Source organism: Typopeltis vanoorti, chromosome 4, assembly GCF_054136105.1.
Source record: "Typopeltis vanoorti isolate ZY-2024b chromosome 4, IOZ_Tvanoo_1.0, whole genome shotgun sequence".
In the NCBI taxonomy this organism is placed as follows: domain Eukaryota; kingdom Metazoa; phylum Arthropoda; class Arachnida; order Uropygi; family Thelyphonidae; genus Typopeltis; species Typopeltis vanoorti.
The window spans coordinates 136475291-136723011 of record NC_143552.1 but is presented as its reverse complement, the minus strand read 5'-3'; the positions used below and the strand labels follow the sequence as shown (position 1 = coordinate 136723011).

The following is a 247721-nucleotide window of genomic DNA, read 5'->3' as shown; positions in this document are numbered from 1 at the left end:
AAATTAACTATGGAGGTTGAAGAAAATTGATCTCTTCCCTTCCTGGACGTAAGACTTACTAAGACATCTATTAAAATATCAATCTTTAGAAAATCTACACACACACAAATAGATACATGCATGCGTTCTCACATCAATATCCTGCACAGAAAGTGGGTATCATCTCAACCCTAGCACATCGTGCTAGATCTATACTGTCAGATGATGAAGATCTAAAAAATGAACTACAACATCTACAAAGAACCTTCACAAGTAATGGCTACTCGTCGAAAACTATTAATAAGCATCTATACCGCCGCCATCAAAACAACTCAGCAACACAAGACAGTCCAAAAGGTTATATCTCCTTACCATATATCAGCTCGCTCTCCACGAAACTAAGAAGAATTTTAAGAAAGTTCAACATAAAAGCCTGTTTCTCTACTCTTCCTAAACTAAGATCGATTTTAAACAAATACAAACAAGCTCACAACCATCTGGTGTTGATTCTTAGTAGAGGTTCGGTGTAGTGGTTGAGATAGTTGTGGGTGTCCTCCAGCGATCAGTCTTCTGACTCCTTGGAGGTGTCAGGAATAATAAATAATAATCTACAATTCCCAGGAGTGTACAGAATCACGTGTGACTGCGGGAAGTTACTATGGCCAAACTGAAAAATCCATCCTCCTACGGCTAGAAGAACACCAGAGAGACATTGCCTATAAATGAACTAGAGCAAGTGCCCTGTCAAGCCATGTACTGTTTTCAGTAAACACAAATGATGAAGTCCGTCAACATGAGATAAACTGGACAACAACCTCAAACCTTCATATATGCCGTGACGAGGTGGAGCGACGCATAGTCGAGTCTAAGGAAATTGTTATGGACCCTCATCACATAAATAATAACCTTAGCTATAATCTACCAGACTCTTTCAGCTCTGCTATGAGTGTGAGAAAAAGAGTGAGGGATTTGAGAACGGACGTGTTACTTTAGACTGAGCCTGATTTCATTGCATACAAGGTTTCTCAGTAATCTCACATTGCACTGGTGCTAACACAGTGTGATTCCTACTGTCTCCCCCTCTGCACGAAAAGTGCCAGAGGTCAAATGGCCGGCAGGCCCCACCCGCAATGAGGACCAATGGTGGTATTAAGGTTTTATAGGGAGGTAGGTTTCTAACTGTGGCCAAGTGAGATATTGATACTCCTTTTCCCAAACTAGTAGGTTCTAAGAAGATTTTGTTAGTAGACTAACTCAGTCTACAGGACATTTGCTGGCAGGCTTTAAGCCCTGCGGGATCATATATTGCTAGTAGTCCGTCTAGGTCTACAGGATACTTTGCTGGCAGGCCCCCGGCCCTAGGGGATTATTATACTGCTTTTAACCCATCTCTGTTGGCAGGAAATCGCCACTTTGAGATGGACAACATCAAAGATCACATCCAGTTCCTTAATAAGGAGCAGTCTCTAGAAGTTCTCAAACTTATTATAAGCAAATTAGAAACCGACTGGCCAGGATTCATAAAAGAGTACATTCACTCTAATGATGGAGAGGAAGAGGAGAATGAGATCTCACAAGAGGATCTCATTGCTGCTCTGTCATCAAAATCCCCCAGTCAAAACATCTCTCAAGGGGAGCACTCTTACAAAAGAAGAAGAATCATAGAAGACCAGATGGATGAAGACACATGTACATTAGAAGTCCCAAAGAACACCAAAAAGGTTCCATCAGTAATACTAAGGTACAAGGACAAATGGACCACTGTCACCACAGCCCTTAGGGAACACAAAATTGCATATTCCTGGGCAAAAAATCAAGATGAAGGAGTCAAAATCCAACCAGCCTCAGTCACTGACTACAGACAGCTGACAAGACTAATGGATAACAAAAGTCTCCCATGTCATACTTTTGCTTTACCCAGCGAGAAAAATCTCATGGTTGTGCTTTGCGGAGTGACCGAGGGTGTCGCCTGTGAAGAAGTCACCACTAATCTTATGAGTCGGAACCTAACACCAGTGAAAGTGAGCAGGATGCTCAGGGCAGATAAAAGACCAATGCCACTAATACTCGTAGAAATTGATAAGACACAGAAAGAGATTTATGAATTAACAACGATATGTGGCCTCAGAATTTCTACTGAACCACTAAGGAAGAAGTCGATGGCTGGGCAGTGCCATAGATGCCAAAGGTTTGGCCATGGCCAAAAACTCTGCAAGGCAAATTACAGATGTTTAAAATATGGCGAGGGCCACCAGACAGCCATGTGCACAAAACCAAGATCCACTCCAGCTAAATGCGCAAATTGTGGAGGACCTCACCCTGCAAACTACAAGGGATGCATTACCCACCCAAATAACCGAGGGTTACAAAAAACTACCCCTCCAACACAATTCAGCGATGCTCAAGTCAGCCGTGCTAATCACACCCCAGCCCAAAACTACCAGTAGCCCAACAACTCAAGAAAGGAAACAAATGCCTAAAACTTATACAGAGGCAGCACGAACAAAGACTACTCCATCTCATGACCATATAGACTCAAATCTAACTTCAGTACTAACTGCCTCACTAGCTACCATGTTACAAGAATTCAGTATGACGAATCCTTCACCGTCCTCCACGAAAAGATTCCTACAAGGTACCCACTCAATTCTGACAGCCCTCAACAATGAATAGAAGAAAATTCCATCCCAACTCTCTCATGATCACGGCATGGAATGCCAACGGACTCAGCAATAAAACCCTAGAACTACAAGAGTTCTCTCACAGGCATAATCCTGACACATCTCAGGCCAGCTAATAATCCCAAATTACGGAACTATACTATGTATAAAACAGATAGACTAACCGGAAGTGGAGGAGGAACAGCTATATACATTAAAAACTATCTAAGCCACAATGTTCTGACCAATCCCCAAACCAAGAACCTAGAGATAACAGGCATTGAAGTTAATACCAACAACGCTGGCAATATCAAAATCTACGCTGTATATAATCCACCCAGCATTCCATTGCTGGTATCCGATTTGGACCCCATTCTCGGCTTCTCCGACTCCATCATCATGGCTGGTGACTTTAATGCCAAACATACAGCCTGGCATAGCTCCACAATCAAAGACAAAGGTCGAATTCTAAACCATTACGCAACGCAAAATTCTATTGTTGTAACCGGACCCACAGAGCCCACCCATCATAGCTCAACTGGAAGTTCAGATGTACTTGACATAGTTGTCCTCAAAAATATCAGAAACCAATACCAGCTGGAAGCAATAAATGAACTTTCATCAGATCACAACCGTATTCTGCTTAAACTTGGTACACAAGAACAATTCTCCCCTCCCCACTCTTTCATATCTTGGGACAAACTCACCAGAATCTTACCTGATCACATTGGCCAAGTCCCTACTATTCACACTAAAGAGTAGATAGAAATGGCTGCAAACAACTTTACCAATCAAATCAAAAATGCAATAAAGGCAGTTACCCAAACCACAGTTTTTCACCGTAGTGGACGGATCCCCGAGGAAATTATGGATTTAATTAGACTGAAAAACAAAGCCAGAAAGCGGTATCATAACACAAGAGCCCCTCAAGATAAAGCAAATTTGAACAAATTAAACAGATAAGTACGTGAAGCCCTCCAGACACATCGAAACCGGGAGTGGGAATCTAAGCTAACAAAATTAAACCCTGAGGACAACTCCATATGGAAGTTTCTGAGAACCTTCCACACCAAAAGGCAACTTTTACCCCCCAATTCAAACCTCGAAAGGAATAGCTCACAATGATGGGGAAAAAGCAGAGGCTCTAGCCGACAGCTTGGAAAGTCAATGCAACCCCTCATATGAAAATTTGAACATCAATCTTATCTACAAGATTCACCGCCGAGTTAGGCAGGCCATAACAGAACAAAAAGATGATCTAGAATCTCTCACACCCACCTCTCCAACAGAAGTTATAAACATTATAACCCACCTGAACAACAATAAAGCTCCAGGCCCAGATGGAATTACAAACAGAATAATTAAACTTCTCCCTAGAAAAGCCATTGTACATCTAGTCAACATAATTAATGCCATCCTCGGATTCCAGTATTCCCCTTTAACATGGAAAATAGCAGATGTCACACGAATCAAAAAGATGGGAAAAAACGCTCAACTCCCTGAAAACTACAGACCTATCAGTCTTCTGTCTAACCTTGGAAAGATTGCAGAAAAAGTAGTCCTTACTAGACTTCAATCACAAACGGATCAACTACATATAATCCCAAATGAGCAATTTGGATTCAGAAAAAACATTCTACCGTTCAGCAGATCCACAGGCTGATCGAATACATTTCCAAAGGCTTCAACCGGAATCTTCATACAACTGCAGTCTTTTTAGATGCTGCAAAGGCTTTTGATAAGGTGTGGCATCAAGGTCTTCTCTGCAAACTCATCGCATTCAATATACCTATTAACCTAGTTAAAATAATTCACTCTTACCTCAGAGACAGATACATGCAAGTCAAAATAAATGAAACTGTATCAACCAGACGCAAGGTTCTGGCGAGAGTACCGCAGGGCTCACTCTTGGCCCCCTTGCTGTTTTCTATCTATATTGCTGATATCCCTCAAAACCCAAGCTCAACAATCACTGCATTATATGCTGATGATACTGCATTATTAGCAAGATCTCTCAGCCCAAAACTGGCTATTAAGAGACTCCAAAGCAGCATTCACACGCTGGAAAGATGGTTTATGGACTGGAGAATTCAAACCAATCCATAGAAGAGCTCAGCCATACTGTTCACTAGAAAAAAGCCTCAAATCAAGGAAGATATACGTTTACTAGGTGTTAAAGTCCCATGGCAGAACACAGTCAAATATCTTGGAGTAATTCTGGATAAAAAAAGTGCAATTCACCAACCATATAGAACACATAAGTTCAAAGACATCTAAAGCAATAGTGCAGCTCTACCCCATATCAACAGGAAAAAGTAAATTAGATACTCAGAACAAACTACTCATATACAAGATGGTAATACGCCCAGTCATAACTTATGCATCTCCTGCATGGAGTCACACTTCGAAGACAAATATTCAGAAGCTGCAGAGAATACAAAACAAATGTCTGAGAATGAGTTTAGATGCTCCATGGTTTATCAGAAACTCCCAAATTCACAGAGACGTCAGCATTCCCTACATCACAACTCTTCTTCATGACCTAGCTGAAAAGTTCTTCAATAAGACAATTAATTATCCGAACCCACTGATCAAGCAAGCTTCAGACTATAATGAAGCAGATTTCTGCAAATACAAGAGACCCAAGTCAATTCTATGCTCAGCTGAACAGAGTTAACCTCACTGCCCTTTCAGGGCGAGCTTAAAGCTCAATAATTCTCCACCCAAAGAACTTTCCTTTTCAGATGGAGGGGAATATGAAAAGCATTTATGCTTCACCCATCAAGTCAGTACCGTTATGCGTTATGCAGCTCTGCTATCCGATATTGGCACACGCGTGAAATGAGACGCACGCCGCTACTTGACAATAGAACTCCAACAAGGACTGTAGCTACAGTTCAAAGCTAACTGAATTTTATAATAGTCGTTTTATAGTGACGATGTTTCTTATAGTGTTTACTTGCTTTCTATGTTCCCACGCCTGAAGAAGTCGGACAATCCGATGAAACATGTTGCGTTTTGAATAAATTTAATTGTTATTCTAGACTTGGTTATAGTCAGTATATATAAATATGAACAAGACGCTATGGACTGAGGTAAATGGCTGTCAGTTCAACGTGGCTAAGTGTAAGGTGATGCACTTCGGGAGGATGACATCGCATTCTGTTTACTATATTAACGGAACTGAACTGCAGGAAGTTGATGAGACAATAGACTTGGGAGTTATTGTGGACAGAGAACTTAAGTTTAAAGGGCATATTGCTAAGATTGCCAAAACATCACATCAAATTACATGGTTGTTGAGGAACACACTAACAAGCAGGGATAGGGAAGTTATTATTCCACTCTATAAGGCATTAATAAGGCCGCATTTGGACTATTGTGCACAGATCTGGTCGCCAGGATTTCTTGGTGAGGCGGAAGTGGTAGAGAGGATTCAGAGGCGGGTTACAAAGATTGTTGCAGGTCTGTGGGATGTTCCCTATGAGGATAGATTGATGATCTGTGGGCTCCAAAAACTAGCTGATAGACGTAGGAGAGGAGATATGATAGAGGTATTTAAATTGTTAAAGGGATTTTACAGGATTGATACTGATGATATTCTTAAGACCAATACAGGATGTGAGAGAACGAGGGGCCATCCCTGGAGATTGTGTAAGAGTGTGGTTAACAAGGGTGTTAGGACTAGATTTTTTACTTGGAGGGTTGTGAATGGGTGGAATGCTTTGCCAGAACTGGTTGTGAATGCTTTAACTGTGAATGAATTTAAGAAGAGGTATGACAGGTATTGTGTAAATAATGGTTAGTGTGTCAATGTCGGGTCTCCCGCGATGAGTCTTTTGACTCCATGGAGACACCGTTAAAATAATAATAATAATAATAATATCCCAGTACCGAGTTAATACTACAAATTGCTATATATATATATATATATATATATATATATATCAAAAAAAAAAAAATCAGCTAACGCCTTTTTATTCCCGTATACGGGAGTAGGCGAGGCCATTTTAGCCCTATCTAACGTTTTGGAGACTGAGTGGACAGTTCAATCTCCACTGGTACCCAATCAGAGACAGATGGCCCAAAGCTATCACTAATTAAGCGGTACGCAGTGAAGAGAGACGGCTCAAATGTGCCGCCATCTCGTGGTCCCTAACCCTAACACAATATACTTAATGTCTGAAATAATGTGGGTTCTACGGTCAATTTTCTTGAGTTTACAGGACGAAAAACCCGAGTTTCCGGGAGGAAAAAACCTGCTTGCCCGTGCCAGAAATCGACTAACTCGGGAACCGGTCGAAAAAAGGCTTAGAAAAATTTCCTCTAGTCGCCGACTAGACTCGAAACGAAGTCTTCCTTCGTGCGGCCAAGCGCAGTGGTGTGCAAACGCCACATCCACTGAGCTACACAGGCTCCATATATATATATTAGTACTTATAAAATTACTTGGTAACCCTAATATATATATATATATATATTAGGGTTACCAAGTAATTTTATAAGCTTGGTTATTTAACTCCTAATCCCAAGTATGAAAACAATTAAGTTTGCGCCTGAAACATAGTTCAAGTCTGAAGATGGTTGCAAAGGTGAAGATAGTCATAGTGGAGATTACGACTCGTTGCAAAGATGGAGCAAGCTACCAACACTCCTATCCCAGTATCTCCCATAATGCAAAACACATCTCATTGTTTGCATACTTGGGATTAGGAGTTAAATAACCAAGCTTATAAAATTACTTGGTAACCCTAATATACAGTATCCCCAAGTTAAAAAAAAAAAAAAATATATATATATATATATATATATATATAAGGTTTTAATGGTATAGCTAGTTTCGGCTTTTGACAGCCTTCTTCAGGTGTCTTCTAAAAAAAGGAAACAGCAATAAAAACACTGAAGCTTAAAAAAACTGAGAAACAGGAAAAAATTGCAGTACATAATTAACATGAAAAAACGTTGTAGTTACATTTAAGTTGTTCTTTCAATCGTGGCATTGTTTGATGAGTGCGCGCTTGCAGTCTCTCGTGAACGCCAGCACTGAACAACAGCAGAATGGCTATCTGGGAGGGTGTAGCTCAAATTGTTATTTAAATGTTCTGGACTCCACAATTTTTCTTTCAAACTCATCATGGCAACGAAAGATGTTTTTGAATCTATTCCAGCAGACTGAATCACCCTGGTATTCATTATCAGGATTGTTCGAGAAAAGAACATGAGTGGACAAGGCACTGGAGCGTGTTCTTTTGCAAGAGATGTCTCTCTTATGCTCCTCTATACATAATTCAATAGATTTATCTGCTTGACGAAAATAAGGGATATTACAGTCATACCATATCTTGTACACGTCAGGATATTTCAGATTATGATGATGAGGCTTCGGATGGCTTACTAGCGAGCGGATTTTTGGAAGTGTAGTAAATAAAGTCCTGATGTTGTATTTCTTAAGAACTGTATCTAATTTTTGAGAAACTGAAATAATGTATGGGATATAGATATTACCCTTAATATTGATTATTTCTTCAGTGCGGTGGCTAGGAGGATCTAGAAGGAATTTTTTAATGGTTCTATCAGAATACCCATTTTGTCTAAAGACATATGAGAGGTAATTAATTTCTTTTTGTAGTTCATCCTGGTCATTTAGAAGAGAGCGTGCTCTATGTCCTAAGGTAGAAATAGTTCCAAGTTTTTGTGGAGGAAAATGATGGGACTGACTATGAAGATATCTGTTAGTGTGTGTAGGTTTTCTATACATTGAAATTCTAAATTTTCCAGAGCAGCGGGACAGTTTTATATCCAGGAAAGGCAGGGAATTGTCATATTCAAGTTCAGCTGTGAATTTTATATTAGGATGTTGATTATTGAGATGATCAAGAAAATCCATGAGAGAATTGTGGCCGTGGCTCCAAATAATAAAAATGTCATCCACATAACGTTTCCAAAGTTTAAGTTTAAATGAGAAGGATGATATACCTTTTGTTTCAAAATCCTCTAAATAAATGTTTGCAAGAATAGGGGATAAAGGATTGCTCATCCTTTATCCCCTAGACCTTGGTTTTGTTTGTAGATGGTGTCTTGATATCGAAAGTAACCATAATGCAATGGGTCAGTAGAGCAAACATTTTTTTTTTTATTTGGATAATTTGTCTTTTAGTTATATCAGTACTTCTTCCATAGGGACATTTGTAAATAAGGAAACTATGTCAAAACTATCTATGATGTCATTCTCGTTGAGAGTTATATCCTTAATGTGTGATGCAAAGTCCATGGTGTTGTTGATGAAAGACGAAGACTTGTTAGAAAAACATTTGAGGTATTTAGCAAGAGGTTTAGAATGTTTGTAAGTCGGAGAAGCAGTACCTTCCACAATTGGACGAAGAGGAATGTTTTCCTTGTGGATTTTTTGAACTCCATAAATACGTGTGATAAGCGGATGAAGAGAATTTTTTCCTGTGTTTCTCAGTTTTTTTAAGCTTCAGTGTTTTTAATGCTGTTTCTTATTTTTAAAAGACACCCGAAGAAGGCTGTCAAAAGCCGAAACTAGTAATAGTAAATTTAGTTTAATCCTTTATCCCAGTGAGAGCAAACAAAGTTTGCGCCTGAAAATATCTTCAGGACTGAATATAGTGTTGTACTATCTTACCTGGATAAGTAGCACAACACCAGGAAACTCGTGGCAAAGGTGGAGCAAGCTACCAACACTCCTATCCCAGTATCTCCCATAATGCAAAACACATCTCCTTGTGGATATGTATACTTATGCATTAAGGGATTGGCCACTACCCAGACTAGTTTCGACCTTTATTGAGGTCTCTTTCTTGAAGTTGCCTGGTGTTGTACTACTTACCCAGGTAAGATAGTACAACACTATATTCAGTCCTGAAGAGATTTTGAGGCGCAAACTTTGTTTGCTCTCACTGGGATGAAGGATTAAACTAAATTTATTATACTCTAACCTAGTGAAAAATAAACTTTCAACATCTTTCTCTAAATACACAGTAATTAAAAAAAAAAAAAGGTGGCAAACCTTTTGGCAACTCCTATAGGTAAAGATGACCTTGCTACTGCTTCTGCCTGGTATCTCCATCTCCAACTCTGGGCCTGGTTCCCACTGAAGAGACCTCGATAGTGATCGGAACTGGTGGGGGGTGGCTTTGAGAGGCTCTGCTTGGGGTTAGGTTTTTGTCTGTCTCTCTGAGTAGGACCACCACTGAGATTATGGCTCTGGCTGGTGGTGGGATGAGCCTGCCACTGGGTAGAGCCAATGCTGAGAAGTTCTTCTCGGTGACGGGGTGAGCCTGGCACTGAGTGGAACAACGCTGAGCTGGACGGTATTTCGGCCACTATGGAGTGGTCTAGGGATCGTCCTGATTTTTAGAGAGGTCTTTACTTAAATATACCTCAATAAAGGTCGAAACTAGTCTACTTAGTGGCCAATCCCTTAATGCATAACAGTATACATATCCACAAGGAGATGTGTTTTGCATTATGGGAGATACTGGGATAGGAGTGTTGGTATCTTGCTCCACCTTTGCAACAAGTTGCCTGATGTTGTACTACTTACCCAGGTAAGACAGTACAACACTATATTCAGTCCTGAAGATATTTTCAGGCGCAAACTTTGTTTACTCTCACTGGGATAAAGGATTAAACTAAATTTATGATAGTCTAACCTAGTGAAAATAAACTTTCAATGCCGAAACTAGTAGTGTGTTATACCATTAAAACCTTACAATTATTCTCGGTTTCAGTCATTACATTCTTTACACCCATCCACCCACCCACCCACCCACACCCACCCACCCACCCACCCACCCACCCACCCACCCACCCACACCCACACACACACACACACACACACACACACACACACACACACACACACACACACACACACACAGATATATAGATAGATATATATGTGTGTGTGTTTGTGTAGTTTCCAAGCACATACATATAAACAGTAAACTTTACACCTGGCTCGCGACGGGTACTGAAACAAAAGTACGAAACTGCCGCCATCTATTATCTTTCTGAGATAAGCTCTGCAGAAGTTTCGGGGAAGAAAGCTGAAATGCCACACAAAAATATATAAAAAAAGAATGCACTTAGTAACTTGTATACTGAATTTTTGTAGAGAAGTAAATTATCTGTATTAAATACAGAATCTATATTAAAGAATACTGAAAGAAAACACAAAAGACAAAATGCAGAAAATTTATGTATATAAATATAAATCATTCCATTATTATTTTTACTATTGAACTGTGTATTATATTACAGCATTGCACAGTGAATTGTATGCACACTCGTGCCAATCCGCATGTAAATACGATGGATAATTATTTATTTTAAGAAGTGTATATTTACATTTATTAAGAATTAAATATTCTACATTTTGTACTGAACAGAAAATATATCTAATTGTATGCATATGTAAGTAAAATGAAGTTAAATAAAATGGAATTTTATCCCAAAAATTATTATTATTATTATTATTATTATTATTATTATTATTATTATTATTATTATTATTATTATTATTATTATTATTATTATTATTATTATTGTACGGTCACCTCCACGGAATCCGAAGACTCATCGCGGGAGAACCAAACTATCCGCACAGTCTATCATACCTCTCCTTGAACCAACAGAAAAATCACTCACAACTGACTCTGGCAACCTATTTCCTCATTCACAATTCTCCAAACAAAAAATCTGCTCCTCACACTCCTACTAACCACACCTTTATTCAAATTCCAGGAATGAAACCTCTTTTTCTGGCTCCTCCGGCCAAGTGCTGAAACATTTCCTCTGCATCCATCTTACAAAACCCTTTAAGCAACTTAAATGTTTCTGTCATATCTCTTCTTTTTCTCCTATCATCCAACTTCTGCAATCCACACATCTTCAACCTATCCTCATAGGGATTATTCCACAGGCAACTCATCATCTTGGTCACTTGCCTCTGAATCTTCTCCACTTTCTCATCCCAAGAAATCGAGGGGAACCAGACGTGAGCACAGAAATCCAGATGTGGGCGAATCATGGCCTTATGAAGAGGAATAACAACTTCGATATCTCTACTTGTTAATGTGTTCTTCAATAGCCAAGTAATCTTATGGGCTACCTTATCAATATGTCCTCTAAGCTTTAACTCTGTCTACCACCCCCCCCCTAAATCTCTAGCTTCATCTATTTTCTGGGGTATAGCGCCGTCAACGTGATACACAACTTGTAATCTATCTATCCCAAAATGCATAACTTTACATTTCTTGACATTAAACTGACACCCATTAACTTTTGCCCATACTGACAGTATATTTAAATCTTCCTGCAAACCTCTCCACATCGCCTTAATTAACTATTACTCTACCTAATTTCTCATCATCAGCAAATAACTGAATATTTCCTTTCCTAACCTAAATATTTCCTGCATATTTATGTACAAATTAAACAACCCAGGGTCCCAGCACCGAACGTTACAGCACACCACTAGTCACCTGGTTTCACCTCGATTCTGCCTCTCCATATACCACTTTTTGATATCTGTCCGGCAGCCGCTATCTTATCCACTTAACGATTGTGATATCCATCCTCATTTGTTCTAATTTGCATAACAGAGTTTCAGATATTCTGAAATATCCCAATTGCATTGGAAATATCCTGATTAAAAGAAATTATTAGAAAATGCACAAGAGAATCGGAAAAAGCGGAAAATGTTTAACGAAACGTAGACAGCATACGAAAAATGATCAAAACAAGCAGCTGGAAATCTCTGAATTTGGTAAGATTAATAATAATAAGATGAGGGAGTAATAATCAGCATTTTTGATTAATTCATTCATTATTTTTGTGGTTTCATTATGTTCCCCACAGTCTGTTCATTATATCCCTAAAGTCTGGTAAATGGTCATCCTGAATTGTGTAAAATAATTTATATGTTATCTCATTTTAATGTAATTTTTCTCTCTCTCTCTCTCCAGATATATTTTAATTTAATTCTATAACACGCTATTGCACGCATAGAAGGATTCCATTGTAAGCATATCCCCCTAACTATATGTGATTCCTAGTATTGTTTGAATTAACTGTACTGACGATGTCCTATGATACTTAGGACGAAATATTTACTTATTAGTATATGTCTCAAAATGCATTATTTATTTCATATAGTAGGACTGTGCAGCTCAGCGGAACTGGTGTTTGTGTTCTCTACGCTAGTCTCCGTAGATAGACTGAAGTTCAAGTATAGTCGCCGACTAGAGGAACTTTTTCTAAGTCTTTCTTCAACCGGTTCTCGAATTGGTCGATCTCTGGCAAGGGCAAACGAATTTTTTTCTATCTGAAATTCGGTTTTTCTTCCCGCTCAAAAAATCTACCCTAGAACCCCCGCTATTTCAGACAATAACATCCTATTAAGATTAGGGACGGGTCTTCGAGAGGCAGTACTTGTGTGCCAGTCTCTTCATCGGTTGCCCTTGAAATTATGATAGTCTTTGGCCAGCTATCTTTGACTGGCTACTGGTGGTGAATGAACTGCCCCAGTATCCAGAAGTTTGACAGCGCTATAACGGCCTCGCCTACTCCCTATAAAGAAATAAAAGGTGTTAGCCGATTTTTTTTATAATACTATAGTTTTGTTCATTAAATCACAGGTAAAAGTCAGCATGCTCAAAACCAGTGGCGGCTCTTGGCTTGAAATCGTGGTGGGGGGGGGAGTGCTGAAACTTTCCAAATATGCATACACACTGTAAGTATAGTGTATACATGTTTGAATAAAATTTCAAAATTATGTTAATAATTTAAAAAAAATTAAACATGAAAAAATATTGTTTATTATCGATAAAATTATACAGTTTAGTATAATTCAAAATTACTTAAAAATAAACTTGTAATTAAAGGAATGGATTTACAATTTCTGGACATTACAATTAAATCCTTTAATTGTAATGTCCAAATACTGTATTTAAGGAGACGGAGTAAACACGATAAACACTACGAACACTCTACTACTGGCTCAAACTGCATATAAACAACAGTGGAACTGCGCGACGGACAGTGCCGCATTACGCTAATAGCTCGCATCTCACTATGACGCGCATATGCTTGCCCGCGTAGGAATATGACACTGGTAAACACAGTGCTGCTAGCGTCCTTCGCCCTCCTAAGTGATACAAGATGGATTTTTATTATTTTTTACACAAAATAAGAGAATTGTATAGGATTGTTGATGATAAAATTAAATATCACAAGCAAATATAAATTAATAAATATATTTATATATCGAGAAAAATTGGGGGTACTGCAGTTCCTTAGTGCCTATGCACGAGCCGTCCCTTCTCAAAACATTGGGGTGCTCTTTAACAAAATAAGCATGCTATGTTGTATGTTTGAGCATTACACTATTTATGATATTCCTTAATTAGAATGAAATGTATTTTTTCGAATTTTATATAGGCAATTTTTTCCTCCTTCGAACCAACAAACTGGCTAAAAGAATACATCCGCTCAAGAGACATAATACACTGAATCTCATAGTCTTAGTTGCTTTGGCCATAATTCAGAACAGTTCCCAGTATTACCGATTAAACTAATTCGTACTGATTGAGTCACTCTGTTCATGGAATTGATATCCTCAAACATTGCAGTAGCAGCATTCTTGTGTAGCGATATCATAATTTACAGCAACTGAACATAAAATCGTTTTTGGTATGATTTTATCATGCCAGGATTACAAACTAGTCAGGAGCACCTGACTATCGTTTGTAACATAACCTTTTTCTAGTTGTTTTGATTCTCTCTGGATAATTTTACAAATAAAATGGACCAATTTACAGAGTAAGTGAGATGACTCGCCAACTTTTAATAAAGATCTGATGATATTTAATAAAACCAAATTTTATTAAAAATTGTTTCAGTCACACTGGAGTTGTTATATGCTAGCCTAAACAGATGGATCGAAATTTACCTCATTAAAATGTACTGTTTCAAGATTTGTTTTGGTAGTAATTAGAGACGAGGCAACTGTTATAATAGTCGCTTCCAGTTTTTTATTATCTCAGTTAATTGTGTGTATGTTATCCATGCGATTTGTTTCTTTTGCAAGAGGAAGAGGAGAGAAAGAAATCCCTGCCACGACACCTACTAACTCATCTACTGTTAAAAAGTGGTTTATAAGGCTCCTTGCTTCCCAGACTGAGATAACTGATCTGTTAAAATCTAGCAAGTCATCTCTACACATAGATGTATTATATGTCTAGGCTTCGTTTCTTTCTCATTTCTAAGTATTTATCAATATCTGTATTTTTTAAAATAAAATAATAATCATCAGTAGATATTTATCGTTTTTTTTTCTTTAATGTTAATTTCGTATAATAACAGATTACAGATAAATGGGATCAGTGTATGCAGACGAAAACATCCGTTGTTTCTATCGTCTGCATTTCTTTTAACAACAAGAAAAATATTTTACTCAAGAAGATTACTGTCACTTTAACAAGCAGCAACCAGCATTGATATTACATTGCTTGGTTCTTACACTTTTTTTTCTTTTCAGCGATGGATATCTTTGAAATCACTCGTTGCTTGGACACTTTCCCGATTTAGGATCAAATTCATATCTATTTTACATCGCGTCGGTGTTTCAGGGAGACTGTATAACTTAACTTGGTATTGGATCAGAGTTTGTGAATACATTTAAACCACAGAATAATTCTGTGGTTTAAATGTAGTTTAAATGTGGTTTAAATGTTTACTTTCACAAACATTCTCTAATTTCATCATTTTCTTCTTACACATTCAGTTGAGTTTCTTATTCTTCATCTTCTTAGATTGTCATTATATATATTTTACTGCAGCAATTCTTTTGTAATTCTAAAATTTCTAACATACATTTTATAGTGTTAGAGGTATTATATAGGAATGTATAAATTCTGTTTCCTGGATTTGATATTTCATGCAGTAAATTAAACTTATACTTTATTTTATTTCATAATAAAACACTTTATTGATAATGCAGCATACAAATCAAGTAATTTGCATTTCAAAAAAGTCAAAGTATTTACATTACATAGCCATCAAGATATGATTAATGTCTGTGGTTAAATTACTGTGAGAGTTTAAATTAGCTTACCTTATCAAATAATTATATTTTTTTTATTACATTTGTGATTTTCACTAAAAGTATATAATATTTTTTTTTCCTGCTTAATTTTTTTTAAAGCAAGTAAAAAATAATCCTATAGTTTTTCTTTGAAACTACAGTCGAAAAACAACTAAGGCTATGAGGCCAATGTATTATGTATAGTGCCAATGCGCGCGCGCGCGCGCGTGTGTGTGTGTGTGTGTGTGTGTGTGTGTGTGTGTGTGTGTGTGTGTGTGTGTGTGTGTGTGTGTGTGTGTGTGTTCGTTCGTTCGTTCGTTCTTTCTTTCTCTCTCTCTCTCTTATATATATATATATATATATATATATATATATATATAATATATATATATATATATATATAAGAGAGAGAGAGAGAGTAAATAAAATAAATAGACTGGAAATTCAAGTCCAATTTTCGCAGGGTGGAGTAAACAAGAATTACGTCACTGGACGGAACGATCCAGTCTAACTCCAAGTGAATCAGGATTGCAAATAGTGTAATCATAGCTATTCGGGGGGGGGGATATGTAAACAAATTCTGTGTATTACTTTTTGCTTTACAATTAATCAATCTTGATACACCTTTATGAGTATATCATACGGATGAAATAACACCTCCGAACAAATTAGATTATTACATGGATATACATAATTTCAAATCACAGACAAATTGGCAGTTTATAAGTGTCCAAACACTGAATTTATAATAGGCGCAATAACATTTGGATTATTAAGATGAACATAATGATTTCCTTTGAGTTTTATAAACTCAAATGATTTGCAATGTGCTTTATATATCTGAAGAAGTTCATTTACTATTTCTCGAGGATTGTCGCCTAGAATTTCTAAAGTGGGTGTATCTGTTTTAATTATTATCATGTTGCATTTGACATTCCAAATATATGCTTTTACGGCATCATGAGTAAAGTTACATATTGCCACAGAGTTAAGACAGGGATCTCTTGAATATACCACTCCGTTCCCGCATTCAGATATTCGTGTACCTCTTTTCGTTAATATTTTAGCCGATTCTTCAGTCAATTGACCAAGCCGACTTTCAATAAGTCTCTTCATAGATTCTTTTTCTGAATATACTAGAGGCGCTTTACTAATTTTTTGTTCATGTTTAAAATAAAAATCCATGCCTCCTCTTGAGATAGTTGGTATTTTTTGCATATCCCAGGAAATTGGTTTAATCATATCTAGACTGATTACTGTGTCTATTATTTCAGGGTATGTGGATGCAGTTAAAATAACCACTATTCCACCTAAGCTGTGACCCAAAATAGAAAATTGTTTCCATCCAAGAAAATTTGCGACACGTTTCACTGCAAGTACCAGATCGAACATGTTATAAAAACATCCAGCTGGTTTGTGAGAAGTTAAACCATGGCCAGGAAGGTCAATAGCTATGACATGAAAATCCGATGATAATAGAGGCACCAATGTATCAAATGAATTAGCATTATCTTGAAATCCATGAATTGCTAACAAGGGGTGACCACCTTCAATGCCCCATTCCTTTGCTGCAATGTGACCGAATGGATAAGGAATTTGTAGCTCCTGAGCGGATCGCAAAGAGTCATACGAATTGTAACATATCACTTGAATTCTTCGAAGGAACAAGAAATTTCTCTCTAAGCTACATCTGCTAAAAGAACAATAAGACAAATTATTATTCAATTAATCCTCATAATCATCATTATCATAGTTGTTATTAATATAAGTCCTTATTTCACTTAACACTCAACACTGAACTCTTCGAACAGAAGCAATGTGTTAACCATATAACTGTAAATAGCCTGAATAGTAATAATAATCATCTGTGAAATGTATATTTCTTAAAAAAAACAAACATGAAAACATTCAGAATTGTACACTTAATTCAGACGAAATAATGCTAAGTATATCTTACATTATTTCTTCTCTATATCTTAGTTGTATATAAAACATACAATGCATGCAAGATGATGATAAAAATGATGGCTTTTAAATAGCAATAGAAATATAACAATTATTTGTTTGGACATATGTAATGTATGAATTACAAATATTAAAAACTATTTAAAAAACTTATTAATGCTATTAATAATAATTGCATGTATTAATTTTACTTACTGTAACAGAAACGAAGTACTCAGCAATGAAATCTTTTCATCATGGCGTTAAAAAAAGTGTGACAACACGCTCTACACCATTCTTTCGAAGATCAATAAGAGCAGTGTTTTTTTTTTTTTTTTCTGGCGTAACGCACCGGAACGGCGTTCTGGCACCTATTTTTTTTACAGTTTTTTTCAATTTTTCAAAAATAATTTTTGAAATGATGTTCGCGCGTACATAACACTGGGAATGCGTGTTACCAGGCGTCGCCTGGTAACACGCATGCGCACGCAATTAGCATATACGTTTGTGGCTGTATGGACGTGTGATTGACAGCATGCGAAAGATTTTCGGTAAAACAATTATTATTATTATTATTATTATTATTATTATTATTATTATTATTTTAACGGTGTCTCCATGGAGTCAAAAGACTCATCGCGGGAGACCCGACATTGACACACTAACCATTATTTACACAATACCTGTCATACCTCTCCTTAAATTCATTCACAGTTGAAGCATTCACAACCAGTTCTGGCAAAGCATTCCACCCATTCACAACCCTCCAAGTAAAAAATCTAGTCCTAACACCCTTGTTAACCACACTCTTACACAATCTCCAGGGATGGCCCCTCGTTCTCTCACATCCTGCATTGGTCTTAAGAATATCATCAGTATCAATCCTGTAAAATCCCTTTAACAATTTAAATACCTCTATCATATCTCCTCTCCTACGTCTATCAGCTAGTTTTTGGAGCCCACAGATCATCAATCTATCCTCATAGGGAACATCCCACAGACCTGCAACAATCTTTGTAACCCGCCTCTGAATCCTCTCTACCACTTCCGCATCACCAAGAAATCCTGGCGACCAGATCTGTGCACAATAGTCCAAATGCAGCCTTATTAATGCCTTATAGAGTGGAATAATAACTTCCCTATCCCTGCTTATTAGTGTGTTCCTCAACAACCATGTAATTTGATGTGATGTTTTGGCAATCTTAGCAATATGCCCTTTAAACTTAAGTTCTCTGTCCACAATAACTCCCAAGTCTCTTGTCTCATCAACTTCCTGCAGTTCAGTTCCGTTAATATAGTAAACAGCATGCGATGTCATCCTCCCGAAGTGAGGATGACCTTACACTTAGCCACATTGAACTGACAGCCATTTACCTCAGTCCATAGCGTCAGCCTATTTAAGTCATCCTGTAAAATATCCACATCATTTGAATTGATTATCGCTCTTCCCAATTTTGCATCATCAGCAAACAAGTGGATATTTCCATTCAAGGTATTTCCAATATTATTGATGTACAAATTAAACAATAGAGGACCAAGAACTGAGCCCTGAGGTACACCACTAGTCACTTGCCTTTTCCTGGACTCAGCTCCTCCGTAAACCACTCTTTGATATTTGTCCGCCAGCCATCCTTTAATCCAAATCACCATCTTCGGATCCAAACCCATTTGCTCTAATTTATGTAACAGAGTTCCATGTGGAATCCTGTCAAAAGCCTTTGCAAAATCAAGCAGTATCACTGAGTAAGGATTTCCTTTATCCAACTCCACTGTTACTTTATTATAGAACATAAGCAAATTACTTAGGCAAGACCTACCTTTCACAAAACCATGTTGCCCCTTATAAAGTATCATATTGCTGTCCACCCAGTCCTGAATTCTAATTTTAACTAATTTCTCCAAAATCTTAACCACCACTCCAGATATATTGATTGGTCTATAATTTGCAACATCAGTCTTAGAGCCTGCCTTGTGCAATGGAACTATTTCCCCCTCTTTCCACTCTATTGACACTTTACCAGAACTGAGGCTTAAATTAAACATCCTGGTTAGAGGAGTTGCTAATTCTCTTGCACATTCTCGTAACACATGGGCCAATATGCCATCTAACCCAATGGCAGTGTTAGCATTAAGGTTCTTTAATATATTAAGCACCTCAATTTCATCTATCTCTATACTCTCATCAGTCAATGGCACATCTGACACTGCACTATCACTACGAAGATGGTACACTTTTGCGAAATGATCACTAAGCAACTCAACTATTTGATTAGCTTCAGTAATTTCCTTACCATCAACACTTTTTAAAGTAATCTTTCCATGGATATTCTTCCTTTTACTAGCCACATAACGAAAGAACTCTTTAGGGTTTCTTTTGGATTCATCAGCTAGCTTCCCCTCATAATTAGCTTTGGCTTTCCTTACCATACAGGTTACTCTCTTTGCCTGTACCTTATATTGCTCATTGGAACGCTCATCACCTTTTTCTTTATATGTCTTCCACAACCTTTTCTTTATCTGCAACTCTTGTTTAATAGTATTAGTCATCCATTTTACTCCTACTTGATTTCTCTTTCTGACTCTGGGAATAAATTCTGATACAGCTTTCTTCAAATACTCCTTGAGAATCTCCCATGCACCATCAACATCTCTCCCCTTGAATTTCTCATGCCATAATACAGCTGAAAGCTGACTTCTCAGCTTGCCATAATCACTTATTTATCTAAAAAATATCTTTATTGAATTGACGTAAATTTAACGTCATTATTTTCATATCCTTTTAGCATTTTTTTTTTTACTTTTTAGTGTAAAAGTCTAACCCCAAGTTTGAAAATGAAAAAGATTTCCAATTACTTCTCAACCATCGGTCCCATTAATAAAAAGCCCAGAATAATAACAGACACGAGGTTAAAAAATATGGAAATAATGGTGCCAGTTGATGTTTTCGAATCATCTCAAGCTAATCTTGAGGAGCAAGACTAAACTGAAAATGACTGGCCGAATTGCTGGACATTAGATCAAAAAAAAAAAAAAAGATTTTTGCTCGAAAAATGAATGGATGTATATTTGCAAAAAGAAACTTGGCTGTACGCCTTGAAGAAAAGTTAGAACTCTTGGAATTGAAACAAAGATGGGAATGAAAATTTCCAAAGAATGGGCCAACAATGAGATTACATATTCTGGCAAAGATAGGAAGCTAAGATGAGTTCACTTCGGAAAAAAAAAAAATATATTCGATGACAGAGAATCTGCTGCACACAAAGCAGCGTTAAAAATTGTTTCTGAAGCCGAAAAAAATACCCTTGAAAAGGTTTTTTTAAAAATCCTTATCTCGTGAAAAAGAAATAACCGAAAATTTTTTCGAACTGCATATAAAGTAGCAAAGGAAAACCAATCATTCCATAATTTTGAAGGTGAAATTGATCTGCAAGAACTGAACGGAATTGAAAGGTCGTATTCTTCATTCAACAAATGCATGTATTAATACTGGGAATCATGTTAGTGAAGAAATGAGAAAAAATGTTACAAATGTGTGTTTTAAAGAAATCGTTCAATCCAAAAATATAATTTCACTGATAATTGATGAATCAACAACAATAAGCAATAAAACCACTCTCATCGTGTCTATTCGAGGCAGTGTCGAAGGTGTTGGAATTAATTCACCGATAAATTTATTTTTGGACTTGATCGAAATTGAAAACGTAACGGCAAAAAGTGTATTTGATTTCTTACTTCTATTATTATGGGATGACAGATTATTTTTTAAAAAAGCTTTAGTTTCTCTAGCATGCGATGGCTGCTGTAATGTTAAGGTGTAAAAGTGGAGTGAAATCATTGCTGTCAGAAAAATTTCCTTCTATTATAGTTGGGCATTGTGCTAATCACAGACTAGAATTATCAGTAAGTGATGCTGTAAAGGAAATTTCAGGAATCAATAGATTCAAATCATTTATTGATAAGCTTTATGTCGTATACTATGCTTCGCCAAAAAACAGTAGAGAGTTGCATTTATGTGCAGAATCACTAGAGGCTGAGCTGCTGAAAATTGGAAGAATATTAAGTACTCGATGGGTGTCATCTAGTTTCCGTTCAGTTTTGGCTGTGTGGGATAATTTTGAATCTCTAGTGCATCATTTTGAAGATGCGATGCATGATCCTAGGAGAGATATAAATGGTAATTTTACTCATGATGGCTTAAGAAGAAAAATAACATCTGCAGACTTTTTATTGGATCTAGGATTGATGTGTGACGCTCTCCAAGAATTGTCTGAATTAAGTTTGGACCTACAAGACAGGCACATGAACCTTTACAAGGCAAATCAAAAAATAAATGCACTTGTGCAAGTTTTTGAAGAAAGCAGACAAAATTGTGGTTCCTATTATAGATGTGCTGCAGCTGTGTACGATTTGCACTTTCGTGGAGTTTTACTTCACGAAAAAGCTACAAAAAATAATCCTCCTATTGACCCAAAAACATTTTATACCAAATTGAAACAGTCAATTGAAAAAAGGTTGCTTGATAGCGTAGATGTTGAGCTAGTGCTTGACCAAAAACATTGGCCTGAAGATATTGATGCTCAGCTAACATTCGGAGAGGCGGAAATTAGAAAATTTTCGATCAGACTGCAACTAAATGAAAGAGAAATGATTCGTGGATTCCGTGAATACATTCTCGATAAGAGACAAACCCAGAAAAACTGTTGCGTTTGGTACATGCTCTGAATACCATTCCCATTTCATCAAGTGAACATCATTTCATCACCGTAACAAGAGCTTCGTTGAAGACTAAAACAGTTTTGGCACTTTTATTCGTCACACTCGTTGGACCACCTTTAAGACTTTTCGATCCTTCAAAGTATGTTGATCTGTGGTTACTTAGAGGAGCACATTCGGCCTTAAATATTAAGAGCAAAGAAAGGAGGAGACGATTTGTTCGACGAGAATTGGACAAAACTTTGTAAAGCACTATGAACTTCTCTTAAATTATATAATGTTTTTACAAATTTACTTTTACTTTTATATTTGGTCATTGGTTGTATATTTTAATTTGTTTGTTTAATTTTACATTTGATCATGTCTAAAATAAAAAAAATACTGAAGATAAATTATATTTAATTTATTTATGCGACTCCGTGACAGCAACAGCTGCTTTATATTTCATTTAAATTAAGATTTGAATATCATTTTCTTTAATAAAGAGCTGAACAATATGTGAGTTCAGGCACCTTTTTTTCTAGAAAAAAAGCACTGAATAAGAGTATTATTGATATTGTTATTAAAGCTTATTAAAATATAAATAAATAAATAAATATTATTACTATTAATATATCAATAATAATTTGATCACATTAATTTAATAATATTAATATAATTAATTATTATACGGGCACCTCCATGGAGATCAACCTATCCACGCAATCTATCACACCTCTTCCTTGAACCCGTTAACAGAAAAAACACACGCAACTGACTGTGGCAACCCATTCCACTCATTCAAACAACTTAATTGTTTCTATCATATCCCCTCTTTTTCTCCTATCAACCAACTTTTGTAATCCACACACCTTCAATCTTTGCTCATACGGCACATTCCACAGGCCACTCACCATCTCGCCTCTGAATCCTCTCCACCGCTTCCACATTCCCAAGAAACCGAGGGGACCAGACTTGAGCACAGTAATCCAGATGTGGGCGTATCAAGGCCTTACTTATAAAGAAGAATTACAACTTCCTTATCTCTACTAGTGAATGTGTTCGTCTCTAGCAAGTAATCTTATGTGCTACCTTAGCAATATGTCCCCTAAACTTTAAGTCTCTGTCTACCACCAGTACCACCCCTAAATCTCTAGCTGCATCTATTTCCTCGAGTACAGTGCCATCAATGTGATACACAGCTTGTAATCTATTTATCCCAAAATGCATAATTTTACATTTCTCCACATTAAACTGACACTCATAAACTTTTGCCCATACTGACAGACCATTTAAATCAAGGCTGTCCAAAGCACTGACCGCGGGCCGCATGCGGCCTCCTGTGGGTTTTGATTTTCACGAGCGAAAAATAAAATGACAATTTGAATCGAATGAGTATTAGATATTTTAATTCTATCACTAATCGATAATCTCGATGTTGATAATTTTATTTGGTGTTTTTATATCACTGATTTTTTTTTTTATATCACTATATATCCACGTGTTTTTCAAATATTAGATGTGTCAAAGAAGCATTCTTACACTGTTTTGTTCCAACGCGCATGCTCCGGGCGCTCACGGGGAACGTGAGGCGCGATTAGTGCGCACTTAGTGTTGTTCGTTTGTTCAGCTTTCGAGGTTATGTCGCTGCTGTTCACCAAATTACTAGATACGCGCAGCCCTCGGATAAATTGTGATGCGGCCCTCGGATAAATTTTTTTTCTAATGCGGCCCTCGGATTACCTAAGGTTGGATAGCCCTGATTTAAATCTTCCTGCAAGCTTTCCACATCGCTTTGATTAACTATTCCTATTCTAATTTACACTCATGCGTAGACCTAAGGTGGGCATTGCAAGATTTGTTCTCCAAAACAAAGGATTCTTTGGTTTCCGTCGTCGCTTTTCTTACTTGAATTGCTAACACATTAAGCTCCAGACACACTAAAGGCATTTAGAATTTCCATCATTCGAGGGCAAGCAGGAAAGCTGCTGTTTAGGCTCTCTTCTAGGTAGTCCACGATTATTATTATTATTATTATTGTTCCGGGAATCTCCAAGGAGTCGACAGACTCAACGAAGGAGGCCTAAACATCATGTCTGGAACAACTATTCAACATTCACACAGTATCTATCATATCTTGCCTTGAACTCATTCACGGTCGTAGCACCCACAACAGACTCTGAAAGCTTGTTCAACTCATTAACCACTCTCCAAGTAAAAAACCTAGCTCTAACACCCTTGTCAACCACGCTCTTGCCCAGCTTCCATGCATGGCCCCTAGTCCTCCCACCACCAGTCATATTTTCAAAAATAACTTCTGGATCAATCTTATAAAAACCCTTCAGTAATTTGAATGTCTCAATCATATCACCCCTCCTTCGCCTATCGTCCAATTTCTGCAACCCACAAATCCTCAACCTATTCTGATAAGGTTCATTCCACAGACCTGCTATCATCTTGATCACTCGTCTCTGGACCCTCTCCACTTCCTCCCCATCACGAAGAAACCCTGGTGCCCATAACTGGGCACAGAAGTCCAGATGGGATCTTATCAAGGCTCGATACAGAGAAAAAACAACTTGCTTTTCTCTGCATGTTAAAGTATTTTTCATAAGCCAAGTGATTTGGTGAGCTGTTTTAGTTACTTTTGCAATGTGCCCCCTAAACGTCAACTCCCTATCCACCAGCACTCCCAAATCCCTGGCCTCATCAATCTCCTGGAGTACGGTTCCACCTATGCGATATACTGCTGCTATTCTTTTCACCCCAAAGTGCACCTTACACTTTGCCACATTAAACTGACATCCATTTTTCCTAGCCCAGTCCTCCAAACTATCCAAATCATCCTGTAAAATTTTGACATCCTGTACACTCACAATTGCTCCACCCAACTTTGCATCATCAGCTAACAAGTGAACACTTCCTCTCAAATCCTTTCCAATATCATTGATGAACAAATTGAAAAGCAGTGGTCCAAGAACAGAGCCCTGCGGCACTCCACTAGTCACAAGACGTCATTTTGACTCCACTCCTGAATAAACCACTCTCTGGTATCTCTCCTTCAACCACCCTCCTATCCATCTTACCAACCCTATATCTATCCCCATCTGCTCCAGTTTACTGATTAGGGTTCCATGTGGTATCCTGTCAAAGGCCTTGGCAAGGTCCAGTAGTATCACTGTAAACCCATTACCCCTATCCAGTTCAGCTGTCACTGTGTTATAAAACGTGAGCAAGTTACTGAGGCATGATCTACCTTTCACAAAACCATGTTGCCCCCCCATACAATATCCCATTTTCATCTATCCAATCCTGTATTCTTTTCTTGACTAATTTCTCTAAGACCTTGACAATGATTCCTGATATGCTAATCGGTCGGTAATTTACAACAGCGGTCTTGGAACCACCTTTATGCAGTGGAACTATTTTCCCCTCCTTCTACCCGCTCGGGACTAACCCAGACCCGAGACTCAAATTAAACAAAATGGTCAAGGGTACTGACAATTCTTTAGCTGCTTCTCGTACTACACGAGCTGGTATACCATCCAATCCCACAGATGTATTGACATTGAGGTTATGCAATAGACTACTCCCCTCCACTTCATTCACCACAATTCCCGTATAATCTACTGGTTTATTCGTTTCTGCAATGTCACCACCTGGATGATATATTCTTGCAAAGTGCTCACTCAGTAACTCAGCTATCTCAACTGATTCAGTTACCTCCCTACCATCGGCATTCTTTAAAATCATTCTGCCATGTACATTTTTCCTTTTACTTGCTACATATCTAAAAAACTGTTTAGGATTCTCTTTAGCCTGCATGGCCAATGTTCTTTCGTAATCCTTTTTTGCTTTTCTTACCACACTCGTCACCCTTCTGGCCTGCGCTTTATACCATTCATGTGCCTGCCGGTCACCTTTCTCCTTAAATTCCCTCCATAGTTGTTTCTTTTTTTGCAGCTCAAGCTTAATGGTGTTATTCATCCATTTCACCCCTACTTGATTTGTTATTCGGACTCTAGGTATACAGTCAGCCATTGCTTCATGCAAGCACTTCTTAACCACCTCCCATGCACTATCAACTTCTAGTCCTTGCAGTTGTACATGCCATGGCACTGAGCCAATCAAACTCCTAAGCTTGTCATACTTTCCAGCCCGATAATTCCACATGTACCCTGTCTTAATTGAAAATTCTACACCTTTAGCCACCTCCCAAGTCAAGGCCCTATGATCACTCTCACCGATTGGTGGCAATGTGGTCATATTTGTTACAGCCAAATCCTCAGATGTAATTACTAGGTCAAGCACTCTATGACCCCTAGTATTTTCCATTACATGCTGTCGCAGATAGTTATCCCTTAATAACCGCATAAAATCCAATTCCTTCCTCCCGTGTGTCCTCTCCTCACTCCAATCAATGCGACCATAGTTGAAATCTCCCATAATAATCACCCTCCTTCCACTCATTTCTTCTATTTGCTTGTGCATACTGTCACCACCATCTTTTCCATCACCTGGTCTATAGCAGCAACCAATTGTATATTTAGTTCTGCTAGCCACAATCTCACACCAAATGGCCTCAAATGTGTTCTTTTCTCTATCCTGCAATTCAACTTCTATTCTCCTTGGCTGTAGCTCATCAGCTATCATCAACAATACTCCTCCCCCCATTTTATTCTCTCTGTCATTCCTGAACACACTATACCCATCACATTCAATCCCACTAGCTATATCATCTACAGTCAGCCATGTTTCACTAATACCAATAACCTGGTATTAGTGAAATAAATAATTTAAATAAATAAATAAAAACCAATAAATAATTTATTACCAATAAATTATCAAGAAGTGTCCTGATGAAAACACACCAGGAAGCTTCCTTACCACGTAGAGAATAATCCCGCTGCCATTTATTCTGCCGACTCGTGCTTGGATATTGTCCGAGTATAACGATATGGATGCAAATAGCACAGGACACTACGTGGAGAGAAGGATTGATTGAAAGAAAGAAAGATTGACAGGTCTTTCACTCAACACTCTTCACCACAAATCTTTATCTCTTTTTCGTCAGTAACTATGAAAGATGCCACAAATAAACTCACCCTGTGAGTTTCTGACGCCATGTCAGAAAATGCCAAATCAAATTTCTTCTTTATGATCTTCTCTAGAAGCATAGGGCTTATCCTTGAATTATGGTTGCAGTTGTGAAGTCCAAGAATAGTTGGAAGGTCGTGGGCGCTTAAGTGCCTGTTAGGAACACTGATGATGATGATTTTCTTTAGTTCAAAATTTCCTTGTCACACTTTGTTTTATGCATATTCTGCCTTCATCACTGTCGACTCGAAATTCTGATAACAACTCGGATCCCTTTAATTAATTATAGCTGAAGTTCGATTTTTTCAGGTTAAATATCCAAACCACAAGTTCGTTTTCCTTAGGAAATTCAACATTCACGATTCAAACTGGCTTCCATTCTCTAATTCTACTGATGAAGCTGGAAGAAACTCCGAGGTAGTGGCGCAGCCGGGGAGGGAAAGGGGCCCGGCCACCAAAAGAAAAAGGGAAAAAACACTAGAAAAATTTTCCAAAAAATTTTCCTAATTAGAATTCATTTTTTTTATTTGTCTTCTTTTTCTATACTACTTATGAATTAGCGGTCACATAAGGTGGGAATACCCTATAGCTCTTGGGAATCACGGCCGCTGTGAACGCAAGGCGAAGAAGTAGTGCTCGGGAGGACCCAGCACTACTTCGTTTGCCCGAGCTGGCTCAGAAAAATCACAGGTATCATGTATTATTGGAGATCACTGCAAATGCACAGTCATGGGTCGTATGCAATGTGTAGTGTCTATTCTCAAATCGTCTACTCAACTCGTCCCCCACAAGATTAAATCTTGAATGCTCGGTCCTCCCCAAGATTAAATCCTGAGTGCGCCACTGCTCCGAGGTATTCGCTTCATTATTTATGTAACGCAAAATGTCCATCTACCGATAGAATACCGTACAACCTCACCATCCACCCACAACCTGGATCTCTTCTAAACCAGAGTATTTTCAGTTATGCTATACGAGTATGTCAATTTTTTCTGAGTAAATCATATGATAACCTCACCAAGTTTCTTTTACTGCAAAAAGTCATTCAGCCAATTTTATTCTTGGATTCTTTGGCATCGACATTAAAATACAATGGTGCATATGACTCTGGCATTGGTCTCTAGCGCTCCTTTTATTGTTTCTGTATCACGGTCAAACGATCTGGAAGACCTGGTAGGACCAAATAAGTGAAAACAATCTTGTTATAAATTGCCATATCACACACACACACACACACACACACACACACACACAAAAAAAGAAAGCTTTGCACTCAGCCTCGGCGGCTGCAAAAAAAAAATCTGACTTTGAAAAGGATAAATATAGAATTCTTCCCTTATGTCAAAGGACAGTAGATAATTTTGGTATCTCGCTAGAGCAGCTATTGGAATCTTCTCTTTTTTTTCCCCGTATACTTCAATTTCTCTCCCATTCTTATAGTGTCATCGTAACATCATCCGAAGCCGAAGATAAGGCTGATCTATCACCATTCTCCTACTTTCAATCATGTGCAGGCGACCAAGCCCAAAAGAAATAATCTCTTTTTATACCATAAATTGGTCTCGCCATACCATCTTTGGCCATTTGCTCGAAGATCTCCTACAAATTGCGCTCTGGAATTATTATATATCCAGTGTCATTTACAGTATTTCGTAATCGTCTGTTTGAAAAAGTTTGAAAAGTGTCGGAGACAGTTTTCAAATTATCGTCTCATTATCTTCACCTCATTGGTCTTGAATATAATAACAAAGGTCAATAACGCACAATTTCATCACCTGGTAGTCTACCGAGTAATTAGTAACCACCAATATGGATTCTACCACTCGCAGTCGACAGCATATCTCATAAACATTACCCACCTTTGGACAGAAGCAATGGAAAAATCTGGAGAACCTCTTATAGTTGCTTTACTATTTTCATTATATTCGATAAGGCCTGGTTATAGATCTACTATTGTGTCGTCCATCTTGCTAATTGATCCATTTATGTTGGTTGGTTAAACTTATCTTGACAATTGACATTTATGACTTTAGGAGTGAAGCAAGATGCTTTTCATATTCCCCGCTATCTGTTGTGGTTATAGTGAGGGCAAAATTTATGAGCAGATTGCTCGCCCTGAATGGGCATGGAGATTATGCATCACTAAAGGAGGCTAATGTAGCTTTTGGTCTTCTATATTTGAATATGTCCGTTGCCTTGTATGCTGCAGCTTGCTGAACCAAATCGTTGGGGTGTGTGGACGTCTTTAGGAAAAACTTGGATGCTAAGGATTGTAGAAAATATAAGGAATATTCGTATCTCTATGAAGTTGATTGTTTCTAACATACCACGGAGCGTTCAGAATCATTCTCAAGCACTTGTTCTGCACTCGTTGTATCTTAATAATGTTAGTATTAGAGGTGTGGCTCCAGGCTGGAGAGGCATAGGTGATTATAGGACGAATCGTCATCTGGTATAGCTGCAATTTGATTCTGTTACTGAGCTTGCTATTTCTGTTAATTATTGGGTAGATATGAGCTATGACTTTAGATGCCTTTGCGCACGTAGACTTTGTGTTGGTTGAAAGATAGCTTTTTGTCGAGAATTACACACAGGTAATTTGTTTCTGTCTGCCAGGGAATTTTAGTATTGAATAGTAACACATCTCCTGCAGGAGACATTGGCCTTTTTGAGAAAAGAACGGCTGAGCTTTTCTGGGGGTTAACTTCCAATCTCCATTTGGAGAACCAACCCTCCAGCTTTAGAAGGTTTTCATGAAGCTTTCTGGTAACGAAATGGGGTCGGAGAGACCTGTTAGTATTGCCGTATCGTCCGCCAAAATGGAAGACATCGGATTGTGCGGGATGTCCGACATGTATACAGAAAACATCAATGGAGCCAGTAGGGATCCCTGCGGCACTCCAGTAAAGATATGGCGCCGGGACGAAGTAGAACCGTTGATTTTTACTTGCATTGATCTATTCTGAAGATATGAATGGATTAGATGAACCATCTTATCTCTAAAATTTCCTGTTTTACTTCGTTAGATGTTGATTGATTCTGATCCGAATATAAGGAAATTTATATTATCCTGTGCTACCCTGTATTCAGATTAGTCTATATAATACAGAGGAACCAATCATCAATCAACTTTTGCAATCTCACTTTATACAGGCCGAAGTTAATATTATCATTTAAGACTTCCGCAAGGTTCGAATCAGTTTTATGAGCTGTGCAATGAAGAAAAATCAGGCAAACAACAAATGAATTCAATAAAATAAACATTTAATACAGGGTTATAGAACATGTACATTTAAGCATAATTTTTTAAACAAGATAATCTAATTGAAAAATATTCAAAATATCTCTGAGACACTAGTAGCCACTCGGTTTTGTTTAAAGATTAAAGTTAAATTTACAGATCTTATTCTTCAACGCTTAAATAATATTATCACAACTTGTCTCTATTCAATGAGATAATTCAATTCTTTTATACATCAACTTAGTTCAAATACTCATAACAAACATAATACATTAGGCATGAAATATTCAGCTGTCAATTCTATATTCTTCCGAATAATTGAAAATGGTTCACACAGTTCAATGTTCCAGGATTTTACAGTAATTATTCTTAAAGTAAAATTCTCTAATTCTCTCTTAGTCAACAAACACTTAATTTAATTATGAGGCAGTTATCATTTCAAGGGGGAAACACTTTAAAGCTCCATACTTCGGCTATTTTTAGCAGAACGCTACAGTTAATGTTAAGATATATCAGGCGGAGCTACCTCTTATTTCTTCACGCTGAAATATAAAAAAAAAAGGCTTCTCTTACCGGGTTACACCTTTTACACATTGGATTCACTATAGGCTCACTTAAAACTGTAGTTAACTATTATTTTGAAGTAACACTATTCAAAAGAAATCTTCACTATAATAATTGAAATATTAAACATAGAGCTTCACAAGTCTTGACGCACTCGTTTTAGGTAATCTACTTATTCCTTATTTTCTTCTATGCATTAAATTCAGCTTTGCACTATTCTTCCTCAAAACAATTGGAATTCGTCTTAATTTTAGAATTCCGTAGAAATATTCCGAATTGCTTATTAATTTTCTGGTTCCTTTCTTAATCTATTTACGGCATTTCCAATCCCCTTACTGCCACCCGTTACTTCACTCCCAGCTGTCCAATTGACAATTGACATTTATGTCTTTAGGGGTGAAGCAAGATGCTTTTCATATTCCCCGCTATCTGTTGTGGTTGCAGTGAAGGTAAAATTTATGAGAAGAATGCTGGCCCTGATTGGGCATGGAGATTATGCATCACTGAAGGAGGCCAATATAGCTTTTGGTCTTCTATATTTGAATATATCCGTTGGATTGTATGCTGTAGCTTGTTGAACCAAATCGTTGGGATGTGTGGACGTCTTTAGGAAAAACTTGGTGGCTAAGGATCGTAGAAAAGAGAAGATATAGGGAATATTTGTGTCTCTGTGGAGTTGAGTGTTTCTAACATACCACGGGGCGTTCAAAATCATTCTCAGGCACTTGTTCTGCACTCGCTGTATTTTGGTGATGTTAGCATTAGAGGTGTGGCTCCAGGCCGGAGAGGCATAGGTGATTATAGGACGAATCGTCAACTGGTATAGCTGCAATTTGATTCTGTTGCTGAGCTTGCTATTTCTATTAATTAGCGGATAGATCTGTGCTATGGCTTTAGATGCCTTTGTGCATGCAGACTTGGTGTGTTGATTGAAAGATAGCTTTTTGTCGAGAATTACACCCAGGTAATTTGTTTCTGTATGTCAGGGAATTTTAGTATTGAATAGTAACAAATCTCCTACAGGAGACATTAGCCTTTTTGTGAAAAGAACGGCTGAGCTTTTCTGGGGGTTGACTTCCAATCTCCATTTAGAGAACCAACCCTCCAGCTTTAGAATGTTTTCTTGAAGCTTTCTGGTAATGAAAAGGGGTCTGAGAGATCTGGTTAGTATTGCCGTATCGTCCGCATATAGGGCCAAAATGGAAGTCATCGGATTGTGTGGGATGTCTGACATGTATACAGAGAACAGCAATGGAGCCAGTAGAGATCCCTGCGGCACTCCAGCAAAGATGTGGCGCTGGGAGGATGTAGAACCGTTGATTTTTACTTGCATTGATCTATTTTGAAGATATGAGTGGATTAAATGAACCATTTTAGGTGAGATGCCGGCTGAGATAAGCTTGTGCAGGAGTCCAAAATGCCAGATTTTGTCAAATGCTTTGGATAAGTCTAGGAAAACAGCGCCTGTGCACTGGCGCCAGTTGTAGCTGGTTGTGATGTATTCAACAATTCTGTGGATTTGCTGGGTAGTACTATGGTGTTGCCTAAAACCAAACTGTTCTTTTGGAAGGATGTTTAGGTCATTTATTGAGGTCTGAAGTCGTAAGAGGATGACCTTCTCTGCAACCTTACCCAGATTTGAGATGAGACTGATTGGACGATAATTTTGGGGTAGGTGTGAGTCTTTGCCTGGCTTATGTATGGGAATTACGTCAGCCAGTTTCCAGGTGGAAGGAAAATAGTGAAATCTTAAAATTGCATTTATTATACTGGTCAGGTACACTACTGCCCTCCGGGGCAGAAGTTTAATCACACGATTAGTAATGCCGTCTGGTCCAGGAGCTTTTTTGTTCTTTAAATCTTTAATAATGTCATATATCTCAGCAGGTGATGTTGATGCAATATGGTCAGTGCTGGTGATAGGAAGTTTGAGTGAGTGTCTGACCTTGCTGTGAATCTTATGTATGTGGTCAAAGTCAAGGTTTCCATACGAAGGCCTGCATTGCTCTTCCAAGCTGTGTGCTATAACCTCTGCTTTGTCCACATCTGTGTGAGCAAGGCCCTGATCAGTTAATATTGGGGGAAGGGATCTGCCTTTGTTTTTGGTATTTTTCAGTAGTCCCCAGATGGAGTGATCACTAGGTGAAATGGAGGATAACTTTTCATCCCATACATAGTCTCTGTGAGCTTTCAGTGCATCTCTTACTGCCCCATTTAGTCTGTTTAGATTTGTTTTGTCTTATGGTGCACACGTGTTACGGAATCTCTTTCGAGCTCTGTTTTTATCTCTGATTAAGTTCATGATGTCTTCAGGCAAACGATCTGGCTTGCGGACAGATTTGTAGGAGGAAGCTACCTTTATGGCAGAATTAATTTGTTGTGTGAGATTTGTAACTGCAGTTTCTACTTCTTCTTTTCTGCGTATGTGAGGAACAGGTCCAATATAATCCTTGAGTGCTGCTGACAGTCTTTCCCATACAATGTAGGAGTGAGAAGGAGGACACAGGAATTCCTGATTTCCCAGCTGCAGCAGAATTGGATTGTGATCGGATGATAGTTCATCCATAGATATGATACTGTACTGAAGTTTAATATCCTGCAGGATAGCTATATCCAGGATGTCAGCAGTGCCGAACGTACTGAGATGAGTTGGTTCGGTGGGGCCTGCCACAACAGCATTGCTTGATCCTAAGTAATTGAAAAGGGTGCAACCATTCTTGTTTGTGGTTGAACAATTCCAGGCAGGATGCTTGGAATTCAGATCCCCGGCAATAATGGTGGGCCCTCTGATGCCTAAGATGGCATTTAGATCAGAGTGAAGTAGAGATTTTTGGGGAGGGTTGTAAGCTGAGTAGATTTTCAGTTTGCCAGTGGAGCTGGTGACTACTTCCACTCCTGTGATCTCAAGGTTAGTGGTTGAAGGAATGCTCACAGAGTGGTGCTTAATGTAGTTTTTAATGAAGATGGCAGTGCCACCGCCTCTGTAGAGTAGTCTGTCATTTCTGTATAGGTGATAGCCCCTTATTATAGGATTGTCTGAGGGTCTTAGATGAGTTTCGCTGATTAGAATAACATCTGGCTGATACCTAGATGTGAAGGCACGGAGTTCCAGGATTTTGTTTTTGAGGCCATTTGCGTTCCAAGCAACTATTTGAAGAGATGCTGGAATGAGTTTGTTACTATTCATTTATGAGAGCTGTGAGGATGACCTGTGTTTCACGAAGAAATCTTTTAGTGGAGGTTTCAGTAGGGTTTGATAGGCTAAAATTTTGTAGCATGTTTGCTAGTGAGGCCGCGATAATAGCTGTTAGGTTTTTAGGTGCTCTTGGTTGATTTTGTTCTGGAATTGGCCTAATTGTACGGGTCACATCGGCATAACTTCTTGTTTGCTTTTGGTTGGAGGTCTCCGACTGTGGTCGCTGAGTCTCCGGTTTTGATGTCTGGGCCGCTGGTGTTCTTGTACTCTAGGAGGAGGGCTGATTGATTGCCTCCATCCGTCTGTTCTTTGGGTGTTGAGTACATCCTTTGTAGTTCGCCGGATGAGGGCCACTGCAGTTGGCACATTTGGCCGAGGTGGTCCTTGGCTTAGTGCAGGTATTGGTTGGGTGGCTGTCTCCACATTTTAAACATCTATATTCTGCTCGGCATAGATTCTGGGCATGGCCAAACTTTTGGCACCTGTGGCACTGCCCAGAAGATGATCTTTTACGGAGTGGTTCCGGTGTGACGATGAGACCACAGACTGTTTTGAAGTTGTAGATATCCTTATATATTTTGTGAATCTCAACAAGGACTAATGGCATGGGAGTTTTGTCTGCTTTGTACATTCTGCTCACTTTGACTGGTGGCAGATCCTGAGAATTTAGGTCAGCAGCGATTTCTGCTGTGTCAATGTCTTCACAGACACCACGAAGGACTACTTTTAAATTTTTTTCTGAACTGAGCGCAAAGGTATGATACTGGATGCCTCTGTTGTCCAGTTCCTTGGTCAACCTTCTATAGTCTGTCACTGTTGCTGGCTGAATCTTTATGCCTTCATCCATGTTTTTGGCCTTAATGAAGCCAATATGCAGATTGGGCATTGTGGATCGTAAAGCTGCCCACTTTTGTTTTTCTCTAAGGATGACCGGAGGCACCTTTTCTTTGGGAGAAGTAGCGGCGTCCGAACCCTGAGAATCCTGTTCCATTACAGTATTGTCATTGTGCGGTTCTTCTGTTGTTCTTCGCTTTTTGCGAGCACGCACTTCTACAAAGTCTGAAGGTGTAGAAGGCATCGACTCTAAATGATCTTCAGCGACGACTTTGTGAGCACGCACTTCTGCAAAGTCTGAAGGAGTAGAAGGCATCGACTCTAAATGATCTTCAGCGACAGCGTCTGAGACACATTCGGGGGGAAACGTGTCATACAGTTTAACCTTTCCCGGCCAATTATCACTCAGTAGCTTTCCGAGTCTGAGGAATTCCCTGTAAACTTCTTCGAATTGGGTCTCATTTAGAAGTTTTGTCATTTCAAGAAATTAAAATGTGTTGAGACACAGATGGAGAAAGAGTAGAGATCCCTCAGGTGTCCCGAGCAGGCAAAGACAATCCTGTGGACTTTTGAGGGTCCACTAGCAGATCCCGTAGACTCTTAGGTGTCTACCAGCAATAAAATGTTACTCTATATATATATATCCCGTAGATCAAATCGATCTACCAGCAACGGTAGCAAATATTTCACCTTAAAAAACCTCAGAAAATGAAGAACACTTACCTCTGTATTTATCATTTATCATTCAAAACTATCGCCACTAATTAACAACACAATGACTCATCTGACTCTTTAATTCCATCATCAATAATACACTACACAAAACACTAACACACGGGCCGCCATTTTCCCTCCCAATTTCAATTCACCCAGCTGTCCTGAACGCTTTTCCCCCTTTTCTTTCTTTCGTTTTCCAATTAAAATCGTTCATTTTTACCGCCAAAATCCGGTTCTAGCCAGTTCAGCTTACATCTACCGGCTTCACTCCATATCTAACTGAAATTAACTCCATTTCTCCTTTACCAACCAATCAAAATCAATCAGAAGAATTACATAAAATCATATTAGCAGAATTCCACATATTTACAGAGAGGAAGTTAAGTTTACGTTTATACGGTAGAACGTGTTAATCAAATATGAGAAACTTTGGTTTTGTAGTGTAGCAGCTAGATTAACTAGCATAGACGTGATTAGAGTTAAATTACGGATTATACTGTATTTAAGAACAGCAGCAAAGGTAAGTGAACTATAATTGCAACGAGGGCGATTCGTTAGGCCTAACAGCCGTTAGAATCTCCATTGTTAGCATATCTATTTCAGATCCATATACTTGCAGGATTTACTTGCGTTTATACGCAAATCGTTAATGATGAATGTGTTAGATTTGGACGCCCTCACAGATTCTCTGGATGAAGAGCCAGCGCATATTCTTGTAAATAAACTTCAAAGGAAGTTTAAGCTCAAATGGCCATCAAATATGATAGATCCTGACATTATTATAGACTCTCTAGATAAAGGACTGGCTCTCAGCTTCATAAAGAAACTCCTTAAGAAGTTCGAGCTTGAATGGCCCGGCTTCCTAAATTTTTACCAGAGACTAATGAAGATCAAAATGAAGACGATCCTCAAATGGAGGAAAAATTAAATCTCGTAATCTCTGACTCTACTCATTCAGATCAAGAAGAGAGGCACGCGCGCAAAAAACGCAAAACTCTCGCCTCGGAGTCAGCAAACGAAAATGGCATGGATGAAGATGCCCCCAACACAGATTCCTCTGCCTCCACCAATGAAAAGGTGCCTCCAGTCATTCTTAGGGAAAAGCAAAGATGGACAGCCTTAAGAACCACTATGGCCAACCTGCAGATAAATTACTCCACCGCCAAGAACACAGAGGAGGGCATCAAAATTCAGCCCACTACAGTGACTGACCATAGAAATTTAACCAAGGAGTTGGATGTAAGAGATATACAATACCATACCTTCACACTTACCTCGGAGAAAAATTTAAAAGTGGTAGTCCGAGGAGTATCTGAAGACATTGAAACAGCTGAAATAGCTGCTGACCTCAACATGCAAGATCTGCCACCCATAAAGGTAAGCAGAATGTACAGATCAAACAAGACCCCTAACAAGCCTCTGGTATTGGTGGAAATACACAATATCTATAAAAATATTTATAACTTGAAGACAATCTGTGGGCTTAAGGTCTCACCGGAGCCACTTAGGAAGAGAGCCTCTTCTGGGCAGTGCCATAGATGCCAAAAATTTGGTCATGCCCAGAAGTTGTGCAAAGCTCAATATAGATGTTTAAAATGTGGTGACACCCACTCCACACATACCTGCTCCAAGCCGAAAACCACCCTGGCTAAGTGCGCTAACTATGGTAGCCCCCACCCTGCAAATTACAGAGGGTGCATTTGCCACCCAAAAAACAGGCAAACTGAGTTAATCAGTCAACCTACCTCATTATCAGAAACTCAAGTTCATCAGGCTCCTATTAGTTTGAACAATATGACGTGTTCATCCACCATCAACTAAGTCCCCCCCCCCAAGAAAATAAATCTTCAACACCAAACAAGAACATATATTGACGTGGCCCGCCCCAAAAAAGCAGTCCCTGACCAGAATATGCCAAATCCATATTCAGATATAACAGCCATCATCACCTCTTCTCTTGTAAATATGTTACAGCACTACAAAAAGTTTCTTACAGCAAACACAGTCCATTTTATCTGCACTCTCCAATGCATAGGAAAAAATTTACCCCAGATTCTCTAATGATTATTGCATGGAATGCCAACGACCTTAAAAATAAAATACTAGAAGTGCAGGAATTCAATGACAGATATAATCCGGATATATTATTAATTAATGAGACTCACCCTGAGACCTGCTGACAATCCTACATTCAAAGGATATCAACTCTACAGGACTGATAGGCTGGATTACAGAGGTGGTGGTACAGCCATCCTCATCAAAAATCACATCAACCATCATGCTGTAGCCATTCCTACAACAACTAATCTTGAAGTCACAGGTATCAATGTCATCACAAACTCTGTCGGAAACAAAAATCTATGCTGCTTATAACCTATCATCAAAAATATTGTGACCACAGATCTGAATGCTATCCTCGGCGTTAAACTACCGGAGATTTAAACGCAAAACATCACGCCTGGAGCAGTAGGTCTATAAATAGGAATGGCCTTATCCTCTTTAACTACACAAGTTCAAATTGCGCAACTGTGGCTGACCCCTCAGTGCCAACTCACCACAGTCCCACTGGCTCATCTGACGTCTTGGATATAGCTGTCCTTCAGAATGTCAACCTACAGTACACCCTAGAATCATTGAATGAATTATCATGAGAGCATCCTATTCTGCTCCAACTGGGTTATCAGAGGGGACTTCCCCCCCCCCCTTTGCCTCACACCTTCATTCCCTGGGAAAAACTATCCAAAATGCTTCCAAACTACATTGATCCCATCCCTCATATTAATTCCAAGGAAGAAATTGATTCTGCAGTCAATAAACTTACTGATCAAAAGAAACAAAATGAATCAGTCCAAAATCAACACAGCCATAGCATCTATCACCTCAAATTCAATTGCTTTCAAGCCTAAACGACTACCAGATGACATAATGAACTTAATCAGGGAAAAAAATAAAGCACGAAAAAGATACCACAACACCAGAGCACCCCAAGACAAAAAATATCTCAACAAAATGAACAGTGCAGTGAGAGATGCACTTAAAGTCCACAGAAACAAACTATGTGAAGACAAATTAGCCTCCATATCACCTGGTGATCAAACCATTTGGAAGTTCCTGAGAAACATCAAAAACAAAAACAAATCTCTTCCTCCTCTCAAATCTGACCTAAACATTGTTTACACAGATGCAAAAAAAGCCGAAACTATAGCTAAAAATTTAGAAAAACAGTGTATCCCTTCATACAATAATCTAAATTTCAATCATATTTACAAAGTCCACCGCCACGTCAGACGTGTTAAAACGGCCTGATACCTGTACCAGCCAACTCACACCTACCCCCCCCCCAGCTGAAATTTGTGACATTATAAAGAACTTAAAGAATAAAAAAGCTCCAGGGCCTGACGGTGTATCCAACAAAGTTATTAAACTGCTACCCCGAAAGGCCATCGTATATCTTACAACAATAATAAATGCTAGGTTCAGGTTTAAGTACTTTCCCTCTGCATGGAAGTTGCAGACGTAGTTCCTATATACAAGCCTGGCAAGGATCCTCAGCAGCCTCAAAGTTATCATCCCATGGTGCGTCTGATTTCTAATTTGGGCAAAATATCAGAAAAAGCTATCCTTTCCAGAATTAAAATTTCATAAAAAAAATAAACATCTTTCCTTCAGAACAGTTTGGTTTTCGCCAATTTCACAGTACCACCCAACAAATTCATAGACTAATCGAATTTATCATCACAAGTTACAATTGGCACCAATACACCGGAGCAGTTTTTCTTGACTTAGAAAAGGCGTTCGACAAATTATGGCACTTTGGACTACTATACAAGTTGATTTTGGCTGGCATTCCATCAGATCTAGTCCAAATTATAAAGTCATTTCTTAGTGACAGACGAATGCAAGTCAAACTAAATGATATATTATCTACCCAGCGATGCATCTTGGCAGGAGTTCCTCAAGGGTCCCTACTGGCACCGATACTTTCACGATTTAAATGCGGACATTCCGCACAATCCAATGTTATCCATCATTGCCCTATACGCAGACGACATAGCTATACTAACCAGATCTATTAAACCGCACCTTGTCACCAAGAAACTGCAAGAAAACCTGCATAGATTAGAGCACTGGTTCTCGGAATGGAGATTGCAAGTAAACCCTCAGAAGAGTATCGCCATGCTCTTCACTAAAAACTCAATATCTCCCAAAGATGACATCTTCCTATTTAATACCAAGATTCCCTGGAAAGCAGAAGCCAAATATCTGGGTGTACTGCTGGACAGAAAACTAACCTTCAGTTCACATATAAAAGCCTCATGCACAAAAGCATCAAGAGTCATTGCGCAGCTTTACCCTCTTATCAATAGGAATAGCAAGCTGGATACCAAAATAAAACTGCTCCTTTATCAGTTGATGATTCGACCCATTTTTACTTATGCGTCCCCAGCCTGGAGCCACACCTCAAGTACAAATATCCTCAAACTACAGAGAGTGCAAAACAAATGTCTCCGCATGATCTTAAACGCACCATGGTATATCAGAAATGTCCAACTCCACCGGGATACAAATATCCCCTACATCTACTCTTTCCTGCAGTCTTCAGCAGTAAAGTTCTTCTCAGCATCCTCTTCACATCCAAATGAATTAGTGCAACAAGCAGCAAATTATGATGAAACAGACTTCTCAAAATAAGGAGACCCAAGGCCATCCTACTTCCAAATGAAGATCTTTAAATCGCACCCATTCAGGCAGAGCACTTAGCTCATAAAATTTTCCTCACACAGCAACCTTATCAGATAGCAGGGATTATAAAAGCATTTTTGCTTCACCCTTATAGTCAGCAACATCTTGCGCCACATATTTACATTCCTTTTCAGAAATAACAAATAAGGTAATAATTCATAGTTCACATAAAATACATTTAAATATGATAAATACAAATTCTTAATATATATATATATATATTAAATATATACGCAATCAAATTCAATATAATAAATTGAATGACATTTTGATAGAGTCCTTTCATTACCAATACAAATTCCAAAATTATATAATTAAAGAATAATAAACAAACTCAAAGTTATTATATGAATAATAATTTATAAGCAACAGATTAACATTAAATAATATTTACAAGTCTTGTTTAAGTTATGGCAGATTATGTTAAATGTGAATGAAGTATTCTAATTTCCAAATATCTTCATTCACAATTTAACACTACTTACTCAGCTACTAACGAATATTCAAAATTCTGCCCTCTGCAACTGGGTCTCTTCTAGTCGCTAGAGATCGATGATTTTCTTTCTTTAGATTTCCCCTCTAATGCTCGATTGCACTAAATTGCACTTTCACTTATACTCTTTCACTCATCAATTTCAATAATTTCAATAATTTTTCTTTAAGTCTCCTAGATAACTGAACCTATGTGGCCTTTCAGTAAGTTGTATGAGTCTGTTATGCTAATTGTGCTGGTACCACTTCCACAGTTCTTGTTTGAACATTCAATGACTGGTTAGGTGTTTTAAGTCATGTGGAAGATTTTCTCTCATAGTTTCTCCGTATCTATTATTGAAGCACCTGACAGTGTAGAGAGTAATGATAAGCCTCCTTATGCGGTATGTGTCTCTTTATTCATGGTAATCAGTATTGAAGAAGTTGTTTAATTTGATTGCGTAGTTTTCAAGATGATATGCTTAAAATTTTATTAGATGCCATTGAAGAATTGGTCAGTGTTTCGTGTGTGTTGGCTTTCCAAAGCATCATGGAAATTATTCTTTTGTGTAACGATTCTAATTTGTACAGGTGATTGTGTTTCACAGACACTATGGTAGATAATTTTCTTCGTGTTGATTGGTATTATGTCCCTTACCTGGAACAATTTAGCTGATTAAGAGTTTATTTGAAGGCATTCAATGAGTTTTGTTCATTTAAAATGAGAGTGGATAAAAAGACCCAGATATTTAACGTGTGTTGCAGATCTATTATCTATTATTGAAGCGCCTGATAGTGTAGACAGTAATGGTAAGCCTCCTTGTTCGGTATGTGTCTCTTTATTTATGGTAATCAGTATTGAAGAAGTTGTTTAATATGATTGCATAGTTTTCCAAGATGGTATGCTTAAAATTTTATTAGAGCCCAGTAGTTTCAGGACAATGTCGTGTTAGAATTGATAATACAATGATATGTGTAACCGTGCAGTGTAATTGGTACCGGATATGCAACTTTTGGGTTTTTAATAACAATACCAAAACCCAAATGTTTATTTGGGTTTTGGTATTGTTTATTATGACTGAATTATTACTCGTATGAAAATATCCCGTTAATTTATTCAGGTCTTGTTGTGCTCTGGAGAGTGCCGTGTTAATGTAGTTTGTTGATTGTTAGTAGTGCAGTGTCGTTTTGCATGCTGTGCATGTATATATTAAAAAAGGTGGGTGGGTGATAGTATATATAATAATAATAATAATTGCTAAAGATACCAAGCTATTTTAAACCTGGTTTTACTCCATTTTCCCAAGTAAGCAAACAGACAAATGGAGTAAAACCAGGTTTAAAATAACTTGGTATCTTTAACATTTATTATACCCAAGGTAAAATACTTTCTACAATAATAATAATTATTATTTTTTATTAATCATTATTAAATATTATTTTTTATTAATCATTATTAAATATTATTTTTTATTAATCATTATTAATTATTTTTTTTTTAATTTTTATTATTATTAATTATTATTAATAAAGAAGTTACATCGACCATAGCTCTGAGCCAATGCTTCAAGCAGTTACACAAGAGGGCCTTCTAAAAGCCACAAGAAACAAATCCGATTACAAAAAGGAACAACAAAATAATCGATATATGCCACTGGAAAAATAAACCCTTGCACGGCCAATTTCTTAGAGATACTGAGAACAAAATTGACGTGAAAAAGATGTGGCAATGGCTACAATATGGATATATTAAAAAAGAAACAGAAGGATTTATTCTAGCAGCTCAAGAACAGTCATTAAAAACTAATGCAATGAAAGCAAACATTTTGACATCAATAATAACAGCAAATACAGATTATGCATCAGGAAGATGAGGCTGTAGAACATCTAATCGGTGCTAGCTCAAACTGACTATAAATACCATGATCAAGTGGCCAAAATAATTTATTGACATGTATGCAAAAAATATAGTTTTCTTACTTCTGATAACCGGTGGCAGCATAAAATAGAGACTGTATTGGAAAACGAAACAGCAAAAAATCCTCTGGGACTTTCGAATATAAACTGGCATTTGGAACACAATAGACCTGACATCACAATTATTGAACATGGACAGGTTTGGATTATTGACATCGCAGTACTCAGTGATAGCAACATTAACAACAAAGAACTGGAGAAAATTACTAAATATCGAGATCTGGCAATCGAAGTTGCCGACTGTGGCTTAAACACACCAAAGTCATCCGAATAGTTATCGGTACACTTGGTGCAACTTCAAAGAAGCTATCCAACTATTTACAGCAATTAAACATCAACGAAGTGACCCCATATGACCTACCAAAAACAGCATTACTTGGATCAGTCCATATTTTACGACGCTGTCTGACGGACTATTCTTGGGGTAGAATCTTAATTTGTTCTGTATCACCAGTTAAATTGTTGTTTAAATGATATCTTGTTTGACTATGTGTCAATAATAATAATAATAATAATAATAATAAACACCTTTCATTCTCACAAAGGGAAGAGTCAATACTATTTTTAGTTGAAGTTTTTAGTTATTTTGGGAATGTAGCCAACACCTCTCTCTCTCTCTCTCTCTCTCTCTCTCTGAGTGAATTCCTTTGGCATAGGTACTGAATAGCAGGGAGTGTTGCCTGCATAAAGAGTCCAAAGAGTATTTTTAATGTCTCTCTAGGTGGCACCCGTTCATTTCATTGAAAGTGGATTTAACATAGAAGGTAAAAGCCTCTTAATGCTTGGCCATAATTATTATTGTACAATCTGGAAATGTATTGGCTTGTGTGTGTTGACGAACAACGTAATTTGTTTCTCATAATGCTGTGTATTCTGTTTTGTAATTGTTATTATTAGTGCCGGAGCATTAATAATAACAGTAACTAGGACCTAGATTGGGACCACTGGAAACATTACTGGAAGAAAGTAGCGAACTGTGTATAATTTTTTAATATTAATTATATAAATACCATAATGATAGCAGTACATTTAACAATTGTTCACATCTTTCGAAGCCAATGTTTGGCTTTTATGAAGATGTTGTTAGGTGTCATTAGAGTATAGAATTAGACTACTAATAGTGTTATACTATTAGTAGTCTAATTCTATACTCTGATAGCCTTTGATTATTGCTATCATGTGTACAAAGTTCTGATATATGAACATTTAAGGTATTATAATTATTACATTTCTGATACATTTATTACACAGTGCTGAAACATTTATGTTATTCTTTTAATATACCTAATTATAGTAATAGTATGAGTATATTTGTCATTTTGTTCACATCTTTCGAAGCCGATGTATGACTTTATGTGAAGGGGATAGGAGTGTTGGTATCTTGCTCCACCTTTGCTACGAGTTGTCTGGTGTTGTACTACTTACCCAGGTAAGATAGTACAACACCATATTCAGTCCTGAAGATATTTTCAGGCGCAAACTTTGTTTGCTCTCACTGGGATAAAGGATTAAACTAAATTTACTATAGTCTGACCAAGTGAAAAACTTTCAACATCTTTCTCTAAATCCAGAATAATTAAAAAAAGGTGGCAAACCTTTTGGCAACTCCTATAGGTAAAGATGACCTTGCTATTGCTTCTGCCTGGTATCTCCAACTCTGGGCCTGGCTCCCACTGAAGAGACCTCAATAAAGGTCGAAACTAGTCTGGGTAGTGGCAAATCTCTTAATGCATAACATTATACATATCTGCAAGGAGATGTGTTTTGCATTATGGGAGATACTGGGATAGGAGTGTTGATAGCTTGCCCCACCTTTGCTACGAGTTGCCTGGTGTTGTACTAGTTACCCAGGTAAGATAGTACAACGCTATATTCAGTCCTGAAGATATTTTCATGGGCAAACTTTGTTTGCTCTCACTTGGATAAAGGATTAAACTAAATTTATTAAAGTATATAATTAGATTACTATTTTTTATTTTATTTTACTTTATATATATTTATTTATTATCATTTGGCTGGTTTAATGTTAGTCATTGTTATTGAGTATAGGGACACAAGGCGCTCTTTAGACTTAGAGCAATATATGAAGTTAGGCTCTTTATACTGTATGGAAACTTATTTAACAGGTTTGGTACATAGAACTGATGGGTTGCTTTTCCATACATACAGTATGCATTATTATAATTACTTGTAAGGTATGTTATATGGAACTGTTACTATTCGGTATTTTCTGGAAAAGTAGTGTCTTAGCATGATGTAAGGCAGTGGTCGCCAAAGTGGTCGATATCGACCGCCAGGGGTCAATATAACATTGTTAGGGGTCGATTCGGGCTCAGGGGTCGATAGAAAAATATAAGACATCATTGTACGGGTAATATTTAATTCGGTTAATTTGGATTACCTACATCCTGAATGACAACGCAATTAAGAGTGAATCGTGGCAACAGTGACATGAATAAGACCTGTAAGATGGAGCAAGGTCATGAAAATAGTTACGGAGGCCAATCAAGTAGGCCAAAATGACGTATTTACCAATAAACGGATGGGTGGTTCCCGCTCGGCCCCGGCGCGGTGGGAGCGAGATGGCAACACGCGCGCGGTTGCTTATTTACTTATACTTACACGTATTCGATCCCAGTCTCATTTTTGCGCATCGACATACAAGCAAGCGTTAATGTTCTAAAATTCATCAACACGCATATTATAATTCAATCGTTATTCATTCACGAACTAAACTTCTCTATGTTGAAGAGTTGAGCAGGGCTGGTAGTAATACCGGTGATATTAATACCAGTAGTTTATTAATATTAATATTAATATCACTAGTAATACCAGTGATATTACTAGTGATAGTAATAGCAGTAGTAAGAGTAATATAATATAATAATATATACTATATTATACATACAATAAACACTATAACTGTAAAATAATCTAAAAATTCACATAAGCGTCTTTTTCTCTTGCCCTATTATAATTACATAATAGTAAAATAGAGGGGATCGATAAAACGTCAAGAAACTCTTGAAGGGGTCGACAGTCAAAGAAGTTTGGCGATCCCCGGTGTAAGGTCTAAAATTTGTTACGGTCAGAAGTCGACTGTTGGTATATGTATATTGATGGATGAAAAAAAGGAGAACTACTGTTTTGACACTCAAGAGCTGTTGTTGCCAGCCTGTTTTGAATATGCGTTTAGCGTTTTTCATTAAATATTGCGGCAGAGTCATAGCATGCTATACCATATCTCCGTATACACTCACCTAGGGATTTATAGATAATTTTCCTAATATTGAAGGTAATATGTCTTGTAAGTAGTGCATTTTAAACAGTAATATCCTCAGTTTTTTGCTTATATAATTAATATGTGTTACATCCAATAATAATAATAATAATAATAATAATAATAATAATAATAATAATAATAATAATAATAATAATAATAATAATAATAATAATAATAATAATAATAATAATAATAATAATAATAATAATAATAATAATAATAATAATAATAAATAAATAAATACCTTGGTTCTATACATACCAGTATCCAGAAAACGTTCTTAACAATGATACTGATGGATAACTCATTTCAAAAGAGAAAATAATTTCTTAGAAATGTCGCGCACTTATCTTTGTGAAGAATGATAAAAATCCGACCCAGATACCATATTCAAAATATCACAGGTAAAAAATTGTTCAATAAAATCTCAGCCATTACTCAACATCCGTTAAGACCTAGTTCTGAAATGTTCTTGCAATATACAAAACATTTAATTGAATTCAGTTTTGTTACAAAATAAAAAAAAACTTCGGTCGTATACAAAAAAAAATAAAATAAAATCAGAGTATTTGTAATATGTGGTTGCGATACTAAAATAATTTACATCAAATATTAAAAAAGAGTATGTAGGGCAGGCATGCAGGTCTTATTATTCCCAGAAACGAAATGCAAAACGAAATATCCTATTTTGAAATAAGCATTGGGAATCTTCTCTCTCTCTCTCTCTCTCTCTTCCCCGTCACCTTTAGTAGGACACAACCTGTTGTGCTTGTATATATTTTCTTGTCGTCACACGCGGCATGGCTTAAACTACTAATTGTATCAGGCAAACATATACATCCCTAGCGTCGACTCTACATCTCTATGCTGTGGACTTCAAAAGAGGTAGCATCTTTCTATTAGCCGATTTGAAACTTTAGGTTGAAGAGTGTGGAACGAGGAGTGCCATTCCACAATAGTTTCTACAATGTGGCACTTATACAGAACAGATGTATATCTCTTTCAACAGAAAAAACGCAGTATGCCATATTTGCAGGTACTATCATGAATTACACAGTCCAACACAATTTTTGCTGACTTTTATACGAGACTTGTTTTTTACTAATTTGGGTGCGCTAATTTCAAATATCAAACTCTATCTCTATTTTTCTCTATCACGTCAGGTTTTTCCTCTATGGCATTTTCTTTATGCTAATTTGTAAGTTTTTGATATTTTTAAGGATGCAGTAGTATTTAGAGGATCAAAAAAAATCGATTTTTTAATATTATTTTCTGAAAATATGTACTTTTAAAAATCTGTTCCTAACTTTTTATCAAGAAATTCGAAAAATTCCCGAAGATATAGCCTATTATTTAAAGTGGTGCGCAGATCAGAATCGGAGCGCTCACGCTCTCGCTTGTTAGTAAACGAATAAATGCGTAAGAACCTGCAACGGTACGTACTGGCGCTTTGAATGCGAGAGAGGCCGATAATTAGATACATAACTACTTAACAATATTCATTAAAAATTAAAAGAATATTTATAAAAAAAATAACAATTTTACTTACACATGAGTTTCAGGGAATAAATTTTTGTTTGTAGCAATTTCTGCTGTGTGTTCTGTTTTGGCAATCCCTTTGAATACTCCAACAGTAGTCGGCCATCATGTGAGAATCCCATCTTCCTTGGTACCGATCTTCCATAGTTTTTAAGTCTTTGTGAAATCTTTCACCTTGTTCATCGCTTACAGCACCTAAATTCTCGGGAAATCTATCAAGATGACTGTATAGGAAATGAAGTTTTATGCTCATGTTGCAACCTAGGCGCTGGAGATTTTCAAGCATTGTTTCCACTAGATCTTTGTAATTGCACGCTTTTTTGTTTCCAAGAAAATATTCGCAACCATCGTAAACGAAGTCCAGGCCTCTTTCTCAATTTCGTTCATAGAGTTGAGGAAATTTGGGTCTCTCATTAAAGTTCTAATTTGTGGTCCATCAAATACACCGGCTTTAATTTTTTCATAACTAAGTCGTGGAAATTTTTCACATATGTATTGGAAACAGTCACCTTGTAAATCTAAAGCTTTAACATACTGCTTCATAAGACCTAGCTTGATGTGTAGAGGTGGAAAAATGATTTTTTCTCTGTCGATTAAAGGTTGATTTATAACATTCTGTTCTCCAACATTTAAGGATATTCTAAGAGACCAATGTTTCTGACTCCAGTTGGTTTCTAGCTCGCCTATCCTAGAAGCATAGAAAACATGGAAACTTTGTATATCCTCTTTGAAAGCCAAGTAAAAACTTCACCATTTTAAGATCCACACAGATGATCCAGTTACGGTCTGTATATTTTAATAACTTCAGAACCTTTTTAATGTCCTCATATTTTTCCTTTAAGTGGACTGAATAGCCAATAGGAATTGAGCCATATACATTCCCATTGTGTAGTAAAACACACTAGAGACTTCTGCTTGAACTGTCGATAAATAAACGCCACTCATTTGGATGATATTGTACAACACTCATTTCAGTTAGTAAACCTGACACATTGTTACAGTAAACAAACCCACACTCGTGTTTAAAATATTGTACAAGATTACTTTCCCTGCTACGATAAAAAGTTATTTTCGTATCTTGCTCCAGTAAGTTTTTTTCATTTAATCTTGAAGGTAACAATTCCGATTATTCCTTTGATAGACCCAAATCTCTTACTAAGTTATTCAATTCCGCTTGAGTAAAACGTTGCTGCCAAGAAAACTAGAAATTAAATTTTCATTGTCTAAATCAACATCCAGGTCTTGCTCCTCAAGAACATCTGGCATATCCCGATCATACTCGTTCTCAAATAAAGGAAGTCCTTTATAAATTGGCACGACTATTTCATTGGAATGAGCAACTGGCCGAATTGCTGAGTCGAGATTTGGATACATAATTTTTTTCTTATTCTTCTTATTAACCAGAAGTCTGAACTAAACAAAAATAGCAATCATCTACGTGATTTTTCTGTTCGCGCTAAATCATTGGAATGCCAAAAATTAGCTTTTGGCATTTTCCCTTGCTCCACTGTCCTAAATTTTCTACACATGACTTACACGCTTTATTTGGAGCCCATGAATTGTCTTGATCAGCAGGTTTTACGTCAAGGTATGCAAAGAACACTTTCTTAACGAAATCAGTGATATTTGTCCTTTGACTGGGAACAGTAAAGCTGCCACAAATGTAGCAGAAGGAATCTACACTATTGACACAATTTCGAGTAGTAGACATGATGTATTTTCTTCACTGCCGACTAACATGCAATTAACAAGACAAAAAAACCAGAGACTTTATCGAAACGTTTTAAACGCTCATCATACTTTCACGATCGATTAACGATTGACTGATTTCGATTGTTCTTTATCCGCTATGACGCATATAGCATTCATTTGTTTTAGACAGTTGTCATCGCCTACTTTTCATCACCTAAATGTATTAGGTCGGTTATCGGCCTCTCTCGCATTCAAAGCGCCAGTACGTGCCGTTGCAGGTTCTTACGCATTTATTCGTTTACTAACAAGCGAGAGTGGTGAGCGCTCCGATTCTGATCTGCGCACCGCTTTGAATAATAGGCTATATCTTCGGGAATTTTTCAAATTTCTTGATAAAAAGTTAGGAACAGATTTTTAAAAGTACATACTTTCAGAAAATAATATTAAAAAATCGATTTTTTTTGATCCTCTAAATACTACTGCATCCTTAAAAATATCAAAAACTTACAAATTAGCAAAAAGAAAATGCCATAGAGGAAAATCCTGACGAGATAGAGAAAAATGGGTTTGATATTTGAAATCAGCGCACCCAAATTAGTAAAAAAAAAGTGTCAGATCGTAATCAGCAGGAAAAAAATTTTTTTTTTTGTTGGCCAGTGTTATTTGTAGGAAGTGAGATCGCTAGGTTGCGCGCAGTGATACAAAATGCGCAGCGGCAATTAGAGCACCTGCAAAACTCTTTCCAGAGTGATTCGGCTAACGTAAATAAACAAGTGTTTGAAAGGAAAAATAAGCGTAAGAGTGGGAGAGTTTCTGAAATGAAGGAGATAGTGTTGTATGGTGACTCGTTATTAAGAGGAGTGATAGTTGGGAGTTTAACTAAATCGCACTTACCGGGTGTGAAATTTAAGGATGTAAGTGAGAGTATTAGAGCGCAAAAACAGAGGGTCAAAGAATTGATAGTTGTGGCAGGTACGAATGAATTGAAAGGAGATAATTTTTTTATGAGAGAGGACTTGAAAGTATTGTTAAAGATAGTGAAAGAAAAGAGTGACAGAGTTAGAATGGTGAGTCTGTTGCCGCGGTATGACAGAGAGGAGTTTAGAAGAAGGGCCATAATCGCAAATGACAATATGCGCAGGTTATGCAGACAGTGTGGTGTGGAATTCGTGGACGTGTGGAATGAGTTTGATGGGCGAAAGGATTTATACAAGATGGATGGCCTGCATTTGAATGGATTTGGTGTGTTGCTGAATGAAGTGAAAATGGATGTGCAGAACCAGGGAAACTAGAACTACCAAGGAGGGGGGGGGATATGCGGATATCAGTGAGACAGTTGAGTATAAGAATGTATATAATGTACCCGAGCCAGTACCATGAACAAAAAATGGGAATGGGATATTTAGAATAACGCATCAAGATAGGGGTGGGACAAAGGGATCACTGCACTTCATGTATACTAATGCCAGGAGTATTAGGAACAAGAAGGAAGAATTTTTGGCCTTGATTGGCTCTTCCTGGCCACAGGTTATTGGCATTAGTGAAACATTGCTGACAGAAGATGATAGTCAGTGGGGTAGAATGTGTAGGTTATAGTGTGTTTAGGAGGGACAGAGAGAATAAAATGGCAGAAGGGCTGTTATTGATGATAGCTGATGAACTGCAGCCAAGGAGAATTGAAGTTGTATCGCAGGACAGTGAAAAGAGCTCATTTGAGGCTATTTGGTGTGAGATTGAGACTGGCAGAATAAAATATACAGTTGGGTGCTGCTACAGACCAGGTGATGGAATAGATGGTCAAGATAGTATGCATAAACAAATTGATGAAACGAGTGGAAGGAGGGTAATTATTATTGGAGATTTCAACTATGGTAACATTGATTGTAAGGAGGAGAGGACACATGTGAGGAAGGAAATGGATTTCATTCAATTATTAAGGGATAACTATCTGAGACAGCATGTAATTGAAAATACTAGGGGGTGTGAGAGTGCTTGACCTGGTAATAGCATCTCAGAATTTGACTGTAATGAATATGACCATGTTGCCGCCTATTGGTAAGAGTGATCATAAGGTCTTGACCTGGGAGGTGGCTAAAGGTGTGCAATTTTTGGTTAAGACAGGATATATGTGGACTTACCGTGCTGACAAGTATGACAAGCTTAGGAGATTGCTCGGATCAGTGCCATGGCATGTACAACTGCAAGGATTGGATGTCGATAGAGCATGGGAAGTGGTCAAGGAGCATTTACAGGAGGTTATGGCTGATTGCATACTTAGGACTCGAATAGTAAAACAAGTAGCGGTTAAATGGATGAATAACACCATTAAGCTTGAGTTGCAAAAAAAGAAACAACTGTGAAGGGAATTTAAAGAAAGGGGTGACCTGCAGGCACACGAACGGTATAAAGTGCAGGCCAGAAGGGTAACGAGTGTGGCACAAAAAAGCAAAAGCAGATTATGAAAGGAAACTAGCAATGCAAGCTAAAGAGAATCTCAAACAGTTCTTTCAATATGCTGCAAGCAAGGAAAAAACTGTACACGGCAAAATGATTTTAAGGAATGACGATGGTAAGGAGGTCACTGAATCAGTCGATAGTGGAGTTACTGAGCGAGCACTTTGCAAAAGTATATCATCCAGGTGGAGACATTGAAAAAATGAAGGAGCCATTAGTTTATACGGGAATTGTATTGAATGAAGTGTAGTTGAATAGTCTATTACAGAACCTTAATGTGAATACATCTGTGGGATTGGATGGTATACCGGCACGGGTCTTGAGTGAAGCGGCTAAGGAATTATCAGTGCACTTGACCATGTTGTTTAATCTGAGTCTCGGGTCTGGTTTAGTCCCGGAGGTGTGTAAAGAGGGGAAAATAGTTTCACTGCATAAAGGAGGATCCAAGACTACTGTTGCAAATTACCGACTGATCAGCATATCAGGAGTCGTTGGCAAAGGCGTTTGACACGATACCACATGGAATTCTAATCCGTAAACTACAACATATATTGGAATGGATATTGGGTTGGTGAGATGGATAGGTGGGTGGTTGATGGAGAGACATCAAAGAGTGGTTTATTCCGGAGTAGAGTCCAAATGACGGCCTGTGTCTAGTGGCATCCCGCAGGGTTCTGTTCTTGGACTGCTGCTGTTTAATCTGTTCAATAACGATACAGGGAAGGATCTAAGAGGAACAGTTCATTTGTTCGCCGGTGATGCCAAGTTGGGTAGGGCGATAGTGAATGCAGATGATGTCAAAATCTTGCAGGATGACTTGGATAGATTGGAGTTCTGGGCTAAGGACAATGGATGTCAATTTAATGTGACAAAATGTAAGGTTATGCATTTTGGGGTGAAAAGATTAGCAGCAGTATACCACATGGGTGGAACTGTACTCCAGGAGATTGATGAGGCCAGGGACTTGGGAGTGTTGATGGATAGGGAGATGAAGCTTAGGGGGAACATTGCAAAAGTAGCTAAAACAGCTCATCAACTCATTTGGTTGTTGAAAAATACCTTGACGAGCAGAGACAAGCAAGTTATTGTACCTCTGTACCGAGCCTTGATAAGACCTCATATCGACTACTGTGCACAGATTTGGTCACCTAGGTTCCTTCTTGATGGGGAGGAGGTGGAGAGGATCCAGAGGCGAGTGACTAAGATGATAGCGGGTCTATGGAATGAACCATATGAGAATAGGTTGATGATTTGTGGGTTGCAGAAATTAGTTGATAGGCGGAAAAGGGGAGATATGATTGAGACATTCAGTTTGCTAAAGGGTTTCTATAGGATTAATTCAGAGGATATTTTTGAGAACAGGGCTGGTTGTGGGAGGACTAGGGGACATCCATGGAAACTGGGCAAAAGTGTGGTTAGCAGGGATGTTAGAGCTGGATTCTTTACTTTTAGAGTGTTAAATGAGTGGTGTAAGCTACCAGAGTCTGTTGTGGGTGCTATGACGGTGAGTGAGTTTAAGGCAAGGTATGATAGGTACTGTGAGAATGTCGTATAGTTGTGTGGACATGATGTTTAGGGCCTCCCTCGGTGAGTCTAAGGACTTCCTGGAGTCGCCCGTAATAATAATAATAATAATAATAATAATAATAATAATAATAATAATAATAATAATAATAATAAAATTTACCTAAATTAATACTGATATTAAAATTACTAACGTAAAAATATTATTATGCAAAATGTTACTATTACTATATAATGTAGTAATCTTATTATACTTATACAGTAAGTATAATAAGATTATACAGTAAGTATAATCTTATTATACTTACTGTATAATATATCAATATGTATATGCATAATGTAATACTCCTATGCAGTACTTTTTGTCTGCAAAAAAAGGTGACGGTACTCACTTAAGGTGTTATTACAGCAACTTACATACGTTTAACATATCGTAACATATACCCTCGTCGTCTCTAGATCGCTTCTTGCTTTTGGTATCAACTGCAGAATGACGACCTCGGAGTAGCTATGAGTGCACATATTTGCTAGGGTTAAATTGAGTGAGAGGGGGTCCTATAATACGGATGAACATCAGTGCAGAAGTTGTCCGTACAAGCAGAGATGACCTAGATGAAGTTGCTATAAGGTTCGTCTGAGAGAAACCCCTTTCACATTCACTGGAAGATATTGCAATTGTGTCCAAAGTGTGCTGTAGATGAATATTTTCTTGAAGATATTCACGGAAAATACGAACTGCTTCTCTTTCATTTAAGCGAAATTTGCGTGCTAACTTTTTTCAGCTTCACCAAATGTCAAATGTTTCTCAGGATTTTCTGGCTAATACTTGATATCTACAAACTTAGCACATTAAGGCAAATCAGCATCATCTCCTTCAAGCAGACGCTTTCTAACAGCTTCTTTCAGATTTTTATAGAAAGCAGATGAACGTATTGTATGACTGTGTCTTTCATTTTTGCAGAACTCAGTCCCTTTGAACTTCATCTTCTTCTTCTGACTTTGAAGAGAAATACAGTAGTATGGACCAGGATTTTCAATTCTTTCTTCAAAAAGTTGAACTCTATTGTTTATCTTCCTGTCTACTTTGTACAAGTCAATATTTCTCTCTTTCAAATCTAGACTTAGTTCACTAAGTTATTGAGAGCATCACACATAATGCCCAAATCAAGAACAAACTCACACACGTTATTTTTTTTAAAAGGCCGTCATAAAGAAAAGTGATCTCTTTTGCTTCTTCTGCTGTCTTCTTTTGCCTCCAGAAAGTGATGGATGAGGGCTTCAAAGTCTTGGCACACTGTAGAAATAGTGCGAATGCCAGATGCACCCATCGAGTGCTTAAAAGTCTGCCAATTTTAAGAAGTTGAAGTTCTAGAGTCGCTACACATTCCTGTTTCCTAGCATTCTTAGGTGGAGCATGATAAGTCACATAAAGTTTGTCCATGAAACTCTAAAAGCGATTCACTCCTTCCACATTGTTCATGTCACTAACAGACAATTCAATGCAATGGCTAGCACAATGATAGTAAATAACACTAGGAAACTTCTCTTGCATTAGCCTCCTTACACCATAACGCACACCAAACAACACAGCTCCACCATCGCAAGCTATGGACTGTAAATACGCCTTTAAGTAATCTTGAGATAATCCTAAACACTCAAGATGACTAATTAAAGAGTTTAGAATTCCTCCAGCGGTTACATCTGATAATTCAATCAAATCTAGGAAAAGACTCACAGGAGCCGAAAGTTCAGGAAGAACTACACGAACAATAACAATCAATGTTGTTGTGTTACTCACGGTTGTCGAATCATCAATAAGTAACGATATTTTGTTCTTGGAGTTCATTATTACCATCATCATCATCATCATACATATCAAGAATTTAGGCCTAGCATTGCCTGTTCCTGCCTTAGAAATCATCGTTGAATGTTTAAGAGGACTTCCTGTTTTTCTTTTTCCTAATGGCTTGTACTTTAAGGCTTGTTTTGGTAATCTTTCTGTTTTCATTCTTTGAACGTGTTCCATCCATTTATGTTTATATTTTTTATTTTTTTTCTATTACTGGTTTTTGATTTAATACGTCTTAAACGTCTTGGTATTAAACGTTTAATACGTCTTGGTTTGTTACGTATTTATTATGATAACTTTCTCTAATGTTTCGTTTTTTGCTTCAGATTTTACGTTTTGGCACGCTTTGTGCGCTTCACTGTTCCTGCCTTAGAAATCATCGTTGAATGTTTAAGAGGACTTCCTGTTTTTCTTTTTCCTAATGGCTTGTACTTTAAGGCTTGTTTTGGTAATCTTTCTGTTTTCATTCTTTGAACGTGTTCCATCCATTTATGTTTATATTTTTTATTTTTTTTCTATTACTGGTTTTTGATTTAATACGTCTTAAACGTCTTGGTATTAAACGTTTAATACGTCTTGGTTTGTTACGTCTTTATTATGATAACTTTCTCTAATGTTTCGTTTTTTGCTTCAGATTTTACGTTTTGGCACGCTTTGTGCGCTTCACTCTCCTTGTGATCATAAATCTTTTTTTCTTAATGACATTAACTGTTGTTTTCGAGATTCTCCAAAATGACTGATTTTGCCATTTTTCCACTCTGCTGAAATTTTCATTCCCATGTGTTTATCGATGGCAAGATATCCGACATCACGACACGCTTTACAGCCCCACATTTTCTTCTTGACATACAGCCACTAGTTTCTCTCGCAGAAGTAATTTTTCTGCAAAAGTTTCCAACGTTCGGGCCAACCATTATCAGAATCTGCTTCCTTTTGACCATGTGGAAATTCGGGCTTGGTTTCGTGATCCTCTTCACTAAGTGTATTTTCGGTGCTAGTTTTCTGTTTTACAGGATCATAAATAGATTCAACATTTCTGCTTCTTCAGCATTCCTTTTTTTTTTTTTTTTTTTTTTACTCATTGGCATGAAGTAACTACTTATTTTACTTATTTTGAACAATGATTACACTGATTTAACCTAGATTATTTCAGAACTCACGTGAACATCTGCCTGTTACAGACTGAATATAGAACTTATAAATTGATATTGTAAGCAATCGGAAGTGAACACAACTTCCTGTTTCCGGTTGCATACCAACCTAAGAAACAGGAAAGCAGGACACCAACTTAAGAGTAATCAAAACTAAAAATTCAATTCGTGAATACAGTACTATCTACCGAATATTTATAACATTGATAATATATTTTGCTGTCAATAAATCGCAAATTTTTAAACACTTTGCTACCAACAAAAAAAAAGCACTGCTCCTATGTAATATATGAAAATAGAATGTAATGTTGTTGTTGTCTTGTCCTTTGCCTTCTAGGCGGTGGGGGGCTATAGTGGGATCAGAAGCATTTGGGGGCGTTCAGGCGGTATAGGGGTCGGTGGCTCTTTATAGAAGAAATTAATAATATATATATATATATATATATCATCATCAAATCAAATTCCTGCCATGTACCCTCAAGGGGTGTACAGGAAAATTTCCTCTAGTCGCCGACTAGATTTGAAACCAAGAGTCTTCCTTCGTGCGGTCGAGCGCTGTGGTGTGTAAACACCACATCCACTGAGCTACACAGGCTAATTATATATATATATTTAAAAATTAATTATTTTCGTGATTTTGCGATTAGATAATCATTTAAAATTTAAATATTGCATTTTAATTCATCTTATGCCCATCTTACATGATCAATTTTTTTATCAATTTTCTATTTCAATTATGTAATCATTTGAAAATTTACCATGTCAGATAGAAATAGATGTCAATTTTCTATGTCAATGAGAAAATATATACACACATGTATATATGTGTGTATAATAGGTTATGTTTACAGTAGCAAATATATTCGTTATATTTCATTTCAAAATATATATAAAATATATAAAACCACTTTTCTAATTGATTTGTACAAAAAAATAAACCCAATTTTATATAATTTAATATTACGAGTAAAAACGCGGAAAACTTATAATGGGGGGACGTTACAAAATTTATGTTTTGCAAAGTGGGCGGTGGCCCGAAAAAAAAATTAGTCTTAGATGTTTCCGTGTGCTCCTTGTACTGCTTTGGTTATGTCGATGATTTTGTTTGTATAGAGCTGTTGTTCAGGATTAGGATCTATTTCTTGCAAGGCTGCTGTAATTGCTGAACAGGTAAAAATGTGAGTTAGTGTCAGTTCAGTATTGGGGCAGTTGTTGCAGTTTCTATATGTACTCGTATCATCTGTATTGATCTTCATTCCTCTATAATGTCCTGTTCGTAGTCTTGCTATCGTGGTAGAGGTCTTTCTGTCAGCACTGATTTCCGGAATTTGATGTTGTATCACTGACTTCAGTGGAATTAGTTTAACTTTTGCTAGTGCATTGGCATCAGCAAGAGTTATCATGTGATTTTCTTGATTGAGTCCTCTGGCCTCTTTTGCTAATTTATCAGCTGCTTCATTGTAATCAATGCCTACATGAGAAGAAATCCATTGTAAAATGCAACTTTTTCCTAAACACTTTAGTTGATTTAAGAGTTTATGGATGTCTTGTGTAAGCTTGGTATTGCCATTTTTGATTGCCTCCATAGCTGATCTTGAGTCACTGTAAATTATAATTCCTTCAGATTGTTGAGATGATGATACTTTTAAATAGGCTTCAAGTGCTTCATTTATTGCATAGAGTTCGCTGGTAAAATTGGAAGCGATTCTCCCAGATCCAGCTTTTATTGAAAGTTTTTCACCTTTCGGAAGTATAAGGAGAACACCAGTGCCTCCATTAATCATATTGGTGTCTGACGATCCATCGGTATAACAAATAATCTCTTTGCAGGATGAAAGAAAGTCGTTAGTGTTTAGGCCTTTTTCTTTGAGCATTTATTTTGGTTCTTTTTTTGTACAGAATTTCGTAAGGTTTAGATATTTATGGAGGTATTTGAAGGTAAAGGACTCTAAAATAGAGGTTCTTTGTTTATGTGGGCATTTAGCTGATCAAGACCCATTTCTTTCCTGATAGTGTCATCATATTGTAAAGTTGATGATCTGTGAAGTCTACATTTTTGATTGCAATGTTCATAGGTTTTTAGGGAGATATGATTGCTTTGGTAGCTTCTGATATTATTCATGAATTTTATGGTGGCAAATGTTCGTCTGTCCTCCAGCAGGTCAAGCCCACATTCCTATTGGGCTCTGATGATGTTAGTGGATGAGATGCACCAATAATAATCTTGGATGCTTTTGCTTGTATTTTGTCAAATTTGTTTCTTTACCGATGAGGCTGAAGGTGACCAGATAGGTGCTGCATATTCCATGATTGGCCTTATTAGTGTAGTGTAAGTAATTTTGAGGATTTTTGGCTTTGTGCTCCAATTTGTTCCACAAAGCCTTTTTAGTATATTTAATATTTTTAGAGCGCTGTTGGAAGTGTTAGAGATGTTTTGTGCAAAACGTCATTCCTGATCAAGCGTAATACCAAGGTATTTTGGATTTGTGACTTTTTCAATTAGCTTGTTATTGATCATGATTTTGGAATTGTAGGAATGTCTATTTTTCCTGTCTGTACTAAAGGTGCTTAGTTTTGTTTTGTCTGGGTTGATTTTGAGTTTAAGTTCATCTGCCAATTTTTCTAATCCTCTCATGGATTTGTTTAGAATCTCCGATTCTTTGATTTTAGCACTAGTGTGCCAGATGGCTATATCATCTGCATAGCAAGTTATTTTTGTGTCTTCTGTAAGGTAGGGATGAATGTTATTGACATATAGAAGGAATAGTAAGGGACTGAGTATTTGAGTTTAAGTTCATCTGACCATTTTTCTAATCCTCTCATGGATTTGTTTAGAATCTCCTCTGATTATTTGATTTTAGCACTAGTGTGCCAGATGGCTATATCATCTGCATAGCAAGTTACTTTTGTGTCTTCTGTAAGGTAGGGATGAATGTTATTGACATATAGAAGGAAAAGTAAGGGACTGAGTACTGAGCCCTGGGGAACAGCAGCCCAGGTTCTTCGCTCTTTTGATATTTCTGCATTGATTCTGACTTTGATCTTTCTTCCTCTAATGAAATCAGCAATCCAGATTAAAGCGTTTCCTCTAATTCCAATATCATGTACTGTTTGTATTATTTTTTGATCCAAACACGATCGAAACAGCAGTCATATCAAGGAATATTACAGTTGTCTTTTTTGTTGGTTTTTCCTGAAATGAGTCTATTATTGTTTGGCAGAAGTAGAATAATTGATCTGTTGTCGAATGACGGGTTCTATAGGCAGTTTGGTAGTAGTTGATTTTCTTATTTTTTGTCAGCCAGTGCATAAGTCTGGAGTGTATGATTCTTTCAGTAATTTTACAAACTATGCTAGTTAATGCGATAAGTCTATAACTTCGACATTCTGCAGCATTTCTCTCAGGTTTCAGGAAGGGTTCAATAACTGATGTTTTCTATTCTTTTGGAAGTTCGCCTGTTCGCCAAGAGGTATTGAGAATGTCCAAAAGTTGTTCTTTGGCATTTTTGCCAAGGTGTTTGACCATATGACCAAAGAAAAGATCATTACCAGGAGATTTATTAGGTGCAGTTTTCTCGATTGATGAATTTAGTTCACTTAGTGTAAATTCTTCAGAGTAGATATCATTAGTTTGGTATGTTCTTGCTTGATTTAGCATTTTACTTGTGAGTTTATTGAGGGTCTTGTCCTCTCTGTTATACTGAAATTTGGAGTTGTTTGAATAGGTTTTTGCCAGTGTGTTTGCAATTTTTTGATCTGTAATAGCTTGTTTCCCAGCATTTACGATGAAGTTTGTTTTCTGCTGGTTCTCTTTTTTGATATTGTTTTCTAGGATTATAATAATGTTCCAGTGTTGGCTGTCTTTTCTTGGATCCAGGTTACTCCAAAGCTCCGCCCATTTCTCTTGTTTGCACTTCCAAATTTCCTACTCTATTTTGTGTGTTATGGCCATTAATTTTTTTCTGTATTCATCAGTTTTATTAATTCTGAATTGTTCGTGGATATTGTCTCTTTCTGTAATCATTGAATCAATATTGTGATCTTTCCAGTATGGTATCCAGGTATTTTCCCGCTTGCCTCTTGGTATTCTTGCTTTGGCAGCTTTACTGATGTGTGAAGTAAGGATTTGTAATTTTCTTACTTCACACATCAGTAAAGCTGTCAAAGCAAGAATACCAAGAGGCAAGCGGAAACGTGCCCGGATACCATACTGGAAATAAAAATAGAATGTAATAAAACATTAATATGTTATTATTATTATTATTATTATTATTATTATTATTATTATTATTATTATTTGACACCTCCAAGGAGTCCAAAGACTCATCGAACGATTGTGTCCCTTCCAACTACTAACTGCGCTCAAACTTACTTAACTGAGCCATTAGTAGCAGAGGCTCTACCATTCGACCAACCTTGTTTAATTAATGAATTTAATTTGTACTGTATGATTGTACGAAATAGTAGGAAATATAATATTTTAATTATAAATGTAAATACAGTGTATAATCACACTTTCTCAAATTTTGGAAGGAAAAAAAGTGAAGTGCAACGTATATTATTCATTTATGTAACTGTGAATTATATATAGTAAATTATCACTGTGATTATCATTAATAATAGCAATACAGGCATGATTATACCAATTAGACGTTGTGCGAATTATAAGGATATTATTTAAACTTTGTACTTAACCACAAGTAATAAAATACAGTATTGTTGTCTAAAAAATGTATTAACTGTGCCTACTGTAACAGAAAAGTACTCAGCAACGAAACTTTATATCAAGGTATTTACTAATTATCATTATTATTATTCCTGACACCTCCAAGGAGTCCGAAGACTCATCGCGGGAGGACATCTACAACTGTCTCAACTACTACACCGAACCTCTCTACCGAATCATCTCCATCAACGCCATCTACCACCCACCTCCACAACTAGGTAATGCTCGATCTAATATCCACTGGATTTTTATAATTTTTATCAAGGTATTTAAAAAAGCGTAACTACTCTGGAAGACCAATAAGATTATCATTGATATTGTTATTCTTTTACATATATCATTTATACCTATTTTGTTTATATACTTTTGTATACATGTAATTTCTTTGAAGAAAAATAAATATTTAAAAAAATTATTATTATTATTATTAATTTGTATATGTTCAATAATTAATCCTTAACAAAAGGATTAATTATTGAAAATGATCAAACCGTTTGTAGCATGGTGTTATTTTTGTTTATCTACTTTTGTGTACAAGTAATTTCTTTGATAGAGAATACATATTTATTGTCTCTTCTTTTTTTTAAAGTCAATTTTATTTATGCTTGATGTAGAGGGAGTTAGTGTAGAAGCTCGTTATATGGTTTGATAAAGACCGTTAAGGTGGGTAACTTTAAAGCGGTTGGAGAAGAGAATATATCAGTATGCAATTTAATAAAATAATAAATTTGGTTAAACGCATACACATAGAGAATTGCAAAATATAAGATGTGAAAGTGAGTGAATACCACGAGTTTCTGTGTAAGGATGTCACTTGTTAAATATTTTTATTTCATTATAGCAACAAAGTCATACTGAATGTTAGGTCATCGTTGTAAAAAGCTATATTTTACAGTTTTATATCTGCAAATGGATTACTGAAATTGAGTAGCATTAAAAGCCCCATCCTCTGGGCAAGGGCAAGTACCTACACAAAGCATTTTAGCATGTACAAATATTCAGTATAATCTTACAATTAATATTATACTAATGGAACTTTGCTCCATGATGCGAGTGATCTAAGGCTGTTAGTGGAAAGTTGGAATTCAAGGGATTCCTTGTAAAAGTTATCTATTATAATGGTTGTACCGAAAGCTGCTGCAATAATGCAAAGGACACCGAAAAGTAAACATCATATTCTTGTTTACTTTTAAGGAAGCATCATTAGAGAGATAGTATAGAGGCTAGTAACAAAGACTCATAGAACTTTAGATATGCAGAGGAAGGATTGATGAAATGCACACTGCAAAACTTCTCAAATTGAAGAAGTGGGGTTATGATTGAGACATTGGTGAGAGGAGTCTGTGAGATAGATATAGAGGAAGTGTTTCACAAAATAATAGGTAGTGAGAGAATGAGAGATCATCCTTGAAAACTGTAAGAGTCATATGAATAAAAAGTGAAAAGAAGATTTTTTTTTTCTGTGTAGGATGTTGAATAAATGGAAAATCATTGCTAGAGGGAGGGTGAATGCTACATCACTGAATGTCTTCAAGGCTAAGTTTGTGATACAGCCTGGAAAGAATGCTAATGCTAAAAAAATTAAATACAATTCAAGTAATTATACTTGGATTGTATGTAATGAAAATATTTGCCATTCATATTTCAAAGTGGATTAATTTATTAACAATTTTAACTTTTAGTTAATGAAGAAATGCTGCTTAGATTATTTTTAGGATTTGGAAGTTTTAAAATGAAAGAAAAATTTAAACTTAAATGTTATAGTTTTTTTTTTTTTTAATGTTTTTAACGTACAAAATGCACAGAAGTCTGTACACTTTCTGTTATTACTTATATGTATTCTTTTCTCAGTTGCAAGCTAGCATTGCATTATGGACACTTCAACCATGGCACTGCCAAAGTAATACTATTATTTTATTTTTTTAAATAATTTCAAACATGTAAAGGAAACTAGAATTTATTAAATATTCCTATTTTTTTTTTTTTTTTTTTGCTCAATGTAATGTGAGCATAATTCAGGGGGGAAGCAGCGCAATTAACTACAGTATTTAAAATATAAACACTAGAACAAACCATACAGCATGTGCATATTTCCACGTATCCAGGTTGCAAATGTATGAGTAAGCAGTAGTTTAAAAAAATTATAAACAGTTAATTGCATTACTTCTCAAAACTTTGAGAAGGCATACAGTTTGTTTGATTAAGATTAGGGCAGTGGCATAGGGCTTCATACAATTCAAGAAATAGACAATCGTATTTAAACTAGTAAATGCAACATCTTTGCTTGTTCCACTGAACTTTGTGTAGTGTCAGTGGCTTGAGTAGCAAGGCTTGAACTTCACTGCAGAAACCTTATATAATCTGGATGTCCATGGATTCTGATTTCAGCAGAATGGCCAATGTGTCTAAAGTAGCAAAATTAACAGGAACAGATTATTTGATAAACACCAGGCAAAGACAGAGGTGATAATTTATCCTTAATAGATAGTGTACAGATTATTATTATTATTATTTCATGACACCTCCAAGGAGTTTGAAGACTCATCAAGGGAGGACACCCACTCCACAACTCTCCATCACTCCATCCACCACCAACAACATCGAACCTCTACTATTATCATCTATATAATTGCTATCTACTGCTCATCACCACCACTATTATTTTTTGTCTGTAAATTGCATGTGTTCTGAAGGGCCAATTTGTCTGTATGTGGGATGGAAAACCCGAGTTTCCAGGAGAAAAAAACCCTGATACCTCTGTATGAGATTGGCTAACTCGCCTTCAACTGAAAAAGCCCATATAAAGATTCCTCCCATCACAACAAGAATCGAACTTAGACCTTTTCCAATCTAAGGGTGCAGTGTACCGTCGTTCTTCCAATTGTGCTACGGAGGTGCTTATATTTGCAGAGAATCCTTGCCATTTGTTCAGAAGTCTCTCGAAGGCACAGTATGCAGATCCTTGTAACATCAGATTGCAGTCTAGCAGAAGGAAAATAATTATCAATTTTATTTCTGTATCGTGGTTTCATTATATTCATTAAGTGATAATGTGTTTTATTTTATTTAATTCTTGCAATAGAAGAGAGTCAGAAGAACAAGTTGTGCATGCTTGATGTATGAGGCTTTTGATAATACCTGTGTTTTGTGAAGGATGATGTATAAAAAAAAAAGGTGTACCACCTTATTATTAAAAGGTGACACACCTTTATCCTAATGGGAAATGTAACTTCTACGTTACTTCAACCTTGGTATCTCTTCTGGGTCTGACTCCTACTGATGAGACCTCAATAGAGGTTTAAACCTTTCTGGGTAGTAGCCCTTCCACAGTGCCATAACGAGGGCGTGGCGAAAGAGGCGCCTCCCACGGGTGCAACTAGGTTTGGGGTGCAAAACATAAAAGATAAAAATAAAGAAATAGATATAAAAGTCCGCTATTTTATATTGTATTTTTAAATTTCGGCAATACGTCGCTTTAGACACACAAATTCTGCAACACTGCAACTCATTTGATGGGGTTAATAGTAAGTATTTAACATATTGCGTTTAGTAAAATTTAACTTGTTACATTTAAATTTTTCAAACTTTTTTGTCATTTTTGGTTTTGGGGGGGGGGGGGCGCAAGTTAGAAGTATGAAGCACCTGTGGCACACTTGCCACAGGTGCTTCATACTCTCGTTACTGTACTGCCCTTCCATACTGCATAACAAAGTTTGAGCATGAAGATTCTTCTCATTAGCTTCTATATACAAATAGCCTAGATGTGAAGAATCTTCATGCTCAAACTTTGTTTGCTTACACTTGGATAATGGAATAAACAAAAATATAATTTCTGTGCAATTTTAATTTAATCCCCGGCAAGTAAGAGAAAAAAAGAAACATCAGATCATTTGTTATAAGAGAACACATAAACCAGGTCTCTGAGAAAATAACTGCAGAGCAATGTAGACTCCACCAGAAAATAATTATTATTATTATGTGACATCTCCAAGGAGTCCAAAGACTCATCGAGGGAAGGCACCTACTCTTCAACTCTCCATTTCCACAACTCAATTCACCAACTATAGTGAACTGCATCATCTACAGCAATGGCATCTACTGCCCTCCACCACCACTAGTATTTTCGCAGATCACAAACATCCATGCCCATGGTAGGATTTCCCCTTGCCCTTGAAGTGAATGATAAGATTGAAAAAGATCATAAAATGCTAAATGCAGTTTCTAAGATCTGAATGAGGTACTCTTTAAATAATTCAAGAGTATTTGTAGCCTTAAAGGGATATGTAATGCATTTATACTAATACCAAAAGTATAGAAACAGTGATAAGAGTTTTTGGCATCATAAGGCATTCTTTAGCACATGATATTTGAAATGACCTTTTAAGAAATGCACAGAAAATTGTGACAGTCCCAGCCCATGTTATACATTGACCAAAAAACTGTCGTTGATACCTTATTTGGGTGTCATTTGCAAAGTAAAAGATCTGGGCTATGTAACAACCCCTACCACAAGTAACACAAAAGCAAACTGCATTGACCTGTGCCTGTCTTTGCCTGAAGATATTACATTATTTAGGTAAGGCAAGCAGTAATGGTGGAAAAGGCAGGGACTAAAGAAACAATATTTTATGGCAGTTCCATGATTAGGAATGTGTGCTTGATGAATTCATGACTAAATTCTGCTTTCCTGGTTCAAGGATATTAGTGATGCTGTTAGATTTCAAAAAAGAGAAGGTAAAAGAGTTAATAATTTTGCAAAAATGAATGATTTAAAAAGGTGAAAAGTTTGGAATGTGAGAGAATATGGAAGTGTCACTGGAAGAAGCAGAAATGAGAGATTAAAGTTTGTTTGTTTGCCAAGGTACAATAGGAATTTATCGAAAGAAAGGCCATGATTGCAAATGAGTCAATGCATAGTGTAAAGAATAACATAGGTGAATGTGATGGATGAAATAACTTTATGTGCTGATTGATTGCACTTGAATGGGTTTGGAAGATGCAAAAGTTTGCTTCTTCCAATACTATTTCGAGAAAATTTAATTTATTGAGATAGTCGATGTACAAAATCATAGAAATTAAATCCATCGGGAAGGATTTAGGAATGATACCACAGGAATGGAAGGAATGTATGATAGTTCCATTGCATAAGGGTGGTGCAAACACTGATGTATCTAACTACCAACTTATTAGTATCTCTGGTGTGGTAGTGAAGATTTTAGAGAAGTTGGTAAGAACTTGCATAGAGAAATGGGTAGACAAGCATTCTATACTCTGCAGGGAACAACATGGGTTTACTAAAGGAAGGTCATGTTTTATAATTTGCTCATTTTATAACAATGTTACGGCCGAGTTGGATAAAGGGAATGGATACACTATGATAATGTTGGATTTTTTCTGAGACATTTGATAGGATGCCACATGATAGACTGTTGCGTAAACTGGAGCATATGGGATTGTAATATAATCTATTGACTTGGATCAGGGGATGGTTGACAGACAGATATCAAAAAGTGCTATACAGTGGGTGTGAATCTGCAGATTTAAGGTGGCCAGTAGTATACCTCAATATAATTTATACATTTATTGCATGTACTTTTTATACATGTATTTATTTATTTATTACATGTATTTTATACATGTATACATTTATACATTAATTTATACATTAACGACATCAGGCAGGATCTAACATCAGATGCAATTGTTTGCCAATGATGTGAAGATAGGCAGGCAGTCAGGGATGCTACTGATATTCAGCAATTACAAAATGATTTGAATAGACTGGAAATTTGGACAAACAAAAATGGATATCAGTTTAATGTTAGGAAGTGTAAAGTTATTGCACTTTGGCGTGATTAGAGTTCCATTGGCATTTTATTTTAGCAGGGTTATGCTACAAGAAACTGAAGAGGCAAGGGATCTTGGCATATTGGTGGATTAGGAATTTGAAGTTTAAAAGGTCACATAGCAAAAGTTGCAAATACAACTCAGAATTTAATTGTGATGTTGAAGCGAACCTCGATATGTAAGGATAAGGAAGTCATTTTGCCTCTTTATAAGGCTTTGATAAGACCATACCTAGATTATTGTGTAGATTTGGTCTCCCAGGTTCCAAGGGGATAAAGAAGCTGTGGAAAGGGTTCAAAGAAGAATTACAAAGATTATATCTGGATTATGAGATTTAGATTATGAGGACAGATTATGAGTATGGGGATTGCAGACTCTGGTTAACAGGAGAAAGAGGGGTGGGGGTGATATGATAGAGGTCTATAAACTTTTGAATGAGTGTTATAGGATATCACTGATGAAATTTTTAGTCTATATGGAAGGTTAGGAGAGAACATGGGGGCATCCATGGAAGTTCAGTTTGTTCACGGTCAAGAAAGGTGTAAGAGCTGGATTTTTCTCCCAGAGAGCAGTGAGTGAGTGGAATAATTTGTCCTTAGGGGGTAGTGAGTGCATCTAGTGTAATTGAATTTAACCACACTACCTGCCAGAACGTATATATACGTCCACATTTCCATGGATGCAAAGTGAATATTAAAATTATAATACCATTGATATTACATTGAAATTTATGATGGATACGAAGCTTTTGAGGGTACGTATTTGATCTTTAATGGCCGGTAAGGTGGTTAAGGGAAGGTATGATAGTTGGATTGGGTAATTTACAGCCTCCCTCGATGAGTCCTTGACTCCCTGGAGGTCTCAGATAATAATAATATAGGCAAATTGGTCATGAGGATACACAATTTATAGACAGAAAATGTGGTTTTTGGTGGTGGCAGGGGTGGTAGATGGCATTGTGTGTTGAAGGTAGTTGTGTAGTTGGAGGATTAAGTAGAAGAGATTGTGTGTGTGTTGTGTAGTAGTAGTGTACCCTTTCACTAATGAATCCTCACGTGGTGTCACGTGATAATATTATTATTATTATGGGAATAGAATGGAAAGAATAATGTATTTTCACGGAGGTAGAGAAAGAAAGAACTGGACTGTGGTAGGGAGTTTTGCTATGCTAGAAAGAGAACTGCAACCAGCAATAGTAGAAGTTCAACAGGAAGGTAAGAGGGCTGCAGTACATTTGAAGATATTTGGTGTGAGATAAAAGCTAACAGGACAAAAAATATAGTTACCATTGTAGGTCAGTGAGAGCAAAAAGAAATATTATTATTATTATTCTAAGATCTCCCATGGAGTCAGACTCATCTAGGAGGTCTCTTTTGTCATACATACAGCTCATCATACCATGCCTTAAACATATTCAGATTCTCTGCAGATACCATGCTCTCAGGCAATGCATTTCAGTCATTCACACCTCTCCATGAAAAAAGCCTGCTTCTCACACCCTCCTTATACAGCTTCCAGGGATGACCTCTTGTTCTTCTCCTCCACTCTTCGACTATTTTATGAAAATCCTCTTCAACATTAGTCCTATAACAATCCCATCCCTCTTCCTCTTATCCACTAGACTCTGCAAATTGCATTGGTCTCAACTTTCATCATATTTAACATTTCAGACATCAGAAACTATTTCAGTCACTCACCTCTGGACCTTCTCCAACATCTCTTCATCCTTTTTGACAACTGGATGACCAAATATGTGCACATATGTGGCCTAATTAGAGCCTTAACAATGGAACCAGAATCTCCATACTTCTACAAGTCAGCTTCCTCTGCATCATTGCCAGAATTGATTCTATTGTCCTCACTATTTTGGCAATGTGTCTTCTAAATTTTAGATCCTTATCCACGATCACCCCAAGATCTCCTATTTCCTCCACCTCGAACAATAATGTCCCCCACAAGAATAAATTCTACATCCCATCTTTGTTTTTGAATTTTTAAAACCTTCCATTTTGCAACATTTAACTGGTATCCCCACTCCCATGCCCATTCACTCAGTCTATTCAAGTCTTCTTGTAAGGCCACAACATCTGCACGACTCCTCGTAGTTCTTCCCAATTTTGCATCATCTGCAAACAATTGAATATCTCATTCAAATCTTCTCCAATATGATTAACATGCAAGTTAAACAGTAATGTCTCTAAAACTGATCACTGATGCACACCGCTAGTGACTTTCCTTTTCTGGGATATTGCTCCCCCATACACAACTTGCTGATATTTATAAGGGCAATCAGTCTCCAATCCAATCCCATCTGCATTAGTTTGACTATCGACTTATCATATGGTAATCTATCAAAAGCCTTTGAAAAACCTAAGTATATTACTGTGTATCACTCTCCCACATCCAATGCTGCTGTCACTTTATTGTAATATGTAAGTAGATTACTAAAACATGACCTCTCTTTAGTAAATCCATACTGCTAATCAAACTGCCTCTCCAACACTTTAACTGCAGCACCTGACACACAGATTAGCCTATAATTTGATGCTTGAGCTCTCTTACCTTCTTTATGAAGTGGTACAAGCTTACATTCCTTCAACTCCTTTGGAACTTGACCCAATATAAGACTCATTAAGCAATATGTGAAGACAGATATCAACTCTCTGGCACAACAACTTTATTAACATTAAGTTTGCTCAATTCTTCATATACCACTTGCTCACGCATAGTCAGTCTCTCGTCATCATCATCATCCATTGCTCTCAAACTCTACCATGACATCACATTCACAAGGATGAAAGGATGAAAGACCTTTATGAAATGCTTATTAAATATCTTACTGTATCTTTTGCATAGGTTGCCTTATATCATTTTCTCCAGTCAATGCCATCTTATCATAATCTCTTTTTTTGTTGTTGTTGGCTACATATTGAAAGAACTCCCTAGGATTTTTTTTTTTTGGCTTCATTAGTTAACTATTGCTCATACTGCACTTTTACTACCCTTAGTAATAGAGTCACTTTCCTTGCTTGTTCTTTGTATTCTTCATGGAATTGATTATTACCACTCCTTTTATGTTGCCTCCATAATGCCTTCTTTCTCTGTATTACATGCTTAATCTCTTCATTCACCCATTTCACATCTATTTTATTTAACCTTCTGACCTTTGAAATACATTTAGACATTGCTTCTTCTAGATAGTTCTTGAATATCACCCAAGCATTGATCTGCTTCCCACCCAACTCCTCATTCCATGCTACAGCTTCAAGCTGTCTCCTAAGCTTTTCATAATCACCAGCCTTGTAATTCTACATATACCCTTTCCTCACAAAAGTCCTCACATGGCACCCACCTTGGTAATCACTTCATGGGCACTCTCACCAACTGGAGAGATATTTGACACTTCGTTTATAATAGCATCCTCTGGTGAGACAATCAAATCCAAGACCTTCAATTCATGTGTGCCGTCTGTTAAATCCTGTCTGTTAAATCCTCCCTCAAAAACTCGAGAAACTAATTTTCTTTATTTCAGTTGCTATCTTGTCATCCCAATCTATATTGCTGTAATTAAAATCACCTGTAATTACCCTTTTCCTATTTATGAACTAATGTGCTTATACATTTCATGGTCACTACCCACCACTCATGGTAAAAGTTTAATGGAGTGAAACTGCACTAGGGAACAATTAAAAGTAGTGTATTTCATTTCAGTTACAGAGACATTGTCAGGGAGTACAAAATGAAACTTGTAACACACACAAAATCAGCACAAAATGAACTGAAACATGTGGACAAAAAACTAGAATCCTAATTAAGTGGGATCCCCTCTATGGACACTTGTCAACAGCCTAGGATCTAAACTGGGATCTTGAAATATTAGTGTTTTCCATATTTTGGGAAGTTTTATGCAACCATATTTATTTAAATTTGGCTGATTTTTATGAGCAGCAGCAAATTCTAAAAACAGTTTTTCTCTTTTAAATTTACTTTGTTAGTGGGAGCCAGGCCCAAGTGCTTCTGCCTGGTATCTCCACGTGGGCCTGGCTCCCACTGAAGAAACCTCAATAAAGGTCGAAACTAGTCTGAGTAGTGTCCCTTCCTTTAATGCATAACATTAGACATATCCGCAAGGAGATGTGTTTTGCATTATGGGAGATACTGAGATAGGAGTGTTAGTGCCTTGCTCCACCTTTGCAAGGAGTTTCCCTGGTGTTGCACCACCTTACCCCAGTCCTGAAGATACTTTCAGGTGCAAACTTTGTTTGCACACACTTGGATAAAGGATTAAACTAAATTTATTATATCCTTAGCAGTTGTCAAGAACCAATAAATGTTTTCTTGATTTCTGCTGTAATTCCATATCCCAGCTCATTAGCTAATTCTTAAAAAAAATCAGATATCATCCACACATTTTTGTTGGCATGGTACTGAACTTGTAAACTCTCCATTCTAATTCTGATCTACTTCTAATCTTGTTTTCTGGGGATAGAATGAGCAGGGTGATTGAAGCATTGGATAAGAGGAGTACATAAGCCAAAAAGTTAGTAGTGGTAGTTGGCAGAAATGATTTGACTGGTAACCAGGAGAATGTAAGGATGGATGTCAGAAGGCTGTTAAGGAGAGTGAAAGATAACATTGTGGTAGGTGAGATAGTCACCATGTAGTCCAGTTATGATAATGATGAGTTGAGAAGGCAAGTAAGGATTTTGAATGGCATGTGAGGAGAAAGGAGTTCATTTTGTGAATGTGTGGGGTGGATAGAACTGTATAAAAGAGATGGGCTATATTTAAATTGATGGATTTGGTGTGAGTGTATTGGCCTGAGAAAGCAAGAGATGTTGTGGAAGAGCAGAAGAGTAAGATAAGAGAGTTTGCGAATAGAGAGGTGAGTGGTATGAGTGAAGAGAATGAGAGAGAAGGAACACAATGACGGTTTCAGAAGTGGATGTGTGTGTGAAAGAAAGAATTAAGATAGTAAGGATGTGGGAGTGACATTTAGGTTTGGGGAGAAGTATAATATCAGTGATCTTCTTCTTTGGCACTACAGCCCAATGTAGGGCCTTGGTCTCCCATTTTTGAGTTTCATAACTCACTACGAGGTGGGGTCATTTTGTTCTTAACACCGGTTTGCCTGCTTAGCAGGAGGAAAAACCCTAGATAAACTGGAAGGAAAACCCTGCAGTCCACGCCCAGGACCGGCTAGCTTGGCTATGTCTGAGAAAGATCCATAGCTCCTTACGTCAGTGACAAGAATCGAACGCAGGACACTCCTTTCCCAGGCATATGGTTGCAAAGCATGTAACCACTCAGCTAACCGTGCAGACATAATATCAGTGATGATGGAAAGAAATGGACAGGGGGATGTATATGGAGGAGTCATATACATATGACTCCCCCATCTGAGAAGTGGGCTCAGTGGGACTTGTTATTGAAACAGAAGTGAGCTAGTTTGTATGTTTACAAATACGAGAAGTATTCAAAACAAGGGGAATAAAATTGTAGCATTGATAGAGTTCATTCACCCAAAAATTGGTGGAATAAGTGAGACACAGTTGAATGAGGATGACATTCTGACAGGAATAGACATAGGGGAATATATATATATAGTGAAAAAAAATATATATATATATATCTTCACTTATATAGGGATATATATATATATATATAGTTTTTTTGTGAAGACAGACAAGTCAGAAAGGGAGGCAGAGGAGTTGTGCCCATTTAGTGTGGATATGTAAAGAGAAAATAGTGACAGTGGTTTTGAATCAGTATGGTATGAAGTGGAGGTGGACAGGATAAAATGTATAGTAGGGTGTTGCTATAGGTCTGGTAATGTGAAAGGGGCAGTGAGAAGAAAATGTTGAGACAAATTGGTTTGGCTAATAAGAAAAAGGTGATCATTAAGGGCAATTTTAATTACAGTAATACAGACTGGAATGAAGAGACAGCATCTGGAACCAAAAAGAATGAATTTCTTGAGTTTTTGAGGAGGACAACTATTTTAAGCAGTACATAAACGAGACTACACAAGGATTGAGAGTCTTGGATTTTATTATCTCATCAGAAGATATTATTTTAAATGAAGTGGCAAAATTCCTCAATTGGTGAAAATGACTTTGATGTAATCACTTGGGTGATAGACAATCATATCAGAACTTTCATGAAAAAGGGTCATTTGTAGCATTATAAGGCGATGACAAACTCAGGAGGTGGCTTGCACCAATATCATGGAATGAGGAATTGGAAGGGAAGGAATCGATGCTGCTTGGTCCCTACTCAGGGACTATTTGGAAGAGGCAAAGTGCAGTATGATGAGCAGTTAGCAAATGAGGCTAAAAGAAATCTTAAAGAGTTTTATATATATATATATATATATATATATATATATATATATATGGCAGTTGACGGAAAAATGATTATGGGGAGAATGATGTTGGCCAGATAATGGGAGAATGATAAACATGGAGGAGAATATAGTAGAGATGTTAAATGAAAACTTCATTAAAGTATTCCATACTTGTGAATGCAGCATAATGTAAAACTTGATAGCAACTGGTAGTGAGTGAGCAGGAGGTATATGAGGAATTGAGCGAACTTGTTAACAAGGCCATGGGACTTGATAGTATATCACCGCATGTCTTGAAGGAATGTTCTAGGGAGTTAACAACAGGTTTAATTTATGATTTTAACATCATATTAGATTGACCCATTCTAAAAGAGTGAAAAGAGGACAAAATTGGTCTGTTCATAAAGCAGGAGGGGGGGGGGGGTTGTAAGGCTTCCAATTATAGGTGTCTGCTTGCCTAGAGTTGTGGTCAAGGTGCTAGTGAGGACCAGGATTCAGAACTGGGTTGACAGCAGCAGAATTCTGTTTGATGGATAGCATGGGTTTGCTAAAGGTTAGAAATCTGCTTATTTATTATAACAAAGTGATGAATACGTTGCATATAGAATAGTTTATTTAGATTTTTACAAAGGCCTTCGATTGATTGTCACACAAGCAGCTAGTAATTAAATTGGAACTATAGGGTTGGATGGTAGATTAGTGCATTTGATTGGAGATTGGCTGTCTGATAGGTGGTATCTGCAGGTTGTGTATGAGGGAGCAATATCCCAGAAAAGGAAAATCTCTAGTGGTATGCCACAGGCATACCACTGTGACTTTCCTGGTGACATACCACTGTTTTGGGTCATTGTTGTTTAATTTATACGTAAATGATATCAGAAGGGACTTAAATGGTGATACACATTTCTTTGCAAATGATGCAAAGTTAAGGAGAGTTAGGAAAATTACAGCAAATGTAGCTTTGCAAGAGGACCTGAATGGTAAAGTGTGTAGTGATGTCAGTTTAATGTAGCAAAATTTTAAAATTTGGAAAGCTTAGATTCAATGCAGAGTATAGGATTAACAGGGATATCTTAGGAGATGAAAGGTCTGGGAATGATATAGAGAGGGAGTTGAATGTTCAGGGACATTTTTCTAAAACTGTGAGAATAACATATTCTATTGCCCATAATAATAGTAATAATAGAAGTAAGAATGTTGTGATTCCATTATATAAAGCTTTCATCAGACTGCATAAGGATTATTGTGTACAGATTTGGTCACCTAGTTTTCAAAAGGATAATGAGTTGTTGGAGAAGGTTCAGAGATGATTGACTTAGTCGGTTTCTAGTCTCTGGAATGTGAAGTATGAGGATAGATTGAGAGAATGCAAATTGCTGAGCCTGGTGGATAGAAGGAGGAGAGGGAAGATGATCGAGACATATAAGTTTGTAAGGGATAATTACGAAATTAATGTGGATAAATGTGGAGAGCCAAAATGCTCACCACTTGACTAGCCAGGATGTAGATATTATAGTAGTAGGAACATGGAGACTGGCTACACCAGATGATGGGTTTTAGCCAGTTATATGAGAACTTCAAGGAAGGGTTTATGATTAAGGCTGATGATTAGGAAAATCTTTGGAGATAACTGAAGCTATAGCATAGAAAGAAAAGTTGGATGGAAAGGAGACAGATACTGCTTGGCACTGATCAAGAGATATTTAACAGCAGCACTGTTTTCTTGTATTCCAAAGATGTAAAGGCTAATTTAGGTAGAAGTAAAATGGTTGAATGAAAAAGATTAAGCATGAAATCTGAAAAAAAAACAGGCACTATGGAGGCAAGACAAGATTAATATTGGTAATAATTGGTTTCATGAAGAGTTCAAAGGGAGGCCAAGAAGGTGACTTGGTTGGTAATGACTGTAGTAAGAGCAAATATTAGCCAGTCAAGCCAAGAAAAATCCTCACGAGTTGTTTCAATACATGGCAAATAGAAGAAAGAATGACTTATAGATGGTAGTGGATGACAGTGGTATTAGTAACTGCTGCAGAGAATATTATTGAGGTATTCATTGAACAGATCCCCATGAATGTGACATTATGAGAAACTTGAGTGTAGAGGGTATGGCAGAGGAGGGACTGATAGTTAGTGGATAGAAGGTATATGATGGATTTAAGTAAACTAGATGCTAATAAGGTAGTAGGAGTTGACAACATATCACTGCATGTCTTGAAGGAATGAACATGAATCTTGCAACAGGGCCACTCCTAAAGGAGTGGAAAGAAGATAGAGTTGTTCCACTTCACAAAGCCGGAGACTGAATCTTCACATTATAGTCTGTTCTGTGTGTGTCTGGGGACATAAGATTCAGAATTGGACTGATAATAGCAGCATTCTCTATGATGGTTGGCTTGGGTTTGGTAAGGGGGAGGTCGCATTTTTAGCCATTTGCTTACTATAACGAGGTGATGATTTCACCAGATGAAGCAGATTATTATTATTACGTGACATCTCCAAGGAGTCCCAAGACTCATCAAGAGAGGACACCTACTGTATCTCTCCATCTCCACCACCACTCCATATATCAATTATAACAAACTGCTACTACTATCATCACCTACACCAACGCCATCTACTGCCCACTACCACTAATATTTTTTGTCTGTAAATTGTGTGTGTTCTCTAGGCCAATTTATCTGTATGCAGGATGAAAAACCCAAGTTTCTGGGAGGAAAAAAACTTTACTATCTTCATATGAGATCAGCTAATTCACTTTCAGTTGGAAAAAAAACTATATAAAGATTCCTCTCATCAAGAACAAGAATCAAACTTAGGCTTTTTCCAATTTTGCTACAGAGGCACCATGTGGCGCTATATAGAGATGCGTATATACTTGGATTTTTCAGAGCCCTTCCCACATGACAAGCTGGCAACTAAACTGAAAACAGATAAGACTGGATGGGATAAGTGAATTGGATATCTGATTGGCTGTCAGGTATCAGCAAGTTATGTATAGGAGACTGGTATCCCAGAAGAGGAGGGTCACTACTGAAGTGCTGCAGGGGGTCTGTTTCAGGAGCCATTATTGTTTAACTTATATGTTAATAATATTAGTAACTCCTTATACTTCTTCCTGACTTTGTAGATGATACAAAGTTGGGAAGAACTATGAGGAGCAGAGCAGGTGCTGTGTCATTACAGGAGGATCTCAGATAGACTCTGTGAGTGGGTATGTCAGTGGAGCTATCAGTTTAATGTTGCAAAGAATAAATTGCTAAAATTGTGAGAATATCACAACAGATTATGGTAATGATGAGGAGGACCTTGACATACAGAAGCAAAGAAGTTATTACCTTGTTTAAGCCTTGATCAGGCTGCATATGAACTAATGCACACAGGAGAGAGAGGTGGGAGGTATGATTGAAATGTTTAAGTTGGTAAGATGTTACCAGATTACTGTGAAAGAAATTTTTCATTAAATGGGAGAGGGGGGGTGGAATCCCCAGAAACTGTATAAGTAGGATGTGAGCAAGGGAGTAAGGAGTAGGTTCTTTGCATGGAGAGTGGTTGGTGAGTATGAATGCATTTCCTGAGAGTGGGATAACTACATAAACTGTGAATGGGTTAAAGGCACAGTTGGATTATATTTTTTGCATGAGAATATGGACCTCCTGAGTGAGTCTTTTGACTCCTTGCTTAATAACAGTAATAGAGTACTATTTTACAGAGGTTGTAGCCATTGGCTAAAATGCATAGCAGAGATAATGAAATTCAGTGGTAAGAGGTGTTATCACCGCATTTGATAAAGAGATGCAACTGCCTCTTTTATGTGAATTATGCTCACAGAAGATTTTAAACCTATAGTATATTATCAGTATAGATGCACTACGAGTTCAGTAATCCAAACATGGAACTTTTTTTCAAGCCTTCAGATCTCCAATAAGCAGAGTAGTATCTCACACTTGACAGTGAAATTCCTCTATCATCTAAGCCCATAATGGGATTCAAACCTATGTCCTATTTGTTGGAGAGCAAAAGCAATATCTGCTAGACCAACCACTCTATTAATATATCATTGTTATAAGATAATAGATGTTTTGTGGAAACCAAATTATAATATCTTATAACTAGTAGCAGCTTGTGCATAGGCACGGTGGAACTGCAGCACCCCCAATTTTTCTTGATATATAAACATATTAATTTATTTATATTTGCTTGTAATATTTAATTTTATCATCAACAATCCTATGCAGTTCTTTTATTTTGTATAAAAAATAATAAAAATCCATCTTGTAGCACTTAGGAGGGCAAAGGACACTAGCAGGACTGTATTTACCACAGTGTCATATTGCTACCCATACAAGCATATGCACTTCATAGTGAGATGTGAGCTATTAGTGTAATGCAGCACTATCCATTCGCTCAGTTCCACTGTTGTTTATATGCAGTTTGCACCAGTAGTAGAATGTTCGTAGTGCTTATCGTGTTTACTCCATCTCTTTAAATATTTGGACATTACAATTAAAGACATAACATTTGTTATAGTTTTATTTTAGAACATTATTGGGGTTATGATAATGGATTTTATTTTTAAGTAATTTTGAATTATACTAAACTATAATTTTATTGATAATAAACAATACTTTTTCATGAAACAAAACAAGAAGAATATATTTTATTTTTAAGTAATTTTGAATTATACCAAACTGTATAATTTTATCGAAAATAAACAATATTGTTTCATGTTTAATTTTTTTTTTTAATTTTACCATAATTTTGATATTTTATCCAAAAATGTATGTATATTTTGAAAGTTGGAGCACCCCCATGATTTCAAGCCACGAGCTGCCACTGCTTATAACAATGGTATTATTATTATTACCACCCCAAGAACTCATGGAGTCAAATGTCTCCATGAGTTCTTGGGGTGGTAATAACTCATGGAGTCATTGGCTAAAATGCATAGCAGAGATAATGAAATTCAGTGGTAAGAGGTGTTATCACCGCATTTGATAAAGAGATGCAACTGCCTCTTTTATGTGAATTATGCTCACAGAAGATTTTAAACCTATAGTATATTATCAGTATAGATGCACTACGAGTTCAGTAATCCAAACATGGAACTTTTTTTCAAGCCTTCAGATCTCCAATAAGCAGAGTAGTATCTCACACTTGACAGTGAAATTCCTCTATCATCTAAGCCCATAATGGGATTCAAACCTATGTCCTATTTGTTGGAGAGCAAAAGCAATATCTGCTAGACCAACCACTCTATTAATATATCATTGTTATAAGATAATAGATGTTTTGTGGAAACCAAATTATAATATCTTATAACTAGGAGCAAAGACTCATCTGGGAGGTCCTTTTATCACACACACACACACACACACACACACACACACAGCTCATCATACCATGTTTTAAACACATTCAAACTCTTTGCAGACACCACATTCTCAGGCAAGGCATTCCAATCATTCACAACTCTGCACAAAAAAACCTGCCTCTCACTCCCCTACTCACACCCTCTTTATACAGCTTCCAGGGATGACCTCTGGTTCTCCCCTCATCTCCTGCTATTCTCTGTAAAACTTCTCCAGCATTGATCCTATAACAACCCCTTACCAACTTGTAGGTCTCTATCATATCCCCCCCCCCTCTTCCTCCTGTCCACCAGACTCTGCAAAATTACATCTTCTCAATCTTTCCTCATACTCGACATTCCAGAGGTCACACACTACCTTAGTCAGTGTCCTTTGGACCCTTTCCAACATCTCTTCATCCTTCTGAAAACCTGGTGACCAAATCAAGGCACAGTAGTCCATGCGTGGCCTAATCAAAGCCTTATACAACAGAACAAGAATCTCCCTACTTCTACACATCCGTGTCCTCCGCATTATTTCCAGAAGCCTTTGTGTTGTCTTCACAATTTTGGCAACGTGTCCCCTAAATTTTAGATCCTTATCCACTATCACCCTAAGATCTCTTATATCCTCTACCTCCAACAATATATTCTCACCAAGCATAAATTCTGCATCCCATCTTTGTTTTCCAAATTTTAAAACCTTACATTTTGCAACATTGAATTCACATCCCCATTTCCGTGCCCAATCACTCAATCTATTCAAGTCTTCCTGTAAGGCCACAACATCTTCACTACTCTTCATGGTTCATCCCAAATTTGCATCATCTGCAAACACTGAATGTCTGCATCCAAATCTTCACCTATATCATTAATATACAAGTTAAACAGTAATGGACCTGAAACAGACCCCTGATGCACTCCACTAGTGACTTTCCTTTTCCTGGATATTGCTCCCCATACACAACTTGTTGATACCTATCAGATAGCCAGTCTCCAATCCAATGCACCAATCTAATATTCAACCCCATTGCTCTAGTTTGACTGTCAACCTATAATGAGGTACTCTATCAAAAGCCTTTGCAAAATCCAAGTATATTACTGTGTATCCTTTTCCTCTGTCCAAGGAAGCAGTCACTTTATTGTAATAAGTAAGTAGATTACTAAAACATGACCTCCCTTTAGCAAATCCATGCTGTCCATCAAAGATAATACCATTGTTATCAACCCAACTCTGGATCCTAGTTCTCACAAGCTTCTCCAACAACTTAACCACAACACCTGACACACAGATAGGCCTATAGTTTGATGCTCGAGTTCGATCACCTCTTTTATGAAGTGGCACAATCTTGCCCTCCTTCCACTCCTTAGGAACTTGACCAAGTGCAAGACTCATATTAAAAAAATATGTCAAGGCAGGTGTCAACTCCCTGGCACATTCTTTCAGAATATGTGGTGATATATTATCAAGTCCCTCAGCCTTATTAACATCTAGTTTACTCAACTCCCCATACATCTCTTGCTCACCTACAGTCAGTCTCTCTTCTCCATCATCAACTGCTCTCAATCCCTCCATGAAGTTATATTCACAAGATTGAAAGATCTTTATGAACTGTTCATTAAGTATCTCCACCACACATTCTGCATCAGCTGTCTTTATACCATTTTCTCCAATCAGTGTCATCCTTCCATAATTATTCTTTCTTTTGCAGGCTACATATCGAAAGAATTCCTTAGGATTCTTTTTGGCTTCATTAACCAACTGCTGTTCATACCTCTCTTTAGCTACCCTCACCAACCAAGTCACCCTCCTTGCTTGGTCTCTGTAGACCTCATGGAATTGGTTATTTCCACTTCTTTTATGCTGCCTTCGCAATGCCCTTTTTCTCTCTATCGCATGCTTAAGCTCTTTATTCGTCCATCTCACACCTGCCTTATTTAACCTTCTCACCCTTGGAATACATTTAGACATTGCATCTACTAAAGAGTTTTTGAAAATCCCCAAAGCTGCATTTATCTCTTTTCCAGCTAACTCCTCATTCCACGTTACACCTGCAAGCTATCTTCTGAGCTCTTCATAATCCCTCCCCCGTAGTTCCACATATACCCTTTTCTCACAGAGGTCCTCACACTGCTGGCAACCACTCAGGTAATCACCTCATGGTCACTCTCACCAATTGGTGGATGATTTGACACCTCATTTATAATTACATCCTCTGATGAGATTACCAAATCCAAGACCCTCAATCCTCATGTGCCCTCTGTTACATACTGTCTGAGGTAGTTATCCCTCAAAAACTCAAGAAACTCATTTTCTTTACTTCCAGTTGCTATCTCATCATTCCAGTCTATATTGCCATAATTAAAATCACCCATAATGATCACCCTTTTCTTATTTACTTGGCTAATTTGATTGTACATTTCATTATCACCACCATCCACATTACCTGGTCTATAACAACATCCCAACAAGTATTTGATTCCATTCACCTCTATCTCACACCATACTGCCTCAAAACCACTGGCACTATTTCCCTCTTGCATCTTTACTTTATATGGACATAACTCTTTCTCTATCATCAATAGGACTCCCCTCCCTTTTTACCCCTTCTGTCCTCACGAAACACAGAAACACATCATACCCTTCCATCTCTATTCCTGTCAGGATGTCATCCTCTTCCAACCATGTCTCACTTATTCCGACAATTTTTGGGTGAACAGATGCAATTAGTGCAACCATTTCATCTGCCTTGTTTCTTATACTTCTTGCATTTGTATACAAACACAACAGCTCATTTCTGGATCTACTAGTTCCACTGATACCACTCACTCGATGTGATCTCTCCATGCTCAACTGGGGCCATTTCCCTTTCTGCTTCTTCATTTTAAAACCCTTTTCAATTCCAACTGTTTCCTCTTGATCCCTGGTTATCCCATTCCTTTCCATGCTCACCTCCTCTTGCAGCATCCACCTTTTTCGTGCTGTGTACTCCTGTGCACCCTGAGCCTCCCCGTTTCCCTGCTCCTCTTGTACACCCATTCTCTCATTTTCTATACTCATACCACTCACTTCCCCATTCATAACTACCTCTTCAATCTCTCTTGTCTTACTCTCCTGCTCTTCCACATCACTTCCCACTCGATCTGATTCATTCTCTCTATTCACTTCTCTACCTTCCAGCAGCAGTCTTTCCAAGCGACTCGCACCATAACCACTCAAATGCAGGCCATCACTCCCATACAGCTTACTTCGTCCCTCAAACTCATTCCACACATTAACAAACTGTACTCCCGTCTCCTCATACGTTTCAGCCAGCATATTATTCACAATCCTTGCTCTCTGCCTGATTTCACCAGTCATACCTAGGCAACATGCTAACTACCCTCCCTGTCATACTATTCTCTTTTATCCTTCTAAGTAGCCTCCTGATATCCATTCTGACACACCTTTGTCCTCTCTCAAATCATTCGTACCTATTAATACTATTAACTCTTTTGCTTGCTCCTGCCTCATATCCAATGCCTCAATCACTCTACTAATTTTAGCGCCTAGAAAACATACCTTGTGCATTTTATCCTCCAGCACACCTTTAATAATAGAATCGCCATAAAACGCCACTCGCTCATCTTTCGTTAACTCTTTCATGCCATCATTATTTATTTTAATAGTTTTTACCCAATTTTCTTAATTTCATTCCGCATCCATTTCATTTCTTGCCTCATCCAATCCATTTCAACTTCTGAATCTCGCAACACATTCTCTCAATCATTCAACCTTTCTAACTCTCGACCCCCTATTCTCACTTTCACTCTCATTCATCCTTCTTTGTTTCCGTACTTTCGGCCCAACATACGTCCAACGTTCGCTATCATTCTTCCTATTTTCACACTCATTCATCTATCTTTGTTTCTGTACTTTCAGTCCACCATGTGTCGAATTTTCATTATCATTCATTCTTTTTTCACTATCATCCATTCTTTCGATTTTTTTTGCTTTCGATTCTGCATCACACCATTTCTAGTTTCATTCGTTCTCTCAATTTCGTTACCTTCTGCCACTCTCACCTCACTTTCGTCCCTTTTAACATCCGTTATGGTTTTCAAATCGCTCTTTTTCTTTTTTACTGATTTTTTAACATTTTTTTGCCTCTCTTTCTCACTATCCTTCTCTTTCAAACATGCACTCATTTTCCCTGCGACAATTTTGCTACTAACACTTTCTGTCATCAATTTCATATTTGCATTCATCAATTCCTCTTTCAGGTTACACTTCGCACACACCCTCCTTCCATCCTTTCCAAATATCCACAAATCATTTAAGTAATCGAAAGAATACATATAACAGAACTCACACTTAACGAAATGACTGAAATCTAAATTAAAGTCATGGAATGACAATGCTGCCGCCATTTTTTGCAGGTTACTAAGTCTAATAATAACGAATTTCGTAATTAAGTTTTGGCAAAAAAAAATCTCTCACATTAATAAAACCGGTAGCGCACAACGTTTACAGCCGCTCTTACTCAAACAATTACACGTATATATTTAATTATTCCTAGAAAACTTATCCCAATCAGGAGCTCTTCTTATATATGTCACTGCACTTCAATATCTTAAAATCATCTTATTTTAAAATCATCTGGAGCACTAGTGTCCACTTTGTTAATTGACATTAGTTTGATGGCTGTGGTGTCTAACCATGACAACATGATATAGAGTGCAAAAGGATAAAATGAAGAAAATGGGGGGGGGAGAGGTGATGAATGACTCAAGAATAGTAATGTATTGAGATTCCATTATTTGCAGTGTGGTAATGAGAGATTCCATTAGGTCTGCTTTCCAAGTGGGAGAAGAAGCAAGGTAATGAAGAATGAGATAATCAAGAATGAGCTAGTGTACAAAGACATAAGTAATTGGTTAACATGAGCTGTTAAAAAAAGATAAATAGTAGTAAGAAAGGATATTATTGTGTTTATTTCATTACCAAACTGGTATTTGAGTTTGTGCTATTGAATAAGGGGATATTCATGGAAACTTCATGTATAAGGATGTGAGCAAGGACATAAGTTGCAGATTCTTTGCATGGAGAATGGGTGGTGAATGTGGATACATTGAATGAGTTTAAAGCACTGTTTGGTGGGCTATGTGTGTAACAATGTGTACCTCCCGTGATGAGTCTTTTGACTCCATGGAGATCTGTTGTTAATAATAATAATAATAACGATTCTCTGTTATTGTATATATGATCTCTGAGTGTATTGGCCCATGTATCTTCTGACATGTATGCTGTCTTTCTGTAATCAGAGAATAATAATAATATTAATGTTATTATTATTATTCAGGACCTCCATACAGTCAAAAGATTCATCGTGGGCTGCCCAACCCTAGAAAACACAATCTATCCTACAACTCCTTGAACTCATTCACTGTTCATGCTCTCACCACTCTATCAGGCAGTGCATTCCATGGTTCAACCATCCTCCATGCAAAGAAACTACTCCTCACCCTTTTGCAACTTCCATGGATAGCTCCTTGTCCTCACTCCTTCTCCCCCCCCCTTCCACCAACACAAAAGAACTCTCCACTGTCAACCCTGTAACTACCTCTCAACAGTTTAAATGTCTCAATCTTATCACCTCTCCTTCTATCTACCAAACTTTGCAGTCCAGATTCCCTCATTCTATCCTCTTATATATGTAAATATATAAGAGGATAGAATATGTAACTAATATGTAAATTCTGATATCGTTTTTGTTATCCACCTCTGCACTCCAAGGTTAATTTATCCCTTTCAAATCCTGGGTACCAAATTTGAGCACAATAGTCCAGGTATGATCTTATCAGAACTTTATAGCAGAATGACAACTCTTTTATCTCTGCTGGTCAGCATCCTTCTCAGTATTGCAGCAATCCTCTGGGTTACCTTCACCACCTTTGCAATATGTTCCCTGAATGTCAGGTCTCTGTCAATTATCACCCAAAATGAAGGTGAACCATCTGAAAGATGTCTGACTGATGTGTTCAGAAAGGCAAATATTGATTCTTTTTTTCTATAGTGTAGTATATTTTTAATTTGCCTTGATCATGGGACTAAATACCAAACTGATTTTGAGTGTGGCTACATTTAGGACCTTACTCTCTAAGCATTCCATTCTGTATAAAAATTGACTAAAGGTGGAGAAGAAACTCATAGTACCTGGAACACTTTGAATTAAATATGAATTCAGTTACATTTTTTACTTTGATTTGAAATGCAGTAAAATATTAATAGATTAATAAATTATGTATTTTGTTTTGTTCTTATATGATGTGAGTTAATACCATTAAGTTATAGTGAGTATTTTTTATACTATAAATAAGAGCAATATCTAAGCCTTACTGAGTGACAGTTTATAGACTGCAGAAATGTTAGAGCTTTTAATGACATTTTTTAAAAAATTTTTTATCTTCATGGATGCATTTTGAAAGACCAACAGGTATATAGTCCCTGCAATGAGTCTTTTGACTCCATGGGGGCCTTGGGATAATAATATCACTTTTTATTTATACATAGAAGAAGAACATTAATTAAAAATGACTACTATAATAGTACTAACAGAAAATATATCTGTACATATAAGTCCAAAGACTCATTGCAAGAGGACACTCAACTTTACTCTGCTACACATATCTCTCCTACTACTTAATTCTCCATCTACAACACACAATCAGCATCATGTACTGCCCATCCAACAACAGTAGTATTTTTTGTCTGTAAATTGCATGTGTTCTCATAGCCAATTGAAATGAAAAACCTGGGTTTCTGGGAGAAAAAAAACTGTTTTTTCCTTATAGATCAGCTAACTCACCTTCAGTTGAAAAAGCTCATGTAAAGATTCCTCTCTTCATGACGAGAATGAAACTCAGGTCTTTTCCAATCGAAGGGCACAATGTTGCATCCTTCCAATTGCACTATGCAGGCACTTTTTATTAACTTTTTTTTTAAAATCTTGTTATTGTTGTATAATGATCTTCAGTTATCAGTATCTTTTTATTTTGAACATATGCAGTATTATAAAACTTAAATTCATTGTAGTTGATAGGCTGCATAAATATTCTGTCTCAGGCTTGAGATATGTTTTTTTTAAAGCTATTTTATCATGGCAAATGCAAAAATGGAGAATCATGGGAATAGCATGATTTCGGACATTACTACACCTGGAGTGGAATGTAACATTTCTTATCCAAAAGAAGTACAGGTTCTCCAGAAATGGTATTGTATTACTTAATTTTTAAGTTCATTTTTAATTATGTACGTTATGTAAAAAATTAAAATTCATTTTTTTTACATTTTATATTAATCATGTAAATTAATATAAAATTCCATATTAATGCATTACTTTGTTCCTATAAGTTTAAAATTTAAAGTAGTCACAGAAAGAAAATCATCACATATCAAGTGTTTATTTTTGGAATTAACTTCTCTGAATGCAGTTAAGAATAAACAGTACTAGTATTCATTGCATTCCTTCACTTTCCTGTGGTAGTCGTAGGCACAAATGACTTAGTTGGGCAGAAGAAGAATGTTGATAGAAACTTGAGGAAGTTGTTGCAGCAGATAAAGAAGAATAGTGTTGTTGGGAAAGTCTTGTGTTTTTTCCCAGATGATAACAGTGAATTGAGAAGGAGAGCAGAGATAATGAATAGTAAGATGGCTGAGTTGTATGAGGCAAAAGGGGTTCAATTTGTAAATCTGTGGAGTGAATTTGAAGGGAAGTTCAAATGGTATAAATCTGATGGATTACATTTGAATGGGTTTGGTCTTTGGTCATTTAGAAAGACTATTGTTTTCTGAAAAGGCAGAGTCAAGAAGTTAATATAACAAATGATCAGAGTCTACCTGTGAAACAGGACAGCACAAATCAACAGATTGTACAGTAGGAGGAAGATGGATATGAGGTTGAAGATGTGGTTGCAGCAGCAGCACAAAGTGATGGAATGCGTAAAGGTGAGGATGAAACAGATAAGAATGGAAATCACAGTCAGGATCAAGGAAATGGGAGTGGTCAAACTGAAGGGAGAGGTGTAGTATAACAGCTAAAATAGAGAATGTTGGTGCTGGTAGGATGGCCTCAAACACACAGCGATTGTTATGTTTATACACAAATGCAAGGAGTATTTGAAACAAGAGAGCTGAGTTTGTGGCATTAATTGAGACGTTATATCCCAAAGTAATTGGAATAAGTGAAACTTGATTGTCTGAGAAGGATGTGATATCAGGAATAGAATTAGAAGAATATATAATTTTACGGAAGGATAGAGATATGTAAAGAGGAGGGAGAGTGCTGTTAATTGCAGAGGAATTGTGTCTGCAAAGTGTGGAAGTTGATGGTGCGTGCACAGATTTTGAATCTGTATGGTGCAAAGTTGAAATAAACAGGTTAGTATATCTGATTGGATGCTGTTATAGGCCAGGGAATGCAGAGAATACTGATTGTGAAATGTTTAGGCAAATTAGTTGGGCATGTAAAAAGAAGATGATCCTGAAGGGAGACTTTAATTACAGGAATATAGTCTGGAAGGAAGAGATAGTGTATGGGAACAAGGGAGCGAGTTTGTGGAATTTCTGAAAGATAAGTATCTTAAGCAGCATGTGATAGAAGCAACTAGAGGCTTTAATGTTTTGGATTTGGGGATAATTTTACAAGATGTAGTTGTTAATGAGGTGTTGACACTGCCACTAGTTGGTGAGAGTGATCATGAAGTACTTGTTTGGGAAGTGATGAAACAAGAAAGGTCACTGCCAGAAATGGATACAGGTGGAAGTATAAAGCAGGTGATTATAGGAAATTCTGTAGTCAGTTAGTATCAGTACGTTGTGTAGATGAGCGGAGTGTAAAAGATGTTAAAAATGCATGGAAACTCATAAGGCAGTATCTGACAAAGGCAATGTATGACTGCATACCGAGGGTTAAGCGAGTAAATAGAGTGGGAGTGAAGTGGATGAACAGCGAAATCAAGCAAGCTGTGCTGGAAAAGAAATTGTTATGGAGGAGGTACAAAACAGTTGATGGTGATCAGATCCATGAAGAGTATAAGGTGCAGGCTAGGAAGGTGACAAATATGGTAAAGAAAGAAAAGGTACAGTATGAGAGGAGATTGGTTAACTCGAGGGAATTTTTCCACCACATGGCAAGCAAGAAGAAGAATAATTATGACAGACTAACATTGATGGATTGTCATGGCAGCAGACTAATAGCTGCAAAAGAGATAGCGGAATTATTGAACGAGCACTTTATCAGCATATATCATACTGGTATAAATTATCCAGTACAATATATGGAAGAGAGACAAGCATCAGGAGAATTGGAAGTGAAAGAAACAGAGGTGTATCAAATGTTGGTTTGGGTTAGATGTGAATAAGGCTGTAGGAATGGATGACATATCACCACGTATGCTTAAGGAATGTGCACCACACTTGGTTATGTCCTTGACCTGATTATTTAATGAAAGTCATCTAGTGGGTAGGATTCCTAAGGAGTGGAAAGAGGGCAAAATAGTACCACTCCACAAGCATGATTCTAAGACAGAAGTCTCCAACTATAGGCCAGTCTGTATAACTGCAGTTGTGGTTAAGGTGTTGGAGAGATTGATAAGGAATAGAATACAGAATTGGGTTGATAGACATGGCATTCTTTATGAAGGTCAGCATGAATTTGTAAAGGGTAGGTGTTTCAGTAATTTACTTGCATTTTATGATAAGGTGACAAGTGTGTTAGATAAGGGGAATCATATACAGTGATATTCTTAGACTTTGCGAAAGCGGTTGATAGATTACTACATGATATGCAGTAGGTATGCAGACCTTAGAAAGGCAGTTGAGTGTATGAATGAGTATAATATGCCCAAGCGAATAAGAAGGACAACAAATCAGAATGAGATAGTTAGTATAAGGCATCAAGGTCGGGATGGGGCTAACGGGGGGGTCTGCAATTCATGTATACTAATGCTAGGAGTATTAGGAACAAGGAGGAAGAATTTGTGGCATTGGTTAGCACTTCCAGACCACAGGTTATTGGCATTAGTGAAACATGGCTGACTGAAGATGATATAGCTAGTGGGATTGAATGTGAGGGGTATAGTGTGTTCAGGAATGACAGAGAGAATAAATAAAATAGGGGGGGAGGAGTATTATTGATGATAGCTGATGAGCTGCAGTCAAGGAGAATAGAAGTTCAATTGAAGGATAGAGAAAAGAGCACATTTGAGGCCATTTGGTGTGAGATTGAGGCTAGCAGAACAAAATATACAATTGGGTGCTGCTATAGACCAGGTGATGGAAAAGATGGTGGAGATAGTATGCATAAGCAAATAGAAGAAATGAGTGGAAGGAAGGTAATTATTATGGGAGATTTTAACTATGGTAGCATTGATTGGAGGGAGGAGAGGACACATGGGAGGAAGGAATTGGATTTTATGTGGTTATTAAGGGATAACTATCTGCGACAGCATGTAATGGAAAATACTAGGGGTCAGAGAGTGCTTGACCTAGTAATTGTATCTGAGGATTTGGCAGTAACAAATATGACCACATTGTCACCAATTGGTGAGAGTGATCATAGGGGCTTGACTTGGGAGGTGACTAAAGGTGTGGAATTTACAATTAAGACAGGTTACATGTGGAATTATTGGGCTGGTAAGTATGACAAGCTTAGGAGTTTGATTGGTTCAGTGCCATGGTATGTAAAACAGCAAGGGCTGGATGTTGATAGTGCATGGGAGGCAGTTAAGAAGTGTTTGCAGGAGGCAATGGCTGACTGTATACCTAGAGTCCAAATAATAAATCAAATAGGGATTAAATGGATGAATGACACCATTAAGCTTGAGCTGGAAAGAAAGAAACAACTGTGGAAAGAATTTAAGAAGAAAGGTGACCTGCAGGCACATGAATGGTATAAAGCCCAGCCAGAAGGGTAACAAGTGTGGTAAGAAAAGCAAAAGCAGATTATGAAAGAACATTAGCCATGCAGGCTAAAGAGAATCCCAAAAAGTTTTTTCAATATGTTGCAAGTAAAAGAAAAAATGTATACGGCAGATTGATCTTAAAGAATGCTGATGGTAGGGAGGTAACTGAATCAGTTGATATAGTAGAATTACTGAGTGAGCACTTTGCAAGAGTATATCATCCAGGTGGTGACATTGCAGAAATGGAAGAACCAACAGTTTATATGGCAATCATAGTCTATTACAAAACCTCAATGTCAATTCATCTGCAGGATTGGATGGTATACCAGCTCGTGTCGTATGAGAAGCGGCTAAAGAATTGTCAGTGCCTTTGACCATTTTGTTTAATTTGAGTCTCAGGTCTGGGTTAGTCCCAAGGGGGTGGAAGAGGGGAAAATAGTTCACTGCATAAAGGAGGTTCCAAGACTGCTGTTGAAAATTACTTGCTGATCAGCATATTAGGAGTTGTTGTCAAGGTCTTAGAGAAAATAGTCGAGAGGAAAATACAAGATTGGATAGATGAAAATGGGATACTGTATGGGGGACAGCATGGTTTTGTGAAGGGTAGATCATGCTTCAGTAACTTGTTCACATTCTATAACACAATGATGGCTGAACTTGATAAGGGTAACGGGTTTACAGTGATTCTACTGGACCTTGCTAAAGCCTTTGATAGGATACCACATGGAATTCTAATCAGTAAACTGTAGCATATGAGAATGGATATGGGGTTGGTGATATGTGATAGGAAGGTGGTTGATGGAGAGATATCAGAGAGTGGTTTATTCAGGAGTAGAGTCCAAAAGATGGCCTGTGACTAGCAGTGTGCTGCAGGGTTCTGTTCTTGGACTGCTACTGTTTAATTTGTTAATTAACGATATAGGAAAGGATCTGAGAGGAACTGTACATCTGTTTGCGGATGATGCAAAGTTAGGTAGAGCAATAGTGAATGCTTAGGATGTGAAAATTTTGCAGAATGATTTGGATAGTTTGGAGGACTGGGCTAAGGAGAATGGATGTCAGTTTAATGTGGAAAAATGTAAGGTTTTGCATTTTGGGGTGAAAAATTAGCAGCAGTATATCACATTGGTGGAACTGTACTCCAGGAGATTGACGAGGCCGGGGATTTGGAAGTGTTGGTGGATAGGGAGTTGAAGTTTATGGGACACATCGCAAAAGTGCCAAAATCAGCTCATCAAATCACTTGGTTGCTGAAAAACACTTTAACTAGCAGAAACAAACAAGGTATTGTTCCTCTGTATCGAGCCTTGATAACACCCCATCTAGACTACTGTGCCCAGATATGGCACCAGGGTTTCTTCTCGATGGGGAGGAGGTGGAGAGGATCCAGAGACAGTGACCAAGATAATAGCACGACTATGGAATGAACCTTATAAGAACAGGTTGAAGATTCGTGGGCTGCAGAAATTGGTTGATAGGCAGAAAAGGGGTGATATGATTGAGACATTCAAATTACTGAAGGGTTTCTATAAGATTAATTCAGAAGATATTTTTGAGAATAGGACTGGTAGTGGGAGGACTAGGGGCCATCCATGGAAGCTTGGTAGGAGTGTGGTTAGCAAGGGTGTTAGAGCTAGGTTTTTTACTTGGAGAGTGGTAAATGAGTGGAATAAGCAGCCAGAGTCTGTTGTGGTTGCAATGACTGTAAATGAGTTCAAGGTGAGGTATGATAGATGCTGTGTGAATGTTGAATAGTTATTTCTTGACATGATGTTGGGCCTTCTTCGATGAGTCTAAGGACTCCTTGGAGCTGCCTGTAATAATAATGATAAGTAGGTGTATAAGCTGCAGAGGATGGGTATAGGCAGTCTATTGGTTAGATGTACAGTGCTTTTTCTGGCGGTATGCAACAGTACGCAGTACTGGCACCTTTTTTCTTAAGTTTTTAAAAATTTGCGATTTATTGACAGCAAAATGTATTATAAATATTTCAGTAGATGGTACTGTGTTCACGAATGAATTTTCAGTTTTGATTACTCATAAGTTGGTATCCTGCTTTCCTGTTTCATAGGTTGGTATGCAATCGGAAACAGGAAGTTGTGTCCACTTCCGATTGCTTCCAATATCAGTTTATCAGTTCTATATTCACTCTGCAACAGGCAGGTGTTCACGTGAGTTTTGAAATAATCTAAGTTAAATCAGTACAATCATTGTTCAAAATGAGTAAAATAAGTAGTTACTTTATGCCAATGAGTAAACAAAATGAAGGCTGAAGAAGCAGAAATTGTTGAATCTACTTGTGATCCTGTAAAACAGAAAACTAGCACCGAAAATAGATTTGGTGAGGAGGATCACGAAACCAAGCCCAAATATCTACGTGGTCAAAAGGAAGCAGATTCTGATAATGATTGGCCCGAATGTTGGACACTTTTGCAGAAAAATTACTTCTACGAGAGAAACAAGTGGCTGTATGTCAAGAATAAAATGTGGGCTGTAAAGGGTGTCGTGATGTCGGAAGTCTTGCCGTTGATAAACACATGGGAACGAAAATTTCAGCGGAGTGGACAAATGGTAAAATCAGTCGTTTTGGAGAATCTCGCAAACAACAGTTAATATCATTAAGAAAAAAGAATTATGAACATAAGGAGAGTGCAGTGCACAAAGTGTGCCAAAAAATAAAATCTGAAGCAAAAATAGAAACGTTAGAGAAAGTTTTCCTAAATACTTTGTCTCGTAATAAAGACGTAACAGGAAAAGTGTTTTGAACCACTTACAAAGTTGCGAGGAGAAATCAATCAATCATTTAACAACTTTAAAGACGAAATAAATTTACAGGAACTTAATGGCCTAGACATGGGATATATTCTTCATTCTGCAAATGCGTGCATTAACATTGTGAGTCATATCACAAATAAAATGAGAAAAACATTAATAGATATTCAAGAAAAACTTTATTTTCTTGAATATCTTCAAGAAAATAAAGTACCAGACATACTACTTCCTCTAAAGCACACTCTGGGCACAACTGCAATATTTTCCAGTGAATATGAAAGGGGTTTCTCTCAGATGAATCTTATTGTAATAACTTCATCTAGGTCGTCTCTGCTTGTACGGACAACTTCTGCACTGATGTTCATCAGGATAGTAGGACCTCCTCTCGCTCAGTTCAACCCTGGCAATTATGTGGATTCATGGTTGCTCTGAGGTCGTCATTCTGCAGTTGATGCCAAAAGCAAGAAGCGATCTAGAGACGACGACGAGGGTATATCGGAGGATATGTTAAAAGTGTAGAAGTCATTATAATAACATCTTCATGGTGAGTACCGGCACCTTTTTTTTTCCCAGAAAAAAAGTACTGGTTAGATGGATCAGTGATTGGCTCTCTGAACGATATCAGCAGGTTGTGTATGATGGAGTAATGCTTCAAAAAAGAAGGATTACTAGTGGTGTGCCCCAGGATTCTGTTTTTGGGTCCCTGCTGTTTAACTTGTTTGTACATGATAATCATGTGGACTGACTGGAGTGCAGAAATATAAGGCTGTGTACTATATTGATGGTGCTGTACTGCAGGAAGTGGATGAGATCAGAGATTTGGGAGTGATTGTTGACAGTAGACTGAAGTTTAGAAGTCATGTTGCTAGGGTTGCAAAGGTTGCACATTGTAGTGCTGCTATGATAAGAAGTACTCTAACATGCAAAGATAATGAAGTGGTTGTGCCACTGTATAAGGCACTGGTCAGACCACACTTGGACTATTGTGCTCAGATCTGGTCACTTGGTTTTCCATGTGATATAGAGACATTGGAGAGGGTCCTGAGACGAGTGACTAAGACAATATCAGTCATTTGGAATGCTGGCTATGGAGAGAGGTTAAAGAGATGTGGATTGCAGAGTTTGGTGGGTTAGTGAGAGATTTTGCCAGATTAATCTAGAGGGGATTATAAAAAGAGGGAAGGTGAGAGGGGAAGAACCAGAGGTCATTCCTGTAAAAGTGTGGTGAAGAAGGGGGGGAGGGGGAGTGAGGAGTAGATTTTTTACATGGAGAATTGTCAGTGAATGGAATGCATTACCAGAATGCGTTGTTAATGCAAGGAGTCTCAAGGACTTTAAGATTCTATATGATAAATATGTTGTTAATTGAATAAACCTCCCATGATGAGTCTGTCGACTCCATGAAGGGTGTAATAATAATAATAATAATATTTCTCCCAGTTGCATATATATTAACGTCAGTATGAATGTTGAATGACACATCGAATCATTTTTAAAAAAAAAAGCATATATGTGTGTGCACATACACATGCTCTCTCTCTCTCTTGGTTTTTCTCAATGGTTTCTAATTTCCAGTTCTTTTGTTTTTTAATTTATCTTCTTGGTTTTTATGAAAATCATATTTTCTTAGAGATACTTCTTTGCAGCTTGCAAAATAAAGAGGAAGATTTACAAAAATTCTTATCAAAAATCAAGACTGGATTTGATGATGAAATTGATTTTATTGATGAGGAAAGAAAGTGGATGGAGGCCATAAGAAGAAATGCAGGTAAGATATAAGATATGTGCCTAAGGAATATTTTCCAGACTATTCTTTAATAAACAGTATGTGATCTTGAATATTTCATTTTTTTTCCGTCTCTCTCTTTTCCACACACACACAAACAAACAATTAATGTATGGGAGAGCATGTATAACCTGAAAACCTATTCCTTAATCATTTGCAACATAATGATGGTAGTATGGGTGGGTGAGAGTATTAGAGATGTGTAGTTCCATATTTCATGTTTCTCCCTTATTGTAAAATAAAGAGAAATAGTGGAAATTGAGAAAAATGAGAACCTTCTCTAGATATGCCTCACAGATATGCTATTTCATTGTCATCAGTTCCTATTAAGTTTATATCATTACTGTCAACATTTCCCTTCCAAATGAGTCTTTTATGGTCTCTAGTATTGTCAGATCTTTCAAATAAGTTTCATTGTCCAACTTCTCATATCGCTCTACTTGAAATTGGCTGTCATTCTAGAAGTTATCTTCATGTTTCCTGATCACTGTTACCTGAATATCACATCTCATAACAATATATTGTGACTGTTTGTATGTATGTACAATATATATATATATATATATATATATATACAATAGTCAGTGGAGTGGAGACACAAAGGTTCTCCATGGCCAAAGAAGTTCTGAACCCAAAAGTCAGCTGGGAAGGTTCTTGCCATTGTCTTTTGAGACAGGGTGGTGTGTAATCCTTACCAAGTATCTCAAAAAAGGTGAAACTGTTACAGCAGCAGTTTATTCAACAGCTCTGAAGGATTTGAAGGAGATATTGAAGGAAAAATGCCACAGGAAACTGAGCAGAGGTGTGTTGCTTTTGTAGGACAATGCAGCTACTCAAACTGCTCATGAAACCCAACAGATGATACACAACTTTGGCTTTCAATGTCTGCCTTACCCACCCTATTTGCCTGACCTGGCCCCCATCTGACTATTTCCTATTCCCAAATTTAAAGAAACAAAATTTACCACAGATAATGAAGTCGTATCTGCAGCTGAGGACTTATTTGTGCAACAAGAGAAAGACTTATTTCTCAGAGGATTGCAAATGATGCAGCAGTGATGTAACAAGTGTATAACACTTTGTGTAGCATAATGTTTAACATGTTGACTGCCACAGTAATTTTCAGGATTCGGGTCTCAGAAGCCAATTTGATTTAATCATTTCATATTATTCAAAACCCTAATTATAATGCAAGTAATCACCAAAAAACATACAGAATGTGTTTTTTTTTTTTTTTAAAAAAAAAAGGTCTCACGAGTTATCTCATAGTTGGCATATGTAACAGAAAGTTCTTTGCAGTAGCCAACTATGAGTTAATTCGTACTCAGACATGCTTCGACTTGTCGTTGTTTTGCTAAAGCAGAGTTAGTGATATGTGTGTAAATTCATCAGTAGTGAATCAAACTTGGTCGAGTATGTTACATTTACTTCTTTCTTGAGTATTTTGTTTTATAATTATTATTATAATATATACTTATAACCCCACAATATGGATAAGAAAAGACCACTGACTCAAGAAGAACTTGAGTACTACACTAATCTAAGTGAGTCAGAATTCGAGATTATAATAAGGGAATGTCCGGCATTGACCAATCAGATCAAATGCGTTGTACTACTCAGCTCAAAGAAAGACCATTAGATGGCCGAAAAAATTGCATTACATATACAAATGTATACATACACAAATGTATACATACACAAATGTATACATACATACACAATGCGTTCAAATTTTTTCATAAAGTAACTAATTCTAACATAAAACTTATAAAATTTAGAGAAACATTCATCGAAGCATTGATTGGAAAAGAGATTCTGCCAGTTTCAAAGAAAGTTAGATCAGAAGAAGTTCATTATTTAGAGAGTATCCCACCTACCAAAAAAAAACCTGCATCCGATATGCAGTTTTCGACAAATTCGACAAGCCATGTCGAATTTGTACCCAAGCTAAAAAACGATGAGAAACGTGTTATTATTGTCCAGCCTGCAAAGAGAGAGACCAGCACTTTGTGTGGAAGGTTGTTTTAAAAAATATCACAAAAAATAAAATTGTTCTATTACTTTGTATTTGATTTTCACTGTATGAATAAATTTTCTGTTCCTGTATGCCAGCCTTGATTTTTTGTTCTCTTCCCAGAAGCCAACTATCCTTAGTTATGCTTATATACTACGAATATACTTGCAGCTGCACAAAAAAGGCAAGTCCAGTGACTATGAGATAACTCATAGTCGGCCCTCTCAGCCAGATCGCCTACTACAAATTAACTCGTAGTTGACAGTCAGTGTATTAAGTTACATGGTTCTACCTCAGTTCCTTCATGGTGATTATCACAACTTTTCAGCACACCTTCGTAATACCCAAAGTTTTAGACAAAATGAGATTTTGTTTCTTGGATGAACTCTTAACTTCCAAAATTTCTTGTCATATTACATTTATCACTTCTTTGGCATCTGAGAAACTAAGTTTTCTTCAGTTATCTAGTCTTCTGTAAGTTGATTTGAAAGAACAGTAATAAAATTTTCATTACATAAGTAAAGTGGATATTAGATCCAGCATTATTTTAGTAATAAAATATTCATATTTTTACCATTATGCTCACAGATGACCTGCTGATAAATCTGTATTAGCAGAAAATAACACAATAGCAAAGAGAACAGTGATTAAATAGTGGAAGGTCACTAGGAATGTCAATGCACTGATAAGAGTATTTAGATTGTTGTACGTTCATGAGGAGACATGCTTAAAACCAATTGAAATGCTAGTTTAATAAAACTGTCATTGAATGCCCTAGACTGAGGTACAAGATATTTTAACTGGATGCTATGATATAAATACTCCTTTTACTCCTACTCCTAATTAGGAGTAAAAGCCTTGGAGATCTTTCCACTTAGCATTGTAGTGCAAAAATACAAGACATTTTGAATGACTGAGGGGGGGGGGGCATTCTACTAGAGGTGAAATTGAAATGAGATTGTGATATGAATTATGAAGAGGAGCAGTTACTGAGTAATGTGCTTGCTTGTTGAGATAAATCTAGTGTTGTGTACATATTTAATAAATTAAAAGTCTAAAATGGAGTTGAAATTGTGCAATTCTTCTTTGTAATGATTCTCTATATCACACTACACTATCAGCATTGGAACCATTTCCTCCAAAGGCATCCATCTGATACAGAAATAGGGATCCAATATCCTACATCACATGAACAAATCAGAATGAAATTTGGAATAATGAAATTGGACCATGACAGAGGCATAAAATTAATTAGGGATTAGGCATTGTTAATGTTAAGCAAAGTTACTCTCAAGTTCTAAGCAGTTTAAAGAGAATGGAAATATATATGAAATGTCAAGATAAAGATTCAGAACAAGACCATGATTTATATGGATTCATTCAGTTAGGAGTGTCCTAGAAGAAAAAAATTAGTTAACACCTAAAAATAATAAACCAATGCTGAAAAAAAAAAAGAAGTGGATGATAAACTTATATTAGCATCTAAGTTGGACTATCATAGCATCTTCTGCACTTTTGAGGATAATTATCCAAGAAATTATGTATTTTATGTGATCAGATGACAATTTAACTAAATCTGAATGAGAAATATAGTTACATTCATTTATAAATTTCTCTTTCAACTTCCAAAAGAAATCCGAAGAAAAGAACAACAACTAAGAATACAAAGGAGCAGTGATTCTGCCATATATACAATGTCATAGATAAAATAGCAAGATTGCTTTGCCAACAAAACTTAAAAGTCATCTACCCAATCAACAAAATATTTGAACACCTGACATCTCCTAAACCTCCACATCTGCCACTTAAAAAACCAGGTGTCTACAAGAGCAGTTGCCATTATGGTTTACGTTGCATTGGATAGACTGGCGGATCTGATGAGATACACTGATCAAAACACTTCAAGGACATTGAGAATGAAAGAAAGCATGTCAGGGCTGGCAGCACATACAACGGAAACAAAACACCAAGTAGAATGGCAACGAACTTTAATGGTCCACATTGATTACTGTTTTTACTAAAGAGCATTCAGAGAATCAGCTGAAATGGAGCATCTTCTACTACAGAAAGCATATCAAAAACCAAGGGATGGTTTTACATCAAGTCTGGTCTTCCTTAATCCATTGCAACACACTCATATCTACCACTTGTATACAGCAACCCACGAACCAGCTGCCAACATAATAGGGAATGCATGCTTTCCATTGTTTAAATGTTTTCAGATATTTTCACTAGAGATTTTAACTAATATTACTTTCTAGTTTTTAGTTTATTCATGTTATTTCGTTTAATTCTTTATCCAAGTGTGTGCAAACAAAGTTTGCGCCTGAAAATATCTTCAGGACTGAGGCAAGGTGGTGCTTCTCATGTATAATGCTATGCATTAAGGGATGGGCCACTACCCAGACCGGTTTCAAACTTTATTGAGGTCTCATCAGTGGGAAGCAGACCCAGAAGTGTGACACTAATGCAGAAGCAATGGAGAGGTCATATTTACCTATATGATAGTCCCTTAATGCATAGCATTATACATATCTGCAAGGAGATGTGCTTTGCATGGTGGGAGATACTGAGACAAGGAGTGATGAGAGCTTGGTCCACCTTTGCTACGAATTGCCAACAGAGGCACCACCTTGCCTCAGTCTTGAAGATATTTTCAGGCACAAACTTTGTTTGCTCACACTTGGATAAAGGATTAAACTAAATTTATTATAGTCTAACCAAGTGCAAAATAAACTTCCATCATGTTATTTCCTGATGAAGTGAAACGAAGTATTCACGAAACTAGTCGAAATAAAAACAGTTTCTGTTTGACATCTTTGTGTGTGGTTTTATACCCAAAAAAATAGTTCTAATATGTAGTGATATTTATTTCTTTGATGGAATATGTGTTCTTTATAGCATGAAAATAGGTAATATTTTGATAAGATTTGAAAATGTATGTATTGAACATACATTTAATGTTTCAAATAGTTAAAAATTTCCAAACTTTTTTCATTTACTTAAAAACATCCTTGAGAATGCTAATTGAAAATTTTGTTTTGATAATTATTTGCTCATAATTTTAGGTTGTACTCTCAAACAGATGTTGAAAGAAATCAAGCAGAAGCTGTACAGATGTCATAATTTACATGCATATGATTCTGATAAAGGTGTGTATGTATGTGCATGTTTTTATATATATATATATATATATATATATATGAAAGAATGATCATTAACTCGGTTAACATACATATTTTTATAAAGAATTGAATGACCAGAACCGAGATTTAAGTAAAAAGGTTTTATTTAATATAAAAACACGACTAGTTTCGGCTTGTAACAGCCTTCATCAGGTGACATTATAAAAGAAAGAAAAAAGAAAAAACACTAAACACTGAAGGTTAAAAGACTATGAACAACATAGAGAGTCTGTATACATAATTAGCATGAAAACTTTGTAGTTGTATTTAAAGCTGTTCTTTTGTTTGTTGCATTGTTGGGAGAGTGCGTGCTTGCAGCATCACGTGAACACCAGTACATGATTACAGCTGAATGACTATCTGGGAGGTTGTAGCTCAAGTTATTATTTAGATGAACAGGATTGAAGATGATTTCTCTAGATTCCACAATTTTTCTCTCTAGTTCATCATTGCAACGGAAGATGTTAGTAGATTTTTCCCACCAGACTTTGTGACTTTGGTTTTCATCATTAGGATTAGCCGAGAAAAGGATATGACTTGATAATGCACTGGCTCGCTGTCTCTTGTAAGTAATGTCTTTCATGTGTTCTTCCATACTCAAATCGACAGATTTGTCTGTCTGCCCAAAATATAGAATATCACAATCACACAATATTTTATATACACCAGGGTATTTGAGTTGATGATGATGACAAGGTTTTGGGTGGCTTATTAAGAAATGGATCTTTGGAAGTGGAGTGAACGAGGTTCTGATATTGTATTTTCTTAGAACTTTTACTAATTTATGTGAAACTGTACTTATATATTTCTCTCTAGAGCCCGTTCTCTTCTGAATAACCCAAATGAACTTCTTACAGAAATAAACCATCTGAAAACTTCTTTCGAAGTTAATGGATATTCCAAGAGAATCATTGAAAAATTCCTTCTTAATCCTCCTAGTCATCACTCAGAAGAAAGAAATTGATTCAAAGGCAATATATCTATTCCTTACATAAGTACAGTATTACTAAAGGTTTTAGTAATACAGATCCTTATCAACTTTACCTATAGAAGTTGCTGCAAGGTGTTTTTATTTTTAATAAGAATCTCTGGAGGAGATATAGATGTAATTAATTTTTTAACTTGGGGATATTGTATATTAGGATTACCGAGTAATTTTATAAGCTTGGTTATTTAACTCCTAATCCCAAGTATGCAAACAATTAAGTTTGCACCTGAAACATAGTTCAAGTCTAAAGATGGTACAACACTAGAGCAACTCATTGTAAAGGTGGGTAAAGTTGTGATCACTATTGTTAGTATTTTCCCATAATGTAAAGCACATCATCCACAATACATTATGGATAGTGACCCCACCCATAATGTATTGCAGTATACATCTTTTAGTGAGATGTGCTTTACATTATGGGAAAATACTAAGAATAGTGATCAGAGCTTTACCCTCCTTTACAATGAGTTGCCCTGGTATTGTACCATCTTTAGACTTGAACTATGTTTCAGGCGCAAACTTAATTATTTGCATACTTGGGATTAGGAGTTAAATAACCAAGCTTATAAAATTACTTGGCAACCGTAATATATCATCATCATCAAATTCCTGCCATGTACCCCCAAAGGGTGTACAGGATATGATAGTATTACTATCATATCTGTTACTGGTCAAGACTCCTACATTATCAGATCTTATATTTCTATCGTCTAAGGCATTTGTACCATATCAATCCACCTATATCTTGGTCTTCCTCTGGGTCGTTTTCCTGCCAACCTGGCAGAGAACACTTGTTTTGCTAATCTTTCCTCACCCATTCTGTTTAAGTGACCATACCACCTGAGATTAGTTCTGCTGACGCATTCCTGGATGCTGACAATGTCAAGTTCTTTCCTAATATCCTCGTTTTTAATATGATATTGCCATTGATGCCATCTGTTCATGCCTCTAATCTTTCTCAGGACTCTCATATCTGCGGCCTCTAGTCTGTGGTCAAGTGTTTTACTTCTGACCCATATCCATAAGTTAAAACTAGTTTGAATACTGTCTTGTTCAAGCTAATTTAGTGTTCTGACTAATTTCTCTCTTATTACATATAAATTTATTCAATTGACTTCCCACCATACCAGCTTTGCTGATTCTGTTGTCTATTTCCATATTTAATTTACCATCTTCAGTAAAAATCGTGCCTAAGTAGCTGAAATGTTTTACTTGTTCCACAGGTTCTCCATTCAAAACACAGTTGATATTTTCAATGATTCTGCCTATTTTCATTGTCTCTGTCTTTTTATTGCTGACCTTCATACCATATCTATTACAACAGTTATTCAATTTAGTCAAAGAATCTTGCAGACTTGTAGCAGATTTATTTAGAAGTATAAGATCATCCGCAAGAGCTGACATTAACATCTCCAATTTTGGTATAATGTTTAATACCACTTTCCTTCATAATATGATCCATATAGATAATGAATAACAGAGGGGATAATGTACATCCTTGTCTCACACCACATTTAATATTAAACCATCTTCCTGTACTTCCTTCAATTCTAACTGCTGGCTTACAACTCAAATAAAGACTAAGTATTGCTTGATATAATGCCCCATTGACACCATATAACTGTAGCGTATTGAATAGCTTCTCTCTTGGCACCTTGTCATATGCCTTTTCCAAATCGACAAAACTTAAATACAGATCTCTGTTATATTCCCATGCTTTCTCGACTATTTGTCGTAAAGTGAAGATCTGATCCTGACAGCCTCTAATTGGCCTGAATCCAGCTTGTTCTTCACCAAGCTTTTCTTCCACAGTTCTTCTCAACTTTCTCAAGTATACTTGCATAGATCTTGCCAGGAACACTCAGTAGGGAAATACCTCTGTAATTCTCACATTCAGTTTTATTTCCCTTTTTATATATGGGTACTATGAGAGCTCTATTCCAATCATCGGGAATTCGTCCCTCTGTCCAGGCTTTCTGAACTATGCAGTGCAGCCACTGTAAGATTCTTATACCACCATACTTCAGCATTTTTGGTCGAATATCATCTACTCCTGCTGCCTTTCCACATTTCAAGCCTTTGATTGCTTTTTCTACTTCAAGTATGGATATGTATTCCTGACTGCATGCCTGGTCAGTGTTTTTTACCACTGTGCTGTCATCACTGCTTGTTTCATTTAGCAGTTTTTCAAAGTAATTACTCCATATTTCAAGGATATCTTTTTCTCCCGTTTTCATGTCACCTTTATCATCTCTAACTCCTTTTACAGCACTCTTTCTCCCATTCCTAAGCTTCTTCAACAACCTCCAGAATATTTTGCTACCTTCTTGATATTTATTTTCTATATTCTTGCCAAAGTCCTCCCATGACTTTTGTTTAGCTAGTTTTACACAGTGTTTAGCATTCTTGCATTTGTCTCTGTATTCTCTAAGAGCACAAGCTGATATATTTGACACGAACTTTTGATATGCTTTCTTCTTTTCCATCACTGCCTCTTTAACTTCCTGTGTTCACCAGGGAGTTCTGATTTTTTTATCATTGCAGACAACCTCACCACATGCCTCTCTGGCAGAATCAATCAATGTTTTTTTCAGAGTTTTCCATTGAATTTCCAAGGTTTGATTCCTGTTCTCAAACTCTAATATATATATATATATATATATATATATATATATATATATAGAGAGAGAGAGAGAGAGAGAGAAATTAGTGATGTTTTTTCCAAGATACCCATTATAAAATATTTTTTGCGTATATATACCCGAAAAGTTAGTTGATTTACTGTTCAAATTTTAGCAGGATTATGCACCTGATCATTGATCATGTGTTGAATAACAAAAAGTTTATTACAATCTACTTTCTCTCTAGCATGCTCATAGGGACCACAGAATAATAATATCATGGATAGTTTGTTATAATGAATTTGTCTTAGCATAGAATTTACCAATGGAACACTCGCTGGCTGTGACTTTTCAGTAACTTCAAATTTGTTCAAATTTGTTATATAATCTGGATATTCAGCTGGAAAAGTAAAGTCTATAATCCAAATGAAGGTACAGCCATGGGGAGCCCTCTGTCCTCATCCTAAATTAATTATTTAATCCATTTATAAGATGCTTTGTTTGCAAGCATTTATCCTCAACTCTCTTTCTGAATTTTTTGTGTGATATATTCACCATTTGACCTCATTCTGAAAATGAACCAACCATTTTCTTACATTGATCTGAATATGTGGGTATTCAGTTCACCATGGAAAAGGAGAATTATGGGAGTTCATCCTTCTTGGACATTCTACTCTTGCAAAAAGAAGTAGTTAGATCTTACTTATCCCACTTCTCTTTGAACTTAATTTAAACACAGTATCACCTGGCTCAAGACCTGCTTGTTGCTTCAGTGTTGGTTTAAATTTGAGTGATTTGTACAGAGAGGGCAGAAGAACTCGCACCATCCAAACTTAAATGGAATGACTGCTTTTCTATAGAAAAAGAGTGTCTCATTTTGATCAGTAGCAAGCAGTTTTCTCCCCATTTCTAATTTTTTTCTATTATTTTTTTACTTTTTTATTTATTTTTTAAAACTTTTATTTAATTTTCATTATTTTATTCTTATTTTATCATTGTATGTCTCCAATCAAAAAACTCCATGAACTGGAGTTTTTAACTTGAGCCATTGAGTGTATGCTGCATTTTTGTTTGATTGCTTGGGTTTGTTGGAAAGCCAAGGCTGGATAAAAGTTAGGGATTTTGAGTGGAATGAAGAATAAAGGCACTCATCCCAGCAAAAATTATTTCGAATATGAAATCAGAGCAAATGCTTGCATCAGGAGAGTGGAAAGAATAATCGCACCATGGAAAAGTGATATAGAAATCCTGAAGGTCATCACAATTGGCACTATTGTAATGCCATAAGATATGAGGCTCAGATTGGCTGGGAGAAAGAATGATCTTTAAAAAAAAAAAAAAGAAATGTAGACAAGATTATAGTCATAGCTGCCAAGAGGAGAGCTAACATCAGTGTATTTGGAGAGATAACTGGGTTAAGAAAAGATTCAGTGTTGTGAGAATGATGAGGATTATTTGGAACTCTGTTGGATAAGTTAATAATTTCCATTAGATTATTTCTTTCAGCAAACGATTCACCTTCTCTTCCAAGTTGGTATGTAAAGTTGTGGACATTGAAATCTACAAGAAAGATTATCTCACTGTTTGGGTGATTAGACTGCATGTGATCACTTTCAGAAATAGATAATCAAAAGGTTAGTATATCATTAGATTTCGATTTAGAAATAAACTTACTAAATGAAAGCAACAAATACAGGAACCCCCCCCAACACACACACACACACACACACACACACACACACACACACACACACACACACACACACACACACACACACACATATATACACACACACAGTGTGGACCAAAAAGTTACTTTACGTCATATATTTTATTAACACAATTATTTTCAACTAAATAAAGTTTACATCAAGTAAATTAATGATCAAATGTTCAAAATAGCTTCCTTCTTCCTCTATTAGACAGACTTGCAAATTCTTCTTCTTGACTCATGATCATTTTTCAACTTGTCAAATTCTGCTGTAATTATTTCAATTCTTTAAGAAAATAAAAATAATTAAACATTTATAAGCAAAATTAAAAATCAAATGTTCAAAATAGGTTCCTTCTTCCTCTATTAGACAGAGTTGCAGATTCTTCTTGACTCATGAGCATTTTTCAACTTGTCAAATTCTACTGTAATTCTTTCAATTCTTTAAGACTATTTTTGCAATTCTTTAAGAAAAAAAATTAATTAAACATTTATAAGAAAAATTAAAAAAAAAAATAACAATGTTACGGTAAAGTAACTTTAGGACCACCTGTATATATCATCTTCAACAGCTTTCTTTAGTCCACTGCTGGATGAATGCCTCTCCATACTTCTATTTTGGCAAATCTTGTGCATCTCTCCATCATAAATGTCCATAACATCTTGTTATTTCATCTTATCACTGCTCTATCTGGTTTTTGATAATCAATTCTTGGTGTCCATTTTGTTGTTCTCTTTGTCCATCTGTTGTCAAACATTCAAATGAGAAGTCATGCCCAGTGCCATTTCTTACCTTTTATTACTAATGCAATGCCCATTACCCTTGTCTTCTTCCCTATTCAAGTATTATTCTTTTTATCTAATCATGTTATTCCCAAAATGAATCTTTCAATGTTTTGTTGTGTTGTTTTTAGTCAGGCTCCAGGTTTCATTACCATAGGTTGTTGTTGGGAGTACACACTGATTGTAGATCTTCCTTTTTAGACAGTAAATTGCTTTAGCACTAATAGAACTGCACGAGCCCAGTTGATATATACATTAGTGGTGCTGTGCTTCATTAAATTAAATGAAGTAAGTTTTGGAGATAGGCCTACAGATAAATATGAATAAATGAAAAATAATGTATAGTGAAAATAGCATGCAGTTGGGAGATTATAAGAACTGTGTAGCTGTAATAGCACTTTACAAGGTTAGAATGCAGCCACCTATTATTTTAAACATGCTAAAAAACACTCAGGATCAGTAGGATGTGTGTGTGTGTGTGTGTGTGTGTGTGTGTGTGTGTGTGTGTGTGTGTGTGTGTGTGTGTGTGTGTGTGTGTGTGTGTGAATGAACTATTAACCGTTATAATGACCCAGAAGATGTATCTGATTGCCAAAGAACAGGTCAACCATGCTGCATTAGGAAGCAACAGCTTGTGAGGGCTATGAAGGCATGTCTCTGCCGTAATCCTTTGATAATACAAAAAGTGATGTCACGAGAGATCACTTTTTTGCAGAGAACAATGTCACATATACTAAGTGACGACCTGGGGCTGAGAGTGTATCATCGTTCTACTGAACACCACAACTTATGCAGCAGAGGGTGATAAAATCAAAGGTGCTTTTCTGGTGGTACGCGAACAACAGATGAAGAGACACAGACGAGAAGATTTTCACCATTGAAGAGTCATGATGACTGGATATATGTCCCGGATTGTTGCACAGCACATGCCATATCGCCTAGGGTTCAGAGAGGTCATCACCTGGTGTCAATGATGGCTCCGTTGGAGGTGGGGGGGGGGGGGATCCAAGTTGCATTTCTCTGAGAAAGGGTCAAAAACTCCATCAAAGCATATCAAGATGCTGTGCTGGAAACTGTGGTACGGACCCTGAACAACAGCTTGTTTCATGTTAGGCAGCGGACCTTCCAACAGGACTCAGCCCCTGCACACAAGTCAAGACCACATAACAGTGGTTGGAGACAAATGTGCCCGACCATATATCACCATTTGATTGGCTGTCTGGAAGTCCCAATCTGAATCCCTTGCACTTCAAATTGAGGTCAGAGCTTGAGACAGTAGCCTGCAAGAAACTACTCCCCAGCATCACTAGCTGAAGGTGGATTTAGAGCTAGTAGTGGTAGCGTTTCCACTGGATGTTGTGCATGCTGTCATCAATATGTGGTACAGATTTTGGCATGTGAAGGCAAAAGGGGAACATTTCAAAAAAAAAAAACATTGAGTTCTGCTATATGCACGTATACATGTCTGTTGTTAGATCTAAAATAGGCGACCTCATTTTGCATGATGTCACCATTCCAGAATCTAACAATAAACATAAAATAAATATGCATACTTACCTTTTAGCACAGTATAACTATGTTTTTTTTGTAAACAACATCTTGTATATTAAACTTTGAATTATGTGAATTAAAATTAATGTATCTGTGTGTCAAGTACAAATGTAAGCCAGCAAAAAGGGGTAGTTATAAGAGAAATTATTAGTGATTTTTCAAAAGTGAAAGAATGCGAGTTATTCAGCAACATGGGGCAAAGATCGCCCCCACGCTACAAGAGCAGCGTAGGCACACGCGGGCATCACATCTGAGAAGATATTGTGATGCATACATTCTCGGAAATAGAAAGTCCCATATGTTGATCGGTGAAATCACCGAGTCGGAGACCAATAGGCGGGATGATAAGAGAAATTCAAACTCGGAAAGGTGGCGCTCTTGGGGAGCGTATAAAACCCGTAACACGGAAGTGAATCCCCCCCCCCCCGTTTTGTTTGTTCCTGCATTCTCTCCGAGTGCTACAAGTGTTCATCGCAGTTCAGCTCTTATTTTTAAGAGTTGACTTTCGAGAAGTTTCGGCATGGCACCGCAGCAGAGTTCAGCAAGATCGAACATAGGCCGGAACTACTCAAATAGCATGAAAGTATGTACTTTTAAAAATCTGTTCCTAACATTTTATCAAGAAATTCAAAAAATTCCTGAAGATATAGCCTATTATTCAAAGCGGTGTGCATATCAGAATCGGAGCGCTCACCGCTCTCGCTTGTTAGTAAACAAATAAATACGTAAGAGCCTGCAACAACACGTACTGGCACTTTGAATGTGAGAGAGGCCGATAATTAGATACATAACTACTTAACAATATTCATTAAAAATTACAAGAATATTTATAAAAAAATAACAATTTTACTTACACATGAGTTTCAGGGAATAAATTTTTGTTTGTAGCAATTTCTGCTGTGTGTTCTGTTTTGGCAATCCCTTTGAATACTCCAACAGTAGTCGGCCATCATGTGGGAATCCCATCTTCCTTGGTACCAATCTTCCATAGTTTTTAAGTCTTGATGAAATCTTTCACCTTGTTCATCGCTTACAGCACCTAAATGTTTGGAAAATCTATCAAGATGACTGTATAGGAAATGAAGCTTTATGCTCATGTTGCAACCTAGGCACTGGAAATTTTCAAGCATTGTTTCCACTAGATCTTTGTAATTGCACGCTTTTTTGTTTCCAAGAAAATTATTCGCAACCATCGTAAATGAAGTCCAGGACTCTTTCTCAATTTCGTTCATAGAGTTGAGGAAATTTGGGTCTCTCATTAAAGTTCTAATTTGCGGTCCATCAAATACACTGGCTTTAATTTTTTCTTAACTAAGTCGTGGAAATTTTTCACATATGTATTGGAAACAGTCACCTTGTAAATCTAAAGCTTTAACATACTGCTTCATAAGACCTAGTTGATGTGTAGAGGTGGAAAAATGATTTTTTCTCTGTCGATTAAAGGTTGATTTATAACATTCTGTTCTCCAACATTTAAGGATATTCTAAAAGGCCAATGTTTCTGACTCCAGTGTTGGTTTCTAGCTCGACTATCCCAGAAGCATAGAAAACACGGAAACTTTGAAAGCCAAGTAAAAAAGTTCACCATTTTAAGATCCACACAGATGATCCAGTTATGGTCTGTATATTTTAATAACTTCAGAACCTTTTTAATGTCCTCATATGTTTCCTTTAAGTAGACTGAATAGCCAATAGGAATTGAGCCATATACATTCCCATTGTGTAGTAAGACACACTTGAGACTTCTGCTTGAACCGTCGATAAATAAACGCCACTCATTTGGATGATATTGTACAACACTCATTTCAGTTAGTAAACCTGACATGTTGTTACAGTAAACAAACCCACACTCATGTTTAAAATATTGTACAAGATTACTTTCCCTGCTACGATAAAAAGTTATCTTCGTATCTTTCGCCAGTAAGTTTTTTTCATTTAATTTTGAAGCTAACAATTCCGATGATTCCTTTGATAGGCCCAAATCTCTTATTAAGTCATTCAATTCCGCTTAAGTAAAACGTTGCGGCCCAGAACTAGAAATTAAATTTTCATTGTCTAAATCAACAACCGGGTCTTGCTCCTCAAGAACATCTAGCATATCCCAATCATGCTCGTTCTCAAGTAAAGGAAGTCCTTTATAAATTGGCATGGCTATTTCATTGGAATGAGCAACTGGCCGAATTGCTGAGTCGAGATTTGGATACACAATTTTTTCTTATTCTTTTTATTATAACCAGAAGTCTGAACTAAACAAAAATAGCAATCATCTATGTGATTTTTCAGTTCACGCCAAATCATTGGAATGCCAAAAGCTAATTTTTGGCATTTTCCCATGCTCCACTGTCGTAAATTTTCTACACATGACTTACACACTTTATTTGGAGATCATGACTTGTCCTGATCTGCAATTTTTACGTCAAAGTATGCAAAGTACACTTTCTTAACGAAATCAGTGATATTTGTCCTTTGACTGGGAACTGTAAAGCTGTCACAAATGTAGCAGAAGGAATCTACACTATTGACACAATTTCGAGTAGTAGACATGATGTATTTTCTTCACTGCTGACTAACATGCAATTAACAAGACAAAAAAAACCAGAGACTTTATTGAAATGTTATAAGCGCTCATCATACTTTCACGATCGATTAACGAATGACTGATTTCGATCGTTCTTTCTCTGCTATGACGCATATAGTTCATTTGTTTTAGGCAGTTGTCATCGCCTACTTTTCATCACCTAAATGTATTAGGTCGGTTATCGGCCTCTCTCGCATTTAAAGCGCCAGTACGTGCCGTTGCAGGTGCTTACGCATTTAACAACCGGGTCTTGCTCCTCAAGAACATCTAGCATATCCCAATCATGCTCGTTCTCAAGTAAAGGAAGTCCTTTATAAATTGGCATGGCTATTTCATTGGAATGAGCAACTGGCCGAATTGCTGAGTCGAGATTTGGATACACAATTTTTTCTTATTCTTTTTATTATAACCAGAAGTCTGAACTAAACAAAAATAGCAATCATCTATGTGATTTTTCAGTTCACGCCAAATCATTGGAATGCCAAAAGCTAATTTTTGGCATTTTCCCATGCTCCACTGTCGTAAATTTTCTACGCATGACTTACACACTTTATTTGGAGCTCATGACTTGTCCTGATCTGCAATTTTTACGTCAAAGTATGCAAAGTACACTTTCTTAACGAAATCAGTGATATTTGTCCTTTGACTGGGAACTGTAAAGCTGCCACAAATGTAGCAGAAGGAATCTACACTATTGACACAATTTCGAGTAGTAGACATGATGTATTTTCTTCACTGCTGACTAACATGCAATTAACAAGACAAAAAAAACCAGAGACTTTATTGAAATGTTATAAGCGCTCATCATACTTTCACGATCGATTAACGAATGACTGATTTCGATCGTTCTTTGTGTGCTATGACGCATATAGTTCATTTGTTTTAGGCAGTTGTCATCGCCTACTTTTCATCACCTAAATGTATTAGGTCGGTTATCGGCCTCTCTCGCATTTAAAGCGCCAGTACGTGCCGTTGCAGGTGCTTACGCATTTATTCGTTTACTAACAAGCGAGAGCGGTGAGCGCTCCCATTCTGATCTGCGCACCGCTTTGAATAATAGGCTATATCTTTGGGAATTTTTCGAATTTCTTGCTAAAAAGTTAGGAACAGATTTTTAAAAGTACATACTTTCAGAAAATAATATTAAAAAATCGATTTTTTTTGATCCTCTAAATAGTATACTGCCTCCTTAAAACTATCAAAAACTTACAAATTAGCAAAACGAAAATGCCATAGAGGAAAAACCTGACATGATAGAGAAAAATGGGTGATATTTGAAATCAGTGCACCCAAATTAGTAAAACACGAGTGTCAGATCATAATCAGCAGAAAAAAAAATTTTTTTTGTTGGCCCATGTTATCAATGTGCTAAATGCCTAAATGACCAATTGAGTTGTAGATAAGAATGTAAAATATGTTAAAATATTTAATTTGCTAACATTTAGAAATCAAAGCTTAATTATTTTAAGAATGAGAGAGAGAGAAAAGTAGAAGTTTAAATTAGAATTAATAATTGTTTTATTTTGTATTGCATTGCCATCATTTTTTATAATGATGGCAATGCAATGAACTTGACATTGTCAGCATCCAGGAATGCGTTAGCAGAGCTAATCTCAGATGGTATGGTCACTTAAATAGAATGGGAGAGGAAAGATTAGCAAAACAAGTGTTCTCTGCCAGGTTGGCAGGAAAACGACCCAGAGGAAGACCAAGATATAGGTGGATTGATACGGTACAAAGTGCCTTAGACGATAGAAATATAAGATCTGATAATGTTGGAGTCTTGACAAGTAACAGACTGATTTGGAGGAAAATTGTAGATAGGAAGTTAGTAATGATGTAATTTTTTCATGTAGTACTGTCATATCCTGTACACCCCTTGAGGGTACATGGCAGGAATTTGATGATGATGATGATGATGTATTGCATTGCATAATGAGTTCATTAAATTTATTTGATACTTTACATGTCTGTATTTCCGATCATGATGACTGACCCTGACCCTTCATAAAATACGAACCTGTGATTGTATGTATGCACGGGGATATCCCAGTTAAGAGTAGTAGGGCATGACCGCAATAAACTAGAAAACCTAAGGCTTCTGAATTTTAGCTAAGATTATTAGTAGCACCTGATATTCTATGACTATTCTTAGGCTGAGTTTAACTCTACCACTAAGGCCCAGGCTGGCGCAGTAAATAAATTTGCCTGAGTGAATAGGATAGCTCATAGTATTCAGGGAACAGGTAATTCTGGTGGCCCTTAGAAAGTTAAATTATGTAAGGAATAGAATAAAAATGGATAAAGAATAGTATGGTAGAACAAAGGCTCAGACCCGACAATGAGTAAAGAATAAGAGAAGGATTATAAAGATTTGATAACATTAACACTAAGACGTGATAAAAGTTAAAATTAAAATAAGAATAAAAAAATAAAAGAATAAAAGCGAACATAACAATAAAAATAAAACAAAGAGAAGGCCACATTGTTATGTGGCCTTCTCTTTGTTTTATTTTTATGTAGCCGACATAACAAAATTTGTTATGTTTTATTTGTTATGTAGCCGACATAACAAAAGGCGCAAGTGGTAGTATTTTGATAGAAGAGGTTGAAGTAAGAAAGGATATAATTAAATATAGAGCATTGATATAATAATAGCAAATATATACGACATAACACTGTATGTGCTGAAAGCTGTAAATCATTTACTGATAAATTAAAGTTTAAAGATTAAAGATAGACTTTTCAAGTTGTAATAGTATATATGGCTAGACTAGGTATACTGTTTTCACTATACTTGGATTTGTTTCTTGCTTACCCTCTGGCTGTTTGGCTGTTAGTTTTAAACACTCACCATTAGACTGTCAGTGAAATTTTGCAGTATGGCAAATACGTTTATTCCTCCCCCCCTCCATTTTGAGTTTCTGGGGTGTGGAGGGCTGTGCTGCTTCCATTTAAAGCAGATTAATCAAGAAAATCTTGCTGAAAAAAGAAAGGACTATAATATTCCCTCTCATCACAACTCATATTTGAATCTACACTCTCTAGGTAAAGTGAAAAATGGTATTATTATTATGATCCTTTCCTTCATGCTTACACAGTGATCAGAATACATCATTTAAATTATGGAAACAACCACCATGTTAGAGTTAAACTTTAGTTTTACTCTAACATGGTAGTAAACTCTAATTTTACTCTAACATGGTAGATGATGGTTTGGATTATAAACCAAAATAAACATTCGACGTTTCGACCTTCACATTAAGGTCATCATCTGGACCAGTGTTTCTCAACCTGTGGTCTGCAATGATGGGACAGGTGGTCCGCAGGCAGACTTAAATTAATTAAATATATATTTTTTTAATTATCCAAACAAATGAAAATTGAATAAGTAAGTAAAAATTATTGAAATCAAATGGAGACTTAAAAAAAAAACAGCAAATAGCATCAGAATGTTCAAAGGTGGAAGCAATAAAATTATATTGTTGTTCACTTCACCCCTCTTATTACTTGTCATTCTGGCACCACAATAATATGTAGCAGCAGAATGACGAATAATGAGAGGGTGAAGTGAAAAACAATATACTGTAGTTTTATTGCTTCCGTCTTCCCTTGCTGTTTTGTGAGATTTGAAGTGAACATGTGTTATCCACATTTCAACCAATTGCTTGTTTTTTTATTGATTTTTATTACTGAAGGTTTTCCTCCTTCAACCCAGGCTCAGTATACCTTCAGAAGTACTAAATGATACTTGGACAAAGTGTATCACGAGTTAACCCCAGTATTTATATATTTATATATTTTTCGTTAACGTTTTTTAATAATGGAAAAGTCGCTTAGAACTTTGAAAAGAAGAGCAAATGAAACAGATGATGCTAACCCTAATTGTGATACACGTGTTGTAATGGCGAATAAATCTGATACTATTAAAGTAGAAGAAACAAACAGTTCAAAAAAAAAATACAGAAGGAAATATAAGAGTTCATATTTGGAATTCGGGTTTACTTGGTGTGGAGATGAAAGTGAACAGAAACCTCAATGTGTTTTGTGTTATGAAGTGTTGTCGAACGAGTGCATGAAACCTGCAAAACTCCGACATTTAGAAATTAAACATTGTGATGTGAAAAATAAGCAAATTTGGAAAAAAAAAGCCAATTTCAGTGATACATAACAACATTAAATCATGGGAAAGATGTAGTTTCGGCCATGCGTTCGATTAATAGCAAGGTACTGGAAACATCCTATCTCTTAAGTTTGCGCATAGCGAAAACAGGGAAACCTCATTCTATCAGGGAAAATTTATTACTTCCAGCTATAAAAGATGTGGTAAAAACTATGTTTGGCAACAAGTTACTAAAGGATGTTGATTTGACTCCTGTTTCAATGGCACTGTAGGTCACAGAATTAATGATATGGCAGGTGATGTAGAATCTCAGTTAATCAAAAGAGTTAAGAGCCCTTATTATGTGTTACAGATAGAAAAGGCTACTGATGTTACAGATGATGCATAGTTAATATGCTACATAAGAAATGCGCATGATAACAACATCATCATCATCATCATCAAATTCCTGCCATGTACCCTCAAGGGGTGTACAGGATATGATAGTACTACATGAAAAAAATTACATCATTTTTAATTTCCTATCTACAATTTTCCTCCAAATCAGTCTGTTACTTGTCAAGACTCCAACATTATCAGATCTTATATTTCTATCATCTAAAGCATTTTGTACCGTATCAATCCACCTATATCTTGGTCTTCCTCTGGGTCGTTTTGCTGCCAACCTGGCAGAGAACACTTGTTTTGCTAATCTTTCCTCGCCCATTCTGTTTAAGTGACCATACCACCTGAGATTAGCTCTGCTAACGCATTCCTGGATGCTGACAATGTCAAGTTCTTTCCTAATATCCTCGTTTTTAATATGATATTGCCATTGATGCCATCTGTTCATGCCTATAATCTTTCTCAGGACTTTCATATCCGTGTTCTCTAGTCTTTGGTCAAGTGTTTTACTTCTGACCCAGCTCTCAGATCCATAAGTTAAAACTGGTTTGAACACTGTCTTGTACACAGCTAATTTAGTGTTCCGACTGATTTCTCTCTTATTCCATATGAATTTATTCAATTGACTTCCCACCATACCAGCTTTGCTGATTCTGTTGTCTATTTCTATATTTAATTTACCATCTTCAGTAAAAATCGTGCCTAAGTAGCTGAAATGTTTTACTTGTTCCACAGGTTCTCCATTCACAACACAGTTGACATTTTCAATGATTCTGCCTATTTTCATTGTCTTTGTCTTTTTATTGCTGACCTTCATACCATATCTATTACAACAGCTATTCAATTTAGTCAGAGAATCTTGCAGACTTGTAGCAGATTTATTTAGAAGTATAACATCATCCACATATAGCAAAGAGCTGACATTAACATCTCCAATTTTGATATCAGGTTTAATACCACTTTCCTTCATAATGTGATCCATATAGATAATGAATAACAGAGGGGATAATGTACATCCTTGTCTCACACCAGATTTAACATTAAACCATCTTCCTGTACTTTCTTCAATTCTAACTGCTGACTTACAACTCAAATAAAGACTAAGTATTGCTTGATATAATGCCCCATTGACACCATATAACTGAAGCGTATTGAATAGCTTCTCTCTTGGTACCTTGTCATATGCCTTTTCCAGATTGACAAAACTTAAATACAGATCTTTGTTATATTCCCATGCTTTCTCGACTATTTGTCGTAAAGTGAAGATCTGATCCTGAAAGCCTCTATTTGGCCTGAATCCAGCTTGTTCTTCACCAAGCTTTTCTTCCACAATTCTTCTCAATCGTTTCTCAAGTATACTTGCATAGATCTTGCCAGGAACACTCAGTAGGGAAATACCTCTGTAATTCTCACATGCAGTTTTATTTCCCTTTTTATATATGGGTACTATGAGAGCTCTACTCCAATCATCGGGAATTCGTCCCTCTGTCCAGGCTTTCTGAACTATGCAGTGCAGCCACTGTAAGACTCTTATACCACCATACTTCAGCATTTCTGGTCGAATATCATCTACTCCTGCTGCCTTTCCACATTTCAAGCCTTTGATGGCTTTTTCTACTTCAAGTATGGATATGTATTCCTGACTGCATGCCTGGTCAGTGTTTTTTACCACTGTGCTGTCATCACTGCTTGTTCCATTTAGCAGTTTTTCAAAGTAATTACTCCATACTTCAAGGATATCTTTTTCTGCCGTTTTCATGTCACCTTTATCATCTCTAACTCCTTTTACAGCACTCTTTCCTCCATTCCTGAGCTTCTTCAACAACTGCCAGAATATTTTGCCACCTTCTTGATACTTCTTTTCTATGTTCTTGCCAAAGTCTTCCCATGACTTTTGTTTAGCTAGTTTTACACAGTGTTTAGCATTCTTGCATTTGTCTCTGTATTCTCTAAGAGCACAAGCTGACTTATTTGACAGGAACTTTTGGTATGCTTTCTTCTTTTCCTTCACTGCCTCTTTAACTTCCTGTGTCCACCAGGGAGTTCTTTTTTTTTTATCCTTATAGATAACCTCACCACATGCCTCTCTGGCAGAATCAATCAATGTTTTCTTCAGAGTTTGCCACTGAATCTCCAAGGTTTGATTCCTGTTCTCAAACTCTTTTTTTTTTCTGATAACAACATTCATGATGATATTCTGTTTTGTAGAACTTTGTCATCCTGAACAACTGGAGAAGGAATATTTCACACTCTCAATAATTACATAATACACAAAGCGATCCAGTGGGAAAAATGCATGGGCTTCTGTTCGGATGGAACTCATGCCCTTACATGCAGGCATAGTTGGGGGTCAAGGAACTGGCCCCGGATATCATTCGGGTATATTGTTTCATACATAGGGAAAGGTTGACCTCCAAAGGAATGCCACCAGAACTTAAACTGTGCTATACAACTCTGTAAAGATAATTAATTTTATTAAAGCTTGACTGCTAAATAACAGGTTATTTTCAGTACTTGCGATATAATGGGTAGTGCATAATACCACTTTTGCTTCATTCTGAAATTTGCTAGCTTAGGCAAAGTACTAACAAGATTATTTCAATTAAGGCACGAAGTTTTATTGTTTGTAAATGAACGTAATTCTAATTTTTTACTTCATTACTCCTTGTTGACAAAGCATGGTTATCAACAAGATCCTATCTTTCAGACATTTTTTTTGAAATTAAATGAACTAAATCTCTCCCTTCAGGGAAATTCTTTAACTGTTCTTGATGCCTATGACAAAATAAAGGCAATCGAAGGAAAAAAAAAAACTGGTCTTGTGCATTGGTTTATGTAAAAGACAGATAATTTGCACCTTTTCGAACATTGGAATCCTTTTTAGTGGAAAATGATCTTTTTGTTAATTCTGAGTTTCGGGAAAGGGTTTGTAACCACTTCAAAACTCTGAAAAAGAATTTTAAAACATATTTTCTGAATAACTTTTATAAGAAATTTCTGTGGGTTAGAGATATATTTCAGGTTTATAGTCATGAGAACGACCTTTCGTTATTGAAAAAAGAAGTTAATTGAACTTTCAAGTGTCAGTGGGCTTAAAATGCAATTCCATGATCTTGGTTTGGCTCGATTTTGGATCTCGCCTTCAGTGAGAAGTGAATTTCCCGAATTATCTGAAGAAGCACTGAAAATCTTCATGTGGTTTTCTACAACCTATCTTTGTGAGAAAGGATTTTCATTGTTCCTTCAAATAAAAATAAAATACAGAAATCGTCTTAGTGTGTTGCCGATCTTCAACTGAAGTTGACCAATATTGAGCCAGATATCCACCAATTCTGCAAGGTCCAAGAAGCTCAACCATCTCATTAAAAATAAGTAGTAACATAATTATATCCAGAAACATCATGAGGAATTTTGGTGCCTATGGCCAGGAAAGAAAATTGCACCGTTCTAAAAAAAAACTTTAAAATCTCAATTTTTGTGCCTATGTAAAATTAGCACCTATGGCTGGAGCCACATTGGCCATAGCCTCACTACGCCTCTGATTATATCATATTATTTATTTGGACTACAGTTTCTGATTATTCTCGTCACTGGTTTTGGAATTAATCCATTTCCGAAATCGGACAAAATCGGAGATGAAATGAAAGTTATGTAAAGTGATTTGTGACATCACAGTGAGGCTCAGCTTTGCTGGCGAGGAGGATAGCTGCATTTAGCGAAGTTCCATATCTTGTAAGGTCGCTTGCGGGAATATCCGGCTGAGCACACCGAATCCGTTGCATGCAGACAACAACACATCCATACGGTCATGGATTGTACAGAAACACACATCACAACGTAACGAAGACAAGCAGCACATAGGATGGATATAAATAAAACCATCACACGATTAATAAATCTGCCAGATTTATGATGACCACTGTTGTGCCTCTGGATAAAACAGGACGGATATAATTAAAACCACCATCATAACACGATTAGTACAAACCACATGCGTACATTATATATACGGCATATGGTCACTGGCGGGAAAATGCACCAGACCATGTGAGTGGCACTATGCGACTAACATCGTGGGTTGGACTGTTTATAGATATCGGCAATGGTCCCACATAACAGGATGTCTAAAATTTTTTTGCTGGTCATGGAAAACTCCTCAGGAAGATAAGGTGATTTCCCTGATTTTATCGGCTGGAAGTGTGTGTGTGTGTGGGGGGGGCATTAATGACTTTGGGATGTTCTGAGTGAACTTTTCAGGGGATGGTTTGGACAGGACAAGGGATATCATCCATGATGGAATCCATGGAATAAGATAAGAACAACATTTTTCCCTAGTCTCACAACGCACTTAGCGAATGGAACAATTTACATGTTGCAGGTCAAATTAGAGAGTTCGTGAAGATAAAAGTTGTTGCGGGACTAGCTTTATGAGTGCGGGTAGATAAATGAGGATAACATGTAAATTTTAAAAGTTGCTGTTGGTAGATGAATGGGGATGAAAGATAAACGGCATTGTGGGCAGATGAATGAAGGTATCAGCGGTACAGTGCTGACATTCCCCATTCATTTTTCCATAGTACCAACGGCGCTAAAAATGTTCTTGTGGGGTGAGCTTAATGAGTGTGGGCAGATGAATGGAGATAGCGTATAAAATATAAAAGTTGCTGTGGGCAGATGAATGAAGGTATCAGTGGGATGGCGCTGATATTCCCCATTCATTTTCCCATGGTACCAACGGTGCTAAAAATGTTCTTGTGTTGTGAGCAGATGAATGGAGATAACACATAAAATATAAAAGTTGCTGTGGGCAGATGAATGGGGTATCAGTGGGACGGCACTGATATACCCATTCATTTGCCCACAGCAAATCGGAGAATGATACCTTTATTTGTTTAATAAAAATTAAAACTTTGTTCAGTGATGATACACTTTTAATCTTTACTTCCAACTTAATTATGTTTCCATATGTATTTGTAAATGTTTATGTATATGTAAAATGTTGTATATGTAAATGTGTATGTAAATGTTGTTAACCACATACATTTAAAAAAAATTACATAAATTAGTGATCTGTAGAATTCTTTTAGACATTTTACTGGTACTTTGGCTTAGAAAGGTCGAGAAATGCTGATCTGGACTATACACATATATACAAAGAAACAAGCTGCTCTACAATCTACATGGCATGCTAAAGTTACTGACCAGTTGTTACAACTGTTGGCATGACCTCTGGTGGATAAAAAAGAAAAAAACCCTTACTACATCAAAGCTAGAGTTCTAGTATTATTATTATTATCTATTAGGTTGCAAAATTAAATTAAGCTGGAGAGCAACATGTTTACAAAAAGGAAGAAATGAATAAATAATAAATATAAAAAATGCTTATATCGTCATCATCATCATCATCATGCATATCAAGGATTTAGGCCTAGCATGGCCTGTTCTAGCCTTAGAAGTCATCGTTTAAGAGGACGCCCTGGTTTTCTTTTTCCTAATGGCTTGTACTTTATGGCTTGTTTTGGTAATCTTTCTGTTTTCATTCTTTGAACGTGTTCCATCTGTTTATGTTTATATTTTTTAATTTTTTTCTATTACTGGTTCTTGGTTTAATTCTTTCATAATTTCTTCGTTTCTTTTGTGATCAAATAGGTTATACTTTGCAGTTTTTCTCATAAACTTAATTTCTGCTGTTATTAATCTTTGTTTGTCTTTTTGTTTTATTTTCCAGATTTCATTTTCATATGTGATCATACATCCTAGGTAGTTAAATGAATTCACCTGTTCTAAGATCTTGTTATCTATTACTGTTTTAGTTGTTGCTGTATCTTGTCTGTTAAAGGCCATAGTTTTTGATTTTTCTGTTGATATTATCATACCATAATCTTTGGCTATCTCATTTAGATCTAAAATAGCTTTCTGTAAGTTATCTTCAGAATTTGTGATTATTATTTGGTCATTGGCAAAAAGGAGAATGTTTAAGTTCACTGTAGGAAAAAGTTTAATTCCTTGATGTAAATTTTTATTCCATTTTATTATTATTTCATTTAAGTAGCTATTAAAGAGAGTTGCTGAGAGGGGACATCCCTGTCGGACCCCTTGGTTTATCTCTCTCCTATATGATAGCTCGTGATTTAATCTTATTTGTATTTGATTATTTTCATATATACTTGTGATAGCTTTTAGGATATTATTTGGTATTTGTCTTTCTTTTAATATGTTAAATAATATGTTTCTTTTAACTTTGTCAAATGCTTTTTCAAAGTCAATAAATGCAATATGGGTTTCTAAATTGTATTCTCTTCTTTCTCTGTTATTAATTTTAGGCAAAAGGCCGGGTTTATACATGATCGTCCTTTTCTAAATCCATTCTGTACTTCTAAAATAAAGTTTTCGGAATATTTCATTAGTTTGCTATTTAAGATTCTGCTATATATTTTGTAACAGGAATTTAGTATACTGATACCTCTATAATTTTTAGGGTCATCTCTATTACCTTTTTTAAAGATATTAATCACAGTTGCTTTTTTCCATTCTATTGGGGAGATACCAATTGAATAAATTTTATTTAAAAATAATAAGTTTTCGGAATATTTCATTAGTTTGCTATTTAAGATTCTGCTATATATTTTGTAACAGGAATTTAGTATACTGATACCTCTATAGTTTTTAGGGTCATCTCTATTACCTTTTTTAAAGATATTAATCACAGTTGCTTTTTTCCATTCTATTGGGGAGATACCAATTGAATAAATTTTATTTAAAAATAATAAGAGTCTTTCTTTGAATCTTGTTCCTGCGTATTTATATAGTTCTGATTCTAGCTTATCTTCTTCAGGTGATTTTCCATTTCTTGTTTCTTTCAGGCTGATTTCTAATTCTTCTTTATTTATTTCCTTTTCATTTTTGTTAATTGTTTGCCAGTTGTCTTTTATATGCTAATATAAGTATACATATAAATTACAATCAACTGGTATGGATAGTGGCTAATAAAAGCTGAAAAATTGCTTAGATTGCTTAGAACTAGCCCACCTAGTTTCCAGGTGGGCTAGTTTTGAACACTGACTTTAGGACTTGAAGCAATTTTCAGCTTTTATTGGCCACTATCCATACCAGTTGATTGTAATTTATATGTATACTTATGTAAGTATTTTTTTTTTAATTTATTATTTATTAATTTTTTCCTTTTTTGCAAACATGTTGCTCTCCAGCTTAATTTAATTTTGCAACCTAATAGATAATAATAATAATAATAATAATAATAGAACTCTAGCTTTGATGTAGTAGGGTTTCTTTTTTTTTTTTCTGACAGAGGTCAGGCCAATAGTTGTAACGATTGGTCAGTAACTTTAGCATGCCATGTAGATTGTAATGCAGCTTGTTTCTTCATATATATATATATATGTGTGTGTGTGTGTGTGTGTGTGTGTGTGTGTGTGTGTGTAGTCCAGATGATGACCTTAATGTGAAGGTCAAACCAAACGTTGAGTGTTTATTTTGGTTTATATTAAACTAAAGTTTTACTTTAACGTGGTAGTTGTTTCCATAATTTATTATGTATTATTATGATATGTAAATAAACTTGTGAATAATACTGCAAAGTACACCTTGAAACCCACAAAACAAGTTTCTTTCCCTCCTCCTCTATCCCTACTATTGCTGTACTGTGGAACAATCTTTCCCCTAATGTATTTCCCAAGGAATGCAATGTACAGTTTTTTAAATCAAATGTCAACAAGTTTTTCCTTTCTCAACCCACTACCCATGTATGCTACTAAAGTACTTTAGTTGATCAGCCAACCTCTTGTACTGTATATGGGCCCAACATATAATATAAGATCTGATAATGTTGGAGTCTTGACAGATAACAGATTGATTTAGAGGAAAATTGTTGATAGGAAGTTAGTAATGATGTAAGTTCTTCATGTAGTTCTATCATAATATATTGTACACCCCTTGAGGGTACTTGTTAGGAATTTGATGATGAAGTTATCCTACAATTAATTGCATTGAACCAATTAAGATGAGTGCTGATATGCTATATACTCTTAAAACTTTCTTATATCAATAAAAATATAATCATCCAGTCAAATTGAAGTGAATTTTGTAGTGTGGGTTGCATAAGCCACACAACAGCACACCCAATTTAATGGGCATGCTATGCCACTGGAAACTACCTTGTTCTTAATGATTATTACCTAGTAAAGTAGCATTGCTACCCACCAACCAAAGAAAGTGCTGAAGCTTTTTTCCATTAGTTTAGCTTAATTTGCAATGAGTGCCTTTCTTTTCCAAAAGTTTGGGAAATTATCCTCAACTGTATTAAATTTTTTTTTAATACACACACACAACACAACACATATCGTGATAGTGTTTTATCTTAAGTATTATGTGACTATGTTTAGAATTCTACTGTAGAGCATATATATTTCTGTTGTCTAGCATTCAAATTTCCATTATTCTTTGCCTCACAATGGTGATGTTTTATGGTACATGAAACAAAATATTTGTGATTAATAAATGGTATATTTTACTGTGCCATATGGGTTTTGTATAAATATTTAACGAAGATTGTATTACTTCAGTATCCTGGTATCTTTTATAAATAAGTCACTTTAAAAACTTTTCAATCTTCCAATTATCCAATGTCTTTGCTTATTTTGTGCTACTTTGATTTGATTGATCTAATAAATACACTTATTCTGACTTATGCCTTGGTTTTATATATATATATTATTATTATTATTATTATTCAGGCCTCCATGGAGTCAAAAGACTCATCATGGGAGGTCCTTCCTAAGAAACACAAAGTCTATCAAGGTTCATCGAGGGGAGATCCTCCTAAGAAACACAAAGTCTATCATACCACTCCTTAAATACATTGACTGTTCTCGCTCTCACTACTCCATCAGGCAATGCATTCCATGGTTCAACCACCCTCCATGCAAAGAAACCACTCCTCACCCTCTTGCTCACAGTTTCCTTTCATAACTTCCAGGGATGGCCCTCTTGTCATCACTCCCTCCTGCTGTTCAACCAAGTGAAAGAACTCCCCAGTGTGTCAACCCTGTAACCACCTCTCAAGAGTCTAAAAGTCTTAATCATATCACCTCTCCTTCTTCTATCCACCAAACTCTGCAGTCCACATTCCCTTAGCTGATCCTCATAACTATCATTGTACAGTCCTGAAACCATCTTTGTTATCCGCCTTTGTACCCTTTCCACAGTTAATTTATCCCCTTCAAATCCTGGGGAACAAATCTGAGAACAATAGTCTAAGTGTGGTCTGATAAGAGTCTTATACAACGGAATGATAACTGTTTTATCTCTGCAGGTCAGCGTCCTTCTCATTATTGCAGCAATCCTCTGTGTTACCTTCACCACCTTTGCAATATGTCCCCTAAATTTCAGGTTTTTATCAATCATCAAACCCAGATCTCTTGTCTCCCCTACTTCCTGCAGTATAACTCCTTCCATAGAGTATGCAGTGTCCCATCGATGTTTCCCAAACCTCAAGACCTTACATTTTGCTGCATTAAACCATTCATTTCCCCATCTATCTAGCTTATTCAGATCCTCTTGCAGGGCTGCCGCATCTGCACTATTACCCTCATCTGCCCAGTGCTGTATACGGTCCCTCACTACTTTCTCTAAGATCTTACCAACTACTGATGACACACAAAATGGCCTATAATTAGACCCTTCTAGTCTGCTACCACCCTTATACAATGGTACTATATTATCTTCCTTCCATTCCATGGGCACCTTTCCTGCAGCCAGACTTTCATTGAAAAGCCAGGTCAAAGGCACTGTCAGTTCTATAGCACATTCTCTCAAAACTCGTGGTGAAATACCATCCAGTCCCACAGCTTTACTGACATCCAGAGTACTCAGTATTTGAAACACACTCTCCTCCTGTACCTCTAAACTTCGAACCTGCCCAATCCCTTTAGCATTAAAACTGACTCCTCCAGGATGAAATCCTCCAATAAAGTGTTCATTGAACAATTCTACTATGTCCTCTGCATCAGTCACTCTATTCCCATTTTTATCCCACAATATCATTCTTCCACAATCATTTCTCCTCCTACTGGCCACATATCTAAAAAATTCCCTAGGATTTTCTTTGGATCTTAGGGCTAATCTCCTCTCGTATTTCAGTTTCGTCTTCCTTACCATACTAGGCACTCTTCTGGCCTGTGTCTTATACTCTTCATGCATCTTCTCTTCACCTCCTTATATCTCTTGCATAGCCTCTTTTTTGCATGCAATTCCTGTTTAATATTGTTTGTCATCCACTTTACTCCAAATTGTGTCCTCTTGTTCACTCATGGTATGCAACTTACCATTGCTGCTAACAAATATTCTTTCATAATTTCCTATGCACTAATGATATCCCGGCCTTCCAATTCCTCCCTCCAAGAAACTTCCCCAAGTTGACGTCTTAGACTATTATAATCACCTGCCTTATAATTCCATATACGTTCCTGTCTCTTTGATACTCCTGCATGTCTATTCATTTTCCAAGTCAAAAACCATATGGTCACTCTCTCCAACTGGTGGGAGAGATGTCATCTCAGTTATTATCAACTCTTCTGATGCTATAACCAAATCCAAAACTCTTGAACCTCTTGTTCTCTCTATTACATGTTGCCTAAGACATTTGTCCCTCAAGAATTCTAGAAATTCCATTCCCTTATTGCTACATGCATCTTCCTCTCCCCAATTTATACTACTGTAGTTAAAATCTCCCATAACAATCATTCTTCTTGCACTTGTTAAACTTTTTAAATGTTTCCTGTTCCCCACCCTCTGTGCTCCTTGGTCTGTAGCAACACCCCACTAAATATCCGGTCTTGTCACCTCCACCTCACACCATATGCTTTCAAAATCAAGTGCCACTGCCTTTCAAAGTCTCCACTCTTAGAGGACATAGGTCGTCACTTATCATAAGCAGTACTCCACCACGACGCTTTCCCTTCCTATCCTGCCAAAATATGCTGTACCCAGTAACTTCTATTCCTGTTGTTATATCCTCTTCTGTCAACCACGTCTCAGTGATCCCAATAATTTTTGACCAGGCTGATGCTATCTGCGCCACCAATTCCTCTCCCTTATTCCGAATACTCCTGGCATTAGTATAAAGTATATAAATGCCGTTGTTTGTATACCCAGCATTATCCCCTCTAGAGTCCACTGGGCTCAGTGTTAGCTGATGTCGTCCCCTTTCTCCCAAGTACCCATTCCCACAAGAGGCCACCCCTGCTACCATTCTCCTTGGGACACACTTAGTTGTTCAGAACAGCAATCTCTCCAGATGCCTACGTTCTTCCTCATTCAAATGTAAGCAGTCGCTCGCATACAATTCCTCTCTGTCCTCAAATGCACTCCAAGCATCCACATATTCCAGTCCTCTCTTGTCACACATTCTAGCTATTATGTCATTTAATATTGCTGCTCTTCTGCTCAGTTGGTCATTATCATACCTAGGCAACACACACTATCTTTCCTTCTCTGTGTCTTCTTTCATACCACCTCAAGCAAGAATCTCATATCTCTTGCTGCCCTATTTACACCACCACTCAAGTCATTTGTTCCCACCATCACAATCATCTCATCCACCCTTTCACCTCTCTTAACTGCCTAAGCCACGCTTCCTATCATTTCTCCTGGCAAACACTCCTCACGCATCCTATCTTGAACACCACGGATCATTGAGTCCCCATACATTATACCTCTCTCTCATTCCCTGTCTCTTACTATTTCCATTTTCTCCTCTTCTAGCACTCCCATACCTCTCTCTCATTCCCTCTCTCCTACTGCTTCCATTCTCTCCTCTTTTAGCACTCCCATACCTCTCTCTCATTCCATCTCTCCTACTGTTTCCATTTTCTCTCCTCTTCTAGTACTCCCATACCTCTCTCTCTCATTCCGTCTCTCCTACTGTTTCCATTCTCTCCTCTTCTAGCACTCCCATGCCTCTCTCTCCTACTGTTTCCATTCTCGTATTCCCATACCTCTCTCTCTCATTCCCTCTCTCCTGCTGTTTCCATTCTCTCCATTTCCACATCCAATTCCATTCTCTCCTCTCCCATCATTCCCAAAACTCTCTCTCTCCCCTACTCTGATTTGCCTTGCATTTATTTCTTCCATTCTCCTAATCTCATCTTTCATACTTCTCCCAAGACATTCCATCTCCTCTTTCAGCTCCTCTATCTCCCTCTGCAGGTCAGTCACTCTTAATCGAAATTCACTCTCCTAAACAAAACCATCTCCTAACCTTTCACAGTCACTCAAGCCTACACTATCAACTAATATTTTCTCATTCATATTTTTTTCTTCATTCTCTCCTATCACACTACTCATCTTCCGGTATTCATTTCCTGTTCCTGGAGCAACAAGGTCAGTTATTGAGATATCTACTGCATTTATTTCCTCCCACTGTCTGCACTTTACACACACATGCAACCCCCCCCTCACAAGCCAGATATTCAATTCCCGAGATGCACATGCCACAAACTCCCTTATTATATTGCTTATAATAGAGTTCTTAAATGGCAGAGGACTTGCCGACATGCCATTTGTGACTGCAGCTGAATCCGCCATCATTCGTTACTGCCGAGGGACTACTAGCATTATCGTTAATTATTCAAAATAGTGTTGCTAATTCGGTCAAAAATAAACGCTAAATAAGTATTAGGGATTATAAATAAATAAGAAAAGTACAAACAATTACAAGCAAAACAAAACATTAAGTACACTAAATAAAATGAAATAAAACTAAATACAGTAATGAAAACTTAGCTTCTTCTTGTCTTCCACCATTATGCATCCGACCCCGTCTTCTCAGTAACCAAAATACACAATATTACGACAACTAACTTCAAAAAAACAACCACTTAAGCACACTCATATTCCAGAGAAACAATTTAGCATTAAAAAATGTAGAAAATCGGACTATTCACCGATTAAAAATCACTTTCTTCAGCACAGCTCAAATTCATCGCCACGTGCTACGGTGCCACTAACGCCACTCATATTAATAAAGAACTTTTGGTTTATTAACAACACAGAAGTAAAAAAAATTCAGTGTCTTAAACAAATATTTCCCCTAACAGTAACAGGCATAAGATGAAATTATACCTTTTGCCTCTCTTTGTAGTGGATCATATATACCAGGGTTTCTTAAAAATTGTGTTCTGCTGAAAGTGAATAAGTGTTCCATGATGTCATTGGCCAAGCCGTGTATTTTTAAACATGGAAGTAATTCGAATTACAACAATGGGCGGTGTATCCTCTGTTCTCAAAACTGAACGAAATAACATCTGTGTTGCAAATGTCAGTGACGAAGCTGCATATTTTTAAACTTGAAATTCACGAATTATCGTTAATTTTCACACATCGAAATCTTTCAACATTCGGGAAAGGGAATACCACTGTTTATGACTGGTCATAAAAATTGCGAGGACAACTGCCAGCACACTGGAAAAAAAATCTGCATTCACTTGTAAGTATTTATAATAATAATATAGATTTTTGGTGATCAGAATGGGATATGTCAATGAAAATCAGCATAAATTAATTTAATGATGTTGGCCTGAGGAAACTACAATATGCTACAAGATTTCATTAGTCCAGTGATTGATAACTGATTTAAATGTAATTTTATATTTGTCAGCATGTCACACCATACACATAAGTGTACTAATACTCTTTATAATTCTTGCCATAATTAATTATTGATACATTACAAAATAACTGTGAAAATTTCAGGATTTATAAAGTGTTCCGTCCTAGGAAAAATCAGGGAAACACTGATATAAACACTGAAATATTCTTAAATGGTTTGCTGTTATTATTGTGATTTGGATGCTATTAGTACACTATTGTTATACTGATGCTGTTAAAATATTTCAAAATGTGATTATTATTATTATTATACGATATTTCCATGGAGTCTGGAGACTCATTGTGGAAGACCCAAACTAACTATTATACACACAAAATCTATCATGCCTCTCCTTAAACTCATTCACTATCAGGGAACTCACAACTAATTCTGGCAATTTATCTCACTCATTCACCACTCTCAATGCAAAAAATCTAGTCTGCACGTCCATACTAACCACACTCTTACACAACTTACACAGATAACCCCTAGTTCTATATTTGTCATATTGAAAAATTTCCTTCGCATCAGTTTTATAAAATCCATTTAATACATTAAAAGTTTCTATCATATCCCCTCTTTGTTGCCTATATACTAAACTTTTGTAACCCACACACCTTCAACCTATCCTCATAGGGAGCATTCCACAGACCTGTCACCAGCTTAGTCACTCGGCTCTGAATCTTCTTTACCACCTCATGGTCCCCAAGAAATCCAAGTGACGAAATCTGTGCACAGTAATCAAGATGCAGCTAAAGCATAGCCTTATAAAGAGGGAATAATAACTCCTTATCTTTACTTATTATTAGTGTGTTTTTCGACATCCAAGTAATTCATTCAACTATTTTACCAAATTTTACAATATGCCCTCTGAACTTTTAACTCTTTGTTCACTATTATCCCCAAGTCCCTAGCTTCATGAGTTTCCTGCAATCCAGTACCATCAACATGATACACCACATGCAACCTTTTTCAATCCAAAGTGCATAACCTTACATTTTGCAACATTAAATTGACAGCCATTATCCTTTGCCCATAATGACAGTTTATTTAAATCATCCTGCAGGATATTATTATTATTACGGGCAACTACAGGGAGTCCTTAGACTCATCGAGGGAGGCCCCAAATTATGTTCATCACAACTATTCGACATTCATACAGTATCTATCATACCTCGCCTTAAACTCATTCACTGTCACAGCACCCACCACAGACTCTGGCAGCCCATTCCACTCATTTACCACTCTAAAAGTAAAGAACCCAGCTCTAACACCCTTACTAACCACACTCTTGCCCAGCTTCCATGGATGTCCCCTAGTCCTCCCACAACCAGCCCTGTTCTCAAAAATATCTTCTGAATTAATTTTATAGAAACCTTCAGTAATTTGAATGTTTCAATCATATCTCCCCTCCCTCCACATATCAACCAATTTTTGCAACCTACAAATCCTCAACCTGTTCTCATAAGGTTCATTCAACAGACCTGCTATCATCTTGGTCACTCGCCTCTGGATCCTCTCAACCTCCTTCCCATCAAGAAGAAACCTAGGTGACCACATCTGGGCACAGTAGTCGAGATGAGGTCTTATCAAGGCTTGATACAGAGGAACAATAACATGCTTGTCTCACTTGTCAACGTATTCTTCATTGACCAAGTGATTTGATGAGCTGATTTGGCCACTTTCGCAATGTGCCCCCTAAACTTCAACCACCAACACTCCCAAATCTCGTGCCTCATCAATTTCCTGGAGTATGGTTCCACCAATGTAGTAAACTGCTGCTAATATTTTCACCCCAAAATGTATAACCTTACATTTTGCCACATTAAATTGACATCCATTCTCCTTAGGCCAGATCTCCAATCTATCCAAATCATCCTGCAAAATTTTGACATCATCTGCATTCACTATTGCCCTTCCCAATTTTGCATCATCCGCAAACAAATGAACTGTTCCTCTCAGATCCTTTCCTATGTCATTAATGAACAAATTAAACAGCAGTGTTCCAAGAACAGATCCTTATGGCACACCACTAGTCACAGGCCATCTAGTGGACTCTACTCCCGAGTAAACCACTCTCTGATATCTCTCCGTCAACCACCCTCCTATCCATCTCACCAACCCTATGTCCATTCCCATATGCTGCAATTTACTGATTAGAATTCCATGTGGAATCCTGTCAAAGGCCTTTGCAAGGTCCAGTAGAATCACTGTAAACCCATTACCTTTATCCAGTTCAGCCGTCACTGTGTTATAATACGTGAGCAAGTTACTGAGGCATGACCTGCCCTTCACAAAACCATGCTGTCCCTGATACAGTATCCCATTTTCATCTCTCCAATCTTGTATTTTCCTCTTGACTATTTTCTCCAAGACCATGACAACGATTTCTGATATGCTGATCGGTCGGTAATTTACAACAGCAGTCTTCGAACCTCCTTTATGTGGTGGAACTATTTTCCCCTCTTTCCACCCCCTTGGAACTAACCTAGACCTGAGACTCAAATTAAACCAAATGGTCAAGGGCACTGACAATTCTTTAGCCGCTTCTCGTATGACACGAGCTGGTATACTATCCAATCCCACAAATGTATTGACATTGAGGTTTTGTAATAGACTATTTACCCTACTTCATTCATCACAATTCTAGTATAAGCTGTTGGTTCTTCTATTCCTGCAATGTCACCACCTGGATGATATACTCTTGCAAAGTGCTCGCTCAGTAATCCCACTATATCGACTGATTCGGTTGCCTCCCTACCCTCAGCATTTTTTAAAATCATTCTGCCATGAACATTTTCCCTTTTACTTGCAACATACTGAAAAAACTGTTTGGGATTCTCTTTAGCCTTCATGGCCAATTTTCTTTCATAATCTGCTTTTGCTTTTCTTACCACCCTTGTTACCTTTCTGGCCTGAGCTTTATACTGTTCCTGCACCTGCAGGTCACCTTTCTCCTTAAATTCCCTCTACAATTGTTTCTTTTTTTGCAGCTCAAGCTTAATAGTGTTATTCATCCATTTAACCCCTATTTGATTTATTATTCGGACTCTTGGTATACAGTCAACCATTGCCTCCTGCAAACACTTCTTAACCACCTCCCATGCACTATCAACATCCAACCCTTGCAGTTTTACATGCCATGGCACTGCACCAAGCACACTCCTAAGCTTGTCATACTTACCAGCCTGGTAATTCCACATGTACCCTGTCTTAATTGTAAATTCCACTCCTTTAGCCACCTCCCAAGTCACTCTCACCAAATGGTGGCAACATGGTCATGTTCGTTACAGCCACATTGTCAGATGCGATTACTAGGTCAAGCACTCTCTGCCCCCTAGTATTTTCCACTACATGCTGTCGCAGATAGTTGTCCCTTAATAACCGCATAAAATCCAATTCCTTCCTCCCATGTGCCCTCTCCTCCTTCCAGTCAATGTTACCATAATTAAAATCACCCATAATAATTACTCTCCTTCCACTAATTTCTTCTATTTGCCTATGCATACTATCCCCACCATCTATTCCATCACCTGGTCTATAGCAGCACCCAACTGTATATTTTGTTCTGCTTGAATCTATGTCACACCAAATAGCCTCAAATTGCTCTTTTCTCTATCCTGCAGTTCAACTTCTATACTCCTTGGCTGCAACTCATCAGCTATCATCAATAACACTCCTTCCCCCATTTTTATTCTCCTTGTCACTCGTGAACACGCTATACCCGTCGCATTCAATCCCACTAGCTTTATCATCTTCTGTCAGCCATGTTTCACTAATACCAACAACCTGTGGCCTGGAAGTGCCAACCAAGGCCAAAAATTCCTCCATCTTGTTCCTAATACTCCTGGAATTAGCGTATACGAATTGCAGAAGCCCGTTAGTCCCATCCCCACTTTGTATACTTTCTTTTAGGGTTACACGGTGATCAGCATTCATTTTAAAAATTTTAATGGAATTTACAACCGTGTTAAAAAACTTTTTTTATTATCCCTACGTTTCGATCTTCACATCAAGATCATCATCTGGAGCGTACATAAGTATACAGAACAAGCTGAGTTACATCATTAACTGTAAGCTAGAGAAACAATGATTTGATCACGTTATTCTACTGGCGTGACCTCTGGTGAATAAAAAAAAAATAATAAAAATAAAATAAAATAAAATAAAATAAATAAAATAAAATAAAAAAAAAAATTTTTTTTTTACATCAAGCTAAATTCTATTTTTACAATGACATGAATAAACATTCTTTTAGATGGTTTTCTTTCAGAAACAATTGGTGTCCTATTTTTAGTATTACAATTCCTATTTTTTATTTACAATACTGGATTTTCTACAGTCCTGTTTATAGTTGTTCTTGGTGAGGAAGGTCGAATATATACCTTCCATATGTTTGGGATTTTTAAACCATCATTGTTGTTCAGATTAGGGTGGTTGCTGATAATCTCGCAGGCTTCCTTGAATTTCCGTTCATACCATGTTCTAGTGTGATGTAGACAGCTAGTGGTTTTCCAGTCAATTCTGTGTAAGGTATTCAGGGCATGATCAGAAAGGCCAGCTTCACCATAATTATATTTAATGTGTCCTGTTTCTCCTATATATGGTATGTTGCAAGTACAATAAATCCGGTGTACTCCAGGGTATCCCTGGAGTATACCAGATACCCCGGTATCCCTCCACTAGCTCACCTTGGAGTATACCGGATTTATTGTACTTGCAACATACCATATATAGGAGAAACAGGACACACTATTCCTATTAGCCAAAAAGAACATAAACGACACATTAAATATAATAATTATGGTGAAGCTGGCCTTTCTGATCATGCCCTGAATACCTTACACAGAATTGACTGGAAAACCACTAGCTGTCTACATCACACTAGAACATGGTATGAACGGAAATTCAAGGAAGCCTGCGAGATTATCAGCAACCACCCCAATCTGAACAACAATGATGGTTTAAAAATCCCAAACATATGGAAGGTATATATTCGACCTTCCTCACCAAGAACAACTATAAACAGGACTGTAGAAAATCCAGTATTGTAAATAAAAAATAGGAATTGTAATACTAAAAATAGGACACCAATTGTTTCTGAAAGAAAACCATCTAAAAGAATGTTTATTCATGTCATTGTAAAAATAGAATTTAGCTTGATGTAAAAAAAAAAATTTTTATTTTATTTTATTTTTATTTTATTTTATTATTATTTTTATTTATTATTTTTTAATTTTTTAATTTTTTTTTATTTTATTATTTTTTTTTTATTCACCAGAGGTCACGCCAGTAAAATAACGTGATCAAATCATTGTTTCTCTAGCTTACAGTTAATGATGTAACTTAGCTTGTTCTGTATACTTATGTACGCTCCAAATGATGATCTTGATGTGAAGATCGAAACGTCAGGATAATAAAAAAGTTTTTTAACACGGTTGTAAATTCCATAAAAATTTTTAAAATGGATTGATACCATATACTAACTATCCCAGTTTGATGTGTTGTCCTTCGTACTTGCTCAGGCATATTATACATACACTCAACTGCCTCCTTAAGGTCTGCATATCTATCCCCCCCCCTCCCTTAATACTAGTTTCCCTGAGTCTGTACATCCACTTCTACTTCATTCATCAACATTTTTTCAGGCCTCCATACACCAAATTCATTCAAATGTAACCCATCCATCTTATATAAATCCTTTCGTCCATCGAACTCACTCCACACATCCACAAATTCCAGCACTCTCCATGCATAACCCACGCATAAAGTCATTTGCAATTATGGCCCTCCATCTATACTCTTCACTGTCATACCGCGGCAAATACTCACCATCCTAACTCTTTCACTCTTCTCTTTTGCTACCTCAAGCAATTCCCTCACATCCTCTATCATTTCCATTTTGTCTTCTTTCAAATCATTTGTTCCTACCACGACTATCATTTCTTTCACCCTCTGTTTTTGCACTCGAATAGACTTGCTGATGTCCTTTATGTTTGCACCCGGTTGGTACGATTTCGTCAAACATCTATATTGGGCAGCATGGCTTCATAAAGGGTAAATAAACTACTTCATACGTCTTGTGAATTTATTCACATTTTATAATAAAGTGACAACAGAATTGGATAAAGGAAATGGCTACACCATGTTATTGCTGGACTTTTCAAAGGCATTTGACATTCATAAAGATGATGTAGATATCGTTTGACGATATCTACATCATCTTTATGAACTATTGCTCTCCCCAGTTTTTCATAATCAGCAAACAACTGAATACCCCCCCTTAAATCTTATCCGTATATCATTGATGTAGGGAAAAATTAACGAATACTGGACCTAGTACAGAACCCTAAGGTACTCCACCAGTCACCCTCATTTTCCTAGATTCTACTCCATCATATACTACTCTCTGGTGTCTGTCAGTCTCCCTCATAACCATGTTACTAGTTTCAGCAGTTCCCATTTGCTCCAACTTTTGTAATAGTTTGGCATATGCTATTCTGTCAAATGCCTTTGAAAAGTCCAGCAATATCATGGTGTAGCCATTTCCTTTATCCAATTCTGCTGTCACTTTATTATAAAATGTGAATAAATTCTCAAGGCAGGGCTATGTATGAAGTAGTTTACCCTTTACAAAGCCATGCTGCCCAATATAGAGTATCACGTTCCTATCCACCTGCTGTTGGATTTTACCTTTAATCGACTTTTCAGTACTTTAACAATTACTCCTATATGCAATAGAGCTATCTTACTCTTGCCCATGATGAATAACTTCATCATGGCAATGCCAGTAGGATTTAATCTTGGGGGAGGGCTGAGTCGAGTAGATGATTTGAGAATACACACTACGCGTTGCATATTACCTATGACTGCTGAGCATCTGCAATGATCACTAATTCATAAGTAATATAGAAAGAGAAGACACGACACAAACATAAATAAAAAAATTAATTTTAATTAGGAAAAGATTTTTGGAAAATTTTCTAGGTGTTTTTTTTTTCCTTTGGTGGGGACAGGGCACTCCACCCCCCTGAGGTGTGCCACTGGGCAATGCCAATTCTCTTGTGCATTCATGTAGTACCTGGGTTGGCATGCTATCCAGTCTTAGTGCTGTGTTCACATTGATATTTTTCAATATGCTGAATACCTCTGTAAAATCTCTTGTGGTGAAAAATAGAATTAATTTTCACTATATCGATTTTTACATAGGTCATAAAATGCTTATAATTAAGAGTGTATATAACCTACTGTAATGTAATAAATTTAGTAATATAATGTTAGAATAACTGAATGTAGAACCACAAGCAATTGCAACTAAAAAGATCAGACAAGATTAGGCTAGTAAATCAAAGGTCAACATCAGTCTCAAAGGTCACTGGATTATATGAGCCGCCAAAACCTAATGTAAGTATAGGTGATGTAAGGCTGCTTCCAGTAAATCTGGGAAGTTTTGAAAGAAAGGTCAAGGGACAGCCAGTGGTATAAAAGGCAGAGATTGAGGGGCGATAGCTCTCTTATTTTTTGTTCCTGTGACAAGCTTTTTGAGGAGGGGGAAGAGTCGGGGTCCCGCGAGCAGTAGTTCTGGAGATCATGGGGAATTCACTGGCAGAAGAGGCCGAATTTCAAGGTAGCTTTCTGTGAAATTCTTCAACGAGTGTACCGAATCACTTGCGTGCTGATTTGTTATAGCCGAACCAGTTCCTGACATTGCTGAAGAAATACATTACTGTTACAAGGAATGATTTTGTAAGATGACAACCATCAGATAGTGCCCAATCACAGCCATAGCACAAGATTAAGAAAGGAACCAGCGGAATTCACCCTTAACCCATTTGGATCCAGGACTGTCAGGCCTGTTTCTACATTTTGCAGGGCCCTACGCGAAATGGAAAATCGGGGAACCTGAAAGTTAGTGACATTTATGGAAATTTTAAATGGAAGAATATCTTGTTAATTAATTAATTAAACCAAATATGAAAAATATTTATGCATATAAATAAACAAGTATGCTCTTTCATATCAATTTAAGTAAAGGGAAAAAATTAGTTAAAAAATAAATGTGTTTGTATGTACATGATATATTATTTTATTATGTAAGTACACATTATCATATAAATAAGCCAGAACAATGATTTATTTAATAATATAAATAATAATATAAAAATATGAAAAAAAATATCCATTTTTACTATAAAGAATGAAATATATGAATAACAACTTATAAGATTTAAAAGAAATCTTAATATACTAAATGTTATTTAACCTAATGTGCTTATCAAAAAATCATTTATAACACTATCAAAATTCAATTTTTTTGCAATTTCATGCTCTATAGATATTATTACCAGGGACGACAAACGTTCTTGAGATAGGTTTTTATTAATTTTAATTTGGAAAATGTCCTTTCTGCTTATGCGACCGTAACTGGACTAGTGAATAATATTTTAAATGTCGTAGTAATATTTGAATAAATATCCGACAAATTATTTGCAATTATGAATTTTAAAATATTAATGGGTGCATCTTCTGGAACAATATTTTTAAAAATAATTAATTCATTGTAAAATTCAGATTCATCAATATCTGTATTTAATTTTTGATACAGCTGTTTGCAGCAAAATTTTAATTCATTTTTCATTGAAGAAAAAATACTTTTCTTCGACATACTCGACTTTCTTTAAATTTAATTTCTATTTCTAATAGATTTGATAGTTCTTTAGCAATCTCAAAACAGCTATCAAATCCTGATATTCTCTGCTCTTCAAAGTACTGCACTAACTCTTTAATATGCTTAGTTGCTACGTGTATCGGAATTTTTGCATTTTGTAATACTTTATTTACTAAATTAACTTTTGACAAAAGCTCATACTAAATTACAAGGCTTAGTATAAACTCAAATGAATCTATTTGTTCATATATTGAAACCACTTCTACTTTGATAGTATTATCTGATGCAGTTTTAGATAATTCTTTTAGTGCATTTAAAAATTCTGGAATTTGAAAACATACAGCTCTAACTGATTCTTTTCTACATTCCCATCTTGTATTGTTGTGTCCCAATTTACAATTATTAGGCTTTCAACTATCCTTACATGTGAAACTCTACTTGTCTTTATCCAAATCTTATCTATATATGACATTCACCCAAATACAAATATTCAAGCTTCTTCTCCCCTTAGTGTCCCTAAATATTTATTTTTATACTGCGCCTTTCAGGACATTTAGTTTAAGATATAAAATTCAAAAACAAGGAGCAGTTACCAAAATATGTCTGAGTGTGAAACTAATATGCAGTTGTGACCTTTATCTCGTAACTCAACAAACCCCCCTCCCTGCGTGATTAGGTTCGTACATTGTTACAAATGGTGCATTGAGCAGCAATCTCAGACAACTGTATTTTCAAGGAACAAAAGTTTATCGAACTCTTAAACATGATACAATTCATTCTTTATCAAATAAAACTCAATTCAATACTAAGAATATATAATACAAATTAACACTAGCTAAACACAAGTATTAAGTTAAGATCCTATATAAGAATTGTGATCGTCATATCGCCATAACAGATTCTATACATATAAACATGTATAATTCTAGAACTAGTTGACCTTTTTTGTCTAATCCCTTACTGATCTGATCACGCTATAATTCTGTATTTTCTAGGACATATATATTCAGTTACTCTAAATTTTTTACTAAGATGATATGGATTACATTCATCCTTTCTCTGAGCTAATACACACTTTTGACCTTTAAAACTCTCTTAAATAAAATACAGTGAACATGCATAAATCTCTTGGCACATGAATACTTATTAATGTATAGTAACTAGCTCATTCTAGTTTGACATGTACTAAAGTCCTAGTATAATTCTCATTAATCCTTTCAACTGTTCAGTAATTGAACAATGACTACAGTTAGATATGATTTGACATTTTACAGTACCTTTTGACTTGAGTCTTCTATACTGGTCTCTACTCTTTTCCGATATTTTACCTTCCTAGGATGAACTCTTCTATAACTTATCACTCCTAAGTTCTTTTGGCACTAAGATGGGCTTTCACAATCTTTACCTTACATTCTTCAATCAAGGACATCTATTCTATGGCTGTGAAATTCACCACGTGGGCACTGACTTCTTTATAGAATTTTCTTTCTCTCGTTACGATCACTGGACGATGAAACACACTGACATTATCTTCTCTCTTTTTAACTAAACGGCGTCCCTCATTTCTTACAATAGGAACACGGAATCGAAATCCCGCATACTTTGTTTCCTTATTGTGTCGGACGGAGAAAACTTTCTAACCTGTCACTCAGTAAAACCGCATGAGACCTATACGAAGACTCGTGAAGAAACCTCTCTGAGGAAAAAAGCCCTCTCGGTGGGGGGGGGGTTCCTAACCCTTTTATACGATGACCCCCTACCGCCACCTTCAATTTCTTTTCTTCCCACCTTACTGGAGTCGATTTCACTGACCAATCAAAACGCCACTCTAATTGGTCCGCATGGGGTTTTGCCAAAACCTCATGCGGTCCGTGTGCACGCGACTGACACGTGACGAAGTCTCAGTTCGGGAATTATGACCTTGAGCTTTGGTTTTTTTTTTCCTTTCCAAAATTTTCTAAGAATTAACTCGAATCTTTAATCTCTTATTTCAAGTGTAAAAACTAGCTTCTCACATACAAAATCCTATGACTAATCTTCTTTGCTTTACTTAACCTTATTTTATCATATCACAACTGTAATAAATTCCCTTCTTTTTTTTTTTATTTAGTTCAACAAACAATTTCAGCTATAATTTTCACTTGGATGCAAGCATATTTTTCTTTCTTTTAATTTTTTTATATTCGTTACTTTCAAAGGCTCTTAACGATACCTGCTTAGGAACAAGCTTGCTTACTTAGTTATCTATACAGAGTTTTTAATTCTTCTCTTGTTACATCATGATAACTGAAATTTTCACATTCTTAAGTTATCAGGGTGTAACAGTATCACATAACGGTTTTGGAGTTAATTGTTTAACAAATTTCTTCAATATGTCCCAATGTGAAGTTGAGGCAGCAAATAATGTATATATTTTTTGTATAACATAAAAAAATTTTGCGATGATTTTGGGGCCCTGTGCCACTGCACAGTTCGCACGCCCATGAATACGTCCCTGAGGACTGTACATGATATTACGAACTTGTAAGTAAAGTGCTTTATGTTAATAGCCTAGATTATGTGTACAGATGATAGAAGTTGATTCTTTTAACTAATGGCATAATGTGTTGAAGAGGTCAGAAAGCCGAACATGAGTTTGAATGCTTTAAAGAATACTATATACTTGAATAGTGCTTGTGTTTCATAATGCTTAGAACTTATATAATATGAATTTTTCTTATATTAATAGGATAGAGAGCAGGGATATGTTTGTTAAAAAATCCATCCACGTGTCCACTAAATTGAGTGTAAAAAGTTTCTTTGTTTAGTACCTTAAGCGAATTTTCTTACTAAATGTGTGTAGAGTCATGCACGTGATATGTCCCATTACCTTTGTATATTAATTGCCTTAGCTATAGTTCACCCACAGATTAGAGACCCTTCGACACTTCTGCACATGTGCCATTCCGATAATAGGTTAATCAATCCGTATTGTGGGATGAGTTGTTTATTATTACATGTCAGAAAATTAACTTCTGTTTTATGATCATTGTAGTTAACTATATTGCTTGTAAAACAGTTGGAAAATTTTACCTGTAAAGTGTGATTTTGCGTGTTGGCGACCAATTCGTACGTCCTTCATTTCTTCCCCCCCCCCTTCAGCATGAATCGACTATTCTTGGCAAGTTTCCAAGTGGAGATCTGTAAAGCATGGGCATACTATATAATAAGCATGTTTGGTTTTGTTAATAGCTACGTCCTTCATTTCTTTCCCCCCTTCAGCATGAATCGACTATTCTTGGCAAGTTTCCAAGTGGAGATCTCTAAAGCATGGGCATACTATATAATAAGCATGTTTGATTTTGTTAATAGCTTGCCTGATCTTTGTTAGCCAACACTGTCTCACAAAAACAAATCGAACCTGTGTGACCTAAGTGAAGTAACAGCTACGACTGAGTAATTCAGAGTTGCTTGAGATAAAATTGATTTAAGAGTTATTATACGTGCTTAGCTAAATTATTCTCTTGTATGTAAAGGAAAGATAAAACATTCTTTTATGCAATCATTAACAAAAATAAATTTTTAAGGATTAATAACTAGAATTACAGCAACCTAGATTAAGGATTTTGCCCCAGCAAGAGGCTTTTCCTCAGTCTACATTACTAGCATGTGTAAGAGTATACTTCACAAAATTGAAAAGGGGGGGGGGAGCAAGCTAAGTAGATTACGAACGGACTAAATTAGGATAATAGTATTATAAGTGAGTTTGAGATAAGAGCATAGAGGTATTTTTATATTAGCTCAAGCAGACATGAAGAGAATGAAGTAAGAGGAGAAATGCATTGAATATAAGGGTGACATCATAAACAATATAATAAACTATAAATTACAAATTATGAACATTATTACACCTCTTGTTCATCTATCTGAATTTTCGGCCGAGTTGGATAAAGGGAATGGATACACTATGATAATGTTGTGTTTTTCTAAGGCATTTGATAGGATACCACATGATAGACTGTTGCGTAAACTGGAGAATATGGGATTGGAAGATAATCTATTGACTTGGATCAGAGGGTGGTTGACAGACAGATATCAAAAAGTGGTATACAGTGGGTTTGAATCTGCCAGATTTAAGGTACCCACTAGTGTACCTCAGGGTTCAGTCCTTGGGCCATTATTGTTCAATCTATACATTAATGACATCAAGCAGGGTCTATCATCAGATTTGCAATTGTTTGCTGATGATGTGAAGATAGGTAGAGCAATCAGGGATGCTACTGATATTCAGCAGTTACAAAATGATTTGAATAGACTGGAAATCTGGGCAAAGGAAAATGTCTGTCAATTTAATGTTAGTAAGTGTAAAGTTATGCACTTTGGCATGATTAGAGTTCCAGCGGCATATTATATTAGTGGGGTTATGCTACAAGAAACTGAAGAGGCAAGGGATCTTAGTGTATTGGTGGATAAGAATTTAAAGTTCAAAGGTCACAGCAAAAGTTGCAAATACAACTCAGAAGATAATTGCTATGGTGAAGTGAACCTTGACATGTAAGGATAAGGAAGTAATTTTGCCTCTTTATAAGGCTTTTATAAGACCACACCTGGATTACTGTGTGCAGATTTGGTCTCCCAGGTTCCAAGGGTGGAATGGGTGCAAAGAAGAGTTACAAAGATTATATCCTGATTATGAGATTTAGATTATGAGGACAGATTGCAAGTATGTGGATTGCAGACTCTGGTTAATAGGAGAAAGATGGGTGATATGATAGAGGTCTTTTTGGAAGGCGGGAAGAGAACACGGGGGCATCCATGGAAATTAAGTTTTTTCACAGTCAAGAAAGGGGTAAGAGTTGGATTTTTTCCCCAGAGAGCAGTGAGTGCATCTAGTGTGAATGAATTTAAGAGAAAGTATGATATCTGGGTTGGGTAATTTACAGCCTCCCTCGATGAGTCCTTGGCTCCCTGGAGGTCTCAGATAATAATAATACAAATAGTGTTTCCTGGGGGCAAAAATTCACGATATTAGCCACGCCATACGTGGAAATTGTAAAACATGAGGAATTTTCTATCAAGAAGGGATATTTGTGGAACTACAAGGTAGGTGATTATGACATGCTTAGGAAGAATCTTAAATCTGTACCATGGCATAAAACACTGCAGGTAAGGATGTGTATGGGATATAGTTAAGGGTCATCTAGAGGAAGCGGTACTAAATTGTATACCTAGGGTAAGGAGAGTTAATCGAGCAGGAGTTAGATGGATGAGTAATATCATTAAGCACAAGCTGCAGATGAAGAAAATGCTTATGCAAAAGGATAAATCGAAGAAAATGATAGTCTTTGTTGGTACCAATGATTTGAGAGGCGAGAAGTATTCTATGAGGGAGAATGTAAAGGTGTTGTTAGAAGAGGCAAAACTGAAGCGCAAGAAGGTTAAGATTGTGATAGAGGCAAACTGAGGAGGAGGAGGGCATTGATAGCCGATGAAAATATACATGGATTGTGCAGAACGAATAATGTAGAATTTGTGGATCTGTGGTCTGTATTTGTTCAATGCAGATGGACCTCATTTCAATGGTTTAGGTGTCTGGAGAGAGCTTTGTTCACTGAGCATGCTGATGTGCAAATTCAGGAAAACTTAAGCAATTAGAGTGGATGCAAGTGAGTTTGCATGAAGGCACCCATAAAGTTAGTGAGTGTGAGAATGACGAGTAAGGAATCTAGTCTCTCAAGTAAAAATATTAAATTAGGTAATCAATTCAGAAAAGTCAGGGTGGGTGGGGGAATGAAAGGATGTTGCCATTTCTATATACTAATGCCAGAAGTATCAGGAACAAGAGGGGGCAATTTTTAGCATTGATTAGTGCAACCTCACCAAAAGTTATAGGCATTTGTGAGACTTGGCTAACAGCAGATGATGTAGTTAGAGGGATTGAATGTGAAGGGTTTAGTATTTTCAGGGAAGATAGAGAAGATAGGATGTGGGAGGAGTACTGCTGATGATAGCAGATGAATTGCAACCAAAAAGAATAGGAGACAGGTGGAAGTGTGGCTGTTCATTTGAAGCAATCTGCTATGAGATTAAAACCATTAAGACAAAATATACAGTTGGTTGTTACTGTAGGCCAGGGAGTTCTACAGATGATCTGGAAGACATGCATTGCCAAATTAGTACAATGAGTACAGATCAAGTGATGATTATTATGGGGGATTTCAACTATGGAGATATAGACTGGAAATAAGAAAGATCACATGGTAGAAAGGAAATAGAATTTATACACCTGCTAAGAGATTAATACTTAAGGCACCATGTGATGGAGGGGACTAGGGGTGGGAGAGTTATTGGACCTGGTCACAGGATCAGAAGAGCTATCCATAATGAAGTTGATAACATTGCTTGAAATTGGTGAAAATGACCGTACAGTCTTGACTTGGGAAATTGTAAAACATGAGGAATTTTCTATCAAGAAGGGATATTTGTGGAACTACAAGGCAGGTGATTATGACATGCTTAGGAAGAAGCTTAAATCTGTACCATAGCATAAAACACTGGATTTTATAGGTAAGGATGTGTATGGGATATAGTTAAGGGTCATCTAGAGGAAGCAGTATTAAATTGTATACCTAGGGTAAGGAGAGTTAATCGAGCAGGAGTTAGATGGATGAGTAATATCATTAAGCACAAGCTGCAGAAGAAGAAAATGCTGTGGAAGGTATGTAAAGAGAAAGGTGACCAGCAAACTTATGAACAGTACTAGGCTCAGGCAAGAAAGGTGACCAGCATGGCAAGAAAGGCAAAATCAGATTATGAGAAGAATTTAGCCAATCAGGCCAAAGGAAATCCTAAAGAGGTCTTTCGTTATGTGGCAAGTAAGAGGAAGAATGACTGTGGAAGATTAACCTTAATGAGTGATGATGGTCACGAGGGGACAGAAGTGGATAAAATAGTTGAGTTACTGAGTGACCACTTTGCAAGCATATCTTCCTAGTGAGGTTACTGCTTTAACTTATGTGACAGACACTGATGTGGTAACAGAGGTGGATAAATTGGAGGTTCTTACGATATTGCAGAATCTCAATGTAAATGCAACTGTGGGATTATGTGGAATATCAGCTAGGGTTTTGTGAGAATGCACAAGAGAGCTGGCAATGCCTTTGACTTAGCTATTTAATTTAATTCCCAGTTCTGGTAGAGTTCCAAGGGAGTGGAAAGAGGGCAAAATTATTCATTTGCACAAAGGAAGTTCTAAGACTGCAGTAGCAAATTATAGACCAATCAGTATTTCAGGCATGGGGATAAAAGTAAAGTGGTGCCTCGTAGTTTGAACGCTTCTAGCCCTGAATGTTCCAGAGTTCAAACGCTTGAAAATGCAAGAAATTTGATTTGCAGTTCGAACTATAGTCCAACAACTCAGAGTCATATAGCATTAGACAGTTTCGGCATGCCATTGGGCATGTTTCTCCCCCACTAATTTCCCTCACTCACTTCCCCGTGCCTGAGCAGTATGTGTATCTGTCTCAGTCCGCTGTGCATTGTCCCTTACTTTACACAACCTAGTCAGATACGTTTGTGTAGAGAATTTTTAACTGTTTTTGCCATTTTTTTTATTGCCAATGGCATCCAAGAATGTAGAAAGAACAAAACCTAAAAGAAAAGTTGTAGTATCAACAATTGAGATAAAAAAGAAATTATCATGAAACACAAGTGGTACGGTACACGTTTGACAGATCTGGCGATGATGTTTAAAATGTCAAAGTCAACGATAACTAGCATTCTTAAGAATAAGAAAGCAATAAAATCAGCAAATGTGGCTAAAGGTGTGACAACATTGACCTCCACGAGGTCACATGTTATTGAAGAGATGGAAAAAACTCCTTTTAGTGTGGATAAATGAAAAGCGATTATGTGGTGACGTTATTACTGAGAGAATTATTTGTGAGAAAGCCAAACATCTGCATAGAGAACTTAAGAAACGCACACCTGAGACCAGTACTGAAAATGGGGAGTTTAAAGGAAGTAGAGGCTGGTTTGATAAATTCAAAAAATGAACTGAGATCCGTAGTGTTGTCATGCACGGAGAGGGTGCGAGTGCCGATGTAGAAGAAGGGGACAAATTTGTAAAAACCTTTAAGGAGTATGTGGATAGTGAGGGATTTGTATTTCAACAGGTTTTTAATTGCAATGAAACAGGCCTTTTTTGGAAAAAAAGGCCCAAAAGGATCTATATCACAAAAGAAGAAAAAGACAACAATGGGATATAAACCTATGAAATGTAGAATTACTATGCTGTTTTGTGATAATGCTAGTGGACAACAGTGGACTAAAGGTGTGACAACATTGACCTTCAGGGGGTCACATGTTATTGAAGAGATGGAAAAACTCCTTTATCCTATAAGATAAAGCCTTTGCTTGTTTACCATTCTGAAAATCCACGTGTTTTTAAAAAGAATAATGTCATAAAGAGCAAATTCGGTGTTATATGGAGGGCCAACACTGAAGCTTGGGGTTACCAGAGAGTTTTTCACTGAGTGGATTTATCAAGAATTTGCTCCCACTGTAAAAGCTTATCTTAGTGAAAAAAATCTACCATTAAAAGCTCTTCTAGTGATGGACAATGCTCCTGCTCATCCCCCAAATTTACAGGGGGATTTAGTTGGTGAATTCAGTTTCATCAAGATAAAGTTTTTGCCGCCTAATACTGCTTCCATCATACAACCCATGGACCAGCAAGTGATTTCAAACTTCGAAAAATTGTATATTAAGGCTATGTTTCAAAAGTGCTTTGAGATAACCAATACCACAGAACAACTCTTAAAGTAGTTTTGAAAGAGCAACATTCTCATTGCTTTAAGGATCATCGATAAGGCATGGAAAGAAGTTTCTATTAAAACAATGATTTCTGTTTGAAAAAAAAACTCTGGCCAAATTGTATTTCAGTCAGTGAAGTAGTAAGCTGTGAAGAAGAGTCTGTTGTAAATGAAATTGTGTCTTTGGGTAACGCTATGGGATTAGAGGTGAGTGATGAGGATGTAGAGGAGTTAATAGATGATCATAAAACCAAACTGAGCACAGAAGAACTTCAACATCTTCATGATCAACAACAAAAAGAAGTGGAAAAAGAAATTTTTATGGAAGAGAAGGATGCCAAAGGATGCATTTCCAATGCCGACCTTCAAGAATTGTTCTCTGTTTGGGTTAGAACACATGCTATTGTGGAAAATTGGCACCCTAATAAGACAATAGTGACCAGGAATATCAACTTATTCCATGACAACGTGATGGGTTTTTTAAAAATATCAAAGAAAATCGTCAGCGCCAAACAACATTAGATAGATTCTTCTCTGCAGAAAAAAGAGAACGTGAATCAGCATTCTCAACTCTGGCTAAGAAGCAAAAAGAAGATGCTTAACAACAAGAGCATTATTTTCGTCTTTATAATTTTTATATTAAAAAAATATTCTTCACTGTTATTTTTATGTTGTAATAATTAAAATTAATAAAATAAATATAAGATTACAGTCATCCCTCGACTTACGTCCTTTCGAAGATACATCCGTGATCCCATAAGGAAATAAATAACATTCTCGGCTATACTTTCAAACAAGATGCAAGCGAGCGTAAGGTAAAGCATGCACAGTGGCAACAGTGCTTTCAACAGTACCTCTGTTAATTTTGTGTTTGAGAAATGGGTTATTTGTGTATTTTTATCGTTAAATATTTCGCGATGTTTTGTGCAACATGGCCCCCCTACATGCACAATCAAAAAACCTAGTGAAGAATGATAGAAAAAGAGGCAATTGATCATGAAACGAAGTTGCAAATTATAAAGCAACATGAAGCTGATAAGCTGCACAATGTGATCGCACATGACTTTGGATGGTCTCATGCTACAGTGACGACCATTTTGAAAAATAAGGATAAAATCTTAGCAGCTGTGAGAGCATCTGCTTCCATTAAATCAACAATAGTGACGAAGCAACGACAAGGTCATATCTGTGATTTGGAAAAGCTACTTGCATCATGGATAGAGGATCTGAACCAAAAGTGCATACCCCTTAACACTAGGACCATAACTGCTAAGGCACTAAGTCTCTTCAACGTGTTGAAGGAGAAAGTAGGGCCCAATCACGACTATGAATTCAATGCTTCTCTCAGTAAGTTCGTGAGATTTAATCAGAGTTGTGCACTGCATAATGTGAAAATGTATGGGAATCTGCAAGTGCTGAGAAGGCTGCTAAGAAGTTTGTGGAAAAATTGGATAAAATTATTACGGAGGAAAATTATTTGCCAGAGCAAATATTTAATATGTATGAGACGTCCTTGTTTTGGAAAAAAAATGCCCGAGTGGACATTCATCTACAAAAAGCTAAAATCTATATCTAGTTTCAAAGTTCTGAATGCCTGTATTATGATTCTGTTATGGGTAATGTGGCTGGATATAAACTGAAACCATTTGTGATATGGCACAGTGAGAATCCACGAATCTTCAAAAACATTAGCAAGCATACTCCTAGTTCATTATCGGAGCAATAAGAAGAACTCAAAAATTGTTTGAGGATGCCTTAATCAACTGTTATGCGAGTGAAATAAAAAGCTACTGTGCGAAAGAAAATGTAGAATTTAAAATTATATTAATTCTAGATAATGCTCCAGGTCATCCATCTTATAGCGGTGATCTTCACCAAGTTCAAGGTCATGTTTCTCCCTCCAAACACTACTTCATTGATCCAACCGATGGATCAGGAAGTTCTTGCAGTGTTTAAGGCTTATTATCTATGGAGAACTTTTTCACAAGCCATTTCTGCTAATGAAGGAAATAACCAGACTCTAATGCAATTCTGGAAGACATTCGATATTTTTCATGCTATTAATTGCTGTGGCTTGGGATGAAGTGACCTCTCAATGTATGAGTGGCATATGGAAAAAAAAGACATTAAAAATGTTTGTGCATGATTTTGAAAGTTTGTAATAGTGAGCCTAGCAAATAATCTGAATCTCGAAGTGAATGCTGATTACATAATTCAACTCATTGAAAGTTCCCCTGAAGAGTTGACCAAAAGAATTGGTTGAACTGTGCTGAAGAGGAAAAACAAGAGAAGGAACAGGGAAAAGAGAAATAGGAAGAGGTAGTTAAACAATTTACGTTGAAAGGTCTTGCAGAAATGTTCTTTGCGGTTAGCGATGTTCTCAAAATGGCTGAGGACATGGACCCCAATGTTGAATGCTACTTAATAATAGAAACGAAAGTACATGCTGCATTTGCTTGTTATGAACAAATTTATGATGAAAAGAAGAGGAATAAGCAAAGCACATTGGACGTTTTCATCAAAAAACAAAGGTTACACAAGAAGAGCCACAGCCTGATCGTTCACACAGGGAAGGTAATGAAGATATGATTCGGTGATTATTCTCCTATTTTACAGTGGCAGTAACACACAGTACAGTTTTATAATAAGGTTTAAAAATTAGAATGATAGTACCGTATACTTATTACGGTTAAGTCCCTAACCCCTATAACTCTGTTGATTTAATGTATCCACTTACGTCCGATTTGACTTACATCCTGCCGGATGGAACAGAATCCGGACGTAAGTCGAGGGATGACTGTATTTTGTTTAATTTTTTCTAAGTTATTAATATTAAAAAACCTAAAATAGATAAAATTAAAAAAAATTATTGAAATTTTTTGGATATGGGAATGGATTATTTTGCTTTCCATTATTTCTTATGTAAAATCTTGATTCGGACTTCAAACGATTCATAGTTCAAACGGGTTTCTAGAACGAATTAAATACGAACTACGTGGTACCACTATACTAGAAAAATTGTAAAAAAAAGAGAATTTAAGAATGGGTAGATAAAAATATGATACTGTATGAGGGTCGGTCATGCCTTAGTAATTTATTAACTTTTTATAATAGAGTGACAGCTGAGTTGGATAAAGGAAATGGCTACACGATGATTTTGCTGAATTTTGCTAAAGCATTTGACAGAATGGAGCACTGTTACACAAATTAGAACAAATGGGGATGGATATGACTGGTTAAGTGGATTTAGAGGGTGTCTGCTGGGGAGAGGCAGAATAAAAGCGAAAACAGGTAACTAGTGGTGTGGCATAAGGTTCAGTGCGGGGACCATTGCTGTTTAATTTGTACATAAATGATATAGGAAATAACCTGAAAGGAAATATTCAGTTGTTTGCTGATGATGCAAAATTAGGTAGAGTAATAGTTAATATAGTTAATCAAGGTGATGTGAAGAGCTTGCAGGATGATTTAAGTAGGCTGTCAGTATGGGTGTCAGTTTAATGTCGAGAAATGTAAAGTTATCACTTTGGGATAAATAGATTACAAGCTGTTTATCACATTGATGGCACTGTACTCTAGGAAATAGATGAAACTAGAGATTTAGGGGTGGTGGTGGTAGACAGAGAGTTGATGTTTAGAGGACATATTGCTAAGGTAGCACATAAGATTACTTGACTAGTGAAGAACACATTAACAAGTAGTAATAAGGAAGTTGTAATTACTATTTATAAAGCCTTGATATGCCCACATCTGGGTTACTGTGCTCAAGTCTGGTCACCGAGTTTTCTTGGGGATGTGGAAGTGGTGGAGAGGATTCAGAGGCAAGTGACCAAGATGGTGAGTGGTCTGTGGAATGTGCCCCTATGAGGATAGATTAAAGGTGTGTGGATTGCAAAAGTTAGTTGAGAGGAATAAAAGAAGGGATATGATAGAAACATTTAAGTTGCTTAAAGGGTTTTATAGTATACAGCAGGGATAATATTTCAGCACTTGGCTAGAGGGAACAGAACAAGGGGTCATCCCTGGAAGTTGAATAAAGGTGTGGTCAGTAGAGGTGTGAGGACTAGATTTTTTGCTTGGGGAGCGGTAAATGAGTGGAATGGGTTGCCATAGTCAGTTGTGAGTGCTTTTTCTGTTAATGAGTTCAAGGAGAGGTATGATAGATTGGGTCTCATGCAATGAGTCTTCAGACTCCATGGAGATTCTTGTATAATTATAATAATAATCATTACCCCACCTCCTGTCTTTTTTCCTCTATCCTCTACGAAAATACAGTACCCTTTACATTCTATCCCTATATCATTTTGGAAGTTTTTATCTTTCTTTTCTTTTTCCACTTGGTTAGATTATAATAAATTTAGTCATCATCATCATCAAATTCCTGCCATGTATCCTCAAGGGGTGTACAGGATATGACAGTACTACATGAAAAAATTACATCATTACTAACTTCCTATCTACAATTTTCCTCCAAATCAGTCTGTTACTTGTCAAGACTCCAACATTATCAGATATATTTCTATCGTCTAAGGCACTTTGTACCCTATCAATCCACCTATATCTTGGTCTTCCTCTGGGTCGTTTTCCTGCCAACCTGTCAGAGAAAACTTGTTTTGCTAATCTTTCCTCTCCCATTCTATTTAAGTGACCATACCACTTGAGATTAGCTCTGCTAATGCATTCCTGGATGCTGACAATGTCAAGTTCTTTCCTAATATCCTCATTTTTAATATGATATTGCCATTGATGCCATCTGTTCACGCCTCTAATCTTTCTCAGGACTCTCATATCTGCGGTCTCTAGTCTTTGGTCAAGTGTTTTACTTCTCACCCAGCTCTCAGATCCATAAGTTAAACCTGGTTTGAACACTGTCTTGTATACAGCTAATTTAGTGTTCCAACTAATTTCTTTCTTATTCCATATGAATTTATTCAATTGACTTCCCACCATACCAGCTTTGCTGATTCTGTTATCTATTTCTATATTTAATTTACCATCTTCAGTAAAAATTGTGCCTAAGTAGCTGAAATGTTTTACTTGTTCCACAGGTTCTCCATTCACAACACAGTTGACATTTTCAATGATTCTGCCTATTTTCATTGTCTTTGTCTTTTTATTGCTGACCTTCATACCATATCTATTACAACAGCTATTCAATTTAGTCAGAGAATCTTGCAGACTTGTAGCGGATTTATTTAGAAGTATAACATCATCTGCATAAAGCAAAGAGCTGACATTAACATCCCCAATTTTGATATCAGGTTTAATACCGCTTTCCTTCATAATATGATCCATATAGATAATGAATAACAGAGGGGATAATGTACATCCTTGTCTCACACCAGATTTAACATTAAACCATCTTCCTGTACTTCCTTCAATTCTAACTGCTGACTTACAACTCAGATAAAGACTAAGTATTGCTTGATATAATGCCCCATTGACACCATATAACTGCAGCGTATTGAATAGCTTCTCTCTTGGCACCTTGTCATATGCCTTTTCCAAATCGACAAAACTTAAATACAGATCTTTGTTATATTCCCATGCCTTCTCGACTATTTGTTGTAAAGTGAAGATCTGATCCTGACAGCCTCTGTTTGGCCTGAATCCAGCTTGTTCTTCACCAAGCTTTTCTTCCACAATTCTTCTCAACCGTTTCTCAAGTATACTTGCATAGATCTTGCCAGGAACACTCAGTAGGGAAATACCTCTGTAATTCTCACATTCAGTTTTATTTCCCTTTTTATATATGGGTACTATTACAGCTCTACTCCAATCATCGGGAATTCGTCCCTCTGTCCAGGCTTTCTGAACTATGCAGTGCAGCCACTGTGAGACTTTTATACCACCATACTTCAGCATTTCTGGTCGAATATCATCTACTCCTGCTGCCTTTCCACATTTCAAGCCTTTGATGGCTTTTTCTGCTTCAAGTATGGATATGTATTCCTGACTGCATGCCTGGTCAGTGTTTTTTATCACTGTGCTGTCATCACTGCTTGTTTCATTTAGCAGTTTTTCAAAGTAATTACCCCATACTTCAAGGATATCTTTTTCTCCTGTTTTCATGTCACCTTTATCATCTCTAACTACTTTTACAGCACTCTTTCCTCTATTTCTAAGCTTCTTCAACAACCTCCAAAATATCTTACTATCTTCTTGATATTTATTTTCTATGTTCTTACCAAAGTCCCCCCATGACTTTTGTTGAGCTAGTTTTACACAGTGTTTAGCTTTCTTACATTTGCCTCTGTATTCTCTAAGAGCACAAGCTGACTTATTTGCCAGGAACTTTTGATATGCTTTCTTCTTTTCCTTCACTGCCTCTTTAACTTCCTGTGTCCACCAGGGAGTTCTGATTTTTTTATCATTGTAGACAACCTCACCACATGCCTCTCTGGCAGAATCAATCAATGTTTTTTTCAGAGTTTGCCATTGAATCTCCAAGGTTTGATTCCTGTTCTCAAACTCTTTCATTTTCTTTTCAATAATCTTTCTGTATTTTAGTCTACAGTTCACATCTGAGAGCTGCTCAACTTTTATTTGCTTTAAAACTTTCTTACATGTTATTCTTTTCAATATGAAATTCAATTTTATCCTGCTCAAGACTAAATAGTGATCACTTCCAATTTCAAATCCTCTGTACACTCTGGTGTCCTGCACCAGGGAGAAAACATCACTATCAACAATAACATAGTCAATGAGACTTTTCTTATTCCTAGCCTCTTCTCTCCATGTGAATTTGTGCACATTTTTATGTTGGAACATGGTGTTAGTAATAACCAGTCCATGTCCTGAGCAGAAATCCAACAGATATTTGCCATTATTATTAGCTTTGCTCTTTTCTCCAAATTTTCCCAAAATGTTTTTGTATGTCTCACAATCATTTCCTACTCTGCTATTTAGATCCCCAACAAGGACCAACTTTTCCTTTTTCATTGTGTCAGTTGCTTTTTCTAAAGCGTCAAAAAATTCCTCCACTTCTACCTTAGTATAACCTTCTGTGGGACCATAGGCACAAATAAGTCTCATTGTCCAGTTCCCCATTCTCATATTTGCCCACATTACTCTACTTGAGACTGACTGCCATTCAAGAAGACTAGCCTCGTATTTTGTGTTGAATACTATGGCTACTCCTTCTTTTCCTTGATTGTCATTGCCTGAATATAACATTTTGTATTTATTGCTCAGAAAGATCTCACCAGTTTTGGTCTTTTTTGTTTCAGTCACCCCTATTATGTCGATCTGGTACTTATCTAATTCCTCAGCTAGCTCCATTTCTTTGCCATTCAGGCTTCTTACGTTGATAGTACCGATCTTTAACTCTGGTGATGTTGAGTTGGGGTTTGTTTTCAGATTTGTTCCAGTAGCTGACTTTTTGCTGTTCACCCTGGTTCCCTGGCGAAAACAACGGGGGCCTTGTTTAACCGGGCGACGCCCCAGCCGGCATGAAATTTTGTCATGTTGTACCATCATTTTTTATTTTGGTTTAACCAATAAGAATACAATTTGGTCGGCTAAATCCCAAATTGCCAGCCCATCATCGTTCGTTCAGTATCAAAGTAGATACCCAACAGGGTGCTCCACGGGAAGGTGAGGATTGGACATTAGGTCAGAAGCCCTGGTCGGTTCTCCGCATTCCTTTAAAGGCTATGTGGAGGTCTCCTCTCAGTTATATAGCTATCCTTTATCCTCATTCCTGAATGTACTTCAGGTGCAAATTTTGTTCGCTTACACTTGGATAAAGGATTAAACTAAATTTATTATAGTCTAACCAAGTGGGGAAAAAAACTTCCAACATCTTTCTCTAAATTCAGAGTAATTTAATAATAAGGTGGTACACCTTTTTTGGCAACTCGTATAGGTAAATATGACTTCTCTATTGCTTCTGCCTTAGTATCACCACATGTAGGTCAGGCTCCCACTGACGAGACCTCAATAAAGGTCGAAACCAGTCTGGGTAGTGGCCCTTCCTTTATTGCATAGCATTATACATGTCCACAAGAGATGTGCTTTGCATTATGGGAAATAGTAAGACAAGAAGTGATGAGAGCTTGGTCCACCTTTATCACATTTTCCTCATTCCTGAAGATACTTCTGGCACAAACTTTGTTTGCTTACACTTGGATAAAGGATTGAACTAAATTTATTATATCATTTTCTGTCAATGAGGTCTTACTGATGCTTATAATTTTCAGCTAAATCGATCTGACCAATGTCCAAAACTCATCTCCCTCATTCCTGATACTTGTTGTGTTCTTATACATGCATTTCAACATCCTCTTGTACCCACTGTTACCCTTGTGTAATGTCATTACCGATTCATTCGAATCGGTAATGACAATCGGAAACCTGTGAAATCATATTCAGCATTGCATAAGTACACACCCACACACTCATTTATCACAGGAATGGCCAGTCGAATGCTTGGATTCATCCCCCCCCCCCTCCTGATATGTTTAGTTTCCCTGGTTTTGCACTTCCAGATTCTCTCTGAACAATGCTTTCTCGAGACATCTAACTCCAAAATCATTTAAATGTAGTCCTTTCATTCATCATCACTCCATACATAAAAAAAAAACTGCACACTATACTTCCTGCACAATTTTCTCATTGACTCATTAGCAATCATGATCCTTTTCAACTCTGTCCCATCATACTGAGGCAGCAGACTCACAATTTTTTACTTTTTTACATATCATTTTTGCTTCTTTGAACAGCTCTTTCATCTGGATGAAAGAATGTTATATTTTGGAAGAAATTCAAGTCATTTTTTTGTTTTCTTTCATCTACAAAAAGAAAAGACATGAATCATACATGTACACAAATCAGAAGTGTTTCTGAGCTGCATTTCAAGTAAAATTAAGCATAATGAGTATAGTGAAATGTGCTGCCATATTTTCTGATGAATTATGTCAATATGGATTGACATGAAAACATGTAGTCCATATGAATGACAAATACTGTATTATTCTGCCAGATATACCTCATAAACTTATGAAGTATATCTCAGGACTTTCTTTGGTTTACTATTCACTAGAAAAAAGTTCAGATTTTCGCATGCTATTCATACAGTTGTTATCCAATTATAAAAGCAATAAATAATAAATAGATTATCTGCCTGTTTATTTCCCAAAGGAAGTAAACAGGCAGATAATCCCTAATTATCTAAACTTTTAGAAATCAATATGCAACTAGCCTCCACCAGTAGCTGAGCTCATGGCTGTTTGGTAATTTTGAACACAGGCACCTTTTTGCAGGTGCCTTTGTATCCTCTTATTATAAAATTCATTATAAAATGGAAGCATCATTCACTATATTTTTATAATGAATTTCCATTCCAATAAAGTGCAAGTTTTTCCTCTTCTTTTCTTTTTCAAACTAAAGCTTTCATTAAAACAAGTGGCTTGATAGAAAACAAAGTATAATTTTTATTGATATAAAACCCAAATATTATTGCTAACAGCTAGTATTTTTTTTTTCCAGTTAACATTTAATCACATATATAAGATTAAGTATAATTTCATAAGATATGGGAAATGGCAAGTAAGTTAATAAGCAACATTAATATAAGAATCTACCTGTCAACCTGAAACTTCACTACCATGTATTCATTGGTGCTTCATATATTTACAGCTAATGAATGCAGAGCACTTCAGAAGAATATGAAAAGCACTATCAGTACATTACAGAGTCAACATTGTTTAGTGTAAGTATAACTTTAATTCATTCTGAATTCAATATTATAGTTATGAATTTGTTTAGCTTTGGAAATAGTCCCTAATAAAAGCGTTTATAGCAAATCTCGGTCCACTGGCTGAGTGGTTAGCGTATCTGCTCTCCAGCCAAAAGGCTGTGGGTTCAAATCCTGCCGTGGGCATGGATGTTTATGATTGTCTGTGAAAATACTAGTGGTGGTGGTCGGCAGTAGATAGCATTGTAGTCAGTTGGTGAATTGAGTGGTGGAGACAGAGTTGTAGAGCAGTTGCCCTCTCTCGATGAGTCCTTGGACTCCCTGGAGGTGTCAAATAATAATAATAATAATAATATATATCCCAGATTTGGAAATGAAGACAATGATATGATGTTTGGTATGAAATTTGATCATGGTTACCTCCCTCGATGAGTCCTTGGACTCCCTGGAGGTGTCAGGTAACAATAATAATAATTACTGGCAAAAAATGGGGTTGGATTTTAAATAACATAAAAATATAAAACCAGTGAATAAGATGAACTGCATGAATTAAATATAAGTAAAAGAAATGACAAAAGACAATGATTCAAAAATTACAGATTTAAGAAAAAAGGAGTTGAAAAATTAAAAACCTGTACATAAACAATTTAAGATTTGCAGATGACATTGTACTATTTTCTAAAACACCTGTAGAGCTTAAAAAAATGATTAAAGAATTAAGTACAGAAAGAAATAAGAGAATATAATACAAAGAAACTAAAAGAAACTATTGAAAAAAAGTAAAACCATCGAAACTACCATGAGAATAAACACTTACAGAAAGGAAAAGCACAAAAAATCAATATTAAAGGCAAGAATGGTAAATTGATCCAGGAAAGACAAAAATAATAGAAAGAATCTAAGAATTCTACATGAATTTATATAGCTCTAAACACCCCAATCAGGACATTGAAATTCACTATGAAGTGGAAGTACATCAGTATTGATTGAAGAAATAGAAAAAGCCTTAAAAGAAATGCCAAATAATAAAAGCCCTGGACCAGATAAAATTATAGCAGATATGATACGACATGAAGGAAGAGAATTACTAAAAAAAGTTCAAATGCTTTTTAATAAATGTTTGAGAGGATCTAAAATCCCAGGCGACTGGAACAAATCACAAACAGTCATAGTATACAAAAAAGGAGATCATACAGATCTAAAAAACTACAGACTAATCAGCCTGCTTTCATATATGTATAAATTATCCACCAAAATATTAGCCAATAGGATGAAAAATAAACTGGAGTTCTCACAAACAAAAGACCAAGTAGGATTCAAGAGTGGATATTCAACTAATGACCACCTCCAAACTATTAACGAAATAATAGAAAAAAACAAATGAATACAACATACCACTTTGTTTGGCATGTATAGATAATGAAAAAGCATTTGATACACTAGAAAGAACAGCAATAATAGAGACACTAAATAATCAAGGTATTGAAAAACCATATATTCAACTAATACAACATATATACCAGAATACAACAAGTAATATACAATTAAATAATCTAAAAGCAAAAATTAAAATAGACAGAGGAATAAGACAAGGAGATACTATGTCACCAATATAATATTCAATACTTGCAATATTTAAAAATCTAAATTGGAAAAAAAAGCTATCAGAATAAATGTTTAACTTTTAATTTTCAGGAAATGACAATGTATACTAGAATATTAATTAAAAACTTTAATCAATACCTTCCTATATTTCAGCAATGTTACATTGCCATCATCAGGGATCACAAAAAACAATGATATGTGCACACTAGCACATAACACTGAGCAAATGAGGCTGAATAAAGGCAACAGAAGTCGGGCCTAGTCCTAAACGGTGTCCCCCTAGTAGGCTAAATTGGGTTGTCTTGGCCGTTGGGCTGATGATCTTAAAACATATGCTTCCTAAATTTGGGGCAGTTTCATGAATGCAAATTTGTTGAGGTTTGAAAAGTTTTTCAGAGTTGAGGCAGATTTGAGGAATAGTCTTTCATGCTTGTATTTGCTGCGATGAAATAGAGTGCCCTTCCAGCGTATCCAGAATAAATGGTCAATATCTAAGCAATGTAAGATTGCAGATGACATTTTACTATTTTCTAAAACACTTGAAGAGCTAAAAGAAATCATTAAAGAATTAAGTACTGAAAGAAACAAGTCTGGTCTCAATATAATTGATAAAACTAAAATATTGTACTACAAAAATATAAACTACTACAACCAAAATATAGCAATAAATGACAATGAAATATAAAATGTAACTAAATTCAAATATCTAGGTCAAATAATTAACATAAGAAAGAAATTGGGAACATGAAATATAACAAAGAATAAACCAAGGATGGAGACAATTTGGAAAATGCAATAAAATTTTAAAGAAAACACATCTATCTCTCTAAAAAGCATATGAACAATGCATCATACCAGCTATGACGTATGGAGCCGAAATTTGAGGCATCACAAGAAGATTGGAAAATAAATTAGGAGCTGCACAGAGAAATATGGAAAGGTCAATGTTAGATATAAAAAGACTAGATAAAGAAAAAGAACATAGATATCAGGGAAAAAACAAGGTTAAAAGACATCATTAAAGAAATTTTAAAAAATGGAGATGAGCAAGACACATTGCAAGACAGGGAGAAACGATGACCGGACAAAAATTTGTTCAGAATGGAAAGTATGAGAAGGTTCAGGAAGACCTGGCAGACCATCAACAAGGTGGAGAGATGAACTACATCATTTGATGGGAAACGACTGGATCCGAGACAGAGAAATGTGGAAAAATATGAAGGAGATCATCGACCAGCAGTAGACGGATAAGGATCGATTATGATGGTGACAAATGAATGCAGCAGTCTGATAGCATGTTGGCTGTTTTGGAGAAATCATCATCAGATAGCAGAGAATTTGAAAACTAGCTGTGAGCTTGTTATGTAGTTATTCAGCTAAGTTTCACATTCTTCACTATTGTTTTTAGCATGTTGATTTTTTTGACCAAAAACAAATGTAACAAAAATAACTAACAATGGGTTTATAGGTTGTAATAGTTATTAATTAAACTTACTAGTTTAAGGCATCTCTCAACTATTTAAACACTGTCTCAACTCAAATTTTTTCCATTGGAATGGGAAAATCTACAAACAACTATCTGGCCTTTCAATGGGAAATTCAATGGGCCCTTCAAATGGGAATCTCATCCATGTGCTGAGTTATTCATGGAAAACTTGGAACAAGAAATCTTTTTCAAATCCTAAACAATCACTTTGATGGAGATACATAGATGACATATTTATAATATGGAAACACAGTGTGGCTGAGTTGCATGATTTTCTTTCATCTATTAACTCCTTCTACCATAAAATCATGCCCTGCTTATTGGAGGTCTAAGTAACTGGAAAAAAAAAAACTTTTGTTTGATCTCTAGCGCAGGGTTTCCACACTAGGTAAAAATTAAATTAAAAATGCAAAAAAAAAAATTATAAAATTAATAAAAATAGAGAAAAATATCCCTAACCCATCCACAGTATGAATGTATTATAGGTTTACGAAATAACCTTTTGTGGATGGGAGCTACATAAAACTTGAAAAAAATGAACCTTCAGATAAATTCAGAGTTAAAAGAGGGAGAAGAAAATATTCTAGATGAGACTAATCAAAAATGATGTAAAACTATAATTAATATCTCCTATGAAATAGGCAGAATTATTTCCTATACAAGAAATGACAAACTCTCAAAAGAAACTCAAGATTTGTTAAGCAAACACTGAGAATTCAAAAGGAATGTTACTAGAAGAAATTCAATAGAATATTCAGAATTATGCAAAACAATCAGAAAAAGAATGACAGATGAAATATAATCCTTTAATACCAAAAAAAATAAAAGAAACCATTGAAATGAATAAAAATATGAAAGTTTTGTGAGGAGCTTTTGACAATAGAAAACTGTTATGGGAAAAGAATGCAAAATAATCAGAGATAGAAATGGAATAATAAAGAGAATTAAGGAAGATTATGATTAGCTGTACAATGATAAAGAAAGAAATTTAGAGGCAATCATCTTCAAGAAGATTTCCAGTTCCAAAAGTTATGAGAGAAGTTGAAGTAGCTTTGAAAACAGTGGCTGACTACTTCTCAAGACTCTTCACACTTTGTTTAAAATAGAGAAATATCCCAGGAGAAGCATGGAATAATGCATTAATAATAATTTTTCTGGTGAATAGGAGAATGTTAAAAATTATAGATCCATTAGTTTATTATCAACAATATACAAAACATTTACAAAAGTAATAAATAACAGAATACTACAACAGCTCGAGTATATGCATTCAGAGGAGCAGACAGGGTTTAGACATAATTACAGTACAGTTGATGAAATCCATAGTTTTAGGCAAATTATAGAAAAGACAAATGAATATAATAAATCCCTCTATATTGCCTTTGTGGATTTTGAAAAAGCATTTGACTCCATCAAATTCCTTCGCTATCCTAGAATCACTCTTAAAACAGGAATAGAAGAAACATCTATAGAAACTTTGAAATACATATGTAGCCATATCACCTCTGATATTAAACTGCATAAGAAAAGTTCCAATGAATAGAGGAATAAGACAGGGAGATACAATATCTCCTAAACTCTTTGCATAAATCTGCCTTAGAGAAAGTTTTTCATGAATTGAACTGGAAGAATGGAGGAATTAAAATGAATGGAAAGATTCTAATTCGTCTGTGTTTAGCTGATGATATTATTATTATCCCAAAATCCCCATGGAGTCAGACTTGTTGCAGTAGGTTCTTTTGTCATGCACACAGCTCATCATACCATGACTTAAACATATTTAAATTTTCTGCAAACATCATGCTCTTAGGCAATGCATTCCAATCATTCACAACTCCAATGCAAAATATCTGCTTCTCACTCCCTTGCTCACACCTTACTTATACAGCTTCCAGGGATGATCTCTTGTTCTCTTCCCTATCATTCACCATTTTATGAAAAACCTCTTCAACGTTAATCCTATAACAACCCCTTACCAACTTGTATGTCTCTCTCTCATATAAAACCACTTCCCTCTGTCTGCAAATTGCATCTTCTCAACCTTTCTTCATACTCAACATTCCAGAAACCAGAAACTATCTTAGTCAATTGCCTCTGGACCGCAATATATCTTCATCCTTTTTAGAATTGTAAAATCTCACACGAGATTCGAGTTTGAATCTCATGTGAGATTTATCGAGTTCAGTTTTACAAGGATGTCAAATCAAAATATTAAAGAAAATTCGATGTATTGTTTTGTTTTTGACTACCTTTTCTATCACACTATTATCTTTTATCCTTCTTGACAACCTCCTGATATCTAATCTTGCATTCTCCCTGTTCTTACTACCACTACCAACTCTTTTGCTTGCTTACTCCTCATGTCTAATGCCTCAATCACTCTGTTCATTTTACCTCCCAGAAAACAAACCTTGTACATCTGCTCATTTACTGCACCTCTAATAATCAAATCTGCATACAATGCCAATCGTAAGCCTTTTGTTCCCATCTTGTTCACTCTTTCATACATATTTACAGTTCTCTTCATTTCACTCTGCATCTGCTTCATCTCTTGCCTCATCTTCGTTAACTCAGCTGTCAAATCTTGTATCAGTTTTCCCTATTATCTACTCTCACTATCTTTTTGTCAGTCACACGTGGTTTGCCACCAACCTTGCTTGCCATCTTACCATTAATTGTACTCTTTATCAACATCATTATCATACACTTTATCGCTAGTCAAACTCTTTTTCTCGCTATCCCTTCCATACACTTTCTGAAACATTCACACAATGTTCCTCAACTACTGTTTCATTTATGATACGATGTTCTGTACTCATATTTAAACAAGCTTCATGGTCCATCAGAATATCACACTTCCTATAACCTGCACTCACTCCTTTCTCTTATTCAGCCTCTCGACATAAACATTTGTGATATCTTCCCACACATACATATTACATTCACAGCAGCATGCCATTTTTGAAAAGGCCACACCATTCACTTTAATCTTCTTTTGCTCCAACCTACACAATGATCTGCCTTTCACCATCATGTGGTATTAGAGCACTAACAAGAAACAGTGAAGTTAATGTAATATTGCCTTCGAAATTTAACCGAACACCGTGTTCCACACTCAAATATCCCCCCCCCCCCTTCAACACACAATCTACAAATTAGACAATATCACCACACATTAAATATAAAATTTACTTATCTTTTTGCAGCCCATGCAACAACCATCACTGCTCTCGCCACCTAGTGGCTGAAATGTAGTTTTCTTGGCAGAAGATGCAGATGACTTTGAAATAAAATTAAGAAAATTAGACCAAGTGTCCATCAATTGGTTGAAGATAAACAGAAAGAAAATGAAAGTAATGATGAATGACAATTTAAACACAAAAAAGAATTATACTGGAAGATTATGCATTTTATATATATATATATATATATATATATATATATTTTTTTTTTTTTTTACACAGGGTGATCAAAATTCTAGTATCTTCCTTTTTAAGGCCTTGTAGAGTGCTATCAAGTGATCCAGATGCTGTGAAATTTTCCAGGAAATATGTTGTACATCATGCAAAAGCAATATCTGAGAAGAAAAAAAAAGTTAGTTCCAAATTCCAAAATTCACTGCCAGTGGAGTTGTAAACATGAAATGCATGGAATTTGTCATATCATGCAATTTGGCAGGTGCTAGGAGGGTTTAAAAAAATGGACACAGGATTTTTCTCTTGATTCTGGTTGTTAATACTGTCCACAGTGATGGCACTAACCTTGCCCCAAAGTGCTTTGCTCATTTTCATGAGCAAAGCACGTCGGGGGCCAAATTATCATTCTGTCTCTGAGTCAAGGGCCTGACCAAATTATTAAATAAAATAAATTAATATTAAATCAATTAAAACAAGTTGCTACTTCATATTTCATTTATTTATAATATAATGCTTTGGTATAAAGCTCTACATAAATTTTATAATATAATGAACGACATAACAATTTAATGTGAAGATTCGCCTTGTACTTCAACTATGAGACTATCAATATTGACGTTAATATTACTTAAGGATAATCACATAGAATTTTTGAGGTTTTTGTCCGTTATTCTTGTCCGAATTTTTGATTTATTGTATTTCATCCTCGAAAAAAACTGTTCACACATATATGTGCTGCCGAAAAGACAAATGATTTTTCTTGAATAAATCATTTGTCTTTTCGGCACTTGAATAAAAATCCATCAAAGCAATGTTGTTAAATTGTGATTTTAGCACTAAATCTGCCTGAAGCTCAATAAGTTCCATCTGTAAGTTTTCTGGCACATTATTTATCAGCATCCATCGGACGAGCAAATATAGCGAATGTGGAGTCTTTGTTTTTTTGAAGTAGGCAAACCTTGTATCAAATTGCACTAATAGAGCAATTTGTTCAGTTCATCTCCATAACAATTATAAGGGATATTTTTATGAGTTGCTAGAGTAGGAAAATGATAACAATTTTTAGCTCTTATCTGACTTTCCAACAATCTTAGTTTATTACAAAAAGCTTTGACATTCCATGCAGTTCATGAACCAATTGTCCTTGTTTTTGCAATTTAAGATTCAGTTCATTTAGGTATCCGGTGACATCTACAAGGAATGCTAAATCACACCCACCCACTCATCATCTTTTGCTTGGTTAATTGTGTTTCCTTTTATGTCCATAAAATCTGCAATGTCTTGTCTCAGATCATAAAATCGTTTTAACATTTTACCTTTACTCAAACACCTCACTTCACAGTAATAAGACACATCTTCATAATCTGAAAATAGGTCTACCAAATACTCCTTAAATTGGCAGTGATTAAGTGCACATGACTTAATAAAGTTAATACTGGCTACTACAACTTCCATAACATTTGTGAATTTAATCGATTTTGCACACCAATTTTGTTGGTGGATAATGCAGTGAAAATTTGTTAAATTTTCTGGATGGATCTGTAGTTCTATTGCTCTTTCATGAACTATTCCAATAAATCCCTTCTGTGCACCAACCATTGCAGGGGCTCCATCAGCGCATATGCCAGATAGTGAACTCCATTTAAGCCCAAATCTCTCGAAGACTGTGTTGACTGTTTCAAATATATCTTCACTGGTAGTTGTTCCTTTTAATGGCCGAAGCACCAATAATTCTTCTGTGATGTTGAAATCCGCATCAACTCCTCGAATAAATATTGCTAGTTGTGCTGTATCGGAGGCATCAGTGCTGTCATCCAAAGCAATTGAAAATGCTTCCAATCTGGCAATCTTCTCTTTTACACTTTTTTTGATATCATCAGCCATAATTTATATCCGTTGGACAACAGTAGTCTCAACAAACGAATATTCTTGATGTCTTTTTTCTTTTCAGGACATATTATACTTGCAACATCCAGCAGACATCCTTTGATAAATTCTCCTTCACCAAATGACTTCGAATGCTTAGAGATTTTTTCGCTTACTACAAAGCTGGCTTTAACAATGCTGTGGTGCTGCGTTCTTTGCTTGTTGAACATTTGCTGCTGGGTATCCAAGTTCTTCAACTTCTGTATTTCATCTTTTCGTAGTTGTCCATCAATTTTTGGATGATTCGCATGTCTCGAAGTAAAGTGTCTCTTCAAGTTGTATTCTTTGTTGACAGATACGGATTCGTTGCACAGCAAACATACAGGCAAACCTTTATTCAGAATAAAATAATAATCTTCCGTCCAGTTGTCTTGAAATTGACGATTCTCTGCATCTACTTTTCTTTTTTTTGTAATAACTCCTGACATTGTCCCAAATTTATAAACAATATTCAGAACTATCAAACAAAACTGTCTTCTACATCGCAGGCACTAAACAGAATACAACATCAATGCAGGCACCGAACAGAACATAACATCAATGCAGCCACTGAACAAAGCACAACACCACTGCAAGTATCGAACTGACATGTTGTAACACGTTCACACACGCCACTAGTCAAAGTGAGAAAGAGACCATGGTTGGAGAAAACATAGTGTGTTTTGCACAAGTCATATGACGTCAGCTGAATGTGAGTTAGTAGAACACACCATGTTTTCCCCCACCATGAATCAGACAAACTTTGCTGAAATAGATTAGGGCCGGATCAAAAGAAGTAGAGAGCTGGATCCTGCCCGTGGGCCGGGAGTTGCCCATATGTGACCTAAACAATTGCAATGCTATTTCAGCATGCCACAGTTTTTGTCACCTGAACAAATGTTGACAATGACCACTATCTCTATATGCTCTGTGATGAATGATTAATAATTTTGAAGAAATTGATCATTGGGAGATGGACCTGGCAGAGGTCACAAACCAACAAGTGAATGTAGTTGCTACTGCCATTGTGGAGCAAGCCATTAATAACAGTGTGTTTCCTGCAGTGCACATGTGCTGTATCAAGACACATGGATGTACCTTACACAACTTCTGGAAAATTCTATGAAGTTCTGCATTGCTACCCATTCAAGATTCTCCTGACACAGGAGTTGCACCTACTGGACTTTTAAAGTCGACTGACATTCATGTTAACATTACTTGCTTGAGTGGAGTTGGACACTGCATAGCTGTGGATGATTTTGTGGTGGAGATGTGGCTCACTTTCACCTGAATGGAGCTGTGAATACCCACAGTTGTCAGGTATGGGGTACATAAAACCCGCATGCTATTCAACAAATTCCTTTGCATTCACCCAAAGTTACTGTCTGGTTTGAATTTACTTCATTTATCATTGGATCATTCTTCTTTGAGGACATTCACCAGTTGGGTCCTGTGACCTGCTCAGTTATTGCCGAGAGATTTCACGATATGATAAATAGTTTTGTTTTCCCACAGCTACAGCAACACCTGAGTATTGATTGTCATTTTCATGCAGGATGAAGCCCTTCCATGCATCAGTTGATGTTTCTCACTGCATGGCTGCCTCGTTCACTTAACCTGACCCCCCCCCCCTGAATCTCTGAAACTCTCTGAACAGTGCTTGGAGCATTTTAACATGAATAAAACTGAGACTTGGATTCACTGTTACACACCAGAATCCAAACAGCAGTCAAAACAGTGGACAGAAGCCGGTTGTTCAGCACCAAAGAAGACATAGTCAGTTCCATCAGCAGGAAAGGTCACGACATCGGTGTTTTGGTATGCTAAAGGCATTTTGTTTGTTAATTATCTTGAAAAGGGTAAAACAATAAATGGGGAATAGTTTTCTGATCTTTTAACCAGACTAGATGAAAAAATTTGTGAGAAAAGACCCAGTTTGCAGAAGAAAAAAATCATTTTTCATCAGGACAATGCACCTGCCCACAAAGGTGTTTTGACAATGGGAAAATTAAGGGAACTGCACTATGAATTGTTAGAACATCCACCCTGTTCCCCAGATTTGGCTCCCTCTGACTTCTATCTCTTCCCAAAACTGAAACTCTTCCTCACTAGTCAGTGTTTTTCTTCGAATCAAGAGATGGTTGCAGCTGTAGAGGGGGTATTTTGCAGATCTTACTGAGAACAACTACAGGGATGGGATAATGGTGCTGGAGCATCGCTGGAATAAATGTATTAGTATTAAGGAAGATTATGTTGAAAAATAAAAATAATTTTGAAATTATAAACTCATTTTTTCATTGTTAGACCAAGAACTTTTCAGACCACCCTCATATATAATTAAACAGGTTACATATATGTCTTAAGGACAAATCCAAAAGGTTTCAATATGACAAAGAAAATAGTTTAAAGAAAGAATAATATCTTTGTTTTTTAAAATGTATTTTAATTCCAATTGTCTTGTATAATGTAAAAAATATTACCTTTCAGTTTAGAGCTATTAGTAAAAGAAGAGGAACAGTTAGCTGAAGAATTACAAATAATGACACATTATTTTGATTCATGGGATTATCATATACCAACAGACAGGACTGTGCAGTTATCTACTGAGAACAGCAATCAGTATATTACAAAAAGCAGAAATCTTCCTTCGGAAGTTGTTGAATTTGAAGTAAATTTTTGTCAATTTTTAAGCCAAAATTATTTTTTTTTAAATGATGCAATATGTTTTATATTCTGATGTATTTATTTATATGTATGCGTGCACACACACAAACACAACACATCTCCAATTTATATTTTTATATTTATATAGTTTATATATTTATATTTATATCGCCAAGTGGTTAGATTATCCGCTCTCCAGCCAAAAGGCTGCGGGCTCGAAATCCGCTGTGGGCAGGCATGGATGTTTGTGATTGTCAGTGAAAATATTAGTGGTGTTGATGGGCAGTAGATGCCATTTGTATAGGTGATGATGGTTTGTTGTAGTTGGTGGATTGAGTGGTGGAGACAGAGAGCTGTAGAGCAGTACCCTCTCGATGGGTCCTTGGACTACCTGGAGGTGTCATGTAATAATAATAATAATATATATAGATTAAATTGCAGTAGTTCATTTGTGAGTCTTTTGTTTGTTTGTTTTTTTTAAAAAAAGTTCAGATTTCCAGAGACAAACTAAGAAAGATAAAGAAAAAAACATCTGAATAAAAAGTGCAAGGAAATTGAAGAAAGTAACATTACAGGTAGAACAAGAGATCTTTAAAGATACCAAGAAATTTTGTAAACTTGGTTTTAATCCTTTTTTCCCAAATAAGCAAGTAAGCCAAGTTTGTGCCTGAAGTATTTTCGGGTCTGAAACAACTCTTGATAAAGGTGGCATAAGCTCTGATCACTTGCCTAAGTTTGTGCCTGAAGTATTTTTGGTTCTGAGGCAACTCTTGATAAAGGTGGCATAAGCTCTGATCACTTGCCTAAATATCCCATAATACAAAGCACATATCCTTCTTTCTTTCATCCAGAGTATGTATAATGCTATGTATAATGGGAAGGGTCACTACCCAGACCGGTTTCGCCCTTTATTGAGGTGTGTTTAAGTAAAGACCTCTCTAAAAATTAGGTGATCCCCCCAGACCACTTCCTACGAGTGACCAAAGGACCATCCAACAGTGTTGTTCTACTCAGTGACAGGCTCACCTTGTCACCAAGAAGAACTTCTCAGCATTGGCTCTACCCAGTGGCAGGCTCACCCCACCACCACCAGACATAGCCATAATCTCAGCGGTGGCCCCACTCAGAGACAGGCAAAAACCTACCCCAAGCAGAGCCTCTCATACCTCAAGGAACCACTTCTGCACAAAAGCACAACAGTGGGAGCCAGACCCAGAGGTGGTGATGCCAAGGTTGAAGTAATGCAGAACTTATATTCACCTATACGAGTTGCCACAAGGTGCTTTGATCTTATTAAATAAAAATCTCTGGATGAAAGAAAGATGTAGAAAGTTTTTTACCTTGGGTGTACTATACGTTAAAGATACCAAGAAATTTTATAAACTTGGTTTTAATCCTTTTTTCCCAAGTAAGCAAGCAAACAAGCAAATAAGCCAAGTTTGCACCTGAAGTATTTTCAGGTCTGAGGCAACTCGTGGTAAAAGTGGCATAAGCTCTGATCACTTGCCTAAGTTTCCTATAACACAAAGCACATATCCTTTGTCTCGGGTCTGGGTTAGTCCCGAGCGGGTGGAAAGAGGGGAAAATAGTTCCACTGCATAAAGGTGGTTCCAAGACTGCTGTTGTAAATTACCGACCGATTAGCATATCAGGAATCATTGTCAAGGTCTTAGAGAAAATAGTCAAGAGGAAAATACAAGATTGGATAGAAGAAAATGGGATACTGTATCGGGGACAGCATGGTTTTGTGAAGGGTAGGTCATGCCTCAGTAACTTGCTCACGTATTATAACACAGTGACGGCTGAACTGGATAAGGGTAATGGGTTTACGGTGATTCTACTGGACCTTGCCAAGGCCTTTGACAGGATTCCACATGGAATTCTAATCAGTAAATTGCAGCATATGGGAATGGACATAGGGTTGGTGAGATGGATAGGAGGGTGGTTGACGGAGAGATATCAGAGAGTGGTTTACTCGGGAGTAGAGTCCACATGACGGCCTGTGACTAGTGGTGTGCCACAAGGATCTGTTCTTGGACCACTGCTGTTTAATTTGTTCATAAATGATATAGGAAATGATCTGAGAGGAACAGTACATTTGTTTGCAGATGATGCGAAGTTGGGTAGGGCAATAGTGAATGCAGATGACGTCAAAATTTTGCAGGATGATTTGGATAGATTGGAGGTCTGGGCTAAGGAGAATGGATGTCAGTTTAATGTGGCAAAATGTAAGGTTATGCATTTTGGGATGAAAAGATTGGCGGCAGTTTACTGCATTGGTGGAACCCTGCTCCAGGAAATTGATGAGGCACGAGATTTAGGAGTGTTGGTGGATAAGGAATTGAAATTTAGGGGACACATTGCAAAAGTGACCAAAATAGCTCATCAAATCACTTGGTTGCTGAAGAATATGTTGACAAGCAGAGACAAGCAGGTTATTGTTCCTCTCTATCGAGCCTTGATAAGACCCCATCTAGACTACTGTGCTCAGATTTGGTCACCTAGGTTTCTTCTTGATGGGGAGGAGGTGGAGAGGATCCAGAGGCGAGTGACCAAGATGATAGCAGGTCTGTGGAATGAACCGTATGAGAACAGGTTGAGGATTTGTGGGTTGCAAAAATTGGTTGATAGGCGGAGGAGGGGAGATATGATTGAGACATTCAAATTACTGAAGGGTTTCTATAAAATTAATTCAGAAGATATTTTTGAGAACAGGGCTGGTTGTGGGAGGACTAGGGGACATCCATGGAAACTGGGCAAAAGTGTGGTTAGTAAAGGTGTTAGAGCTGGGTTCTTTACTTTTAGTGTAGTGAATGAGTGGAATGGGCTGCCAGAGTCTGTGGTGGGTGCTGTGACAGTGAATGAGTTTAAGGCGAGGTATGATAGATACTGTATGAATGTCAGATAGTTGTGATGAATATGATTTGGGGCCTCCCTCGATGAGTCTAATGACTGCCTGGAGTTGCCCGTAATAATAGTAATAGTAATAATAATCCTTATGGACATGTATAATGCTATGTATTATGGGTTTATATTATATATTATCTCATCTCATCTTCTTTATACCCTCTTTTACCTTGTGGTGTCAAGGGCTATTATATATTATAATATATTATATTATATATTATTATATATTATGTACTATGTATTACTTCAACTTTGGTATCACCACTTCTTGGTCTGGCTCCCACTAACAAGACCTCAATAAAGGTCGAAACCGGTCTGGGTAGTGACCTCTTCCATAATACATAGCATTATACATGCCCATAAGGATATGTGTTTTGTATTATGGGATACTTAGGCAAGTGATCCAAGCTTATGCCACCTTTACCACGAGTTGCCTCAGATCTGAAAATACTTCAGGCGCATACTTGGCTTACTTGCTTGTTTGCTTACTTGGGAAAAAATTATTAAAACCAAGTTTATAAAATTTCTTGGTATCTTTAACGTATAGTACACCCAAGGTAAAAAACTTTCTAGAACAAAAGATCTTCTTAGAAAGATAAATGAAGTTACAGGGAAGTTTATTCCTAGATTAAGAATACTAAAAAAGCAATTTGGAAAAAAAGTTTGATGGAAGAGGAAGAAGTGAAAGAAAGATAGAAAGAGTACGTTGGAGATTTGTACAAGAAAGATAATATTGAAGGAGAATTTTTTGAGGAATTCATAATAATGAAAAGTGAAGTGATATATATCTGCAATGGAACAGCTGTCAAAAGGAAAAGATTCTGGAGCTGATGGATATCAGTGGAATTATTGAGAGCAGCTGGGGATGAAGTAATGAATATATTGACTGAAATTTGTCAACAGGTTTGGAAGAAAATGTACTGGCCTAGAGATTGGAAAAGCAACAAGTAAAGAAAATAACATTACTGAATATTCATCCCATTTCCAAAAAAAATCAAATCCCAGAGATTGTGAGAATTACAGAACCATCACTTTAATTTGACATGCAAGTAAAACTATGCTGAAAATAATCAAGAAAAAAGGCTGGAACTATATGTGATAGAGAAATGCCAGAAGAACAGAGGCAAGCTTTAGGAAAGGTTGAGGAACTAGAGACCAGATTGCAAACATGGGTGGGATTATTGAAAGAACAAGAGAATTTCAGAAGGAAGTATTTTATTGATTATAAGAAAGCTTTTGATTGTATGGATTACAACAGGCTGTGGAATGTGATGAGATCAATGGGAATACCTGAGCATCTAACTCTCATCTAATTAGAAAGCTGTACGACAACCAAGAAGCTTCAGTAAACTGAATCCCTTTTCCCACTCGAATCATGTTCGAGTGGGAAAAGGGGTTCAGCAGGGTTGTGTAGCTTGTATACTGTTGCCCTAGCTTTTTAGTATGCTTTATAGTGAGAATGGCTGACAGAAATTAAGATTGGCAGCAGAGAAATAATTTAAGATATAATTTAAGATATGTAGATAATGCAACCCTCATAGCAGAAATGAAAAAAGATCTAGAGTGGTTGGTTAAGGGGGAAAGCAAAAAAGTACCCGGCTTAATTTAAAGATCAGCAAACCAAAAGAGATGACTTCTGCCAATTTGGATGAATTTATGATTTGAGGGAGATGGAATAGAGACAGTTGAAAGTTATAACTTACTAGGGTCTATAATAAGAAAAGATGGTCAATGTGAAGATGAAATTAGAAGGATAGCTATAAAGGAAAAAAGCTATCTTAAACCTAACAAAATTTATAAAGATAGAAATGTTAGTATGGCCATGAAAGGTGAGAATTGTCAAAGCAATGGTATTTCGATTAGTGATGTATGGATGTGAACGCTGGATCATTAAGAATAAAGACAAGAAGCAAATTGATTTGTTTGAATTGTGGGCATGGAGAAGGAGAAGACTATTAAGAATCCCATGGATTGCAAGCATGACTAATAAGAAGGTTTTAAAAAATATAAAGACAGAATGTTCCTTGGAGGCAATGATCACTAAACGGAAGTTAATGTACTTTGGGCATATTATGCGAGCAGATGAAGCATTGGAAAAGACAGTTATGTTGGGGGAAGATTGACAGCATGAGAAGGAGAGGAAGACTGCAAAAGAGTTGATGGACAACATAAAGGAACTTACCAACTTGAACTTACAACTTCTGAAAGAAAAGATAGAGGCAGAGTAAGATGGAGAGCCTTTGTTCACAAGATTACCAATAGTCGTAAACGACTGGATGGCACATACAACAGGCACAATGTTACATAGGGTGTTTCAGTTTTCAAGACATCTTGGATAAATAGAACTATTTATCCAAGTGTAAGCAAAGTTTGCTTACACTTGGATAAAAGATTAAACCAAGAATGCCCTATTACTGTTATTAAGTGACACTTCCAAGGACTCATCACAGGAGGGCACAACTCACTGTCTCCTTTAATTAATCCTCCAATTACACAACACAACACCACTACCACCAACCACCACCTATTTAAACCAGAGCTAATCTGAAATGTTATCATTTATAGTGAATAAGTAGCACTGTTCTAGTAAAGCAAAAAAAAAACCAGTCAAATCAGTTGCTTTTGAGAACATGTGCTGGCTATATACTATATATTACAAAGAATGCCCTTTTTAATGTTTGTTTTCAATTCAATTCTTGCTTCATATAATGGTCCAATTGTTATATATATTCACTCTGAAGTTATAAGATGCTCATCATGAAATATAAGTGTTTTCATATTAACAGTTTTATTTTTCATTATATATGAATGGAGACTGTTAAGTTTATTCATTATTATTATCATTTGAGACCTCCAAGGAATCAAGAACTTAGAGGGCAGCCATACATCACCCACACCAACTATCATACCTTCTCTTAAACTCATTCACATTGGATGCATTCACCACTTCCACAGGCAAACTTTTCCATTCACTTACTGCTGTGTGAAAGAAAAATCTAGCCCTTACCCATTTCTGAACTGGACACAAATTTAACTTCCAGGATTTCCTTCATGTTCTATCCCCCGACTTCCATATAACGAAAAATTTCATCAGGCGATATCCTGTAACACCAAATCAGAAGTTTATACAACTCTATTATCATATTCTTTTTCCATTTTCCAGGTTCCACAGTCCACATATTATCAATCTGTCCTCATAAGCTACATTCCATAATCCCAATATGATCTTTATTACTTCTCTTGCACCCTTTCCACAGTTTCCTGGACTACTTTACACAGATCTGGTGTTCTTAGTTCAGAGAGGAAAGTTTCCTTTCCTCTCTGAACTAAGAACACCAGATCTGTGTAAAGTAGTCCAGGTGTGGTAAATTCCCATCCATCATACCTCCAAGATCCCTAGCCTCATTAGTTTCTTATAGCATAATCCTGCCAATATAATATACCATTGAAAATCTCATCACACCAGGGCATGACTTTGCACTTGCTTAAACCGAATTAATAACCATTATCCTTTGCTTACATTTCCAGCCTATTCAGATCATTCCATAAGTGCTGGATATCAATAATATCCCTGATTGCCCTTTCTATCTTAGCATCAACAAGCAGATGAACATCTCTAAAAATTAAAGATGCCAAGAAATTCTTGATTTAATCATTTATCCAAGTGTAAGTAAACAAAGTTTGCACCTGAACTATTTTCAGGACCTGGCAACTCGTATAAAGAAGCTAATGCAAGTTAGAAGAAGCTAATGCTAAGGCAAGTGATGTGAAGTCATTAGCTTCTTTATACAAGTTGCCCAGTCCTGAAAATAGTTCTGGTGCAAACTTTGTTTGCTTACAATTGGATAAAGGATAAAACCAAGAATATAATTTCTTGGCATCTTGACTCCCACTATGACTCCCACTTATGAGACCTCAGTAAAGGTTGAAACCAGTCTGGGTAGTGATGCTTCCCATAATGCACAGCATTATACATGGCCATAAGGAGATCTGCTTTGAATTATGGGATACTAAGGCAAGGATAAATAGTTCAGGTGTAAACTTTGTTTGCACCTGAACTATTTATCCAAGTGTAAGCAAACAAAGTTTGCTTACACTTGGATAAAGGATTAAACCAAGAATATAATTTCCTGGCATCCTTAATTTATAGTATAACCAGTTGGAAAAAACTTCCAGAAAGTGAACACTTAAAAAAGTCCAGTGTATCCTTTCCCTTTATCCAACTTGGCTGTAATGCTGTTATAAATATGAACAAATTACTGAAAATGACCCACCTTCAGTTCCTTGCATAGTATAGCTTGTCTGTCAGCCCATTTCTGTATGAGAGTTCTTATCAACTTTTCTAAAATCTTTACTACCACTTCAGAGATACCAGTAGTCAGTAGTTAGGCATATTAGTTTTTGCACCACCTTTGTGCAATGGAACCATTATCCATTTTTTCCATTCCTGTGGTATCATTCTTCAGCTGAGCCTCAAGTTATACAAACATATCAAGTACTTAGCCATGTTTGGCTTAAAATTCCTTTATCATACTACTTGCTGGTATCACATCTGACCCTGTTGCTGAATTCTTATCCAGGCTATGCAACAGCTCTTTAATCTCATTCTTATGCCCCTCTCTTTCTTCATTCAGTATGATAGTATCATGCACCATGTTACATCTGCCTAGTTGATAGTTTAGCAAATGGAGCTCTCATTTTTGAATAATCTCATCAGTTTCTGTCACAAGGGTACCATCTACATTCAGTAAACTTATTCTTCCATATTCATTTTTTCTTTTACTTGCAGGATAACAATAAAATTCCTTTGGATTGTCTTTAGTCTGCACAGCCAATTTCTTTTTGTACTCTGATTTAGTTTTCTGCACAATATGTATAACTTTTCTGGTTTGCACTTTATATATTTCATAACTCGTCTCACTCTTGTTCTCATTATATCCCTTCCACATCATCATCATCTTCTGGATCTCTTGCTTAATAAGGTTGCACATCCATTTCACTCCTATCATCCTTTAAGCATCTTTTCAAAACTTTCCATGCATTGCTGATATCTTTCTCATTCAGTAACTGATACATTGGGACCAAATATAGTATTCTCCTGAGTTTGTCATAATTTCCAGGTTTGTAGTTCATCATGAAACCTGATCTAATTGGAACATCCATATAGTTAGCTACTTCCCGGGACAGTACATCCTGATTTCTGTTGCCATCTTGTGGTGAAAGGTCACATTCTTAACTGAGACTCCTTCTGACATTACGATCAAATCTAATACTCTTTGACATGGAGTTCCTTTTTTCATATGCAGCTTTAGGAACTTGTCTTGCAACAGCTATATAAATTCTCCTTCATTCTTATTATGAAATTTCTCTTCTACTCAATCAATATTTGTATAATTTAAGTCACTTGTAATGATTACTCATTTAGTACCCATCAAGGTGTTGCTAATGACCTGGCAGTTCGGCTGCCAGGTCTGTAACAACACCCTACCATATATATATTTCATCCTGCTAGCATCCACTTCATACCAGAGAGCCTCAAACTCACTGCTATATGGGACATTATTACTCTTATTGCCTTCATATACAGGGTGTTCGGGATAAATTTGACAGTTTCGTAAGGAAAAAGAAAATCTTCTTTGTATCTATTAAATTTAATGAATTGACAAAAAAAACATTACAGGCAGAGTTAATTACAATACTATCAACAAGATTTACTCAAAATAACCACCATTAGCATCGATCACAGCTTCAATTCTGCTTCGGAACCTTGAACAAGCTGATGCTACAGTCTCCCTGGGAAGGGCCGCAAAAACTGTTTTAATTTTATCCATTAACTGGGCTTTTGTATTACTGGAAGTGCGATTGGTGTCTTTTTCAACTGCGCCCCATACAAAATAATCCATGGGGTTAAGGTCTGGGGAGTTTGGAGGCCAAACATTTGGACTGGTGAAGTCGTAGAAATTTTCAGACAACCATTTTTGACTTTTCCCAGAGGTGTGGCAAGGGGCCGAATCCTGCTGCCATACATACAGCCTACCATTGGCTACCCTTGTTATCCAGTGCTTGACTACAGTTAGCAACTCCACGAACAAAGCCCGAATTCCAATGCCAGGGTTCTTCAACACCTGTTCCTGCAGATTTGCGAGGAATTCTGCTGTACGAACGCAATCAGATCGTCTGCTAGGGATCTTTCTTCTTGCTACATCCTCGTAGTCACCATTGCAAGTCTCTAGTTCATGCCTGATTGTTTTTACTGTATTCAGGGAGCATTGGGCAGCAGTCGTAATATCCTTATTTTGATGGCGGGCACGAATCATCATGATACAAGTTATTCTCTTCCATGATTCAGGTGGGTTCCAGCTATCCATCCTTTCTGACATCTTGTATATGAATGAAGAAGGGTCCAAACTTTTAAATGAAGAGAAGTGTGTGTTAATACATGTAACTTACGGAAAAATATAATTAATTATAAATATGTCAAATTTATCCCGAACACCCTGTATTTCTATCCCAACTGGACTCATATCTTCAGATATTATTACTAATATGTCTTTCCTAAAAATGCTATACTCTTTATTATGTCTATTAATTACATTAATGGTAGACTCAGGAAATTAAAGAAACAGACTGGGAAAAGCAAAAGCATATTGAAAGTGTCTAGCAAGTAAGTCAGCATGTGCTTTGAGAAAATACAGAGAAAAATGTAAGAAAGCAAAGCTGTGTGTAAAAGTAGATAAACAAAAGTGACAGGGAGACTTGCCACATTCCTGATAAGATAAATATCAGGAATGTGGCAAGCTTAGAATGGCAAAGAAATTAGAGTGATAAAGATGACATAAAAAATGGAAATATTCTAGATGTCTGGAGTAATTACTTTGAAAGATTGCTAAATGAAACAAGTGATACAGCAGTGGTAGAAAATATACAGGAGAAATGCAGTCACTGGTACGTATCATTACTTAGAAAAAGCCATCAAAATGTACCTGAAATGCAGCAGAAAGGAAGTTGGTTTAGATAATATTTAATGAGAAATGCACAAATATAGAGTAGATTAAAAGTTTTTATAGTGGATACATTGCATAATTCATAAATAGAGCTCTCATAGTACCCATCTCTGTGAAGGAAAATAATACTGATATGAAAATTACAGATTAATTTTTCTACTGAGTGTACCAGGTAAGATTTATACAAGCATATTTGAGAAGAGGATAAAAAAAATTGTGGAAGAGAAATGTAGGAAGGAACAACTGGTTCAGTCAAATAAGGGTTGTCAGGATCAGATTTTCACTTTAAGATAAATAGTTGAGAAATTATGGGAATATAAGAAGAATTTGCATTTAACTTTTATAGATATGGAAAAGACATGACAAGGTGAAAAGAAAAAAGATGTTCAGAGCACTACAATTATGGCATAAAAATTATGCAGAGCAATATATAGTCTATATTTAAGTTGTAAGTTCCAATTCTTCCTTTCATGTTAGGCTCAATGGAATGTCACAGCCAAGTAATCTGGTTTCTTCTGGTTCCATTGTATAAGGCCTTGATCAGGCATCATATGTATAGATTTGGTCCCCTGGTTTTCACGGTAATGAGGATATATTGGAAAGGGTCCAGAAAAGACTGACTAAGGTTGTAACTGGTCTTTGGAATATGGGATACTAAGACAGATTGAGGAAATGCAGTTTGCAAAGCCTTGTGAATAGGAATAAGAGAAGGGATATAATTGAAACATTTAAGTTGGTAAAGGATTGTTACCAGGTTAATGTGGAAGAAATTTTTCATAGAATGGGAGAAGGGGGTAGAACGAGGGCATGGAGAGTGTTTGGTAAATGGAATGTGTTGCCTGACATTGTGGTGAATGCAGATACATTGAATGAGTTCAAGGCACTGTTTGATGGGCTTTGTGTGTAACAGTGTTTGTCTCCCACAATGAGTTTTTTGACTCCATGGAGGTCTGGTTTTAATAATAATAATAACAAGAAAGTTGTAAGTTAGCAGTTAGAACTGAAGGAAGTGTAGGAAGGTGGTTTGATGTAAAGTCAGGTATAAGACAAGGATGCATAGTATCTCTGCTGTTATTATTCATTATGTATATGAATCACATTATGAAGGAAAGTGGTATTGAGTCTGATATCAAAATTGCAGATGTTAGTCTCTGCTGTTTACTTCATGTAGATGATGTTATACTCTTAAATAAATCCATTACCAGTTTGTAGGATTCCTTAACTTTAATGTTGATTATTAAAATCAACATTAAAAAGATAAAGATATGGAAATAGGCAGGAATACTGAAAACATCAACTGCATCCTAAAAAATAAGAAATTTGTTGAACAAGTGTTTGATAATAAATGAATAAGAAATTTGTTGAACATTTCAGCTGTTCAGTCACTGTTTTTAGTGCAGATGATAAATTAAATATGGAAATAGCAGAATAAGTGAAGCTTATATTAGGAAGTTAACTGAATAAATTTATATGTAATAAGAGAGAAATTACTTGAAACACTGAAGTAGCTATATTTAAGACAGTGCTGTGTTTAAACTTATGGATCTGAGAGATGTGTTAGAAATATAACAGCTGAACAAACACTGAAGACCACAGATATGAGTGTTCTAAGAAAAATTAAGGATGGGAGAAATGACATGAATGGCAGAATCATATTAAAAATTAAGATTTTAGGAAAGAAGGAACTTGACATTTTTAGCATTCAAGAATGTGTGAGCACGGCTAATCTGAGATGGTATGGTCATTCAGATTAGAAGAGGAAAGGTTAGCAAAACAGCCAGGAGGATAAGAAAAAAAATTAGGAGAAACACCAAGATGTTTCTCCTAATTCTAAATTCTAAAAAATCTAGGTGAATTAATAGATTCATAAGTGCCTTAGAACAGCATTTCTCAAAGTGTGATCCACTGCCAATTAGTAGGTCACAAAATCATATGGTTTCCCTGGTGGGCCACAAAAGAATTTTGTTAGTAAATATTTTTTATCTTAATTTGTCAGTTTTCAAATACATTTTAGAAGATCACCTGCAGGCACACGAACAGTACAATGCATAGGCCAGAAGGGCAACTAGTGTGGTAAGAAAGGCAAAAGCAGATTATGAAAGGAAGGTAGCAATGCAGGCTAAAGAGAATTCCAAACAGTTTTTGATATGCTGCAAGTAAAAGAAGGAATGTATATGGCAGAATGATTTTAAGAAATGCCAATGGTAAGGGGATAACTGAATCATCAAAATAGTGGAATTACTTAGTGAACACTTTGATAGAATATATCATCAAGGTGGTGATATTGCAGGAATGAGAGAGCCAAAGGCTTATACAGGAACTGAGGCATGGAAGTGCATAACATATTACAGGACCTTAATGTGAATACACTGTGGGATTGGATGGCATACCAGCTCGAGTTTTATGCGAAGTGGCGAGGGAATTGTTAGGGCCCCCCCTCTGACCATATTGTTTAATCTAAGTTTCAGTTCTGGGTTAGTTCTGAGAGGGAAATAGTTCTGTTGCATAAAGGAGGCTCCAAGATTGATGTAGCAAATTACTGACCAATCAGCATATCAGGAGTTGTTGTCAAAGTATTGGAGAAGTTGGTCAAGAGCAAAATACAGGAATGGATGGATGGAAATGGGATACTATATGGGAGGTTTTGTGCAAGGTAGGTCATGCCTCAGTAACTTACTCACGTTTTATAATACAGTGACAGCTGAGTTGGATAAAGTTAATGGGTTTACAGTGATACTGCTGGATTTTGCAAAGGCCTTTGACAGGATTCCACATGGAATTCTAATCAGTAAACTGCAACACATGGGATGGATATAGGGTTGGTGAGATGGATAGGAGGGTGGTTGATGGAGAGATATCAGAGAGTAGTTTATTCAGGAGTAGAGTCCAAAAGAAGGCCTGTGACTAATGGTGTGCTGCAGGGTTCTGTTCTTGGACTGCTATGTTTAATTTGTTCATTAACGATATAGGAAAGTATCTGAAAGAAACTGTTCAATTATTTGCCGATGATGCAAATTTAGGTAGAGCAATAGTTAATACAGATGATGTCAGAATTTTACAGGATGATTTAAGTAGATTGGAAGACTGGGCAAAGGAGAATGGGTGTCAGTTTAATGGGGCGAAGTGTAAGGTTACATTTTGGGGTTAAAAGATTACCAGCTGTATACCACATTGATGAAACTGTACTCCAGGAAATTGACAAAGCCAGAGACTTGGGAGTGTTAGTAGATAGGGAGTTAAAGTTTAGGGGACACATATTAAAAGTGGCTAAAGCTAGTTATTGAGCCTTGATAAGACCCCATCTTGAGTACTGCGTGCAGATCTGGGCACCAGGGTTTCTTGGTGATGAGGAGTAGGTGGAGAGGATCCCGAAGCGAGTGACTAAGATGATAGCAGGTCTATAAAATGAACCTTACAAGAACAGGTTGAAGATTTTTGGGTTACAGAAACTGGTTGATAGGCAGAAAAGGAGTGATATGATTGAGATATACAAATTACTGAGGATTTTTTTTACAAGATTAATTCAGAGGAAATTTTTCAGAACAGGTGGTGTTGGTGGGAGAACTAGTGGGTCATCCATGGAACCGAGTAAGAATGTGTATGTCTTGCTGTATATCTCAACACATGAGTGTAGAGTTACATATAAAGTCAGCCACTGTGTCACCACTGTATGCTGAGGAACATTATCCTAATTTTCTTCCAACTCAGATTGTGTATGTTATGCCATCTACTCCACAATTTTGAACTCAGGCATGGCATGTGAATTCTCACCTCTGGTTTTGAAATATGACTTATTGGTAAAGGACAGGATATGGGGCCTAATTGTGTAATTATATGAGTGTAATTTTTCTTAGAGAATAAAATGCATTCTCTAAGAAACACTGCCTTGGAAACTGAAATATAGGATCTGACAGATAACAGACTAATTTGGAGGAAATATTTAATCAGAAGTTAATAATAATATCAGCTTTTCATGAAGTATAGTATCCTGTACACCCCATTGAGAGTAAATATTCAGGAATTTTATTATAATTATTATTAATCTACCTTATGTCAGCTGTGCTTCTACCAGGATGAAAGCCACATTGTTCTTCTCTGAACTTTGACTCAACTATGCTCCTGCACCTTCTTTCAAGCACCTAGCATATACTTTCCCAGGCAGGCTGAGCAGATGCCATGGTAGTTACTGCAATCTCTCTGGTCTCCCTTCTTGAAGAGACAGGTATTATTATTCCTGTCTGCCACTGCTTTGGCGCTCACCCAGATATCCAAGCAGCCCGACACACTCGAGTCAGCCAGAAAACACCATCTCGATTTAAGGCTTTTAGCATTTCAGGCCAAATTTCATCATCACCAGCAGCCCTGCCTGATTTTAGCGATTTTATTGCTAAATGGACTTCTGCTGTGAGACTAGTCATCGCTCCAATCTGCACCTCTTGGATGTCCACAGCTGCCAGGACACCTGGGTTAAGAAAGGGTCTCAAAATATTCCCTCCATCTGTGCAGGATATCCTTCTCAGTTGTTAAAAGTGCACCATCAGAGGCCTTAATTGCCCTTGTTGTGCACGATTTCCTCTCTCGTGAATGGTTTGCTATAATACCTTGTTTGTATTTGCATATAATGAGTCTAATCTTTCTCCAAAGGATTCCCAAGCCCTCTGCTTTGCTGTCTTTACTGCCTCAGCAGCAGCTTTTTGTGCCTCAGTGTACCGGAAATGCATCTCAGGTGACCTGACTCTAAACCATGTTAGGTAGGCCTCCTTTTTTTTTTTTTTTTTTTTTTTGCCTGGACAGCTTTTTGGACCTCTTGGTTCCACCAAAGTGTCCTTTTCTCACTACCCATCGCCATGCTTATTCCAGATAACATCTCGACTAAGAGATGTTATCTGGAAATTCTTCTTCATAGCCTCATTTTCCAATGACTCCCATTTCACGCGGTATAGCTGCTTAGGTCTACCAGCGTTGATGGTAGCATTTGGTTTCTGTAGCTGTGGAGTGCAGACAACAAGGTGGTGGTCAGTTGACAGTTCTTCCCCTCTCCTGACACAAACATCCAGTACTGAGGAAAATAGGTCTGCTGGGACTATAAAGAAGTCAATCAGAGACCTTTGTCCAAGTGTATCCCTGTACCAGGTATACTTATGGACGTCTCGGTACTATAAGAAGGTATTCATTATGGACAAGCTGCTTGTACAACAGAAGTCCAATAATTTCAACCCATTCACATTAAGATCAGGGTCTCCGTTCCTCTCAATCACACCCCTCCATGTCTGGTCATCTGTTCCAACGTGCATTGAAGTCACCCATTAGCAGGATTCCATGTCTGCCACCCTGTCAACTGTCTGATTCCATGTCTGCCACCCTGTCAAAAGCAGTATCCACTTCCTCTAAGAAAGCAGAGTATTCTGACTCCAGATTAGGTGAACAGGCTTGCACCACAGCCAAGTTGCAGTTTTTCATCTAGAGCCTTAACACACGCATACCCGTCCCCCCAATGGGATCCACTCAGCAACACAGTGACAACCAGAGGCTTGTGAGTATCTCCACACCCACCTGAGCAGACATTGTCGAGCTCACACCAGAGTAGTAGAACTTCTACCCCATATCCAGGTCGACAGTTCCAGGGCATCTCCTCTTGATCTAGGAAAGCTCGACTAAATCTAGTTGGTAGTGTTTGGCTTCCTCGACCAGTTCCAACTCATTCCCTGTCAGAGAAAAGATGTTCCAGTTGCCTAAAGCCATAGTCTGGTGCCGTTGTCATTGCCATTTCCATCCTTTTGCAGAACCATTTCTTTGCTCTGCCCCTAAACACCTCCCCAAACAGGTAGCAGACCCATTGATGGAGTTTCCTCTAGCAGAGTGCTATGGAATGGTGTCTACTGGAGACTGTAACATATTTTTTGGACGGGTCCTTCTGTCACCCCTCCTTTTCATAATATTTATGGACTGGATTGATAGGCGGCACAGCTGAGGCAGTGAGTGTGTCAGAATTGGAAGATGTAGCATTGGACATCTGCTTTTTACAGATGACCTAGTTCTGCTTAGCTCTGCCACAGATGACCTTCAGCGGACCCTGGATAGGTTTGTAGCTGTTTGTGCAGATGCCAGGATGAAGATCGGTGTGGCCAAAACGGAAACATTTGTGGTGTCAAGACAAACATCCCAGTACACTGTACATGTGAGTGGAGTCCCACTGAGGCAGATGGAGAAGTTTTAAATACCTTGGATCCATATTCACGAGTGATGGGAAGTGGAATGTAGAGCTAGATACTCGAATTGGCTCAGCACGTTCAATATTGCCGGAGCTTGGTGTCTACTGGAGACTGTAACATATTTTTTGGACGGGTCCTTCTGTCACCCCTCCTTTTCATAATATTTATGGACTGGATTGATAAGGCGGCACAGCTGAGGCAGTGAGTGTGTCAGAATTGGAAGATGTAGCATTGGACATCTGCTTTTTGCAGATGACCTAGTTCTGCTTAGCTCTGCCACAGATGACCTTCAGCGGACCCTGGATAGGTTTGTAGCTGTTTGTGCAGATGCCAGGATGAAGATCGGTGTGGCCAAAACGGAAACATTTGTGGTGTCAAGACAAACATCCCAGTACACTGTACATGTGAGTGGAGTCCCACTGAGGCAGATGGAGAAGTTTTAAATACCTTGGATCCATATTCACGAGTGATGGGAAGTGGAATGTAGAGCTAGATACTCGAATTGGCTCAGCACGTTCAATATTGCCGGAGCTTGGTCGTTCGGTAGTATTGAAGCGCCAGAAGGCAAAGCTGGCTGTCTTCAATACAGTCTATGTCCCCATCCTCACCTATGGTCATGAGAGCTGTTTAATGACCGAAAGACTGCGGACACGAATCCAAGCAGTTGAAATGAGGTTCTTCGAGTGGTTGCGGGGGCTGACAAGACTTGATAGTCAGAAGCTCTGCAATTCGGGAAACCCTCAATACTCAACCGTTGCTTCTCCGTGTTGAGAGATCACAGTTACAATGGTATTGGGCACCTGGTCAGAATGCCACGAGAGACTCCCCCAGCAGGCCCTCTTTGCCAAGCCAGAGGGTGGGAGGCCACGTGGAAGGCCAAGGACTCGCTGGATAGATTATATCCAAAACCTTGGGTGGACATGTCTGGGAGTCCCACCAGAACGCCTGAGCTTGGTGGCGGAGGATCATGACCTTTGGAAGTCGCTCCTGCAGCTGCTGTCACCACAACCCAATTTGGAAAGGTGAGCCTTGAAGATGGATGGATGGATGGATTAATCTACCTCATCTCGATTTCTATTGTAATTACTGTTATTTCTTGGTCCTTATATTACCTTACTGCTTTCTAGATCTGAACTGGTTTTTTTCTTTCATCTTTCAAAAATCTAGAAACCATATGTATATGCAATACTTCACATGTGGTCATCCACTAAAGGTCATGCAAGATGAAAGAAACACCATTTGACTTCATTGTTCCTAATTGCCATTGTCTTTGCAATAATTCAAAAATTGTTTTTACTATTTTCTGTAATGCCGTGTTTCTTGAATTTCAGTTGCTGGTCTTCCACCATTCATCGATTCTTTGTTACTTCCCTTTTTAGTGCACTCTTATTATTATAGTAGCCATTTCCCTTCATTTCAAATTGTAAAATCTTGCACTTGGGAAGGCTTGAATAAAAGTTTCACAACAAAGTGCTTATCTGCACAGGGGCTAAATGGATATAAGCCAAATATGAAGCTTGATATTATTGGTATGACTTAGTTGGAAAGGGGGAGAAAGATTAAGAGAGAACTCTTATTGATTTTGGTAGAAAAATGCTATGTCTATGTTCTACTTGTTGACATTGCTGTTCATATGTCACTGTCACCTTACTAGACTACTGAAATCATATTGTTTGACTATCTAAAAAGTAGTACCATAATATGACAGTTGCTGTCTTATATTTTGATTCATAAATAAATAAAAACATTTTTTACATTAATTAAATTATGTTTTCTGCAGAAGTTTTTAATTGAGAATGGCGGACACGAAGGTAGTTGGGATATGAGAGATCACCAGCTGTTTCTATGCATACGAAGAAAATACAAGGTAAGACTTGCAAAGTTTAATCTTGTTTTACACACACACACACACAGATAATGTTATTAACAATTTGATATCAAAATAGAAAAATTGGTTTGGTAGAGCCACACACAAAATGAAAACTAAGTGAGATATTTATGCCCAGAGGACCTTCAACCTCTCAAAATTTTATATATACTAATTATGAATTATTTGTTCTTCAAGTAATGAATTTACAGTCAGATAGGACATTGTTTGCCTGTTTTATTATTGATTATAATTTGGATATTGAAGTACGAAGCAGTCATATTTTTTGTAAATTAATTAAAATGTGTGCTATAACTTATCAGTTATATATTTTACTCCTAGTAAAATATAAATATAAACACATACATTAATCATAATTGCATTTTTGTATGTAATTCATAAAATTAAATGAAATAAAGGCTGTGTTTATTGTTTTTCCCTAATGCATCTATTTTTACGTTAGTGTAATATTACATTAATCAGATAACAACTAATACTAAGGCAGCACACTATTAAAGTAACACAGTGTGTGATATGAAAAAAGTACCAACAGCCTTTCAAATGAGTTAGAAAATATTATTAAAATAGAAAATCTCTGCTGTGATAAGTGGGATAATGAGGTTCAACAAAAAGTTATCAAAACAGAATTAGTCAGTCTTCACTTATTTATTGAAGTATATATGACTGTCTTTATATTCTCTGATCCTCATACTTTTATGGTAGTTTAAAAATATGTAAATTAGCTTATTATGAGACTAATTGTAGATGTGATAGTTTGTAGAGATTGTCTAGCCTGTGACTTTATAAGCATCCTATTTAAATTTGAATTGCTATATAAGGAAAATGTCATCATAGATATAGAACTGCTTGCCAGTATTAATATTGTATTGTTATTTTCAAAGAAAGAGTGTTTTTCATATGTTATTATTGTTATTATTATTGCATGGGCAACTCCAGGAGTCCATAGATTCATTGAGAGAGGCTCTAAACATTATGCCACGCATTATCCAGTATTTGTGCAATATCTGTTATACTTCGTTTTGAACTCATTCAGTCATGGTACACCCACACCAGACTCTTTGTAACCTATTCCACTCATTTTCCACTCTCTAAGCAATAAATCTAATCTTCACACTCTTGCCCAATGTCCAAGGATGGTCCCTAGTTCTCTTACCATCAGAGACTTGTTTGAAAAAAATACCTCTCTATCGATTCTGTAAAAAAACGTTCATTAATTTGTATGTCTCAATCATATCACTTCTTTTCTGTCTCTCACCAATTTCTCTTCTTCTTCTTTGGTGCATCAATCCGAAGATTGGTAAATATAGCAGCACATAACATCCTGTCTTTGTGACTTCCTTTTTATCTCTTCATAACTCTTAGCACCAGTTAGCATCATTATGTTATTTATATATGAAATTCTTGGTCTGCCTCGTGGCCTCGTTCCTTCTACAGTCCCCTCCATTATTTCTGTAATCAGTCCCCCATGCCTCAAATGGTGTCCAATTAGGCTTTTTCTTCTCTTATTGATGTGTTTCATTAATGATCGCTCTTCATGAACTATATTCAGAATTTCTTCATTACTTTTCTTTTCTGTCCAACTAATTTTCATCATCTTTCTCCAGCACCAAAGTTCAAATGCCTCCAACTCTTTTATGTCTTGTTTTGTTAGAGTCCAGGCCTCACAATCATATAATGCAATGCTCCATATGTATGTTTTCACTAGCCTTTTTTTGAGCTGGATGATAAGTCCTTTACTGGAATGCTTTTTTGGCTAGGATTATTTGTGCTTTAATATCTAATTGGTTTCTTCCATTTTCTGTGATAAGACTTCCAAGATATTTAAAAGAGGATACCTGTTGTAGTAGGTTATTATTTATTTCCAGGTTTATTTTAATTGGATTTGCTTTACTTGTAATTAATAATTTTGTTTTCTTATAATTAATTTTTAGGCTGTACTGTGTGAAGATTTCTTCCATCTGTGTTAGGGTGGCTTTCAGTTTGTTTTCGTTATCAGCTATAACTGCTATATCATCTGCAAACCGTAGCCAGTTAATATCAATTCCATTTATGTTAATTCCTGTTTCTATTAGTTCTTTCAGTGTATTCATTGCATCTTCAATGTACAGATTAAACAATATGAGTGAAAGAGAGCACCCTTGTCTTACGCCTCTATGTATTTTTGCTATTGCAGTTTTGTTGTATTGCTGGCTGCTTCTATTAGGGCTTCTTGATGCTTGTAAAGATTAAATATGAGCCATCTATCTCTCCAATCTACCTTTATTGTTTTTAGGAGGTGAAATAACATTTGATTCCAGTCAATACTATCAAAGGCTTTCTCCAAGTCAAGAAAGACTATCAGAGTATTTTGATTCTTCTCCAATCTTTTAATAACTGTTCTTAGAGCTAGGATTGCTTCTCTTGTCCCTTGCTGTTTCCTGAATCCAAACTGGTCATTGCCAACATATTCTTCTACCTTCTTTGTTAGTCTTTTTTGTATAATTTTGAGTAGTATTTTTGAAGCATGTGATATTAAGCTTATTGTTCGATGATTTTCACACTTGTTTGCATTATTTACTTTAGGAATGGGTATGATAGAGCATTGTGTAAAATCTTTGGGGATGATCCCCGTTTCATAAATATCCTTTATGATCTTGAAAAGGTATGACTTAGTTATGTTTCCTGAGTATTTTATTAACTCTGAAGGGATGTTATCAGTGCCTGGTGTCTTGTTGACTGACAATTCATTCAGTGCCCATTCAAATTCATCTTTTTATATAGTTGGACCAATTTTTTCCACATCAAGTCTTGTTTCATCTTCTATAGCCTTGGCATCTAGATCTTTTCCACTATATAGATCTTCTAAGTACTCCTTCCATCTTTCCGAAATTTCTTCCTTATCTATAAGTATGTTCCCCTATTTATTTTTGATAATTGTGCTTCTTGTCTTGTTTTGCTGGCTTATTCCTTTTATAATGTTATAAGCTTTATCAATTCTTCCAGTCTTTGTTAGATCTTCTATTTCTTTACATTTCTCTGTATACCATTGTTCTTTTGCTTCTTTACACTTTCTGTTTATAATATTTTTTATATGTTTATATTTGTCTTTGCTTTTTTTCTTTAGGGAGGTTTTGTATTTTCTTCTTTCATCTATTAGATCTAGAATTGCCTCGGTGATCCATGGTTTTTTTATTTGCTTCTTCCTTAATCCTATGCCATCATTGGCAGCCTTGATGAGTGTATCCTTCAAATTAGTCCATTTTTACTCTATGTTTTTCTTTTCCCTCTCTCCTGTTTTAATGCTTTCATCAGTTTGCTATTTATAGTTTCTATGGTTTCCCTCTGTTTTCAGGTTACTTATGTTCCATTTGGGCCTTTTCCTTGGTTGTGACAACTTTTTAAATTTCAGATTACATTTCAATAAAACCAAATTGTGGTCACTATCAACATCAGCTCCTGGGTAACTTTTGCATGATTTTACTTGATTTTTAAATCTATTTCTTGTCATAATATAATCTATTTGGTACCTTCCTATATCCCCTGGCATTTTCCAAGTATACCTTCCTCTTTTTGGTACCTCATACCAGGTATTAGTAATGATCAGATTGAATTGGTGGCAGAACTCCAAAAGTCTATCTCCTCTTTCATTTCGGCATCCAAGTCCATACTTTCCCATCTCTCTACCATCTTTGCCCTCACCAATGACTGCATTTCAATCCCCCATGACAATAAGATTATCTTCCTTCTTGGTCAGTTTGATTAGATTCTCAATATCTACGTATACTCTCTCAACTTCATCATCACTGTGGTTGTTAGTAAGCATGTAAGCTTGTATTATTATAATATTTGTTGGTTTGGCTTCTAGTTTTACCATTATCAATCTGCTACTACATTTTACTGAGTTGATTACTCTTCTTCCCCATTTCTTATTGAGAACCACCGCGACTCCATTTTTTGCTCATTTCACTAATTCCCAATATGGCTATTTTTAATCTATCCATTTCTCTCTTCAAATTTTCCAATTTTCTAATTTTTAGGAGGGTTCTCACATTCTATGTCCCAATGAATGTACAAGGATTTCGCCCGTTTATGACCTCGGAAGCCTTGCTTCTTCCCCTGCCGTGCACAAGTATTGAGCCATTGTGCGCTTTACTATCTTTTAGAATGTCCATCCATACTGCTATCTTACTAGGGGAAAAATAGAACAAAGTGGTATTCCCTTACCTTCCTTGTCCAGCAATAGCCTTCTAGAGAGGGTCAGTGTGCTAGCCATTTCTCATTCTTCATGATTATCTGCCTACCACAGTATCTATCCTTTATACTGTTGTCACTTATAGTGATCTTCCACTGATCAGGATGAAAGTTGTTGCTGCCCCCAACTTCCAGCAATTTCTATAACCTACAAATCTTTAACTTATCCTCATAAAATGCATTCCATGGACCTGGTCCCTATCTTGGTAACTTGCCTCTCCTCCTCATCCCTAAGAAATCTAGGTGACCAGATCTTTGCGTAGCAGTTAAGATGGAATCTTATCAAGACCTTATAAAGAGATATAATGACCTGCTTATTTCTACTCTTGGTGTTCTTTAATAACCAAGTAATCTGATGAGCTGTTTTAGCCACTTTTGCAATATGTTCCCCTAAACTTCAACTCCCTATCCACCAATACCCCCAAATCCCTGTCTTCATCAGTTTTCTGGAGTACAGTTCCATCAGTATGTTACATAGATGGCAATCTTTTCACTCCAAAATTATAACCTAGCAATTTTCCACATTAAACTGATATCTGTTCTCCTTTGCCTACTGCTAGTCTATTTAATTCTTCCCCCAAAATTTTAACATCATCTTTATTGACCGTTGCCCTACCCAATTTTGCATCATTATCCCACAACTGAATATTTTCCCTCTGATCATTTCCTACATTATTAATATATAAATTAAATAGCAGTGATCCAAGTACAGATCCCTGCAGCATGCTACTAATCACAGGTTTCCTACTGGACTTTGCTCATGAATCAACAACTGTCTGGTCTCTCTCTCTCCATAAACCACTGTCTCATCCACTTCACCAACTTGATATCCATCTCCATTTGCTGCAGTTTCTTTATCAGAATTCCATGCAGTATCCTGTCAAAAGCCTTTACAAAATCCATCAGTATCACCATATACTCATTAACTTATCCAGCTCAGCAGTCACTGTATTATAAAAGGTGAATAAGTTACTGAGGCATGACCTACCCTTCACAAAACCATGTTCCTCCCTCCCATATAGCATCCCATTCCTGTCTACCAATTCTTGGATTTTTCTGTTAACTAATTTCTCCAATCCTTTGACCACCGCTCCTGAGATACTGATGGAGCAATAATTTGCTACCTCAATGTTGGAGCCTCCTTTATGCAATGAAACTATTTTCCCTTCTTTCCATTCCCTTGAGACCCATTTAGAGCTGAGACTTAAATTAAACAATGCGGTCAAAGGCACTGCCAATTCCCTAGCTTTTTCTCATAATATGTGAAGTGATATATCATCTAATCCCATATCCACATTCACAGTAAGAGTCTGTAATATAGCCGAGCATGCCAAAAGAAATCCCAAAGAGTTCTTTCATTATGTGGCAAGTAAGAGGAAGAATAACTATGGAAGAATAATGTTAATGAGTGCTAATGGTGACAGAAGCAGATAAAATAGTTCAGTTACTGAGCGCTTTGAAGAGTATATCATCCAAGTGTGGTTAATGCTGTGACAAATGTGACAGAAACTGATGTGGGAAAAAAGATGGACAAATTGGAGGATCTTAGGACATTGTAGAATCTCAATGAAATACAGCAGTGGGATTAGATGGAATCTCAGCTTTGCGAGAGTGTGCAAGAGAACTGGCAATGCATCTGACTTGGCTCCCTAATTTAAGTCTCAGTTCTGGAAAATTCTAAGAGATTGTAAAGAGGGTAAAATAATTTCTTTACATAAGGGAGGTTCTGAGACTGCAGTAGCAAATTATAGACCACTCAGTATCTCAGGAGTGCTGATAAAAGTACTGGAAAAATTGGTCATAAAGAGAATTCAAGAATGGGTGAATAAGAATAGAATACTCTATGAGAGGCAACATGGCTTTGTGAAGGCTCAGTCATGCATTAATAATTTACCAACTTTTTATAATAGAGTGACAGCTGAGTTGGATAAAAAAAAAATGGCTACACGACACTGGATATGACACTGGTTATGTGGATAAAAGGGTGGCTACTGGACAGATATCTAAAAGTGGTATATGGAGGAGCAGAATCCAGGAGAAAGCAGGTAACCAGAGGTGTGCCATAAGGTTCTGTGCTAGGACCACTACTGTTTGATTTGTACATAAATGGTTTAGGAAATAACCTGAAAGGAAATATTCAGTTGTTTTGCTGATGATGTGAAATTAGGTAGAGTAATAGTTAATCAAGATGATGTGGAGAGCTTGCAGGATGATTTAAATAGGTTGTCAGTATGGGAAAAAGACTCACTGTCATAACATTTTCAGTATGCGCTCTCACTTCATAACATTTTCAGCACACACTCTCACTTTCAAACCGAAGTCCATTTACTTTTGGCAACAAGTACATTTCTTTGTACTTGTTACTATCTTCCTCATTATGACCACTCTTCATTCTTCACATCTTCCATACTTCTATTCTTTTGCTTGTCACTTTTATTCTCTCTCTCAGTTCTATCTTCCACTACTTCATCATACACTTTTTCATACATATTTCCTGTTACATCTACCACTTTAATCTCTCAACCCATCCCACACTTCTGACTCTCACTATCATAACATTTTCAGTACACACTTTCACTGTCATAACATTTTCAGCACACACTCTCATTTTCAGACCAAAGTCTCTCAGGTTGAATTCCTTGAATTCTTTGCATTGGTGCCATGTACCATGCTATGTAACTTACTATACCAAATAACCTATATTTAAGGACAAAATTAAACTGAATTAATATAATCTACTTCTATTTCAGTTTCTAACTAATATCACTAATTTTTTAAAAACAAATACTTAGCCTTCAGAAGCACTCTAACCACCCAAAATTGCAGATGCTCCACACAGTTACACTTGAGGACTTCCAGGAATGCATGGAGGCATGGAAAGACTGCTGAAATCACTGTATACATGCCCAAGGGAAACTGCTTTGAAGGCGATAGTGGAAACTATAAGAGTTACGATAAGTAATTTTTTTATGGTCAAGTTCCTCGAACTTTTGGGTAGCACTTTGTTATGTCAAGGAAAAAAAAGTTAATTAAGTGCTGATAAAAGTCAATTTTAGTAACATTATTGTTGTATTTTTTTTTTTTTTACATATGAGATTTTTTTTATTCATTTTTATTGATTATAATATTTAGATGACATTAAGCATACTCAGTGTTTGGAATACATCCTCTTCATTCACTTCTAACACTTCACCACTGATTATTCTTCTAGGAATAAAGCCTGTAGTACCAGAATGGAACATTCTAATAAAGTGACCATTAAATAGCTCAACTATGTCATCTGCTTTGGTGACCCGATTCCCATCTCCACTCCAGCAAGATAATCTACCCACTATCATTTTTCTTCCTGCTTGCCACATAGAGAAAGAACTCCTTGGATTGCAGTGCCAGTCTCCTCTTGCATTTTAATTTTTCTCTCTTTACAATACTAGTCACTTTCCTAGCCTGAGCCTTATATTCCTCATGCAATGCTCTCCACCCCTCTCTCTCTCTCTCTCTCTTTAAATATGCCTTCTATAATCTCGTTTTCTTCTGCAATTCCCCGTTTATTCCTTTTGTCATCCATTTGACTCCAAAATCTTCTTCACTTGAGGTATACAACCTGTCGTCGCAAAGGGGTGCCTTCTTATGAGGCTTTTATTATCTTACTAAGAAGCAAATGGAGTTCTTATTTTAAATATATTAGTCATGCAAACAGGAAAATTCTTACAATCATTTGAGCATTTAAAGTCATGTATAAATTAAAGATGCCAAAAAAATTGCATTCTTGGTTTAATCCTTTATTCAAGTGTAAGCAAACAAAGTTTGCACATGAAGTAATTTCATGTCTGGGCAACTCTTATAGAGGTTAATGACTAAAAACCTTCAACATCTGTCTCTAATCCAGAGTATTTGAGTAATTAGATGTGACACCTTTTGACTACTTGTATATGACTTCTGCAATACTTCAACCTTGATATCACTTCTGGGTATGGCTCTCACAGATGAGACCTCAATAAAGGTTGAAAACGGCCTGGGTAGTGACCCTTCCCATAATGCATAGCATTATACATGTCCATAAGAATATGTGCTTTGCATTATGGGATACTAAGGCAAGTGATGTAAAGTCATTAGCCTCTATATACAAGTTGCCCAGTTGTGAAATTACTTCACGTGTAAACTTTGTTTGCTTACACTTGGATAAAGGATTAAACCAAGAATATAATTTCTTGGCATCTTTAATTTATAAATGATTTATAATTTGTTTTAGGATTCTTCTGATTTCCTTAATGAAGCAATTCATCGATTATATGCAAGGTCTGAATTAGAAATTAAAGATCATGAAACTTGGTATCAAGAATATTTGATTAAAAGGAAACTTAAGCAAAAAGCCATCAAGCGGTGGAGAACAAAGAAAAAGGTATTTTTTTCCCTAATATAAAATTCTTTTTGAAACATCAATACTAAAATTTTCTTATTAAATCTTTAAATGAAACTGAAAACACAGATGCATAAAGTTTGTGGGTTGATTACAAAAAAAAACAAACAAAAAAACATGGAAGTTATTTGGAATATATCCTGTAAGCCCATTCTATATTAACACACTATGCGTATTATTTTGCCACTTTTGAAAATTCCAAAAATGTATTTACTGAATTTTGTTTAGTGATATTAACATTGCTCATCATTGATTTATTGATTAATTGATTTCAACATAATTTTCAGCCTTGAGAACAAAAGGAAAAAATCAAAAAATCACAGAGCCAATTCTGCTTAAAAAAAAAGCAGCTGCTATGATATACATGTGGTGTATTGTTTTTGGCCAAAAAAGGGCTGGAAAAGAATAGTTGTTTGAGCTTTGTATTCAGATTTTAGATTGAATGGTATCCCATTAAGACAGTATAATATGCTTTCATATCAAGAAAAAAAAATACTTGATTAAACATTAAAATATTTTAAAATTTGTATCGTATCTTATTACTGTGCTCAAGTCTGGTACCTTGGGCTTCTTGGGGATAAGGAAGTGGTGGATAGGATTCAGAGACAAGTGAACAAGATCGTGAGTGTCCTATGGAATGTTCCCTATGAGGATAGATTGAGGTGTGTGAATTGCAGAAGTTGGTTGATGGGGGGGGGGGATTATAGGTGTGGTTAGTAGGGGTGTGAGAACTAGATTTTGTGCTTGGAGAGTTGTGAATGAGTGGAATGGATTGGCAGAGTCAGTTGTGAGTACTTTGTTAATGGGTTTGAGGTGAGGTAGGATAGATTAGGTCTCTTGCAATGAGTCTTTGGATGCCATGGAGGTTCCCGCATTATAATAATAATAAAATGGGATTGAGTGGAAAGTAAACAGAAGGATTATGCATATAACAACTGACTTAAGTTCCAAATGCTATAAGAATTATATAACTTAAACTTCATTATTCTTGTTGAGAGGCTTATATGCTGGTTATACATGATAACTAATAATTAAGGAATTGACAGCATACACTAGAAATATAAATTAAATAATTCCGTTTGCCTAAATTCCGATATTTCGGCAAATGTCACGTTGCCATCTTTTTGGGAACTTATTACAAAGACAAGTGCACACAAGTACTACATAACAGCAATTGAGAACCGAAGCTAGGAAGCTAACGTTTTCCTCAAGTCCTGATGGTGCCCCCTGCCGGGCTATATTGGTAACTTGGCCTTTGGGCTGAAGTTCTTCTGATAAATGCTTCCCAAATTTGGGGCAGTCTCATGCATCCAAATTTGTTGAGGTTTGGCATGTTCCTAAGGGCTGAGGCTGATTCCATGAATAGTCTTTCATATTGGAACTTGCTGAGGTGTATTACTGAGGCTTTCTTCCATCTTATTCTGTGGCAAATATCTAGAGCGTGGTCTGCAAGCCCAGAGTGGCCGTACTTGTGAAATCAGATGTAATCCTTGTGTTCTGAGATTCTGAACTAAATCACATCTGTGACACTTTCTCAGCCGATGGCTACTCCCCCCAAAGAATCCAAAAAATACTTAACCAGTTATCCACAACCCACCATCCCCTCCCCTTCACAAAAGAGATTACTCTAAATCCATCACCATTCCCTACATCCGAGGCACCTCGGAAAAAATCAACAAAATTTTAAAAAAACATAACTTGACCACTTGTTACAGACCACATAGAAAATTGGCATCCCTTATCTGCTCCACTAAAGACCAACCACTTCCCCTAGACCTACCTGGTGTATACCAGGTCCCTTGTAGCTGTAAACTGTCCTACTTTGGCCAAACAGGCAGGACAGCAAATATCAGAATCTCAGAACACAAGGATTTCATCCGATTTCACAAGTACAGCCACTCTGGGCTTGCAGACCACACTCTGGATACTCCCCACAGAATAAGATGGAAGAAAGCCACAGTAATACACCGCAGCAAGTTCAAATATGAAAGACTATTCATGGAATCAGCCTCAGCCCTTAGGAACATGCCAAACCTCAACAAATTTGGATGTATGAGACTGCCCCAAATTTGGGAAACATTTATCAGAAGAACTTCAGCCCAAAGGCCAAGTTACCAATATAGCCCGCCAGGGGGCACCATCAGGACTTTAGGAAAACGTTAGTTTCCTAGCTTCGGTTCTCAATTGTTGTTATGTAGTACTTGTGTGCACTTGTCTTTGTAATAAGTTCCCAAGAAGATGGCAATGTGACGTTTGCCGAAATATCGGAAAGTATATATTAAAGTTTATTTAATTTATATTTCTAGTGGACGCTGTCAATTCCTTAATTATTAATTATCATATAACTTAAACTGTTAGAATTCTTATGAGGTATTCTGAAATAAGCTCATTTAATACAATTAAGAATAACTGTTTCCCAAATTTCAGAAATATCTAATGGCTTAGTTATTTCTGAAATTTAAACTGGGATGTTATAGGACACCATTCCAATCTGAAGGAGTGCTTCAGAACTTTCTTAAACAGACAACCAAGTTCTATGATGTTCTATGACACTAGTCATGGAATTTTTTGATGAAATGCTAAACTCTTACACAGAAGTAGTTACATACTTGGGTGTCTGTTTAAAGAAAGTCCTAGAACATTCCTTTACCATTTGAGCCTGACATGCAATCACTGTATGTCAGATTGGATTCTTATCCCCCTACCCATCCATAAAAAAAAAGATACCTTATATAGATTATGTGCACAGTATAGAATGAAACACACACTCATTTTGGTTACAGCCAGTGAATTATGTTTTGAAGTTGTCAGTATCCTTTGTCATGCCACCTACCTCATGTTGCTATAATCATGAATTGCTATAATTATAACAGAAAAATTATGATTAATCTTTTTGATTAGATCACATAGAACATTATAGTCAAAATATGATTTTCATCAGTGTTAGACAGTGTTACTACTTGTGATGAAAACACTATTAAAACTAAAACATATCACAAATATGTGAAGTAGAATTTCAATAATCGTATAGGTTACTCTACCTATCAAATTTCTCATCATCTTTCCTATTTTCTGAGTTCTTTTATTGACCATTCACAAACTCAGGTTAAGAATACATCCTATTTACCAATGAAATTGAAGAATATACAATTTCAACATTGTGTTTCTTTTCATAAATACAAACTTGGCAGATGCGTTACAGCTACTTGCTTGAGATGTCACTTCAAGACAACGTGAAATTCATTTTGTCATGCATTCTTGAGTACTTACAATGAATAAATAAAATTTATAATCAAAGGGATAGTGATGAGAAGCTATTGTTCCTCCCCCCCTCACATATACATTCATAAATGTGTGTGTGGGGGGAGGAACAATATCTCAAAATCACAACAAAATCCCTGTGATTTTAATATGAGGTGTTTGCTTTTATTTTTTATAGAAATTCTTCATCTTTGTTGGATTAACTTAAAAACACATCTTGAATACAACATCCAGTGAACACCTAGGGGAATCAGCTAGCCTATTCATTTAGCACCCTTTCTTTGGATGTTGTATTCAAGATGTGTTTTTAATTTGATCCAACAAAGATGAAGAATTTCTACAAAAAATAAAAGCAAACACCTCATTATCAAAATCACATCTTAAAAATAGTGGCTATGTGGTCTTTCTTAATCTTCCTTGCTGATAGTTGCTCCCCTCCCCCTTTTTTTTTCTCAAGAATTCTGTCTTCACAGGTCAATATGTCACCACAGAATCAGCTCATTGCCATGGACAAAAATATAGAATAGATGAGACTATTGAATAGCACTTAAAACGTTTGCTCCTTGGATAACAAGAAATAAACAGCATTAGAGATCCTATATGTTTAAATGGCTACAGTCTACAAGTCATCCAAAAAACCATAAACTGATGTTTTCTGCTCACACACACATACCACACCACCAATAGAAAGAATGGTTCTAATCCTGTACATTGCTGGCATGTTAAATCAGATTGCTAAAATCCTAAAGAAGTTCCATCTTTAACCATTTATGCCTGTTAGTAAACTAACTGATTTCTTGCCTTCATTCCTGCATGCCTTGCTCATGCAGCTGCTCATATTTTAATCAAACTGACTATTTGGTGGAAAAGTGGAATTGAAGACCATCACACTCATACGTGATTTGATGTGATTTGATTCCAAGGAGCAAATGTTTTAAGTGCTATTCAATAGTCTCATCTATTCACATAAGTCTAACAGGCTTCTCATGAGAGAAGTGTGATACTAATTATAGTAGCCTATAGGGAAATACTAAATACTGCTTTAAAAAAAAAGCTCTGGCACTCCTACACCATTCTGGTCTGAACCACTGTAATGATCTAAGTATTTCCACAATTTTTTAAAATATTTAAAAATTTTTAAATATTTTAAATTTATTTCAAAATATACCTTACGAAGATTCTGATGTTTAAGTTACATGATCATTCCAGCATGTGGTACCTGCCCTGGCATTGAGAACTGATTGTTGCATGAGTGACCCCTTCTGTTTATTTTTGAATACACTTATTCTGACATATACTAGTGATGAGATGTGATATACATTGCTTGGAAAGAAGTCACTGGACACCATAGTGTGAGGAACAAACAGCCATGGTGTCCACCTTAATAAGATGTAGGACCTCCTTTTGCTGCAATGACTGCAGCAATCCTATTAAGCATACTTTCCACAAGCATAATACGATAGTGATCAATAGGAATGTAATGAGTTCCTGGACTGTTGTGGGGCAGACATCTCTTGACCTCACCTGATGCTCTAGTTTATCCCACAGATGTTCAATAGGGTTGAGATCAGGCCTCTATGGAGGCCAGTCAAATGTGGTGGCATTCATGTCCATGCAGTTACAGCAGCAGCAGCAGCTTATGATATGGTGTCTTACTGAAAGAGACAATGGTCAGTTATGTAGGAACACCACAAAGTAGGAAGCATTATATTGTCCAGAATGTTCAGATACCTTCTTGTAGTTCAATGTTCGTGTCACCATAAACAGAAAAAACATCATCACACTCCACCTCCGAATTTCATAGTTGGGATTACGCACCCTGGGAAGAGAGATTACCAGGCATCTGACATCACTCACACCTGTCCATCTGCTCAGTAGAGTGTGTAGCATGATTCCATAACACAAGCTTCCTCATCCCACTGTACATGCTCTTTGCACCACTGAAGACAACATCTGTGGGTAGCACTTGCAGTTGACTCTCTGCACTTCCATCTCAGTATGTTATCACCAATTGTTGACTTGGGATGGCCTGCACCATGGCATCCTATCACAATGCCTACCAACAGCGATAAGTAGGCCATCCTCTCACTGGCTTATATGGATATGTAGGTTACATGGCCTACAATGAGTAGGCCATTGTCACATATTTGTAGATAATATAAATATGTAGACAATGAGTCATATATTTGTAGACAATATAAATAAGAATATTCAGTAACTTCTTTTCAAGCAGTTGTATATATATGTGTGTGTGTGTGTATATATACATATTGAAATATCTATATTTTTATAATTAGTTACTAAATTGTTATCATTATCATGATGTGACACCTCCCAAGAGCTTATCACTGGAGGACACTGTACTCTACTCTGCCACACACATCTCACTGTCTCCCCTTCTACTTAATTCTCCAAATACATGTCATTACTATGCCTTCCATTGCCCATCACCATCAATACCAGTATTTTTTGTCAGTAAATTGCATGTGCCTATACCTGGAATGATTATTTACCTTTTTTAAAATTTTTACTTTTATTTATTTATTTATTTTATTTTATTTTTTGAGAGAATGCATGTTATACTACATTAGAATTGAGTTGCACATGATTATGGAAATTTTATCCCATTCTACTGTTGTGTATATAGTCAGCTATCGGTCATTTCAAACTAAATTGCATAGTTTTCAATTGCTTCATTTTTCAATGTTTATTCATTGTTTGATCATAGTTCTTTTGACTGTGGTTCATCACATTTATGATGAACCACAGTCCATCATAACTCTCTCTTCAAGAGAGCCTTCAAGTACATCACATAGCAGCATCCCTATATAACTATTTTCATTAAGTCATGTTTTATCACTATATTTTTTGAATAACAGCTTCACACATTTAAGAGAAAACTAAATGCTGGCTTGGTTGACCGAGTGGTTAGTGTATCCGCTCTCCAGCCAAAAGGCTGCAGGTTCGAATCCCACCATGGGAATGGATGTGTTGTGATTGTCTGTGGAAATGCTAGTGGTTGTGGTGATGGGCAGTAGATGGCATTGGTGTAGTTACTGTTTGCTGTAGCTGGTGAATTGAGTGATGGAGATGGAGAGTTGTAGAGTAGGTGCCCTCCCCTCGATGAGTCTTTGGACTCCCTGGAGGTGTCATATAATAATAATAATAATAAATATAATTTATTACTCCTACATATTTCGCTCAATATGTAATGAGGTTCTATCAAGGAGAAGACAGAAATACTGGTAACAACGTGTAAATGCTGAATACAAGAATGAGTCATATAGCATGCATATGATATCATGTGTCTCAATCACAACTGTCCAGTAGAAGGAAAAACTATTAGAATTCAGAAGCATGGGAATACATGTAAATTAATTAATTAATTAATTTAAAATAATAAATAAATAAAAATATAACCAGTTAATACCAATCACTTTCCACAATTTAGAAATAGGCATACATCTGTCTGATTAACATTAGAACAGTGGCATAGGGCTTCACATGATTCAAAAAACAGATGGTCAAATTTGAACCTACTCCAACATAGCATCTTGATACGGTTTCTGTGAACTCTTTGTCTAGTTTCGATAGCATAAGAAGCGAGGCCTGAACCATCTTCTAATCCTGATGTTCCTCTATTCTAATAATTCTAATTGTAGAAGAATGACCAGTCTGTCCAAAGTAGCAAAGATGACAAGAACATCATCATCAAATTCCTGACATGTACCACCAACGGGTGTACAAGATATTATGATAGTACCACATGAAAAACTTACATCAATACTAACTTCCTATCAACAATTTTCCTCCAAATCAATCTGTTATCTGCCAAGACTCCAACATTATCAGATCTTATATCTCTGTCCTCTGAGGCACTTTTTATGTATCAATCCACCTATATCTTGGTCTTTCTCTGGGTCTTTTACTGCCAACCTGGCAGAGAACACTTATTTTGCTAATCTTTCCTCACCCATTCTGTTTAATTCATTGATATTGCCATTGATGCCATCCATTCATGCCTCTAATCTTTCTCAGACTCTCGCATTTGTGGACTCTTCCGTCAAGTGTTTTATTTCTAACCCAACTCTCAGATCCATAAGTTATAATTGGTTTCACCACTATCTTATATACAGCTAATTTAGTGTTTTGACTAATTTCTCTCTTATTCCATATAAATTTATTCAGTTGATTTCCTACCATATCAATAGCGCTCATCAAATTGTCTTTGTTGATTCCGTTGTCTATTTCCATATTTAATTTACCATCTTTACTAAAAATTGTGCCTAAGTAGCTGAAATGTTTTACTTGTTCTGTAGGTTCTCCATTCATGATGTAGTTGATATTTTCAATGTTTCTGCCTGTTTTCATTGTATCATCATCATCATCATCATCATCAAATTCCTGCCATGTACCCTCAAGGGGTGTACAGGATATGACACTACATGAAAAAATTACATCATTACTAACTTCCTATCTACAATTTTCCTCCAAATCAGTCTGTTACTTGTCAAGACTCCAACATTATCAGATCTTATATTTCTATCGTCTAAGGCACTTTGTACCGTATCAATCCACCTATATCTTGGTCTTCCTCTGGGTCGTTTTCCTGCCAACCTGGCAGAGAACACTTGTTTTGCTAATCTTTCCTCTCCCATTCTATTTAAGTGACCATACTATCTGAGATTAGCTCTGCTAACGCATTCCTGGATGCTGACAATGTCAAGATCTTTCCTAATATCCTCATTTTTAATATGATATTGCCATTGATGCCATCTGTTCACGCCTCTAATCTTTCTCAGGACTCTCATATCTGCGGTCTCTAGTCTTTGGTCAAGTGTTTTACTTCTGACCCAGCTCTCAGATCCATAAGTTAAAATTGGTTTGAACACAGTTTTGTATACAGCTAATTTAGTGTTCCGACTAATTTCTTTCTTATTCCATATGAGTTTTCATTGTATTTGTCTTGTTATTGTTGATTTCATACAAATTTATTACAACAGTTATTCAATTTAGTCAGGAAATCTTGCAGATCTGGATTTATTTATAACATCATACGCATAAAGTAATTTCTGTTGTCTATTTCCATATTTAATTTACCATCTTTGCTAAAAATTGTACCTAAGTAGCTGAAATGTTTTACTTGTTTTATAGGTTCTCTATGATGTAGTTGATATTTTCGATGTTTCTGCCTATTTTCATTGTATTTGTCTTGTTATTGCTGATTTCATACAAATTTATTACAACAGTTATTCAATTTAGTCAGGAAATCTTGCAGACCTGTACTGGATTTATTTATAATATTATATGCCTAAAGTAAAGAGCTGAGATTAGCATCTCCAATTTTGATATCAAGTTTAATCTCACTTTCCTTCATAATGCAATCCATGATAATGAATAACAGAGAGGTTAATGTACATATGATAATGTACACCAGATTTAATATCAAACTAATGAATAACAGAGAGGTTAATGTACATATGATAATGTACACCAGATTTAATATCAAACTATCTTCCTGTACTTCTTTCAGTTCTAACTGCTGACTTACAACTCAAATAAAGACTAAGTATTGCTTGATATAATGTCCAATTTGCACTATAAACTGTAGTCTTTTGAATAGCTTTTCTCTTGGCACCTTGTCATGTACCTTTTGCAGGTCTACAAAACTTAAATTACTTCAAAACATTGCTAAATTGCTGGCCTGGTTGGCTGAGTGGTTAGCATATCTGCTCTCCAGCTAAAAGGCTGTGGGCTCGAATCCCGCTGTGGGTATGGATGTTTGTAATGTCTGTGAAAATAGTGGTAGTGGTGGTTCGGCAGTAGATGGTGCTGGTGTAGATGATGAAGGTGGTTGCGGTTAGTGGAGTGGCGGAGACATAGCTGTAGAGTAGGTGCCCTCCCTCGATGAATCCTTGGACTCCCTGGAGGTTTTATGTAATAATAATAATCTTCTTCTTCTTCTTCTTCTTCTTCTGCAGCTTCTCCCACTTAAGTGGGGTCACTGTTTATTATGAGTCTCCTCCACACCTTCCTGTCTTGGGCTGTCACCACATCCAAGTTCTTCATCTTCAAGTCCTCTTCTACCAGCTCCCTCCATCTCTTCTTTGGCCGCCCACGCTTCCGCCTTCCTTGCACATCCATCTGCATGACCCTTCTTCCCACATATTCGTCCTCTCTCCTCATCACATGATCAAACCATCTCAACCTTGCCTCCTGTATTTTCGCTCCTAAGTTCGTAACTTTCACTGTTCCCCTGACATAGTCATTTCTCAGATGATCCTTTCTGGTCACACCGCACATCCACCTAAGCATTCTCATCTCTGCTACTTCCATCCTGCTAATGTTATTTTTCCTCAGGGCCACAGTTTCTATAGCATATGTCATAGCTGGCCTCACTACTGTCCTATAAATTTTGCCTTTCAGATTGATCGGCACCCTCTTATCACATAACACTCCAGCCATCTCCCTCCAGTTCCTCCAACCTGCTTGTATCCTGCATCCCACTTCCTTCTCACCTCCTCCATCTTCTTCCACTGTCGAACCTAAGTATCTAAAGTCTCTCACCTTCCTGATGACATTTCCTTCCAGCTCCAGGTCTGTCTCCTGGCCACTGCCCACTGCGCAACACATATACTCTGTCTTACTTCTGCTCAGTCTCATACCTCTCTCTTCCAGTACTTTTCTCCATCTTTCCAGTTTAGTTTCCGCTTCTTCTCTTGAATCTACACACAGCAAGATGTCATCTGCATACAGCATTGTCCAAGGTGCATCTTCTCTCACCTCCTCTGTTACCACCTCCATCACAATATTAAACAGAAATGGACTTAATGCTGACCCTTGATGCAAGCCAACTGTTACTTGAAAACTTTCTGTCTGTCCCAAACAGGTCCGAACACTTGTCTTCACATTTCTGTACATTTCGTGCACCAACCTGACATATTTCTCCGGCACCTTCTTCTCCCTCAGACACCTCCAGACTTCTTGCCTTGGCACTCTATCGTATGCTTTCTCCAGATCAATAAATACCAGATGTAGCTCCCTTTGTTTCTCTCGATATTTTTCCATCATCTGTCGTAACCCAAAGATAGCATCTGTTGTTGATCTACCAGGCATGAAGCCAAATTGTTCCTTTGCAATCTCCACCTCCTCCCTCAATCTACCATCAAGAACCCTTTCTAGGATCTTCATTGTGTGGGACATCAACTTTATTCCTCTGTAATTTTTACAGTCTTGTGCATCCCCTTTACCCTTGTAGATGGGAACAAGAGTACTCTCCCTCCATTCCTCGGGTATATTTTCCTGTTGGCAAACTTTCATGAACAGGTCCCACAGCAGGTCAATTCCCTCTTCCCCCAGTGCCTTCCATGCCTCCACTGGAATTCTGTCGGGGCCCACCGCTTTTCCATTCCTCATCCTCTTCATGGCCTCCGTCACTTCCATTCTACTGATGTTCTGCACCATCCCCTCAGAAGGCTGCCCATCTCCTCTGTGAGTCCTTGCATTTTCCTCATTCAGAAGTCCCTCAAAGTATATTTTCCATCTGTTTCTTATGTCCACATCCCTCCATAATACTCTTCCTTCAGCATCTTTGATCTGCCTCACATGTAAGATGTCCTTAGCTGCTTTATTTCTACATTTCGCTAGTTGGTAAATTTTTCTCTGTCCTTCCTTTGTTTCTAATTGATCATACAGATCTTGATATGCCATGGCCTTCGCCTGTGCCACAACTCTCTTGGCTTCTTGCTTTCTCTCTTTGTACACCTCTCTGTCCTCTTCCACTCTTGACTCATTCCACTTCTGCTTTGCCTTCCTCTTAGCTGTCACTGCCACTTGTACATCATTATTCCACCACCAACCCTCCTTCTGCTCTCTAATCTTTCCAGATGTCTCACCAAGCACCTCGATTGCACAGCTCAGGATTACTTTTGAATTATGTTTCCACCAATCTTGTACACTTTCCAGTCCATCCGAAATCCTCTCTAACACTCTCTCCCTAAAATGATTCCTCACACTCTCTTCTTTTAAGCGAAACCACTTAATTGTCTTCATCCCATGGCAACCAGAAGTTCTTATCTTCGATCTTAATTTAAAGTCTGCGCACAGCAGTCGGTGTTGTTGTGCTACTTGATCTGTTGGAATTACCTTACAATTTGTCACAACCTTAAGATGTTTTCTTCTAGTCAAAATGTAGTCAATTTGTGAGCTGTTGTTACCACTTTTAAATGTTATCAAATGTTCTTCCCTCTTGAAGAAAAACGAGTTCACAATTGCCAGATCAAACGCTACTGCAAAGTCCACAACCCTCTTATTATTATTATTATTATTATTATGTAATAATAATAATAATAATAATAAATGAATACAGATCTTTGTTATATTCCCACAATTTCTCAACTGTTTGTTGTAAAGTGAAAATCTGATCCTGACAGCCTCTATTTGGCTTCGGTCTAGCTTCTTCACCAAGCTTCCCTTCTATAATCCTTCTTAACCGTTTTTAAAGTATGCTTGCATAAATCTTACCAAGAACTTACCACTCATTTGGGAAATACCTCTGTAATTCTCACATTCAGTTTTATTTCCCTTTTTATATATGGGTACTATGAAAGCTCTACTCCAACATTGGAAATTCATCCCTCTGTCCAGGCTTTCTGAACTATGCAGTGCAGCCACTGTAAGACTTTTATACCACCATACTTCAGCATTTCTGGTCGAATATCATCTACTCCTGCTGCCTTTCCACATTTCAAGTCTTTAATGGCTTTTCTACTTCAAGTATGAATATGTATTCCTGACTGTATGCCTAATGAGTTTTTTTTACCACTGTGCTGTCACTGCTTGTTTCATTTAGCAATGTTTTGAAGTAATTACTCCATACATCAAGGATATCTTTTTTCCAGTTTTCATGTCACCTTTATCATCTCTAGTTCCTTTTATAGCACTCTTTCCTCCATTTCTGAGCTTTTTCAACAGCATCCAGAATATTTTGCCATCTTCCTGACATTTATTTTCTTTGCTCTTACCAAAGTCTTTCCATGATTTTTGTTTAGCTAGTTTTACAGTGTTTAGCTTTTTTACAGTTGTCTCTGTATTCTCTAAGAACACAAGCTGATTTATTCACCATGAACTTTTGATATGCTTTCTTCTTTTCCTTCACTGCCTCTTTAACTTCCTGTGTCCATCATGGAGTTCTGATTTTTCTATCTTTGCAGACAATCTCACCACATGCCTCTCTGGTTGAATCAATTAATGTTTCTTCAGACTTGCCACTGAATCTCCAAGGTTTGGTTCCTGTTCTCAAACTCTTTCATTTTTTATTGAATAAGGTTTGTGTATTTTAGTCTTTAGTTCACAGCTGAGAGCTACTCAACTTTTATTCACTTTAAAACTTTCTTACTTGTTCTTCTTTTCAAAATGAAATTCAATTTCATCCTGCTCAAGACTCAATGGTGATCAATTCCAATTTCAAATCTTCTGTACACTCTAGTGTCCTGCACCAGTGAAAAAACATCAACAATAACATAGTCAATGAGACTTTTCTTATTCCTTGTCTCTTCTCTCCATGTAAATTTTTTATGTTGGAACATTGTGTTAGTAATAACCAGTCTATGTCCTTAGCAGAATTCCAACAGGTATTTGCCATTATTATTAGCTTTGTTATTTTCTCCAGATTTTCCCAAAATATTTCTGTATGTCTGACGATCATTTCCTACTGTGCTATTTAGATCTTCAACAAGGACCAACTTTTCTTTTTTTCATTGTGTCAGTTGCTTTCTCTAAAGACTCAAAAAATTTCTCCACTTCTATCTTAGTAGAACCTTCTGTGAAACTATAGGCACATGTTCCTATTGAACATGTTCAGTTCCCCATTCTGATATTTGTCCACATCACTCTTCTTAATATTGCCTGCCATGCAAGAAGATTAGGTTCATATTTAGCGTTGAATACTATAGCTACTCCTTTTCCTTGATAGTTATTGGCTAGAGGGACCAGAACAAGGGGTCATACCTGGAAGTTGAATAAAGGTGTGGTTAGTATTGGTGCAAGGACTAGATTTTTTGCTTGGAGAGTTGTGAATGAGTGAAATGGGTTGCCAGAGTTGTGAGTGCTTTGTCTGTTAATGGGTTCAAAGAGAAGGTATGATAGATTGTGTGAATAGATTTGGCCTCCCCCAATAAGTCTTCCAGGTCCATGGAGGTGCCCATATAATAATAATAATAATTTTCTGTATCAAGAATTTTTTGTTTATTTTATTTAATTCTTCTATTAGAAGAGATTTAGAGTGAGCCTCCATAGTAATTTCTCCTCGTACTTTGACATCATAATTGCATTAAAACAAATTTAGCTTTATTGGGCCACACAGCAGACCAAATTATACAACTAGCAACCTATTACTTTATTCCTAACTTGCAAAGACATGTTTTACACTATCATGATAATATGGTTAATGTTGAAATATAGATAGTTTTGAACATACTTAATACAAAAATGATAACATATGGTTTTGAACAGCTTTCACTTTATAAAATTCTTGATTTAACTTGTTAAATTCAGAATGTCAGTCATACAGTTATAGGCTAGATCCAGCTGATTTAATTAGTTCAGCTATAATAAAGAATGAATTTGATTTATTAATTGACATTACTTAAAATTAATGTCTGTAGAAAATATCAGAAATGAAATATTGCTGATATTTTCTACTGCCAGTGCTTTTTGGCTCACTTGATTTTTTTGGGTATGCTTTTATGCTCTTTGCCATCATGCTTTAACTTGAATTTCCAGTAATTCTGAAATTATAATTAGTTATTTTTTAACCTATTTTTTTGCAAATATTATAAATTAATGTGTTTTATTAAATTAGATTATTAAGGTAAATTAATTTTGAACATAATGAATATGATTGTATCTCTTCTAAAGAGATAACAATGCTATTTTTTCCATGTAAATTTTAAACAACATTATTATTTTACTATATTTATAATCAGATGCAAAAGGTAACCTTAATTTGGTTAGTTTTCTTTTTAAACGTTATTTGTGTAACACTCATTTCTATTAGTTATCCATTTTAGCACTATATTATTTAGGATTATTTTCTTTGAGATATGTTACAGTTAAAGAAGTAAGTAATGAAATAAATTGTGTTGCAATTTCTCAATTTTGTTAAGGAAGAAGAAAAGATCTTTGAAAACCAACAGAAAGAAAAAACTGAATTAATGAAATTGCAAATTAAATCTGACCTGAAAAAGCAAGAAAAAGAAAGGAATATAAAACTTGCCTTGGTTTCAGAATGGAAGGTTTGTGTTTATGATATTGTATTTTATTTTATTTATTTTTTTTTGTAATTATCTCTCTTTTTTTCTCTCTCTTTTTTTTTTTTTTTTCAAATTGAAATTTGTGACTACTTAAAAAACTGAAATCGGAGATCATGACTTTTTTGTTTAAAAGTTTTGTTTGTTATTTCTTTAGAATATATATACATACATATTCAAGGCCCACCTTTCCTAATTGGATTGGGGGGGGGGGGGCAACAGCTGCAAGAAGAACTTCCAATGGTGATGATCCTCTGCCACCAAGCTCAGGTGTTCTGGTGGGATTCCCAAACGTGTCCACCCAAGGTTTTGGATATAATCTATCCAGCGAGTCCTTGGCCTCCCACCCTCTGGCTTGGCAAAGAGGGCCTGCTGAGGGAGCCTCTCTTGTGGCATTCTGACCAGGTGCCCGTACCAACGTAACTGTGATCTCTCAACATGGAGAAGCAGCGGTTCAGTATTGAGGGTTTCCCGAATTGCAGAGCTTCTGACTCTGTCGAGTCTTGTCAGCCCCTCAAAGGAACCTCATTTCAGCCGCTTGGATTCGTGTCTGCATTTTTTCGGTCATTACCCAACTCCCATGACCATAGTGAGGATGGGGACATAGACTGTATTGAAGACAGCCAGCTTTGCCTTCTGGCTTAACTCCTGCTTCAATACTACCGAACAGCCAAGCTCCCGCAATATTCAGCTTGCTAAGCCAATTCAAGTATCTAGCTCTACGTCCCACTTTAGAATATTATTATTATTATTATCCTCTGAGACCTCCAGGGAGCTAAGAACTCAAGGCAGGAGGCCTTACGTAACCCACACCACTTGTCATACCTTCTCTTAAACTCATTCATACTAGATACACTCACTACTTCAACATGCACTTACTCACTGCTCTGTGAAAAATAACTTTTTTTTTTATGTGGTTCCCACACACGAAAGGTTATTAATAAACTTATATTGCATTTGTACTGTGAGTAGGCTGAGGATTTTTTTTTGTAATTTTTTCAGTTTTATATTTTTTTTTGTAATTTTTTTTAAATTTATTTTTACAGTCTGGAAATCCTCCTTTAGAAACCAAACATGGAACTTTTTCAAGCCACTTCAGATCTCCAATAAGTAGGGCAGTGGTCTCACACTATGCAATGAAATTTATCTCCCAACTAAAGACAGTCACAAACATCCATGCCCACAGCAGGATTCTCAAACTAACAGGACCCACAACCTGTTGGTTTGAGAGTGGGTATGACAACCAGGCCTGCCCACTTCCATCGATGCTCCCATTTTCTCTCTCTATTTCCCTATAATGAAAAATTTCATCAGATGATATCCTGTAACAACCATTCAGAAGTTTATGGACTCCTATTATATAACCCCCTCTCTCTCTCTCCTGTTTATCAGGTTCCACAGTCCACAAATTATCAATCTGTCCTCGTAAGTCACATTCCATAATCCCAGTATAATCTTTATAAATCTTCTTTACAAATTTCCACAGTTTTTTTATTCCCCCCCCCCCCCCATCACCACCACCACCAAAAAAAAAACAAAAAAGATAGAGACCAAATCTGTTCACAGTAATCCAGATATGGTCACAAGATCTTGTAAGGAGGCAAAATGACTTCCTTATCCTCAGTGAGTTATATTTGCAATTTTTGCAACATTTTTGAACTTGAAATTCCTATGCACCTACCTATTCACTTCAAGAGCATAATCTCAACAATATATTATGCTGTTGGAAAGATCATTGTGCCAAAGGTGCTTAACTTTACACTTACTAACACTGAATTAATATCCATTAGCATTTTCCCATATTTCTAGCCTGTTCAAATCATTTTGTAAGTGCTGGATATCAGTAGCATCCCTGATTGCTCTGCCTAACTTTGCATCACAGCAAATAGTTGAACATATCTTGTCAGATCCCTTCCTGATATCATTAATTTGTAGATTGCACATCAGTAATCTAAGGACTGATCCATGGGGTACCTTAAATCTGGCAGATTCATACCTGCCATATACTACTTTCTGATACCTATCTGTCAGCCACCCACCAAGTCAATAGTTTTTATTCCAATCTCACATTCTGTAGCTTATGCAACAGCCTTTCATGTGGTATTCTATCAAATGCTAAGGCATTTGATAGAATCAAATGCTAAGGCATTTTCTTTATCCAACCCAGTTATAATGTTATTATAAAACATAAGCAAATTGCTCTCAATTTGTTACCCCCTTTAGTAAATCCATTTCCTTGCAAAGTAAAGCTTGCTCTCTCTCAGCCCATTTCTGTATATGAATTCTTACCAACATCTCTAAAATCTTTGCCACAAGTCCACAGATACTGACAGATCAGTAGTTAGCCACATCATTTTGTACCAACCTTGTACCATAATTTTTTCCACTGTGGTATCTTTCCTGAGTTGAGATTCAAATTATGTAAACATGTAAAGGGCCTAGCAAATTTTGCTGAACATTCCTTTAGTGTATGTACTGATATCCCATCAGTCCCTGTTGCTGAATTAGAATCCAGGTTATGCAACAACCCTTGATTCTCATTCTCATGTATCTCTAAATCAAATGCAGTGGCTGCATTGTGCCATGTTAATTATACCTGATTGATAGATCTCAGCAGAATGAGCACTCGTTATTTGAATAATCCCATCAATTTCTAACTCAAGGGTACCATCTGCATTCAGTGAAGTTATTCTTCCATATTCATTCTTTTCTTTACTTGTGGCATAACAACAAAATTCTTTTGGATTGCTTTCAGCTGCATAGCAGTTTCTTTATCTAGTTCAATTTAGCTTTCCATATAACACTCATAACTTTCTTGGCCTACAATTTATATGTTTGTAACTCTTCTCACTCTTGTTCTCATGATATTCCTTCCACATCATCATCTGGATCTCTTGCTTAATAAGGTTGCATATCCATTTCACTTCCAACTTGTTCTTCAAACTTTAGCAATACTTTCAGGTACTACCTCATTTAAGCATCCTTTCAAAGTTTTGCATGCATTGCCAGTATCTTTCCCATTTAGTAACTGACACAAGGGGACCAAAGATGATATTCTTCTGAATTGAAATTTCTGAAATTCAAATAATTTCAGAAATATTATTAGTTTTTACTACTCTTAAAAATGGTGCCAAAAACCTCTTGCTACTGAGGAGAGCATTTGTCCTGAACAAAAACACTGCTGCAGTGATGATAATAATTTATCTGAGGATACGCTGACATTAGAAATAGCTCAGTTAAAAGAAATTATTAGGAAATCCACCAGGGAATTGGAAAACATGGAAAAATGTTTGTTTAAACTTTGACAGGATAAGAAAAGGATGAGAACAAGAACAGGCAGGAAAATACTGAACTTGGTAATCAAAATATTAATAACAACAAGGTAAGTCAGTTAATATCTAAGAAAAAATAGGTAATATGGTATGGTGACTCAATTTTAAAATTTGCACTTGCCGAGGGAGTCACCACTTCTAGTTTCCCGGGAGCAAAAATTAATAAAAATATGACAAACGTAATTGAAAACCAAAAAAGAAATGATAGTGCTGGTAGGTACTAATAATTTAAGTGGTGACAAACATAGTATGAGAGAAGATATGAAAGGTCTGTTGGAAGAAGCAAGAAAGAAATGTGAAAGAGTAAAATTGTAGGATTACTACCTAGATATGATAGTACTGAGTTAAGAAGGAAGACGATGATAGCAAATGATTTCATGCACAGGCTATGTAGAAGATATGGATGTGAGTTTTTTAGACGTGTGGGGTATGTTTGATGGCAGAAAAGATTTGTATAAGAATGATGGCCTGCACTTGAATTCATTTTGCATCAGAAGCCTAGAGAAATTACTTCTTGGTATGAGACTTAATGCAGAGAGTCAGGGAAACTAGAACATCAAGGGAGAACACCAACTAGAATGGGAAAAATGTGTGTGAAAGTTCAGCTGTGGTATACAAACGTGATAAAGATATTAATGCCTTTGAACATGGTTATGTATGTGGCATAGGAGTGGAAAAATATGCTTTGGGTTCAGATCTTTTAAGTATGTCTGGGGAAGGAAAAGCGAAAATTCTAGAACAAGACCAAATACATTACATATCTAATTATAAGAATAGGCTAGGTTGTAATTTATTATGTCTATACACAAATGCCAGGAGCATTAGAAACAAAGGGGTTGAGTTTGTTGCTTTATTGAATACGATGTGGCCTAAGATTGTTGGCATTAGTGAAACCTGGCTATCAGAATCAGATATGGTAAGTGGGATCAAGTGTAACGGATATACTATTTTTAAGAATGACAGAAGAGATAGGAAAGGAGGAGGAGTGCTACTAATGATATCAGATGACTTAAGTCCAGTTAGGGTAGAAATAAAGAAAACTCCCATGTAGTGGTGAGTTTGAGTCTATTTGGTGTGAAGTGGAGGTTAACAGAATGAAATATATGGTGGGGTGTTGCTACAGACCTGGCAGCTCAGTTGTAGGCAGTGGTGTTGGGACCAGCATGCACCGGCTCGTGCAAGCCAGTTGTTAAAATTTTTCAAATTTAGCGAGCCAGTTGTTAAAATTTTTCAAATTTAGCGAGCCAGGTGTTAATGTTTTTAAGTCGGGTGAGCTGGTTATTAAAATTCTTTATGAAAGGATAGATGATGAATGGTGGTATATACTTTTTCTCGTAAATATTTTGAAATTGTATAATAAACACTTACATATATTATTATTATTATCAAAAATAAATGCATAAAGGAGAATTCACAAAACACGAACTCAATTTACGAACGGGAATTTGGAAGAGATTATATTCTGTATTCATTAAAACACAAACACGTTATCAAAACTCCCGAACTGGGTATTTGAATAAACAATAATGCCTTATTTTTCGGCGAATTTCCAAGAACTTGCAACATTAAGTTCTTGGAAATGCAACATTGTTGCACTATCGATAAATACAAAAATTCGTCATGACTGCCACAGTCTCTGGTCATTTGATCGACTACGAGTGGTAATATTAGTATTACATTTTTTTTTGTTCAGGATTTCATTTGATAATAGGTAACATAGGAAAATTTTCTTTAATATATGTTTTTATTTCGGTTTTTTCTTTTTTTGTTTAATAATTAAAATAATTTTAATCAGGGTTAGAGTTTTGCGGTCGAAAAAGCAGATAGCCGTTAGTTGAAAAAATTAAATAGAATGAAACTTCTTAAACATTAAAAGGACAAAATTTGAAGAAGCAGAAACAAAGACATCTGAAGATACAATAGAACTTTGTGAAGAATCAAATTTTTCATAAAGCGAACCAGTTGTTAAATATAAAGCGAGCCAGTTGTTAAAAATTTACCAACACACCACTGGTTGTTGTAGGGAACAAAGAAATGCATCCAATTTAGCCTTATTGGTACCAAGCGAATGATCATTATGGGTGACTTTAATTTTCCAAACATTGATTGGATAGAAAAGAAATCTCATGATCAGAAAGAACAGGAACTTATTGAATTGTTGCGGGATAACTTTCTCAAGCAGCATGTGAAAGAAGGAACTCGAGGTCAAAGAGTGTTGGATTTGCTCATAGCATCAGAATGATCTCTGTCAAGAATATAGCTATTTTACCACCAATTGGTAATAGTGATCATGCTGTTCTTTTTTGGGAATATCTACTTGTATTGAAACTCCGATTAAATCAGGCTACATGCTGAATTACAAAGCTGGAAATTATGATCAACTTAGAAGAATATTATCTTTGGTCCCATGGTATCAGTTACTGAGTGGAAAAAATGCCAGCAATGCATGGGAATCTTTGAAATAGTGCTTGAATAAGGCAGTATTTGAATGTATCCCTAGTATTCAAAGAGTAAACAGGTTGGATGAATGTGCAGCCTTATTAAGCTAGAAATCCACAAGAAAAAGATGATGTGGAAAGAGTATTGTGAGAATAAGAGTGAGAGGAGTTATGAAATATATAAAACTCAGACCAGAAATGTAACGAGTATTGTGAGAAAAGCTAAAACGGAGTATAAAAAGAAATTGGTTGTGCAAGCTAAAGGCAATCCAAAAGAATTTTATTGTTATGCTGCAAGCAAAAGAAAGAATGAATGTGGAAGAAAAACTTTATTGAATGCAGATGGTACACGAGTGCCGGAAGCTAAGGAGATTGTTCAGTTATTGAGTGCTCACTTTGCTAAGATATATCAACCAGGTGTATGTAGCATGGTGCACAGTGCTTCTGCTACATTGGATGAAGAGTTAGAGGTTCATGAAAATGAGGTTGAAGAGCTGCTGTATACCTGGATAAGAATTTGTCAATAGAGACAGATGGAATATCTGACCGTTTGTTAAAGGAATGTTCAAATGAATTGGCTAGGCCTTTCACACATTTGTATAACTTGAGTCTCAGCTCAGGAATGATACCAGAGGAATGTAAGGAATGTAATATAATTCCATTGTACAAGGGTGGTGCAAAAACTGATGTGTCTAACTACCGACTTATTAGTATTTCTGGTGTGGTAGTGAAGATTTTAGAGAAGTTAGTAAGAAGTTGCATAATCCTTCTATACTCTACAGGGAACAGCATGGGTTTACTAAAGGAAAGTCATGCTTTAGCAATTTGCTCATATTTTATAACAATGTTACGGCCGAGTTGGATAAAGGAAATGGATACACTATGATAATGTTGGATTTTTCTAAGGCATTTGATAGGATACCACACGATAGGCTGTTGCGTAAACTGGAGAATATGGGATTGGAACATAATCTATTGACTTGGATCAGGGGATGGTTGACAGACAGATATCAAAAAGTGGTATACAGTGGGTGTGAATCTACCAGATTTAAGGTAACCAGTGGTGTACCTCAGGGTACAGTCCTTGGGCCATTATTGTTCAATCTATACATTAATGACTTCAAGCAGGGTCTATCATCAGATTTGCAATTGTTTGCTGATGATGTGAAGATAGGCAGGGCAATCAGGGATGCTACTGATCTTTAGCAATTACAAAATGATTTGAATAGACTGGAAATCCGGGCAAACGAAAATGGCTCTCAGTTTAATGTTAATAAGTGTAAAGTTATGCACTTTGGTGTGATTATAGATCCAGCAGCATATTATATTGGCAGGGTTATGCTACAAGAAACTGAAGAGGCAAGGGTCTTGGTGTATTGGTGGATAAGAATTTAAAGTTCAATGGTCACATAGCAAAAGTTGCAAATACAACTCAGAGGATAATTTCTATGCTGAAGCGAACCTTGACATGTAAGGATAAGGAAGTAATTTTGCCTCTTTATAAGGCTTTGATAAGCACCACACTTGGATTATAGTGCACAGATTTGGTCTCCCGGGTTTCAAGGGGATAAGGAAGCTGTGGAAAGGGTGCAAAGAAGAGTTTAAAAAATTTTATCCAGATTATGTGATTTATATTATGAAGACAGATTACGATTATGTGGGTTACAGACTCTGGTTAACAGGATAAAGATGGGTGATATGATAGAGGTCTATAAACTTTTGAATGGGTGTTATAGCATTTCAAATGATGAAATGTTTTGTTATATGGAAGGAGGGAGTAGTGAGTGCATCTAATGTAAATGAATTTAAGGGAAGGTATGATAGCTGGGTTGGGTAATTTATTACCCAACCTCCCTCGATGAGTCCTTGACTCCCTGAAGGTCTCAGAAAATAATAATAATAATAATTCTCACATTCAGCTTTAGTTCCTTTTTTGTAGATAGGAACTATTAGAGCTGTACTCTAGTCATCAGCAATTCAATCCTCTGACTTCTGAATTATGCAATGTAGCCAATTCAATGCTTTTATACCTCCATACTTTAGCATTTCTGTTTGAACATCATCTATTCCAGCTACCTTTCCACATTTTAAGTTTTTGATGGCTTCACTAAAATTTACTAAAACTGCATCCCACTTGAAAATGTTCTAGTATGGTTCTGTTATTGCCGGTTTTGTTTAACAGTCTTTCCAAGTAATTACTCCAGACATCTACGGGATCCTTATCTTCACTTTTCGTGTCACCTTTATCATCTTTGATTCTTTTTTTAAGTTCATTTTTTTTTGTAATATTTGCATGTGAAATAACTTATTTATCTAATGCTTAATGATCAATAATTTTCTTATTGAAATTGCCTGCTGTTATGGGTCTTTTCTTCAATAAAAATTCTTGTATAAATATTCTGAAATATTTGTGAGCTGCAATTTGAAGTGGCAAAAACGGGAATTGGTTGTTAATTTTCTTTTACAGATATTTTACTTCATATATCTTTACTTTTTATACTTTGAGTTTTTTTTTTAAAGTTTAATAAATTACAGTATGATTAAAAAACTTTTTTTATAGAACAATATGCAGTTGAAGAAAGCAGAAGAGCAAATGAAACAGAAAGAAAAAGAACTTCAAGAAAAAGAAAAACTACAGGCAGAAAGAAATTTTCAAGTGAAGTGTTGGCTTCTGTTTTTCATATTGCATTAAAAATTTTTGAGTGTTGTTTAATGTATTATTTATGTTCGTCTCCAATTTTGTTAAGAAATGTTCAAAATAAATCGTAATATTTATCTGCATCTGCAAAATAAGAATTTAAGCATTCAAAATACATTAATTTTGTAATACTGAGATAAAGAGCCAAAAAGGCTTCACTTCGGCAAAGTAAAATTATACAAATTAAGTGATATTGAATCCAACGTTATTTCCAAGCCGAATATAGAAACTCTTAAGATAGAGACTCAAAGAGTTTCATGCCGAATATATAGAAACTATAAAGAAAGTTTTCTATCTTAGAGTTTCTATATTTGGCTTGTAAGTCTGAAAAATTAACTGTAGAGTATACATCTATTTGAGATAGTAATACCAGTTAGTGTTCAGCAACACAAAATGGCAGCAGTTGTCTATTGTATTTTCAGCATGAAGCCTTCAAAGTCATTTGTCGCCATGAACTATTATTCATGACTAAAGTGTGGAGACCAGTGCTTACTGATTTCAAAAAATTAGTTAGAGATAGAAGAGTTTTGCCTATTCCCTTTGGCGACTAATAGGCATTAGTGAATTTCTTTATTTGTTTTTAATCAGTATTAGTTATTACAACATTAATAAATATTGATTATGTAAATTTTATGAAATTTTAATAGTTATTATAATGATGTGTTATAATAATGAATTCATTTTACAGGATGAAGTTCGTAAAAAAGTGAGGCAGTATATTGGAACAAAAAAGATGGTTGAATCATCAAAAATGCATGAAAAAATGGTGCAGCAAGCTCAACAAAAATTTGAGAATGCTAAAAAAGCAAAGAAAAAGATCTTGTATTTTCAACAGAAGGATAAAAATTTACTTATGGAAAAGGAGAGGAAAGAAAAGGAGTTGCAGTATGAAAAAGAAAAGACATATCTTAAACTTCAGAGTTTGAAGAAACAGGTTTGTGTGTCTATATATATATATATATATATATATATTATTATAATTCATTTTTACTCGGTCGGAAATATTATTAAAAGGTTTTAATGACTGATACCGAGAGATAAAGAGATGACATGGTATATTTGAAAAGATTCTACTAGTTTCGCTGAAATGATCAACATCTTCAGGTATCACAATCAAAGAAATATATAAAAAATTACAGAGACTTAAAATTGCATTAACAGAACAAGTACAGAAGACAGTAGCATGTTTGAAAACAAAATGCGAGCTTGAGTTCCAAATAAACGTAGACTACGTGCTGTCACGAGTGCACCAATACTGAACAGAGGCAACGTGTGCATCGCAGAGATTGAAACTTAGGCTGTTGTTGATATGGGAAGAATCTAGAGAAATTTCTCTAGATTCGACAATCTTTCTCTCGAGCTCATCATAGCACACATGGATGTTAGAAGTTTGAGTCCAGTTCACAATGTGTTGGCGGCTTTCATCTGAGTTAACTGAAAAGAGAACATGGCTAGAGAGAGCACTGGCTCTAGTCCTGTTGTAGGAGATATCTCTACGGTGTTCTTCCAAACGTAGAAGGATGAATTTAGCAGTCTGGCCATAGTATGGCTTTCCACAATCACATAAAATCTTGTACACTCCTGGAAACTGAGTTGGAAGATGTTTCTCTTTAGGTTTACTAAGTATTGAAGCTAGGCCTCCACCAGACAACATTTTTTACTCTGAAAGAGCAGCTATTAAGTCCTTAAAAAATAATAATAACATCGTTATTCTACTGGCCTATCTGACAAAGGGAATGCAACTGTCATCTTAGACAAGTCTGATTACCATAATAAAATTTTAGAACTTTTAAACAGTGATACTTAGTCAGAGATTAATAGTGACCCTACGATTGAATTGCACAATAGAACTGATAATTTATTAAAAACCACCTTGGAGTCACAAAGAAACATTCGTCTTTCTCTTAGGTTACCTGATCCCTCGACTGTATGGTCTCCCCAAGATACACAAAACAAACTGCCCACTCAGACCAATAGTTGAGAGCATACACTCTCCTACCTACAACCTTTCCAAATATCTCGCGAGTTTTTTAAGAAATCTTTTTGGAATTTCCTCTTCTCATATTAAAAACTCTGCAGATTTTGTTTCAAAAATCAAGGACATCGAACTTAAAAAAAACAGATTTAATGGCCAGTTTCGATATTGTTTCTCTCTTTACAAATGTGCCTGCTCAAGAAGGCCTCGATCTTCTCAAGAAGAAATTATCCAAAAAACTCTTTACTTTACTCTCACATTGCATTAAGTCAAGATACTTCAAATATGACAATAAGATTTACTTACAAAACTCAGGTCTCGCCATGGGCAGACCACTCTCTCTGATTCTCGTAGATATATTTCTCAACGATTTTGAAGAAAAAGCTATTAACTCCTTCCCCCTTAAACCAAAATTTTGGTATCGTTATATTAATGAATTTTCCTCATCTGGGAAGATGGTGTCAACAACCTCAATTTATTTTTAGACCACCTAAACAAGTGTCATGAAAAAATCTCTTTTACCTTCGAAATGGTATCCGATGACTGCCTCCCCTTTCTAGACCTGAAACTTACCAGATGTGCTGAGAGTATTAAAATCTCAATTTCAGATGAGGAAAATATCATTAATATAATGATACCAAAATTTTGGTTTAAAGGGGAAGGAGTTAATAGCTTTTTCTTCAAAATCATTGAGAAAAATATCTGCGAGAATCAGAGAGAGTGGGCTGCCCATGGCCAGACCTGAGTTTTGTAAGTAGATCACATACTGATAGATACCTTCATGCTTCCTCCCATCACTATGCCCCCCCCCCCCACAAAAATGTGGTATTATTTCCACCTTAGCTCACCGAGCTAAACCTTTACTAACAGAAGAAGCAGAAATTGAAAACGAACTCCATTTTCTTAAAAAAAATGTTTATTAATAATGGTTTCTCTCCTAATAAAGTTGACAAATTTCTTTCCCCAGTCACTCAACTACTTCTTAAGATCCCTCTTCCCCCAGAACCTTCATCTCTTTGCCTTACATCAGCTCTCTTTCACCAAAACTGGCAAAAATTCTCAAGACGTTTAACTTCAGAACTTGCTTTTCTATGCTCCCAAAACTTCGTTCAATACTTAGTAAACCTAAAGAGAAACATCTTCCAACTCAGTTTCCAGGAGTGTACAAGATTTTATGTGATTGTGGAGAGCCATACTATGGCCAGACTGCTAAATCCATCCTTCTATGTTTGGAAGAACACCGTAGAGATATCTCCTACAACAGGACTAGAGCCAGCGCTCTCTCTAGCCACGTTCTCTTTTCAGTTAACTCAGACGAAAGCCACCAACACATTGTGAACTGGACTCAAACTTCTAACATCCATGTGTGCTATGATGAGCTTGAGAGAAAGATTGTCGAATCTAGAGAAATTTCTCTAGATTCTTCCCATATCAACAACAGCCTAAGTTTCAATCTCTGCGATGCACATGTTGCCTCTGTTCAGTATTGGTGCACTCGTGACAGCACGTAGTCTACGTTTATTTGGAACTCAAGCTCGCATTTTGTTTTCAATCATGCTACTGTCTTTTGTACTTGTTCTGTTAATGCAATTTTAAGTCTTTGTAATTTTTTATATATTTCTTTGATTGTGATACATGAAGATCTTGATCAATTCAATGAAACTAGTAAATTAGTAGTATCTTTTCAAATATACCATGTCATCTCTTTATCTTTCGGTATCAGTTATTAAAACTTTTTAATAATATATATATATGCACACACACACTCACATATACATGCACACACATACACATAGAAACTTTTTGCTTTTACATGCACTCATACAAATATACACTGCCCTGCCAAAAGTATGTAGACCCCCCCCCCCCAGATATAATGTACTGGTCTCCCATAAACCCCTGCAAGCGATCTACTATAAAAGGAAGGTAGCAAACATCCTCATCCATGATCCACTATACATGAAATTGTACAGAAATATGAGAAGCAAGGTGGTACAAGGTTGCACCATGATCAGAAGACCTCATATCCTTTCAGACCGCAACAAACGAGCCATTGCTCAAAAGGTCACGAAGACTTGTAGGACCACTTTTCAGGCCATCACAGCTGCTGTATCAGTGGACTAGTAGGTTCAATTTATTTTTAGACCACCTAAACACTTGTTTAGGTGGTCTAAAAATAAATTGAACCTACTAGTCCACTTTTTAGACCACCTTAACACTTGTTTAGGTGGTCTAAAAATAAATTGAGATTGTTGACACCATCTTCCCAGATGAGGAAAATTCATCAGATAGGGTTTTTTTTTTGTGCAGGCTGTGAAGAGGAAGTCTTTCATCTTGGAGGCGAATGATTAGTGTCAAGAGTGTCAGCACTGGACCAGTGACTAGTGGGCGAAAGTGATGAGAGTCGCTTTACTCTCCCCCAATCGGATAGACATGTGTGGGTCTGGAGATGCCCTTATGAGAGAGAGATATGACTGACTGTCTCATGCCCACAGTGAAGGATTGTGGTGGTGGAGTCATGGTATGGGCAATGTTCTGTTCTGCATGCTGATTGAAACGATGTGGGATATTCTGGAGCATCACATACACCTGTGCAAGCCACCTGTCACCAGCCACCATCAATTGTTAGAGCTTTTGAAGGCATATTGGCAACGTATCCCACCAGAACAGTGTTAGCAACTTATAGACGGCTTTCCATAATGTGTAGCAGCAGTTTATTGCTACAAAGGGTGACCCAACATGTTATTGACTGCATCCATCATGTATGGCCTTCCAGACAAGTGTTGTCTGGATGTTTGTTATTAAAGTTTTTCCATTAAAAATATGGGAAATGAATGAAGAAAGGAAAATCAAACTTCAGCCAAATAAAAGTTATCAGAACATCTAGTTCTGATAACTTTTATTTGGCTGAATTTCATTGTGAGATAAGTAGTTGAGAATTCATTGAAATTTAGCAATCTATATACTTACAACTGTACAGAGCATTATATATCCTATGTTTGTTGCACATTATCAGTTAGAAATTAAGGATATATGAAGACATTATAATGTAAAATCAGATGCAAAACAAAGTTGCAAATTACCTCCACTGTTGTTTCATCATCTCCATGGATCGTGTTATGAAAGAGAGTAGCATTAGAACCCCCCATCATTAAAACCGAAGCTATTTAACTGCAGAGTTTATTGCACATGTATTGATTGCTAAGTTGATAGTTAAAAACTTTGTTAAAAAGAGAGTTGCTATCATACTCTTCAGGATAAGAGTATTAGTTTAATACTCAGTGTCAATTGTTAAAAACTTCAGGATAAGAGTAGATTGCTTATGCGTCACAAGAAACAGAAAAAATTAGCAGCTGCAAGATAAACATGAGCCATCAGACTTGTTCAAGTTAGGACATCGTGTTGTAATGATGTTTCACAGCTTTCTTTACAAAGCCTTTCCATAAGCAACCTACTCTTATGTAGAATTTTTGTTTTTCTAAGGCTTTATAGAAAAAAATGTGAAACATTATTACATCATCCTAACTTGAACAGGTCTGATAGACTGCGTTTATTGTGCCCAACAATATCCATAGAAACCTCTATGGATACATTGTTGGGTAAACTCTGCTTCCAAATACTGATTAAATATTACTTAAATTAAGGGGATATTAAATCCCACATAGTTTTAAAACCGATTAAGAAACTCAAAGATTGGAATCAGAGAGTTTCTTGCCGAATATAGTAAACTATAAAGTATCGGCGACACTAGCGTTAGCCAATGCAAGTGATCCTAGTACGTAGTACAATACCGGGCAACTCGTTGCAAAGGTGGAGGAAGTTCAGATCGCTATTCTTAGGTATTTTCCATAATGTAAAAACACATTTCCTAGGAAATGTATGCTGTTATTACATCATGGAGGGAGGTCACTACCCAGACCGGTTTCAGCCTTTTTTGAGGCTTCATCAGTGAGTAGCTAGACCTAATACCAAAGTGTATAGCGAAAAGAACTTATGTACTCTGCGAACGAGTTATCCAAACAGGTGCAACCATTAAGTTACTTAAGTATAAAGAGCTAATAAGCTTCATTTCGGCAATGAAAACATTACTTAAATTAAGGGGATATTAAATCCCACATAGTTTTAAAACCGAATAAGAAACTCAAAGATTGGAATCAGAGAGTTTCTTGCCGAATATAGTAAACTATAAAGTATCGCCCGGTATTGTACTACGTACTAGGATCACTTGCATTGGCTAACGCTAGTGTCACCGATACTTTATAGTTTACTATATTCGGCAAGAAACTCTCTGATTCCAATCTTTTAGTTTCTTATTCGGTTTTAAAACTATGCGGGATTTAATATCCCCTTAATTTAAGTAATGTTTTCATTGCCGAAATGAAGTTTATTAGCTCTTTATACTTAAGTAACTTAATGGTTGCACCTGTTTGGATAACTCGTTCGCAGAGTACATAAGTTCTTTTCACTATACACTTTGGTATTAGGTCTAGCTACTCACTGATGAAGCCTCAAAAAAGGCTGAAACCGGTCTGGGTAGTGACTTCCCTCCATAATATAATAACAGCATACATTTCCTAGGAAATGTGTTTTTACATTATGGAAAATACCTAAGAATAGTGATCTGAACTTCCTCCACCTTTGCAACGAGTTGCCCGGTATTGTACTACGTACTAGGATCACTTGCATTGGCTAACGCTAGTGTCGCCGATACTTTATAGTTTACTATATTTGGCAAGAAACTCTCTGATTCCAATCTTTGAGTTTCTTATTCGGTTTTAAAACTATGTAGGATTTAATATCCCCTTAATTTAAGTAATGTTTTTTGCCGAAATGAAGCTTATTAGCTCTTTATACTTAAGTAACTGATTAAATATATTAATTATTGAAGTAACTATTAAAGAAATCCTCATTTATCTTTTCAATATGTTATGACTAAACTTTGTAAGTGGTAGTCGATCTTGTGAATTAGTGAGATACTCATGAAAGGTGTCATCAGGATGATCAGCCTCGCATTCTTGTTGAGATGGTAGCTGATGATATGTACAGATAGAGACAGGAGGTATGGAACTATTGCCTGCCTATCCATCAGTTATAGACTGGAAACCAGTTTGCTATGGGATTTTAATTGCATCGTAGGTCCTATGAGGCAAAATCTCCAGCTAGGACTTTATATTTTTAATAGCTTCAGGATCAAGAGAGGCTTATTGGAGACTAAAAAATTCTTCTTAGTTGCCCATCTTGCCATGGAAAACACTAAGTACAGGGTGTTCGGGATAAATTTGACATATTTATAATTAATTATATTTTTCCGTAAGTTACATGTATTAACACACACTTCTCTTCATTTAAAAGTTTGGACCCTTCTTCATTCATATACAAGATGTCAGAAAGGATGGATAGCTGGAACCCACCTGAATCATGGAAGAGAATAACTTGTATCATGATGATTCGTGCCCGCCATCAAAATAAGGATATTACGACTGCTGCCCAATGCTCCCTGAATACAGTAAAAACAATCAGGCATGAACTAGAGACTTGCAATGGTGACTACGAGGATGTAGCAAGAAGAAAGATCCCTAGCAGACGATCTGATTGCGTTCGTACAGCAGAATTCCTCGCAAATCTGCAGGAACAGGTGTTGAAGAACCCTGGCATTGGAATTCGGGCTTTGTTCGTGGAGTTGCTAACTGTAGTCAAGCCCTGGATAACAAGGGTAGCCAATGGTAGGCCGTATGTATGGCAGCAGGATTCGGCCCCTTGCCACACCTCTGGGAAAAGTCAAAAATGGTTGTCTGAAAATTTCTACGACTTCACCAGTCCAAATGTTTGGCCTCCAAACTCCCCAGACCTTAACCCCATGGATTATTTTGTATGGGGCGCAGTTGAAAAAGACACCAATCGCACTTCCAGTAATACAAAAGCCCAGTTAATGGATAAAATTAAAACAGTTTTTGCGGCCCTTCCCAGGGAGACTGTAGCATCAGCTTGTTCGAGGTTCCGAAGCAGAATTGAAGCTGTGATCGATGCTAATGGTGGTTATTTTGAGTAAATCTTGTTGATAGTATTGTAATTAACTCTGCCTGTAATGTTTTTTTGTCAATTCATTAAATTTAATAGATACAAAGAAGATTTTCTTTTTCCTTACGAAACTGTCAAATTTATCCCGAACACCCTGTATATTGATTTGTGCATTAGCCTCAACAGGATGCTTGACCTGTCAGTGAACATCAAGACCAATTTGAGTCAAAAAAGTCCTGTTACATTTAGAGAAAATATAATCACTCAAATCCAAAGATGCTGGTCAGGCAGATTTGTGCTTAAAATTTGTCAGTTGAGTATCTATACCCTGCACTATGCTGGTGATGCTCTCCATATGAACATTTCTGGGATGGGTGACAGTCACCCATCAAGCTCTATACTTTATACAGATGGTGTTATACTCTAAATAATTCCACTATGAGTCTGCAGGATTACATTATTTAATTTAATAACTGCTGTAATAAATTTGGTATGAAAATCAACAACAAAAAAGATACAGATTTAAAAATAAGCAGGAAGAACACTGAAAACACAGCTACATCCTGAATGGAAAATCTATAAGAATCAATAAAATATTGGGCTAATTAGGCACAATTTTTAGTGTAGATTTCAATTTAAATATGGAAATACATACTAAATAAGTAAATCAGACATAGTGAGGAGTCAACTGAAGAAGAGAGAAATTAGTCAAAACAGTATTCAAACCAGTTTAGACTTATGAATCTGTGAGAAAGCTGGGAATAAAACAGTTAATCAAAAACTAAACACCACAGATATAAGAGTTTTCAGTAAAATTAGGGGAGTGAAAAGATAGCATTATATATTAGAATTATGCTAAAAATGAAGATATTAAAGTAGATTGTTAGCATTGTGAGCAGGGCTGATATTGCATGGTAACTAAAACAGAAACTCATCCATTCTGTTTAAGTTAACAAAACAGGCATTTGAAGGCCAGGATCGAGTTAAAAGATCCAAAAGAAGAATATCAATATCTAGTGGACTGATGCATTTAGAAGTGCCTCAGAAGACTGGAATATAAGATCTTACAATATTAGAGTCCTGACAGATAACAGATTAATTTGAAGGAACATTGTCAATAGAAAGTTAGTTCAGGAGGTTGTTGAGAAGGACAACAGATAATAGTGTGACAGGAAAGGTAGTTAGTGTATTGCCCAGGTATGCCAGTGATGAGATGAGGCAGAAAGCAAGAACTGCACTCCTCTCTTCACATATTTCTCTTCACAGAATATGTGAAGAGAGGAGTGCAGTTTGTTAATGTGTGGAATGAGTTTGAAGGAAGAATCGAACTGTATAAAAGTGATGAACTGCATTTGAATGGTTTGGTGTGAGTCATTTGGAGAAACTGCTGCTGGAAGGGAGAGTAATGAGTGCAGAGAATGAATCTGAATAAGTAAAAAGTGATGTGAAAGAGCTGGAGAGTAAGGAAGGAGAGATTGAGGTGTTACTTATGATGGGAATGAGAGAACAAGTGTGCAAGACAAGCAGGAAAATGGGGAGATTCAGGATGGACAGGAGAACATAGTTTGAAAAAAGTTGATGCTCCAAAAGGTTGTGAATGGGTGTGTAGACAAAAAGGGAAGGGATATATGGAAAACAGTTGGATTTGACGAAGATTCTGGGATGAGTAAGGAGAAAAAGAAATGGCTTCAAGAAAATATGAAGTTACATCTAATAAGTAGTTTCAATGAAACTTGTTATAGATCCAGGAATGACCTGTTATGTTTGTATATGAATACCAGAAGTATCAGAAACAAGGGAAATGAAATGGTTGCATTGATTTTGTTCACCCAAAAATAGTTGGCATAAGTGAGACATAGTTGGATGAGGATAACATCCTGACAGCAATAGAGATGGAAGGTTGTTGGCATTTAATTTATAGAGATGGAAGGGTATAATGTATTTTGTATGGATAGAAAGAGAATTATATCCATACAAGGTAGAGATGCAATGGGGAAATAGTAGTAGTTTTAGGCAGTATGGTGTGAGACAGAGGTGAAGAGAATGAAATATTTCGTTGGATGTTTCTATAGAACTAATAATGTGGAGGGTAGTGACACAGGAAATGTATAAGCAAATTAGCCAAGAAAATGGAAAAAGGAAGATCATTATGGGTGATTATAATTACAGCAATATAGATTGGAATGACAAAATAGCAACTGAAAGTAAAGAAAATTAGTTTCTGAGGGGACAACTACCTCTGGCAGTGTGTAACATAGGCCACACAAGGATTGAGGATCTTGGATTTGATCATCTCATCAGAGGATATTATTATAAACGAGGTGTCAAATCTCCCTCCAGTTGATGAGAGTCACCATGAAGTGATTAACTGGGTGGGTACCAGCCAGGTGAGGACTTCTGTGAGGAAAGGTTATTATGAGAAGCTCAACTGCAAGACAACTTGCAGCTGTAGCATGGAATGAAAAGTTGGGCAGGAAGGAAATCAGTGCTGCTTGGGTGATATTTCAAGAACTATCTAGTAGAATCAATGTCTAAATGTGTTCCAAAGGTCAGAAGATTAAATAAGGTAGGTGTAAAATAGATGAATGGGGAGATTAAGCATGCAGTACAGAGAAGAAAGGCATTATGGAGGCAACATAAGAGGAGTGGTAATAACAATTATATGAGTAAAGCAAAGAACAGTCAAGGAGGGTGACTTGGTTGGTAAAGATAGCAAAAGTTCAGTATGAGCAGCAGTTAGCTAATTAAGGCAAAAAAAAAAAAAAAAAAATTCTAGGGCGTTCTTTCAATACGTAGCCAGCAAAAATAAGAATGATTATCATAGGATGGTATCAATCAGTGAAAATGGTACAATAACAACTGCTGCAAAGGATATAGTTGAGATATTTAATAAGCAGTTCATCTTTCATCATTGTGATAACAGAAAGCAATGGATGGAGGAAGAGTAGAGACTGACTGTGAATGAGGAAGAGGTATATAGGGAATTAAGCACACTTGATATTAATAAGACTATTATTATTATTTTGGGGCTACTCCAGGGAGTCCTTAGACTCATCGAGGGAGGCCCTAAACATCATGTCCACACAACTATACAACATTCTCACAGTATCTATCATACCTTGCCTTGAACTCGCTCACTGTCATAGCACCCACAACAGACTCTGGCAGCTTATTCCACTCATTTACCACTCTAAAAGTAAAGAACCCAGCTCTAACACCACTGCTAACCACACTCTTGCCCAGCTTCCATAGGTGTCCCCTAGTTCTCCCACCACCAGTCCTGATCTCAAAAATATCCTCTGAATTAATCTTATAGAATCCTTTTAGCAATTTGAATGTCTCAATCATATCTCCCCTTTTCCGCCTATCAACCAGTTTCTGCAACCCACAAATCTTCAACCTGTTCTCATATGGTTCATTCCATAGACCTGCTATCATCTTAGTCACTCGCCTCTGGATCCTTTCCACCTCCTCCCCATCAAGAAGGAACCGAGGTGACCAAATATGGCCACAGTACTCAAGATGAGGTCTTATCAAGGCTCGGTACAGAGGTACAATAACTTGCTTGTCTCTGCTCGTTAAGGTATTTTTCAACAACCAAGTGAGTTGATGAGCTGATTTAGCTACTTTCGCAATGTGCCCCCCTAAACTTCATCTCCCTATCCACCAACACTCCCAAGTCCCTGGCCTCATCAATCTCTTGGAGTACAGTTCCACCCATGTGGTATACTGCTGCTAATTTTTTCACCCCGAAATGCATAACCTTACATTTTGTCACATTAAATTGACATCCATTCTCCTTAGCCCAGAACTCCAATCTATCTAAGTCATCCTGCAAGACTTTGACATCTTCTGCATTCACTATCGCCCTCCCCAACTTGCATCATCAGCGAACAAATGAACTGTTCCACTTAGATCCTTCCCTATATCGTTAATGAACAGATTAAACAGCAGTGGTCCAAGAGCAGAACCCTGCAGCACCCCACTAGTCACAGGACGTCTTTTGGACTCCACTCCTGAATAAATCACTCTTTGATATCTCTCCATCAACCAACCACCTATCCATCTCACCAACCCTATATCCATTCCCATATGTTGTAGTTTACGGATTAGAATTCCATGTGGTATCCTGTCAAACGCTTTTGCCAGGTCCAGCAGTATCACTGTAAACCCATTTCCCTTATCCAGTTCAGCCGTCACCTTGTTATAAAACTTGAGCAAGTTACTGAAGCATGATCTACCCTTTACAAAGCCATGCTGTCCCCTGTACAGTATCTCATTTTCATCAATCCATTCCTGTATTTTTCTCTTGACTACTTTCTCCAAGACCTTGACAACAACTCCTGATATGCTGATCGGTCGGTAATTTGCAACCATAGTCTTGGATCCTCCTTTATGCAGTGAAACTATTTTCCCCTTCTTCCATGCCTTCGGGACTAAACCAGACCCGAGACTTAGATTAAACAACATGGTCAAGGGCACTGATAATTCCTTAGCCGTTTCACGCAAGACCCGTGCCGGTATACCATCCAATCCCACAGATGTATTCACATTAAGGTTCTGTAATAGACTATTCACCTCCACTTCATTCATCACAATTCCCGTATAAACTAATGGCTCCTTCATTTTTTCAATGTCTCCACCTGGATGATATACTTTTGCAAAGTGCATGCTCAGTAACTTCACTATATCGACTGGTTCAGTGACCTCCTTACCATCGTCATTCCTTAAAATCATTTTGCCATGTACAATTTTTTTCTTGCTTGCAGCATATTGAAAGAACTGTTTGGGATTCTCTTTTGCTTGCATAGCTAGTTTCCTTTTATAATCGGCTTTTGCTGTTTTTACCACACTCGTTACCCTACTGGCCTGCACTTTATATCGTTCATGTGCCTGCAGGTCACCCCTTTCTTTAAATTCCCTCCACAGTTGTTTCTTTTTTTGCAGCTCAAGCTTAATGGTGTTATTCATCCATTTAACCCCTACTTGTTTTACTATTCGGACCCTAGGTATACAATCAGCCATAACCTCCTGTAAATGCTCCTTGACCACTTCCCATGCTCTATCGACATCCAGCCCTTGCAGTTGTACATGCCATGGCACTGATCCAAGCAATCTCCTAAGCTTGTCATACTTGCAGCACAGTAATTCCACATATACCCTGTCTTAATCAAAAATTCCACACCTTTAGCCCCCTCCCAGGTCAAGACCTTATGATCACTCTCACCAATAGGTGGCAACATGGTCATATTCATTACAGTCAAATTGTGAGATGCTATTACCAGGTCAAGCACTCTCACACCCCTAGTATTTTCAATTACATGCTGTCTCAGATAGTTATCCCTTAATAATTGAATAAAATCCATTTCCTTCCTCACATGTGTCCTCTCCTCCTTCCAATCAATGTTACCATAATTAAAATCCCCATAATAATTACCCTCCTTCCACTCATTTCATCAATTTGTTTATGCATACTATCTCCACCATCTATTCCATCACCTGGTCTATAGCAGCACCCAACTGTATATTTTATTCTGCCAATCTCAATCTCACACCAAATAGCCTCAAATCAGCTCCTTTCACTATCCTGCAATACAACTTCAATTCTCCTTGGTTGCAGTTCATCAGCTATCATCAATAACACCCCTCCCCCCATTTTATTCTCTCTGTCCCTCCTAAACACACTATAACCTACACATTCTATCCCACTAACTATATCATCTTTCGTCAGCCATGTTTCACTAATGCCAATAACCTGTGGCCAGGAAGAGCCGATCAAGGCCAAAAATTCTTCCTTCTTGTTCCTAATACTCCTGGCATTAGTATACATGAAATGCAGTGATCCCTTTGTTCCAACCCTATCTTGATGCGTTATTCTAAATATCCCATTCCCATTTTTTGTCCTTAGTGCTGGCTCAGATACATTATATGCATTTTTACACTCAACTGTCTCACTGATGTCTGCATATCCACTCCCCCCCCCCAATCCTTGGTAGTTCTAGTTTCCCTGGTTCTGCACATCCATTTTCACTTCATTCAGCAACACTTTTTCCAGTCTTCGCACACCAAGCCCATTCAAATGCAGGCCATCCATCTTGTATAAGTCCTTTCGCCCATCACACTCATTCCACACGTCCACGAATTCCACACCACACCGTTTGCATAACCTGCACATAATGTCATTTGCGATTATGGCCCTCCTTCTAAACTCCTCTCTGTCATACTGCAGCAACAGACTCACCATTCTAACTCTGTCACTCTTTTCTTTCGTTACCTTTAACAATACTTTCAAGTCCTCTCTCATAAAAAATTTATCACCTTTCAATTCATTCGTACCCACCACAATTATTAATTCTTTCACCCTCTGTTTTTGCACTCTAATACTCTCACTTACATCCCTAAATTTCGCACCCGGTAAGTATGATTTAGTTACACTCCCACCTATCACTCCTCTTAATAACAAGTCACCATACAACACTCTTTCCTTCATTTCAGAAACTCGCCCACTCTTACGCTGGTTATTTACGTTAGCCGAATCACTCTGGAAAGAGTTTTGCAGGTGCTCTAATTGCCGCTGCGCATTGTGTATCACTGCGCGCAACCTTGCGATCTCACTTCCTACAAATAATTCCTCATTTTTTTTATCATTCAAACCACTTTCTCTCTCTGTATAGTTGCTCTCACTCTTTCTTAGATCACTGCTCTCATTGCCATCTTGTACATTGCAATTCCCTATCAAGCCACTATTTTCACTCACATTCTGGCTTTCTTCAACCATAGCTGTCTCACAACCTGACACATAATTCAACTCCTCACTTTTCTTACACTTTCTGCACATTCTCCCATCACTATCACTTTCAATCCAAACTCCAGCCTCATTCAGGAATGCATACATTCTACACACATCATATTGGACAAATTCTCTCACATTATAGTTTTTGAACAATGGCGTCGTATTTTTGGACACCATTATCTTACGTCGCATTGGCGCCATATTCAAATCTATGAAACGTATCGTTAAATACTAAATTAAATAACGGAATTGACACCAAAATCACACTGACACCACAAGCTACCAAAATTAGACAATATTACGTTATGATTTTAACCTATATTCTAATTTTCATGCAAAATTATACTTAGCTTTCGGGAGCTCCCTGAAAACATGACCAACCGCCTGGCCCTCTAGCAGCCAATCTATGAGATTTGACTATGAGACTTGATGATATATTATGATATATTACCACATTTTTTTGAAGGAATGTACCACAGAATTGACATATTTGTTTAATATCAGTCTTACATGGAGCAAGCTCCAAAGGAGTGGAAGGAAGGCAAGATTGTACTGCTTCATAAAGGAGATGACAGAATTCAAACATCAAATTATAGGCCAATCTATATGTCAGGTGTTGTCATTAAAGTGTTGGAAAGACTGTTGAGAATCAGGAACCAAAATTGGATTGCCAACAATGGTTTTATCTTTGATGGACAGCACAGATTTGCTAAAGGGAGATCATGTTTTAGTAATCTATTTACTTATTACAATAAGGTGACAGCAGCATTGGACATGGGAGAAGGATTCACAGTAGTATACTTTGACTTTGCAATGACTTTTGATAGATTATTACATAAGTTGTTAGTCAATTTGCTCAATTTGTTTGCAAGTTGTTGCAAATAAATTGAGCACCTGAAACAGACTTTTGGCGAGAAGACCGGAGTGACGTCACCGTGCCACCAGGTAATCACAGACATTCCAAAGTTGGGAACAAAGAGCAAGAGCATAGTTAAGGAGCTGAAAGGGGAAGAGAAGAGAGGATTATTAGTGATTACGTGGACTACTGCCACCGCAACTGCTGGTGTTTTGGTTCCTTTATCAGCTGTATAGGAAGAGAGGAGAAGAGGCGATGACTCGGAGCACTTGACTGGAGGCTTGGCACCCATTGCCGGAACTACGTTGATGATGATTCCTCTTCAAATGTTCCGGAAAGAATTCCAAGGTGCGTCCGACAACATGTCCCACTGTGTATCTGACTGTGATCCCTGCGAAAGGCTAGATGCCTGTCAATGAGTAGCCACCAGTAGAGGAAAAAACAATAGAGTATGAAAACGTATCCTGTATAAAGGCAAAGATTCAAGTTAGAGGCTTTGTTCATGAGAGAGGATTGTGCATGTATAGAAAGAAGTGTGAGTAAACACGTGATATTGATGTTTTTCTTGGAATATAGGTATATAAGAATTGCATATAAGTGTCATTGGTAAAGCTTCGTACAGTGTTGTGTATAGTATCAGAGTAGTGCAAGTGTTTACATTATATTGGTGTAAGGGAAGATCCTGAAAGTAGTTATGTAAGAGGGAACAGTTATTCTATACTAATTGCTAAGTATGTATTTTATAATGCTAAGTAGTGTGTTAAGGTTGAGTGAATGCAGAACGTGTATAATTTAATGGTATAATATAATTGCTGGAGTTAGGTATGCTGAGAGAATCAGTTACTCCACACTATCTTGTAATCTCAACTTTTTAGTTAGAATAAAATGTTTTGTTTGAACAACAATTTAATCTAATCATTTGCCAATACACTATCTTAAATAAATTGCAGACCTGTATGCATGTGTTGATTAGGTATAGCCACGACTTGCTGTATGGTTAGGAAGATTTTAGCTAAGACCTTAACTTTGTTCCTAATTATTTTAACTTTTAGACTATTATTTCTGCCAGATTGGCACAGTCGTAAATCAAATAAATTTGTCTGGCAGAAGAGTGTGAGAAAATAAGTATACCACAATCGTATAGCCAGCAACAGTTAGATATAGAGTCAGCTTTACGTGTGGCAGGAGGCAAGGTCAAGAAAAGAAGGGGGGGGGGGGGCAAAATTTTAAGACAGAAGGGCTTGGAGGGCAAAACATGTAGGGAGAGTTAGAAATTAACAAGAATAGGTGCAACTTAGTAAATAGCAAGTTTTACATATGGCACAGCCCGACAAGATAGCAAATTAGTAACAAATAAGAAAAACCATACATACAAAAAAAGCAAGATAACACAAAATTTTACAATATGATAGAAATGTGCAAATTAGTAAGGGGTTGTTATAGGATTAACATTGAAGTGTTTTTTCTTAAAATGGTGGGAGATTGGAGAAAACAAAAGATCATTCCTGAAAGCTGTATAAGGGGGATGTGAGCAAGGGATTGAGAACCTGGTTTTTTGCATGGAGAGTTGTGAATTATTGGAATGCATTACATGTGAGCATGTTGTCTGCAGAGAATTAGTATGTGTTTAAGGTGCAGTATGACAAAAGGGACTTCCCAGAATCCTAAGACAGCATGGAGTCTGTGACTCCATGGGGATGTTAGGATAATAATAATAATGTAAACTCATGGTATTCTCATAGTATTCCGTACATTCCTTGAAGTTACATATCAGGAATTTGATGACGACGATGTTGGTTCAAGTCTTTATGAGCTTTTTTCCCCTGTCGCTATAATTAGACTGTTTTATTATTATTTATATTTTATTTTTTACTTTTACTGTTGTTAAAATGATATAAAATGATTATAATAATTTAATGAAATTTGGTATTCAGTATCTCTATTGAAATTAATAATAATGTAATTTTATTGTAATTTCTGTTTTGGGTTTTATAAGACCTTTTTAATAGTAAAATTAGGCAAAACAATTATATTTATATTAGTTAATGTTTAAGTTATAACTTTAAAGAGATTCGTGATAGGTATTGGGTGAAAATGGAGATACCTGTCTAAATAATAATAATTGTGATAAGAGAGTAGTGTTATACAAGAAAGTGATTACACAGTGCAATGTTTTATGGTTGTTTATAATGATTTCCTTACTTATGTGGGAAGGTGTTAAGTTAGTATTTCAATCAACTTATACTGCTACAGAAAATTATATATTCAAGCATGGGTGTGGGAGGATACATTTCAACTTAGCATTCTTTCTAGTGTATGAAATAACTGTACATAAGTGTAGGTGTGGACTTCATGTTCTGTGTTCATGACATGATGTAATTGACCTTACTTTATTGATTGTTTAAATTAATGATCTTTTGTCATCCATTCAATAAATATAAAGTGAGGTTAATATGTCATGTTTCTGGACACAACACTGTAGTAATATAAATACTGTGGAGAGCTTTGTCTGGTCCCTCATATCTAAGGAATCACATTGCTTGTTTGTTGAGAAATATGGATAAAGCATATTTCCTGCATAAAGCATAAAAGTGTAGTTTAATGAAAACTGAATTACACATAAATTTTCAATGCAGCTAAAAGAATTCATATTCTGCATTTAAAATTTAAGTGTAATTTAGGTTTCATTAAACTACACTTTTATGTTTTATGTACCTGTATTCATTCAGAATAACATTGTACACAATTTAATGCTGCTTTCTGAAAATTAACTATATTGCCTGTTTAAGAGCAATTAGTTTTGATTTCAGATAAATCACTCCTAAATGCATATTATCTCTTAACGCACAAGTTTTCTTTTATCCTCATTTTCTAGATTGTACATCATCTGATACTTGTGAAATATCAGGTGATGCAAGATCTGAAACATTTTCACCTTCTGCCATTCCTAGTGTGGGAACTCTTGTTTTTGGTACTACTGTAAATAGTATAGTCCACTTGAATGATGTTCTAATGCTAGGACAAGATATATTGGGTTGTTTTCAGTATGTTGTAATAAAGAGCAAGTCTATTGTATATCCATTTCCCAAATCCTATATAAATCTAGGCAAATGTGTTCTTGGAATACTCAAACAAGTAATCTTGTGATTGACTGATAATCTCAAAATATACTTTTGAACATCATGAGCAAAATGGAGCATTATACATTATTATTCACTACTAAGTTTATTGTTTTAAATTATTAACAGTTTCTTTAATTACAGGTTCTTTAATTATTGTTTTGATTTAATTTGTTTGTTATGTATACCATATGTTACTGCACATTTAATACACATTTATATGAAAGTATTATTCTGTTTTTTAAGGTGACAGTTAATGTGCAACGAGATCCTAGTCGCTTGCATCAGTTAACGGCTGCATGGAAGGAAAGAAGCAAAAACATAGGACCAAGTGGCATAGCACCACCTCTTTATTTACCACATAGGTACTTTAGATACTCCATAGTTGATAAATTAATGAGAAAAACATTTAATTCTTAGATAACAGTAAATATATTAAATTGTTGTTCTTCATCTTCAGAAATTTTGAAACTACTAATGCCATGATTCTGCTACTAAAGTTGCAGAATCATGGCATTAGCTAACATTCAGCCTTTTAATAATGATAATGTTTGAATATCAGACTGATTGTAAACACACAATCTCTTTAATTTCAACACAAGCTTTTTAATTTTTAATTTAAACATTATTATTTTAATAATGATAATGTTTGAATATCAGACTGATTGTAAACACACAATCTCTTTAATTTCAACACAAGCTTCTATTAGTTAATTTCAACTTTACCTCTCCTCTAAGGAGAACTCAAAGAAGCTTGAAACAAACTTGTCAGGTCAGTGAGACCTTTGAAAAGTACTGATGAAAGAAAATATACAGGTCTCTAATAAGGTAATGTCTTTCAAATAGTGAAATTGAGAATTATAAACATTGTCTATGTGTTAACAAATATACTCTCCAAAACTAGTAAAAAAGGTATGTACACATGGCTTTATTTATCCTTCTTTGCTTTTTTTTTTTTAATATCGGTCCCACGTGAGAGCTTGCAAAACATATTGTAATGTGTATTTATAGACAGAGATTAAGAGAGGGAAGAATCTATTTTCTTTCAATAGCTGGAAGTTTTTCATCATCAAATCATCATCAATTTCCTGATATGACCCTCAAGGGGTATCGAGGCTACTATGACAGCACTATATGATTAAGTTTACATTATTATTATTCTCCTACCAACAAATTTCCTCCAAATTAGTCTATCACTCTAATATTGATGTGTCTAACATTTTGTGCTTCTAAGGCACTTCTGACTGATTCAGTCCATCTAGGCTTTGGTCTTCCTCTGTTTCTTGCCATCTTGACATAAAATACCTGTTTTGCTAACCTTTCCCATTCTATTTCAGTGGTCATACCATCATGTTGGAGGCTTAATGGATTGTATACAGTACTCAGAAAGGATTAAAACAGAATTACACATGGCCATACCATCTTGCTCACCTATTGTTGAATACTAAAAATGCCAAGTTCCTTTCTAATGTATTCATTTTTAATATGATTCTTCCTACGATGCCATCTGTTCACTCCTATAATTTTCTCAAAATAAAAATAAAGCACTTGGATTAAGTGCTTTACTTCTAATCCACATCTCAGATCCATAACTTAAAATTGGTTTCAACACTGCTAGTTTGGTGTTTTGGCCAATTTCTCTATTATGACATATAAATTTATTCAGTTGGCTCCCCACTTCTCCAGCTTTGCTTATTCCTGCTGTCTATTTCAAATTTATTTTGCCATCTTCACTAAAAACTGTATCAAAGTACCTGAAATATTTCACATGTTCTACAGATCTCCATTGAGAATGCAGCTGAAATTTTCTATGTTCCTGCTTATTTTAAATTTTTGGTATTTTTATTGCTGATTTTCAAGCCAAATTTTTTAAGCTGTTATGCAATTTAGTTAGAAAATCCTGGAGACTTGAACTGGATGTATTTAGGAGTTCAACATCTGGATAAAGTAAAGCTGAGATTAACATCTGCAGTTTTAATATTATGTTGAATACCACTTTTCTTCATAATGTGATCCATATAGATGATGAATAACGGTGGAGACAATACACACCCTTGTCTCACACCTGATTTAACATCAAAACATCATCCTATATATCCTTCAGTTCTAACTACTGACTGAACAACTTAAATATAGACTATGTGTTGCTCTGTATAATGTTCTATTTACCCCATATAATTATAGTGTTTTGAAAAGCTTTTCTCTGGATACTTTGTCATATGCCTTTTTCAGATCTACAAAACTTAAGTACAGATCCTTGTCATATTCCCATGATTTCTTGAATGTTTGTCATAAAGCGAAAATTTGATCTTGGCCTGAAACCAGCTTGTTCTTCTCCAAGGTTCTCTTTCCCAATTTTTATTTTTCTCGATCTCTTTTCATGGCATAAATCTTACCTGGGAACACTTAATAGAGAAATTCCTCTGTAATTTTCACATTCACATTCTTTTTATTCTTTTATTCCCTTTTTTATAGATGGAAACTATATGAGAGCTCTACTCCGAACATATGGAATTCAGCCTTCTGACAGACCTTCAGAATTATGCTATGTAACTACAAAACTTTTATACCACCATATTTAAGCATTTTTGGTCAGATGTCATCTACTCCAGCTGCCTTTCTGCATTTCAAGTTTTTGATGACTTTTTCTACCTCAAGTATTGATATGTACTTCTGTTTGCGTTCCTCTTGAAATTTTTTTGCTATTTTGATCTGTCATTGCTTGTTTTTTGCCTTTCAAACTAATTACTCCCAATGTCTAGGATATCCTTCAGTTTTCATGTCACCTTTATCATCTTTGATTTGTTTTATGCTACTCTTTCCTCTTTGTAAGAATTTCAATTGTCTCCAGAATACTTTACCACCTTCCTGATATTTATTTTCTATATTCTTACCAAAGTCTTCCCATGACTTTATTTTAACTACTTTTATGCATAGCTTAGCTCTCTTACATTTTTTTCTGTATTCTTTTAGGGCATCTGCGAACTTATTTGCTAGGAACTTTCGGTGTGCTTTCTTCTTGTCCAGGACTGCTTCTTTAACATCTTATGTCCACTATGGTGTTCTGATTTTTCTATCCTTGCAGACAACTTCACCACATGCCTTCCTACTGTCAATCAATGTTTTCTTCAGAGTTTGCCACTGAGACTTCAATCTTTGGTTCTTGTTTTTGAACCATTTCATTTTTTCTTCAATAATATTTGTATAGTTGAGTCTCTGGTTTACCTCTAAAAAATTGGGTGGCCTGGTTGGCAGAGTGGTTAGCATATCCGCTCTCCAGCCAAGCCAAAAGGCTGCAGGTTCGAATCCTGCCATGGACATGGATGTTTGTGATTGTCTGTGAAAATACTAATGGTGGTAGTAGATGGCATTGGTGTAAATGGTGAAGGTAGTTGTGGTTGGTGGATTGGTGGAGACAGAGAGTTGTAGAGTAGGTGCCCTCCCTTGATGAGTCTTTGGACTCTCTGGAAGTGTTATGTAATAATAATAATAAAATTCTCAACTTTGGTTGTCTTTAAAGCTTTCTTACATACTGTTCTTTTCAGATATTTATTTTTATCCTACTTACCACTAAGTGATGATAACTTCCAATTTCTTCCAATGCTCTTGTATTCTGAATCAGCAAGAAAATATCATTATCAACAATGACATAGTCAGTAAGGCATTACTTACGTATTCTCACCACATGAACTTGTCCATATCTTTATGTGGAACATGGTATTAGTAATGACTAGTCCATGTCCTGAGCACAAATCCAGCAAATACTCACTGTTATTATTAGCTTTGTCCATTTCTCCAAATTTGAAACTTTCCTATATGTCTGGTGAGATTCATTTCTTACTTTGCTGTTTAGATCTCAAACAATAACTACTTTTTTTCATTTTCTTTGTCAGCTGCTTGCTCTAATGACTCAAAAAATTCCTCCTCTTCTTCCTTCTGTGGGACCACAGACAAACTAAGTTTCATTGTCTATTTCACCATTTTGAAATTTGCCCACATAACTCTACTTGAAACTGCCTTCCAATCAAGAAGTTTATCTTCATGTTTGGTGGTGAATGCTGTCACTTCTCTTTCCTTTCCTTGATCATTATTGCCTGAGTATAACATCCTTATTATTTAGTAAGCTCTTACCTGTTTTTGTCTTAGTAATGCCAATTATGTTCATGTGGCACTTTTCCAGTTCTGCAAATTCGATTCCACTGATACTCCTTATATCGATGGTTCCTATTTTCAGTTCTTCTGATGTTGGGTTAATCCCTCTTTTTTAGATGTTGAATTTGAGTTTGTTCCAGTTGCTGACTTTTCAGTATTCATTTTGGTTCCTGATGAAAACAGAAGAGGCCTTGTTTAATTGGGCAATGCCTCATTCGGAATGAAATCTCATCATCACTATTTACAGTTTAAGCTAATAGAGAATACAATTTGGTTGGATAAATCCCAATTTGGCAGTCCATTCTTGTTCGTTCAGTACCTAATGAATATCTAATAACTACTAATGGGGCACACTATATGAGGTGGGGGGGGGAGGATTGAACATTAGGTCAGAAGCCCCAATCAGTTTCCACATTCCATAAAGACAATGTGGAGGTCTCTTCCAGTTATTTGGCTTTGATTCTCAAACAACCCCAAACGATATGCTAAGATCAGCAAATTTGGGCTTTGTATAGTTATAAACTGGTGAAAAGTAATGTCTTGAGCAGAAAATGACCCCGAGTTCTTTGGAGGTTGCAAAACCTTTGATTATGATGTGTATATGTTAGGACAGAGGCATATATCAGCCTAAAAAGCGAGTTTGCTCTGTCTGGCAAGTGGAAATTATTAGGGATAAGGAGGAGGTAAGCCATTATACCTTTTTTCTAAGAAAGAAGGCAAGACTGAGTTTTGGAGCATGGAAGATGACTAAGTTGTTCTCATCTCATTGAAGAATGATATGGAGATCAATATTTTTTCAGCTCTGCCTGTAGAAAATAGTGAAACTTGGTATATGTTCATACACTAAGATTGTCAAGTGAGGAAGGAGGAATGGAGGTATACCATCATCAGAAAAAGCATGAATAAGGTTCATGGTCATTAAGAGATCACCATTATATAGGGGAAAGGGGGATAGGCAGTAGAACTGACTCCTTGGGGCACCCATGTATTGAGAGAAAAATCCATCAACCATAACTTGCAGTGAAAGACAAGAGAAAACTTGCTAGCCCAGTTACCATAAAATAATTTTGCTCAAGAATGCAGATATATCATTATGCTTATGCTTCTTTAAAAATATAATCAAGTCCCACTGTAGCCAAAGCTGTAGGTACCACAGAAGTTTTTTGAATATGTTAAATATTCAAAATCAACAGGATATATTGGACAGTTTATTATATTGAATTTCCTTTAGTATTCAGCCTATGGTGCTTTAGTTAGAGACTTTTTTGGAAATTTGTTATAGTGAGTGATTTAAATTTTTATAACTGCTATAGTGAGCATAAACTGTATTGTCATTTGATAAGTGATTGTGGTTGTATTACACACTAAGCTTGTTTTTCAGGACTTAATATTCTTTTGAGCAAGTTTTTTTATTAGTGTACAAAAAGGCAACTCAGGTCACCGTTATTATTTTGAAGATTTGTACCTATAAAGTACACTTATTCAGAAGGTCCAGTTTTTATTTATTATTTTTTTGAGCAAACAATTGAGTTATCCATTAAAAAATAATAAAATGTTATACTGCTACTATCATGTTGGTGACTAACTTGGTACTGCCTGAAAAACCACTTCTGATTAACTCATTCATGGAGTGTCCTTGGAAAGATGAGCATTAGAGCATCATTAGAGAACTTCTATTTAATACCAATAATTTATCTGTTATGCTACCAATTTTCATCTGGCCATGATCTAAGGAGCAACTAGAAGAATATAAAGACTATCCACCTTCATATCTGCTTCACAGTAGAATTAGAAAATAATAAGTCTCTCCCATTTCTGAATTTTCCCATTTCAAAGATTTTCCTTAGGATCTTTGACTAGAGCAAACTTACATATGGTAAACCAGTACATATTGAGAGATACTTCAATGCTATGTTTATAACAAGTTTTCTACTCATTTGGCATCTATCCTATAGCATGGAAACAAGCCTGTATTCACAAAGTTTCATCAAAATAATAGAGAAAATCATCACCATTCAGCTCCTTTACCACCTGCATGCTCACAGTTAATCAATGACCACAAATATGTATTCTGCCACTCTGGATCTACAGCTGGTCTCTGTGGACTCTTGCTAAGGAAATTTCAGTTTGGCAAAACACATCTAGCCACTGTAGACATTTCCAGGATATTTGACTGAGTCTGGTCAAATTCCATTTTATGGTCTACCATTCACCATTTTGCAGTTGGACTGCTGTCTGGTCATTCGCTATATGTCATGGTGGATAGCTTCATTACAGGTTGAAGTTTTACTTTACTTCCCCACAGTGCTTGAGTTTTTCTCCTATTCATAAATGACTTACTGTCATTAATCTCAAATCCTATATATAGTTTTGCTGATGACAGTACTCTCCAATCCTCTTTTTCATTTGATAAGTGCTTCAATGCTTATATATCTCAAGCTACAAGATATCATAGTACCTTAAACACTAATCTCCTTGGCATATTTCAGTGGGATGACTACAGTCTTGTCAACTTCCTCATCACCAAAACACAATTATGTCTTATTCTAAACAAGAAAGGCCACTCTTCACCTCCCCTCACTACTATCAACAGCACCAAGATTTTTTTTTTTAAGACAAGCCTTATAAACTCAAGGGGCTATACAAGCTCATCTGCAGCAGACTTTTACAAACACTCATGCCCGTGGTGGGACTCAAACTCATGACCTGTTGGTTGGAGAGCAGGTGTGCTATCTACTCAGCCAACTTGGCTGGCCTATGATCAGATATATCTTCTTGGACTGACTCACACCTCCATCCTCTCCTGGTATACTAGCTGACCTACTAGGTTTGTAACGAACTCTACCGTGTATTTGATCTTGTTAGAATCCACCTAACACTATATAGCTTCAAATTCATAGCTACATTGAAAACGTTTACTAATATAGCAATTAGAGCTTTGTATCCCAACTGGACTGAAATCATTTGATATCATTAGCATCCCCCCCCCCTGCTATCTTGTCTATTCTTTCCTAAAAATATACTCAATAACAGTCAGTACATCTTCTTCTGAGAGCCAGGTCTCACTAATGCCAATAATTTGAGGCCACAATATATTCATGAAGCCCACAAACCCGACCCTTTTTTGTTCCTGATAGGTAATTTTACATATTATGTTTTTATTTTCTGAAGAAGGAATGCAAAACCTGTAGAATTAATAATGTTTAGTTTTTTTATTGTACCAGCCTAACTTTGACATCTGTTTAGCTACAGATGTCAAATTGTACTTGCCACTTTACAGCTTTACCACTTTTTTGATTTTTATGTGGATCCCATTCAAGAAAGATTGTAAACCTAAATTCCACTAGAGAAACAAAACTTTGAACAAAACAAAACTTTGAGCCACTGCAAGCCTCCATTAAGCAAGGTAGTGATGTTATTCACATTGGACAAGGAAATTCATTTGTTACACCTAAAGGCATTTATAAATGTCCATGCCTACAGTAAGATTTGAATTATTAGTGAGTATTATTATTTTTTATTAGTATTTATTCTTTCGATTACATAAATGATTTGTGGATGTTTAGAGCGGATGGAAGAAGGGTGTGTGTGAAGCGTGACCTGAATGAGGAACTGATGAATGCAAATATGAAATTGATGACAGAAAGTGTTAGTAGCGAGAATGTCGCAGGGAAAATGAGTGCACATTTGAAAGAGAAGGATGGTGAGAAAGAGAGGTGAAAAAATGTTAAAAAATCAGTAAAAAAGAAAAAGAGCAATTTTAAAACCGTAATGGATGTTAAAAGGAACGAAAGTGAGGTGAGAGTGGCAGAAGGAAACGAAATTGAGAGAATGAACGAAACTAGAAATGGCGTGACGCAAAAATCGAAAGAATGAATGATGGCGAAAGTTGGTCTCATGTTGGACTGAAAGTATGGAAATAAAGAAAGATGAATGAGAGAAAGTGAGAAAAATGATAGCAAAAGTTGGACGCATGTTAGACCGAAAGTATGGAAACAAAGAAAGATGAATGAGAGTGAAAGTGAGAAGGATGATAGCAAAAGTTGGATGTATGTTGGACCGAAAGTACGGAAACAAAGAAGGATGAATGAGAGTGAAAGTGAGAAGAGGGGATCGAGAGTTAGAAAGATTGAATGATAGAGAGAATGTGTCGCAAGATTCGGAAGTTGAATTGGATTGGATGAGGCAAGAAATGAAATGGATGCAGAATGAAATGAAGAGAATTCAGGTCAAAACTATTAAAATAAATCATGATGGCATGAAAGAGTTAACGAAGATGCGCGAGTGGCGTTGTATGGGGACTCCATTATTAAAGGTGTGCTAGAGGATAGAATGCACAAGGTATGTTTTCCAGGCTGTAAAATGAGTTAGAGTGATTGAGGCATTGGATATGAGGTAGGAGCGAGCAAAAGAGTTAATAGTATTAATAGTTAATAGTATTATCAACCAAGAATCCTAGGTTGCTTGGAAGGATAAAAGAGAATAGTGTAACAAGAAGGGTAGTCAGCATGTTGCCTAGGTATGACTGTGGTGATATGAGGCGGAGAGCAAGGATTGTGAATGACAAGCTGGCTGAAATGTGTGAGGAGATGGGAGTACAGTTTGTTAATGTGTGGAATGAGTTTGAGGGACAAAGTGAGCTGTATGGGAGCGATGGACTGCATTTGAGTGGTTATGGTGTGAGTCGCTTGGAGAGACTGCTTCTGGAAGGTAGAGAAGTGAATAGAGAGAATGAATTAGATTGAGAGGGAAGTGATGTGAAAGAGCAGGAGAGTAAGACAGGAGAGATTGAAGAGGTGGATATGAATGGGGAAGTGAGTGGTATGAGTATAGAAAATGAGAGAATGGGTGTGCAAGAGGAACAGGGAAACGGGAAGGCTCAGGGTGGACAGGGGTATACAGTGTGAGAAAGGTGGATGCCCCAAGAGGAGGTGAGAGCATTTATTATGGTAGGCAGGAAAGGAATGGGGTGACCAGGGATTAAGAGGAAACAGTTGGAATTGAAAAGGGTTCTAAAATGAAGAAGCAGAAAGGGAAATGGCCCCAGTCGAGCATGGAGAGATCACATCGAGTGAGTGGTATCAGTGGAACTAGCTGTAGATCCAGAAATGAGCTGTTGAGTTTGTATACAAATGCTAGAAGTATAAGAAACAAGGCAGATGAAATAATTGCACTAATTGTGTGTTCACCCAAAGATTGTCGGAATAAGTGAGACATGGTTGGAAGAGGATGACAGGTATGATGTGTTTTGTGAGGATAGAAGGGGTAAAAAGGGAGGGGGAGTGCTATTGATGATAGAGAAAGAGTTATGTCCATACAAAGTAGAGATGCAAGATGGAAATAGTGCCAGTAGTTTTGAGGCAGTATGATGTGAGATAGAGGTGAATGGAATCAAATACTTGGTGGGATGTTGTTATAGACCAGGTAATGTGGATGGTGGTGATAGTGAAATGTTTAGTCAAATTAGCCAAGCAAATAAGAAAAGGGTGATCATTATGGGTGATTTTAATTATGGCAATATAGACTGGCATGATGAGATAGCAACTGGAAGTAAAGAAAATGAGTTTCTTGAGTTTTTGAGGGATAACTACCTCAGATAGTATGTAACAGAGGGCACACGAGGATTAAGGGTCTTGGATGATTACCTGGGTGGTTGCCAGCAGTGCAAGGACCCCTGTGAGAAAAGGGTATATGTGGAACTACAAGATGGATGATTATGAAGCGCTCAGGAGACAGCTTGCGGGTATAGCATGGAATGAAGAGTTAGCTGGAAAAGAGATCAGTGCAGCTTGGGGGATTTTCAAAAACTATCTAGTAGATGCAATGTATTCCAAGGGTGAGAATGTTAAATAAAGTAGGTGTGAGATGGATGAATAAAGAGATTAAGCATGCGATACAGAGAAAAAAGGCATTGTAGAGGCAGCATAAGAGAAGTGGAAATAACCAATTTCATGAGGTCTACAAAGACCAGGCAAGGAGGGTGACTTGGTTGGTGAGAGTAGCTAAAGAGAGGTATGAACAGCAGTTAGCTCATGAAGCCAAAAAGAATCCTAGGGAGTTCTTTCGATATGTAGCCAGCAAAAGAAAGAATGATTATGGAAGGATGACATTGATTGGAGAAAATGGTATAAAGACAGCTGTTGCAGAATGTGTGGTGGAGATACTAAATCAGCAGGTCATAAAGATCTTTCAATCTTGTGAATGTGACTTCATGGAGAGATTGACAGCATTTGATGATGGGGAGGAGAGACTGACTGTAAGTGAGCAAGAGGTGTTTGGGGAGTTGAGTAAACTAGATGTAAATAAGTCTGTGGGACTTGATAATATATCACCGCATATTCTGAAGGAATGTGCCAGGGAGTTGACACCTGCCTTGACATATTTTTTTAATACGAGTCTTGCACTCGGTCAAATTCCTAAGGAGTGGAAGAAGGGCAAGATTGTGCCACTTCGTATAGGAGGTGATCGAACTCAAGCATCAAACTGTAGGCCTATCTGTGTGTCAGGTGTTGTGGTTAAGTTGTTGGAGAAGCTTGTGAGAACTAGGATCCAGAGTTGGGTTGACAACAATGGTATTATCTTTGATGGACAGCATGGATTTGTTAAAGGGAGGTCATGTTTTAGTAATCTACTTACTTATTACAATAAAGTGACTGTTTCCTTGGACAGAGGAAAAGGATACACAGTAATATACTTGGATTTCGCAAAGGCTTTTGATAGAGTACCTCATGATAAGTTGACAGTCAAACTAGAGCAGATGGGGTTGGATATTAGATTAGTACATTGGATTGGAGACTGGCTATCTGATAGGTATCAACAAGTTGTGTATGGGGGTACGATATCCAGGAAAGGGAAAGTCACTAGTGGAGTGCCTCAGGGGGGGGGTCTGTTTTAGGCCATTACTGTTTAACTTGTATATTAATGATATTGGCGAAGATTTGGATGGAGATATTCAGTTGTTTGCAGATGATACAAAGTTGGACGAACCATAAAGAGTAGTGAAGATGTTGTGGCCTTACAAGAAGACTTGAATAAATTGTGTGATTGGACACAGAAATGGGGATGTGAATTCAATGTTGCAAAATGTAAGGTTTTAAAATTTGGAAAACAAAGATGGGATGCAGAATTTATGATTAGTGAGAATATATTGTTGGAGGTAGAGGAAATAAGAGATCTGGGGTGATAGTGGATAAGGATCTAAAATTTAGGGGACATGTTGCTAAAATTGTGAAGACAACACAAAGGCTTCTTGGAATGATGCAGAGGACACTGATGTGTAGAAGTAGGGAGATTCTTGTTCTGTTGTATAAGGCTTTGCTTAGGCCACACATGGACTATTGTGTCCAGATTTGGTCACCGTGTTTTCAGAAGGATGAAATGTTGTTGGAAAGGGTCCAAAGGTGACTGACTAAGGTCGTTTCTGACCTCTGGAATGTCGAGTATGAGGAAAGATTGAGAAGATGTAATTTGCAGAGTCTAGTGGACAGGAGGAAGAGGGGAGATATGATAGAGACCTACAAGTTGGTAAGGGGTTGGTATAGGATCGATGGCGGAGAAGTTTTACAGAGAATAGTGGGAGATCAGGGGAGAACCAGAGATCCTCCCTGGAAATTGTATAAAGAGGGTGTGAGTAGGGGAGTGAGGGAGCAGGTTTTTTTCGTGCAGAGTTGTGAATGATTGGAATGCCTTGCCTGAGAGTGTGGTGTCTGCAAGGAGTTTGAGTGTGTTTAAGATACGGTATGATGAGATGTGTGTGTGATAAAAGGACCTCCCAGATGAGTCTTTGACTCCTTAAGATCTTGGGGTAATAATAATAATAATTATTTCTCATGTACCTCAGCCAGTGTTGTTAGCTTTTCACTCAGCTAACAACACTGGCTGAGGTACTCTTCATTAGGACATGACATAATAGAAGTACCACTTTCCATTAAGTTGTGCTATGCGTATATTTATCTGCTAGTAATTAATTACTTGATTATTGTGTATAATGAAAGTCCCATGCTGATAGATACATCACTGTGTTATTAAACCAATATCACTATTGGTTGTAATATATTTTTGACTATAAATTGTGTGCATTATCTGTGCAATTTGTGTGTTTTGTGGGAGCTAAAACTCTGCTACCTCCATATCTGTCAACATATATTTAAATCAAAATTACATTTAAATTAGTTTAAACTTTCATGCATTTTAATATCTGGATATTTATTTCATTAGATCAATTCCAACCTGGAGAAGAGGATTATATGGAGTTTGATGATTTTTTATAGCAGTTGTAACTGTATGTATAGCTAATTTAATCTTTATTTTTATTGTTAATGTAAATAGTATATATGTCACGAGCTCCGGCAGCTTTTTATCTGTGAAAAGTATTTTTGTACTGGGATGTTAACTGTATAATGTGTGTGTATGAATTGTTGTACACACATTTCTTGAACATAATTGAATAAAAGTGTTCTCCTATAATGTATTGTATAATATTCTTTTGTCACCTTTAATATGTCTATATTATTTTAGGGCAAAGAATGGGATAAGGAAAAACTGTTCAGTTATAAACGGAATGAGTTGACTTGAATTATAATTGAAAGATTATTTATTTAACATATTATGACCTACATGATTTTTATAACTTTCTTATATTCAGAACATTCTTCTGAATGATCCTCTACAATTCTAGTTGTTCTTACAAACAAACACTCAGATTAATAAATACGATTGCAGATCCAATGAACAATTATCTAAATAAATAATTAATAGCATTCATTTTAATGGTCATATTATTTTTT

At 36.6% G+C, this 247721-nt stretch overlaps 2 protein-coding genes across 3 annotated transcripts; one reads left to right on the top strand and one right to left on the bottom strand.

Moving 5' to 3' along the window:
- Positions 1–16470: 16470 nt before the first annotated feature.
- LOC150107698 (putative serine hydrolase) lies at positions 16471–17142 on the bottom strand. Its single transcript, XM_090392171.1, has one exon. The coding sequence runs from the start codon at positions 17140–17142 to the stop codon at positions 16471–16473; it is 672 nt and encodes a 223-aa protein (XP_090248297.1).
- A 26747-nt stretch (positions 17143–43889) lies between these two features.
- LOC150107697 (coiled-coil domain-containing protein 112-like) lies at positions 43890–247401 on the top strand. Of its 2 annotated transcripts, XM_090391470.1 has the most exons (14): positions 43890–43990; positions 61551–61662; positions 86117–86239; positions 94350–94471; positions 99572–99655; positions 155193–155265; positions 166150–166330; positions 184230–184316; positions 192817–192966; positions 207411–207539; positions 215885–215980; positions 216711–216956; positions 235030–235148; positions 247153–247401. In XM_090391470.1, exons 3-14 carry the CDS (start codon positions 86127–86129, stop codon positions 247190–247192), a joined length of 1440 nt encoding a protein of 479 aa, XP_090247596.1. In that variant the 5' UTR covers positions 43890–43990; positions 61551–61662; positions 86117–86126; the 3' UTR covers positions 247193–247401. The 2 variants fall into 2 exon arrangements, with proteins under 2 accessions (XP_090247596.1, XP_090247597.1); XM_090391471.1 differs by lacking the exons at positions 43890–43990; positions 61551–61662; positions 94350–94471 and having other exon boundaries at positions 86116–86239.
- Positions 247402–247721: the final 320 nt, after the last annotated feature.

What these genes read in the sequence shown, in the direction of transcription:
- LOC150107698 (XM_090392171.1), bottom strand. Translation starts at nt 17,142, where the DNA reads ATGTTCGATCTGGTACTTGCAGTGAAACGTGTCGCAAATTTTCTTGGA.
- LOC150107697 (XM_090391470.1), top strand. Translation starts at nt 86,127, where the DNA reads ATGGCAAATGCAAAAATGGAGAATCATGGGAATAGCATGATTTCGGAC. An exon ending in GGTGGAGAACAAAGAAAAAG is followed by an intron (nt 192,967 to 207,410) that starts GTATTTTTTTCC and finishes AATTTTGTTAAG; the next exon opens with GAAGAAGAAAAGATCTTTGA. An exon ending in CCTCTTTATTTACCACATAG is followed by an intron (nt 235,149 to 247,152) that starts GTACTTTAGATA and finishes TTATTTCATTAG; the next exon opens with ATCAATTCCAACCTGGAGAA.